This window comes from Hyperoodon ampullatus (genome assembly GCF_949752795.1).
Source record: "Hyperoodon ampullatus genome assembly, chromosome: 2".
NCBI classification, from domain to species: Eukaryota; Metazoa; Chordata; class Mammalia; order Artiodactyla; family Ziphiidae; genus Hyperoodon; species Hyperoodon ampullatus.
This window is the reverse complement of record NC_136915.1, coordinates 38,721,810-38,949,726: the sequence shown is the minus strand read 5'-3', so window position 1 is coordinate 38,949,726 and position 227,917 is coordinate 38,721,810. Positions and strand designations below refer to the sequence as shown.

General features: G+C 41.4%; 6 protein-coding genes across 11 annotated transcripts; 3 read left to right on the top strand and 3 right to left on the bottom strand.

The window, feature by feature from the left end:
• Nucleotides 1–43,005: 43,005 nt before the first annotated feature.
• Nucleotides 43,006–74,610, top strand: IPP (intracisternal A particle-promoted polypeptide; the record flags this gene model as incomplete). Of its 2 annotated transcripts, none has more annotated exons than XM_079696456.1 (8): nt 43,006–43,297; nt 50,781–51,212; nt 55,577–55,732; nt 57,287–57,454; nt 60,825–60,962; nt 62,365–62,487; nt 64,291–64,511; nt 74,386–74,610. In XM_079696456.1, the coding sequence occupies 8 exons, from the start codon at nt 43,006–43,008 to the stop codon at nt 74,608–74,610; spliced, it is 1,755 nt and encodes a 584-aa protein (XP_079552582.1). The 2 variants fall into 2 exon arrangements, with proteins under 2 accessions (XP_079552582.1, XP_079552581.1); XM_079696455.1 differs by having other exon boundaries at nt 57,287–57,496.
• A 3,853-nt stretch (nt 74,611–78,463) lies between these two features.
• TMEM69 (transmembrane protein 69) lies at nt 78,464–80,393 on the bottom strand (the record flags this gene model as incomplete). Its single annotated transcript, XM_079696941.1, has 2 exons — nt 78,464–79,177; nt 80,340–80,393. 2 exons carry the CDS (start codon nt 80,391–80,393, stop codon nt 78,464–78,466), a joined length of 768 nt encoding a protein of 255 aa, XP_079553067.1.
• A 3,655-nt stretch (nt 80,394–84,048) lies between these two features.
• On the top strand, nt 84,049–142,330 carry GPBP1L1 (GC-rich promoter binding protein 1 like 1; the record flags this gene model as incomplete). The annotated part of the gene is made up of 10 exons (XM_079720692.1): nt 84,049–84,153; nt 114,401–114,530; nt 114,928–115,214; nt 128,589–128,661; nt 129,909–130,102; nt 137,447–137,587; nt 138,051–138,209; nt 139,599–139,723; nt 140,616–140,718; nt 141,431–142,330. The coding sequence occupies 10 exons, from the start codon at nt 84,049–84,051 to the stop codon at nt 141,581–141,583; spliced, it is 1,470 nt and encodes a 489-aa protein (XP_079576818.1). The 3' UTR covers nt 141,584–142,330.
• A 2,196-nt stretch (nt 142,331–144,526) lies between these two features.
• Nucleotides 144,527–148,495, top strand: CCDC17 (coiled-coil domain containing 17; the record flags this gene model as incomplete). The annotated part of the gene is made up of 13 exons (XM_079728588.1): nt 144,527–144,691; nt 144,753–144,857; nt 144,953–145,175; nt 145,264–145,426; nt 145,647–145,730; nt 145,819–145,937; nt 146,184–146,300; nt 146,533–146,681; nt 146,785–146,882; nt 147,040–147,243; nt 147,414–147,624; nt 147,692–147,802; nt 148,093–148,495. 13 exons carry the CDS (start codon nt 144,527–144,529, stop codon nt 148,228–148,230), a joined length of 1,887 nt encoding a protein of 628 aa, XP_079584714.1. The 3' UTR covers nt 148,231–148,495.
• Nucleotides 148,496–149,981: 1,486 nt separating this feature from the next.
• NASP (nuclear autoantigenic sperm protein) lies at nt 149,982–186,186 on the bottom strand. 4 transcript variants are annotated; one of them, XM_079697197.1, is made up of 17 exons: nt 186,043–186,186; nt 185,569–185,753; nt 184,561–184,705; nt 171,832–171,882; nt 162,886–162,996; nt 161,280–161,360; nt 159,913–160,022; nt 158,232–159,218; nt 154,497–154,576; nt 154,013–154,098; nt 153,828–153,901; nt 152,797–152,985; nt 152,066–152,232; nt 151,647–151,703; nt 151,481–151,558; nt 150,672–150,800; nt 149,982–150,174 (listed from the first exon to the last, which is right to left on the bottom strand). In XM_079697197.1, exons 1-17 carry the CDS (start codon nt 186,099–186,101, stop codon nt 150,094–150,096), a joined length of 2,670 nt encoding a protein of 889 aa, XP_079553323.1. In that variant the 5' UTR covers nt 186,102–186,186; the 3' UTR covers nt 149,982–150,093. The 4 variants fall into 4 exon arrangements, with proteins under 4 accessions (XP_079553323.1, XP_079553324.1, XP_079553326.1 ...); XM_079697198.1 differs by lacking the exon at nt 151,647–151,703; XM_079697200.1 differs by lacking the exon at nt 158,232–159,218.
• Nucleotides 186,187–195,201: 9,015 nt separating this feature from the next.
• Nucleotides 195,202–200,194, bottom strand: AKR1A1 (aldo-keto reductase family 1 member A1; the record flags this gene model as incomplete). Of its 2 annotated transcripts, none has more annotated exons than XM_079698217.1 (8): nt 195,202–195,364; nt 195,990–196,076; nt 196,245–196,317; nt 196,590–196,789; nt 197,154–197,349; nt 197,946–198,097; nt 198,269–198,388; nt 200,111–200,194. In XM_079698217.1, the coding sequence occupies 8 exons, from the start codon at nt 200,192–200,194 to the stop codon at nt 195,299–195,301; spliced, it is 978 nt and encodes a 325-aa protein (XP_079554343.1). In that variant the 3' UTR covers nt 195,202–195,298. The 2 variants fall into 2 exon arrangements, with proteins under 2 accessions (XP_079554343.1, XP_079554344.1); XM_079698218.1 differs by having other exon boundaries at nt 195,990–196,056; nt 200,111–200,193.
• Between the last annotated feature and the right edge of the window lie 27,723 nt (nt 200,195–227,917).

The window sequence follows — 227,917 nt, the reverse complement described above, 5'->3', positions numbered from 1 at the left end:
TTGAGAGAATAATATAATGAATCCCCATGTAACCAATCAAAGTATTCTACAATTATGAACATTTGCCATATTTGCTTCCTCTTATCTTTTTTATTTCTTTTTGTTGCTGTAGTATTTTAGAGCAAATCCCTGATAGTATGTCATTTCAATTCTAAATACTCATATGTACTTCTAAAAAAATAGGAAAATTTCTTTAACCACAGTATCTTTATCACTTCTTACAAAATTAACAATATTCCTTAAAATTACCTGATTATCTGGTCCACATCGAAATTGTTCAAATTGTCTCCAAAATGTCTTTATGTAGTTGGATTATCCACTCTCTCTTAAATACACTCCAATTAAGCTTCCTCCTACCACCACTCCACCAAAACTTCACTGGTCAATATTATCAATATTTACCATGTTGTTTAACCCATTGATCAAATCTCATTTGATATCTCAGTTGCATTTTATATATTTGCTCACTTCCTACTTCTTTTGTTTTTAGAGAAAATCATATAATGAACCCCCTGTACCACTACCACCCAGTTTGTATAATTATCAATATTTTACCATTCTTGTTTTGTTTATGCTCCACACCTTTTTCTTTTTCCTGGAGAATTTAAAGGAAACCCCAGACAGCTTGTAATTTCAATACATATTTCTACAGGTAAGGACTTTTAAAGCATAACCATAATCACATTATCACACCTAACAAAATGAATCATAATTTCTTAATATCATCTAATATCCAGTCTGTGTTCAATTTCCCCCTTTTGTCACAAAAATATCTTTTTGCATTCGTTTTGAAAATTCTTTCCAAGCAACATCCATTTGTTGATTTGGTTGATATGACTCCTAAGTCTCATTTAACCTAAAACAGTTGCCCCTCCCTCCTTTTTATGCCATTTTTTGCTGAAGAAACTAGGTGGTTTTTCCTATAGAATTTCCCACATTCTGCCTTTAGCTGATTGGATCCTTGTGGTGTCATTCTTATATTCCCCTATCCCTAGTGTTCCCTAGTGTTTCCCTGTAAATTGGTAGTTATATCTGGAGGCTTGATGGATTCAGGTTCATTTTTCTTGGCAAGAATACTTCATAAGTGGTGCTGTGTATTCTCATTACATCATATCAGGAGGCACATAATAACTTGTGGTTCCATTTTCAGAGACGATAATAAGACTGATGAGTAGGTTCAGATACTGTGAACTTCATCTATCCATCATAGATCTTCTCATAAACCATTCACTTAATGCTTTAAGCAGACAGTGACATCATTACTTAAATCTGTTATTTCAATAGGGGATCTAAGTCTAATATTTCATTTCATGGAAAAGCCAAAGTATGTGCCTGATCTTTCTCTTTGTTCACCAATTTTCAAAATAATGACTGCCCTGCCATCTCCAAAGAAATCAGCGAGTTTTGGAGGTTTTCTGGAGTTAGTTAAGGGTTCATGGTTTCAATACATGTTAGTCATTACTCTTAGATGTTCAAAATACCCCATTTTTGGTCAATGGGGGCTACTTTAGTTTGGCTCCTGTGTCTTTTCATCCTTTTGACAAATTCCAGTATTCTTAGGTAGTTTTCTTGCTTTCTGGAAAAGAGAATGTCCTAAGATTATCTTGTGTATTTTCTGCATCAAACCTGGAATGAGCCCATTCCTTCCTTCCTGATATATTTTTTCACCTAACATGATAAATGGCATTTCTATCTATCTAGTTGCTTGAGCCAGAAACCTGGGAGTCATCCTGGATGCCACTGACTCCCATATCCCCTCCATGCAGTTAATTGCCAAATCCTCTTGGATCTATATATAAAGAAAAATCTCAATTTGTCCACTCCTCATCTTTACTGCTACCTCTCTAGTCCAGGTCACTATCATCTTTCATTTGTACAGACAAAATAAACTTGTAATTATATTACCATTTCTATTTGCCCTTTCCAATCTATTCTTCGTCCAGCACTTGCTTTTTAAAAATGTAAGTCAAGGGACTTCCCTTGTGGCACAGTGGTTAAGAATCCACCTGCCAGTGCAGGGGACACGGGTTCGATCCCTGGTCCAAGAAGATCCCACATGCCGCAGAGCAACTAAGCCAGCAAGCCACAACTACTGAGCCTGCATGCCACAACTACTGAAGCCCGCATGCCTAGAGCCTGTGCTCCGCAACAAGAGAAGCCACTGCAATGAGAAGCCCACGCACCGCAATGAAGAGCAGCCCCCACTCACCACAACTAGAGAGAGCCCCCACACAGCAACGAAGACCCAAAGCAGCCAAAAATAAATAAATAAAAAATAGGGGCTTCCCTGGTGGTGCAGTGGTTAAGAATCCTCCTGCCAATGCAGGGGACATGGGTTCGAGCCCTGGTCCGGGAAGATCCCACATGCCGCAGAGCAACTAAGCCCGTGCGCTACAACTACTGAGCCTGCACTCTAGAGCCCGTGCTCCACAGCAAGAGAAGCCACCGCAATGAGAATCCTGCATACTGCAACGAAGAGTAGCCCCTGCTCACCGCAACTAGAAAAAGCCCGCTCGCAGCAACGAAGACCCAACGCAGCCAAAAGTAAATAAAGAAATTAAAACAACAAAAAAATTGCTAAAATTAATTAATTAATTTCTAAAAAAAAAATTTCATGATGCTGTGCCTTGGCATGGATATTTTTTTTAATGTAAGTCAAGATATTTTATTTACTATATTAAACTGAGCACATGTTTTGACAATTTCTCCTTCCAAAAACCTCATTGAATTTGAACAATAAATAAAGAAATCCAATTCATGACAAATTCCCACAAGAACAAAAGCAGACAAGGTCAATGGTCCTGATAATGTTCTAGTTACTTGGTTAGGTGATAAATTTGCTGATGTTTATTTTATTATGCTTCAAACTTACATATATGTTACACATATTATTTTTCATGTATCTGTGCAAAACACATTTATTGCTCACTAAATATCCATGTTGGCACCTACATTTCCCAACATTCTTCACAGTTAGGTGGGATCACATGACCAGGACTGACCAATGGGCTATGAAAGGAAATATGTAATTTTCAAACCAAAGTCTCAAAGAGGGAGTGTAAGGTTGCTGTGTTCTCCTTCCCCCTGTGTGTGATTGTAGAGACCCATGGGAAGCAGCTGGAATTGTTGAGTCATCAGGTGGAAGACAGCAACCTACAGAGTCAGATTGGACTCATCAGAGCGAGCAAGAAATAAACCTTTGTTTTTTTACAAAAAACAAGATTTTAGGGTTACTTTCTAGCCTAGCCTATCCTGACAAATACAGTATCTAATATAATTCTTAAAAAACAAAAACTTTTTTTTTACATATAGGATCATATTGATAGATAAACTAGAGTTGAGAAAGCCACAGTCCAGAATACGAAGAGAAAAGGCTAAAATGGAGGTGAAAATAGACTTCCTAAGAGAGAATTTCTAAATTGGAGTAAGCAGGAGCAGAAAGCATCTGAGAAAGGAAGCAGAGATCAAAATATTAATTGAAACACTGGGAACAGCTGCACTACTTAGCATCCTTCTCTCTCTCCATAAGCACACACTAGCTTCCCTGTTACTTTAAAACACATCCTGAGAATAAATGGAAGATCTGCTTAGGAGAGTTCATGCTCTAGACTTCTTATTTTGGTATTTGGGTGGGGAAAGTCTTGTTAGCTACTCCCTCCTCATTTTAACTATATATTTTCCTCAGAAAACAAGCTCAAATATCAAATTTCTTATCAGCTACACTTACACATATGTAATAAATCAGAAAAAATTTTAAGTACTTTTCTTGAAAAAATATATATAATTTAGTGCAAGTGTGTATTCTAGCAAAAAATATAAAGGAATACCCCTCCCAGAAAGAGGAGGATATGGGAAGAAAGAGATGAGTAATATAAAAGTAACATGAAAACAAATATCAAGATTTAGTTATACAGTAGGCCTAAAATGCAATTGTTCGAAATAGAATGAGAAGTCAAAAGCTAAAATGGAATGAATTCCATTCAAATGATAACATGTTTATGAAGATGAAAAATCTCATTGATATTGTAAAGAAACTTCCCTGAAGTAACAGGGAAGCTAGTTTTTTAATTCAACAAGAAAAAAGAAAGGCTATTAGAATCTCCAGAAAAACATAAAGCTGTGTCCCAAAGGTGAAGCAAATTAAAAATATGGTCTATATTGTAGCAATTAATGGTAAATAGGATAAGAAAATTTATTTGGCCTTGATACTTCTTATTTTATTGTTAAAGTTTTATACTTCTGAGGTTAGATTTTTAAAAAAATTCTAACAAGGGCTTCCCTGGTGGCGCAGTGGTTGAGAGTCCACCTGCCGATGCAGGGGACGCGGGTTCGTGCCCCGGTCCGGGAAGATCCCACATGCCGTGGAGCGGCTGGGCCCGTGAGCCATGGCCGCTGAGCCTGCGCGTCCGGAGCCTGTGCTCCGCAACGGGAGAGGCCACAACAGTGAGAGGCCCGCGTACCGCAAAAAAAAAAAAAAAGAAAAAAAAAAAAAAAAAAAAAAAATTCTAACAGACTTGGGAACATCTTTGTAAACTTCAGCCACTATTAACTGTGTTAGTCTCAAATCCATTTCTTGCCCTTCCTCTACTTTGCTCTATCTTGCAGAGGATTAGCTCATGCAAATTAACTTTCTAAAATTTCCTAGTCTACTTACTTTTGGTTAGTGGGAGGGATGTTGGAGGACCTCTGCTTCAGGCAGCATCTCCAACATTGACTGTGTCTTTTCCATGGTTCCACATCTCACCAGAGTCCCTTCCTCCCCATCTCAGCTTTCAGAGGGCTGTCCTTCCCTCTATGGTTTCAGTTCCCACTGAGTGGTCTCAGCTTGTAGGCTCTGTTAACACTACCTCCTCCTCTGATCCTCCAGCCCTAGGGATGGTAGAGGTTTCCAGCTGTTACTAACTTATGAGTTGCTTACCCATCCCCTGTTTCACTTTGGACCCATTTGTAACTAGTTACCTATATGAAATTCCTTCTATTTAACTACTGGCATGGGCTCTGTTTCTCTGACAGGACCCTTACAGATACAATGAATCTAAGTAGTGTGTATAAACCATAATGCCACTGAATCATCCATCAAAGGACAAGAAAGGAGAATACTGAGACTAGAGAGTTCCTGGAGCAGTAAGTTACATAGGCAATGGAATAGCCAGGCTCAGAGATGTGCTTTGGGAAGGCTGGTTGCATTAGCATTATCATTTCAAACAAAGTGGAAATCGGTGACAGGGAGACTAATGGGGACCCTTATACAGTAATCCAGGAGAAAGACAATGAAGACTGTATTAGTCAAAACTTATCTGATTGTAAGTGATCAAAACCTAAGTCAACCAGATAAGCAAAAAGGAACATGGACCACACTGCTAGTTGCCTATCTAATATTCATTCCTCTGTCTTCCATACTAAGAGAATCCCAGTTTTGTATGGGGCAGCAGTGTATACAGAAGTAGCTAAAAGTTCTTACCTTTCTAGAGTGCAAGTGGGGATAATATGTACTTGGGGCGGCCATACGACCCAGTTCTGGCCAATGAGAGAATAAAAGAAAGTTTTAGAGTTAGGCTTCCAGAGGTAGGCTTATTCCTTCAGTCCTTTGTCCTTTGTCCTTTCCTTCTCTTCATGATAAGAAAGCAGACTCTGCTTGGGAGGTACAGTCACTATCTTGCCTCACACTAAGGATAATGGAACAGAAAGACAGAAGAGCCTGGTCTTTTATGATATTTTGTAACCTGGAACAGCTGCTCTTATCCTGGCATGCCTATCTCCAAGCACCCTTTTATTGGAGGAAAATAAATTTGTATATGGTTAAGCCATGTTAATTACTTGCAATTGCATATATCTCTAACTGATAAAGAGGGCGTATTGGAAGAGTCCTAATGTAACTCAGATTATACAGACTGAACTAGAGTTCAACAAACTGTTCTTGAAAGAAACTGCAGTACTGTAGATCTTCCCTCTTTATCTCATTACTCTTCTCTGTATTGAATTAATATTCTTTTCTTGCTCTGATCTGGCTTTCTCTATTCCCCAATTCATCTGACAGAAAATATGGCCAACAACAGCTTCCATGTTTTACATTAAATATCTACAGTCACTGAAGAGAGATTAACCTCGCTCTCTTGGTTCTAAGTATAAAAAGATAAGAAGAAACTCATTGGCCCAGTTTGGGCCAGGTGACTGCCCCTAGACAAATCAACCACAAACAGGTGTGCACGGTCAAATATAAACATGCAATCTCCAGCAGGAATCATGGATAGAATTGGAAGAGAGGCAATTTCCACAAGAAAGGAGATGTCTGACAGACAAAACAGTAAATGTTTACTACAAAGACTGAATTAGGCTGGTGGTACCAGAGTTAGATATAAGAGAGATTCAAGGAATAATCAGGGGGATGATTGTCTTGGGGCTGAGAATGACTTCAAGGTTTCTTGTTTCTTGTCAAAAAGATTTATAAAAATAGGAGAGAAGAATTGGTGACTGACTCAAATTGAGGTATCATAAAGAGTAACTTTGGCCTGAATGCTGTTGATTTTTCTCTGCACACATTTTCACATGGTTTTAAACACCAGATTTTTACCTTAGTTTCATAAAGATTCCATACAAGTCTATATGAATATCAGCATTTCCAATGAATGAAGGAGCAGAGGACAGGGAACACATAATTCACAAAGGATGAAATTAAAGGAATTAACAAACATGAAAAATGTTCTAACTTATTAGCAGCCAAAGAACTGCAAATTAAAACAAAGAGATGTGCTAGTATTTTTTTAACCCATTAGATTTGCAAGAAGGCTGGCTGTAGAGGCAATATGTTAGACCTGGGCATTCACTTGTGTTTCAGGTGGCAAGGAAGTAGGCACAGCCTTCAGAGTAAGCATCGTGACCAAAATTACTCATGAACCATAGAAATGTTCCACTCTAATGACTCCACTTCTGAAGAAAGATTCTAGGCAGGGACTTCCTTGGTGGCGCAGTGGTTAAGAATCCGCCTGCTAATGCAGGGGACACGGGTTCTAGCCCTGTGCCGGGAAGATCCCACATGCCACGGAGCAACTAAGCCCGCGTGTCACAACTACTGAGCCTGCGCTCTAGAGCCTGCGAGCCACAACTACTGAGCCTGCGCGCCTAGAGCCCGTGCTCTGCAACAAGATAAGCCACTGCAATGAGAAGCCCGCCCACCTCAACAAAGAGTAGCCCCTGCTTGCCACAACTAGAGAAAGCCCAAGCAGAGCAACAAAGACCCAATGCAGCCAAACATAAATAAATAAATAAATAAATTTATTTATTTTTAAAAAGATCCTAGGCAAATAATCCAAAATATAGAAAAAAGAAACTTTACGCATTAAAGATGTTTGCCACAGCATTGCTTAAAATAGTAAAAATTATTTAAAATAGTGAGAAGTGATTTAATAAAGTATGATATCCTCTCAAAACACAATATTATACAACCATTAAAATAATAGCATTTACAAAGTATTTGTATAGCAGTATGGAAAATGCTTCTAACATAACCTTAATTATATAAGCAATGCTCCAAGTATAAATTCAAATGAAACCAAAGTGTATGAAATAAAAAATGAAAGTTTACTCCAGGGTACCCACTCCAGTGAGTAACCACTGCTAAAAGTTTTGTGTGTTTGCAAACTTTTTTCTACGCATAGAAAATTGTATATCCTGATAGTTTTACTTATCATTGTCAGTTGAGCGTTTTACATGTCATTAAATAGTCCTCTAAAACATTTTTAATGGTAGTTTGATAATCTACTGTAGAAAAAATGTACATTTACTCAACCATCCCCTTAACTGTAAAGCTACAGTAAGCTTTTGAATGCAAGTAATTGAAACCCACCTAGTTAGCTTAAGGGAAATATATAAGCTGTCATAAGAATACTTGTTTCTCATAATAAAAAGGCAGGAATGCAGAAAGCAACTAGAATGTGCAATGTAATGATCCAGGAATGTTTTGTCTATGTCTCTTATCTCTACTTCTCTCCACAGCTCTGCCTCATTCTCCTCTCTCTGCAGACTGGTGTTCTCTGTTCTTCAGTTCATCTGGAGGATAATAGCCTTAACACAGTTCCAGAATTTTTACACTACTTCCATTCAAGATATCAGCCTAAACCGGAATTCCTAAGTAAGAAAGACAATATAATTGACCTAGTTTGGTAGATGTCTACCCTGGTCCAGTGAACAGTGGCCAGTGGATCAAGGTCCCACTTCTGAAGCTGAACTAAGGAGGGTGATAACATGAATAGGTATCTCTGTTCTCAGAGATGAGTGAATCACTGTGAGCTGAGAATACACCCCCAAGGATGTCTATTATGGCCTCCATATGTCAATTTCTCTTCTTAGAATGGACAGGTAACTGAAATCATCAGGTCAAATGATATGAGCATTTTAAGGCCAATTGTTTTCCAGAAAGAGCATCAACCTACACTTTCACCTGCAGTGACTGGGAGTTCCTGCATGCCCTTATCCATCTAAGAAAAGGAAGACCAATTTGAAAGAGAAAACATGGTATCTCAGTGTTGCTTTACTTTGTGTTTTTTTTTTTTATCACTATTGAAGCTGAGCATTTTCTCAGATGTTTATAGACTAGTCCTTCTTCTGGGCAGGGCAGAGCTGTATGCAGTTTCTTTCATACTCCTTAGTGAAGATAGTGAAGATTCTCCCCCACTGATAGGACAGATGAATGGATGGGGCCTCTGCAGCTGTTGCACAAATGTCTGCATTTCTTCCAGGCTGCCCACACCTGCTCTCCAGCCACTGTTGTCTCCTGCCTGGTTCTACTTTCATCCCTGCCACCAGATCCCCCAGTCTTCCCCTCCTCCCTAGGAGCCATAGCTCTTTTAGGATAGAAGTCCTGGACTGTCCAGGTCTCCTAGCTCTGTCTTCTGGCAAATCAGTGTTTGTAGAGAAAGTTCAGAAGTCCCCATTAGCAGGAATCAACACTGCAGCAATCTTTACTGCAGCACAGAAGCTGGGCACTTACATGTGGTACCAGAACCAGCTACCTAGAGAACTTACCTGTGCTGACCCTGTAGATGAAGCAACAGCTCATGAAGACTGCAGTTTCATTTTGCTGCCCTGCATCTCTCCATGAGGTTTCACCCATCTTACCTACAGCCTCCAGTGCACAATTCTGTCATTGCATTTGCGTATTGTGTTGTCATTATCTGTGCTAGTGACTTTTTCCCTCCCTAAAGTATCAACTCCTTGAGGACAGAGTCTATGTCTTCTTGTTTATTATTTCTGTGTCTTCAGTTGCATGAAACTTCTCTGCTAGACTTGCTCTGCCAACATTTCCTCTGAGCTCCCTGGTTGGGGAGAATAAAAAATAGAGACTATAGTTAGAGTAGAGAAGGACCATTTGGTCCTTCTCTCAAGGTCCAAGGTCTCAAGGTCCAAGAAGGACCATTTGCTATTCAAAAAGCTAAAGGCCTAAAAGATTTTTGACTGAGGACTGAATTTCCAAGGCTTATGGTGAAGGGAAACTAACATTTTTTAAGTACCTGTTAAGTGCTAGGTACTTGTATTATTCAGTACTCTTTCACTCACTTTGTTTCTCTCCTACAGCTGTCACACTCTCTGCGCCCTAGGAAACCTGGTAGCCGGCAGCCCCAAGCTTACGTTATCTCAGATAAGAACCTGCAACCAAAAATAAGTTTTCTCTCCTATATATAAAGCCAAAAAAGGACTCTGATTAGCTTTACTTGTGTCACCTGTCCCCTGTGGACCAATCACTGACCCAGAGAGATGGAATACTCTGACAGGTCATGGCCAAATTATATGTCCTATGGCAAGAGGAGCAAAGGGAATAGAAAAGCTTACTGGACAGCCAAGAGCATTAGTTACCAGGGCTAAAGCGTATTGGAGCCAATTGTATGCCTTGAAAACCTCTCCTCTAACACTCTAACCATTATACTCTAAGGATGGCCTTCTTGTGCCCTGAAGACATAGATTCAAAGACCTTAAGGGGCCTTTACAGACTCTGGTTGAGAGAGAGCATGCACTTTTGCCAAGCCTTGAATGCTGGGCTTGTTCTGAAATAATGCAGAGAACTGGATAATCAGCACCTCTGGGTGGATCTGCTCCCACTACTAGGTCTTCAGGGCTTCCAAAACGTTCTCACACCCCATTTGTTTGACCTCCCTCATTCCCAGTCCTCCTTCACCAAATAATGACTTGACTCTTCAAACTCCTCTGGCCATTTTCTTCACCTACTTTTTGAAAGAGATTTACTTTTGAAATTCATTCACCCATTCCTTCAAAAATAATTTTATTGAATACCATCTATGTACCAGGACTATGCTAGGCACCTTAAAAAAACTTTAAGAATGGAAGGCCTGCAGAGGGTTGAATCTGCAAATGTCAGCCCGACCAGATAAAGCCCTCTATTGAGTCCTTCCAGACTTTTCCTGACTCCCAGGTCTTCAGAACACTGAACAAGGCAGGTGTGACTTACCAGCTGTGGTTTCCAGGTGTCCTGACCCATCCCTTTTTTGACTCAGTCACAAGAGAAATACAGGACATTTTTTTCAATCAAACAAATAAGTTAATAAAACTATATAAACAATTAGGGACTTAGAGAAGATATGGCTGGAGTTTTTTCCTGGGGGTGGAGTATAACTGACTTCACACATGTATACATATGTGCTCAACTTGCCCAAGGCTGAATGGCTCTGACCTTACCAGCTAAACATTTTCTTTTTCTATAACTTAGCAACAGCAGCAATAGCAAGGTAGGCCCAATAGCAAGGTCAACTGTTCAAGGGTATCTCTGAGAACTATGACTTCTTAGTAAAGCTAAAGAAATAGTCTCTCTGGGCTTCCTCACTTCTGTTCTATTCTGTTGTCAGGGAAAATTTTAAACTCAAATTTTCCCAGGCTAGAGTAAGCCACTCCTCAGCCACAATACTTTCTGAGTAATAACAGCTGGTAAGAGTTAAGAGGTCTCAGGTGCTTTTTTTAAAAATAAATTTATTTATTTTATTTATATTTATTTTTGGCTGCGTTGGGTCTTGGTTGCTGTGCGCGGGCTTTCTCTAGTTGCGGCGAGCGGGGGCTACTCTTCGATGCGGTGCGTGCGCTTCTCATTGCGGTGTCTTCTCTTGTGGCGGAGCACAGGCTCTAGGTGCACGGGCTTCAGTAGTTGCGGCACGCAGGCTCAGTAGTTGTGGCTCACGGGCTTTAGAGTGCAGGCTCAGTAGTTGTGGCGCACGGGCTTAGTTGCTCCGCAGCATGTGGGATCTTCCTGGACAGGGGCTCGAACCCGTGTCCCCTGCACTGGCAGGTGGATTCTTAACCACTGCACCACCAGGGAAGCCCCTCAGGTGCTTTTAAAGGGCATTCAGCGCTCTCTGATATCTCCCCAGAACTCAGTGTGGACTCTCAAGCCTGCCCTTGCTCTGAATGTGAAAAGAGTACAAATGGCACTGGTTGACCAGCCATGCAGTTATGTCTTCTAGGGTGAAATCTTTAACCTGTCAAAACCTTATACAGGTAGAAAAGATTACTCTGTAATCTTCATGTGCTACAAAGTAAAATCTCCTCAAAGTCTCAGGGTGAATGAAAGATAGAATAGGCAGGAATGCTGAGCCAATTACAGCTTTGCTTAGAAAATCCAGGCATTTCGTCAATGACGGAGAGGAGAAACTGAGACAAACTTGCAGGCAAGACAAATGAACAGCCAGAGTAGCCTCTTAGAGACCCCTGGCCATTGTATGCAGAGCTGACAAAGAAGCTGGGTCAAGAAAGGCAAAGCAGACATCTGATTGAGGTCTCATCTTATATAAGGAAGTCTCTAGTGAATTGTGATTATGTACTGTATTGTCAATATATATTTTGATAGAGACTGTAAGTCTGTGACCCCACTGGTAAGTCATAATCACTTCAGTATTCAGGAGATGGTAACTCTGTAGACCAGCCTCAGGCAGGTCAGGAAGGCACAGATTATGTTCAGAACACTGCACTGAGGGAGCTCAAAGTTTGAATGGGAATGGATATCTTTGGGTGAAGAAAACAGACTATTATTTGTGAGATAGATGGTCTAATATCATGTTACTCTCTGTTTATTTCCTATGTCACCATCAAGCCTTTAGTAAAGTCTTTTTTTGTTTGTTTTTAATGTAGCGGGTTTTTTGTTTGTTTGTTTTTTTGTTTGTTTTTTTTGGTGTGCGCGGCTTGCGGGATCTCAGTTCCCCGACCAGGGACTGAACCCAGGCCACGGCAGTGAAAGCCTGGAATCCTAACCACTAGGCCACCAAGGAACTCTGAGCCTTTAGTAAGTCTATTTGAAAGCCCCAGCCTCACGTCACCATGCTGCTAGGATTAAGGGCAGCATTGCAAAACAGCAACGCATCTATGTTTCCACATTCAAAGCTTCCACCCAGGAGCAGCTATAAATAGCCCCTCAGCTCTCCATTAAGCCCATATATGCCAAACCTCAGCACAGATACAGCCAAAAGGACGCATATCACTTTCCTTCTCTGACGCTCAGTTCCCTCCTCTTACAGGTATAGCATGATGTCCCAGCTAAATGCAAACTGAATTCATTCTGGATTGTGGTAGAATTAGTGGGCTAGTGTATGCATGAGTTAACACACATGAGGAGGTTCCTGGGGAGAAAGAGGAGATGAATGGAGGCACTGTCAGGGACTCAGTCCCTGTACATGCTAGAAGTACTGATCTCCTTGGAGTGGGTGCCTTAATTTGAATTCCCCTAGAAACAGACCCTGAGACAGGGATTCAAGAGCAAGTAGTTTATTAGGTGGTGCAGGAAACACTAGAAGGGAAGTGAGGAGTGAGAAAGGAAGGGAGGGAGGTCCATAATGAACAAATGATCAAACCAGCTATCACTGTAGGTGACTGGAGCTTAATGCCATGCAGAAACTGTGGAAAACTGTGTTGAATACAGGCCTCAGGGTTTGCATGTCAAGGGTGAGAGAATGGGGTTATGTACACCAATTCCCATCAGTCATTTGTTGAGGACTGCTCCAGGGAGTATTAATTCCCTCCACTGCCACCCCTGCCACTGTATTTCCAGCCTGCCAGATACAGGGGCTGTGTGACCTTCAGGCAGAGACGCAGATGCAGGCAGATGGAAGTTTGTTAGTGAGCACTTAGTGATAAAGCTCTAAGGTGAAGGGCAGAGCACCAAAAGCATCTGCCACAAAAGGGCTGGAGCATGGTATACATCATGTCTTTGTGAGACTTGGGGTACATCTGGGGAAGCTTTGGGGCCTCAGTGGCAAAGGTAGGGAGCTGATAATTCCCTTTTTTCCCCTCCTCTACTACAAACTACAGTGCCAAGGTCAGAGCTGGAGGATGCTTGCTGGAGAATTCTGGCAGAGGGTACCAAGCAATGGGAAGATTCCTTGAAGAAGTGTTTGGAAGATAAGAATATAAACAACTTCCCTCAATACCTGTGAGACACCTCTGAGTACTCTTTAGAATGTCCGAGGAGACTTTTGATGGGGAACTAAGGTCCTGTATGGCAAATGGTTGGCTAAGCACCACTGTGATTGGACATTAATATTAACACTGTGATTGGACATTAATATTAAGATGGCTTCTTTTGAACCCATAGTCTGGTGAGGCCTAGAATATTCAGGTTGCATAGAACAGTGGGGAGACTCCATGAGATGGCATATATCGATACAAAGGGGCTAAGGCAGTACTGAACACAGAGGCACTTCAATAAAAGGCAACTTTTGTTACTTTTGTGATCTCAGTCAATAAAAGGGGTCATCAAAGACAGAAAAGGCACATTCCTCAGAATGCCAAGTCCTTCTTTGTGTAAAGTTCTACCTGTCTGTCTCAGACTTTGGGGAGTAAAAGGGAATCAGAGTCAATCACTTTCCCTACCCAACCTAGACTTTCTGATCTAAGGTATTTGTGTCAGTGTGTATTTATGTATATAAGTGATCACATCCATGTGCATGTCTCTGTGTATGTAAATGATGTGTGTGCAATGTACATGTGTTATTGTGTGTATGTCTGTGGGCATGTGTGTCAGTCTGTGAGGTTTGAGGGGTGGTACCAATATTGCCATGTTCTCCTCTGCAACTTGTACCAAGCCCAGTGGTCTCTCCTTCAAAGCTGCCCTGTGATCCTCGATCTGGGAGAAATTAGAGGAGCAAGTTCTTGGGGCCAGCCTTATAGAGACTAAGTGGTGGGCTAAATAGATGACTGATGGTCCAGCCAGGCGCAGCCCAGGGCAGAGCCTAAAGAACACATTTGTGAACATGAACAGGGGAAGCAGAGACAGGAAACAGAGAAAGCAGAGAGAGGTGAGGACAGGCGTGGGATGGGGCAGCTCAAAAGCTAGAGCCAACAGCCAAGAACTGAGAAGCTCTTTTCTGTGATGTACAGGATCCAGATAATTATTTTCTAACCCCTTATCTCAGGAGGCCCAGATTGGCCAGGCAGAACTTCCTGGACAGTCTGTGTTCAGTGCCAGCCCAAGCTGAAGCAGGGCCAAGTTACAAAACAAACTGGATGAAGGCGGAAACGCAGCTTGGCTTCCCTGGGACCCAGCACAGCAGCCAGCGTCTGAGCAGATGCGTGTTTCATGTGCAGGAAATCCACTAGCCACTTTGGCCATACAGGAAGCAATTGTCCTCACAATAACAGTGTCGTGTGTTTGCACAGGGACAAACAGTTTATGAGGCCCTTTAACAGTATTCTCTCATTTGAGCCTCATTCAGGCCTTTTGGAAACAGTGTCATATCCGTTTTATAGATGAAGCAATGTAAGCTTAGAGGTTAACTGATTTTCCCGTGGTTATATAGTAACTGGTTAGTGACACAGCTAGGACCGGAATTCAGGTTTGTCTGTCTCCAAAGCCAGAAAATTCTGTCTCTTCTGTTTCCTTTCCAATTGGTTTCTCATTGCTCCCTTCCTGGAGACATACAGGGGCCCCTGGAAAATCAAGGGTCCACTTTATCAGGCCCTAGAAAGCCCAAGAACCTGGTCGTTCTTAAGCAGATAGTGTCCTCAGCTCAGCCACATGATGCTCTTCCTGCCAATCCACCCAGGGAACCTTGTGTGAGCTGAGACAGAGGGGACCTGGGAGCAGAGTGTCTTAGGATGTGTCCAGATGTGTTAGAAACCTTGCCCAGTATGCATCTGGGCCTGGTTTAGCTCAGGCAGAGAAGGAAGGCAGAAACGCCTCCAGGGCTCCTCCACTGGAATCAAAGGACAAGCCCCTCAGCCTCAGAAGGAGACCTGGATGCCCTTAATTCCTGGCTATGAAAATAGCAATTTTCTCCAGGAAGATTCTTGGATTACTAAAAAGATTAATCCTCATTGGTGGAGGAATAAATGAATTGAGTCTGTTCCTCTGCATTTCTTTGTACTTTTTGTTCTTCTACCATTCAGCGGGCTTACTGCTTCACTTAGTTCTTCAGTGAAGAAATGACATTGCAGGCCAAAAAGTTGTTTCTTAGCTTTTGAGAGTTAAAACCTTAGGCTGCAAGTGCATGTGATATAAAAGCAAGCTTCCTGTGACTAAGACTAGCTTGGGGTATGTTGAAGTTGGGCAGAAGAGTTGAGGGGAAGAAAAGAGGAGACAGGAGGTGTTGTACCTAAAGTTGACTGATAAGGTGTGGTTATGACAGAAACTTCAGTTTTAAAGAAAATCCAAGCACAAGGTAAACCTTGCAACCTTTGCTAGGTAGAGAGCACGAAGGCAGCAAGCCCCAGAGTGGAGATGGCTGGGTGGTATAGCTGGGCAAACAAATCTGAGTCTACCTCACAGAGGTCCCTGCTCCTCAGTGCAGCAAGGGGCAGTAGCAAGATTCCTGTGCTCCCAAGAGTGGCATATAAGTGATAAATGATTACAGAGAATCCCAAGTTTCTTGAGCTTCTAGCTAGTTATGAGATCAATAGAATGATCCTGGGTCCTTGAGTGGAGTATGAGAGTGGTATGAAAGAGCTGAACCTAAAGGAGTCAGGGTGATTGGAATGATGCACAACCCAACAGTGATCCACATGCCTCTAAAAATATAAAACTATATATGCATAGCATGTGCACAAGGTTATTTGCATTGTGATAATATTCCTAATAGCAAAAAACAAAAAAAGAATGAGGATGATCTACCAATTCCACTTCTGGATATATATTCAAAAGAATTGAAAGCAAGGGCTTGAATGGATATATGTAGATCTGTCTTCATAGCAGCATTAATCACGACAACATAAAGTGGAAGAAACCCAAGTGTCCATTGACAAATGAGTAGATAAACAAAGTATGGTATGTGCATACAGTGGAATTGCATTCAGCCTTTAAAAGGAAGGAAATTCTGACACTCGCTACAACATGGATGCACCTTGATGACATTATGCTAAGTGAAATAAACCAGTCATAAAGGGACAAATATTGTATGATTCTGCTTAATAAGGTACCTAGAGTAGTCAAATTCATAGAGACAGAAAGTGGCATAGGGGTTGCAGGAGCTAGGGGGGAAAGGAGAATGGGGAGCTATTGTTTAATGAGTACAAGGTTTCAGCTGGAAAAGGTTAAAAAGTTCTGGAGGTGGATGCACAACAATGTGAATGTACTTAATGCCACTGAACTGTGCATATTAAAACGGTTTAAATGGTACATTTTATGTATATTTTACCACAATAAAAAAAAAAGAATATACTTTAGGGTGTGAGCTCCATGACATATTAAGTGAAAAAAAGCAAGGTATAGAATAAGCATAAAGCACGCTACTTTTTGGTTAGAAAGGGGGATATATTCTAAGGATGAAAAAACTGCAAAAAAATATTAAACATTATTCAACAATTTAATTGTTGGTAGTCGTATTGATAATGCAATTTGAATCTAATAATGTATATTATAGAATAAAACAAGTAAATGTTAATATTATTAAGAACAAAGATTTTCAGTATAAGAGAAAGGGGATACAATATTAAGTTCTAAGGTAAAGAAAAAATGCAATGTTCATTTTGAATTGCAAATATTAACATTAATTCAGTTTTTTTTTTTTTTAAAAGTATTTTCCAGCTCCGTCTTTTGAAAGCACCTGCAAGCAATAACCTGTAGTAGATTCTACGAATGCCCTGTCCCACACATCCTCTTACACCTGCTCTGAGTTCACCTGAAGTGAATAGTTCTAGTACACACTTATCACCTCAAGCTCCTGATGAAAGTGCTGGGATTTAAAAATCTAGGGATAGTTCTAGAACAGTGAGGAATGAGAGTTGGTGGGTAAATAACCCAGCATTTCTGTCCCTGGGTGGGACAGTTCTGGGGCATATTCTAGGTCGTTCCTCAGAGGGTTCTCAGCAAGATTGAGCCCCATTTGCTCACAGTAGTAATTTGTTCATTAATACACACTTTATTGGTTTTTTTCCCTTCCCTGATTCATTTCCCCACTTCTTGATTTGTATTTCTGGGGATCATCTTCCAAAGAAACTACCTGACCTCAAACCCTTGTCTCAAGGTCTGCTTTCAGGGGAATCCAAATGAAGAAAAACCTTGATAGTAATCAGTACAGCCCGTATTGTGATCACTAATTATTATTTTTCACTAAAACTAGCCACAGTTCCTTAAATAAATAGCTTATGAAAGGTATGAGGCAGGTAGAGTACAAGGTGAACCAAGGATATCTTATCATGCCAGAAAACAAGGAAGCTCTCAAAGACTAATGGAAACATATCATAAACACAAGGAGCCAGCTTGAAGGAATTCTCATTGACCAACTTTGGGATTGTTTGAGAGTCAAAAAGAATAATGACTGTGAAACAACAAGGTCCTACTGTATAGCATAGGGAACTATATTCAATATCCTGTAATAAACCATAATGGAAAAGAATATATATACGTATAACTGAATCACTTTGCTGTACAGCAGAAATTAACACAACATTGTAAATCAACTATACTTCAGTTATATATATATATATATATTTTTTTTTTATTTTTATTTTTTTTTTTTTTTGCTGCACCACTCAGACATGTAGGATCTTAGTTCCCCAACCAGGGATCGAACCCATGTCCCCTGCAGTGGAAGCACGGAGTCTTAACCACTGGACCGCCAGGGAAGTCCCAATAAAATGAATTTTTTAAAAAGAATAATGACTGTGACTTTTAAATATTTGAGTAAATAAAATTAAAAAGTCCATAGTGACTCTCAGAGAGAGACAGAAAAAGAGGGAGAGCTAATTGAAAATAAGCTTGTATATACAATATTCTGAAAACTGGCAACTAAATGAAATTAAGCATTTACCCTGCCTTTTTAGGAGGAGCTATGTTTAATCCCCAGTGGAAGAGGGGAAGCCTTTCTTTTTTTTTTTTTTTTTTTTTTTTTTTGTGGTACGCGGGCCTCTCACTGTTGTGGCCTCTCCCGTTGCGGAGCACAGGCTCCGGACGCGCAGGCTCAGCAGCCATGGCTCACGGGCCCAGCCGCTCCGCGGCATATGGGATCCTCCCAGACCGGGGCACGAACCCGTATCCCCTGCATCGGCAGGCGGACTCTCAACCACTGCGCCACCAGGGAGGCCCGGGAAGCCTTTCTTTACAGGGAACGTCAATAATAAATGTAAAAAGATAATATTGATAGGATTAAGAAATTGCCATTTTTCTACTCCTCGTAAAATAATTGGTTAAGGCATGGAAAAAGAAATCAGTGGATGCTGAAATCATTGAGTGAAAGGCTTTTGGGGAACAAGATATTTGCACTGTGCCAAAGTATCACCCACAAGTTATCTTGTTGCTAATTGCACAGAGAAAAACCAATCTTGACAATTTAGAGATCTGGGAGTCATTAACTTAACCAAGCCCGATTAATGGAATAAACTAGCATGATGAGCCTCATGATGTGATACAGTATGAAGTGCACAGCAAAACCTATGAAATATTCTTGCCTAAATGTTTAATTGAATTTAAGCAAATTTTCAGCCCTAACTTTCAGTTACAGGAAATATAGGAAATATAAGAGCAAGATAGGGAATTCCCTGGCCGTCCAGTGGTTAGAACTCTGTGCTTTCACTGTCCAGGGCGCAGGTTCAATCCCTGGTCCGGGAACTAAGATCTCGCAAGCCACACAAGGTGGCCAAAACAAACAAACAAACAAACAAGATAAATTACACCATTAAGACACAAATAGACAATCCAGAACATAGGACATTTATGAGGTAACTAATGAGTCTCTTCAAAGAATTGATGTCATGAGAGAGACAATAAAAGGGTAGAAGAATTTTTCTAGATAGGAATACACTAAAGAGGCATAACCAAGTCCAATGCATGAACTTTGATGCAATATTGGTTTGGTAAAACAAACACAGCTATAAGAGACATAATGAGTGTCTAGTCTGGGCATCAGTGTAATAATGCTGGTCTCATAGACTGAGTTGGGAAGAATTTTCTTGAAGACTTTGTGTACTGTTTGTGAATTAGTATTATTTCTTCTTTAAATGTTTGGTAGAATTTATAGGTTAAGCCATTTGGGACTGGAGTTTCTTTTGTGGGAAAGGTTTTTAACTAAAAAGTTGAGTTTCTTTAATAGATACACAACTATTCAGGTTGTTTCTTTTTTTTTTTTTTTTTTTTTGGCAGGGCCAAGCAGCATGCCGGATCTTAGTTCCATGACCAGGGGTCCAATCTGTGGCCCCTGCAGTGGAAGCCTGGAGTCTTAAACACTGGACCACCAGGGAAGTCCCGTTATGTTTCTTTTTGAGTGAGGTTTGGTAGTTTATGTGTTTCAGAGAATTTATACATTTCATCTAAGTTGTCAAAAATTTTGCATAGGGCTTCCCTGGTGGCACAGTGGTTAAGAGTCCGCCTGCCGATGCAGAGGACGTGGGTTCGTGCCCCAGTCTGGGAGGATCCCACATGCTGCGGAGTGGCTGGGCCCGTGAGCCATGGCCGCTGAGCCTGTGTGTCCAGAGCCTGTGCTCTGCAGTGGGAGAGGCTGCAGCAGTGAGAGGCCCGCGTACCGCAAAAAAAAAAAAATTCTGCCTAAAGTTGTTCATACTATCTCCATACAGTATTATGATTATAATGTCTATAAGAACGGTAATGATGTCTTCTCTCTCATTCCTGATATTGGTAATTTATACCTTATTTTTTCCTGATCACTTTGCCTAAAGTCATATCAATTTTATTGATCTTAAATAATCAGTTCTAGTTTCATCAGTTTTCTATAGTTTTCTGTTTTTTATTTCATTGATTTATGCTCTTTTTTAAGATTTATTTATTATTATTTTTAAATTTTATTATTTATTTTTGGCTGCGTCAGGTCTTAGTTTCAGCAAGCGGGATCTTCATGAGGCATGTGGGATCTTTCACTGCGGCGCATGGGCTCTTCGTTTCAGCACGTGGGCTTCTCTCTAGTTGTGGTGTGTGGGTTTGCTCTCTTCTCTAGTTGTGGCGCGCAGGCTCCAGGGTGTGTGGGCTCTGTAGTTTGCGGCATACAGGCTCTCTAGTTGAGGCGCGTGAGCTTAGTAGTTGTGGCACACGGGCTTACTTGCCCTGCAGCATGTGGGATCTTAGTTCCCTGAACAGGGATCGAATCCGCATCCCCTGCATTGTAAGACGGATTCTTTACCACGGGACCACCCGGGAAGTCCCACATGCTCTTATTTTACTTATTTCCTTTTTTCTGCTTACTTTGGGTTTCATTTGTTGTTGTTTTTTTTCTGCTTTCTTAAGGTGGAAGCCTGGGTCATTGAGAGTTTTTCTCTTTCTAATACACACATTTATGCTATAAACTTCCCCATATGGACTGCTTTACCTGTATCTCACACATATTGATATCATGTTGATATGTTGTGTTTTCATTTTCATTAAGTCCAAATTATTTTCTAATTTCCCTTTTGAGTTCTTCTTTTTTATAGATCTATTTATTGATTGATTTTTGGCTGCGTTGGGTCTTTGTTGCTGTGCGCACGAGCTGGGAGCTGCTCTTGGTTGCGGTGCGCAGGCTTCTCATTGCAGTGGCTTCTCTTGTTGCGGAGCATGGGCTCTCGGCGCATGGGCTTCAGTAGTTGTGGCACGTGGGCTCTAGAGTGCAGGCTCAGTAGTTGTGGCGCATGGGCTTAGTTGCTCCGCAGCATGTGGGATCTTCCCAGGCCAGGGCTTGAACCCATGTCCCCTGCATTGGCAGGCAGATTCTTAACCACTGCGCCACCAGGGAAGTCCCCTTTTGAGTTCTTTGGACAATGTGTTACTTAGAAGTGTGTTAATTAACAAATAGAGAATTTTCTACATTCCTTCTATTGATTTCTAATTTAATTTTATTTATGGTCAGAGAACATATTTCATATGATAAGAATCATTTTACATTTATTGAGACTTGTTTTAAAGGCCAGAATATAGTGTACTTTGGTAAATATTCTATGTGCACTTGAAAACAATATCTATTCTGCTGATCTATATTCTGTTGAGTTTAGAGTTCTATAAATGTCAATTAGGTCAAATGAGTTGACAGTGTTGTTCAAGGTTTCTGCAGGATACACATGCCATCAAGGTCAGAGACGTTGAGAACTGGCACGGGTTTCAAGGCATTCTTGTGATCTCCAGCCTGTGCTTGTGGCCATTATTTCTCCAGCCTTTTTTCTCTCTGTGTTTCCTTTTGGCTATTTTCTATCGCTATGTCTTCAGGTCAACTGACATGCAATATCTGCTGTTAATCTCATCCAATGTATTTTTTTTCATTTCATTCTTTTTTTGCCTCTAGAAGTTTATTGGGACTTTTTTATATCTTCCGTGTTTTTCCTTAACATGCTCATGCTTCCTTCTACTTTTTTGAACATACAAAATGTATTTATAATAATTTTAATGTCCTTGTCTATTAATTCTATCATTTGTGTCATTTCTGGATCTGTTGCTTACTGATTGATTTTTCTCCTCTTTATAGGTTATATTCTTTGCTTCTTTACATGACTGGTAATTTTTGGTTGGATGCCTTAACTTTGTCAATTATTGGGTGCTGGATATTTTTTGCATTCCTATAAATATTCTTGAGCTTTTTTCCAAGAAAGAGTTTGATCCTTTCAAGGCTTGCTTTTAAGCTTTGTTACTTGGGCCCAGAGCAACTTTTAGTCTAGGGCTAATTTTGCCACAGAAGTGAAGCAATACTCTTCTGGGTACACTACCTGATGATGTATTCTGGCTTTGGGGGACATGAAACTTTTCTAGGCTAAGTGAGGCCAGAATTTTTCCACCTACTTTCCCAAGACTTGGATAGTTTTCTTATGCATATGTACTGATCAGTACCCAGATGAAGACATGAGGAGAACCTTCTGAAGATCTCCAAATTGCTTACCCTTTTCAGCTCTTTCTCCTTTGTGCTGCTCTCTCCTCTCTGGTACTTTACCCTGAAAATTCTGTCCAACTTGGCCTCCTCAAATTCTCAACTTTGTCTCCTCAACTCAGGGAGAATGCTGAACTCTGGGTTCTCCCTCCTTGAACTGTGGTAGGGAATGCACTCCATGAAGTAAGCTGGGGCAATTATAGAACTCACCACATTTGTTTCCTTTCTCTCAAGGATAACTCTCCTGTTCTGCCTGTTTTCTAACATCTGAAAGTTGTTTCAAATATTTTCTTCAGATTTTTAGATTTTTTTATGCCAGAGGCTAAATTATGGTTGGAAGCAAAAGTCTATGAGGAGATACTTTGAGACTATGTAAATGTCCTGTTCTCCAACATATTTTTATATGCTTATTCCATTGATTATTCTTATTTATATCATTTATTGCTAAGATGGTTGGAAAATAATGATTTCCTGTCTACTATTCCTTCTATGTTGATAAGTTGGCCTGTGTGAATGAAAAATGCTGCCCGCCCTGTCAGTCAACAAAGGGTGCTGCAGACGTCACAGCAGCCACCCCCAAAGGTGAGCCCTGTGGGAGCTCAGGATGGAGACAGACAGGCTCCCTGCTGCCCGGCCCTTAGCCACTGCAGCCACCCCAGGGGTGCTCCCTGAATGGACTCAGGATGGGAAAGAACAGGATACTGGCTCTAGATAGCTAAGATGAATATCAGAGGAATGATTTCAATGAGCCCAGACTCTTGCATCTTCCCATACATAGAAAAGCACTAAATTCATTTACTTGAGATATCTGGTTTTCTTTAATTAACAGTGATCTTTGATGTTTTCACTACCTGGTCGTTGTTGCAAAAACTCCTATATATCCCGGCTCCTCCCTTACCTCTTGGGAGTAGTCCCTCAGAGCTACCTGAGAGGCTGCCTCCCAGGGTTGAGGTCCTTAGAAAGACCACCAAATAAAACATAATTCTCAACTTTTAGGTTGTGCATTTTTTTTCAGTCGACACCTGTTACCGTGAAAAATAGCTTTCCCTTCCTTCTTTCACTTGTGTATTTAGGTATTTAGTTACTGTGGTGGACAGACTCTGAGGTGGGCTCCATGATCCTTGCCTCTTATATGATCCCTTCCCTTTGAATGTGCGTGTAGACCTGTAACTTGCTACTAACCAACAGAATACGGCAAAGGTTATCTGTATGTGATTGCGTTACCTAAGATTGTAACTGTCTTACTTGGAGAGTATCTTTCCTTTGCTGACTTGAAAGAAACAAGCTGCCATGTTGTGAGCTGCCATATGGAGAGGAACACCTGGCAAAGAGCTGAGGTGGCCTCCTGTTGACAGCCAGCCAGAAACAGAGGCCCTCAGTCTAGCGGCCTGCAAGGAACTGAATACTGCCAACAACCACATGAGCTTGGAAGTGAGTCCCTATGCAGTCAAGCCTCAGATGAGATGGCAGCCCTGGTAAACAAGCTAATTATAACTTTGTGAGACCCTGAAACAGAGGATCCAACTAAACCATGCCCTGGTTCCTGATTCTCTGGGACTATGAGATAATAAATGTGTGTTGTTTTAAGTTACTAAATTCATGACACTATTGTTACATAGCAACAGATAGCAAATACAGTCACTTAGTTATTCACATCTTTTAGTGTCAGGACTGAAAGGACTCATGGATCCTTTCCCTAATTAACTTTTTAAACTAGAATATACATTAAAATTAAGTATATAAATGAATTACACTTAGAACTAGATCTTCAAATTACTGCTGCACAAGATAATCAGTCAAGATTTTTAGGAAGAATTAAGCCTACTCTCTTTCATTACTCTCTATAGAAAGAAATTAAAGAGTTTTTTATACCACTCATAATGAAATGAAAACTTTTTAAAAAATTGTCATATTTATATCTTTTAATTTTATAGTTTGTGCTATATATAATTTACACAAAAATAAATATATCTATATTTGGAATGCACTTAAAATATCTTACTGATGGAGTATATAATCAAACAGTTCGGGATATACTGTCCTCTGTGTATAACTTTTTTGCCATATTATCAAAGCTACCTTTTTTTTTAACCCAAAATCCTTCAGGTTTTTTACTCGGTTTAGTACAGTAGTTCTCATCCCTAGCTGCACATTAGAATCACCTGGGACTTTTTAGAACTTAAGAAGCCGGTGCCCTACCCCAAAACAATTTAATCAGCATCTCTGGGGGTTAGGCATAGTATTGTTTTATTTATTTTGAATTATTATTTTTAAAGACCCAAACTCCCCAGTGGCTTTCAGGGGAAGGGTTTTTATTTTTTATTTTATTTATTTATTAAATTTATTTATTTTTTGGCTGCACTGGGTCTTTGTTGCTGCGAGCAGGCTTTCTCTAGTTGTGGTGAGCGGGGGCTACTCTGTTGTGGTGTGCGGGCTTCTCATTGCGGTGGCTTTTCTTGCTGCAGAGCACAGGCTCCAGAGCGCAGGCTCAGTAGTTGTGGCACACGAGCTTAGTTGCTCCATAGCACGTGGGATCTTCCCGGACCAGGAATCGAACCCATGTTCCCTGCATTGGCAGGTGGATTCTTAACCCCTGCACCACCAGGGAAGTCCCAGGCATGGTATCATTTTTAAAACTCCTCAGGTTATTCTAATGAGCAGTCAAGGTTGAGAACTACTGCTTTTGAGATAAGCAACTGTCTTTGAAAAGTACTTTGTGAAAAAAGACCCAGTTGGAAAAACATCCTGTTTGAGGTGTGATTCTCTGGCTAAACCCAACTCCCTGGAAGCCCTGAAACTGACCCCTAGAGGAAATGTAATCCAGATCACAAAATGTTCAGCCAGCATTCATCTCTTCTCTTAACCAAAATAAATCCATGAGTATTAGATAAAGGTCAAAACCAATGCATGTTTTAGACGGAGAGTAGTCCTCAACCAAGATTCAAGAAATTTTAAGTTTTGAGGGAAGTAAGGACGCTGGTGGACTGTGAACTTTGAGTTCAATTCTATTCTCATGTGTAAATAGGCCATTTACCTGTTCTTTTATTCTCTATTAATTTGCTTGCCAAATTATTATATACAATGACTCTGCAGAATAATTGAGCACTTCTGGACTGGGCACCACAATGAAGTAGTAGGTACTTCCTATAACTTGCTGACACACCTTTTCTTCCATATCCCTCTTCCTGAAGGAACCACTGAGATATTTTCTATCTCCTCTGCATTTCAGGGTTATATATTTCTTTGGCTAATATGAGAAATTCCATCTTGTCTCTGTCTCTGGTAATTCTACAATAAATTTTCTGTTGAAACCTATAAGCAAGCTTTTTTATCTAAACACTTTTCTTCCCTACTCCTCATTTCCAGCTCAAATTTTTATTTCTCAGGAGAAATGAAAAAAAGAAAAACAAACAATAGTGAGCTTCTGGTTAATAAATTCAGGCTATGTGAAATAGATTGCTTAATTGGAAAGTCTCCATTCTCTAGTCTTTAACATAACCATGGAGGAGAACAGTGATATTACCCAAACCATGTAAAAACAACTCAGGATCTTTTTTAAAAATGAGGTATGTTCTAACAGTAGCAGTTAGTTCCCTCTGATACCAAGATTGCGGTGTCTAAATACCATTTCTCATTAAAAAGGATCTAGAGGGAATTCCCTGGTGGTACAGTGGTTAGGACTCAGCTCTTTCACTACTGAGGGCGTGGGTTAGATCCCTGGTCAGGGAACTAAGATCCTGCAAGCTGTGCAGCATGGCCAAAATAAATAAATAAATAAATAAATAAATAAAGGATCTAGAGGTCCTTGGATAAGTGGCTGATTCCCAGGCCTGGGACAAGAAATGTGAAGATGAGCCTGAAATATTTTGTTGTGCCCAAAAGCAAGAAAGTTATCAAAGACTACCGGTGGTACATCAAAATGATACAGGAGCCAACTAGAAAGGGATTCCCACTAGCCAAAAACAGGATAATTTGAGTATTGAAAAGAATAATGACTTCAATGAGTTGAACCAAATCAAATATATAATCTATGATTTCATAATGATACTAAAATGTACTATGAAATAAAAGTCATATTTTTATGGCATGACAAGAGAAATTGAAACAAAAACATCTCTGCACTTCGGCATCCTCTCTCCCCACACTGTGCATTGTGTACCTGCATTATGCATCACCAAATCTCCCCCAATGACAGAAAGACTTATTCAACAGTAAAGAGCAAAATTCTCCTAGCATAAACAAGACAACTCCTTAAAAGATAGCATTCCTTCTTGATCTCGTAAGGGGTCACATGACCCACCACGATGATGCATAGATCTAGATTATGTACTGTCAATAATACATCATTTGCATACAGATGGCCAAAAGGCACATGAAAAGCTCATCATTGCTAATTATTTTCACTTTCTTAACAGTGTCACTTGAAGCACAAAAGTTTTAAATTTTGATGAAGTCCAATTTATCTATTTTTTATTTTGCCACTTGTGCTTTTGGTGTTGTATCTAAGAAGCCATTACCTAACCCAAAGTCATGAAAATTTGTGCCTATTTTTTCTTTCTTTCTTTCTTTTTTTTTTTTTGGCTGCATGGCTTGCAGGATCTTAGTTCTGTGACCAGGACTTGAACCTGGGCCCCAGCATTGAAAGCACTGAGTCCTAACCACTGGACCACCAAGGAATTCCCTAAGTTTTCTTTTAAGATGTTATAGATTTGGCTCTCATATTTATGCCTTTGGTCCATTTTGAGCTGACTTTTGTATGTGGTGTGAGGGAGAGGTCCACCTTCGTTCTTTTGCACGCAGTAACCAGTTGTCCTGCACCATTTGTTGAAAAGACTCTGCTTTTCCCTTTGAATTGTCCTGGCATCTCTGTTGAAAATCAATTGACCATACAATATACTTCAATTAAAAATAAAATGCATGGACACTGAGAGGATATGCATCAAAATGCTAATGGTGGTGGGACTTCCCTGGTGGTCCAGTGGGCAGGACTCCACACTCCCAATGCAGGGGGCCCGGGTTCAATCCCTGGTCAGGGAACTAGATCCTGCATGTGTGCTGCAACTAAGAGTCTGCATGCTGCAGCTAAAGATCCCACATGCCACAACTAAGACCCTGTGCAGCCAAAATAAATAAATAATTTTTTTTAAAAAGTGCTTGGTGGTTATCTCTGGGGGGTGAGGATTATGGGTGATTGTTATTTTTTACTTTAGGCTTTTATGTATTTCTAGTTGTCTGCAGTGAACATATACTGCTTGTAAAATTAGAAAGAAAACAATAGGGACTTCCCTGGTGGCGCAGTGGTTAAGAATCCACCTGCCAATGCAGGGGACACAGGTTCGATCCCTGGTCCAGGAAGATCCCACATGCCACAGAGCAATGAAACTTGTGCATCACAACTACCAAGCCTGCGCTCTAGAGACCGCGAGCCACAACTACTGAGCCTGTGTGCTGCAACTACTGAAGCCCGTGTGCCTAGAGCCTGTGCTCTGCAACAAGAGAGGCCACCGCAATGAGAAGCCCACGCACCACAACGAAGAGTAGCCCCTGCTTGCCGCAACTAGAGAAAGCCTGCTCATGGCAACGAAGACCCAATGCAGCCAAAAAAAAGAATTGTCATTAAAAAAAGAAAAAAAAAAAGAAAGAAAATCAATTGACCATAGACGTGAGGGTTATTGCTGAACTCTCAATTCTATTCATTTGTCTATATGTCTATCCTTATTCCAGCTCCACACTGTCTTAGTTACTGTAGCTTTGTAGCAGGTTTTTTTTTTTTTTTTTTTGCGGTATGTGGGCCTCTCACTGTTGTGGCCTCTCCCGTTGCGGAGCACAGGCTCCGGACGCACAGGCTCAGCGGCCATGGCTCACGGGCCTAGCCGTTCCACGGCATGTGGGATCTTCCCAAACCAGGGCACGAACCTGCATCCCCTGCATTGGCAGGCGGACTCTCAACCACTGCGCCACCAGGGAAGCCCTGTAGCAGGTTTTGAAATTGGTAAATGTAAGTCCTCCAACATTGTTTTCTTTTTAAAAATTGGTTTGGCTATTCTGGGTCCCCTGAATTCCATATGAATTTTAGGATCAGCTTGTCAGTTTCTACAAAGAAACCAGCTGGGTTTTTTTTTTAATAGAGATTTCATTGAACCTGAGATCAGTTTGGGGAGCATTGCTATCTTAACAGATTGTTTTATGATCCATGAATACAGGATGTCTTTCCATTCATTTGGTTCTCCTTCAATTTCTTTCAACCATGTTTTGTAGTTTCAGTTACACTCATATTTCTTTTGTTAAATTTACTCCTAAGTATTTTATCATTCTTGATGCTACTATAAATGAAATTGTTTTTTTAATTTTGTTCATTTCTAGTGCATGGAAATACAACTGATTTTTGTACATTGATCTTGTATTCAGCAACCTTACCAAATTCAATTATTAGTTCTAATAGTTTTTGTGTATGTGTGTGGATTCTGTAGGATTTTCTATACAAGATCATGTCATCTGCAAATAGAAACTGTTTACTTCTTCCTTTCCAATTTGGATGGCTTTTACTTCTTTTTCTTTCTTAACTTCCCTGGTTAAACCTCCCACACAATGTTGAATAGAAATGATGAGAGCAGTCATCCTTGTCTTATTCCTGATCTTAAGAGGAAAGTATTTAGTCTTTCACTATCAATGCTGTTAGCTGTGGGGGTTTTTATACATGCCCTTTATCAGATAGGTGGAGTTCCCTTCTATTCCTAGTTTATTGTGTGTTTTTATCATGAAAAGGTACCTTATGTTTTAAATGAATCATTTTACTTGCTTGTAGAGAATGGATTGGAATTGAACAGATCTAAAAGAGGGAGACTGGTTAGGATGCTATTGTGATAATCCAGGTGAGAGATGATGATGGCTTGCAGTTTTCCAGGCAAGAAATGATGAAAGAGGGTGGGATAACCCAATGGTAATCAGAATATAACAAGAGATATTGAGAGAATAGGATTGATAGAACCTTGTGACAATTGAATGTGATACTGGGCACAGCAGATAATGTTGCAGATCTTCTTTACTAGGCTGGTACAACCATCCCCCAACTGCTGTGGCTGTTGGCTGATAATGGCTCACATCTGCACTTCTCTTTTTTTTTTTTAATTTATTTTTGGCTACATTGGGTCTTCGTTGCTGCGTGCGGGCTTTCTCTAGTTGCGCGAGCGGGAGCTACTCTTCACTGTGGTGTGCTAGCTTCTCATTGCGGTGGCTTCTCTTGTTGCAGAGCACAGGCTCTAGGGTGCACGGTCTTCAGTAGTTGCAGCACACAGGTTCAGTAGTTGTGTCAGGCGGTCTCTAGAGCGCAGGCTCAGTAGTTGTGGTGCATGGGCTTAGTTGCTCTGTGGCATGTGGGATCTTCCGGACCAGGGCTCGAACCCATGTCCCCTGCATTGGCAGGTGGATTCTTAACCACTGCACCACCAGGGAAGTCCACATCTGCACTTCTCTTGACAATTGACATTAGCTGCCTCATGCAGAGATGTCTGGAAGTTTAAATGACTTTCATCACTGTGGAAGCCAATGACTAACTGGTGTGAGAGTATAAAGCCTGTTCACCATACCGAAAGGGATTATACGTTACTAAGATTCTGATCCTTGAACTGCCCAGTGGGAGTGAAAAGCTGCCGCTTTGGCATGAGATGAATTCAGTTATTAATGGAAACCATATATTAAGCTGTTGAGATCCACTACAATAACTGGTCCCAGAAGTTTACCAAGCAATTTGCTGAAGGACTTTGGAGATAATGAAAATACTTGTGGTTAGAAAATAAAAGAAAACAGGACTTCAAAAGTTATGTCAGTTTATGGGGTGTTGGAAATAGTTTATATTTTGATTGTGGCAAGTACATGACTTTATACTTGCAATGGACACATGAGTGTGCCTCGCACACTTTCAACAACAGGGAACATAATTGACCAAAGCTCTAGCTACTGGGCCCAGAAGTCCATCATCATATTTGAACCAATGCTACATTTCAATGGGCTATTCTCAGACAACAACTGGGCACAGCAAGGGTACTAAGGCAGGTCTATTGGGGAAAGGTCCTTAGAAGGTCAACTTTAGCTCAAAGACTCCCAAAGGCCTTGCTTACTGATCTTTCCTTAGATTTCCTAGCATTCAAGGACACTCCCAACCTCTTTTCCTTCTCTTTTCACTCAGGATCAGGCTTGCATTGTTATCAGAGAGCTCTCCCACCCTTGCCTGGCTCCCTTCTCATTACTATTACAAGCGTTGTCCTAAAAAAAAAAAAAAACAAGTCCTTGGACTTCCCTGGTGGTCCAGTGGTTAAGATTCTGCACTTCCAACACAGGGGGCATGGGTTTGATCCCTGACTGGGGAAGTTCCACATGCTGCCCACTGCAGAAAAAAACAAAAAAACAAAAAACCTTGTATGTTTAATCTCACATTGGCATCTGCTTTAAGGATAACCTAGACTAGTACAATACATTTGTGAAAACTTAGAACTGTACAGTCAAAAAGAGTGAATTTTATTGTATATAAATTATACCTCAATAAACTTGACTTTTTTAAAAAGTGTTGTTAGTTTTAAACATTTATCAAGAGTAGGTGAGTTATGCCTGTTTCTTCTTCACTCCACTTCAACCATCTGTTTCCAAGATCTCATCCTGGCTCAGGTTGCCGCCTAGAACTGCTGAAATTCCACATCTCACAATGACCACATCCACCTAGCCTTGCAATTTGCTTGCTCAGTTACTCCCCAAATCTGTATGTCCTGGTCTCTCAGGGCTAGTTGGAGACAAAAATGACATAATGACTAAAGTTTACAACCAATGAGAAAAGAAAAGGTGAGAGATCTGGACATAGGGAAGAAGAGTACCTAGGCTAGACAGAGAAACTGGCCTTATAGTCCCCTCCACTCACTGCCAGCAATCAGATCTCTGGGCACACCTAGTTCTTTAAGGACTCAAAAGACTGATGTCAAACAACTTGACTGGGGTTTTATATACAGAAATGTGTGAGAGCCATTTGTCATTCAAAAAACAAAACAAAACAAATAACAACAAAACTAAACACAATAGAATAATTATTTCACTCAGAAGAAAAGCCAAAGGCCTTCTACTGGCATACAGAGCACTACATGATACTGCTCCTAGCTACCCATCTGCCTTCATATCCTATGAGCCTCTTCCCCCTTGCTAGTGTTTCTCTAGTAACAATGGCTTCCTTGTTTCTTAAACATTCTAAGCATATTGTCACCATAGGACCTTTGTGTTTACTTTTCTATCAGCCTAGAATTCTCCTCTACATGGTCTCTCTCTCCATGCAGGCCTCTGATCAAATGTTATCTTCATAGAAGGCTGTCCCTGATCACATTGTCTAGAATAGCACTCCCTCAATATGTCACTCTCTATTCTCTTATCCTTCTTTATTCTTCTTCATAACACTTATCATCCCCTGACATATCATATTTATTCATTTGTTTATTTTCTGTCTTCCCAACTAGCATGTAATCCCACAAAAGCAAGAACTTTGTTTTGTTCAGTGCTATATCACCATGATCTGAAGTGCCAAGCACATTGTGGATTCTCATTAAGTACTGGTTGAATAAATGAGTAAGTGAAGCTCGCTATCATGACTCCTTTCTCTTCCTTCCTCAGTTCAGTAAAAATAGAAAATTACCAAGAGGAGAATCTCCACAAATGGTAGACCTAGGACTTAACCTGGGGGCCTCAAGTACGTTGTCATGCTACACTGAACAAGTTTCTTGTGGCTTCTGAGAAGGACTCTTCTAGTCCATTCAACCACTATCTTATTAAAATTCTCAAGGTCCTTGACCGATTTTCTTTTCATTATACCTACATAGCAAAACCTTAACCCTAGATCAATTCAAATGGTTGATTTTCTGCATCCAGGCAGGTTGTGGAGCACTGCTGAAGAAAAATCATTCAGCTGGGTAGATTGATGCCACTCTAAATTCATGGTCACTCATTTCAACCAACAAAGACGTAAGAAAAGTAAGAGCTAATGTTTATTCCCGAAAATGGCATAAATACTTTACATGCATTAACTCATTTCATACTTATAACACCACCATAAGTAGATAGACATTCATTCCATTTTACTAATGAAGAAACTGAAACATAGAGAAGTTAAGTAACTAGCCAAAAGTCACACAGCTAGTAAGAGTCAGAGTTTAAGTTTTCAATTCAGACATTCTGATTTCAGAGCCTGAGCTTTTAAGCACTACTGCCAGGATATTTAATAATGTTTCAGTAGTCAGTTCTCTCTCTTTTCTATCTATAACCAACAGGGCTACTTTGTTACCTAACTCCCAGGGGTACTATTCATGCTTACATTATAAGCGATATTTAGACAGAAATTTATAGCCTTAAACCTATATTTTAAAATAAGAAAGACTGAAAAGTCAGGAACTAAGCAACTGAAAAACTTAAACTGATAAAGAGGAAAAGGATAAATTCAATGAAAGCTAAAATAAGGAAATAATAAATGTAAAAACAGAAAATAATGAGGTAGGAACCAAAGATAAAGTGGAGAGTATCAACAAAGCCAAAAGTCAGTTCTTTGAAAAGAATAATAAGATTGAGAAACCTGTGGCAGGATTTATCAAGAAAAAAAGATGTCATAAATAAATATAAAAAATAAAAAAGGAGCCATGACTATAGATTATAGCAGAGATTAAAATTTGAGAATATTGTTAACAATGTTATTGTTTCATTGTCTGTGAATGAATTTGAAATTTTAATTAAATAGAACAAATTTATAGAAAAATATAAATTAGCAAAATTGCTCAAGAATAAAGAGAAAATGTGATAGAGATTGAATCAACAGTTAAAAATCTTTGCACAAAGAAAACAACAGATCCATATATTTTTACAGGCAAGTTCAACAGCTTCTATCTTACTCAATTCCAATCTTACTCAGACTCATGCAGAGAAAAAAAAAAAAAGAAAGAAAAAGGAAAAACACTCCTAAAACCATGTCGGGGGTTAGTTAGTATAATCTTGATACTTAAATCAGAAAAGAGTAGTATAACAAAGAAAAATTAAAGGTTAGGCTCACTCACGAATATTGATGCACATATTCTAAGCAAAGTCTTAGCAGGACTTCCCTGGTGGTCCAATGGTTAAGACTCTGTGCTCCCAATGCAGGGGGCCTGGGTTTGATCCCTGGTCAGGGAACTAGATCCCACATGCATGCCGCAACTAAGAGTCCACGTGCCACAACAAAGATCCCAGATGCTGCAACTAAGACCTGGCGCAGCCAAATAAATAAATAAATATATTTTTAAAAAGTGTTAGCAAAGTAAACCCAGCAATGTTAAATTAATGATAAACACATGAGGACCAAGTGAAATTTGCATCAGAAATGAAGATTATTTTAGCATTTAAAAATCTATTAATGCAATTTAGCACATTAACAGGCTAAAGAAGAAAAATCATACGATCATCTAAAAAGATACAGAATTCATAGCACCACTATTTACAATAGCCAAGACATGGGAGCAACCTAAGTGTCCATCAACAGATGAATGGATAAAGAAGATGTAATATATATATCTATATATTTCAATGGAGTATATATATATATTCCATTATATGTATATGAAATATTACTCAGCCATAAAAAAGAATGAAATAATGTCATTTGCAGCAACGTGGATGGACCTAGAAATTATCATATTAAAGTGAAGTCAGTCAGAGAAAGACAAATATCACATGATATTACTTATATGTGGACTCTAAAAAAAAATGATACAAATGAACTTATTTACAAAAAAGAAACAGACTCATAGACATAGAAAGTAAACTTGTGGTTACCAAAAAGGAAAGGCAGGGGGAGGGATGAATTAGGAGTTTGGAATTAACAGATACACACTACTATATATGAAACAGATAAATAACAAGGACCTACTGTATAGCACAGGGAACTATATTCAATATCTTGTAATAACCTATAATGGAAAAGAATCTGAAAAAGAATATATATAGAAAGAATCACTTTGCCATATACCTGAAACAAACACAACATTGTAAATCAACTATACTTCAGTTTTTTTAAAAAGATACAGAAAAAATGTTTGCTAAAAGTCAATTCATGAAATACTCAGGAGATGCAATAAATTTAGGGATTAAAAGCATAACAAATACCATATGTGTTCAGTATTATCATCGCTATCAGTTGTAGTAGTACTAATTGTAGTAGTTGTAGATGGATTTGAAGGGAACTACCTGATAAAAATATGCCTACCAAAAAAAAACCTACAGCAAACATTATATATATATATATATATATATATATATATATATATATTGTGTGTGTGTGTGTGTGTGTGGTACGCGGGCCTCTCACTGTTGTGGCCTCTCCCACTGCGGAGCACAGGCTCAGCGGCCATGGCTCACGAGCCTAACCGCTCCGCGGCATGTGGGATCTTCCCGGACCAGGGCACGAACCCGTGTCCCCTGCATCGGCAGGCGGACTCTCAACCACTGCGCCACCAGGGAAGCCCCAAACATTATATTTAATAGCAAAATATTATTTAAAATCAGGACCTGTGTAAGGATACTTGATTTATTATTACTTTTTTTAAAAATTAAGACAAATGTTTTTAATTTTTTGGCCACGCTGCATGGCATGAGGGATCTTAGTTCCCTGAACAGGGATTGAACCTGAGTCCCCTACAATGGAAGCATGCACTCTTAACCACTGGACCACCAGGGAAGTCCCTATTATTACTGTTTTTTTAATTAATAATTTTAAAGTGCTAACAGTTGCCAGATACTAACTGCTTTATATATGCTAAATTAATCCTTACAACAACAATATGAAGTACAATAATTAGGCATAGTTTAACTTGAGAAATCTGAGTTTCAAGAAGAGTTAAATAGATTGCTTAAGGACTCAGTGGCAGGGCTAGATTTTGTACTTAGGCATTTGGCTCCAAAGTCTATGCATTAATTCCTACACTACTCTGCATCTGCAGTCAACCTCACACTGGAGACCTTAACTAGCTGAGTAAGACAAGAAAAATAAACATAAGGTATAAGGTTTGGAAAAAAAGAAACAAAACTCTCATATGTGCAGATGATATGATTATTTACACGGAAAAATCCCAAAGCCCCTATGGATAATTTTTTAATTAATAAGTGAATTAAGCGATGTTGTTGTCCATAAAATCAACACACAGAAGTACCCCAACAAACATAAAATGTAATTCTTAAAAAGATATTATTTATAATAGTACAAAGAGAAAGTACTCAGGAATAAATTTAATAAAAGATATATAAGACCCTTATGAATAAAAATATAAAACTTTAAACTTTTCTAAAATTTAATTTTATTAATGGATAAAAGTATTCAATATTATGAAGGTGTTAATTCTCTCCAAATTGTCCTATAGTTTTATTGAAATATTAGTAGAACCCCTCTTTCCCCCCTTGTATGTATTTGTGTGTGAAACTTGACAGGTTGATTCTAAAATCTATGTGGAAGAACCAGGTATTCCAGGAATAGCCAAGACACCACTGAAGAAGAACAAGACGGGGAAACTTATTCTACCAGATATCAAGACTCATTACAAAAGTATAGTAATTAAAGCAGCAGGGCATGTGAATAGACCAATGTAACTGAATAGAGAACTGATTCCAGCCCAAAAGGAAACATAAAATGGGAGAGAGCTAGCATTGAAGATTAGTGAGGAAATATGAAATATTCAGTAAATAATGTTGTGACAATTAGTTATTCATATGAGGAAAAAAATTGGATCCCTATCCCAAACCATACTCAAAAATTAATTCCTAGTGATTTAAAGAATTAAATGTGGGGGCTTCCCTGGTGGCGCAGTGGTTGAGAGTCCGCCTGCCAATGCAGGAGACACAGGTTCGTGCCCTGGTCTGGAAGGATTCCACATGCTGCGGAGCGGCTGGGTCTGTGAGCCATGGCCACTGGGCCTGTGCGTCCGGAGCCTGTGCTCCGCAGCGGGAGAGGCCACAATGGTGAGAGGCCCGCATACCGCAAAAAAAAAGAAAAGAATTAAATGTGAAAAGAGACATTATAACACTTTTAGAAGAAAATATAATATAATATCTTTATAACAATGGGGAGGAGAAGAATTTCTTAGGCAATATACCAAAAGTGCAAAACATAAATAAATAGACTAATACATTGGTAAAATTATAAATTTTTGTTCATTAAAAGAGATAATGAAGGAAATTCCCTGGTGGTCCAGTGGTTAGGACTCCATGCTTCCATTGCAGGGGGCACGGGTTCGATCCCTGGTCAGGGAACGAAGATCCCGCAAGCCACACAGTGCGGCCAAAAAAAAAAAAAAAAAGAGAGAGATAATGAATAAAAAATTGGCAACACATATAATCAAAAACACGCTAAATAAGAAACTAAAAATTCAATGGAAAACTGGGCAAAACACATGTATAGCCATTTTACACAAAAGGAAACTTAACTGGCCTATGTATTAGTTTGCTTTGACTGCCATAACAAAATTCCACAGACTGGGTCACTTAAATCAGTGGTCTCTACCTTTTTGGCATGAGGGACTGGTTTCATGGAAGACAATTTTTCCATGGGGGTGGGAGGGGAGATGGTTCAGGTGGTAATGCGAGCAATGGGGAGCGGCAGATGAAGCTTTGCTCACTCAGTGCCCACCTCCTGCTGTGCAGCTGGGTTCCTAACAGGCTGTGGACCGGTACCACTCCATGGACCAGGGGTTGCGGACCCCTGGCTTAAACAACAGAAATTTATTTCTCACAGTCTGGAGACTGGAAAATCCAAGATCAAGTTGCCAGCCAGCTAGGTTTCATTCTGCGGCTTCTCTCTCTTGGCTTGGTGGTAGGCAGCCATCATCTCCCTGTGTGCTCTTATGACTGCTTCTTTATGCAAATGGGGGCTAGTTGGCTACCTTTTCACTAGATACTCACATGGCCTTCTATCATGCATGTGTGGGTGGAGTGAGGGAGAGCAAGCACGCTCTGGTGTCTCTTCTTATAAGGGCACTAATCCCATCATGAGGGCCCCATCCTCATGACCTCATCTAATCCTAATTAACTCCCTCAAGCCCCATCTCCAAATATCATCACATTGGGAGTTAGGGCTTCAACATACAAATTGTGGGGGGACAAAATTCAGTCCATAGCGGCTTATAAACATCTTTTTACTGCCTGATTTCATTAATAATCAGGGAATATAAATTATAATAAAAATAAAATACCATTTTAAACTCATCAGATTATACAAAATTGAAACATCTGATGATACTAGGTGTTGGCAAGGATGTGAAGCCAGGCAACTCTCATTTGCTGCTGGTGGAAATGTAAACTGGAAAAATGAGTTTGGAAAAGAAGTATCTTCTAGTGAAATTGAAGATGCACATATCCTATGTTCCAGCAATTCTGCTCCTAGGTATATGCTCTAAGCACCAGTTTTCATATTGTTAGGTGCAATACAATAGTAAATTGTGAAATTAACTTTAGTGGTGCTGAGGTATAATTTTCTGAAAGGTAAACTGATGATTTTCACAGGAATATAAAATAAACACGTCAAAATGTTATTTATCTCATTAATTAATGAGTGAGCCAGTAAAATGTTACAGGAATGTTGTATGAATTTGCTAAGAAACAAGAATATTGAAATGAATTCGCTAATAGAGGCAAAGTGGTTTAGTACCCTATAGGTCAATAAAATGTAATGTTTGGGGGTATCTTTTCTTCGACGTGGATAAGAATTATTCTAAATATTACCAGTTTTCTTGTAAAAGATCTTAGTCAACAGAAAGACATCCCTATGCATTCAAATCCTTCCAGTGTCTGCTAGACAATGCCCAGGTTTACGCTGAAAAGTAATTTCTTTTGTTCATTTCCAAGTCTTTGACAATTTTTCCTTAGAACAGTTCCCTTTCAGCATTTTTTTGGTAATGAAATCAAAAAGAAGCAATAGAAATTTAGTGCATTGCTGGTAGTAAATATAAATAAGTGTTGGGGCCCAGGGTAGGTTGCCCCAAAATGTACCTCTTACTTATTTTTGGCCACATTGGGTCTTCGTTGCTGTAGGTGGGCTTTCTCTAGTTGAGGTGAGCTGGGGCTACTCTTTGTTGCAGTGCGTGGGCTTCTCATCGCAAGTGGCTTCTCTTGCTGTGGAGCACCAGCTCTAAGTGCACAGGCTTCAGTAGTTTTGGCATGCAAGCTCAGTAGTTGTGGCTCACGGGCTCTAGAGCACAGGCTCAGTAGTTGTGGCGCACAGGCTTAGTTGCTCCACAGCATGTAGGATCTTCCCGGACCAGGGCTCGAACCCATGTCCCCTGCATGTGCAGGCGGATTCTTAACCACTGCACCACCAGGGAAGTCCCGATTTTTTTGAATTAAAGTAACTTAAGAGATGGCCAACGCAAGAGAGACACTCTAACCCTCCTTACTATCTCCCTGAAAGCAGGAAATAAATCTCTCACGTGAAAGGTGCTCTCCCTGCATTTGGAGGTAAAAGGACACTCTTATCTCCAGAGATAGGGAATTCAGGCCAACAAGCCTGTATAAACAAACCTTGTTACTTCCTCCCACTTACTACCCCAAGCCCAAACTGTTTAGATTCTTCACTAATTGAACTCCCAAAACCTAGTTTCTTTGTCCTGTCAATTCTTCATAAATTGTTTCTCTGTTTAAAAATATAAACGCTGTCTGCTTTGGCCACTTCTTAAGCCCCTTTCTATGAGTCCTCCTTGTGAACAACTAAATTTTCTTTTTTTTCCTGTTAAACTGTCTTGTGTCAATTTTATTATTAGTCCAGCCACAAGAAATCAAGATGAGTAGAGGGGGAAATTTCCCCCTCCCCAACAAGAGTTTTGTGAAATTTTTGTTTCAGATGTGTATATCTATCTATGTGGTAGGTATGTGGTATCCGGTTTGATGTAGAATGTTTTTGTTCACTGTGAGCTGGGGTCCGAAAGTTTGAAAGCCATTTTTAAATGTGCCGTATTATGAAGTTCAACAGTTTAAATAACTGGACGGTTTGAGTTGTCCCTTCACTCAAAGTAGGCCTCCACTCATAGTGCGGGGCTCAGTCAGGCAGAGACTCAAAGTGATCTGAGTGAATGGTAAGGAATAGAGAAGCGCCCAGCCCTGCGTGAGGGGTGCGGTGATGTGGGGGTGTTTTTGTGTGTGTCTGTGTGTGCGCTACTCACCATCTTTATTGTTTTGAAAAAATCCCATAGTTCTCCTCCTCAGTGACCCACATGCAAATGAGAAGTATGCTGCTTTGTAAACCGACCTAGGAAAATGATTTGTTGTAAACTTAAATAACAGTGTTATAGAATTTGTAAGAAAGATTCTTACAAATTAATACACACAAAAAAGAGGAAAATATATTGTACCTAGCAGAAAAAGAAGTGACATATACACCTGCAATTCCTTTCACTGCAGAAATGACTTTGTCCAGATCTTGGTTGTGGGTAACATTTAATTCTACTCTGTGTGTTCCCTCCGTAGGGCAGTCAGGAGCTTTGGAAGGATGGATGCGCCTGGAGGTGCAAACTGCAAGCCGTTTAGCCAGCCAGTTGTTGACTTCCTGGGGAGCAGCGTCATAGGCTGTGTGAGGAGAGTAGATCCCGACTCTTTCATTAGCACTGAGGCTCGCTGGCTGCCTGAGACGCCACAAGAATCGAGAGAGGGTAGGCGGCGTGGAAACGGCAAGCCGGCCAGCCCCAGAAGGCGGGAGCTTAAGCTGGCCAAAGGCCATTGCCCGCCAGGAATCAAGCACGAGCCCACCGCCGCAGCAGCGTCACAGCGAGAGCCGCCACTCCCCGTGAGCGAAAAAGCAGTGCGCACGCGCAGACCCGCCCTGCCAGCGGAGCGGAGAGGCCCCCTCAGCCGGCCAGGGCCTTGCCTCCAACCCTCCGCGGTCCGCACTGCCCAGTCACCCGCGCCTTGTCACCCCGCCGGGCTTTCCCCGCCCCGTCTGTGCGCTAGCTTATCGCGACTGCGCACGCAGAGCCTGAGCGGGCGCCAGCGGGAAGGGGAAGCGGCGGGTAAGAAGGGCCTGCGTCCCGGGGGCGTCTATGATGGGAGTGGGAATATCCTTCTCGGCTCTCTCCGGCTCTCGGGACCCTTGAGGAGGAGAGTGCGAGGAGCCTCTGGAACCGGCTTCCTCCTGCCGTTCACGCGTGCCTCTAATAATCGAAGTGTTTTCGTCCGGAACGTCGCCTAGTCCGGTCCCTTCCTGCCTCTCTTCTCCCCGCCCCCACTGGGGAATCCGAGGCCGAGCTCCGGCCCTGTCGTCACCAGAAGTATTTGAGATGTCTTCCCCGCCGTTTAGGTAGCACCGGAATGTTTATCTGCCGTTAGTGTCGCAGCAGCTTAAGGGTAGCTCTCCAGGTCCAGCCCCCAAGTCAAGCACAAAGAGCCTCATTTTTTTGGATGCTTGCTCGTCCTGGGATTCTTTCTGACACGCTTTGATGAATGAAGCAGCTTCCAGATCCTCGCAGCAGTGACTTCGAGGCCACTAAACATAGGTCCTCTTTACTTCCTCTGGGCGTCTCCACCGTTTCCTAAATAATCTGCCTTTCAAGTTTGTGCCTCTTGGGGCACGTCCCTTACATCCGTATGCGATGTCCCTGAATTATGCTCTTTCCTTTTGGAAATAGGGTCATACCACGTGCCGCCTTTTGGAATGAAGTAGTCCAGTGGCAGTGGGATAGTATCAGCAGTTACTAAGAAGCGCAGTAGTAATAGAGTAGGATTTCTGCTGTCGGCTGCCAGAGTGGATGGATAATTCAGTAACGTTTTTGTAGCAGGAGGCAGCATTTTATTTCAGTAGCTGTGCTTGATGCCCTGAAGTTGGGGGCAGAGGAGGTACCTTGTAATTAAACAAACCAGTGGGGTCCAAAATATGCTGATAGGAAGAAATCTAAAACAGAAGAAAGCCTGACAGCCATGCCATGTTTAATAATATCTGCAGGTCAAATTTCTATGTAGAGACAAATACACTCTTTGCTTTTATATGCCAGTTAAATGTAGTATGTTGACATTTATGTTGATGCTAATTTGAAGTTTTAGCAGCTACCTCGGAACTTTTCAATAAAATTTCTCAATAAGTTAATTCCTAGACAATCGTGATAATCAGCTTAGTTATTTTTACTTTAATAAGTTTGACTGAATGCTATAAATTTAGCCCCCCCTTTTCTTTAACATCAGGTCACACCATTTCTGTCAGTCTTATTACTAATTTTCCTTGATGCCTAAATACCTTAGTCATCTTAGATTTCCCCGGGGCTTCATCTCCATATCTCTTATATTACTGGATCTCATGGTTTCTTTATTCAAAAAGTAACTTGGATTTATCCCTTTGATTCTCATTGTTAAAGCTGGAAGGCTGTTTTCTAAGACTTTGCTACCTCTTAGCTCATCCCCTGAAAGCTCAGATAACAGTTCTGAAACATGACTATTGTCATGTTTATTCTCGATAAACCTGTAAATGTTCATGTTAAATTGCTGTGCTTGGGTTTCAGAGCTCCTTCTCTATATGCACATGATATGATGGGAAAACCCCAGGATTTAGAGTAAGAAGACCTGGGTTCAAATACCAGCACTGTCATTATACTAACTCTGTCATTATACTAACTCTGTGACCTTGGGAAACTGAGCTTCAGTTTCATTCTCTTATTTCAAATAACAATATCTTTTTCTTCCAGCCTGTTAATTATTGTGAGAATTACAATTGGCATAATGTGTGGAAAAGTTACCAGAATTAAACAAAAACAACCTAAGCAATTATTGTTCTTTCTTTGTGCTCATTTATTTCACAAACATTTGAAAACAAGATATGTTAGATACTGGTGCTACAGCTATGAAAGATAGTCCCTAAGGAGTTGTCGTTCGGGGAACTTTCAGAGTGTGTGTGTGTTTGTGTGTGTCTGTGTGTCTGTGTAGGGAGTAGGGTGGTAAAATGTCTGACAAGGTAGAATGTGATAATATACTGTAAAATAGGTAAGGTTAGGGTGAGCACCAAACCCAGAGGAGAGAGGAACAGGGAAGATTTCCTGGAGGAAAGTAAGTTTGAACCGTCTTGATTTATAACAAAGATCCAGAAGGAAAAGGAGGGGGAAGGGTGCCATGAAAGAGATGTGTTTAGAGAACTGCAAATTGTTAGGTTTTGTTGGAGTATTAAGTTCAAAGAGGATTATAGGAGGTAGGACTGGATAGGTAGAGGTGAAATTTGAAGGGCTTTGTGTGCTAAGGGAAGTGTACATATTGAAGGATTTTAAGCAGACAGTTGGCCTGATCACAATTGCTTTTTGAAAGTTCATTTGGCTGCCATGTGTGCCTCCTTACTGCAGTGTACAAAAATATCTTTATACCTTTGTGCCTTTCTTCATTTTCTTTACTCCACCCAAAAGGGTTTATGCCCTCTCCTCATACCTTAATACACTGTCACTTAGTGTCCAGTTCAGGTTCCATTTCTGCTGTGAAGCGCCATCTAATTATTTTAGGCCCCATTATTTATTCCCTTCTTTGAAACCCTGTTAGAAATAGTACCACACAATTTAGCCCTTATTTGTTTCATATGTGTTTTATGTCCCTAAATAGATTGTAAGCTCCTTGAGGATAGGGAATGTTTCATACGTGTATGAATAGAAGACATGTTAAACACAAAAATACATTGTTTGGTCTCTTTCATTTTTTTTTTTCAGGGTAGGACCAGATTATGGGCAACAGTCCTTTTAATTAATCTGGCATCATCATGGCTAATGAGGGCTGTGCCAAGGCTGGTGATAGTCCTTTTTCATCAGATAAACATGCTCAACTCATCTTGGCCCAGATCAATAAAATGAGAAATGGACAGCATTTCTGTGATGTGCAGCTGCAAGTTGGAAAGGAAACTTTCAAAGTTCATCGGCTGGTTTTGGCTGCCAGTAGTCCTTACTTTGCAGCTTTGTTCACTGGAGGAATGAAAGAGTCCTCAAAAGATGTTGTACAGATTCTAGGAATTGAAGCTGGAATCTTTCAAATACTTCTAGATTTCATTTACACAGGTATGTTAAGTGAACTTGTAGCTTTGAGTGAAGAATGATGCAATCACTCATGTTCTGCTATGGGAATATAACTTGATCTAATATATAGAAAGTGATTTAACAATATGTTATTATAAGCCTTCAAAAAGTTCATATCGGGACTTCCCTGGTGGTCCAGTTGTTAAGACTTCGCCTTCCACTGCAGGGGGCTCGGGTTCAGTCCCTGGTCGGGGAACTAAGATCCCTGAATGCTGCATGGCATGGCCAAAAAAATCAAAACAAAACAAAAAGTTCATATCTTTTGACCCAGTATTCCTTTTCTGGGAATCCTAAGGAATTAATTAGTGATACAAGCAAATATTTACATTTATTGTAACATTATTTATAATAGTATATAATGGAATACAGTTTGATTGTCCCTCAGTAGGTTATATGGTTAAATAAATTATGGTACATGTATATATAATGGAATAATTTTTAGTTCTCACAAATTATGTTTGTATATATGTACACACACACACACACATATATACATTCTCATGGAAGAATGTTTGCAATATTTTAAGTGAAAAAAAATCTGGATATAGGGCTTCTCTGGTGTCGCAGTGGTTGAGAGTCCGCCTGCCAATGCAGGGGACTATGGGTTCGTGCCCCGGTCTGGGAAGATCCCACATGCCGTGGAGGGGTTGGGCCCGTGAGCCATGGCCGCTGAGCCTGCGCGTCTGGAGGCTGTGCTCCGCAATGGGAGAGGCCACAACAGTGAGAGGCCCGCGTACCGCAAAAAAATAAAGAAATAAATAAAAATAAATCTGGATATAAATATCACCCCAATTTTGTAAAAAAAAAAAATTCATTTGTGTATTTGTGCACAGGAAGAGACTAGAATATTTATAAGTGTTTATCTCTAAATGATGGAATACGGAAGATTCTTTTTTCCCTTTTTTTGTTTTTTCCTCAAAATGTCTATAATCAGCATGTATTAATTTAAACAAACTTTTATTTTTAAAATGTTTTTGAAGAGTTTTAATGACATTATAAAATGTACACAAAAACCATAGTGTAAAATATAAGTCTTATATGTAACATAAATATACATGGAAAAAAGATTTGAAAAAGATACACTAAAGTATTAATGTTAATATAGGGGTTTCCCGGTGGTCCTGTCTTTAGGACTCCACACTTCCCGCAAGTCGTGCAGTGCAGCCAAAAAAAAAAAAAAGTGTATGTCTGTGTATGGGAAAATGTGATTTTCATTTTTATGCTTTTCTGCCTTAAAATTATTTTGTTTTAGTTTTTTAAAAAGATTTAATTTTTTATTTATTTTTAGCTGCATTCGGTCTTCGTTGCTGTGCGCGGGCTTTCTCTAGTTGTGGGGAGCAGGAGCTACTCTTCGTTGTGGTGCACGGGCTTCTCATTGTGGTGGCTTCTCTTGTTGCGGAGCATGGGCTCTAGGCGCGTGGGCTTCAGTAGTCGTGGCTCGGGGGCTCTAGAGCGCACAGGCTTAGTTCCTCCGCGTCATGTGGGATCTTCTTGGACCAGGGATCGAACCCATCCCCCCTGCATTGTTGACAGGTGGATTCTTAATCACTGCGCTACCAGGGAAGTCCCTAAAGTTTTTTTTCTGTAGTGAATATATATTACTCTCATAATCAGGAAAAAATGTTTGAAAACAAAGACTATGTTTGTTTACACTCTAGTGTTGAGAATATACCTTGCTCTCCTTAAAGGACTACTTGGTGGGATATGGCCTGATAAAGTATTGTTTACTTAAAGCATGTTATTTAAACCTGGAAAATGACGAAACCAGGGCTTGAACCCATGTCCCCGTACTGGCAAGCAGATTCTTAACCACTGCGCCACCACTGAAGTCCCAAGGTGATTTCTTTTCTTTGTGTAGTTTCATATTTCTTTTTGGAAATTTTCAGAAAATAGCTTTTAATTTGGGATTGTAAAAATGATGATCACATGTTAAAAAAATAAAAAAAATAAAAATGATTATCTTTTATCTGCTGAAAGCAGTGCAGCTCTGCCTATTGACTAGTGTACAGATTAACATTGAGGGGTTCTTGACCTCACTTTTCTAAGTGACTTATGTGAGCTGATTAAACTATTTCATAAATGCCCCTGCTTCTCTTATTTGCAAAGTATAAATTAATACAGATTAATCCAATGCAATTAGTGTCAAACAACATAAAAACAGAAGAAATTCCACAAGTTGCTTATTCTGCCTCTGCTGTCTGACAGTAGCAACAAGAGATATCTAGTGAAAGAGAATGTTCATGGCATCATCTCCATATTGCTGATGATTAGCACTTCCATCAAAGGAATAAAAAGTGGTAAAACCTAGAGAAATAAAACTACTGAGCATATCTGGGGGATAATAACATTGTAGAATATTGACATTTAAGGTAAAATTGGTTAACAGTAAAGAACAACATTTGGCCGCTAGTAAAAGATATAAAATAACAAGATAGGAGTTTATTTTTCCAACAAAAATGAATCCATAGAAGCCATCCCAAGGCTGGTATAGTGGCTTCTTGATGTCATTAGTAGCGCGTTATTCTTCCAACATTTTGCTCCATCATCTATAGCTTGTAGCTTCTAATCTCATGATCAGTGAACTTTAGCCAGTGGAAGGCAGAAGAGGAAAAGGTAAAAGGACCTGCCGGCAGAGTCTATCCCTTTTTAAGCTTTTCTGGTAGCTCTCCCCAATAACTGCTGCCTGTATCAAGTTGGCCAAACTCAGTCAAAAATTCACCCTCATCTGCAAGGGAGGATGAGAAATGTAATTTTCAGCAGGGCACAACTGCCACTCACAACAAAATCAAGGTTCTGTTAGTACGGATTAAATGAAAATGAATATTGGGTATTTATTAGACAGGGAACTTTGTACTCTTTGATACAATTAGTTCTTTAAAAACATGATCTTTGATCTTCATTGTAATAGCATTTCCTTTTTGGGGATGGGGCAGCAAAACCTGTTATTAATCTCTCCTCTGGACATTCTTTTTTTTTTTTTTTTTTTTCAATTAATTAATTAATTTTGGCTGTGTTGGGTCTTCTTTGCTGGCACAGGCTGTTCTCTAGTTGCGGTGAGCGGGGGCCACTCTTCACCACGGTGCGCGGGCTTCTCACTGTGGTGGCTTCTCTTGTTGCGGAGCACGGGCTCTAGGCGTGCGGGCTTCAGTAGCTGTGGCATGTGGGCTCAGTAGTTGTGGCTTGTGGGCTCTAGAGCGCAGGCTCAGTAGTTGTGGCACATGGGCTTAGTTGCTCCGTGGCATGTGGGATCTTCCCGGACCAGGGCTCGAACCTGTGTCCCCTGCATTGGCAGGCGGATTCCCAACCACTGCACCACCAGGGAAGTCCTCCTCTGGACATTCTTTATTAACCATTCACAATTCTAATAGGTCTTAACAGATTCTTCTCACCATAGATTTTTACGCACTTCACTTAAAATCAAATGACCTGGGCTTGTGATCTAGCTCTGCCACTAACTAGCTGTGTGATACAAAGCATTTCATTTAACTTTAGTCAATTATTCATTCATTCTTTCAATATATATGTGAATATATTTTTTGAGCTAGGCACTGGGGATATGATAGTAAACAAGACAGGTGTGTCCTGTGCCTTTACAGAGTTTTATAGGTAATGTAAAGTAGGTACTTAAAAAATAAATATGAGCTTGTGAGAACCTCATTCTCCTTATTCATAAACTGGGGTTAGTAGCACTTTTTAATTCATGTGAAGGTTAGATGAGATAAATTTTAATAAATGTAAAAATACTTTTTCTTCTTAAACCCTCAGAAAGTATATTTAGATTTCATAAGGTGAAGGTCATACTGCTGGGGTAGAGCTAGAATTTTACTTTATTTATTTATTTTTAACATCTTTTTTGGAGTATAATTGCTTTACAGTGTTGTGTTAGTTTCTGCTGTATAACAAAGTGAATCAGCTGTATGTATACATATATCTCCATATCCCCTCCATCTTGTGTCTCCCTCCCACCCTCCCTATCCCACCCCTCTAGGTGGTCACAAAGCCCTGAGCTGATCTCCCCGTGAGATGCAGCTGCTTCCCACCAGCTATCTATTTTACATTTGGTAGGGTATATATGTCAATGCTACTCTCTCACTTTGTCCCAGTTTACCCTTCCCCCTCCCCGTGTCCTCAAGAGTCCATTCTCTACATCTGCGTCTTTATTCCTGTCCTGCACCTAGGTTCATCAGAACCTTTTTTTTTTTTTTTAGATTCCATATATATGTATTAGCATATGGTATTTGTTTTTCTCTTTCTGACTTACTTCACTCTGTATGACAGACTCTAGGTCCATCCACCTCACTACAAATAACTCAATTTCGTTTCCTTTTATGGCTGAGTAATATTCCATTGTATATATGTGCCACATCTTCTTTATCCATTCATTTGTTGATGGACACTTAGGTTGCTTCCATGTCCTGGCTATTGTAACTAGTGCTGCAATGAACATTGTGGTACATATCTCTTTTTGAATTATGGTTTTCTCAGGGTATATGCCCAGTAGTGGGATTGCTGGGTCATATGGTAGTTCTGTTTTTAGTTTTATAAGGAACCTCCATACTGTTCTCCATAGTGGCTGTATCAATTTACATTCCCACCAACAGTGCAAGAGGGTTCCCTTTTTTCCACACCCTCTCCAGCATTTATTGTTTGTAGATTTTTGATGATGGCCATTCTGAGCAGTGTGAGGTGATACCTCACTGTGGTTTTGATTTGCATTTCTCTAATGATTAGTGATGTTGAGCATCCTTTCATGTGTTTGTTGGCAATCTGTATAACTTCTCTGGAGAAATGTCTGTTTAGGTCTTCTGCCCATTTTTGGATTAGGTTGTTTGTTTTTTTTGATATTGAGCTTCATGAGCTGCTTGTATATTTTGGAGATTAATCCTTTGTCAATTGCTTTGCTTGCAAATATTTTCTCCCATTCTGAGGGTTGCCTTTTTGTCTTGTGTCGGGTTTCCTTTGCTGTGCAAAAGCTTTTAAGATTCATTAGGTCCCATTTGTTTATTTTTGTTTTTATTTCCATTTCTCTAGGAGGTGGATCAAAAAGGACCTTGCTGTGATTTATGTCATAGAGCGTTCTGCCTATGTTTTCCTCTAAGAGTTTTATAGTGTCTGGCCTTACATTTAAGTCTTTAATCCATTTTGAGTTTATTTTTGTGTATGGTGTTAGGAAATGTTCTAATTTCATTCTTTTACATGTAGCTTACTGTTTTATTTTTATTTTTTAATTTTATTGAAGTATAGTTGATTTACAATGTTGTGTTAATTTCTGCCATACAGCAGATATTGATAGTTCCCTGTGCTATACAGTAGGACCTTGTTTTTCCATTCTGTATATAATAGTTTGCATCTGCTAATCCCAAACTCCCAATCCCTCCCTCCCCCACCCCCCACCCCCTTGGCAACCACAAGTCTGTTCTCTATGTCTGTGAGTCTGTTTCTGTTTTGTAGGTAAGTTCATTTGTGTCATATTTTACATTTCACGCGTAAGTGATATCATATGGTATGTCTTTCTCTTTCTGGCTGAGTATGATAATCTGTAGGTCCATCCATGTTGCTGCAAATGAAATTTTTAAATTCTTTTTAATTTTTATTTATTTATCTATTTATTTTTGGCCTCGAGGCATGAGGGATATTAGTTCCACGACCAGGGCTTGAACCCGGGCTCCTTGCAGTGGAAGCACAGAGTCTTAACCACTGGACTGCCAGTGAAGCCCCTGTTTCATTTTTTTTTTTTTATGATGAGTAGTATTCCATTGTATATATATCCATTCATTTGTCAGTGGACATTTAGGTTCTTTTCAGGTCTTGACTATTGCGAATAGTGCTGCCATGAACAAAGGGGTACTTGTATCTTTTTGAATTATAGGTTTGTCCCGATATATGCCCAGGAGTGGAATTGCTGGATCATATGGCAACTCTATTTTTAGTTTTTTGAGGAACCTGCATACTGTTTTCCATAGTGGCTGCACCAACTTATATTCCCACCAACAGCGTAGGAGGGTTCCTTTTCCTCCACACCTTCTCCAACCTTTGTTATTTATAGAGTTTTTTATGATGGCCATTCAGATTGGTGTGAGGTGGTACCTCATTGTAGTTTTGATTTGCATTTCTCTAATAATTAGCAATGTTGAGCATCTTTTCATGTGCCTGATGGCTATCTGTATGTCTTCTTTGGAGAAATGTCTATTTAGGTCTTCTGCCAATTTTTCAATTGGGTTGTTAGTTAGTTGCTGTAAAAGTGCTTTTAATAATCTGTAAAGCCTTATTAAGCTGTAGGGCATTCTTTTTAGTACTTTCAAGTAACTCTTGGTTTCATCCAGTAGCAGTCATTCAGTTACCTTCCATCACAACCCATGATCTTATCTTCTCCAAATTTGTAGTGAATTCTCATTTCATTCAATTAAGTCTTATCTCAGTTTTCTCTGCAGCCACTACCATTTATTCCCATGGTGGATTCCATTTCCTATACTTTTCAAAAAACCCCTGTTTGCATTCATCAAGCCATAGTCTTCCTCTCACCATAATGTCTTTGGCCATTCATTCATATATAATAAATTTTTTGAGCACCTAGTGTGTGCTAGGCATTGGGAATACAGAAAGGACAAGCCTTGCCCCAACAGAGTTTATAAATCTATTTGGGAATAGAAACTTTAGACACATAGTTTCGTTGAATGTTTTAAAGGGATAAAGGGAAAGTATAAGATTGAATGGAGAGTTTATCCTTATTAGGTAGAATTACAGTGGGTTTTTTTCCCTTCTAAATATAATTGAGTTTTTGATGTCTTCCCAAAGTCATTATAAACATATATGAAAGTGGGGACTTCCCTGGTAGCATAGTGGTTAAGAATCCGCCTGCCAATGCAGGGGACACAGGTTCGAGCCCTGGTCCGGGAAGATTCCACATGCCGCAGAGCAACTAAGCCGGTGCACCACAACTACTGAGCCTGTGCTCTAGAGCCTGCGAGCCACAACTACTGAGCCCGCGTGCTGCAACTACTGAAGCTTGCGCGCCTAGATCACATGCTGCACAGCAAGAGAAGCCACCACAATGAGAAGCCTGCGCACTGCAACAGAGAGTAGCCTCCGCTCAGTACAACTAGAAAGCCCGCGCACAGCATCAAAGACCCAATGCAGCCAAAAATAAATAAATTAATTAATTAATTTAAAAATAATAATAATAAGGGGAGAAAACCCTATTATGTGGGGTTGTAGCGAGGGTTAAGTGAATGTATAAAGCAATTACTGCTGTGCCTGGTTCATTGTTAAGTGTTACATGAATGTGGGGTACCATTATCATTTAAGTTCTGCACCTTTCTACAAGTCCTTTGTTGCCTTTATACTTAGTATCTACTCGGCAAAGCCTAAGCTATCAGTGGAATCAAGTACTGAATATAATGGTCTTTGAATATAAGTCAAATGTTTATTTTATTTTATTGGTTATTTTGTTGCCTTACTTCCCTAGGTATAGTGAACATAGGAGTGAATAATGTCCAAGAGCTGATTGTTGCAGCAGACATGCTACAGTTGACTGAAGTTGTTAATCTTTGCTGTGAATTTCTGAAAGGACAAATTGATCCACTGAACTGCATTGGGATCTTTCAGTTCTCTGAGCAGATTGCCTGCCATGATCTTTTGGAATTTACAGAAAACTACATTCATGTCCATTTCTTGGAGGTTCATAGTGGGGAAGAGTTCCTGGCACTTACAAAAGATCAGCTGATCAAAATTTTGCGAAGTGAAGAGCTTAGCATCGAGGATGAATACCAGGTCTTCTTAGCTGCAATGCAGTGGATTCTGAAAGATCTCGGAAAGAGAAGAAAACATGTGGTGGAAGTGCTAGACCCAATTCGATTCCCTTTATTACCTCCTCAGAGGCTTTTAAAGTATATAGAAGGTAATTTTTTTGTTCCATGTTAAGTTAGTCAGTTAATTATCCAGTGACCTTTCCTCTGTTTGAAATGTGATAGTGTTTTCATTTTTCAGTTCAATAAGCAGACATTATTGAATGATTATTATATGCAAGATACAACTTCTGTGTTTTGTGGGTAGATAGTAGTATTTCAGTATTTCTTTTTTTTTTTTCTTTCTTTCTTTCTTTTTTTTTTTTTTTTAAAGTTTTTGGCCACACCACGCGTCATGTGGGGTCTTAGTTCCCCGACCAGGGATCGAACCTGTGCTCCCTGCATTGAGCGTGGAATCTTAACCACTGCACCTTCAGGGAAGTCCCAGTATTTCAGTATTTCTACCCATTATTTTAGTCAAATCTTTAAATACTTTCTTGAGATTAAGTACCAAGGGAGATAAAATTACTGACAAGAGTTAAAATACTAGTGCTATTTTTAGCAGTACTAATTATTTTACTGTAAGATTTCTTCTTGCCACTGAAAAATTCACCAAAACCCAGCATTTGAGGAAAACATATATGCTAAACACAAAACCAAAACTCAATAAATCTTGTAACTCCTCTCATTATAAAATGAATTGTATATTGATATAATATAGCTTCTATGTAGCCTTTGAATATATTTAGGGTCTAAACTTTGAAAATACTTTTCACCATAGTATAAAATAAATTTATCTTTATATTGGAAAAATGATAGCTAAATTTATTTTTAAAAAACTACTTTGGACCTGGTTTCAAGATTTGAAGGTTTTGCTCTTGTCATGCACTGAAGATTTAGGATGTGACTGAATTACAAATATTTTATTATGAATTAAATACAATATTAGCATTAAAGTTGTAATTCTGTGAAGGAATTATATTTAATGTGGATTTTTAGTTTTTTCCCATTCTTAACAGTGTTAACAGAATTTTGTAGGTTTTTCTGAGTGATATCTTGTATTAATGTATATGCAGTTAATTCTCATTATTCATATATCGTCAGTTCTCATTATTCACGGTAGTTATCCTCTATAAATTTGCCAAGAACACTGAATTGGCGAATACTGAGCCATTGTTCCTAGGGAAATACAGGGTAAGTTCTTACAAGCCTCTGGTTACAACATTTTTGTCAGCTGATCAATACATAACTTTGTTTTATGTGTGTGTCTGTCAGAACTACCTCATTTAATATTATATGTTGTTGGTTCATTAAACTCATGGCCAACAGCACTATAACTCAAGCCTGAATGAAGCCTAACACATGTATTTTCTCTGTAAGGCACATCACAGCCTTCTTGCACTTACAAACACTAGACAGCACTTTAGCAGTATGCTTGGGGGCTATTTTAAACAGTGAAAAAACCAGCAAAAAACACAAAAGTGTGAAAACCATGACACTAAATAGAGTGTGAAGGGGACACTTGTTTATAGTGAGAGCTGAAGCAAGAAGGCAGAATGTCACCTCTTTCAGTCTCACCTGGGAACATGCATGTTAGGTGATTCAAATTTTTTGCCACTCTGTGGCATGTCTGTGAACTACCAGCAAAGTGCTGTGAATGTTGATTTGGGTTGCAAATCCATTTTAGTGAGTAGATGTAGTCACAAGTAAGGAATCCACAAAAAATGAAGACTGACTGTATTTAAATGGTAAAACAAGAAGAGAGAAATTATCCAGACACATTTTTGCATGTATCATGTGAGAATTTAGGAGTGGGACAAAGGCTTTCATGATTGAGTTGGCTTTTCCCAAGTGCTGCAGATACAGAGTGCTAAAGGAAAGTTCCTCTGCTAGGAGCAAAGGAAAGTTCCTTAGAATTGGGACATGTTTTCCTACAGCTTTTTAGTGTTGTAATACAGTGTTTAAGTCTTGCACTGCCCAATAGTTAGCACCTAAAGATATTTTACTAGAGTAAAACTGCAGGGAGGCGAGGGAGAAATAAATGGAGGATTTTTTTTAAAGGTAACCTTAATATTTTTCACTATTTTTGAAACTTTATCTCTTTGATCATATTGGAGAAAAGATGGACAATTTATACAGAAAAATAATAAGAGTCTACCACAAAATTCAGTGAAGGAGCAAGAGACTTAATTGAAATGGTTAAATTATGTTATGTGAAATGTGTAGATTTTCCCCCTGGTGTATATTTTTTGTATTTACCACAGGAATAATTCAGGCAATTTAATATTGTTAGTATATGATAACATATTTTTCTTGCATTTTAGAGAATGATTTTACTTTTTAAAAATGGTACATACTCGGGCCTCCCTGGTGGCGCAGTGGTTGAGAGTCCGCCTGCCGATGCAGGGGATACGGGTTCGTGCCCCGGTCTGGGAGGATCCCATATGCCGCGGAGCGGCTGGGCCCGTGGGCCATGGCCGCTGGGCCTGCGCGTCCGGAGCCTGTGCTCCGCAACGGGAGAGGCCACAACAGTGAGAGGCCCGCATACCGCAAAAAAAAAAAAAAAAAAAAAAAAAAAAATGGTACATACTCTTATAAAAAGTTTAGGTAATAAAGTATTAAAAAACCAACAAATCACCCAAGTCCATCACCCAGAAATAGCCAGTTATAATTAACATTCATTAAACATCATTCTATAGGAGGATGGATGATAGGTAGATGTATGGTTGCATGGATAGATAGAAAAAAAAATTTATAAGAATAAGAATCATTCTATCATACTATTTATACTACAAAAATGTATTTAAATCTCACTAAAAATTAACAAAGAAGAAACTAAAGTAATAACTAATTTCAGATAAATGTTTATCTCAAGAAATACTCATTCTAAAAGTTTTTGTAGAGTTAAAAACAAAAGATGAAAATCATTAAAAGGTGAAACCATAGTTTCATTTTGTGTTTCAATTTTAAAGTTTAGACTCTCTGCTAAGAAAAATGAGGTAACTAGCATTGTTATTTTTCTCCCTACCCCCCTCAAGGTTTACACAGCCTTTACATAGATTTTTTTCAATCATGATTCCCCTAGCTCTGTGCTTTTGTTCTGTATTTAAGTGGATTTAATGCTCTCTCCCAGTTTTTTAACGATAGTCTTTTTAGTCCTGACCTTTTTTTTTTTTTTTTGGCGGCGCAGCAGGGCTTGTGGGATCTTAGTTCCTCGACCAGGGATTGAACCCAGGCCACAGCAGTGAAAGCACCGAGTCCTAACCACTGGACAGCCAAGGAATTCCCTGAGCTTTCTGTTTTGATTCATCATTTGGTTGGTTGGATTTCATCACTAAGTATTTTTTTCAAGGAAGGCTCATGATAAATGTTATTTCCTGATTTTTTTTTCTCACATCTGAGAAGTTCTGCCTGTTGCTTTTTTTTTTTTTTTTTTTTTTTTTTTTGCGGTACGCGGGCTTCTCACTTCTGTGGCCTCTCCCGTTGCGGAGCACAGGCTCCGGATGCGCAGGCTCAGCTGCCATGGCGCACGGACCCAGCCGCTCCGCGGCATGTGGGATCTTCCCAGACCGGAGAACGAACCCGTGTCCCCTGCATCGGCAGGCGGACTCTCAACCACTGCGCCACCAGGGAAGCCCTGTTGCTTTTTAATTTAACAGAAATTTGGGTGGGCATAATATTCTTAATTTATGATGATTCCCCCAGCCCACCCCAAGTTTGTAAGGCATGGTTTTCTTTTTTTTTTTTTTATGACTTGCTCTTTCTGCTTAGATGCCTAAAGAATTATCTTCCATTATTCTTGATTTGTGTTAAAGTTTGCCATTTTTCCTTAGACTATATCATATACCCTTTCCTTTTTGTTTTTTTTTTGGCCGAGCCTTGCAGCTTGCGGGATCCTAGCTCCCCAACCAGGGATCAAAGCCATGCTCCCACATGTGGAGTCCCAACCACTGGACTGACAGGGACGTCCCCGCCCTTTCCTTTTAAAGGTTCAATTTTAATTTCATTTTGGGAAATTTTTCCTGTATGAAATTCCTGAACACTTTTTTTTTTTTTTTTTTTTTGCGGTACGCGGGCCTCTCACTGTTGTGACCTCTCCCGTTGCGGAGCACAGGCTCCGGACGCGCAGGCTCAGCGGCCATGGCTCCCGGGCCCAGCCGCTCCGTGGCATGTGGGATCTTCCCGGACCGGGGCACGAACCTGTGTCCCCTGCATCGGCAGGCGGACTCTCAACCACTGCGCCACCAGGGAAGCCCCTGAAGCATGTTTTTTAAAACAATCTTTGATTTAAGGAAAGTATATATTCTTTAGTAGCAGTGAGAAAAATAATACTTGGTATTGTTGGAAACATACTCCATCGTTTGATGATGAGTTTTCATTTTTTGATTGTTAAATGTATTTTATTTTCATGGAAACATGTCTTTTCAATATTATTTAAAAATTGATTAAAACATTGTCTTTTTCAACATTGCTTTAGGAATATCCGATTTTAATCTTCGTGTTGCATTGCAAACACTTTTGAAAGAGTACTGTGAGGTGTGCAAATCTCCCAAAGAGAACAAATTTTCTAGCTTTCTGCAGACATCTAAGGTTCGACCTCGGAAGAAAGCAAGAAAGTACCTGTATGCAGTAGGTGAGAACCTTTTAAAAAGTAATAGAAATTATCTTTATTTTCAGGATAAAAACCTTTGAAATTTTTGTTGTTATCATACATGTCAGAATGTGCAGGTATGTCAGATAGGCATATTTAATTTCACATACAGGCTACAGATTTAGAAATTGTATTTATATAGTACAGTGGACATATCTAAGAATAAATAGCTATTTATTTGACATCTGTTATTCTGTGATTTAAATCTTTGGGTTCTTATATACCCAATTATTATCAAATAACTGCCTAAGATATACTGCTTTAAAAATTAAATATTTGAATTCTTGTGAGAAATAGGAAAATAAATCTCACACATTTTAACTATTCACAGCGTCTTAGATGGTCATTAGGGGTGATAGAAACTAGTGGTCTCCAAAGTGTGGATATGCAGGATAACCGATAGGAATATCGTATGAACCTTTCCATTTTTATTTTATTTTATTTTAGTGTAGTGTAGTGTAGTGTTGTGTAGTTTTTTGGCCACCCCACGCAGCTTGCAGGATCTTAGTTCCCCGACCAGGGATTGAACCCGGGCCACAGCAGTGAAAGTGCCACGTCAGAACCACTGGCCGCCAGAGAATTTCCTCCATTTTTTTTTAAAAAAAGGATTAAACCTTATCAATATTTGATATATATGTCAACAGACTGTCCAGATTTATATACATAATATAATTTATTATATACAAAAACTTTATGTATAGTATAATTTTTAGTAAGTATGTCATTGTATAATTTTATATATACTATAATACATAAATGTGTAATTTTTGAGTGCTTGCTAAACTTTTTTAATGATGGGATGTGCAGTCAAACAAGGATTTCAACTCACTATTTTTTTATTATTAATTAATTAATTTACTTTTTGGCTGTGTTGGGTCTTCGTTGCTGTGCGTGGGCTTTCTATAGTTGTGGTGAGCGGGGGCTACTCTTCGTTGCAGTGCGCTGGCTTCTCACTGTCATGGCTTCTCCTATTGCAGAGCCCAGCTCTAGGCGCGTGGGCTTCAGTAGTTGTGGCATGTGGGCTCAGTAGTTGTGGCTTGCGGGCTCTAGAGCTCAGGCTCAGTAGTTGTGGTGCACGGGCTTAGTTGCTCTGTGGCACATGGGATCTTCCTGGGACAGGGCTCGAACCCGTGTCCCCTGCATTGGCAGGCGGATTCTGAACCACTGCGCCACCAGGGAAGCCCCAACTCACTATATTTAACTGAAAAAGACATTAATAGAAATCACAATGAAACTTCCTAACTAGAGAGATAACCAGTTCCTAGATTTATGTTTTATCTAACATTTGATTATAACCAAGACCAGGTGGTAGAACATTGTGGTTGACCTCATTGCATTTAAGCCATAATCTTTCAGGACCTGGCACATTTAAGAATAATAGATGTATATATGGCAGACTCTAAAGCACTTATTACTTACTATACAGTAGTTATATTGAATGTCTAGATATAGAGGGCTAGATTTTTCTTGTTACTACCATTTCCATATTTAGCAGTAAGGGATTTGCTGTGTACCTCCTTTCCTTCCTTTATTCAGGTGGATATACTCGGTTGCAGGGGGGTCGTTGGAGCGATAGTAGAGCCCTCAGTTGTGTAGAACGTTTTGACACCTTTAGCCAGTACTGGACCACTGTGTCTTCACTTCATCAGGCTCGATGTGGACTGGGAGTAGCAGTTCTGGGAGGGATGGTCTACGCAATTGGAGGTAATAATGAAAATGTCTTATTTCCCTTATTAGTCTCTAGCTCTAAGTTGACTGCATTCTTATATGCCTTATATATATTGCTAGATACTATGTGGTATATGTAGATACAGTTGTGCTTAATAAATGTTTATTGAATAAATGAATGAAAGAAAAAGGAAACACAAGATATTGAATATTCTATACCAGAGGGACATGGTAATTTATTACAAGGCAAATACTTAGGTATGGTTTTAATGAAAAGTTGTTTATGTAAATGTGGTGCCAAAATTTAGATCAACATTTGTGATAAAAATTTTTTAATTCTGAGAACTGCATTATGAATCGTTTTAAATTAACCAAGTATCTCAGGGGCTTCCCTGGTGGCGCAGTGGTTGAGAGTCCGCCTGCCGATGCAGGGGACACGAGTTCGTGCCCCGGTCCGGGAAGATCCCACATGCCGCAGAGCGGCTGGGCCCATGAGCCATGGCCGCTAAGCCTGCGCGTGCGGAGCCTGTGCTCCGCAACGGGAGAGGCCACAACAGTGAGAGGCCCGCGTACCGCAAAAAAAAAAAAAAGCCAAATAAATTAACCAAGTATCTCGGCAGTGGGATGTATAAAAACCATGTCAGCTAGACATTGGGATATATTTCTTGATTAAAATCACTGTGTTTTCTGAAACTATTACTATAAATTCTAAAATGATTAATGAATAAATTTAAAAGGGGATTTGAATGTGGGAGAGAAATAATTATTAGAGAGGGATCTAAAGAGAAATAAATACTAACACCTTTGATATCAATATTTACTTCTGAATAATTTTCTTTATAGCAACCAGCCTAGGTAGATCATCTCTAACCTTTACAGCCAATTTTTTTTGCTTTATTTCTATGGGTCATTCTAAAATACTGAAAGCTGTAAATCAATCATATTATTATTTTCCAACTATGATACCATCAGTTTAAAATGAGAGAGATATAGGGAATATTTGATTTTTATCTTTTGGAGGGAACATAAGCATCACTCAAAAACTGTTTATTAAATCAATAAGTGTCATGGTGCATCTGAAAATCCTAACAAAGAAATTAGAGTTTTGAGCAATAACCATCTGTCAGTATAAAGACTATAACTCTATATAATCTTTGGCTAAAACTCTAATAGTTCTTTTTATGTACATTTCAGCAGTTGCATTGCGTGAACTCTCTCCTGTTTAACCTAGGGTCACCGTGTCCTTTGCGACACTTCCATATACATGTATCCCCTTTCCTGATACCACCGAAGTACAAATGGGAGTCCGTCAAAACTGCTATGACTTTACTAGCCATTATTAATACTATAAACATTATTATCTTAACATATTACTTAATATATAATTTTTAAATAAATGTTTTTTATCAAAGTAATTCAGATTTGCTGTAGAAAATTTGGTAAACCTGAAGCATATGAGAAAGAAAATAAAAATCACCCATACTGTAATCATACCACCCAGAGATAATCACAGTCAATAGTTTATTTCCTTTTAGATACATTCATATCTGGGTTAATATTCTAAGTATTATATTAAAAAATTAAGATATAATTCACATATCATAAAATTCACCATTGAAGTGTACAGTTCAGTGGTTTTTAGTATATTCACAAAATTGTGCAACCATCACCACTAATTCCAGAACATTTTCACCACTGCAAAAAGCCACTGTTATCATTTAGGGAAAATTTTGTATGAGTGTAGGGAACTTTTTACTAGCCATGTTCCCAGACTCCAGGTAAGGGTCAACCTTACGAGCAAGCCTTTCTAACCATAGGCAGTTTTAGGCCTTATGGTGACTCTTTTCTGCACAGTAAGGGTTTCGTATACATCAGGATTCTAGGCCCTCATAAGATTATATGTGCTGCAAATATATTTTCCTACTCCTCTGCTTCATCTTTTACTCTTTTTATGGTATCTTTTGTTAAATGAGTGTTTTTCATTTTAATGTAGCCAACTCTATTATTTTTTTCCCTTTATGGTTAGTATTTCTTATATCTTTTTAAAGAAATCCTTTGTCTACTCGAAAGTCATGAGGATATATACCTTTATTGTTTTCTAAAATTTTATAGTTTTGCCATTTACTTTTATGTCTGTAATTCACCTGTAATTGAATTTTTACGGATAGTATTAGTAAGGAACCAGTTTCATTTTTCCCCCCATATATATAACCAATTCCCAGCGCCTTTGTTTCCCCACTGCTCTGTCATGCAAACTATGTCAAATACCAAGTAATCATATATGTGTGGATCTGTTTCTAGAATTTCCTTTCTTTCCCACTGGTCTCTCTATTTATTCTTATCTTAATTATTAAAGCTCTATTTTAAGTCTGATAGGCTTATTTAATAGGGCATTTTCTCTTTCCTTATTATTCTTTTTGGGAATGCTTGGCTATTCTAGGTCTTTCATACTTCCATATAAAAGTTAGAATTAGTTCATCAAATCTGTTTTAAAAAATAATAATGTATGATTCCACTTATATGAGATACTTGGAGTAGTCAAAACCAAAAAGACAGAAAGTATAATGGTCGTTGCCAGGGGCTGGCGAAGGAGAGAATGGGGAATTATTGTTTAATGGGTATAGAGTTTCAGTTTTACAAGATGAAAAGGATTATGGGAACGGATGGTTGTGATGGCTGTACAACAATATGAATGTGTTTAACATCACTGAACTGTATTCTTAAAAATGGTTTACATGGTACATTTTATGTTATGTGTACTTAAATACGATAAAAAAGAAAGAAAGGGTTTTTTAAAAACTGGGATTTCGTTAAATCTATAAATCATTTTGGGAATAATCATCTTTACATTGACACTTGTAACTCGTCAACATGATACATCTCTTCATTTATTTAGATATTCCTTAATTTAAAGCTTTATCTAAATAAAATTTATAAATTATATCCATAAAGTTCTTATAAATCTTTAATTAGATTTACTCCTAGGTATAGTATATTTTAAAATTCTATTTTAAGTGGTATCTAAAAATGTTTTTTTCATTTTCTATTTGTTGCTAGATAAGCATTGTATTAAAACTCAAATTGTAGCAGAGCCAGCTATCTGAACTATGAAAATATAGAAGTGTTAAAATGCAAATTGTATCCTCAAAAATTACATGGATTGTTTGGGTGGTAGAATTAGAAATAGATAATAGCCCACTTTGCTTCATTAAGTGAGCTTTAATCAATGACAGTGTTATGGATTCAAAATAACACTTGGTGGGCAAATAAATTTTAAATAATAGTATAAAATCAGACATAATAATTGTATTTCTGACAACACAGAATGCTGCTGAATATTGTATTGTGGTTCTAGGGTATTAATATTACTAAATCTTCTCATATGTGTCTCTTTTATTTAACTCAGGTGAAAAGGATTCAATGATTTTTGACTGTACTGAATGCTATGATCCAGTTACTAAACAGTGGACAACTGTAGCTTCAATGAATCACCCCCGCTGTGGCTTGGGAGTGTGTGTGTGTTATGGGGCTATCTATGCTTTGGGTAATTATACTCTCCAATTTAAGGATACCTAATATTATTTAAATTCTTAGTCAAATTCTGCTTACTTTAGAAATTTTCCTTCCCTCCCATAAGAAACTTGTGTCTTTTTAGCTTTAAAAGTTCTTATTCTTGGGCTTCCCTGGTGGTGCAGTGGTTGAGAGTCCACCTGCCTATGCAGGGGACACAGGTTCGTGCCCCGGTCTGGGAAGATCCCACATGCCGCGGAGCGGCTAGGCCCGTGAGCCATGGCCGCTGAGCCTGCGCGTCCGGAGCCTGTGCTTCGCAACGGGAGAGGTCACAACAGTGAGAGGCCTGCGTACCGCAAAAAAAAAAAAAAAAAGTTCTTATTCTCAAAATTATATTACTTGGGAGATATTGTCAAGTATGGAATTCTTATAAGGAGATGGACATAAAATATAGATGAGATGTCTAGGGGAGCATTTTAGCTGACTAGTTAAATTTCATGGTTAGGATAACCATTCTGAATACACAGATGTTGTTTCAAAAAGTTGTTTTGCAAAGTACCATATTTCCTATGCAATAGATTGAAGTTTTTTGTTTTGTTTTGTTTTATTTTTTTAAAATCTCTTGTGAGGGTTTCCCTGGTGGCGCAGTAGTTAAGAACCCTCCTGCCAGTGCAGGGGACACGGGTTCGAGCCCTGGTCTGGGAAGATCCCACATGCCACAGAGCAACTAAGTCTGTGCGCCACAACTACTGAGCCCACGTGCCACAACTACTGAAGCCTGTGCACCTAGAGGCCATGCTCCACAACAAGAGAAACCACTGCAATGAGAAGCCCGTGCACCGCAATGAAGAGTAGACCCTGCTCACTGCAACTAGAGAAAGCCCACGCACAGCAACAAAGACCCAACGCAGCCAAATATTTAAAAAAAAAAAAAAAAAATCTCTTGTGAAACCTAGGCAGAGAGTTAAAAGACCCAAGTTCTACTTACAATCAAATTCTAACTTTTCATGTGATTTTGGACAGATAACCTCTCTGGTCCATATGATAATCATCCATAATATAAAGTTGTCAGATTAGATGTTTTCTAAGGTGTTTTTCTTTTTAAATATTTATTTATTTATTTGGCTACATCGGGTCTTAGTTGCGGCACGTGGAACCTTCGCTGTGGCATGTGGGATCTTTTCGTTGCAGTGCGCGGGCTCTTCCGTTAGTCCAGCAGGCTTCTCTCTAGCTATAGCGCGTGGGCTCTAGAGCATGCAAGCTTAGTTGCCCCGCGGCATGTGGGATCTTAGTTCCCCGACCAGGGATCGAACCAGCATCCCCTGCATTAGAAGGCGGATTCTTAACCACTGGACCACCAGGGAGGTCCCTCTAAGCTGTTTTTCATAAATAAAATTCCTTTATTCCAAAAATAATATTTTTCTGTTTGGTTTCAGGTGGTTGGGTTGGAGCTGAGATAGGGAACACCATTGAACGATTTGATCCCGATGAAAATAAATGGGAAGTAGTTGGCAACATGGCTATGTCACGCTACTACTTTGGGTGTTGTGAAATGCAAGGTAATTGCTTTATAAAATATTTTTCCTGAAAATATATATTTTTTAAAAACTGAGCTTGAGGCTTTATTTTCACAAAAGTATATTTTATGTCTGTTAGTTTTGAATAATTGACACTAACAGTGTGGAAATTCTGCTTCTAATCTCTTATATTTTTAAACCTCTTATATCTTTATTTCTGTATTGCCAAAATAATCATTTTTTTTCAAAATAAACAAAGCTAGACTTAAGAATTCCAGATGGGCAAAAATACCTAATTAGCAAAATAAGCATTTGAACTGTCATCCATTATTGTTATTTTCTCTCCCTTGTAGGCCTTAGTATATATTTCTACGTAGGGAGAGATTATCAAAAACAATCTTCGTAGTGTCATAGGCTTCTTCAGTGTTTTTTTATAGAGTACATTGTGATTCAGTACACACACAATGCTATCACAGATTTGAAAAATGTTGTACTACATATTAAAGTGGTATACAGATGCTATTTTAATTGTAATTGACTATTATACAGTGAGAGGTAATTAATAAGCACTCTCAAATAGAACCTGATTCTCTGTCCAGAATTGGAGAACAGATTTACATGTACCTGTAGAGTAGGAAGCAGTCTGCCCATTGTTATGTGACAATTCAGCCTGCTCTGTTCCCAGCTGAAATTCTTTCTGCCTTTTGAGTACCTTCTCAGATTTCTGCTAGCAGCTAAATTCTCAAATTACATGGTGCAGACTATGTTCTATTGCTTAATATTATAATGTTCTCTAATTGTTTTTTATTTATTATTTTTATCTTCCCATCTAAAATCATAGAGCTAGAGAGGCGTCTTGGAGATTCTCTATTTCAACCCCTTTATTTTTAGATGAGGAAGCTGAAGATCAGGAGGCTGTGAGTTGTCTTTTCTCATAGTTGGTTACTAGCAAAGCTGGAGCTAGAACCCAAGTTTACTAACATTTAGCTCATGTTTCTTAAAATGCCATTCCTTGGGAATTCCCTGGTGGTCCAGTGGTTAAGACTCTGCACTCCCAATGCAGGGGGCATGGGTTCAGTCCCCGGTCAGGGAACTAGATTCCGCATGCTGAAACTAAAGATCCCGCATGCCGCAACAAAGATCCCACACGCGGCAACAAAGATCCTGTGTGCCGCAACTAAGACCCTGTGCAGCCAAATAAATAAATTTTTTAAAAATGCCATTCCTTATAACTTCTCACTTTAGACCTCTAGGAACAACAGTAACACTCAAAAAAAAATAATTGTTGATTGTCAGAAGCATTATTTTCAAGTTAAATTTAATAAGGAACTCTGTGAATTACAGTCTACTGTACAGTATCTGATACCTTAATCTAGCCATAAACTATTCTAATTTAAATTCATTTTGTCCATCTGAGCAACCATTAGGTTGTCACCAACAGGGTCATGTCATTCCCAGTTTAAGTGTATGGCAGTTTTTAAGGGGGAACAAATCCTTCTCCCCATCGTTTTTTACCTATATGTGGTAGCAGTGGATCTGGAACTTGAGATCATTAAGCAAACAATAAGATCGGAAATCCTTGTCTGACAAATTGTTTTGTTACAGTATCATTAAGTTCTTTGAAAATTCAATGTCACTTTAAATTCATACCCCTAGTTCTTTGTAACATGCTTAAATGAGAGCTGTGATAAACTAGACAGAAGTCAATTTTCTCTCTTGAAAGAATATTGTAAGCCCTGCATTAAGTATAATATCAGATAGCAAACTTAAATCACAATTATTACTTTTTATAATTGTTTGTATCCTATTTTCTATAGCATCTGAGCAAAAATATTCCATTTCCAGGTTTAATTTATGTGATTGGGGGCATCAGCAATGAAGGAATAGAGCTTCGTTCTTTTGAAGTTTATGATCCACTTTCCAAGCGTTGGTCCCCACTTCCTCCAATGGGAACCAGAAGAGCATATCTCGGGGTGGCTGCACTCAACGACTGCATCTATTCTATTGGAGGGTGGAATGAGACACAAGATGCTCTTCACACTGTAGAAAAATATTCCTTTGAAGATGTAGGTTGGATGATTTCAATTGTTTAGTGTCCTGTTACTCTTTTAATGTCTGTAAGATCTGTAGTGCTGTGTATTCTTTCATTCATGATATTATTTATAGGTTTTTTCCCTCTTTTTTTTTCTTTTCAAAGAATCAACTTTTGGTGTCATTGATTGTCCATCTTCTATTTCATTGATTTCTGTTATTATTACTATTTCTTTCCTTTCTTCTATTTCTTTTGGGTTCAATTTGCTCTCCTTTTTCTAGATTCTTAAAGTAGAAACTCAGATGATTGATTTTTAGACCTTTCTTTTTCTAGAATATAAATCTTTAAAGCTCTAAATTGTTTTCAAGCACTGCTTTAACTGCATCCCACACATTTTGATATATTGTATTTTAGTTAGCATCTACCTCAAAATAGCTTTTTTTTTTTTTTTTTTTTTAATTTATTTTTGGCTGCGTTGGGTCTTAGTTGCAGCACACGGACTCTCTAGTTGAGGCGCATGAGCTCAGTAGTTGTGGTGCGTGGGCTTAGTTGCCCTGCAGCATGTGGAATCCTAGTTCCCTGACGAGGGATCGAACCCACGTCCCCTGCATTGGAAGGCGGATTCTTTATCACTGGACCACCAGGGAAGTTCCTCAAAATAGCTTTTAATTTCCCTGGTAATTTCTTCTCTGACCAATGAGTTGTTACAAGTATTTTATTTAATTTCCAAATATTTGGGGATTCTCTAGATATCTTTATGTTATTGCTTTAATATAATTCTACTGTGATCAAAGAGCATATTTTATGTGATTTCTGTCTTGGTAAATGTTTCACATGCACCTGAAAAGAATTTGTATTCTGCTGTTGTTGAGAAGAGTGTTCTATAAATGTCAGTTAGGTCAAGTTGGTTAGCATTCAGGTCTTTTCTAGTCTTTCTTTTTTTTTTTTGGCCACACGGTGAGGCTTGTGGGATCTTAGTTCCCTGACCAGGGATTGAACCCATGCACCCTGCAATGGAAGTGCAGAGTCCTAACCACTGGACTGCCAGGGAATTCTCTTCCCTAGTTTTTCTAATTTGTTCAATTGTTTTATCAATTACTAAGGAAGAAGTGTTGAAATCTCTATCTGTAATTATGGATTTGCCTGTTTCTCCTTTCATTCCCGTCAGGTTTTGCTTCACATATTTTGAATCTCCGTTATTAAATGTGTATACATTGATTATTATATCTTCTTGATGAATGGATCTTTTTTTTTTTTTTTTGCGGTACGCGGGCCTCTCACTGTTGTGGCCTCTCCCGTTGCGGAGCACAGGCTCCGGACGCACAGGCTTAGCAGCCATGGCTCACGGGCCCAGCTGCTCCGCGGCATGTGGGATCTTCCCGGACCGGGGCACGAACCCATGTCCCCTGCATCGGCAGGCGGGCTCTCAACCACTGCGCCACCAGGGAAGCCCTGAATGGATCTTTTTATAGCCATGAAATGTTTTTCTTTATCTCTGGCAGTATTCTTTGCTCTGAAGTCTATTTTGTCTGATATTAAGGTAGCCAAGCTATCTTTTGATCAGTATTTGCATTGTATATCTTTTTCTTTCCTTCTACTTTAAATCTATGTCTTTAAAAACTACATCTCTTGTAAGATAACACATAGTTGTGGTCTGTTTTTTCCTACAATTTGACAATCTCTGACTTTCAAATGGGGTCCTTAGAATTTTTACTATTTATATATAATGTAATTATAGATACAGTTGGTTTTTAGACTCTTATTTTGCTGCTTTTCTATTTACACAATCCATCCTTGTTTTTTCCTCTTTTCTGTCTTTTTTTTTTTTGGCTGCACCACACGGCATGTTGGGATCTAGTTCCCCAAGCAGGGATCGAACCCACACCCCCTGCAGTGGAAGCACAGAGTCTTAACCACTGGACAACCAGAGAAGTCCCCTTTTCTGTCTTTATATTGTTATTGTTTTAGTATTCCATTTTATTTCTTTTGTCCAATTAACTATATCTCTTCACCCTTTTTCTTAGTGGTTGCTTTTGGGTTTGCATTATATATAATAGGTATTTTAACACATTACATCTACATTCAAATAATATCATACCAGTTCACTTTTTTTTTTTTTTACATCTATATTGGATTATAATTGCTTTACAGGTCTTCCCTGGTGGTGCAGTGGTTGAGAGTCCGCCTGCCAATGCAGGGGACACAGGTTCGTTCCCCGGTCCGGGAAGATCCCACATACCGCGGAGCGGCTGGGCCCGTGAGCCATGGCCGCTGAGCCTGCACATCCGGAGCCTGTGCTCCGCAACGGGAGAGGCCACAACAGTGAGAGGCCCGCATACCACAAAAAATAATAATAATAATAAATAAATAAATAATTGCTTGACAGTGTTGTGTTAGCTTCTGCTATACAACAAAGTGAATCAGCTATATGTATACATATATCCCCTCCCTCTTGAGCCTTCCTCCCACCCTCCCCATCCCACCCCTCTAGGTTGTCACATAGCACCAACCTGATCTTGCTGTGCTATACAGCAGCTTCCCACTGTCTATTTTACAGTTGGTAGTGTATATGTGTCAATGCTACTCTCTCAATTCGTCCCAGCTTACCCTTCCCACCCTGTGTCCACAAGTCCGTTCTCTACATCTGTGTCTCTATTCCTGCCTGGCCACTAGGTTCATCAGTACCATTTTTCTAGGTTCCATATATATGTGTTAGCATACGGTATTTTTTCTCTTTCTGATTTACTTCACTCTGTATGACAGACTCTAAGTCCATCCACCTCACTACAAATGACTGAATTTTGTTCCTTTTTATGGCTGAGTAATATTCCATTGTATATATGTACCACATCTTCTTTATCCATTCATCTGTCAATGGATATTTAGGTTGCTTTCATGTCATGGCCATTGTAAATAGTGCTGCAGTGAACACTGTGGTACATGTATCTTTTTGAATTATGGTTTTCTCAGGGTATATGCCCAGTAGTGGGATTGCTGGGTCGTATGGTAGTTCTATTTTTAGTTTTTTAAGGAACCTCCATACTGTTCTCCATAGTGGCTATATCAATTTACATTCCCACCAACAGTGCAAGAAGGTTCCCTTTTCCCCACACCCTCTGCAGCATTTATTGTTTGTAGATTTTTTGATGATGGCCATTCTGACTGGTATGAGGTGATACCTCATTGTGGTTTTGATTTGCATTTCTCTAATGATTTACCACTTCACTTTTTTTTTAAAGAATTTTAATGTATGTATGTATTTATTTATTTATTTATTTTTGGCTGCATTGAGTCTTCATTACTGTGCATGGGCTTTCTCTAGTTGCAGCGAGCAGGGGCTACTCTTTGTTGTGGTGCGCGGGCTTCTCATTGTGATGGCTTCTCTTGTTGCGGAGCACGGGCTCTAGGTGCACGGGCTTCAGTAGCTGTGGCACGCGGGCTCAGTAGTTGTGGCTCGTGGGCTCTAGAGCTCAGGCTCAGTAGTTGTGGCGCACAGACTTAGTTGCTCTGCGGCATGTGGGATCTTCCCAGACCAGGGCTTGAACCCATGTCCCCTGCATTGGCAGGTGGATTCTTAACCACTGCACCACCAGGGAAGTCCTGCACTTCACTTTTAATGTAAGAAACTTACAAAAACATACTTACATTTCTCCCTTCCATCCTTTGTGCTATTGTACATTTTACTACTATATATTTAGTAGACCCCACAATATGTTGTTGTTATATTTGCTTAAACAGTCAATTATATATAAGTAAATTTTAATGAGAAAATATTTCATAGTTATGCATATATTTACCATTTCTAGTTCTAGTCATTGTGTACAACTAAGTTTCTATCTCATATCATTTTCTTTTAGCTTGAAGAACTTCCTTTAATATTTCTTTTCGTGCTGGTCTGCTGGCAGTGATTCTCTAAGCTTTCATTTTCTGAAACCATTTTTCTACCATCATTTTTGAGAGATATTTTGCTGAGTATAGAATTTTAGGTTGTTCTTTTATTCCCCCATCACTTAACATTGTTGTTTACTTATCTTCTTGCATTGTTTCTTTTTTATATATATATATATATTTTTTTTTTTTTTTTTTTTTTTTTTTGCGGTATGCGGGCCTCTCACTGTTGTGGCCTCTCCCGTTGTGGAGCACAGGCTCCGGACGCGCAGTTCTCAGCAGCCATGGCTCACAGGCCCAGCCGCTCTGCGGCATGTGGGATCCTCCCAGACCGGGGAACAAACCCGTGTCCCCTGCATCGGCAGGTGGACTCCCAACCACTGCGCCACCAGGGAAGCCCCTTTTTTAAAAATAATTTTTAATGGAATATAGTTGATTTACAATGTTGTGTTACTTCTTGCATTGTTTCTGATGAGAAGTCAGTAGTCATTCTTATCCTTGTTCCCCCATGTATGTAATGTCTTTTTTTTCCTTTGACAGTTTTTTTTTTAATATTTATTTATTTTTTGGCTGTATCGGGTCTTAGTTGTGGCATGTGGGCTTTTCATTGTAGTGCGCGGGCTTCTTTCTAGTTGTGATGCCCAGGCTCAGTAGTTGCTATGCGCGGGCTTAGTTGCCCTGTGGCATGTGGGCTCTTAGTTCCACCAGGGATCGAACTGGTGTCCCCTGCATTGCAAGATGGATTCTTAACCACTGGGCCATCAGGGAAGTCCCTCTTTGACAGTTTTTAAGATTTTTCTCTTTATCATGGGCTTCCAGTAATTTGAATATGGTATGTCTTGTTGGATTTTGGTGTTTAACCTGCTTGGAATTCATTGAACTTCTTGAATCTGTGGAATTATAGTTTCCATCAGATTGGAATGTTTTCCTCCTTATTTCTTCAAATATTCTCCTGCTGTCTTTCTGGGACTTAAGTAACATGCATGTAAGGCCACTTGATATTGCCCCATAGGTCACTGAGGCTCTGTTAATTTTTTCCCATCCTTTTTCTCTCTGTACTTCAGTTTGTTTTTGTTGGTTTTGTTTTACAGCTTTACTGAGGTATAATTGACAAATAAAAATTGTATGATTTTGAGGTGTACAGTGTGATGTTTTGCTATATGTATACACTGTGAAATGATTATCACAATCAAGCTAATTAACATACCCATCAACTCACATAGCTCCCTTTTCCTTTTTTTTTATGTGTGTGGTGAGAGCACTTAAGATCGGCCTTCTTAGTAAATTCCAAGTATACAATATAGGGGCTTCCCTGGTGGCACAGTGGTTGAGAGTCCGCCTGCCAATGCAGGAGACAGGGGTCGTGCCCCGATCCGGGAAGATCCCACATGCCGCAGAGCGGCTAGGCCTGTGAGCCATGGCCGCTGAGCCTGCACGTCTGGAGCCTGTACTCCACAACGGGAGAGGCCACAACAGTGAGAGGCCCGCGTACCACAAAAAAAAAAAAAAAAAATATATATATATATATATATATATATATATAGTATTATTAACTATAGTCACTATGCTGTACATTAGATTGCTAGAACTTAGTCATCCTGCATAACTGAAACTTTGTTCTCTGTGCTTCAGTTTGGATAGTTTCTCTTGCTGTGTCTTCAAGTTCATTAATCAATGTCTAAAACGTAAGGTAGATAGATAGTGGGAAGCAGCCGCAGAGCACAGGGAGATCAGCTGGGTGCTTTGTGACTGCCTGGAGGGGTGGGATGGGGAGGGTGGGAGGAAGGGAGATGCATGAGGGAAGGGATGTGGGAACAGATGTATATGTATGACTGATTCACTTTGTTATAAAGCAGAAACTAATAAAAATAAAAAATAAAAAAAAAACACAAGGACATCAACCATTTAAAAAAAAATCAATGTCTAAACTTTTAATTTGCAGTGTCTAATTCCATTTAGGAAAATTTTCATTTCAGATATTATATTTTTTAGCTCTAGAAGATCTTTTTGGTTGTTGCTTTTTAAATGTCTTCCATTTCTCTCCTCATCATTTTCATGTTTTCTTTTAGATCCTTGAATATATTTATGATGTCTGTTTTAAAGTTCTTGTCTGCTAATTCTATTATCTTGTCATTTTTGGATCTGTATCTGTTGAAATTTTTCTTCCTGGTTTAAGTCAGAGTGTTTTTGCTTTTCCACATTTCTAGTAACTGATTGGATGTTGGACATTGTAAATGTTATGTTGTTGAGTATTTGGATTTTGTCTTCTTCCTATAATAAGTGTTGAGTTTAGTTTTGATAGGCAGTTAAATTATTTGCAAATAAGATTGATTTATTTGAGACTTGTTTTTAAGCTTTGTAGGAAAGGTCTAGAAGATCTAGGTCTTTTAGGTATAGTTTAGCCCTACCACTGAGGTATGGCCTTTCTTGACTCTCTACTGTATGCCCTAGCTGTTCAACAAGGTCTCTTCATTTTGGCTTGTCAAAACTAGAATATCATAAAGACGCAGATGTAGAGAATGGACTTGAGGACCCTGAGGGGGAAGGGGAAGCGGGGACAAAATAAGAGAGTAACATTGACATATATACACTACCAAGTGTAAAATGGATGGCTAGTGGGAAGCTGCGGCATAGCACAGGGAGATCAGCTCGATGCTTTTTGATGACCTAGAGGGTTGGGATAGAGAGGGTGGGAGGGAGGCACAAGAGGGAGGGGATATGGAGATATATGGATACATATAGCTGATTCACTTTGTTGTACAGCAGAAAATAATACAACATTGTAAAGCAATTATACTCCAATAAAGATATAAAAAAACAACAACTAGAATATCATCCAGTCTTGTGTGAGCTCTGAGAATTGTTAAGCTTACAACTCCTCTAAAGGAAAACTGTTTCTTTGCTCACAATATTTTGACACCGAATGTGTGGGTTTTCCACACCAAGCTCTTCTCCAATTCTCTGTGGACACCACCAACTGGGTGTCCTACAAGCCAGTTCAGTTCTGACACTAACTATCCCACAGGTTAAGGGCTCAGTCCCACAAGACTGCCCCTCACTTTAGACACCAGTCCTCAGGTTAACCACTGACTTGTTTACAAATTAAGGGTTCCTTAATTGGTAAACAGGGGACACGGGTTCGTGCCCCGGTCCGGGAAGATCCCACATGCCACGGAGCGGCTGGGCCCGTGAGCCATGGCCGCTAAGCCTGCACGTCCGGAGCCTGTGCTCCACAACGGGAGAGGCCACAGCAGTGAGAGGCCCGCGTGCCACAAAAAAAAAAAAAAAAAAAAGTTGGTTTGGCTGTTCTGGGTCCCTTGAATTCCATATGAATTTTAGGATCAGCTTGTCAGTTTCTACCAAGAAGCCAGCAGTGTTTTGATAGGGATCACATTGAATCTGAGATCAATCTGGGGAGTATTGCCATCTTAACAATATTAGGTCTTTTCATCTTGAACATGGGATGTCTTTCCATTTATTTAGGTCTTCTTCAATTTGTTTCAACAGTGTTTTATAGTTTTCAGTATCCTGCATTTTGTTGGTTAAACTTATTCCTAAATATTTTATTATGTTTGATGCTATTGTAAATTGAATTTTCTTAATTTCATGTTCAGCTTTTTTCATTCCTAGTGTAAAATAATTTGATCAATTTTTGTATATTCATTTTATATCCTAAAACCTTGCAGCACTTGTACTCTAATATGTTTTTGTGGATTCCTTAGGATTTTCTATGTACAAGATCATGTCATCTATAATTAGAGATCATTTTATTTTTTCCTTTCCAGTCTGGATGGCTTTTATTTCATTTTCTTTTCTAATTGCCCTGGCTAGACCCTCCAGTATAATCTTGAATAGAAATGGCAAAAGTATAATTTTTGTTTTGTTGTAAAGCATAATTTTGATTCTCATGTGTGACAAGTTTCAAACTTTGGTGATATTTCAGGTTCCTTTCACTTTCTAAGTGGTCTCTATTATATGGGGGGAATAGAGAAAGTGAACTTTCTGAGGGCACATTCTCTTGCTAATGTTTCTATATGGCTAAAAATGAATAGATTTTCATTTCAAAGTTAAGTGCTTATCAGTAATGTTACCTTGGTTTTTCATGCATAAATCTGAAATGTTATTGTTATTTACTGTCTACTAAAGTCCTACATTATAGATTCAAACCCTAAAGATAATATAAAACATGTTTCTGGTTTTACAGAGTTTATTTTGAGGGGACTCAAAATAAAAAGCAAATTGTAGTTAATACACTGATAGAAATGAAAGATAAACATTACTGAATGAGCCCCATGATTCCCTTACTCTTCTTGTCCAGAGCCATTTTTGTAGGGGAGCAAAGGTTAGCTCTCCCTAATGATAAACATAAACCCAACATCCTGATTTATCTTAACCAGCTATAGATATTTTTGTGAATATATCTATCTTTTAAAATGAGTATTTTTTCAGCTGTGAAAACTTTGTGATGTATTCTGTAATTTCATATAATCAAATAACCTTCAAGTTTAATACGGTCCTTCAATTTCAAAGGATTGTCCCTGGTGTTAGTATTTCAGAATTTCATTTAAGTTCAGATCAGCATCTATAATGTGCTGGTTCTATACTGGGTACTGGGATGTAAAGCTCATTAAGTTGCTCTCCTCAGAAAGTTCACTCTCTAGCACTGATGAATAATCTTTTTTCATCTTTTATGACTTTATAAACTTTGTTCATCATATGCTTTATTTTCAGATTCTTTTTTTTTAATCTGGAAACTTTTTCTTTTCTCTCTTACTTCTCAGGACCTTTATTAGCTTTCCTGTTTTCTGGGTATAGACATTTTCCCTGGAGTAAGACTTTACAGTCATTTTGGATATAGCAGCTTATTGAAATTTCTTCAGTGAATAATGCATAACAGGAGTTAGCAAACTTTCTATTAAAAGGCCGGATAGTAAACATTTTAGGCCTTGGGGGCCACATACAATCTCTTCTTTTTCCATATTGTTTTTTTTTAATAAACCGTTTTTTAAATTATTTATTTATTTATTTATTTATTTATTTGGCTGCGTTGGGTCTTAGTTGCGGCACGTGGGATCATCGTTGCTACATGTGAGATGTTGCAGCATGCGGGATCTTTAGTTGCGGCATGCAGGTTCTTTAGTTGTGGCACATGGGATTTTAGTTGCAGCATGTGAACTCTTAGTTGCGGCATTTAGGATCTAGTTCACTGACCAGGGATCAAACCCGGGCCCCCTGCATTGGGAGCACGGAGTCTTAGCCACTGGACCACCAGGGAAGTCCCTTAAATAACCTTTTAATATGGAAAGATCATTCTTAGTTTGTAGGCTTACAAAAATAGGCCCTAGTTTCCAATCCCTGATCTGTACTACCTTTCTGAATATATGTTTTGCACATTACTAACTGCACTAGATGGTCCTTGAAAAAAGGAATCCATGTTCAAATAAATTTGGCCAGTGTTGTTTACTGTATTGTTCTCTTGGAGATTTATAAGACCTATTATATTAAAGATTTTAAAAAGTCCTTCCAGACTTCTCTGGTAAATTTCTAGATTATCTCCTGGTGACCATAATTTATAATTAATCACAGATATATTTTTCATTACTTTCCTCTAGATTCACTACTTTAAACTTCAATTTAAAATGTTTTATATACTTATATGACTGGATTGTGAGTTTGAAATTTAAACATGTAAAAAGAACCAGAGGGATTTCCGTGGTGGTCCAGTGGGTAAGACTCAGTACTCCCAATGCAGGGGGCCCAGGTTCCATCCCTGGTCGGGGAACTAGATCCCACATGCATGCCACAACTAAGAGTTCGCATGCCGCAACTAAAAGATCTCGAGTGCTGCAACGAAGATCTCCGTGTGCCGAAATTAAGACCTGGCACAGCGTAAATAAATAAATAAATAAAAATATTAAAAGAATAAAAATTTTAAAAAAGAACCAGAGTATCTAATTTCTCAGCAGTTTTCTCTGTTACCATGTTATGGCACTGCTAACTTCTTTTTTTCTCTTATCCAGGAAAAGTGGGTTGAAGTTGCTTCAATGAAAGTGCCTAGAGCAGGCATGTGCGCTGTGGCAGTCAACGGGCTTCTGTATGTTTCTGGAGGTCGATCTTCCAGCCACGATTTCTTGGCCCCAGGTACCTTGGACTCAGTTGAAGTTTATAACCCTCATTCAGATACATGGACAGAAATTGGTAACATGATCACCAGTCGTTGTGAAGGAGGTGTTGCTGTACTATGAAATAGTAAGCGTAAGAGAGCACAGGAAACATTTTGAAAATACAGGATCTCACCTTTTGCAAATCACACTTGTGTTTGGTGATAGGACCCTTTCATCTGTTGAGTTTTCTGTGAATTTTGTAGATAAATGAGTAAAAAATGATTTTTTTTAAGAATTTGAGTGAGAAGCAATATGGAATATATCCTAAATCAATAAAGAGTTCACACAAATTTGCCAAGCTTACCAGTAGATATGCTGTTTATGCTCTAGAATTGTCCAATTAGGAGTAGAGTCCTATTTGTAAAAATGATTTGCTAGAAGCTTCTTGGCAAATAGTCCCTTTAGCTGCTTCTCCAGTGCAGTTAAGCTGTAACATGACCATTGTGTGATTTAAGAATATCAGTGAGACAGTTTAAAGATATCTATACATTCATGATTCAATCCAGAGTGCAATTTTCCATGGCCATAGTTTACCCTACAGAGAAAAGCCAATGAAGCAACTTCCTACTTTTATTTTATTCCAGGAGTTTTCACTAGTCCCAAACTTTTTATTAACATCAGGAAAACTGGGAGGGACATGTGGGAAATATCTAGCTATTTTTATATATAAGTTTTCACCTGTTGATAACAGCATAAAAAAAGCTTTTGCTCACTTATGGTTTTGTCTTGATGTTGGAATGCAGGTGAGGAATTAATAGGAGGTTCTTAGTGACAGTGTTTTATTGCAATAGGATGATGTAATGGGTGATAGAGCCCAGCAGGTTGAATGCACCTTTTTCTAAACAGTCACCAAAAATACGTTTAGCTTTGGGAAGAGGGAATTTATTAGATTATCAAGCTTTGTAAAGCATACTCACACTTGGGCAAGCCTAAATATGAGCTTAGTGCAAAGCTGCTGCCTGGCTTGGAGAAGATGGAATTGTAGGTACCTGTAAAACTTTTTACAGACACTAACTCATAAGTGTACGCTGAAAGGCCTCTGACCCAAAACTGCTTCTCAAAACTTCTCATTTTCCCTGAGAAGCATTCTAAAGAATTGTTTTCTGTCCATTTCTGAGACGAAGATTCTTTGTGTACATGATCATCACTTTTAAATTATTTCTACTAGTCAGTTGGAGCCATATATATTAAAGGTCTTACACATTTAGGTTTACCTAGCTGTTCCAGGATTTGATTTGTATATCCCTGATTTCCCCTTTTCTGACAATCCTCCAGTATATTATAGGCATCAGTGGCTTATTTAGATAGAGAACCTTTGGTAAGCATTAAAGACTCAGGCAGCACTCATATCCAAAATATTTGGATAGACTCACAAAGATACTTTCCTTCATAACTTAACCATATGCATATATTAAGAAAAGCTTACGTAGTGCAGACAGAAAGCTCTGTGTCCCATTCTTTGGGGTACCCTGAAAGTCTGAAGGGTCACAGATGCCTGGCTGGGATCTGTAAAATGTCAAGGAATGAAGTATCAAGATAATTTGTAAACTATTTAAGCTGTAACTCATGTGCCTTTAATATTTCTAGTTAAAGAGAATCTGCATTCTGGTTCAAGAGATTTACGAATTTTCCTATCATTTAATTTTCATTATTGCCTGATGCCAACCTAAAATGGCACTATGAAGGGAGGCATTTTGTACTGCTGTGGCAGAAATGTAGTCAACACAATCAGTGTTTGGGCCTAATAGGGCCAGACGATGCCTGAAAATAAGTAATTATAAATATGCTTATTTCCTAGGTAATGACAGATTGTTTTAAAAAGAATGTACTAATAAAGTATCTTGATTTCTTTGCTTTTTCCTGTATTACTAATTAGTTTATTAGCAGCATTCCTGGATTATCAAAGTGTAGTAGGATTGCCCATGATTTTTAGTGTTTCAACTTTAGGGACTTGCACATTTAGTTTTACATTTAATTCTGTTTTCTGAGCAACTGTTAACGTGATCTTCCTCCAAAATATTTAACAATTCAATATACTTCTAAATATCCTGTCCAATGTACTTAAAAATCGCACACTGTAGAGAATTCCCTGGTGGTCCAGTGGTTAGGACTCAGAGCTTCCACTACAGGGGGCACGGATTCAGTCCCTGGTTGGGGAACTAAGATCCCGCATGCTTTGTGGCACGGCCAAAAAAAAAAAAAGTGGGCAGGTAGCCTAAAAATATGACTTGCCCCTATTCTGAAAGATTGAGATCAGAGAAAAGTTTTAAGTTTGTGCAGTCCTCATGTAATTTAAGAGAAGCAAAGAAGTAATTTTCCTCACTGAAACAATCTGAGTAGGATCTGAGAAGGATCTTCTGAAGAGTATGAGCTTTCTTTCCTTCAGTATCAGGCTGTAGTAAACTTTTCTTTACATTAATAAAGAAGGATTGTGTGGTGATTTCAGCCACAGGCTTTTAACTGGTAAGCTTCTTAATGATCAGAACAAGCTCTAGCTCTATAGTGTTATATTTGTTTGCTAGGTCTGCTTTAACAAAGTACCACAGAAACTGAAACAACAGAATTTATTGTCTCACAGTTTTGGAGGCCTGAAGTCTGAAATCAAGGTGTTGGTGGAGTTGGTTCCTTCTGAGGGCTAAGGAGGGATCTGTTCAAGGCTTCTCTCCTTGTCATGTAGATCTTCATGTTCACATGGTATTCTCTCTGTATATGTGTTTATCTCTACATTTTCCATTATAAGAACACCAGTAATATTACATTACAACCTACCCTTATAATCACATTTTAACCTTACTGATAACTCTGTAAAGACCCTATCTGTAAGTAAGGCCACATTCTGAGATGCTGTGGATTAGGACTTGAACACACAATTCATAAAAAAATCTTGTAACAGGTGTGTAACAAAGTAAACAAGTTACCACTCTAGATTATGATCTTTCCACAGCAAGAATCATTAAAGTGAAAATTATATGTATATAATTTACTTACAAAATTTAAGTTACCTAATATTTGAATACTTATACAAAGGTAACGTATACCAGATGATACCATTTCCTGATTTAAATTCTTATAACATTGAAAATGTTTCTCCTTTTTTATGAGACTAAGCATCTCAAAAGACTAAGTTTTAAAGTTAGAATTCAAGGTGTTGCTTTTGCTGTTATAAAAAAGCTTTTGTGTGAGTTGACATGCAAAACTAGATAGAACATTAAGATGTCTCCAGCTTGACTTTTCCTAGTTTGTATGTCCTAGAGGCTTTATTCTTTTAACTATTTAACTATTTTTGACCAGCTGGTGTTATGTTTGGAGATAAGTTGCATCTATACTCTGCCAAATATCCTGGTAAAACCTGGAAAATGTGTCTAGCTTTTCTTTGAACATAGTTTTCCCTTGTGACACTGCTCCCTACTGACTTTAGAGCCACAGATCCTTTCAGTTCAAATAACTAGGTTGTGCCAGGTAAAAAGAGCTTGGAAACGCAATTCCCAGGGGCAACTGCAATGAAAACTCCACACTGGAGCCACCTATTTTTCAGACACTCATGGATACGAAGTTTTCCTCTGAGGGGGTGTGTGTGTGTGTGTTTTCAATGATCCTAAGGCTCTAGCACAAAGGTTTTTCATCTTTTAATTTACATTTTTCAAAACAATTAAAACATTGAAATTTTTAAGTGGATGACTATAAAGTTCATAAAAAGACTGAATGAGAACTATAACCTAATATAACATGAAAAGGACTTAAGGGTTTTCAAGCTGTTTCTCAGTGATTCCTTATAAAATAAAGATTTCTAGAAATGAAAAATAATTTGGGAATAAATCACCACTGGTGGGAAAAAAAGAGCTAAACTGGAGAGGTAGAAAAAGGTGATGCCAAAACACAACCTTACAAGGCTTCTAGCCAACATGCTAACGTCATCTACAGAGTAGTTTTATATTTATTCTACTTGCCTAAGTTTCTTGGGTCCCTTCTCTGGATAAAAATCTTTAACTAGTAAAGTGATTACAAATGAAAAAAAGGCCACTAAAGTGACTACTATCCTCAGGGCTTTGAACCAATTGGGATAATGTGGCAAGAGAAAAAGTTCAGTGTGTAATGCTATCCCCAAACCTATTATTACTGTGACTATAGCTTCACTGAGTCTTTCAGAAACAAAGAACGCAAGCCATGAAAACACAACAGGAGCTGTACTATTAGCTAAATTGAGGAAGTCTGGTTTGGCTGGACTACCTTGTGGCAGAGTAAAACCCCATCTGATCCCTCCCAAGAAAGATAGGAAACTGGCTCCATAAGCCATCTGAGTAAAAGCTAATATGGGAATATAAGTCTTTGTCATCACCATGACCAGTGGTGGAGCAATGAAGGGGATTAGTCCTGCCAGAGTTATGTATAATGCTGGCTTCGGGCTGTCAGGCAGGTAACTGATGGTTTGTGGTGGCCTGGCTGGAAGTACTGCTTGCTCTTGCTTCTTCTTAAAGCTGCATGGGGAAGTGTGATAATATTGTGTCTTGCTCATACACACTGGAAATGATGAGACAAGCCAAGGCCTTGGAAACAAAGGGGAAAAGTTCTGCTGGAGGCATGTCTTGAGAGAAAATGTTTCTATTCTCCTTCTGGCTCCTAGTCTGATTGTGGAAGGGTACTTCAGCATCTATAGGGAAAACAGAACAAGAAGACAAAAAACAGATTTAAAAAAAGGAAATCACCAAATGTTTTAGTCCCAATCTGAGACAATGCAAAAACAAACCGCCTGCTTCCTGTTAGCACATCGAACTTAAAGAAAGGTTGGACTACAGGATGATGTTATTATTGCTGGCAAAGACTATTAAACAGCTATACAACGTGCAAAAGACACTACTGAATAGAAACCAGTGATATATTTTGGCCTACCACTAAACTTATCCCAAGAAAGAAATATCTGAAGGAGGAAGAGCTAAAGACTAGGTCTTTAGTTTTTGGCATTCTAAACTGCCTCTTCTATTTATAAATTGCAAAAGAAGCAGCACTAATTACTGTGGAAATGCTATTTTATGTAGAGAAAATTAAGCTTTAGACACTGCATAATTTTCATAGCTTCATGCCTTTCTACATAGGTCTGCCTAGTATTCTAGATTACCATTTTTCTATCTAGGGAACTTATCTTTAAAAATTCGGCTTGAAGTTTTCTCCAATCTGATGTAATCCTCCTATAAGTACCATATACACACTTGCATCATAATTCTCACAGTGAATTAAAATCATGTGTTTACTTGTCTGTCTCAGTAGACTTGAGAGCCAGGACCATATATTTTTCTTTGCCTTAAAAAAAAAAAATCCCCAGTGCCTTTCATGGTACATGGCCAAAGCAATAACCTCTCTTGCTGATTCTGTGCTTTAGTGAGTAGATTCCATACTTCAACAGTTAAGCAGATCAACATTAACTCAAAAAATGTTGGATTAAAGAAAAAAATGAAAGTTATTTAAGAATCTTGGTGGTTACTCAAAATGCTAGGAATGATTCCATCTTGAGGCTTTTTTTTTCCTTTTTGTCTAGAATGTTCTTCCCTGAGGTACCTGCATGGCTCATTGCCTCACTTCTGACCACCCTATTTATAAATGCAATCCTTAAGTCTACTGTCCCTATCCCCCTTCCCTGCTCTATAGTTCTCCACAGCACTTACCACTTGACATATTAGATTTCACTTATTTATATTTTACTCTTTCCCCAATCAACCAGAATACAAGAGGATAAGGATTTTTGTCTTCTTTTTCACTATTGCCTAGCCAAGCAATGCCTGGAAAGTAGTGCTCAAATATTTGCTGAATAAACAAACCTTTGAAGATGCTCGAGAAAACTTCTGGATGAAGTGAACCATGGTGGGCCCCATTGAAAGTCTTGCTTAGGAAGATGCCACACAGTTCTGATTAATGTATTTTTATAGCTCAGTGGAGCATCTGAATCAGAAGCATGTTGCTGTGTACAAAACAAGATGTCATTTAATTTTCTTCACTTTATACATAAGTTTTAAAAAGTAGTAATTCGGGATATTTTCTTCCATATAACAGTTTCCTTTGAAAACAATAATTAATGTTTTCAAAAAATCAGTAACATTAAGTAAATAGATCCTTTTCTTCTCTGAACCATTCTTTTAGTTTTTGCTGTTTGGTGTAACAGAAAGAGTAATGCACAGAGACAACAGATCTGGATTTTTACAAATGCCTCCATCATTTCCCAGCTGTGTGACCTTGGGTAAATTGCTTCCTTGAAGTGCCAGCTTTCTTATCTTTAACAGTTAAAGTCATAGCTTGTATGGTCTATTAGTTATCTATTTTGGGACTTAGCTTAAAGTAATGATAGTAGCAATCAATACAGTTAGCTGTGAATCAGGCATTGTAACTATGTAATTACTGTAACTATTGAATAACCTCATCAACTTGGTGCTGAAAAGCAGTAATAACCTGTTAAGTTAGAGTGCAGACTTTGGAGTCAAACAATCTGGTTTGGAATCCTGGCTCCACCACGTTTTAGCTATGTGACTTTGGACAAATTATTTAACCTGGCTATGGTGCAGTTCACTCACCTATAAAGGCTTATGATAACTACATAGGGTCGTTGTAAAAATTAAGTAAGTTAATACATGTAAAAAGCTGAGAACTGTCCCTAACACAAAGTAGGCACTCAAAAAATACTAGCTATTATTCCCACCTTACACAATGTAAGCAACCAGTAAGTGGCTGAGTGAGAGAGAATATTATGAATCCAGATCTGTCATGTTTACATAAGTCCCATTCTTAACCAAAAGAATAAGGTGTCTAAAAATCTAAAACCCAAGTTGCTGCTTAATTTAAAAACGTAGTGAACTAATTTCTTGATTACAGATATTAGGGCTGGTTCAAGAAATCCTGTATACCAGCCCGTCAATGTCTTCATTCTGTATGTATGTGTAAGGAAGCAAGTAGGGAGTTAAGTTATCCCGGGTCTCTGAATAGATGTTAGATGACACCCACATCCACCTACTGACTCCCAGACACACATACCTGCAGGGCCCACACACTCACCTTTGTTCAAAATCACCTTCGTAAGGGATTTCAAAAAGCTCAACGCTCCCTCAACCTTCCAAGCTCCCTAGACACTGTAACATGTGCTTTCCAGCTCAAGAGTATGAAACAGAAAAGTGACAGCCTAAAGGCCGGGGACGGCAACTGGTGAGGGGGTTAAGGACAAAGACCCAAGGGTTAATCCGCTCAATTTGGGTGAGAACGCTCAATATTTCCACTGCGCCAAATAAAAGAGTTGCAAACTGCAAGCCTTAGAGCAGACATCAGAGAAAAGGCGACGAAGTCTGGACGCAAAGATCCCCGGGAAACTTTGCCCAATAGTACCCGCGGCTTCAGTTTACTCCGAAGCCTTGGTGCCCCCCTTTCCCAACCTGCACCTGTGACAACAGCCCTACTACTCACTTGCCAGCGTCGCGCGAGGAGGTGGAAAGCTGAACTGCAAGATCCGCTTGGTACTGCGGAAAAGCACTTCCGGCAAGCGAGGTTAGACAACCCTCCCCACTTCCTGAGAAACGAAAAAATTGAGTCCGGGTGCAGACTTGACCAGCGCTAACTGGTTCCTACAGGGGAAAATCTTAGTTCTAGTGGAAGCCAGCTTTTGAAGTCTGTAGGGTACCTGAACGGTCCTTGCCTTTGTATTCCAGGTTTCCCAGCCAGCAGAATCTGCTTCGCAGAGTTCGGGAAGGTAGAGTGCAACCATTACAGAAACCATCTCAGAGTGATGGTGGTGGAGGAAGGTAGGAGCGATTTGGAGTCTAGGCCAAGTATGACTTGGCCAAATTGCTTGCCGTCTCTGGAACTCATTTTTTACTTTGCATAACAACAGGGTTTCTAGGAGCGACGGGGCACATCTCACGCCTCATTAAGGTCCTGAACTAATACTATTTAAGAAAAAAACAAAAAACTGTTTTCACTTCATTTTCTCTGCTGGTAACCAGAAACTTCGTTAAGAAATAAATAGCACAAGGGGCAGGACTTTCATTTCCATGAAAGGTGTGAGGGTAAGAGCCTTTAGGGTGACCCGGAAGTTAGATTCCTTCTGTCACCCTCCGCTTTAACTTTTGTTTGTGGGCTTTGTGACCTTGAGCAAGTCCCTTCCCTTCTCTGGGCCTCCATTTCACAGTCTATCAAAGGAAACACCAGGCAATTTGCGCGTTTATCTGAAAACAACAGGAACGCTAGCCAGTTCCTCCATTCCTCAGGATTCTAGGTAGTCTAGCTTCCTGGTTGCCGACCATCACATGGTTTAGCCTCCCGTGCAGAATGGGCTCAGAGAATTCTTCCTAGTAGTAACACCTAGTCGTGACAGGCTTTCACTTTTATTTCCTTCTCTGCCATGGCAGCGCCACCCCTTCCCGTTGTGCGATACCCAATGAGACTTTGGGCCGGAGAAACAGCTTATCCGCCCTGGCACACGAGCAGGCTCCAGCCAGAAATCCGCCCAGCGCTGGGGCAGGGGCGTGTCGCCAGCGGTCGGGCGGAACTACCACTCCCAGCGGGTAGCGCGTCGGGAACAGCCGCGCAGGCCTCCAGATCCCGGCCGTGCGGCCCGTTGGGGGCTGGAGTCTTAACGGCGCGTGCACGTGAAGGAAGGAAGGAGCCGAAGGTGGGAAGGGGTCGGAAAACACACGAGCCTACGAAACCGGTTTGTTAGTACTTGTAGAGGTAGTTTGGAGATGCGTGCTTGCCGAGAGGTGGGGTGTGGGAGGGTGCAGAATGAAGGGGCGGGGAAAAACAGGTACACACATACCCACCCACTCATTCACACGCGCCCAGGCCCTAGTGTCGGGAGAGGGGATGTGAAGGGGAGTACCAAACCCAGCTGGTCTCCGCCTCTGAGGCGGCGCGAGGAAAGGCAGAGTGTTCAACTCTGCAGAGGGGCGGGGGTTGACCATGCGCCGCCTCGAGCCGCAGTGGAGGGAGCTGGGGGCAGGGCAGGGAATAACCGCCGTTCACGCGGCTAAACGTTAGCAGCTTGGGGCGTCAGGCGGGTCACCCGAACAGGGCTCACGCGCGTGCGCGTGCGCCCTTGTGGGCGGTGCGAGAGGGTGGGCGTGTGTGAGGCGGGGTCAGGTTAGGGGAGGGCCGGGCTGGTCATCGCTCCTCCCCCTCCACCCGCTCTGCCCCTCCTGGGCCGTGTGGGCCGGGCAGCCATTTTGGGAAGAGCTTTGTTATGGTTGTGGACTCTACACCTCTGCCGGATCAGGAAGCTGGGGACGCGCCCTCAGACGCCGCGACTGGTCCCTAGCTGTAGCCCCGCCGCTGCCCGGTGAGTGGGAGTTCCGGACGATGGGGCGGTAGGGGATCTTGAGTGGTCCGGCGCAGGGCTCCGCCCGGTGCCTGACGACGGGCCGGCTGTTGAAACAAGTTGAAGAAGGCTCTCACACAGGTGGTTGGGTGTAGGTTGGGCCGGGGACCGGGAGCAGAGCTCACGGGTCGTGTGGTTCGGACGGGGCACCTTCCCCCGCGCGTGGAGCTTTGCACATGAGCGTCGCCGCGACTCTGCCGGAGCGCTCCTACTTCAACTTTGGTCTTCGGGTCGGAACGCTCACCTGCGGCTCTCTGGCTCCTCTCCAGGCGTTCCGGCTTGTTGGTGGTTGAATAGCTTGGTTTACGGGTTTTTTTCTCCTTCTTAAATCAGAGCCAAGGGCTTTTGTTTTCCAGTGATGGAAAGTCTAAGGGAAAAAAGCGTGTAAGTCAAATGTGGGGTATCTGAGGGGAAAAGAAGAGCTTTAACTCCCCACCCCTGTACCCAGCATTCCGGTTCCCCCGGTAGCGAGGTGTTTTCGTTGATTTAGATTGTCTATCCAGCACCTACTGACCCCTCCCTCCCTGGAAACAAAAAAGGCTGGTCGATCTTGAAGTGTTTTAGTGAGGATTTTTTTCTGTTTTACATCTACCTCTCCCCACCCCCGTGAAATTCAAAAGAAAGGCTGAATCTAAAATGGCTGTAGCTTGGGGAAGTGCCCTGAGCTTGGTAACTTAAATACGTTAACATGTCTTAAATTCTTAGTTGTTTTTCCTACGGGGACAACAGCTGGATCTTTCATCTTTTTGCAGTTTGTGTCTTATGTTGAAGAGTTCGCTAGGTGAAAACAAAGGTGAGGCTAAAGTAGTTTGCTTACTCCGAAAGTTTACATAAGAGTGGGTGCGGTTTGGGTGGTTTTTTTTTTTTTTCTTGGTAGTTGCTTATAGTTTTGAAATTGTGCTGTGGTGTTAATTTTATCAGCCAAGTTCGTGCTTTGAGATTGGTTTGCCATATTTGTTGAAATACTTGCTCTTAACTTTGATATTTATAGCTTAACTGGAATAAACAAAGTTTATGGTGGCTCATGTTTTAGTTTAGTAATAGAAGTCACATTCTTTGTAAATCCCTTCCAAAAGAAAAGTGATTGGTAGTCTTCAGGACACTTAGATTTATAGTTTGGTCATTGCTGGCCTTTTCTAAGGTCTTTTATGTGTAATACTTGAAAGAGAATCAGAGTGCTGTTAAGTTTGGGACATTTATTAGAAAAGTGTAAGACAACAAGTGAAAACAAATTTTAGATGTGGAGTGCCTGATTGTTGTACCCTTTCAAACAAAAGGCTGTCTTTTTGTTTGTTGCCTTTTTTTTTTTAAACCTTTAGATCCAGAAGTTTAACGGAAAACAAAAAGGCATAGAATGGAAACCAAAAACAGTTAACTTCAGTATTTGGGAAGATGCTTGAGTTTCAAGTTGCAGTCTGTCTAAAAGATAAAATAATAAAATGCTAATTGTGAATGAGAAGTTTGGAATTAATAGTAAAATAAAGTGTCATCTTCCTTCCCTAGGGAGTCAGTTTCAGTTTACCTTTCTACATTCTTTCAGTACAAAAGTTTACTTTTGTCAACTCCCCTGGGATTTGTTGTTGTTCTTAAATTATTTTGGTGGTTTTACAGGACAAACATTTAAAGTGCTTTATAGAAATTACAAGTCAGTTGCTTTGTGTTTTGCTCTTGTTGACTACTGGACCTGTAAACTTGGGTGAGACCTTACTCTAATTTTTTTTCAGGATACTCAAAACAGTTTGTACATATTGATATAAATATTCTTTCAGTTGATTCTGAATAGTATCTTATCAGAGCTCTTGAAATTTGGTGGTGGTGGTAGGGTGTTAGGAAGCCATTTTTCTTTTGAATGAATTCCATCTTACCAGTTTTCTCGTCAGTGGCTGTTTAGTAGCTTGGCTGAGGAGAGCACATGCAACCATTTTAATAAGTTTGGAATGACAAGAAATCTGGGACACATTTCTGCTTATAATTCATTTTTAAACGCTTAAAGATAAAACCTACAATTCTGAATCATACTTCAGCAGATTGCATATCTTTGTTTTATGATTCAGTGTATATGCACTTAGTAATAACTAATGTACCAGAGGCTGACAGTTGCTCGAAGTGCTTTATATTTATTAACTTGTTTATTTCTGTCAGATAGATATTGTTTTATCCCCATTTTCTAGTTAAGGAAAATAAGTTCAGAGATTCATCCAGCTAGTAGGTCGCAGACCCTGTATTTAAACCTAAGCAATCTGTTTCCAAGTCACTGTGCTTAACCATTATGGTTGCTACCTTTAACCATGAAAATAAAAATAAGACTATTGGAAAGGTGAGGCACAACACAGTTTTTTAAATATCCCAACTGAAAAAGTAGTTCATGGAAAAGGCAAATTTTGGTGTATGTATTTATGGTTTTTCAAATAATTGGGGTGGGATGGGATATCTAGGTGATACATAGAAAACATGCTACTTCATAACTGACTATAGTTACCATTGTCTGCAATTTGATATGTGGTTCTGCTGAGAGCTAGCTGACCAAGTCACTTCAAAATCAGGCTCTGATTTTTATTTCCCCCTGAAGTCTGCTCAAAACAAAACTAGCTATAATCAAACTTGAAAAATAGTTCAATGAGATGAGCTGAACTTCTTTTGTCCACAGGTGTATATCTTAACTAATGATGTAAAATATTGCTAATGTTATGTAAATTGAATTTTTGTAGGGGATTTAAAATATACGAGGCAAATATTTAAAGGAGTCTAATAGCTGTTTTTCTTTACTAAAGCAAATAAGGAGCCTTTGGGACTTCCTGGCGGTCCAGTGGTTAAGACTGCACTTCCATTGCAGGGGGCGTGGCTTCGACCTCTGGTTGGGGAACTAAGGTTCTGCATCCCACATAGGGCGGCCAAAAATAAATAAATAAATAAATAATCATTTTTAAAATAAATAATGATAATCAGCCTTTAACTGATTTGTTGGAAAAATTATTTTTCATTTTTCAGACAAAATGGTTCAAACATTCTTTTAGGAAAGTTTCTTTTAAGAAATGCTAGAGGCTGTACTATTGTACTGTTGTTCCTGCCTGTTAAGGAGTAGGAATACCTAGATGACTATAAAACATTCCTGCCACCCGAGAACTTAGTAGTTTAACAGATAAGCACAAAAATATTCACAGGATAACAACACAGAAAGCTGGCATTCTTAAAGGAGTTGATTTTTTTAACATACTCATTAAGCTTACCTGCCTTTTCTGTAATAAAACTACTTTGCCATGTATCAGTCAGATGTCAGGCTAGAGGATCACCAGCATGAACAAAGTTTTAGTGCACTTTTCTGAGCAGCAGGCCTGTTTATGCTGAACAAGTTTGTTGTTTTTTTCTTTAAAGAAAAAATTGAATTAATTTAAGTTTGGCTATTCTTTATATTGCAGACTCTTGTTTCTGCTGATTATATGTTTAAATTTCATTATATAAAAAAGTTCTCTTCTGAATTATTGCTATCCTTGAAGTTTACAAGTATGTTGAAAAGTTGGTTTGGGAGTTCTTTGGTTAGTTAATTAAAAGGTAGAGCTATTCCAGTGTTCCAGCTATGTGTTTATCAATTATTACCTCTGCTTTTTAATTAGTCTTACCAGGTATGGTGGAAGGATAGTGGGAACCATTTAGTGTGGGCTTCATAAGCTAGAGACTTGTAACAGAGTCCAATCATTATTCCTTAAAACACTTGTTTAACATACTTGATATTAACCCTTCTATAAGTGGGTGTACAGAGGATCCAAGAAATTAAGTGGTTTATATAACATGGTGAGATGTGGGGACTCAGCTTTCTCCGATTCCAAAGCTGGGTTTTCACCACATCATGGTAGAGAGATAGTATGGTACGGTAATTAACGGCACCAGCGTTATAGCCTGGGTTTGAACCTCTGCATTGCCACTTACAGCTTTGAGACCTTGGTGGAGTTTTAGTAAGATTTCTGCCTGTTTCTTTCTCTGTTAAATGGGGATAATAGTACCTCCTCATAGGGTTTCTGTGGTAAACAAATGAAATAATATTTGTAGAGTTTTTAATACAATGCCTGCCCATTGTAAGCACTTCATAATTGTCAAGTAAATTGTTTGAAATTGTCTTTAATGAACATCCTTTTACCAGTTGAGTGAAATTCTGTGAAATCTGAACAGATTGTTGGACGTGGACTTTGGGGTTTTTGTTTTTCCTTTTCTAGGTATTTTCTGTTGACATCTCTTGTTTATTTGAATCAGGATCCAGGTCCCACACACGGCAGTTGACTGATATTCTTTCAAGCCTCTTAGTTTGTATGTTTCTTCTGTTTTTTTCCTTGCACTTTGTTGAAGAAACCAGGTCATTTGTCCTGCAGTTGCCCACATTCTAGATTTTCCTGATTTCCTGTAAAGTGGTAGGTTTTTTTTCTGGTTTGTTCAGTGATTCTCATCTATATCATTTTCTCACAATTTCTCTATTGAGCAGCATAGAATAATTGTATGAGTTATTTATCCTCCTTCAGTATGCTTGTAAAATGGAGTGTTCGGTTTGGTCCTGTGCCCAATTCAGTGTTAACTTTTCTAGGTAGTTTGTTTCCTGTCCTTTTTTTTTCCTACATAACATATATTTGTTGTATTATAAAATTGAGTTAAGTATGCTGGGTTTGTAGTGGTTTTGTTTTCTTGTTTTGGTTACTAGTTAATAGTTTCCTCAGCGTATTTGGTCAGAAAATTTCTCTTCTCAAAACTGCATTTTTTTTTTCTTGTTGTTTATCCCCCCCACCCCCTAACTATTAATTAAGCATTTTATTCTTAACACTTATGGAGTACTCACTATAGACCAGACACTTGGTTTTTTTTTATTTTCCCTGGGAAAAATATCCAGGCACTATTCTTAACACTTTGCATATATTCACTCATCTAATCATCAACTTTCCAACAATCTCCAAATTACAGGTAATGATTTGAAGCAAAAAGAGGTGCCCAACGTTGTGTATGGAAAATTTTAGAGGCTCTGGATGACATTGATTTCCTGGAGAGAGGATTTACTTTTCTGTTAGCAGCTACATAAAGTATGGGAATTGATCCAAAAAAAAAAAAAGGTGAAGTGACTTCTCCAAAGTCACACAGCTAGTACATGGCAGAGCCAACTAGATCCAGAGTCTGCTCTTCTAACTTAAAAGTAATGTTTGGATTAGAAGCACAGTTTATTCTTGAGAAGAGATTTTTAGATATGCTTGTAAGTAAAATGTGCTTGAAGTAAAACATATGTTTCGTAATATAGTAGTCACTACTATTAAATGTTTCAATTGTAAAAGACAGTATAGCTTTTTAAAAGTGACAAATAGCCTATTTACTTATATTCATAGGAAATTGAAGCCTTTCAGAGTCAGCATAGCTGCAGATATTTGATAAAAGTTATCACTACTTGAATGACTTGCTGTAGTGTAGTTGATACAGTGACTTGATTTTTGGGCAGGGGGGTGGGGACATGCCACTCGGTTTGTGGGATTTTAGTTTCCTAACCAGGGATTGAACCCCGGCTCTCCGCATTGAGAGCATGGAGTCCTAACCACTGGACCACCAGGGAAGTCCCAGATAGTAGTGACTTTTGGAGCAAATACTATAAAAAACATTTTTGCTGTTTTTAAGATCTTATAGTTTCAGATACTTTTCATAAATCTAATCCACTTAGTTATCTGAATCTTACAGCCAGAATTTAATGTGTCAGGTTGCATCAGGTGATAAATGTACTTCTGTAACATACTATGCTTATTTGGAACTGTTGTGATTTAAGTAAATTTCATTTCTGTTAGTGGGATAGTGTATAGGTATGGTTGCAGCAGGTGCTTGTCCCCTTTAAATGACAAAATATTGGAAAGGCGATAACTACCTGAGAAAGTATATAAATTTTAGTCTTCAAAAATTTTATACTTTGTGAAATTAGTTTCAGGAATGTTTTTTGAAACTGAATTCATTTTCAAAATGTTTTTTGAAAATGACTTGGAAGAAGGCACAATGATTAAAGTTTATTACTAATAGGAAGACTGACAAGATTCCTGTGTTGGACATTCTACTAATTGGGCTTTAAGGTTATCCTTTGTTGTTTCTTCTGTCTGTTTACCATTTTAACCCTGTTCCAATATTGCCTTTTTGTGAATCTTAGTGGGAGAGGAAGCTGGAAAGGACATGTAACTCGTAACTTGTGTGCATGCACACATACACTTTCTGCCCCTGGTAGCTGTGACCCAAGCTGTGCCTATCAAATGCACTTGACTGGGGACTTGAATCTGGAGTGAGAGAGATACACAGGAGCAAGGACAGTTTAGAATTAATTCTATTGTCTGGTGGCAGTGGCAGAGCTAGCTAGTGGGCAGTTTCCTGAGAGACTGTTCCTGTGATGTGACCTTGGTTGGTGGTTTTGACTGCTTAGCTTTACTTGAATTTTTACAGGTTTGCCAAATCATTCATTTTTTGAACTCCCAATATCCTGCTGATAAATTTCCTTTTCTGCTTAATCTACCTAAATACAGTTTATTTTTTTCAACCAAGGACCCTGATTTGTAAAATTGACTAATATAATTTACTCCTTCTAAAAGACTTAGTTACTGCCTCTGTTTAGGGTGATCTCTTAACTCATGAAGTGAAAAAACTTCCATGAATGTCTTTTTTAAAGACAAACTTAGAGAAGAATTTTTCCTTTTATCCACTCCCAATTCTTAAAAGCAGTAGTTCTCAACCATTTAAAATATATCTGGGGTAAGGCCTGGGCACCATTAGTTTATTAAAGCTCCCCATGTAAATCTGTCTTTAAGTAATTCTTTTATTATTACAAAAACAGTGTTGTGATGTGTAGATAATTAGAGTATACAGATATGCGAAAATAAAAACTTGACGTTCCTATCATTCAGAAGTCAGTACTGTTAACAACTTTTGGTGCATTTTTTTCCCCAGATCTTTCTCTAAGCACATATGTGTAGGCTTTTATTTTTATTTTACTAAAATGAGATCAGTTTACAACTTGGCTTTTTTTGCTCAGTAATGCCCACAGTCCATGTTCATTTCCTCTAGTATGCAGTTTCTATTATTCAAATTTCCCCAGCTGATCCAGAAAAATGTTTGTTACCGCTGGCTGGCTATCCAAACTGTTGATAGTATCTAAACTAGGACCTTTTCACATATAACACTTTGTTTAGGGAATTCCCTGGCAGTCCAGTGGTTAGGACTCAGTGCTTTCACTGCGTGGCTCGGACTCAATCCCTGGTTGGGGAACTAAGATCCCGCAAGCCTTGCAGCAATCAATCAGTCAGTCCCACTTGTTTAATTTCTTTTTGTCTCTCTTTTTTTTTTTTGGCTGTTTTGGGTCTTCGTTGCTGCACGCGGGCTTTCTCTAGTTGCAGTGAGCAGGGGCTACTCTTCGTTGTGGTGCGCGGGCTTCTCTTTGCGGTGGCTTCTCTTGTTATGGAGCATGGCCTCTGGGTGCACAGGCTTCAGTAGTTGTGGCTCGCGGGTTCTAGAGCGCAGGCTCAGTAGTTGTGGCGCATGGGCTTAGTTGCTTCACAGCATGTGGGATCTTCCCGGACCAGGGCTCAAACCTGTGTCCCCTGTATTGGCAGGTGGATCCTTAACCAGTGCGCCACCAGGGAAGCCCTCTTTTTGTCTCTTTAATCTAGCTTAGTCCTTATTTTTCAGTGACACTGACTTTGAGACTGGACTGGTTATCCTGAGAATGCTTCTGTACAGTTGCATTCTTGTGGTATCTCTTAGTTTGTTCCTTTCGTTCATGTATTTTTCTCTAAAGTTTACAGCTAAAAGCTTGATGGATTTATATCTAAATACTTTGGCGAGAATACATCATAGTTCTGTCTCATTTTGCGTCATGTCATAAAGCACATAATACCTGGTTGACCTACTTTAGTAATGCTAAGGTTGATCCTCGGATTAAGGTGGTGATAGCTGGGTCCATACATTAAACAGTAAGATTTCCCCCCTTGCAGTAAGAAATTAATTTGGGTGGTGCTACTTTGTATTGCGTTCCCAGTTTCTTATCAGTCATTGGCCTAATTTTTTTAAAGACAGCTTTATTGAGATAGAATTTACATAACATAAAATTCACCCACTTTACATGTACAATTTAATGGTTTTTTTTTAGTTTATTCACAGAGTTGTACAACCATTGCTACTATCTAGTTTTAGAACATTTTCATCACCCCAAAAAGAAATTCCATAACCGTTAGCACTCACCTCCTCAACCCTAGGCAGCCATTAATCTCCTTTCTGTCTCTGTGGATTTGCCTATTCTGGACATACCTATAAATAGAATTATACGGTATGCGGTCTTTTGTGTCTGGCTTCCTTCACTTAGCATAATGCTTTTAATGTTCATACCTGTTTTAGTATGTTTCAGTACTTTTTTTTTTGCCACATAATATTTTGTTGTATGGTTATACCACGTTTTGTCTTTCCATTCATCAGTCGATGCGCATTTGGATTGTTACCTCTTTGCAGCTATTATTAACAATGCTGCTGGGACTTCCCTGGTGGCACAGTGGTTAAGACTCCGTGCTCCCAATGCAGGGGCCCCAGGTTCGATCCCCAGTCAGGGAACTAGATCCCTTGTGCCACAAGGAAGATCCCGCATGCCGCAACTAAGATGCAGTGCAGCCAAATAAATAAATAAAAAATAATGCTGCTGTGAACATTCATGTCTAAGTTTTTGTGTGGATATATGTTTACATCTTTCTTGGATCTTTCTAGGAGTAGAATTGCTGGGTCATAGGGTTAACTCTTTAACTTTTTAAGAAACCATTTTCTGAAGTGACCCTATCATTATACATTCCCACCAGTAGTCAGTGTATGATGGTGTCATTTTTTCCACATCCTCAGCAGCACCTGTTATTGTCTGCCTTTTGATTATAACCATCCTAGTCGGTGTGAAATGGTATCTTATTGTGGGTTTGATTTGCATTTCCCTCATGGCTAATGATGTTAAGCATCTTTTCCTGTACTTATTGGTCTCTTGTGTATCTTGAGAGAAATGTCTCTTCCTTTGCCCACTTTATTTATTTATTTTTTGTTGCTGTGTTGGGTCTTCGTTCCTGCACGTGGGGTTTCTCTAGTTGCCGCGAGCGGGGGCTACTCTTCATTGCGGTACACGGGCGTCTCATTGCGGTGGCTTCTCTTGTTACGGAGCGCGGGCTCTAGGCACGTGGGCTTCAGTAGTTGTGGCTCGCGGGCTCTAGAGCGCAGGCTCAGTAGCTGTGACGCACGGGCTTTGTTGCTCCGCAGCATGTGGGATCTTCCTGGACCAGAGCTTGAACCCGTGTCCCCTGCATTGGCAGGTGGATTCTTAACCACTGCACCACCAGGGAAGTCCCTTTGCCCACTTTTTAATTGGGTTATCTTTTTATTCTTGAATTGTACAGGTTCTTTTTTTAATTTAATTTAGTTGTAATCGACATACATCTTATTAGTTTCAGGTGTATATGATAATAATTTGATAATTATAGCATATATTGCAAAATAATCAACACAGTAAGTCTTGTTAACATTTGTCACCATATAGTTACAGAAATTTTTTTTCTTGTGATGAGAACTTTTAAGAACTTCTCTCTTAGCAACTTTGAAATATGCACTACAGTATAATTAACTATAGTCACCATGCTACACCTTACATCCTCATAGCTTATTTATTTTATAACTGGAAGTTTGTACCTTTTGACCCCGCTTCACCTATTTGGCCCACCCCACCCCGCCTCTGGCAACCACCAGTCTCTTCTCTGTATTTGAGCTTGGTGTTTTTTTAGATTGCACATATAAATGAGATCATATGGTGTTTGTCTTTGTCTTATTTCACTTAGTATAGTACCTTCAATGTTCGTCCATATTATTGCAAGTGGCAAGAATTCATTCTTTCTTATGGCTGAATAATATTCCAGTGTGTGTGTGTGTGTGTGTGTATGTGTATGTGTACATACACACCACATTTTCTTTATCCATTTATCCATCAGTGGACACTTCCTATATCTTGGCTATTATAATAATGTTTCAGTGAACGTGGGAGTGCATATATCTTTTCAAGTTAGTGTTTTCCTTTCCTTTGGATAAACACCCTGAAGTAGAATTGCTGGATCATATGTTAATTCTATTTTTAAATTTTTGAGAAATCTCCATACTGTTTTCCATAGTGGCTGCACCAATTTACATTCACACCAGCAGTGCACAGGGGTTCCCTTTTCTCTACATCCTTGCCAGTACTTATTTCTTGTTTGTTTGTTTTTGTTTTTTTCTTCGGTATGCGGGCCCCTCACTGTCGCGGCCTCTCCCGTTGCGGAGCGCAGGCTCAGTGGCCATGGCTCATGGGCCCAGCCGCTCCGCGGCATGTGGGATCCTCCTGGACCGGGGCACGAACCCATGTCCCCTGCATCGGCAGGTGGACTCTCAAGCACTGCGCCACCAGGGAAGCCCCTATTTCTTGTCTTTTTGATAATAGCTATTCTAACAGGTGTGAGGTGATATCTCATTGTGATTTTATTTTGAATACAGTTCCCTTATCAGATATATGATGTGCAGATCTTTTCTGTCAGTCTGGGTTGTCCTTTCACTTCCTTCATGGTGTCCTTTGGAGCACAAACGTTTTATTTTGATGATGAAGTCTAATTTACCATTGCCTAAGCTAAAATCACTCCTGTGTTTACTTTAGCTCTTACACTAAGGCCTTTGATCCACTTGGAGTTAATTTTTGTGTGTGGTGTAAGATATGGTCCACATTCATTGTTGTTGCGAGTGGACATCCAGTGATCGTGGCACCATCTTTTGAAAAGAAAGACCATTTTTTTCCCATTGATATATCTCGGCTTCTTTGTTGAAAGTCAGTTGGCCATACTTACTAGTTTTATTTCTTCATTCTTGGTTCTGCTCCATTAATCTCTATGTCTATCCTTATGCCAGTATGCAGAATTGAAGCCCTTTATATATTCCTTTTTAATTGCATGTCTTTGTGTCTTTCATCCTGAATTTGGTATTGATAATACGCTTGCATTTTAAAATAATTTTGCTTTATATGACTATATCCCCAAACTATCTAATATTGTTATTCATTTTTTAAAACCTTATATGGTATCGTATAGTTTTTAATTTTTACAACTTTTTTATTCTACTTTGTGAGAGTCACCCATTTTGCTTATACATATGTCTAATGTAATTATTTCCTGCTGTACAGCATTGTACACATATACCACAATTTAATCAGTCTGTTGGTGGATATTTAGGTAATTTAGTTTTTTGTCTACTATATACAATTCTGTAGCAAACATTCTTATATATTTTGTCTTACCTTCATGTGTGATTAAGATTGGTGGGTCACAGCAGTCCCACTACTGGGTGTATACCCTGAGAAGATCATAATTCAAAAAGAGATATGTACCACAATGTTCATTGCAACACTAGTTACAATAGCCAGGACATGGAAACAACCTAAGTGTCCATCAACAGTTGAATGGATAAATAAAATATGGCACGTGTATACAATGGAATATTACTCAGCCATAAAAAGAAACGAAATTGAGTTATTTGTAGTGCGGTGGATGGACCTAGAGTCTGTCATACAGAGTGAAGTAAGTCAGAGAAAAACAAATACCATATGCTAACACATATATATGGAATCTTAAAAAAAAAAAAAAAAAGGTTCTGAAGAACCTAGGGGCAGGACAGGAGTAAAGATGCAGACTTAGAGAATGGACTTGAGGACAAGGGGATGGGGAATGGTAAGCTGGGACAAAGTGAGAGAGTGACATTGACCTATATGTACTACCAAATGTAAAATAGCTGGTGGGAAGCAGCCACATAGCACAGGGAGATCAGCTCAGGAGATCAGCTCAGGAGATCAGCTCCGTGCTTTGTGACCACCTAGAGGGCTGGGATAAGAAAGGTGGGAGGGAGATGCAAGAGGGAGGGGATATGGGGATATATGTATACGTATAGCTGATTCACTTTGTTATACAGCAGAAACTAACACAATATTGTAAAGCAATTATACTCCAATAAAGATGTTAAAAAAAATTCAGAAAACAAAAAAGAAAGATTGGTGGGTCATAGCGGTTTCACAGCTTGAACTTTGTATTTGTCAAACTGTTTTCCAAAATGGTTGTACAAGTTTACGCTCACACCAGCAATATATGAGAATTCCCTGTTGCTTTATATTTTTATCAGCACTTGATAGTTTCAGGATTTTTTTTTTGCCAGTTTGGTGGGTGTGGAATAGTATCTCATAATTTTACTCAGGTTTTAAAAGTATGTATGAGTTTGTGAGTGATTCAGAGTAATATTAAGTGTTTTCTTAACAAAGAATTGTAGTTGAAGAAATCTTAAAGGTATATTATATCCTCTTTTGGTTCATTGAAAGACGTGATCAAATTTCATAGCCTTTAGAAGTTCTTAGGTACAAATTAATCTCCTGAAATTAAAATAAATAACAAGGTAGAATATGGCTTTGGGCTCTTTTCTGTGATGAAGTATCAGTGTGAAGGTTAAAAATAAACTAAGCAAGGCACCAGTAACCCTGGAGTTCTCCTTATTGAGCACTTGGGAGGGAAACTGATACACAGTTAAGAAATGAGTATAGATTACTGTAGCATTCCTCAGTCCTTTAGAGGCAGTGAGAGTGATAGACATTTAAAACTAAGTAATATTCTTTTCAAATCATGAGATTTGGAAAGGAAATTTTAGGGCCAGTGAATATCTGAATTTATCCAGAGTTAATAATCTTGGACTCTGCAGTTAAAGGAATAAGGAATGTTCAAGGAGAGCTCTTAGGAACAGTTAAAGGAGATACTAATTGATAGAGTTGTCAACATCTCTTAAAGAAATTATTACTTGGGACTTCCCTGGTGGCACAGTCCGCCTGCCAGTGCAGGGGACACAGGTTCGATCCCTGGTCCAGGAAGAGCCCACATGCCACGGAGCAACTAAGCCCGTGCGCCACAACTACTCAGCCTGCACTCTAGAGCCCATGTGCCCCAACTACTGAGCCTGTGTGCTCTAGGGCCCGTGCTGTGCAGCAAGAGAAGCCACCTCAATGAGAAGCCTGCGCACCGCAACGAAAAGTAGCCCCCACTCACCGCAACTAGAGAAAGTCTGCACGCAGCAACGAAGACCCAACGCAACCAAAAATAGATAAAATTTAGGGAAAAAAAAAGAAAGAAAAAAACATTATTACTTAACGGTCATCCTGTCTGTAGTAAGAGATTACCCCATTTGCTATTAATTTAATCCCTACCAAGCATAGGGGAAATAAATATGTAAACAGGTAAATATAATGCATTGTGATGGATGCTTGAGTATAGGTATGTGCATGATATAATGCTTCATGAAGTAGAAATTTCATGTGAGAACTGAAGACCTGAAAATGAATGAGATGGTGAAGAGATTACAAAGAAACAAAAGTGCTGCATCAAAGCTTTTAGGTAGCCGTTATATTTACAGAGACAAAAGAAAAGAGAAAAGAAGTAATCAAGGGTAAGAAGACCACCAGGATATCTTGATGCAATGGTTGCCACTCTTGCTGCTCCCTGACAAAGATTATACCGGCCCTTTGTGAATATTATCAGTATAAGGATGCCAACTTGCCTCTTTCCCTTCCTTCCTTCCTTCCAAACATGAGTTGTCCTTTTTCTCAAGATTTTCTTTTACGGCATTATTGCCTTTTCTCTTATGAAATGATAGTATTAGGATATATTTTTTTAATGTTCTACTTATCCAAATAAAATTGCCAACATGTATCAGCCCTTGAAACATATTTTGAAATTTTATAGTTGATGCAGTCCAAGTCTGCAAACTACTGGTCTAATGATGTAATGTCATGGAAACCAGGAGAAGGGTTTTAAGATAGGATTGGTCCAGGAACATGTAAACAGTGTAAGCCATTGTGGGTGGTGATTCATAAGTTACTGACCTTTAAGAGTATATTGCTCAGGGTTCTTTGTTGTAGAAAACTAAAATGTTTAAAAGCATGGTTTTGTGTGTTCTTCAACCGCAATCAGCTTCATGGGTGATGAACGGCATAAGCAACGGTTGGATTTAACTGAGGTGGGACTTTTGGGAGTTGGGTACAGGTCATGGAGAGAAGAGCCAGAGTTGAGGGAGTTACAGTGATGGACTGAGTAATTTAAACTATAGAACTCTGCAGACTAGTCTCACTTTAAATTCATGATAACTTACAAGTGTGAACCCTTATTGTGCTGGGAAACTACGGTATCTCCTTTTTCATTGACTCTGCAGCTCCCATTTCATACCCTAACTCTCCTCAAACCTGTAACTCCCTCCCTTCCCTCACCTACCCATTGTCACTCTTAGCTGAAGACTTTTTACTTTGAGACGATAAAAGCAATCAGAATAGACATTCTAAGCTCTCATTGCAGCAGTACTCAGGTACTCTGCCTTCCCAACTGTCACCATAAACGAAGTATGTGCAAACCTACTGAAAGCTGATCTTTGCTGATGCATCAGATCCCTCTCCTCTTCACCTCCTCAAGAACATTGTTTCAGCAGTTTTCTGCATCATCAACTGCTTCAGGTTTTTCTTCTTTACTGGGTCATTCCCATCAGTGACCAAAAACAGTTATTTCTTTTGACCACACATCTCCTTCTAGCCGCTACCCCATTTCTTGGTTCTGTAGCAACACTCTTCAAAAGAATTTTCTGTACTTGCAGCCTACAATTCCTTCCTTTTAAACCCTCCGAACCAGGCTGTCACTACTGCCCTTATCCAACATGGTCACTGAGAACTTCCACGTTGCTAAATCCAGTGGTCAGTTCTGTCTTCCATCTCGTTTAATGGCCTTTGATATAGCTGGTCATTCCTACTTTCTTGAAATACATTTCTGCTGCTTAGCTTGAGTCCCCACACTCTCTTTAAAGTTATAATACACCAAAGTTCCTCTCTGTCTACATTCATTTCTTTGGTGATCTCATCTAGGTCCATGGATTTAAATGAAATTTCTATTTCTAGTGTTTACCTCTACCATGAACTATAGATTCATATCTGGGTGCCTACTTAACATCTCCACTTAGATGTCTGATAGGTACTGAAAAGTTAACATGTTCGAAAAGAGTTTCTTTGTCATTATTTGTGGAATCTACAAATTAGCAGAATTCCTAAGAGTTTAGCAAAATGGCTTGATGTGATTTATACCAATAGTAAACGGTATTATCATTTAAAGGAAATAACACAATCGCATAAAAAAAATAAAGTATTTAGGAGTAAGCCTACGAAAAAAGGTATGTAAGGTCTTTAGGGAGAAATATTTTGAACTTTATTCGAAGATGTTAAAGAATACCTAATTCGGATATTGACCATGCTCATGATTTAGAAGATTTATCATAAAAATATTCTCCTGTATTGATCTAGATTGGTTCATTGGTATTCCAAGCAGTGTCATAACAGCCTCCTATCCCCAGTTTGACGTGCTTGTTTTAAATTTTATATGAACGGGCAGAGTGCCAAAATAGCCAAGGCCTTTAAGGTGTATGTTTGTGGGGAGGCTTTGCCGTACTATGTACCAAGATATTATTATAAAGCCATAATTTAGTTAAGACACACATGGTTGTAGTATAGGAATAGACAAGTAGACCAATGGAACAGAAGTCTGGAAACAGACCCATACATATATAGAAACAGTTTATAATTGAGCTGGCCTTTGGGCAGGGGGTGTGGCTTATAGGATCTCAGTTCCTCGACCAGGGATTGACCAGGGATTGCACCCGGGCCACGGCAGTGAAAGCCCGGAATCCTAACCACTAGGCCACCAGGGGACTCCCTGAGCTGGCTTTATAAATCAGTGGAGAAAGAATGGTTTGGGACAATTAGTTACTCACGTGGTAAAAAAGGAAATTGGACCTGGACCTCATACCGGATACAAATCAGTTCCAACTGATTGATGTCTTAAATGTGAAAGGCAAAACTATAAATCTAAGAAGATAATATAGGTAACTTTGAATCTTGGAGAAGAAAGGCTTTTATACATTAGATGCAAAAATACACATCATAGGTACTTCCCTGGCGGTCCAGTGGTTAAGACTCCGTGCTTCTATTGCAGGGGGCACGGGTTCGATCCTTGGCTGGGGAACTAAAATCCCACATACTACCTGACGCAGCCAGAAAAAAAAATCATAAAGGAAATGATCAACAGCTTTGACTACATTTTAAAAAAAATTTTATTGGAGTGTAGTTGATTTACAATGTTGTGTTAGTTTCAGGTGTATCGACTACATTTAAAGTAAGAACTTGTGTTCATCAAAAAAATAAAAAACCACGGGGACTTCCCTAGTGGTCCAGTGGGTAAAACACCATGCTCCCAATGCAGGGGGCGGGGCCCGAGTTTGATTCCCTGGCGGGGGAACTAGATCCCGCATGCCGCAACTAAGACCAGGAGCAGCCTAAATAAAATAAACAAACTAATTAATTAATATTTTAAAATGTTTTTTTAAAAAAAACATGAAGTTGGAAAAGATATATGCAACACTATAATCAGAGGATTGGGGTCTATTGTATTCTCTTACTTCAGATAAGAAAAAGATCAGCTACCAAAAGAATGGTAAAATGATAAGCATAGATGTTTTACCAAAAAATGAAACACAAAGAGATGATAAATAGATTAAATGATGCAAACAAAGACTGCGGTAAGTCATCATTTTATACCCACCAGCAGAGTAAAGAATAACTGCCAAAAAAAAAAAAAAAGAATAACTGCCAGTCTGGCCATACCTAACTTTGTGAGGGTGTGGAGCATATGGAAATCTAAAAATAACCACTGCTGGTGGTGTAAACTGGTGACCTGATTGGAAAGCAATATGGCATTACCTTGTGAAGTTGAAGATGTAGTACCTATTAGTCAGCAATTCCTTCATTTATTTATGCATTTATTCAGCAAATATTTATTGAATACCAACTATACAAGACAGTGTTCTTTGTGCCTTGGTTCAATGGGAGACAGTTAAAAATAAATTATTTAGATGATCATTGCTATAGGAAAATGTTACTTAACAGAATGAAAATAGTTCAATATCATGTCACTTCCTGTTTTTCACTTTTATGGATATAAGTTCCAAAAATGCTACGTATGGTTTTTTACATCAGTGCCACTCAGTTCTTTGAATCCTTTTAGAGTTACTTACCAAAAATCATTAATCCATCATCAAAACTTATTTTTATGATCTATTAGCTGAGAACTAAGTTACATCCTTTTTCAATTCTGTGGTATACACAGATTGTAAACTACCTAATTTATGAGATGATGTTACCTAGTCATTGAATTTCTCACTTTATAGGCGATATGCCAAAAGCCTTTATCAAAGAAGGCTTGTCAAATGACTAAATTATATCTATTACTCTTGTATTTAAAGGCACTTTTTTTATGGAGCCAAAATTAAACAAGATTGGCTAAAAATTAGACACTGCATATTTTGGGGTTTTCCCACAGCTTATTTAAAAAAATATTAGAGCCAAACCTCAGTGGCATTATTAGAGGTAACTTTTGAATTGTTGTATGTAGTATAGATGGAATAGAAGTTTCATTTCATGGTTGAAGGTTATGCTTTTGACAGAATTAAAATGGCATGTCAACATCTGAGAGGGAGAAATTATTTGAATTGAAAGAAGTTTTTTTGTTTGTTTTGTTTTTGTTTTGCTGTTTATAAGTTTAGGCCATTATATCCTAGATTGCATTTCAAGAACATTTGTATTACGTAATATGTAGATGTAGGTGTTCTGTGTTTAAGAGTGCAATTTATTTTGCTAGGAACTTTGTTTTAAGCAGTAGAACTCTTAAAGAGTCTTCGTAGATTAATCAAATATAAATAGATGGTAGGAAAGAGTAAATGTGCAGTGAAATACTGTTGTATGACAGTGTACAAATGAATATGGATTTATTGTATCAAGTCTCTCAGCAAAAGTTAATTAAAATGTTTCTTCATGTCTTGAATAACTATTCAACAGAATGTAAGTTCCCAACATATGTGTATTCAAAGATGTAGTGTTGATCTCTTGGAAGTAAATTTTTAGGACCTTTTCACCCTCAACAACTTGGAATTGTACAAAGCATGTAGCTGGGACACACATTCTTAATGCAGCTAGGACATGATCTTAGGCACAAATGAATGAGTCCTCGCTGAGCTTCACAATAGATTGGTATCTCCCAAAATGCTTTACCAGGAACATTGCTATGATTCTGTCACCTAGGTGAAATAATGCTCTATACATCCTCTGTGCTTTCATCATACTTGCTGACAGAAGCATTCTTTGATGTTAGTAAGGGGACCAAAAAGTGAGGTTGTTAAACAAAAATTGTCATCACTCCTGTCACCACATTCTATAATGAGAACACTCCAACATGAATCAAAAGACTTGTAATTTTTCTTCTTAATCCACCTGGGGTAGCACACCATAGTAAGATGGGTGAGAAGGAGAAGGACACTTATGAACCCATCCATGGGAAAGAAGAATTAACACGATGTCTTGACCACAGGTGCCTTCTTATGCAGGTTAGTTTCAGAGAAGTGAGCATATGGCAGTAGAAGGTAGGGAAGTTCCTTTCAAACTCTATGTCCACCTACCCCTTTTAGCCAAGATCAGTTGGTATAAGTCTGATAACGTTTTGCAGAAAGAACCTCTTGTGGCTTCTTTGCATTCTTTCCCTTGGCTAGCTGTGGATATGACAGCTCCTTGGAACTTCATGGCTCAGCAGTACATGTTCTGAATTATTTTTCCCTATGATGGAGTTGGATTTATGGTCATGTTCTTTAAGGTATTTTCATGGCTAAGGACATGAGATTGCAGTTTTATTGAGATCAGGAACCATGTACATACTAGCCACATTTTATTGTGTTTTTTTTTCTTACCACAGAAGGGTTTAATTTTTCAAGGCTTTCAGTTTTGCCTGGAAGCCAGCCAGTCTTGGCTAATACAGATAAACAAATAATGAGAGAAATACAAAAAGAAAGGCAAAAAAAAAAAAAGAGTGTGTATGTAAATTAACATCCCTCTTTAGTTTCTTGCTCCATAAAATTTTAAGGAATTTGTTCTACTTTTCTAACTATTGGAATCATTTCATGACTAGAGAGTAACAACCACAGTGTAATTCAGAAAGCAGTGAAGAAAACTTGTGTTCCAGCCCTCACCCAGCTGCTTATTAGATGTGTTACCTTGGATAAGTCCCTTAACATATTATAGCCTGCCTCAGCTTTTTTTTGTTGTTAATCTCTGAAGTGGAGGGCTAACCCAGTGTCAGTGGGAGGAAGGAAGGAAGGATAAAATGTATGTTAGGAGTTGCACAGATCAGTGTTTTAATTAAGAATTCTCCCAGAATAGGACTAAATAATCCATCTGGCTTTGTATTGTTTCACCCACTCTTTGATTAAGAATCAATAAAACAGTAACGTGCTCGTTTATATATTTGTTGGTTTATTAATCTTGAACATGTGAAGTAGCACAACTTTGATTTTAGAGGTAAAGAAACTGGGAGTTACCTATCAAATTTTGGAATTAAAAGGACAGATCAGTGTTCTTTGGAGTTGTGGGAGGAAATTAAATTTGCTGTGGATTGAGAAATTAATGGGGGAGTGAGAAAATGAAGATACTAGGAGTACACTGCTCTCTGTGGAAGTTTTGTTAAGACTGAAGGGAGGGGGACTTCCCTGGTGGTACAGTGGTTAATAATCCGCCTGCCAATGCAGGACACACGGGTTCGAGCCCTGGTATGGGAAGATCCCACATGCCATGAAGCAGCTAAGCCCGTGCGCCACAACTACTGAGCCTGTGCTCTAGAGCCCGCGGGCCACGACTACTGAGCTCGCGAGCCACAACTACTGAGCCCGCACACCTAGAGCCTGTGCTCCACAACAAAAGAAGCCACTGCAATGAGAAGCCAGCGCACCGCAATGAAGAGTAGCCCCCGCTCGCCACAACTAGAGAAAGCCCGTGCACAACAACGAAGACCCAAGGCAGCCAAAAATTGAAAAATAAATAAATAAAAACTAATTGCAAAAAAAAAAAGGCTGAAAGGAAATGAACCTAAATACCTAGAGGGATATTCAGACTTGAGGAAGGGGTTTTGTTTTAAGTCAGAGGAGAAGTGGGTGTGGTTTTTTTGGTTAATTGAGTGAAACCAGTGTAGATAGAGGTTGGAGTTACCAGGAGTAGAAGATGGTGACACCATTAGACTGTGGAGAAAATGAAAGTTAATGAGATCTCATGAACACATGTGGAGTGGTAATGAGTGCCTGAAGTAGAGGAGATTGAGGTAAGGTCCCTGGCAGGGACATCCTCTCTAGCAGCTTAATTACAAGGTATAAAACTAGATCATGTTGTGAAGTATCTTGTAGATTGCTGGGTATATGTGGAATAGCCAGGAAGTCATAGGATTTGTAAAGCTAAGATATTTCACAGATGTTTATGAATGAATGGTTGGATCAAGTATTCACATAGGCAGTTCTGATACATATGTGCAGGGAGAGAGCAAAAGCACTTAGATAAAACCTGAAAAAGAATGGATGATGTAGAGCATTGTTTATATTTAATATTGACTATTTATATTGACTTAACAACTGCTTTATAATACTGTTTTTAATTGTGGCAAAATACACATGAGATTTACCATTGTAACCATTTTTAAATGTACAGTTTGGTGGCATTAAGTACACTCACAGTGTTTTGCAACCATCATTACTGTCCAGAACTTTTTCATTATCCCAAACATAAACCTTGAATGCATTAAGCAGCCACATTTCCCCCCCAGCCCCTAATCTGTTCTCTATGGGTTGGATATTTCATATAAATGGAATCATGTAATATGTGTTGTTTTGTATATTTGGCATCTTTCACTTAGCTTAATGCTTCCAAGGGTCATCCTTGTTGTAGCATGTATCAGTACTTCATTCCTTTTTATAGCTGAATAATATTCTATTGTATGGATATACCATATTTTACTTATCTGTTCATCTGTTGATGGGCATTTGAGTTGCTTCTTCTTCTGGCTACTGTGAATAAAGCTGCTGTGAACATTCACTTACATATATTTTCATTTCTCTTGGCTATATACCTAGGAATAGAAATGTTAGATCATGTGCTAACTCTGTGTTTAACTTTTTGAGGAGCCACCAACTGTTTTCCACAGCATCTGCACCATTTTATATTTCTACCAGCAATGTATAAGGGTTACAGTTTCTCTGCATTCTTGCTTTATCATAATTTGTAAAAATTAGTTCATTAAACCTTTGAATCCTTACTGAGTGCAAGGCACCATGCTAGATGCTATGTGAATTTCAAAGAAGCGCAAGGCAAGATTTTCTAGAAGCAACAGGTTTTGGGCCTGCTGGGAGTTAGAATCAACATTTATAACTGTCCTGGAAGGAGCAAGTGTTAAGTGCTCCTTAACACTTAATTTGAAGGCACAATTAAGGTACCTTGAGGATTTCCGAGACGGAGTTTACTTGTGGGGAAAGGCTTATTTCTTGACTATCAGAACAAGAAACTTAAATCCTATTCTGTAGGAAGCCAGAAAACTTCTGAGCAGGATAGTGATATAATTTGAACCTGGACTCTGGAAGAGAAATCTAGCAGCCAAGAGTAGAGGCTGAGGTCGAGGGTGGAAGAGACTAGTAGTGCCTGTGAAACTAGTGTTTTGTTTATATATATATACACACACACACACACATATATTTTATTTATTTATTTATGGCTGTGTTGGGTCTTCGTTGCTGTGCATGGGCTTTCTCTAGTTGTGGCAAGCAGGGGCTACTCTTTGTTGCGGTGCTGGGGCTTCTCATTGAAATAGCTTCTCGTTGCGGAGCATGGGCTCTAGGCATGTGGGCTTCAGTAGTTGTGGCTCATGGGCTCTAGAGCACAGGCTCAGTAGTTGTGGCGCACGGGCTTAGTTGCTCCGCGGCATGTGAGATCTTCCCAGACCAGGGCTCGAACCTGGGTCCCCCTCATTGGCAGGCAGATTCTTAACCACTGCGCCACCAGGGAAGTCCCCAAAACCAGTTTTTTAACTGAAGAGAAACTTGAACCTGGAGTGACAAATAGAAATGGAAACTAAGGAATGGAATAGATAGGACTTGAAACTCTTATATAAATCTTTATAGTCTCCTTAGCTCTCATCTCTTCTGATTTTAAACATCATCTACCAAACACTAACAATTCCCAAAATTCTCTCTCCAGAACAGACTTCTCTGTGCTCCAGACCACATACTTGACATTTCATATTTAATTTTTTTTAATCTTGATTCCCCCCCCCCCACCAGAAGAGTTTTGAGTGATGTATTTTTCTTTCTCAAAATTTCTCGGTAGTAAAACAATTTCCTCCAATTAGTTGCTCTGTAAAAATAGCTACAGCCCCAAAAGGCAGGCATCACCAAATAGCTTCATAAAATTTTATAAAAATTTGCAGAGCAAAGTAATTCATTACAAAAACATTTGACTAAGAAGATAAAACAAAATGCCCATAGTTCCACCCTCCTAGTGAAACCATTATTGGCATTATAGTCTTTTGCTTCTAAAACAGGAATTTCTTTTTCCTTTATCTGTCCTCTTTCTTCATTTCCCATTTGTCGTTCATCTCCTCCCCCCCACATACTCTACACGTACATGCACAGACCACACTCTTATATAGCTTGACATCCTAGTATGTTGGAGATGGTCGGTAAGTAGTTACAGGATATATAACAACTTTAAAACTTTCACACCAGTAGCAAAGCATTGTCAGTTAATATTCCCTCTACAGTCACTGCCTCAACTGAGACTGATAGAGAAATTTGGGACTGAGCGTTGACTGAAAAGATGGCGTGTGTCAATTAGAAGATTGGAATGCATCTAGTGGGGATTGTAAAGGGGAACTGCTTATGTTTAAAATTCAGGCATTTTCCTTCGTGTCTATCAGTTTTATAACCTGACGGATGATTCATCTCACAGAGATTTTCAGGTTCTCTGTGGTTTAAACCACAATTCTTATAACAAAAAAAGAATGCAGCAAACAGTTAATTATGTCTTTTTCAGAAGGAAGCTTTATTTAATTGATATTTTTCTATAAGAATCTATTACAGGGACATTGTCATCATGTACTAGGTATTGCAGGTATAGACCTATATAAAAACAACCCTGAATTATACTGAAGGAACAATAGCCAGTCAGCATTTATTCCTATATCAGTCAATTATGTGATGGTCATTTACCTAGTTACATAAGCTAGAAATCAAAGTATGAGCCATTATTTCTCCTTTACCCCCACATCCCATCAGTTATGAAGTTCTGCGTATTTTACTTCTTCCTAAATATTTTGTGAATTGGCTTCTTTTAATTTGTTTATATTAAAAGCTGGTTTTCCCCAGTGTGTGTCTTGCAGTCACTCCTGATTTTCAAAATCTCTAGGCTGGACCACAGAACCAATATCAAGGGATTATCCTTGAACTAGCTATTCTTTGTGCAGGCTGGCCTCTAACTCAAGGCCTGGGCCAAAGTGCTAACCAACCCATCCTGTCCCAGCTCACTAACTAGGCACCTCTTTGCTACCCAAGAGACCAAATTACAGGCAGAGATTGAGTTTTTCTTCTTCACCTGACACCCTTTTGGAGGGGGGGCTTTCTGATTCACATTTAAGTGTCCATGGTGTATGTAATAATATATACAGCTCTGTTCAAGTTTTTTATTACTGTGCCAGTTTTGCCATTTCATAGAAATGTATCTAAGATTCTCATATTTATTAGCATATAATTGCTCATAATTTAGTTTTACTCATGATGTTTCTTTATCTGTTGTGTTTATCTCCTCTTTTTCATGCTATCGTCTTCAAATATTTTTCCCCAAGCAGTTTTACGTGAGTTTGTTTTCTTTCTTTTTTTTTCGTTTATATATTTATTTATTTATTTTTGGCTCTGTTGGGTCTTCATTGCTGTGCGTGGGCTATCTCTAGTTGCAGTGAGCGGGGGCTACTCTTTGTTGTGGTGCGCAGGCTTCTCACTGCGGTGGCTTCTCTTGTTGCAGAGCACAGGCTCTAGGTGCGTGGGCTTCAGTAGTTGTGGCTTGTGGGCTCTAGAGCACAGGCTCAGTAGTTGTGGCGCACGGGCTTATTTGCTCCGCGGCATGTGGGATCTTCCCGGACCAGGGCTCGAACCCATGTCCCCTGCACTGGCAGGCAGATTCTTAACCACTGCGCCACCAGGGAAGTCCCGTGAGTTTGTTTCTTATTAACCTTTTTCAAAAGAATTATCGTTTTTTTTTTTTGTTTTTTTTTTTAGAATTATCGTTTTTAAACATCTCTACTGACCTTTTTTTGCTTCTCTCCTTTCTGTTTCTTTAGATTTGCTTTGTTGCTCTCTTCCCATTATGATAAAAATGTTGGGAAAAGAGCAATAAAGATCAGTTTGGTTTTAGTCTTTTTTTTTAAAGTTTTTAAAACTTATTTTCTATTAAGTATTGCTGTAGCTGTTACAGTGCAAATTTATTCATAGTGGTTTTTGTCGTTCTATTTAAGGATTTTGAATTTTTCTTTGTCAGTGTATCATTTCTCTCACAGTAAGAAATCTGACTCCCATTTTTCCTTAATATTTCTTACTTTTGGATCAAATCCCAGTATGTAACCAGCCTCCATTTATCACCTCTTCCCGTGCATGTGTTCCTTCCTAACCACATCTAAGTTGTAACAACTGTGCAAGGCACCTTGCTGCATGGAAGCCCTCAACCTATTTGGCCGTGTCCCTCTGCCAGGGTGTCCTCCTCATTCCACTTGAAGCTCTCACACTCTGCATTAGGCTGCCCTCGTACTGGGACACTCACCTTACATTGCCTAATGAGGTCTGACTTCCCACACAGGACTGCTGCCGTACACACATTTCGCTATCCTTCCACCCCGTGTAGACACCCTGGTTATGCCCCAGCACCCTGCTCTGGCCTTGAGCTCCCCCTTTGAGGACTTTACCTTACCTGACCCCACCTAGTTGCTTTGGACAGGGTTTCTTCAAGAAGGGGAAGGAGAGCGGGCACTGCAAGAGAAAGTTGTTTCCTGATTTAACATCGCATAGTTAGAGAACATAGACTGTTTTCTTCTTTGGAACTAATTGCGATTTCTTTTAACTAGTATAAGGTCAGTTTTTAAAACTATTCCATGTGCTCTGAAGGAATATATATACTTTGCATGGTTGATATGTATATATATGTGTATGTATTATAAGTATATAAAAAAATGGAGAGAACAAGTGAATAGTCATATACCCATCATTCAGCTTAATAATGTATTACAGATACAATTGAAGCCCTCCGGAACCTTTTTTTGATTCCTTTCCCATTGTTTCCCCAAAGAGTTACTTACTATTCTGAATTTAGTATTTCTTAAACATGAATTAATTATATGAGAAATACTCTGTAAACTAGAATTTACCAGTGTAGACCAGAATTGTCCACAGATGCAAGCATTCTCTCATATCAGAAAACTTTCTAGGGACTTCCCTGGTGGTCCAGTGGTTAAGAATTCGCCTTCCAATGCAGGGGACACGGGTTTGATCCCTGGTCGGGGAAGTAAGATCCCACATGCAATGGGGCAACTAATCCTGTGTGCTGCAACTACTGAGCCTGCTCTGGAGCCGGTGTGCCACAGCGAAGAGCCCACACACTGCAACAAAAGATCCCACATGCTGCAGTGAAGATCCTGCGTGCCATAACTAAGACCTGATGTAGCCAAATAAATAAATCTTTTTTTTAGATCTATTACAAAAAAGAAAGAAAGAAAACTTCCTAGCCTTTGGAAGAATGTTGGGAATTTGCCAAAGAAGTATTTTGTGTCACCTCTTACTGCATATTTTAAGTCAGAGCATAAGCACTTAAGTCTCTTAATTGATAAGTAGGTATCTAAAAATATGTAAATACATGAGGAATGCTATGACAGATGTCTTGTTTTTAGGCATCTGGCTGTGGTTAGTACTAAACAATTAGATAGTTGACTGTGGTAATAACCAGTAAGTTATGACTCTTTGACCACTTATGGCAAGTTATTCCATATATGAGAGTAAATCTAACAGACTCTAATTTGCATGTCTGAATTACCTTTGATAGCTAACTGGAGAAATTGTTATTTAAAAAGTATATTTTTTCAGATGACTTTTCTAAAATCCTTTAAAAATCTTTAAAATAATTTTAGCCAGTTATGTTGTTGCTATAGATTAATGTCTAAATTGGGCTTAAGAGTTTTGTCTCCTAGACCTTTGTCTCTGAGATCGATCATTTGACCATGTCTCACTTTAGCATTTATATATAGTAATTTTGCCTCTTGTGATATATGTTGTTTTGTTTTTTCATTTATAGTGATAGATCCCTGTGGCCTTTAAAATGATTGAATAACGATGGACATGGATGCAAAGTGACTTCTCTACTGAAGCAGAAGATTCTTATTACCTTCCATTAACTCAGTTTAGTCTTCAAGAAGGGGCAGAACGAGTGAAATACAAAAAACTGAAGAGAAGAAAACCTCACTTTGGAACTTTCTCCATGACTGTTCCTTAAGCCCTATCTTTCTACTTGTTTTAATTTTGCTGTGAATTTATAAATAGTGAAGACCAAAGAAATAGAAGAAACATTTGAGAGCTTTATACCAAGAAATTTGCCTTGAGAGCTGCTATTCTTAGGAGGGAAAAGCATATCAAGTTCCTGTCTGATTTTTTTTGTTTTGTTTTTAAACAGGTTTCTTATGTCCTTAGATTTTGAAGGATAAGTCAAATATAAATACATACCTGCACACTATTTTTAGCAGCTGTGTAAGAATAATGAGATTTATAAATTAAGGGCTTTGTAATGTGGATGTTTTGCTACTAGAGTTGACTACTCAGAAGATCTTTTATAGCTCTTTAGTGTTTTATTTTTGATTTATCACTTCAATGACATTATTTGCCCAAAGAAAAGTCCATCTGTCTTTCTAAGCTATGACCTTTTTGTGAACAGTGTTTGCATTCAATGTGCAAATGTCCATGTATTATCTATTTAAGCAACATCATAGGGCCATCACTCAAGGAAGTTGAATGAGGTGAACATTGATATAGCTCTTTCCCCTTCCCCCTATTTTTTAAATGTAACAAATACTTTTTATGTTCCCCTCCCCCTTCCCCTTTCCCCTTTCCCCTTTTAACGAGTCAGGATCTAGATAGTTTAAGATGAGCAATTGAGGGGACTGAGAAATTGATCCACACAGAGCCTGGCTTCTTTGTGCTTCATCATAAGGTGTGCTGCCGGCCAGCCTAATTTTAAGTACCCTTTTAACAAGAGAACCTCGTGGAAATCCAGCCGGCAGACTCAAGGAGTTCAGGGAACAGGACCACAGAGGTTACGCTCTGGGGTGAGTATTCTGTGTCTAACTTGGAAGAAGACTGTGTATGTATATGTATCATGGAAAATATCTACTGCTTTCTTACGTATTATACTTTGGAGACTATCAGTGGGGTGGTTTGGAGACACCAACAGATGGATCTCTCAGGAAAACTGATTCTAACTGATGTTTTGAAGAAATTAATGTGAACTAAATAGAAAAACTCTTGAGAGGTTGTATCCTCCTTCTCTAGGAAGATCTTTTCTACTGCTTTTGCCTGAAGTTACCTGAAGCAGATTAATCTTTTTTCATAAGTATCTATAGTTTTAAGTAGTTGTTTATTCTTAAGGTTCTTCTGCTATAACACAAGAATTCATTAGCTTCTGTCATATAACTTCCAGGTCTCTGACCCACTTTTCTGTTTGTGTTTTTCATGGTTATATATTCACAGACTGTTGTTTTTGTTTAGAACTTCTCTGATGTATGGGGCCTGATGAATACTCTAGAAAGGCTCAGAGAGCAAGTCTTTCTGTAAAAGGGGGACCTTAAAGTAATCACAGACTCTTTACTTGATATCAGGTTCTTGCAAGAATAAGTGATTTCAGTTTTCTCATTTTCAGATCCTGGCCATGAGGTTGGATGCCTCACCTTGTTGAAAAGAGACACTGGACCTAAATGGCGCAGCATGACTTTGTTCCTGCTTGGCTAAATTTCTCAACACCACAGTCAGCTAAGGTACTGTTCTCCATTCTAGTAACTATCCAAATACCAGTTCTTTTCATCCCCATCTTGTCTGTGGCCTCTGTTTTACAATCTAGTTGTTTTTTTTTGTGTGTATTCAGCCTTGCCTGGGGATTTTACATACGTTTTCAATAAACTTAACTATCTTTCTTTTAATAGGGTATAAATAATTAGGCAGTGCAAGTCAGTGTGTACCCTGCTACTGCCAGGTGTCCTGTTTATTTCATTATGTGTTAAGCTTTTCTTATTGTGTGGCACACTTAAGACTTCCTATATTAGCTGCAGGAACACTTCAGTTTGGGAGGAAATGGATCTTCAGGATGAATGCACATTTGTCTAAAGTAGTAGATGAGGAGGAAGAAGGATAGACAGTGATTGACTACTACATGGCTCTCAGATTAAATCCTAGAAATTCTGTTTTAGAGACAATAATCTACTTAATGATTTCAGGGAAAATGTATGTTGCATTAAGGATAAAGACAAATGGAATATATTATTGTTAAAGGAAACCTTTGGGAAGCTAGTAAACTTAAAAATGCTTCCCATTTTGCCAACTAATAGAGGAGGGAGAAAGTTGATAGGTAGTCTTACAAAAAAGAGCATACCTTCCCTATTTTTAGATGTGAATTTTGGGAAGATGTTCCTGGTCTGTCTAGACCTACAACCCTTTGCTCTAATCTTCATTTTGAATTGCCCTTGTGAAATTCCCCAAATGTCATAATTGACATAATCTGACCCAAGCATTGGGGGTGGTGGGCCTGAGGCATTTGGTGTGGGATCCTAGGAAAGCGTTTAAAAGTATGCACATCTGGGCTTCCCTGGTGGCGCAGTGGTTGAGAGTCCACCTGCCGATGCAGGGGACACGGGTTCATGCCCCGATCCGGGAAGATCCCACATGCCACAGAGCGGCTGGGCCCGTGAGCCATGGCCGCTGAGCCTGCGCGAACGGGAGGGGCCCACGTACCGCAAAAAAAAAAAAAGTATGCACATCTTATACCTGCAAAGGATAATTGATTTAGCACAATGAACAATTGATTTAGCACAGTGAACTCAGTAAAAAGAATTAGGAAATATGATTTAAATATTTCCATTTTACAATAAGCAAATTTGTGTGGTATTAGAATAAGGACAGACAGATAAAGCAATGGAATAGGATAGACAATTCAAAAATAGTCCTATACATATAGTCAGTTGATTTTTGACTAAAGTGCCAAGGTAATTCAATGCAGAAGTGATAGTCTTTTTAACAAGTGGTTCTAGAACTGGATATCTATGTGGGGGTGGGAGGGAGAGCCTCAACCTTTACTTCATATCATACATAAAAATAAACTTGAGGGCTTCCCTGGTGGCGCAGTGGTTGAGAGTCTGCCTGCCAATGCAGGGGACATGGGTTCGTGCCCCGGTCCGGGAAGATCCGACATGCCGCAGAGCGGCTAGGCCCGTGAGCCATGGCCGCTGAGCCTGCGCGTCCGGAGCCTGTGCTCCGCAACGGGAGAGGCCACAACAGTGAGAGGCCCACGTACCGCAAAAAAAAAAAAAAAAAAATTAACTTGAAATGGATTATAACCTAAATTAAAGAGCTGAAATCCATAAAACTTTCAGAAGAAAGAAGAAAATCTTTGTAACCCACTAGAATGGCTGAAATAAAAAAGACTGACAGACCACGTGTTAGTGAGGATATTAATAATAAGGAAATAGACGTGAAGATGTCTCTGCCCCAACCTATAGTTCTCCTGTAAGCCCTTGTCAAATGTATCCATACTTTTCATGGTTTTTTTAGACTTTAGTTTCTATCATATGAGACTAAAGACTGTTATAGAATGCAACTATTTGGAATAGGAAGGAACATCAGAATTCATCTATAATAGTGTTTCTCAAAGTGCTCCTTTTTAGTTGTGTAACCTCAGAGACTTATTCTCCCTGACCTCTTTCCACATATGGAAATAGTAAAATGGGGATGATGCCAAATTATAGTCTTGTTATGAGTATTAATGTTTGGAAGTAAGTGTTTTATAAAACTATAAAAACTCCTGTGGGGTTGTTAATGGCCTGCCAAGGTGGGATTTAACTGTTCCTTTGTCTTCAGTTCGAGAGTAATTTACACAAATAATAAATCTATTTAGAGCGAACATCTTGCTTTTCCTTTCAAGATTAACAACATTTTTAAGTGTAAGTTTTGGAGCTTATTCTTTTGGATATTGACAGGGTTTTTTTCCCCTCTTTCATGCAAATAATTGAAGTAGCTGCTTTTTCTCCCTATTAATTCAGTTAATGATTGAATATGTAACATAGGGCTTCTCTAACTCAGAGGACTGCAGTACCCTTAACTGTGTCCCATGTGCTCAAAATAGGGGTTTCTGCCATCAATATTACCTGTTTTCTAAAAACCCGATACAAAACTTAAGATACTGAAAGAGACTGATATGTACTTACCTGTTTGCTTCTCTGTACTTTATCATCTTAGTCACCTACAGCCACCTTCGAAAAACACGGAGAGCACCTACCCCGAGGAGATGGTAGATTTGGAGTAAGCCGTCGTCGACATAATTCCTCTGATGGCTTTTTTAACAATGGACCTCTACGAACGACAGGAGGTAAGACATACCCAACTTCCATGACTCTATATAAGCTACTCAGAGCAAGCCCAGGCTGAGGGTGCATGTCCATAATCTTGGAATAATGATCTTTTGTAAACATAATACTCAATTAGATCCTCCAGTAGTCATTACTCAACTATATTGGCTTTCTAAGTCTAACATTCTTAGGTTCTCTTAAGTCATTTATTCAGTTGAAGAACTCATATAGAAACTACATTAAAACAAAAAGTTGTATCTTGTGCCTTTTTTGTACGTGGACTTACTCTTTTATTAAAAAGTTCCCCCGAAGGGCTTTGGCAATACCTTAAATTATATCAGGAAGCATCTGGCCCAGTTGTTCCTGAATTTTCAGGAAGCAAACACTCTAATGTGTTACTTTTCCTTACTATTTCAGATTCCTGGCACCAGCCCTCCCTGTTCCGGCACGATTCCGTGGACTCTGGTGTCTCTAAGGGAGCATATGCTGGAATCACAGGGAACCTGTCTGGTTGGCACGGCTCTTCCCGAGGTCACGATGGCATGAGCCAGCGTAGTGGGGGTGGCACAGGGAACCATCGCCACTGGAATGGCAGCTTCCACTCCCGGAAAGGCTGTGCCTTTCAGGAAAAGCCACCTACAGAGATTAGGGAAGAGAAGAAAGATGATAAGGTAGAAAAGTTGCAGTTTGAAGAAGATGACTTTGTAAGTATGAATATTTAGTTGTATACCTAAAACCTGACAAATGATTCTTATATATAAAACCATGTTAGTAATGAGAACATTTCAGAAGGTACTAAAAAGGGAGTCCCTAAGTTTAGACTTTTAGTGTTTTTAGGAAGGAAAGGAAGGAGCTGGTTAGTATGACGATCATGACCAAAATTCCTGTGTACTTTTAGCAAATCTTCATATTTTTTCATCTTTTTGCCTTTGGAATTCTTATTTTTCTTTAAGCTTTATAAGGTTCAGTATTCAGATATATTTATGTAAAACTGTATTCTTGAATGTTAAATTGCTTTCTCCAACTATCATAAGAGGGGGTTTTTTGTCTTGATTTTGCCCTCTTATATAAAACAATCGTGGTAAGTTCAGAAACATAGTAAGGAGTATTTTAGCTGTTGCCTGTACATCCAGTAAAACTTGATGCTATTGTGTGTTGAATTATGTGCCCTTTTTTTTGAATTATATGCCTTTTGACCTCTAAAAATAAACCAAAAGTAGAGTTTTTGTGCACCTTAAAAAAGTTTAATAATATATTTTACTTAACCAAATATGTCCAAATTATTATTATTCTAACCTGTAGTCATTATCTTTAAATTAATGAGATAATTAACATTATTTGTTGTAATACATCTTCAAAATCCTTTGTGCATTTTATAATTGTAGCACATCTTAATACAGACGGCACACGTTCCAAGTGCCCAGCAACCACACGTGGCTAGTGGCAATCCTATTAGGTAGTGCAACTCGTTATTTTTAAGTAGCACATTAGATAAGCCAGTCACTTTTATGACAGCCATTTTATGTTATCAAAGCCAACTAAAGAGTAAAATTAGGCATCAGCCCCTCTTCTCCCAAGTCTAGCAAATGACCTGGGGGCTCTTAATTTAAATGTCATTTATCAAAGTAAATTCCTATCCCCAGGTGCCTATCCTTTAAAACTTGATTCATGGGCCTCCCTGGTGGCGCAGTGGTTGAGAGTCCGCCTGCCGATGCAGGGGATACGGGTTCGTGCCCCGGTCTGGGAGGATCCCATATGCCGCGGAGCGGCTGGGCCCGTGAGCCATGGCTGCTGAGCCTGCGCATCCGGAGCCTGTGCTCCGCAACGGGAGAGGCCACAACAGTGAGAGGCCCGCATACCACAAAAAAAAAAAAAAAAAAAACAAAAAAAAACTTGATTCATGGAGAAGTCTGTAATACACCAATATATTAAATATTTGTCCAGAATGTCCTAAGTACTCAGTAGTCGAAAAATGACTACAACACTAAATTATAACATGGATTATTTATTCAGTAAACTTATAAGTTATCAGTTTTGTGGCATTCCCAGTGGGAAATTAATTGACAATGGAAAGAAAAATGTTAAGGCAGCATTATCCACCTGCTAAGTGATCTAAAGGGAAGTTTGCTGTCACATCAAACCTGAACAAGGTCATTAAGGGCAAGTTTATTTTGTGTTTATGCTTTTTAAAATATTTGTTTGTTTGTTTATGGCTAAGTTGGGTGCTTGTTGCTGCGCACGGGCTTTCTCTAGTTGCAGAGAGCGGGGCCTACTCTTTGTTGCAGTGCACAGGCTTCTTGTTGCGGAACACGGGCTCTAGGCGCGCGGGCTTCAGTAGTTGTGGCTCGCGGGCTCGAGAGCGCAGACTCACTGGTTGTGGTGCACCGGCTTAGCTGCTCCGCGGCACGTGGGATCTTCCCAGAGCAGGGCTCGAACCCATGTCCCCTGCACTGGCAGGTGGACTCCCAAACACTGGGTCACCAGGGAAGCCTTGTGTTTATGCTTTTATGAAATATTCTAAGTGTACATAAAAGTCTGGAGAAAACAGCCAAGTACGCACACAACCTAGCTTTGTGAAATATTGACATTTTGCCCAGTATGCTCTAGACCATTCTTCTACAAAAGAGGCAAGATATCATAGATACAGTTAAAGCTTTCCTAATCATATTCTCCTAACGTTCCCCTAGAGGTAATCACCATTTTGATTTTAACGTTTTATCATCTTCATGTATGTTTTGATAAATTTTTACTATATGAATGTATCCGTAGACAATCTGTAATATCATTTTGCCTGATTTTGATCTTTTTTTTTTTTTTTTTTTTTTTTTGCGGTACATGGGCCTCTCACTGTTGTGGCCTCTCCCGTTGTGGAGCACAGGCTCCGGACGCGCAGGCTCAGCGGCCATGGCTCACGGGCCCAGCCGCTCCACGGCATGTGGGATCTTCCCAGACCGGGGCACGAACCCGTGTCCCCTGCATCAGCAGGCGGACTCTCAACCACTGCACCACCAGGGAAGCCCCTGATTTTGATCTTTATATGAATACTGTCATATTGTAGTTCTCCTTTATTTTCTTAAAACTGTTTGAGATTTGTCTGTATTGATACATAGGGCTCTAGATCAGTGGTTCTCAATCCAGGAGCAAGTTTGCCTCCTTCAGAGCACATTTGGCAATATCTAGAGAAATTTTGGTTGTCACAGCTGGGGATAGTCCTATTAGCATCTAGTATGTAGAGATCAGAGATGTTGCTAAACTTCCTGCAATGCACAGGACAGCCCCATAAGAGAGAACCAGCCTAAAATGTCAGTAGTGCCATGGTTGAGAAACCCTGCTCTATATCTTTCTCACTGCTGTATAGTAAATATTTCTGTGGTGTGAATATACTAGGTTTATTTATGCATTTTCCTGTTGACAGACATTTAGGTTGTTAAAGATCTTGTTCTGGAGATAAATCTAAAGGATAGGAACCATGGCATTGTAACTAGAGAAGGAAGGGGCAAAAATAAGATTTTTATCCATGATGAATAATAAGTAAGTACTTTGAAAAGGAAAAACAGGAGGAGCAGAATTGGAGGACAGAATATAAAGACGTCTTGGTACCAAAGAGATGGGTAAGATCAACCGGGGGTGTGCACATGGAAATAGAGATAGTAGTTGAGGTTTATGGTTGGACAGAATCACCCAAGGAAAGTAATATATTCAGAGAGGAAGCTTAGAGCAGAACCTGTGGAATAGCAGTAAGGGAGATTAAGAAGTGATTGGTTGGGGCTTCCCTGGTGGCGCAGTGGTTGAGAGTCTGCCTGCCAGTGCAAGGAACACGGGTTCGTGCCCCGGTCCGGGAGGATCCCACATGCCGCAGAGCGGCTGGGCCCATGAGCCATGGCCGCTGAGCCTGCACGTCCGGAGCCTGTGCTCCGCAACGGGAGAGGCCACAGCAGTGAGAGGCCCGCGTACTGCAAAAAAAAAAAAAAAGAATGAGGTGTATCAAGAAAGAGTAGTTAGTCAAAAATAACAAAAGGTATTTGAGGACCTAATTGTTTACAGTAGGTTTTCTATGTTTCTTGTTTTTTCCCCATACTCTCTACATTGTATAATTAGCAAGTTATTTTTTGTTTTAAAATAGTATTAGTTTAATGTAATTAACAGTCCTATATTTGTACCTTGGACAAGTAGTAACCCTAATTTCCCCTGAGTTGTTCGATGGTAATGTCTACCTTCCAACACTGTAGTAAGGAATAAAGATCACATATGTTGGGACTTCCTGGTGGCGCAGTGGTTGGGAATCCACCTGCCGGTGTGGGGGACATAGGTTCGATCCCTGGTCTGGGAAGATCCCACATGCCACGGAGCAACTAGGCCCATGTGCCACAACTATTGAGCCTGTGTGCCACAACTACTGAAGCCCGTGAGCCTAGAGCCCATGCTCCGCAACAAGAGAAGCCACTGAAATGAGAAGCCCGCAACCGCAATGAAGAGTAGCCCCCGCTCGCCACAACTAGAGAAAGCCCACGCGCAGCAACGAAGACCCAACACAGCCAAAGATAAATAAAGTAATTAATTTTTTAAAAAAAGATCATATATGTTGAATGATGTATGCGAAACATATAGCACAGACCTTGACAGACAGAGTTGTTTTTTGTTTTTATTTGGCTTTGCCAGGTCTTAGTTGCGGCATGTGGGATCTTTAGTTGCCACACGCACAATCTTTTTAGTTGGCGGTATGTGAACTCTTAGTTGTGGCATGTGGGATCTTGTTCCCTGACCAGGGATTGAACCTGGGCCCCCTGCATTGGGAGCGTGGTGTCTTAGCCACTGTACCAACCAGGGAAGTCCAGGGTTTTTAATATTTTTTATTTATTTTTATTTATTTTTTTTAAATGGCCACTCTGGGAGGCATGCAGGATCCTAGTTCCCCAAACAGGGATCAAACCTGAGCCCCCTGTAGTCAAAGTGTGGAGTCTTAACCATTGGACCACCAGGGAATTCTGACACATAGGTGTGTTTTTTGTTTTTTGGGTTTTTGTGGGGGGTTTTTGCTTTTTGTGTTTGTTTTGGTGGGGGTTGTTTTTTTTTTTTTGGAGTCTTTATTGAATTTGTCACAGTATTGCTTCATTTCATGTTTTGGTTTTTTGGCCTTGAGGCATGTGGGATCTTAGCTCCCCAACCAGGGATCAAACCCACACCCCCTGCACTGGAAGGTGAAGTCTTAACCACTGGACTGCCAGGGAAGTCCCATGACACATAGGTTTTTATTTATTTATTTATTTATTTATATTTTTATTTTTTATTTATTTTTTTTTTTGCGGTATGCGGGCCTCTCACCGCTGCGGCCTCTCCCGCTGTGGAGCACAGGCTCTGGACGCGCAGGCCCAGCGGCCACGGTGCACAGGCCCAGCCGCTCCGGGGCACGAACCCGTGCCCCCTGCATCGGCAGGCGGACTCTCAACCATTGCGCCATCAGGGAAGCCCCGACACATAGGTTTTTAAATGGTAGCTATTATTAAATGTGGGTGAGAGCCTTGTATTTGGCAGTTTGATATGCCCTCCCAAGAATTAGAGAATGAATTGGTGATGAGTGGTACACTGTTCCTTGGAGAAGGAGGAGCCAGGAGTGAGGGTAGAGTCTTGCAGGATTGAAGCTTTAATGTGTATGCAATCTGAGGAGTAAGAAATTTGTGGAGAGAAGGGATTCTGAAAAGGTAGCAACAGTGTAGCCATAGCTTTGAGTCTTCCCAAGTTCTCCTGTAAATATCAGGAGCAGTATTAGGATGTTTACTCTCACTACTTATGTTTAGCAGTGTACTGGAGATCCTAGCAAGTGCAATAAGGCAAGAAAAAGAAATAAAATACGTACAAATTAAAAGGAAGAAATAAAAGTTTCTATTCACAGGTGACATGATTGCTTACATAGAAACTCCTAAGGACTCTATAAAGACTTAACAAGGTTTTAGGATACAAAGTCAATATTTTTGAAAAAGTCACTTGTGTTTTTATATACAGTTGACCCTTGAACAACATGTTGTTCAAGGATTTGAACTGAGCATGTCCACTTGTATGCAGATTTTTTTTAGTAGTATATACTACAGTATGATCTGCAGTTGATTGAATCCACAGATGCAGAACCCAACAGTTTATATGTATACAGAGGGCTTACTGTAAGTTATACTTGGATTTTCCACTGTGCTGAGTGAGGGTTGGTGCCCCTAACCCCTGCATTGTTTGATGGTCAACTGTGCTAGAAATAAGTATTTTATAAAATGAAGTTTTATAAAATGCTTTTTATAAAATTTTTAAAAATCTTTTAGGGCTTCCCTGGTGGCGCAGTGGTTGAGAGTCCGCCTGCCGATGCAGGGGACGCGGGTTCGTGCCCCGGTCTGGGAGGATCCCACATGCCGCGGAGCGGCTGGGCCCGTGAGCCATGGCCGTTGAGCCTGCGCGTCCGGAGCCTGTGCTCCGCAACGGGAGAGGCCACAACAGTGAGAGGCCCACATACCGCAAAAAAAAAAAAAAAAAAAAAAAAATCTTTTAAAAACTGCTTAGGAATAAATTTAACAGAAGATGTGAGAGACATCAATACTGAACCACAAAATATTGCCAAGAGAAATTAAAGATCTAAATAAAAGGCGAGGGCTTCCCTGGTGACGCAGTGGTTGAGAGTCTGCCTGCCGATGCAGGGGACACGGGTTCGTGCCCCGGTCCGGGAAGATCCCACATGCCGCGGAGCAGCTAGGCCCGTGAGCCATGGCCGCTGAGCCTGTGCGTCCGGAGCCTGTGCTCCGCAACGGGAGAGGCCACAACAGTGAGAGGCCCGCGTACTGCTAAAAAAAAAAAAAAAAAGGAGAGATACATTTTGAATTGGAAGACTCAATGATTAGGACATCAATTTTACAGATTCTGCACAAGCCTAACGAGCATGCTTTCTTACATAAAGTGGCAAATTTTTTCTGAAATTTATATTGAAATGAAAAGACCTAGAATATCTAAAGCAATCTTGAAAAAGAACAGTCGGAGGATTTATATTCCCTAACTTTAAGACTTCATATAAAGCTACAGTAATCAAAATAATGTAACATTATTATGAGGACAGAGTGATAATAGGGCAGAATAGAGAGCCCAGAAATAAACGTACATTTATATGATCATTTGATTTTCAACAGAGGTACCAAAGCAGGCTAATGGAGAAAGAAATGTGTTTTTAACAAACTGCTGGAACTATATCTATAGATATAGATATGTGTGTGTGTGTGTGTGTGTGTATGTGTGTGTGTATATATATATATATATCTTCTCTATCCCTACCACCTAGCATACAAAAAAATGAATTTGAGATGAATTATAGACCTAAATGTAAGGCCTGAAACTAAGAAAACTTAGGAGAATATCTTTCTCACATAGGGGATTAAAAAAAAAAAGATTTCTTTGGACCCAGGGAGCAATAACCATAAAGGGGAAAACACTGATAAATGCGGCTTCATCAAAATTGAAAACTTCTGGACTTCCCTGGTGGCACAGTGGTTGAGAGTTCGCCTGCTGATGCAGGGGTTACGGGTTCGTGCCCCGGTCCGGGAGGATCCCACATGCTGTGGAGCAGCTGGGCCCGTGAGCCATGGCCGCTGAGCCTGCGCGTCCGGAGACTGTGCTCCGTGATGGGAGAGGCCATGGCAGTGAGAGGCCCGTGTACCGCAAAAAAATAAATAAATAAATAAATAAAATTAAAACTTCTGCTTATTTCACAGACTCAGAGAAAATATTTGCAGAACATAGATTTGAAAAGGGGCCTGTTCCCATAATGTGAATAACTCCTACAACTCAAATTTTTTTTAAAACATAAACAAGATTTGAACAGATGCTTCACAAAGGAAGATAGATGAATGGCCAGTAGGCACATGAAAAAACTGGTCAGTGTCATTAGTCATAAGGGAAATGTGGAAATTCAAATTAAGACCACTATGAGATACTGCTACACACCCACCAGGATAGCTAATATTTAAAAGTCTGAAAATACTAAATTTGGTGACATTTTTGAGCACTTGGAAGTCTCATACATTGTTAGCAGGAGTGTATAGTAGTACAACCATTTTGCGAAAAGGAAGGTCTGACAGTTTCTTATAAAACTAAGCATAAACCTTACCCTGTGACCCAATACTTCCATTTCTAGGTATTTGCTAAAGAGAAATGAAAACCTGTGTACATTTATTGTAATTTTATTCATAGTAACACAAGACTGGGATTTTTTTTTTTTTTTGCTGCCGTGCTGCATGGCTTGTGGGATCTTAGTTCCCTGACCAGAGATTGAACCCGGGCCCTCAGCAGTGAAACCACAGAGTCCTAACCACTGGACCACCAGGGAATTCCCAGGAAATAATTTAAATGTCTGTCAAAACAGGAATAGAAAAATTGTGGTATAATCATGTAATGGGCTACTTATGCAGTAATAAAAAAGAATGACTGATAAAACAACATGATGAATCTCAGTGAAGCTTTTACACAATAAGGTACATACTGTATGATTCCATTTATATGACATTCTAGAATAGGCAAATAATCTATGGTGAGAAAGAAAAACAGTGGTTGCCTGTGTGGAGTGGAGATTGGGGAAGGGCATTAGGAAACTTTCTGGTTGTAGAAAGTAGCTTTATCTTTATAGATTTGGGGGAGGTATAAGTATTTTTCAAAACTCATGGAATGGTCTACTTGGTGCATTTCATTGTGTGTAAATGTTATTTGATTAAAAAATAGATTTATGTCACTGGTCATGGAACAAACATAACACAAGCCTCCTGATGTGATTCACCTGAGGAGTGCCCTCCAAAAATTCATAACCTGAATCTAACCATGAGGAAAAATCACACAAACTCACATTGAGGTTACTATAAAAGAATTTTAAAAGATTCTACAAAAGAACTAGGCTGAGTACTCTTTTAAAAAGTTATGGTCATGGTGGGGAAAGTTCCAGATTAAAGAAGACTAAAGAGATAGGACAATTAAAGGCAACATTTAAACCTAGACTGGATACTGGATGAGGGAAAAACAGTGATTTTAAACTTTGTTTTCCGGTAAAAGTATCAGTGTTACAGTTTGAATAAGAGTTGTAGATTAGATAATAGTATTTATCAATGTAAATTTCCTGATTGTTATAATTGTACTATGATTATGTAAGAGAATATCCTTCAAGTCCTTCAACCTGCAGATAGTTCAGGAAAAATATATATTTACAGAGAATTGTGGAACAAATGTGGTAAAATGTTGACATGAGACTGTAGATGCACGATATATAGGAATTCTTTGTATTATATTTGCAACATTTTTGTAAGTCTGAAATTAAGGAATAAGTTAAGAAAGAACACAAAGCAACTAGGATTGAAGAACCAAAAAAATCCATGGACAGGGACTTCCCTGGTGGTCCAGTGGTTAAGAATCAGTCTTGCAATGCAGGGGACACCAGTTCGATCCCCGGTCAGGGAACTAAGATGCCACATGCTGCAGGGCAACTAAGCCCGAGCGCCACAACTAGAGAGCCCGCGTGCTCTGGAGCCCGCACACCACAACTAGAGAGAAGCCCACGCACTGCATTGAAGAGCCCCTGAGCCACAACAAAAGATCCCATGTGCCACAATTAAAACCCAACACAGCCAAATAAAAGATAGATTAGGTAAGTAGGTAGGTAGGTAGATAGAAGATAGATAGATTTTTTAAATTATACTCAAAAAATCCATGGATATCATCTATAACAAAATAAAGTGAGGTATCACAACATAGAGACAAACCACTAAAAGCTATAAAATCTGACTGGTATTGTGTTAGCAGTTGTGCAGGAGAAACTGAAGGAAGCAACAGGGCATCTGACAACCCCAGGATTTCCAGAAGAGCCAGTAATTGTTCTAGAAAGCTTAGAGAACATTTGAGAAGAGCAGCTAGAAATTAGGAGTGGTTTTCCATATTTCCAAAACTAGTAAATACAGAGATGTTCTGGGATAAGGTATAAGGGTCTGACTGGACCAATCAGTAGAGAGAAATCACACAATAATTCGAACGAGGAAAGTTAATATAAAGAATTATTTTTATTTTTATTTTATTTTTTTTTTTTTTTAATTTATTTATTTTATATTTATTTTTGCTGTGTTGGGTCTTCGTTTCTGTGCGAGGGCTTTCTCCAGTTGCGGCGAGCGGGGACCACTCTTCATCGCGGTGCGTGGGCCTCTCACTATCGTGGCCTCTCTTGTTGCGGAGCACAGGCTCCAGACGCGCAGGCTCACTAGTTGTGGGTCATAGGCTCTAGAGCGCAGGCTCAGTAGTTGTGGCGCACGGGCTTAGTTGCTCTGCAGCATGTGGGATCTTCCTGGACCAGGGCTCGAACCCGTGTCCCCTGCATTAGCAGGCGGATTCTCAACCACTGTGCCACCAGGGAAGCCCATAAAGAATTATTAACTGTAACAGGATGGGGTAATGAGTGATTGGCTAGTAAATAGTAAAGAGAACGCTAAAGAATATAAAGAACTTATAAAGAATATAGAGTTCTAAAAAACTATAAAGAATTGGCAGATACAAGGAGCGGCCACGAACCCTTGGACTAAGACAGAGTGCCCAGGGAAGAGTCCCCTGTTGCCCCATCACCACCCCAGGATTGAGATCCAGACCTTATCGGAAAGGCCTTAGCTGTGGCTCACTGAATGGCAGAGCAGTTGCTAAGGTGCTTCTCCAGGGAACATGCTGGAAATCTGCCCTCTAGAGTACCTCGTAAAGCTGTCCATGGGATATGTCACTGCTACAAAACCACTCAAGTCAGCGCTCACTTGTACTTTAGAACCTGGCTTAGCAGGAGCAGAGTGCTGCAGGAACCTGCTGAGTAAGCACACAGGAACAAGAAGCAAAAGTCTCTCCTTGCGCTCTACTGACAAAATTAACATTCCAGCAAATTAACAAAGGGAAAGTTTTTTAAGTGCCCAGATACATTTACACAGAGCAAGCAGAAAGGATGACTTTGGAACCAAGAGACAATAAAGTTCAGCACAGAGTTCTATCACATTTAATACTAACTAGCCAATATTCCCATCCAGAACAAAGCCCCTCACTGAGGACAAAACTGTTGGAAATAGAATCCAGACTGAGCTGCAGGGACAGAGACAATAGAGACAAAGGGAAGAGAAGGTTCAGGTACAAGGCATGGGGAGGAGGAGGTGAGCCGGGACATCAAAGAAAGTGTGCCATCTTTTTGAGCACGCCATGAAGACAACAGAAGAGAGCTATAAAGTGTGATGTTAGAAAGCTATCTTGATCCACAGTCACAAAAATTGATCACATAAAAATGAACAACATAAAAGGATCAAGAGAATAAGGAACAGAGTAACATTTCTACAGACAATGCAAATTACACCTGTAAGATGTGCACAAAACGGATAAGAACCATAACCTGTTATTTTAAAAATTGAACAAATGGTACAAGAACGACATAACCAGAAAATTTCACAGTGCTAGAACTTGGGAAAGAAGTAATAAGAGATTTCAGAAAAAAGACTAAACAAGAAGGAGCACAAGACAATAAACACTAGTGTTTTTCAAGAATTAGACAAAGGAAGCTTTTTAAATGAAGAAAAAATAGATTAAAATTAAGAATTGAAAAAAAAAGATACAGAAATTTGGCAAAAAAAATCCAAAAGATCTCCCCTGCAAAAAATAATATAATGATAATATAAAATAACAAAAGTGAATAGCTTAAGTGCTAAAAAGTATAATTCAAGAATAATTTCATGAAATACAGTAAGACTTGAAACTACAAATTGAAAGGACAGCCAGAACAGCCAACACTTAGAAGAAAAATATCCTTTGGACATGCAGACGTAAAGAACAAGTCACTTACAAAAGAAAGAAAATCACACAATTTGACAACGAAGCTTTATAACACAAATCAATGGTGTAACAATTAGAATACTCAAGCAAAGAAAATGTGAGCCAAGGATTTTTTACTCTGTCACAATTTATTCATCTAGACTCCTTTTGCCTTTACTATTCCATCCAGAAGAGTGTATTTACCTGTCCATATTCTGTCTGATTTGTCCCTTTGTATACTGAATTAATAGTTCAGATTGTATCCGTACTTGCTCTATGCTAGTGGGTCTCCTCTTGACAGGTTGAAAATATACACCTGCTGGGGCCCCACTTCTGGAGGTTTTGATTCAGAAGCTCTGCAGTCGAGTCTGTGCATCTTTCTATTTCTTGTTTAATGTCCCATGGTCATTTGTGCTGAAAAGCCATTTTCCTACTCTGTACCAGATTGTAAAGTTTGGGTTTGGGCACCAGTGTCATCCTCACACCCCCATACAATTCGTTACTAAGTTGAGTCTGTTACTCTTAACACTTCTCGATCCTTCCCATCATCTCTTCCTCTACTCCTGTCCCCTTCATACTTTCCTGTACTAGGAAACTGGTCTCCTAATAGTCTCCTAGTTGTTTATAGCCCTAAAATACATCCTTCAAGCTGCTACCAGACTTGTAAACTAATGGTTGGATCATGTTAACTGCATGAGAGATGGATTCCCATCCCTAAAGAATAAAATTCAATCTCCCTTAAAAATACTCCACAATCTGGCTCTTACCTACTTTGCCAGACATCTCTTTCCCCAAAGAAAGGTCCTCTCATTCCCTAGCACTAATGCTGAACTATTTGCAGATCTCTTTTTCATGTTTTTCCTGTCTTGGTGTTCATTCAGCATTCTGTTGATGGAATCATCCACTTTCCAGCTTTGGAATTCATCATTAAGGACTCTTCTTAGTCTCCTCTAATGAAACCTTTTCTGATAGCACTTCTCTTTCTAGTGGAATTGACTATTCCTTCCTTAGTACTCCTTCTTCCCTAATGTGAATTTTTATCATAGTCCCTATAATCTTTTTTTTTTTTTTGATGTGGACCATTTTTAAAGTCTTTATTGAATTTGTTACAATATTGCTTCTGTTTTATGTTTTGGCTTTTTGGCCGTGAGGCATGTGGGATCTTAGCTCCCTGACCAGGGATCAAACCTGCACCCCCCCTGCATTGGAAGGTGAGGTCTTAACCACTGGACTGCCAGGGAAGTCCCCCCATAACCTTTTTTTTTTTTTTTTTTTTTTTTTTTTTGCGGTACGCGGGCCTCCCACTGTTGTGGCCTCTCCCGTTGCGGAGCACAGGCTCCGGACGCGCAGGCTCAGCGGCCATGGCTCACGGGCCCAGCCGCTCCGCGGCATATGGGATCCTCCCAGACCGGGGCACGAACCCGTGTCCCCTGCATCAGCAGGCGGACTCTCAACCACCGCGCCACCAGGGAGGCCCCCCCCCATAACCTTTTATTATACTTACTTGTCTACAAGTTTATCTTTGTAGTAAGACTGTGACCCTTGTGGGGATAAGGATTCTTCTTAATTGTCTTAATTGCCTTTGTATTCCTAGCACATGGTGTGCCTCTGCCCTAAAGCAGTCCATTAGAAATGCTATGAATACTCATATTTCACTGACCAGATTATGCTCCTTAAATCTGAGAAAAGGGATTCACTTTCTTGTTCATTTAGCTTTCTGTGCCTCCTTAGTTGGCATACATATCCTACAGGAAGATGAGAACTTGCACACTTACTCTGTTTTTTTTTTTTGTTTGTTTGTTTGTTTTTATTTTTTTTGCGGTACACGGGCCTCTCACTGCTGCGGCCTCTCCCGTTGCGGAGCACAGGCTCCGGACGCGCAGGCCCAGCGGCCATGGCTCACGGGCCAAGCCGCTCTGTGGCATCTGGTATCCTCCCAGACCGGGGCACGAAACCGCGTCCCCTGCATCGGCAGGCGGACTCCCAACCACTGCGCCACCAGGGAAGCCCCACTCTGTTTATTTTTTTAAAAATTTTTTAATCCTCTTATATTAAAGGAAATGAAAGCCAAGAGAGCCTGAGATTGATTTTGCATTTCAACATCATCTGTTTGTTAATTCTGAATACACTGTTAGAGTGCTGCTGATACATAGTTACCAATATTTGATAGGTTCCATGGTGAATGCTACTTTTCAAAAAGTGCTGAAATGATTAGTTTTCTGTATCAACCATTAATACCCCTTTTTTCCTAGCCTTCTTTGAATCCAGAAGCTGGCAAACAGAATCAGCCATGCAGACCTATTGGGACCCCTTCTGGAGTGTGGGGTAGGTAGATTTTGCCATTTTTAAAGGCACAACTTTAAATTTTTCTTAGCAGGGAGAGGAGAAAAAATTCTTTATCTGTTTTTTTATTCGTTTGTTTCTTTATCTCTGGTTTCTCACCTCATCCATTTGCACATGGTAACTAACTCTGCCCAGCTCTTACTCTGCCCCCCAAAATACTGTTGAGATGTAATGGTAGTAGAGTCAGAATACAGACAATTGAGAGCTTGTAGAGCCCTGAATTTGAAAGCAGATTTTAAGCAAAGGGAGAATAATATAATATGCTCATAAGAAGTAATTTTTAATGTTGCTGATTTGCTTATAACAATTAAATTGAATTTTAATGTATTATAGTTGTCTCCTTAATATTTGGTAGACAACTATATCCTAGCCATTCTTTCATATTACTAACTACTCTTCTAAAGTGTTCTTTGAAAGGCTAAATAATACCACGTCCCAGAGAACATTTTGTTCAACCAGGTTCCGTTAGATGAGTGGGGTGTTGTTTTTGTTTTTGGCAATTATCAATGATGTTTGTTGTATAGGGCAGGGGGAAACCTATAAATACACACATTTGTATGTATATGTTCCTAATAACTAGCCTTATAAAAAGTTAGTAGAAAAATCAGTGTATTTCAAACCAAACCTGATCCTGTGGCATTGGGATCTTTGGCATTTACAAATTGTACTCTCCTAGTTCCTACATTAGATATGTTCAGTAGCCAGGCATCTTATTAGGAAGGCTTTAGTGTGTCTAAATACTGGGTTTGGATCTTGAGTTACAGGATTAAGAGCAATTGCTGTACCATTTCCCCTTTGTTAATGTATTGCTTTGCTCCAGTTTGCCTCATCAGAAGGTCCCATAGCAGACTCCTTTCTCCAACTTCCTCATCTCTCTGTGTTCTCATGCTGACAGGAGTAGCTACCCTTGGATATATTCTTGTTTGGTCTATGCCTGAGTGATCACACCGTGCATGAGGCATGTTATACCCTGAAAGACTTCTAACATCTTTGGGCTTTTTGGTTGATTATGAATTTAGAATCAAGTGTTTTCTTATGCTGCCTTTTTTCCTATGGTTCCTGGGTAAGTGTCACTTTTGAGAGTATCTGTTAAGTGCACACCAGGAAATGTTTGTCACTTAGTCTCAACTGTCAGCTCTTTGTTCAAAGTGAGGCCTTTGTTTGAACTATGCTTCGTGTTAACCAATAAGTTTGACATTCTTTTGTCTCTCCACTATTGTATTTCACAGAAAACCCACCTAGTGCCAAGCAGCCCTCCAAAATGCTAGTCATCAAAAAAGTTTCCAAAGAAGATCCTGCTGCTGCCTTCTCTGCTGCATTCACCTCACCAGGATCTCACCATGCAAACGGAAACAAATTGTCAACCATGGTTCCAAGTGTCTATAAGAACCTGGTTCCTAAGCCTGTACCACCTCCATCCAAGGTATGATTTGGAATCAGTGTAAGAACCTTATACAGCAGAGGTGGGAGAATAAATAAGAAAAAAAATTAGTAAATTTATTTTTTCCTGTTGAGTCACTCACCAGATATTCATTTGGTGCCATTAAGTTATATGTATAGTATTTTACTGTCTCCAAACTCTCTTCTGCTGCCAACTACATTTTTAGTGGGCCTCTCATACTCACTAGCTTCATCTCATAAACCTGCTTCTCTTGATTTGCTGTTTTCATTAATAACACCAACATTCATCTGGTCACGTAGCTGAGTATCATGGCTCCTGCTTTCTTCCTCCTGCTTACTCATTCCCCTCTCCCAAGCAGTTATAAAATCCCCATCAGTTTTTTCCTCTATGATATGCCCTTGTCATCTCACATTTACTGTTGTAGTGTACCCTTCTATTTCCTCATTTCTCTATTTTATCTTCCACAGAACTGCCAGAATGATTATCCTAAAACAGTTTGAATATATCACATCCCCTCCCATTAAGTCCCTTTAGTGATTCCAAACCATCTATATAGCAGGGGTTGGTAAACTTTATCTGTAAAGGGTCAGATGATAGATATTTTAGGCTTTGTTGGTCACATATGACATATGGTCTTTTTGTAATACATTCTTTTCTTTTTCTTTTTTCAACCATTTAAAAATGTAAAAAACATTATTAGCTCATGGACCATACAAAAATAGGCCTCAGGCCAGTTTTGGCCCAAGGGTCATGACTTAGCAACCCATGATGTTATAATACAGTGTCCAGACTCCTGAGCACTGGTGTGTATAATTCTATATAAGCCTAAGCCTAATCTATCTTTTACTGCCCTTTCTTTTCTTACCTGGGAGATTTTCCTTCATGTTTATGTCATCCTCTCTGTGAATCCTTTTCTATCACATACATCTAAAGATCTCATTAAGCCTTGTATCTGACTGAATAGCACTCTGTCTCTAATCACAATATTTATTGCATCTACTTCTTCATTTGGTTGTAATCTCCTTAAAGGCTTCAGGTCTTTTTCATATTTGTATCCCCTAGCACCCTCACAAAAGCACACAATAATTGCTTGAATGAATTCCAGCCACTGTAAGGAAACAATTAGATTTACTGTGTTATTGAGAGAAAAAAACAGTGAGCATTAATTCACTTTTCTGTGTGTGCAAGCACTTGTTTGGTGCTTAAGAGCAACACAAAGTACAACATTGGTCCTCACCCTCCATGGGCTAAAAGTCTAATAGGGATGACAAGATATAACAATATAAGGTCATGTGATTGTATATGAAATAAAATAACAACAAATCCTAAAAACAAATCTTAAACAGTTTGGAATAACTAAATTAATTAAGCACTATTTATTTATTTACACAGTTCAGAGGACCAAGGTTCAGCTTAGACTCTGACCATCAAGGGAAATTTTACTGAAAAACTAATTTGAACAGATCTTTGGAGGATGGTCCAGATTTGAATAGTCAGGGAAAGTCTGGAGAGTATTACAGATTAGAAGAGGTGGTTAAATAAAATGTTCTGAAAATAGAAAACACTGGGCATATATGAGGGATGGGGAATGAACCATTCTGATTACCTGGTAGCACTGGAAAAATACCAGGACTGAGGGTCATTATCCTAGTGTTAATGAAGCTTTCAGGGTGGATAAGATCTCTGAGGGAAAGAGGATAGAAGAAGAGTAAAGAATGGGACAATAAGACTTGGGGAAATACTTAATATTTCATAAATATTAGGAAAATAACAACATAGTCAACAGGATTAAGAAATTGTAATTCAGACATAGAAAAAATCGTATGCTATCACACATCTGGGTGGGTGAATTTAAGATGGCAGCCGGGGTTGTCAGCACTTGTCAATTGCTGCCAATAGGTTGAGGGAAATAACTGAAAAGGGGATTTGGACCTTAGCAGTTGGAAAGCTTTTGGTGACCTTTGAGTTGAGGTTTTAGGAGAGTAGTGTAAGGCTGAAAAACAAGATTTCAGAGGATTCTGGAATTATGTGAGTGGAAGTGGAGGTAGTGGCACCTTTGAGACTTGACAGTAAAAGGAAACAGAATATAGGTGGTGGTAAATTTAAGTGAAAGGGTGAAGAAAATCTGTAGGAAGAAGTCGCTGGGGACAACTTGAAATATACTTGAAAGGTCATTAAAGGATCATGGCCCAAGAAGAAATGAATGGGAATAAACTGATTGACACGTGGAATTATTTTTGAAAGGGGTTTAGGATACTTGTTCCTCTGATGTAGAAGGAAAAGAATATGAATTCAGTCAAGAGAGCAACTCCTATAAAGAAAGAAACTGGGGCTTCCCTGGTGGCGCAGTGGTTGAGAGTCCGCCTGCCGATGCAGGGGACACGGGTTCGTGCCCCGGTCCGGGAAGATCCCACATGCCGTCGAGCGGCTGGGCCCATGAGTCATGGCCGCTGAGCCTGTGCGTCCAGAGCCTGTGCTCCGCAACGGGAGAGGCCACAACAGCAAGAGGCCCGTGTACCGCAAAAAAAAAAAAAAAAAAAAAAGAAAGAAAGAAAGAAACTGTAGCATGGAAATTAACAGCAGGGCTTTGAAGTAGACAGATGACACTTTGCTCCTTCTTTGTGATACAACCTTGGACAAGTTTCTAACATTCTGAATCTCAATGTCATCATATAAAATGGAGGTAGTAGTGCCTGTCTTTTAAGGGTTTTTTGAGGAGAAAATGAGGTACTTGTAAGTGGTAATAAATGGTAGCTATTATTATCAGCATGACAGCATACCTTTTGTTTGTTCCATTCCTTTGGAGTTTATAAAGTTTTCGTAAGTGTTAACTTCATGTGAAATGTCTGCAAGCATTCTGTTAGGCAATAGAAGAAGAGTATAATAATGAGTGAGACAAAGTCATATCCTCAAGGATCTTAGAAGTCTTTTGGGGGAGAAGAAGTGACAAGGATAAAAGTCATAACACAGAGCTTAAGATCAGTTTAGCCCTGTTGTGTAGAACTGAGTTGAGGATAGAATGAAGATAGGAAAACTAAAGTAAAGTCTACTGTTAACTATTCTTGCAAAAGGTTAGTGAAGCCTGAACAGGGATGATGCAAGTGAGCAGAGAAGGGAGATGGTGATGGCACACAGTGGGAAGCAAATCAGAGGAGGAAAACAGGACACTGAGCATTCATCTCCAGGAAACTGGGATAACTGTGGAACCATTTCACTGAAGTTAGAGAAGAGAGAAAGCAGAGTTTTCAGGAAAAGTTGATAAGAGTGGTTCTGGGACCCTTGAATGTGAGATGTTAGAGGAAGGCAGAGATGAGATAACTAGTAGGTAGATGTGGATTTATCCATTCATTCATTTTCTCTACACGTTCAACAGTTATTAAACATCGAGTATTTGTGTATTTAAAAGCTATATGCCACTAGAGTCAGAAAAATAATCTCAAAGAGTTGCTGTCTAGTGAAGAGACACATATAAAAAATAATTGTACTGCCCTGCCTGGAGAGGGTCCTCAGAGCCTTTACAGATGAGGCCATATTTGAACTGGGTTTTGAAGTGGCAAAGGAAAGAGAACTACCATTCGTTGACATCTTACTATGTTCCAGGAATTCACTAGGCCTTTTACATATAATATTTACCTTAATTCTAGGATGTAGAAAATTATGTAATATATGAGGTTACATTGCTAATAAAATTATGGAGTTTGGGACTGTAAAACAAGGTTTGCCTAACTTAAACTAGGGCTCTTTCCACTGCCCGAGAATGCTTCCCATCTTGAAGGATAAAAAGGAGAGAGGAGGATGAGAATTCTGGTTTTAGAGTCAGACTTCACGCCACTCTAAGTACTTGGAATATAGTACTGACATATCCTAACTAGTCAACAAATGGTAGTTTTAAAACAGTAGGAGAGGGACTTCCCTGGTGTTCCAGTGGTTGGGAATCCACCTTCCAATGCAGGGGATGCAGGTTTGATCCATGGTCGGGGAACTAAGATCCCACATGCCACAGGGCAACTAAGCCCACACACAGCAACTAGAGAGAAGCCTGCGCGCTGCAACGAAGACCCAGAGCAGCCAAAAGAAAAACCAGTAGGAGTTTGTTAGGGAGCAAGTAGGTGGGGCATTCCAGGCAGAGGAACTATTTGTTACCAAAAAAGGGGGGGGGGCGGCTTCCTTGGTGCTCAGTGGTTAAGAATCCGCCTGCCAATGCAGGGGACACAGGTTCGAGCCCTGGTCTGGGAAGATCCCACATGCCACGGAGCAACAAAGCCTGTGCGCCAGAACTACTGAGCCTGTGCTCTAGAGCCTGCGAGCCCCGACTACTGAGCCCGCGTGCCACAACTACTGAAACTCGCATGCCTAGAGCCCGTGCTCTGCACAGGAGAAGCCACCGCAGTGAGAAGCCCGCACACTGCACGGAAGAGTAGCCCCCGCTCACCGCAACTAGAGAAAGCCCGCGCGCAGCAATGAAGACCCAGCACAGCCAAAAATAAATAAAATTAAATTAAATTAATATTAAAAAAAAAAGGAGGCAAAACATGCCATGTCTGGGAAAAGACAAGTGGATGGCTGGTAGTTGGGAAGTGGTGGGGAGAAGTAAGACTAAAGCCAAATGATGGAAGTCTTTATAAAAGCTCAAGTGAGAGTTTAGGGGTCATATTAGCTCCATGATTTTAACAATTTGAATGATTAAACAAATAACTAGTTTTTCTAATGAACTTCACCTAGGAACAGATTGCAGTAGAAGAGCACTGAGTATGCCTACATCCACTGAACAGACTGAAAGGAATTCAGGAGGCGAGAAGAGAATGAAGCGTCAGGGAATTGAGAAGGGAAAGAGGGACAGGTTCAGAAAAGATAGGTAACAAGTAATCTCTCCGTCTACAAAAACAGATATTTTAAAGCTGGCCATTGAATGTCATATGAAGACAAGATTTTTGCTTATTTATTGAAAGAGCTGTTTCATTAAAATGGGGATAGAGTTGAGTGTTGCAGGGAATTAAATAGTAAGAATGAACAAGTGAAAGACAGCAGATACTGACTTATGCAGAAAAGTTTGGAAATAAAAGGATTGTAGTAAAAGGGAGAATACATCTTTGTTTTTTTCCCCTTTGCTTCAGTAAGGTGGCTTAGCATGTTTGTAGATAAAATGGAAGAACTTACTAGAGAGAAAGATATTAAAGATACAAAGGAGAAATAATTGATAATTTCATAAAGGAATGAGAACAAACGGATGTAGAATGGTAGAAAGGGAGGGGGACCTGTCAAAGGAACTTGAGATGCAAAGGAGAGAATTGGGAAGAGTTTGGATCCAGTGACAAAATTTTTTTTTAATAACTTTATTTTATTTTTCAATTTATTTTTGGCTGCATTGGGTCTTCATTGCTGCACGTGGGCTTTCTCTAGTTGCAGCAAGCAGGGACTACTCTTTGCGGTGCACGGGCTTCTCTTTGCAGTGGCTTCTCTTGTCGCGGAGCACAGGCTCTAGGCGCGCGGGCTTCAGTAGTTGTGGCTCACAGGCTCTAGAGCGCAGGCTCAGTTGTTGTGGCACACGGGCTTAGTTGCTCCATGGCATGTGGGATCTTCCCAGGCCAGGGATCGAACCCACGTACCCCACATTGGCAGGCGGATTCTTAACCACTGCGCCACCAGGGAAGCCCCGGATCCAGTGACTTCTGACGTCAGTCCAGTAGGAGAAGACAGGAGCATTTGAGGTGGAGAGTTGAGGTTGATTTGGAGTTAGGAGAAAAGGAGAGGATATTTTAAAAAGAAAACAGCAGCTGATAATGTGATTCACTTTAGTGGATTCCTTCTTTTTTCCTTCCTTTATTGATTGAAGTGTGGTTGATGTACAATATATAAGTTACAGGTGTACAATATAGTGATTCATAATTTTTAAAGGTTATACTCCATTATTCCTCGTGTTGTACAATATATCCTTGTAGCTTATTTTATACGTAATAGTTTGTGCCTCACCTCAGTGGATTTCTACATATATAATTCCTCTAATAAAGGGGGTACAGGACATAATGGTTTTCTCTAGTGAGCCGCCAAACATATATAGTGTTTGAATTACTGAAAATTAAGTTGGAATAAAGTTGGACAGAGATGTCAGTATCCTGTTGCACGTAACACTGTCTGGTAAAACTATCGTACTACTGTGGCAGACACTCACCTGTTTCTGTGCCCTGAGGTGGCAATATTAAAAGAAAGAAAAGGCATCTGGTGACCCTGTGCAACTCTGGGAAACTATTGTCTTTGATATTTAGCCTGAATAAGCAGCCATCTTTAGATTTTCATCAGTGCAAGAAAAAAATTAATTTCCATTCCAGTTAGGTCGTTGTCTCTTTTATCTGCTGGCGTGCTCTTTTTGGAGGCATTGTGGAAAACCATATTGTATCCTAGTTGAGTAACCTCGGACAAATTACATAACTTTCTTAATGTCAGTGTAATTCTCTATAAAAATTTGACATAATTATACCTGATTGGGTTAAGAATTAAATAAAATAGATCAAGCATCTGGTACATAGTAGATAACTCTGTTAAGTTTATTCCTTTCTTTAGCCTATATTATCTTCTTTAATAACAAGAAAGAAATCCTTTTCACTCAGACCCTTCCTTTGTCCTAGAGATCTCTTGGTTCTAATTGTTTCATTTTGGAAAAACAGACTTTTTTACTTTCTTTAGCCTCACTCCATTGATGTGCCTCAGACAAGAGTGATTGACTCAGGAAAAATGGAGTATTCCATCTACACTATGCTGCCATCATAGTTGGGGTCAGGGCCAGAGTGACAGAATGGGCCCAGACCCCACAAGACTGAGTAAAAGAAGGACCTCTGGACTAAACCAGGATTGTCCAGCCATTTATATTGCCCACCCTGGCCTGTAACTAGCCTCCTGCCATCAGTGTTCCTAGAAAACATCATTTTTCTGATGTGCTCTTGGGAGGCAGGGGTTGTCAGGATTACATCAGAGGTTAACAAACAGCACACTATAAAAGAAAACATTTGGGGGGGTCAAATAAGTTTAGAAAATGCTGTGTAGTATATCTGCCTCTCAATTCACATATATAGTTAAGTGCTTTGAGAAACAGCACAGTAAAAGAAACCTGTTGTTGAACTATATTCAGCCTAGCATCTCCCAGGCTTATTGGACTAGGGCTCTGTTTTTGAGAAATACCTGTTAATATCCCATGGCTTTTCTGGTTCCTGTCTGTCTTTTTCCTTCAAGGTTATATACCTCCCAATCGTGTTGAGACAGGATAACTCTTGGAATTCATGTTTGCACATAACATTTCACTCCTTATGATCTTACAGGCTGAGCTTCTGTCTGCATGCTGTTCTGACTGATTTGTTCTCTCTTCCCGTGTAGCCCAGTGCATGGAAAGCTAACAGAATGGAACACAAATCAGGATCCCTTTCCTCTAGCCGGGAGTCTGCTTTTACCAGTCCAATCTCTGTTACCAAACCAGTAGTACTGGCTGGTGGTATAGTTTTAAGCTCTCCCAAAGAGGTGAGTGAGAATAAAGCTAAGCAGCCTTTTCTAAAGTTGCCATTTCCCATTTACCTAAACTGAGGTAAGCGTTGTGACATGTACAGCTCTAACTCCATTTCCTTTGTAGTTATGCTTAGCTCAAAGTCATTTTTTTACTGGTGATTCCCATTAGCATCCAAAGATGGGCAGCAGCTGGGTGGGGTCATTGCCCTTTGGTAAACCAGGGATGGCCTGTGTTTGACTGGCGTTATGCTGGCATCTGGAGAAAGATTGGAGAGGTGCTATTTAAACCATCTGGTTTTAACTGTAAGAACTCTGCAGAGCTGAAGTCTGTTTAAATGAAAAGGATAGTTTATTTTTGGTAAAAGAGTGATAAATAGGCTACCAGATTCTGGAAAGCAGTACCATGTAGAAGTGACCTAGAGAATCCCAGTACTTACTCTTTGCTGTCAAGAGCAACCTATTTGTGGTATTTGCCCAGAGCCCCGCCAGCACCACTCCTCCAATTGAGATCAACTCCTCTCGTCTGACCAAGTTGACCCGCCGAACTACTGACAGGAAGAGCGAGTTCCTGAAGACTCTGAAGGATGACCGGAATGGAGACTTCTCAGAGAGCAGAGACTGTGAGAAGCTGGAGGATGTAAGAGCAAAGGGTTTTTCTGGGGCAACATAAGTGTTTTTCTATGTTATACATGTACTTTTTGTTCTTAAGCGAGACAGATGTGGTACATTTTTTAAATGACAGAGATTTGCCTGGAGGAGTAACAGTCTATAATAAAGTGAGTTCAGTTCTTTGTTCAGCATATTTCAAATTAGGGCTCATTTCAGTGATAGCTGCCTTGGGACTTAGTGCTCTTAAACAGGGCAGCACTGCTTAAGCCTTGAATTGAAGTTGGTAAGAAGTTGGTAAATTATAGAAGCTTTTTTAAGGATTTTATATATATATATATATATATATATATTTTTTTTTTTTTTTTTTTTTTTTTTTTTTGGCTGCTCCAGGTCTTAGTTGCAGCATGCAGACTTCTTAGTTGCGGCATGCATGCAGGTCTAGTTGCCTGACTGGGATTGAACCTGGGCCCCCTGCATTGGGAGCACAGAGTCTTACTCACTGGACCACCAGGGACGTCCCTTTAAGGATTATATTTAATTCTAATATAAGAAAATCTGACGAATAGAACCGTAAAACAAGAGGGTTTCTTTTTGGTATCCTGCAACAGGAAGGTTAGAGTTCCCTGTCCAAGAGGGTAATGGCAGCTCATTCGTATTATCAGGAAACTTGTAAGCTTTGGTCACCTTGGAACTAGGGTAGTTGTGCTCCCATCCACATTCTAGTTAGGGAAAGGACAGAGCCAAACACCTGAAAAGGGATGTCTGTCCCTTTTTTAAATGCTTTCTTAAAAGCCACCCCTGCAATTTCTATTTTATTGGCCAACTGTCAAATAGCCACTCCTAGCTGCAAGGGAGCCTAGGAAAGTGAACTTTTTAAAAGCTGAGTGTGGGCTTCCCTGGTGGCGCAGTGGTTGAGAGTCCGCCTGCCGATGCAGGGGACACGGGTTCGTGCCCCGGTCTGGGAGGATCCCACATGCCGCAGAGCGGCTGGGCCCGTGAGCCATGGCCGCTGAGCCTGCGCGTCCGGAGCCTGCGCGTCCGGAGCCTGTGCTCCGCAAGGGGAGAGGCCACAACAGTGAGAGGCCCGCCTACCGCAAAAAAAAAAAAAAAAAAGCTGAGTGCATTGGTTCCTTAGTCCAAATCAGTAAGGAAGAATAGAAAATTGATATTGCATAGGCATCTAATAGCTTCTGCCACAGTTGACATAACCTGAAGTTAAGATGGTAGCCAGTTAGTATCCTTTGGAAATCTTATTAGCAAGATGAGCAAGTTCTCGTTTTTAAGTGGGAAAAACCTATTGGCTGAGATCCTCTTCTAGAAAGCATTTTCCTGGGTTCTGACTTCTTAATCTCTTAGATTGCTTATCTTGCCCCAAAGGGGTATTAAACCAAATATGTTCTTCCTTTCCTTATTGCAGTCAGAGGACAACAGCACACCTGAACCAAAAGAAAATGGAGAAGAAGGCTGTCATCAGAATGGTCTTGCTCTCCCCGTAGAAGACGAAGGGGAGGTCCTCTCTCACTCTTTGGAAGCAGAGCACAGGTAAGTGAGGGTCAGATCACAAGGCATGCAGTGTATGGCCTACAAGGAGTTTCAACATACTTAAGACATTTCAGAGTCCAGTACAGAGAGAAGTGCCCCCAGCACCACACCTTGTTCTCTCTGTGTGCCACAGGTCGGCCTGTTGCCCACTGGGTATTCCTTTACAGACTCAGCTAGCATTTTCACACCCTCCTCTCCAAGGCTTTCTTGTAGTTTAGTTTCAGACTCAGTTTACGGCTCCAGTTGGAAGGGGTGGGGTGGGGTGAGACCTGTTTCCTGGTGCTTTGTGGTGGCCCCTTGGCCCCTCCTGGCCCAAGTGAGTAGTTACCACAAGACCCCTTTAAGGGGCCTTGGGATTCATGAGGCCCGAGGTAATGGAGCTTGTTCTTTAAATGAGGGCCTTGAACACAGAGCCAGCCAAGCTGTGTGGGCAACTGGATGGCAGATGGGGCCTGCCAAGTACCTTCCTGAAAAGGGGCTCCTGTCCAGAGGAACTTCAAAAGGGGTCAACAAGATCACAAGGTTATGGAGTCCACAGTGCCATGAAATTAAAAGAGAACTTAGGTACATGTGGCTATGTGCTAATTTGCTCACGGGAGACAAAGTGAGATTTCTTCTGTTTCGTCTGTGGGATAGTTTGACTCTATACTACTACTTCTACCATCTCTTCTCTATAGCTCTTATGCTCTCCAGAGAGCAACTATGGAGATCCTCCATCTAATTCCAAGCACCTAAGTAGTCATAATTAAAGCTTATCCCACTGGGAAGAAAAGAAAAACCCAAGTTTCTTCTCTAACATCTAAGTGGGTACCATTGCCCCTGGGCTGGAAAGTTGTGGACTTCTTACTTATGCTTAAAGGTATATTTTTTTTGCCTGACCTGCCTCTACAAGGTTATTGAAAGCAATGGGATGGCAGGAGTATCCTGAAAATGATGAGAATTGCCTTCCCCTCACAGAGGATGAGCTCAAAGAGTTCCACATGAAGACAGAGGAGGTATGTCATCAACTTTTGCTGGAGACCAGTTAATGACTAGGAGAGAAAGGAGATAGGACAATTAGCAGATTTCAGAAAGCAGTATGTTATTTCATCCTGGAATCTCTAACTCCTTATCAGAACCACAAGGCTGTATTCCCGAGGTTATGGGTTGAGCCCTTGGTCTCTGGCTAAGCAGGCTAATAACCCTCTGCTTCCAGCGCTGTGGTTTACCTCTGGTACTCCAGCCAGAGCCAAGAAGCCAAACAGCCTATCTGAATTTCTTCAACAAATGCCTGGATTCTTTCTCTGAGTAAAACACTGCCAGGTCTCTACAAACTTCATGAAACTTACGTTCCGGTGGTATATGTTTAAAGCATAAATAACAATGGTGTTAAAATCCTATAAAGAAAAGTATAGGTTGACATAAAGACTTTGCTACTCAGAACTCTGTTCCCCTGTCATTGTCATCACCTGAGAACTTGTCGAAATAGGAAATCTCAAACTGTACCCCAGACATACTGAATCAGTCTGCATTTTAAAGAGATCCTTAGGTGATTCATTGGCACATTACAGTTTGAAAAGCACTGCTATAAGAAATCTTCAGTCTCTTAGAAGGGTCCCCCTCTACATTCTGCCTAGAATTGAATTGAGGCCTGGCCTTTCCCAGGTCCCATGGGCCAGTGTAGTTACTGATGGTTGTCTTTTTCTTTCTTTCCCATGCCAACCACAGCTGAGAAGAAATGGCTTTGGGAAGAATGGCTTCTTGCAGAGCCGAAGTTCTAGCCTATTCTCCCCTTGGAGAAACACTTATAAAGCAGAGTTTGAGGACTCAGACACGGAAACAAGTAGCAGTGAAACATCTGATGACGATGCCTGGAAGTAGGCATATAAATGCTTACTGTTAAATCTGACCCAGTAAACTCAGCTTGTGTGTTTAGGGGTTATACAGAAGAAATCGTTCTTTTCCTTTTCCTTTTCTTATGTTGTTGTTGAATACTTCGTGCACAAGGGAAATAATCATATCCCAAAGAGAGAGCGAGCGATTGGCTTGTTTAGCTTTTGTTGTTGTTCTTCCCTGTTATCTGCTTAATAGAACTTCGTGTGGTGGGAAAGATTTTTAAAACACATACACATACACACAGTATATATGGGGCGATGCACAGGTGGGAGCTGGCAGGGCAGAGAGGAGGAGACACTGGTCTGCAGCAGCAGCTTCTACTACCAGCCCTTGGGGCACTCACCCCTGTGCTCAAGCAATCATTGTCAATGACAAAGTGACTATTGAAGTTATAATTGTATTAAATTAATGCTAATAATTTGGATATTTTATTTTATTTCTGGCTGCTCGGGTAACATTAGCCCTTAACCCAGCATATATGGTTTTTTCACTTTTTTTTTTTTTCTTTCTGGGTACAGCTGTAAAATATTTGGATATAGGAAATGTTGTGTTATTCTTGCAGCCTTGATATTCAGGGTGGATTGTAAAATATACATTTTTGTGAGATTTCAAAGATTAAGATTATTTTGATAACATTATTTACAGATTTAAAAGATGTGGTTATCACAAGTCTGTTGAGGGGGAAAACTACTGCATAAAATAACTAACTTGGAATAAATATTTTGCATCAGTTTGGATTGTCTTGTGTAAGAAGTATATTTTCTTTAAAATTAGATGAGTGGATTCTTTTTTAGGGGAAATACTACTTTTAGAGGTCTGAGGGAAATCTGAATTCAGACACACCTGTTTCTCCTTTTAGCAGATATGTTTTTGATGCAGAAAAACCTGTGCAATAAACTACCAGTAATAAAATCAGAAACCCAAGTTTCCTTTCTGAAACTTTTCACTGCCCATGTATTTACCAGTGTGCCTATTTTAAGGAAGTCTGTGCCTCAATTTTTCTGCTAAATAAGAACATAGGGTGTCCTGGGCATTGTGCAAAGCCCTGGGAATGCAAGGAGCACCCAGCTCAGTAGGGTTACATAAAAAATGGAACCTTAGGCCAAGATCTGATGGACAATTAGAAGTTAAACTAAACCACAGATACTGAAACTGGCACTCTTTGGCCAGCCCTCCAGCACATGGTCCCTAGTGGATAGAGAGGCCCGAGATCATGCTCTAATGGGAGACAAGCAAAGGAAGAACAGGCCTGACCACTTGTTAGAAGGGTAAAACTAACTTGTAGTGTAGGCTGCAGAAGGGGTAGAGAAGAGAGGTAGAGAAACCAGCATAACTGCTAGATTCTAAAGGCTAGGAAGGCAGAGACCTTATGTGCCATAACGTACTGTAGTCTCTCCTGCTAGTAATATAAGCAGTCCACATGTGAACTGTGGAAATGGTGGCTGAGATAGAAAGAACTATATATCATATTTCATTGAGTATATCATCTATTTTAAGACATTTTATGTACTAATAAGAAAACTTGCCAGTTATGACACTCCGTTAATTGTGAATCCTGATTTCAGTGTTAAAATATGAAAAAAGTGTGCATTGTAGGATCAATGAAATACTGTAAAATGAGCTATAAATTGGAAATGAGAAGTAGGTTGACATAGAGATATCCTGTATGTTTGGTCTTCGGCTTTGCCACTTAGCTTTCTCAGAACAAATTTCTAAAAATGTACCTCTTTTCCACTTGGAATTGAGCTGGACAATTGAGATTACATACTCTGAAACACTTCGTAACCTGCTGCTAGTCATAGCTTGGCCTTACATACCTGGGAGGGAGGGGCACCACTACCTGCCTTGTTTAGAAACATGGGGCTAGGTCAGAGCTCCTGCCTCTGTTGGATTCATATATTTGGGGGGGTGCGGGTGGCAGGGAAATCTAGTCAGCAGGAACGGGGCCTGTGTGGCCCCTGGCTAGTCCTGAGTGAAGAGTTACCTTTCTGTATTTGATTCCCTCTTCTGATTCATTGTGTTCTCCCAGAACTTTCATTCCTTCGGCTGTATTGATAATCTTGGGGGGGCGGCACGGCGGCGCCTAGGGGCAGGAACTAGGAGTTAGGGGGCCTTGGTGTGACTTGGTTATGCAAAAGATGTTACTTCCAGAGAGGCACCGTGCAAGGAAAAGCTTTTTTTTTTTTTTGGCGGTACACGGGCCTCTCACTGTTGTGGCCTCTCCTGTGTGGAGCACAGGCTCTGGACGCACAGGCTCAGTGGCCATGGCTCACGGGCCCAGCCGCTCCGCAGCATGTGGGATCTTCCCGGACTGGGGCACGAACCCATGTCCCCCTGCATCGGCAGGCGGACTCTCAACCACTGCGCCACCAGGGAAGCCCAAGGAAAGCTTTTAGTCTACGGGAAAGACATGGTTTCCAGGCAGAATGCCTCCTCTCTCAGGTATTCCTTGGAATGGAGAATGACACTAACTTGGGTTACATCCACTTGGGCAAAACTAGAACAAACAAGGTGACACTTCCCTGCCAGAGGCTATTAAATAACCAAGACGGAGTATGTGATATGGGCTCAGCTAGTTTAGGAGGCAGCTCTTTGCTCCCCTTTATTAATATAGGCAAGAAAACCAAGGTGTGCTGTTAGAGACTTGCCCATAATCATGCAATGAGGTGGAACAGATTTTATGATTATCTTTTTCAAGCCAGGGGCTCCTCCCTAAGGTGACCAAGCCTTCCAGCTCACTCTCCAGACCTGCCCAGACCTGAGGTGGTTGCCCAGGGAGCTTTAGCTCCTCCCCAAACATAAACTTGAACCGGTAAACCTGGCCTTTCCTCTCTGCCTTTGGCTATTTCATCCTCCTTTCCCTTTCCCCTGCCCCTCTGTCCTGTCTTCTGCAGGTCTTGGCTGGTATCAGGAAAGGAGTCCCATCCTATGGCCTCCCACTCCGGGGAGCCAGGGCTCCTGCCCTGTGGGTCCTGTGACATGGTTTTCCGTTCCTGGGCCCTGCTGGCCACCCACACTCAGCGCTTCTGCATTGGCCGTCAGCCCCGGGAGCTGACAGTTGGAGAACAGCCCCCAATAGCCACTGAACCACGGGTACCCAGGGTAAGGGCCTCCTCCATGGCCATGAGAGGGTACTGAAGTGACTGTAACTCAGAGGATTCCTCACCCCACACCCTGTACCCAGGTTGTGCCACAAGAACACCAGGGCCTCCCAGACCAGGAGGCCAGCAAATCGGCTCTGAAGAGGCTAACAGATGAGGTACACCTGGATTTCCCCACTGAGCATTCCCCCCAAACCTATAGATCACGCGTGGGTCAGATTACCCCAACATGGAGATTGTGGGTTACCTCCAGGTGCAGCGGCTGCGGCTGTATCTGCAGGAAATGCGACCCAGCATAACGGAGGTCCCCAGCGGGTCACAGGGGCCCTGGAGGCGGTCAGAGGCACCGACTCAGGGTCCCAACTACGAGGCTGCTGGGAGCCCCGGCGAGCGGCTGAGGGCGCTGCACCGGACTCACGCAAGGCGCTTGGCAGAGACCAAGGCACAGAGCTGTGCCCTGGAGCGACGCGGCGAGGGTAAGGGAAAAGAGGGGGACTAGGGCCCACCCTCCCCCTTGGCTTGAGGTCGCCCGACCCGTTCTGATTTGATCTCTTACCCCCTCAGAACTGAGCCGGCACCTCCAAGGTTTGGCTTGGACCCGGGACGGGAAATCACGCATATTCAGCCTGGAGCGGGAGCTTCGAGAACTCCGGGCAGAAGCCGGGCGAACGCGGGGTGCTCTAGAGGAGTTAGGGGCGCACGTTCAGCAGCTACAGGCTAACCCCGGGTGAGGCCGACGAGCCGGATCCCGGGAGCTCCAAGTCACCGGCAGGCGGGGGGGCGGGGCCGGAGCGGGGGGGCGGGGCCTGGCCCGGCTGGTCGCGCGAGGTATGCGCCCGGAGTCGGCTGGAAGGCCGCGCGAGTGAGGTCGGGAAGGGGCGGCGCTGCCGGAGGCCCGGGGTCTGGGTCCTTGATTCCACCGCCGCGCCGGCCGTCCTCCACCCCAGGACCCGGCTGAACGCCTTACGAGAGGCAGAACTCTGTGGTCCGGTGCTACAGGCAAACCCAGGGACTCTGGCTGCGGAGATCGGGTAAGATCCGGGCCCCGAGGCGGGCACGGGGCAAAGCGCTGATCGATCCTGGAAAAACGCTTCTGCCTTCTTGTCGCCTACTCCCTAGGGCCCTGCGTGAGGCCTACATTCGAGGCGGGGGCCGGGACACCGGCGTTTTGGGCTGGATATGGCAGTTACAAGTGGAGGCGTCAGCTCTGGAGCTTCGGCGGTCGCGGACCCGCAGGGGTGAACATGAGGGGGCCAGCCAGGAGGGCCTTAGCCCTGGGGAGAGAAAAGGGCGATGAGGGAGGACGTCTTTGGCTTGGGAAACACTTGAGCAAAAACCCAAGGTAGAACACCTGTCTTTGCGGGGGTGCTGGAATGTTAGCCGACAAGTCCAGCCTTGTCCAGAGAGTCCTAAGGCTGGAGAGCTGCTCAGAGCAGCTGGTCACCAGCTGTCAGAGGTGACAGGTCAGACTTGTTCAATCGCAGGAAGACAGGCAGGTGCCGCATTCAAGGAGCTTCTAGCAGTGGAGGCTGAAAATCGGCGCCTGGAGGCAGAAATCCTGGCTTTGCAGATGCAGAGGGGTGCAGGCCGGGTGCCCTGGGGTCAGTGAGCACCCAATTCCACCCCGCCTAGCCCTCCCCAGCAGGCCAGGCTCAGAGGAAGGGGTTAGAGGCACCATGCACGGGGAATAAGACCTGTGTCTGAGCCCCATCAGTCTGTGTCCATGCCAATCTCCAGGTGTCCGTATGGGTTTGGCTCTTGGGGGAGGGGTACCTCAGCCCAGTTACTTGCTGCGTCCTGCTCAAGGGCGCCCTACTCTTCCCCTGCACCTAGGGCACAGGGAGCCGAGACTTGTGGCCAATCCCAGCCCATGCCTGAGAAGGAGGGAAGATCCCCCAAGCCTCCCGCCTCCAGTGGCTCCCCCGCTGCCGCTGCTTCCACACTCCACAGGCGTCCTATTCTTGGGTGGCGCCGAAAAGGCTGTGAGGACCCAGGGGTTGGGACGGGGGCAGTTCTGCTCTGTGCAGTTGGGGGAGCATAGAACACCTAGGAGGCTTTCTGGAGGAATTGACTCTTCCCCTGCAGTCGCAGCTTCCTGGAACCATGAGCAGGAACCTGGGCCTGGATCCATACTTCCTCCTGCCCACAACTGACGTTCTGGGCCCTGCACCCTACGACCCTGGGTGAGGCCTGCTCCCTCCTTTGACATCCTCTGTGATTGGTCACCACTGCTGGTTAAGGAGACACACTAGGGCCAGCTAGGGTGGGGGGACTGGCTGGGGGTTGGGAGGGTGAGAGGAGGACTTGGGTGTGTGTGCACTTGAGGCCTGTGTTTCCTAGGGCTGGCCTTGTCATTTTCTATGACTTCCTGCGGGGCCTTGAGGCTTCATGGATTTGGGTGCAACTATTGACTGGCTTGGCCCGAGATGGACAGGATACAGGAGGGACCACAGCGTTGCCCCCAGCCCTTTGCTTGCCCCCACCTCCAGCTCCTGGGCCCATGGGCAACTGTGCCATCCTTGCCAGCAGGCAACCTATACCCAGGTCAGTAGGTGGGGATTTATGATGTTGGTGCTTTTTGCCGCAATTGAGGCTTGTCCCTCATTCTGCTACATTTTCTCATCTGTATACAGGGCCACTGGCCCTCAGGGCCAAGTCCTAGGAAGGGAGCAGAGCCAATTCTGGCTCCTGACACCTGTTTTTGGTTGCTCTAGACTACCACCCTCACCATCAGTATCCTTGGTCTGTGAGCTGCAGGCTTGGCAGGGGCTGGCATGGGCTAAGGCACCACTGCCAAAAGCCTGGGCCTCACTGGTGCTATTTGACCGGGATCAGAGGGTCCTAAGTGGTCGTTGGCGTCTCCCACTTCGGACCCTTCCTCTGGACCCCAGCCTTAGCCTTGGGCAGCTGAATGGGATTCCCCAGGTGAGTGTGGAGGATGGGGACTGGGTCCTCCACGGTACAGATGCAGTACCATTTCACCTCTTCCCAGGTAGGTCAGGCCGAGCTCTTTCTGCGGCTGGCGAATGCAAGAGATGCAGATGTCCAGACACTGGCAGAGATCAATCCAGCAAGTGCCCATGAGTACCAGTACCCACCTCTGGTGAGGGCCCAACTATAGCTGGGGACCCCACAGGTGTGGCTGATGTGCTTAATAACCAGCATTTGTTGACCACTATGTATGTGCCAACCCACTACTAAATGTTTTCTGTGAACTCATGTGACCCTCACATATCCTATTAGGTATGTACTACTGTGTAAACAAGTAAGAAAATCAGAGCACAAGGTTAACTTGGTTCACAGTTGACTCTAAGGTGGTCTGACGCCAGAACCTGTGCTGTTAACCTCTACATAAACCTTTTGCTAAAGATCTACCTTCTCCTTGTTCCACAGGTGCCCAACTCGCCTTCACTGGAGGCCAGGTCCCTGGCCCCAACAGCCAGCTTTGTTGACCCCCCTCCTCCTGAAGACCCCCACCAGCGGCAGAGTCAAGCACAGAGAGGAGGGTTTGGGCCCTCAGCACAGCTTTGACCCACCCCCACTGGCTTTCTGAGTCCAGAAGAATGGGCGTATGAGTAGCTTCACAGGCACAGGACTGGGGCCTAGACTGAGGCCTGTTCTCCCATCTGCAGCTTTACTGCTCCGTGTTCTGACAGAGGGTCTGGAAGCAAATACAGATGTGAACACACAACATGAGCTCCAATCACAGCTCTACCACCTTCCACAAGTACTTGGCCTTTCTTAATATCCTTTTGTAAAAAAGATTGATGTGAGGATTAAACAGATATGTCAGGTATTTACAGTATTGCCTGGCATATAAGAAAATTCTCTGAAAGGTGACTAGGAGACAGTCTTTCAGCCAGCTAAAGGAACCTGACCAATTCATTCCTACCTGTTTTTTTGCTAAAGCCAGTCTTACCACCCACTTCTTTATCCAAATCCAAGCTTCTTCAGGACATCGTCCAGGAAGCCTTCCAGGTTCTCAAGGTCACCATGAAACAGGGAGCTCCTGTAGCCGTATATACTTACAGAAAGACAATCCAGTCATATTCCTCCCAAGTTGGCGGCAGCGGGGATGGTCACAAGTGAAACCTGAATTGTTATATTGGGCGTGGCCCCAGACCCGTGTCAGCCAAAGGTCAAAGGCCTGGTAGTCAAGAGCTCCCTCCGCCTCCAACATTGGATATTCAAACTACAGGTTCTAACCTGCTGTCTGTACAGTGCAGCAAAGTAGCCCTATGAATGCTGGAAATACTAAACCCCTTAGGTAGTAGCGGGCAGGCACTGTTTGGAATTCAGATCCAAATACTGCCTGGTGTATAGCGATTTCTTAAAGGTCAGGTCAGAGGCAGCCGAGTCATGGGTCTCACACTAGCCCTGCACCCTGGACATCAGCGAGGGCCCAATGGGATGGCTTTAGTAACAGTGCCCTAAGCACCAGCACCCTTACACTGGGCAGCCAGAATTACTGACCGATTATCCACCTTTCAACCCCACATCCCACTGAAATGCTCCAGGCAGCCCAGGATCCCACTCTAAGATCTTTAAACACAAGTCCAGAGACCAAGAGCCTTTTAGCATCTTTATTTAAGAAGTCAAAACTGTGGACAGGTAACAATTCCAACTGTTGATATTTTCTGTTATAACAAATAATAACTCAACCAGCCAGTTCTCCCCACAGATTCCTTCTTCCAACCACATCCAGAGTGTCCATCAGTCAGTCAGTCCCTTAGTCACTTTCAAACCAGAAAGCTCAATTTTCTACAATTAGCACACCAGTTTCCTCAAGGATCACTCCCCGCTCCCCAGCCCCAAGTTTTTCTTCAGTTCTTTTTTCCAGGACAGGATTATGGCCCCAGTTGGAGACGAGGTGGGTAAGACAGGTGCCACCTAAGGCCTGGCTTAGAAGCTGTTAGCAGTTCACAGTCAAAATCCATCAAACAGTATCAGCACCAAAGAGCAAGATCTTCACCAAGTCTTGTTTTTTATAGCCCCTGTCCAGGGAGAGCACCATTCAAAGTTCACAAGACAGCTGGGTTCAGAGTATTTATGATGGAAAAAATATAGCACCATTGGAAGATAAGGGCCTACAGCCACACTTGATTTCATCACCTCAACATTAGACAGACAGGAATCTGGATTAGAACTTCCAACACAGAGATCGGTACAGAGGAGGAAAAAAAACCCCACAAAAACCTTTGGCCACCATATAAAACCCAGAGTGCTCCAAGGCACACATCTAGCCAATATTTAAGGGAAAAAAAAACCATCATCAAAGCCTCAACCTTTGCTTACAATCTTTATTGAAGTTATACAAAAAGAATCCCCCAAAAGTGAAAAAATACATTATATACAAAAACACTTTCCATTGGGAGGAAGGCTCTGCTCCCTCTCTTAACATGCAGTGCTTTCAACTGTAGCTCCAGCCTCCACTGTCCCCTCCACTGCTGCCCGGCTTTCAGCCCGATTCTCAGCCTGGAAGATAAACAGGGAGCCTGGGCATAAGTGACCCTACTTTAAGCCATTCTTTCTTACACAACTGAGCAGACCTCAGTCAGAGGAAATAAACACAGGTCCCTTAAATTCTGCTTTGCTCTCTACACTAAAAGGGCAATGACCACAAGGTATAAGGCCATTTCCTAAATTCTCTGTAATAGGGCTGACAGAGCCAGTGTTCATATATTAGAAAGAAGAGCAAAAAAAGATGGAATGGTCTTGCCAATTAAGTGTCTTCTCATACATTCATTAGAGTGGGACCAGTGGTATGTATATAGGTTCCATTTGTCAATGAGACGTACTATATTTTGTAACCAAACTGTTTCCTGCATGACCTCATTGTTTTTATGAGGGTTGCACTCAAGTAATCCAAACAGGCTCAAGTTGGGGAACATGCACTTAGGAGGACTGGTTTCCCCAGGCCCTGAGAACAAGGGGAAATGAGGCAAGTGTCCAAACCCTGCTTAACTGCCCACCTCCTCCTCCATGTTTTCCGAAACTTCAGTTCCACTGGAGACAGCATCCCCACTGCCTCCATTCACCTCTGGCTCTTGTTTGGCTTTCTTTGCATCATCTTTCCGGGGGCTCTCTTCATCCGGTTTTCTCTAAAGATATAATTAATTGTGAAGGCTTCACAAGTGTGCTTAATGTTTTCAGAAGGACAACTGTAAAACAATTCCTTAACGCCCCCCTCTTCCCTATGGTGCAAAGATCCCAACACCAGGATTCACGGCTCTAAGGGTCTCCCTAGCCACAACCTGTCCTCTGCAGAAATAGACTGGTCTGCCCAAACATACCAATTCAGCCTCTCTAATGGAAGAGTCGGGTGGGGATGAGGAATAGATCTGAACAGTAACCAACCCACAAATTTGAATTCCTACATTTGAGTCAGGAAACAAAGCAAGAGTTCAGGCTCTTCCACAAGAGAAAAAAATTACTGGAACCGGCAGAAGGCAGACTCACACAAGTTTAAGTATCAAGAGATCTGCTGCTGAATGACTACTGTAAACCTGCCAGCTTCCTAAGATGGGCTGATCTGACCAGTCCTCCTCATCACCTTTCCTGATAGCCCTTGGGCTAAAAACCAGGAAAGTTTTGCTAGAAGACATATTCAGTCAAGACCGATCTTCATTCAAATCCTCGCCCATTTTTGCAAAACGAATGTCTTATTGCACCTAGTATGTGGGGTGTTTATAGGAAAGATAGTCCTCATGTATCATTTGGAGGGGAAAAAAAATGCAGAGTGAGAAGAAGACAGAAAAGAAATGACCACATATAGATTTACCTTCTTTCTGACAAGGTGAGAAATATCAGTCACACAATTTGATGAGGAAGCACCATCTGTTGGCTTTCTACAGGCGATCTGGCAATAAGAAACCTTTGTTAGCAATGTAGTCCTAGACAAACACTGAGGTCTAATATTAAGTGACAAAAACCACCTGAATACCCACCATGGAGACTGAAGAGCCTCCTCCACTAGGAGTGAAACCTGAAGTAGAGCTCTCCACCTGTGTGAGAGATGACAAACCCAAGTGCGTCCCAGGATAAGAGCCCACCAGGTCACCCACCTACAAGCAGTAGCAACATCACTCACCTCCTCTACTCATCATACCTATGGTCACACATAGTAAATAGCTGAGATAGAATTCAAACCCACAGTCTGGCTCCAGAGCATATTGTCTTAAGCATTAATATTTACTATTTGAGAGGAACAGTATATGAGTTCTCACATTCCCTCTGACCTCCAACTCCCTGGAAACCAAGTCATAAGTAAGATTCTTAAGCAAATGGCACGCTAATACCATGATAAAGGGCCTTCAACAATATCGAATATACTATTATCAAAACTTTAAAAGGAAACCAAACGAACCAGAGTTGCTTTCAGAGCCAATTCAGCTACATTCCCACTACGCTGGGACTCCTTTGCATCTTCTATCTTCTCTCTAATTTCAGGTAGCAGCTCCTTCAGCTCCTCAATTTCTTTCTCATATTCAGTAGGTGATCCTTCGGCCTCCTTCATATGCTCATTAAGTACAGCTAGGAAGAACAGGCTGAAGTGATCAGTAATAGATAACACAAAAGAAGCCTTTTTTTTTTTTTTTTTAAACTGTCAATACTGGATCCATCAAAATCATTGTGGGGGGCTTCCCTGGTGGCGCAGTGGTTGAGAGTCCGCCTGCCGATGCAGGGGACACGGATTCGTGCCCTGGTCTGGGAAGATCCCACATGCCGCGGAGCGGCTAGGCCCGTGAGCCATGGCCGCTGAGCCTGCGCGTCCGGAGCCTGTGTTCCGCAACAGGAGAGGCCACAACAGTGAGAGGCCCGCGTACCGCAAAAAAAAAAAAAAAAAAAAAATCATTGTGGGCTTCCCTGGTAGCACAGTGGTTGAGAGTCCACCTGCTGAATCAGGGGACATGGGTTCATGCCCCGGTCCGGGAAGATCCCACGTGCCGCAGAGCGGCTAGGCCCATGAGCCATGGGTGCTGGGCCTGCGCGTCCGGAGCCTGCGCTCCGCAACGGGAGAGGCCACAACAGTGAGAGGCCCGTGTACCGCAAAAAAAAAAAAAAAAATCATTGTGGAAACAGCTGATGCTTACTCACCCATTCTCTTCTCAATGACTTCAATAGATTTGCTGAACTGTGCCACTGCTTCATCATACTGAGAGTTGTACCCATAGGCCAAGCCCAGCTGGTAGTGGGTCTCTGCAAGGAGCCGATCATGGGCTTCCAGGTACTGCTCCTGCAGGTTTAGGCAAGCCTGGAACTCCTCCACAGCTTGGATGTAATTCTCTAACGAAGAGAAAAACAGCAAGCAAATGGACATTTAATATATAGTACTTCTAAAATTTCAGACCATGCTGCAGGAATGTGCTCCCATCTTATATTTCATTTTTCTTTGTAGCATCTCCAGGACCCTTGACTAAAATCCATCAAAATGACTTTAAAAAACCTACTGAGGTGCTTCCCTGGTGGTGCAGTGGTTAAGAATCCACCTGACAATGCAGGGGACACGGGTTTGAGCCCTGGTCCGGGAAGATCCCACATGCCACGGAGCAACTAAGCCCGTGCGCCACAACTACTGAGCCCGCACTCTAGAGCTTGTGAGCCACAACTACTGAAGACTGCGCGCCTAGAACCCGTCTCCGCAACAAGAGAAGCCACCGCAATGAGAAGCCCGCGCACCGCAACGAAGAGGGGCCCCCTCTCACCCCAACTAGAGAAAGCCGTGCACAGCAAGGAAGACCCAACGCAGCCATAACTTAAAAAAAAAAAAAAAAAAAAACCCTACTGAGAAGGACCTCCCTGGCGGTCCAGTGGTTAGGACTCCGCACTCCCAATGCAGGGGGCACGGGTTCAATCCCTGGCTGGGGAACTAAGATCCCACATGCTGCATGATACGGCCAAAAAGAAAAACAAAAAACAACCCTACTGGGAGACTTTCAGTTAGAGTACCATTTAAAAGACTGTTCGTTGTTCTAGGACCCATAGAGAACCCAAAAAGCCTACTGTCCTTTTAAAGCTAATTGCCCACAATTTATGATCAATTGAGCTAGATTTTAAGGAATTAGAGGAAGATTAAGGCAGGGGCAAGGGATGTGTTAGAGAAGAGAGTAAAATGGAAAATGTATTACCAGATTCAACACTAACTTCTCCAAGTTTAAGATGTGCCTGTGCAGCATAAAGCTGAGCTTCTTTCGTGTCTTGCCTAAAAGAAGGAAAGATGGTCAGAAACCTTAATAGCATCTGTCGAACCCTAACTGCTTTGTTTTCAACCACCAAGCTCCCAACCTAAGCCTAGAAGCACCAAGAGTTTTACCTTTTAAAAATGATCTTTGCTAAATCCAGCATATCCCAGGCAAGCTCTAGGTTCCCAATCTCCTCTTCTTCATTTTCTTGAAGAGACTGAAGTATATCCAAATCATTAGTATTAGGCAGAAGTACAAGACAGGCATCATTTGATTACAAATCTAAATGTACAGTTTAGTATAGTTTGGGGGCGTGGGATGGGGATAGACTGATATAGGATTCAAAGTTCATGTTTTTCTCCCTAAACCTACAGAATGGACCCCTACAAAGTCTACCCCATATCACCTATGTCAGTGATAGTTAGCAGTGATATGTTGGGTCAGGTCCTAACTGATGGGACCCCCTGGGTTCAAATGGATCTGTCTATTTCCAGCATGAATAAAGGGTCCCCAATCCCTAACCAAGAAACAGCTACCTATAATAATCATGCCTTCACTAGTAAACCAAAGTCCCACAATAAGAAAGTAGACAATGATACTGAACAAATAATTCACCTTGTTTTCAAGAAGTGAATCATTTGGTGTTTCTTCAGCCTTGTCATTTTCTTTATCCTCCTCTTCTGAGCCCTCGGTTTCTGCAAGTAAAAATTCTTCAGTATTGAGAATACTAAGGATCTGACAAGTCAAAAATTCCAATAAACATTTGTCAAATAACCTATATTCTGAGGTAGGACAGGCCAAATACTAAGCCAAATCAGTTAATATCTGAACTGGATATAAATAATAAAGCCAGTGGTTAATAGTCTAATTCAAGTCTAATCCAGACTTAGACTGTATAATCTTATAGTGTCTATGGTTCAGAGCTTCAGTGATCAACAGGCTGTGTTTCTCTTCTAAAAGTCAACCTGGACTGTTCAGATCAAAACAGATTAGCTGACTTTTATTCATGGGCTTAGAAGCTCCCATCTACTCAACCAGAATCAGTTGGAGGCCTCAGCCGGTATTCCCGGCATCTTTAAGCCAACTGTCGGTTAATACTAATAAGGCCAAGAAAATACCAAAAGTTAAATTACTCCAGTCCATTCAAAGCAAGAATACTCAAGAGACTAGCTTTCCCACAACAGAACTGTGGACGGAAAAGCATAGCCCTTACCAACTCTCACCAATGAGCATGCCACACACTCCAGCCAGCTCTAGCATGTACAGAATTTGAGTGAGCAGTACCATGTTAAAATTTCCAGGCGTATCAACACCATATTTCACCATATTAACAAACACTCACAAGTTAACTGCCTGTACGGACAGGCTGCTGATAAATAGCTGTACACATCACTTAAGGTTCAAAATGTCACGTGATTAATAAGTGAACCTTTGGGGGTTCACAATTCATGAAATGGGTATAATGTGCCTATCTCTGCCATCTTTCATTAAGCATTTAACACCAGCAGAAAAGCTCAAATATTGTCTCCTAACTAAAAACTAGGCCTTAGAGCCATGAAGTCAGGTTAAAGGACTTTTATCTAACAATACTGCTTCAGGATGGGAATAGGCACAGAAAAGTCCTATAAATTAGGACAAACTAAAGCCCTCTAAGAACCAGTTAAAAGTTACAAGCTAATTATAGTTAACCTCTACAGCAAACAAACCCCGTTTTATCAAGTGCCTCCCTTTTCTCCTGTTGACTACGTAATTTGGTGCTTCTGAAATATAAGTAAGTACCCACACCACCATACACCATTATATTTCCATGCCCAAATTTTGAAGTGGTTTGTGTACTTAGATCCCTGATGTTAGACTAGATGGGTGGTTTTATTGGCTCTGACAATGAAGCCCATCCTCCACCAGAATATATGACAGGTGAAGCAGATCTTTGTATTTCTCACAATACTAAAAAAACCCAAACACCTTACCTTCCCAATTTGTAGGAAATTTTGACAAAATGTTGTTGTTATTCTATATTCTTATTTATCTGGTATCTGTTCCACTCATACCAAAATGCTAAAAGTTGACATCTAATTTGGCATAAAATATCTAGTTATTTGGAGTTTTACATCAAATTTTTAAATTAAAATTCTTATAATGGTCTGAGAAAAATATTGGTTTCTCTTGAGGAATCTGCACTACCTTCATGGAATGGTGGAGAGGGAGCTAGGTTAATGAGAAAGCCATTACTTTAAAATATCACTTTCCAACCTGGTAACCTGTACCCACATATTACTAGGAATGCAATGAAGGCCTCAGTAAAGAGATCTGTTAAAATACTTTCTAAGCTTCTTTGAAAATGGAGTCTTTTTTGTGGTATGCCATCCTCAGAGAAAGGGAAACAATGTTTCATAACATACCATTTCTCTGATCTTGTAGCATCTTCAAAACAGTATGGGCAGAGAGTTGTGCAAACCAGAAGAATGACTCTCAAAGGCCAAGTAAAGGCAATCTGCTGATTCTCTGGTTATTCTAGCATTCCCAAAGGATAGTCAGCAAACACTACAAATTGACCGGTACAAAATTGACCGGTACAGTCTATCTGAGCATGGCCAAGCTTTATGCCTACAACATTAAAATTTTGTTCACTTACCAATCATATCTAGTGTGACAATTAGAAAAGAATAGGCTTATTATCTTTTCTTTTTTAGGGATATAGAGAGCCCAAGAGATGGCAGGAAATGGAAGTTTTAAGAGAAAACCTCTTGTAAGATTTCTGCAGGCTAGTGTTACCACGTAAATGTCTGACAAGAGGTGGGTTAAGAGAAGGGATGAAAGTTGCCCTCCTCAGTGTGAGGTATCCTGGGAAGAACAACACATTCAAATCAGATCTAGGGTCAGATTCCAGTACTATGATGTACTGTTTGACCCTAAACAAGTCACGTAACCCCTAAGCCTCAGCTTCCTCATCACTATAACTGGAGTAATACTACCTACTACACAGTACTGTATTTTGGAATCAGAAGTAATGTATGTGAGAGAGCTCTAACAATGTTACTTGTGAGACTCAACTGAATAGTTTTTGAACTGTGGAGAAATATGACATCTCTACTGTAGCTTATTATTCAAAGTCCAACTTCAGAGAGCCAGCAGAGCTTTTTACTACTCTAGCTAATTATCATTAAAGATTAAGACATGGGAGGTTTTTTTAAATTGAGGAATTCAGTTCTGTGCTTTTTCCATAGATATCTCCTAAAGCCCAATAAGCAGCCCAATGGTTCTACCATTTAGCCAATTCACTACTGGTTACCATGCCTGTGCTGGCTGGAGTACAGGGACCTGCACATAGGTAGGAGGAAGTTTATCAGAATTAGCTACATATATTGATAATGGGTCTTTGAACATCTAAAACTTAAGAGAACTCGAAGTAGTCTGTCAATTATATAAGTAATATATATGTGTAATAATGATTAATTGGAATATACCTATGGTTATTAATAACAACGTTAGATAAATCTTATGGACAGTAGAATCCTCAAATGATAGTATAACTCAAGCCAGACGTGCCAGTTATGGAGTTGCTAATTAGAGGCTTATACATCTTGATGAAACTGAATCACAATTAGACCAATAATACTATATAAAGCATCCACACTTTATAATGTTCTAAGTAACAAAAAATTCAGTTTAGCAGCCAAAGCAAGCATGAAATGAGGGGGGAAAGCAGCAAGAGGGCTTAACGGTTAGGTTTTCTGTTAACTTTGGAGGGGGCTAATTTAACTAATGTGAATAAGCCTCTAAACACTTACTGAAGACTAAAAGTAAAGATTACCAGAGTTCTTCCACTCTGGCGATAGAACATTCAAGGGTTAACTGCCTTCATTTAAATGGCATGCCTGCTTAAGTGTATCAATTCAGTGGATTCTACTGCTCTAATCCTGATTCCTAAAGCAGAGAAAAAGGAACCAAGTGAACAGTAAATTTAAAAATCAAGAGGCATGCAAGTGAACATCCATTCAGCATTCTCTGCCAGCCTAGCCCACTATTTCCCTATCTACCCCACTTCCCACCCACCTTTTATTGGCTAGTATGGTACAACAAGTTACTGATAGCTAGCCAAGTCTCAGATATCACAGAAAGGCCTATTTTGCAGTTAGTAAAGCGTTAGTTTATAAGCCAGCTAAAGAAGACTTGCTTTAACTTGCTCAACTTACACCACCTTCTTAAACTATCCCCATTTTCACTTAGCCCTTTCCTAATCCAAAGGCAGACGGAAAATCCTGAATGGAAGGCTGACTTTTACCCATGATTAGTGAGTCAAATCCAGAATGTACTCCACCCACAGCAGCTCTTGCATGTCCCGGTTACCTTCACCCTCTTTCATCTGTTCTTCTTTGTCTTGTGTTTCTTCATTAGCAGCTATCTTAACTTTGTCTTCAGGGGATTTCTCAGTAGCCCCCTGGGCTACCTTAGTCTCAACCCCATCTCCAGCTGCCTCAGACTCTTCTATAGACAGCTTAGTCTCCTCCTGGCTAGGAACCAACTCTGCCCTGACCTTCTCCTCTAGTCCTGAGCCATCTTTTGTTTCTGTCCGTCCTTCTGCATTAGTCTTCGGTTCATTGGGAGTGTGATCCCCTGCAGCTGATAGTCCATTGACTGCACCATCCTTAGGGAGAACTGGGTCCTCCTGCCCAGGCTTCTCAGAGGCTTCTGATCCAGCTTCTGCAGCTGAGGCCTCTGCAGCCTGTGCTGTCACCTCTGGTGACTCTTCAGCAGGAGGCAATTCTTGCCCTACCAACTGCTCAAGAACAGCCTTTCCTGGCTCACTTGCAGAGACAGCTACCTGCTCCTTTGGCTCATCCCCACCCACATCCACTGGCTTGACTGCCTCTATCTCCACTGCAGTGCTCTGCTTTTCTAGAGTCACAACAGGTTGCTCTTCTGAAGCTTCTTTTGGTTTCTCCTCTATGCTTGCAATTACTTCTCCCTGACCTCCTTTTTCTCTGAACTCTTCTTGGACGTCAGTTCCAGAAACTGATTTTCCTTCCTCAGCATCTGGTGTTTCCTGTTCTGGCTTCTTAGAAGTGACTTCAGCTTCATTCAGTCCTTCTGGTGCTGCTGTTCCTTTTCCCTCTTTAGTGGTTTCAGTTAACTGATCTGGAGTTGATTCAACTTTTTCCTGTAGTTCCCCTGCAGGCTCACTTATATCCATATCTTCTCTTCCACCCTTCTCCATACCAGTTTCCTGTTCTTTATCCGTTTCAGGCTTTACCAGAGACTTGTCTTCTGTTTTTTTGGCTTCTTTTTCTCCCATGGCGTCATAAACCTGTTCTCTCAACTCTTCCCTTGCTTCCTCTACATGGTTAAAGAACATGAAGCATAAACATGTCTTCGAGTTTAATGATAAAGGCATAAATGGAAACTAAAAATACATTCCCTTTAAACCCTCAAACAGCCTGGCTTATGTTTTAGCAGATGGCCTGCAAATTATCTGCCCCCTTGAGAAAAGCAAAGGGAAACTCCCAGCTAGCAGAGCAACTTACTGCAAAAGAAACCCAAGCTCCTTAAATTAGATATTATTTTACTTGAGCATTCTGATATCAGTTAGGTAAGAGATGCCAAGCTTTACATTCCCTTCTAAACATTATATAGACCTCCATCTGATATGTAAAATTCTAGCAGCCAAACTCAAGTTCGAAATTAACATTTAATTTTCTTAGACAAAAAAATGTAAAAGGGCTCCAAAAGCACAGCCATTAAAATAACTGAGCTGCAAAGACTTTTTAAAAGTCACATCAGAAAAATATTTAAGGTTCTTTTAATACTTAAAACATCAATTTAAATAACCAGATTTATTTGGGAAATTAAGTTATCCCCTTACAAAAGCCTGCTATCAGTTTCAGTAATCAGCCACCTCCCCTGCAGTCTCTACCAGATGCAGGTGTCACCCCAGGAGAGACCATTCAGGATAAGGAGAGCCCTATTTCCATCACTTGTACACAAGAAATAAACGTCGCATCTCTTGAATGTCACATGCAACTCCACATACCATCTATGTTATCATTATTTTCTACCAGAGTTTCTTCTTCTGTTTTTTCTCCTTCCTCCTCTTCCACATGCACACCTTCCAGGGCATTTCCCAACACACCATTCTCCATTCTAGCAGAACAAAAGGAGAAAGCACTAAAGGTATGATGGCTAGAACCTAACAGTCTTTGTAAGACAGAAACTGTAGTCCTGTATTATAAAAGCAACCGAAGAGTAAGCAAGTACAGAGAATATAAACTATAAGCACTCATGAAAGAAATGCAATGATCAAAACTTCTAATGTAAATTAAGGTTATAAGAGCACTGAAAGAAATAAACATACCCTTTTTATCCAGCCACCTGAAAAAGCACTGATGACTCCTATCAAAAGGGCCATATTTCCCAAACTTCTCATCCACCTACATTTCTCTAGATGGCCAAAAACATTCTGGCAAGGTTTTCATGACAAATCCTTAGAATGCTCTACAAAATTAGAAAACTTAGCAGAACTGATATTAAATAGATTACAGAATATTTGCTACTCTGTGTACCCTCAATATATTTTATTCTGCTTAATAAATTCTGGTGGAAAAAATACACAACTTTCCAACAGTTAAGACTACTTGTGAGACTTTTTAAGACATTTTCACACGCCAGTGTTTTCAAATTGTCCTTCATTCAGTCCTTCTTATGGATGACTGTTTTGGGCTAGCTCAGAGTGCTTTCAAAGGTTCTCTCTCTAAACTGGACTTTGATAAATTACTGACTATTCACTAATGGAAAGACCTCTGCTTCTAATTACTGCAAAAGTCAAAACCTAAGTATAACTTTACTCTTTGTATCAAGTGCCTTTCAAAACTCCCATCAAGGGAATTCTCTGGCGGTCCAGTGATTAGGACTCCGCGCTTTCACTGCTGGGGGTGCAAGCTCAATCCCTGGTCGGGGAACTAATATCCCACAAGCCCACGGCAGGCCCCCCTCCAAAGAAAAACTTCCATCAATCTTTCATGCTCCTTCTAAACCCCTCCAGTAAAACCAGTCCCACTTAGCTCATGTGAAATCTCAAAGCTAGTAAACAATCTTAGCAAACAAAGAAGCAAGTTTTTAAATAGACTACTATGACACAAGACATATTACTTAAAGACTTGGCTTGAGGGCTTCCCTGGTGGTGCAGTGGTTGAGAGTCCGCCTGCCGATGCAGGGGACACAGGTTCGTGCCCAGGTCTGGGAAGATCCCACATGCCACGGAGCGGCTGAGCCCATGAGCCATGGCTGCTGAGCCTGCGCGTCTGGAGCCTGTGCTCCGCAACAGCAGAGGCCACAACAGTGAGAGGCCCGCGTATCGCACACAAAAAAAAAAAAAAAAAAGACTTGGCTTGAAAGACATACCTTGCCAACTCCAGAAGCGATTTCCCATAGAAAAAGAAGGCTTCTCCACATTCATTAGCTGTCTCTCCATACTTCTTACCTCTACAAAGAGAATAACAGCTAAGATCTGAATTAACATCTAGTCTAAAATTTTTTTCCCCTAGTTCTTTAGCTATAATATGACATTTCTTCTGTAACACATCCTTCTAGGACACCAGTGCTCCACTCCTCTTGCTTTGAAGTCAAGGTCCAAGGGACTTTAAGAATGAATTAATGTTGCCTGTTCTTCATCTATATAGCATATAATTACAAATTTAGACATATAATATACATTATATAATTAGAATATAATATATACTCTAAAAGACATCCATTTGCTACAGTTATACTATATAATCTAAGAGCCAAATTACATTAATAGGCATTTCTCCTGGTATAAGATAGGGGTCAATACGGGCCAGAATACTGTTAGAGTTAGAGGGCCTTTGGCTGGGACCTAAAGCATGAATAAGGTCCATGGAAAGGCATGATGATAAAGAGTTAAGAGCATGTTCTCTGGAGCCTGACTGCCTAGGTTCAAATCCTGCCTCTAACTTTTAACCTTAGTCAAGTTACTTAATCTCACAGTACCTTAGTTTTCTCATCTGTAAAATGGAAATGTTAAGAACCAGTCAGAGCTATTGCAAGAACTAATTAAGTTAATGTATATAAAATCATTTAAAATAATGCTCAGAAATACAGATAGCACTATATATACAAATTTAAGCTATTAATATCTAGATAGGGAAGAAGAAGAGGAAAAAAATCACAAGTGTGATAAATGGTAAGGAGGAGGTACTTTATGTGGAGTAAGGAGACCAGCTTTCGTGAGGTAAAGGATTGACAGAAATCATGCTAAGTCAGGCCAACTAATAGCCTAAGAGATTAGTGAGAATAAACAGTGCAACTAAACAAAGAAACTATTGTGATGAAGGTCATGTCTAAGGGTAGTCTACTAGATTAGAATAATGCACCTCAAATTTTCCTCCTAAATACCCTTAATGGCAGGACAGTGCGAATACTGAACTTTCCAGGAATAAGGAATAAGCTAAGAAGCGTGTTTCTATGTGCTTAATCTTAAAAACTTAGATTTCAACACTCTCATTGTAAGATAACCACATACTTTTATATAAAAATACCTAAATACTCAGCATCAGATGAAATCTGGGCCCTACCCTTAGCACACCACTGAATACCAGAACCTCAGTTCTTCAGCCTCAGGCGATGATGAAGAGGCCAGAGGCCAATAATCTGACAAGATTATTGCAGATATCCAGGAATAAGATCTGTCCTAGAGGGAGTAAGGGTTGTGGAAAAAAATGGACAAATATGACCCTGAACCAAAACCAGGACAAGCTAGTTAGTTAGTGATGAACAGAAAACAAATTACCTTAACTCAGAAAAATCAAAGGCTGAAATTGGTCAGTGATACATACGTTTTATAGTTACAGGAATAAATTTACACATGAAAAATAATCAAAGCTTCTTAAACTCTTGCTCTTTATTCTTTTTATCCCATTAAACAACTTTTTATGATTCAAGTTTATTAGGAACACAACATCTCATCATAGCAAAACCCAGTACTTACAAAAGACTAGCTGCTTCCTGGAAGGCATTGACAGCTGCTGGAATATCCGCCATCACCAGATGTTTCTGTCCTAAACCCAGTAGTTTCTTAGCTTCACTATCCACATCCAGACTGCAAGAGAAAGATTTTTTTCAAACGTCAAATACTTTTAGAACCAACATTTTTGGAATACCTGCTACATTTAAACCATAATACTTTAATTTCTTTAAACCTCTGAACTACTCTGACAAGGCTTAGGTAACCCACACTTACCTATCACTAAAAAAGTTCACTACTAAGATATATGAATGGTAAATAAGCACATAAAAGACGCTCAACAACATCAGTCATTTGAGAAATGCAAATTAAACTCATAATGAGATACTATTATACTCCCACTAGAATGGCGAAAATGTAAAGACTGACCACATCAAGCGTTGGCAAAGATGTAGAGCAACTAGAACTCTCATATTCTGCTGACAGGAATGTAAAATGGGAGAGTCACTTTAGAAAACAGCTGGTGAGTTTCTTAAAGTTAGATATATACCCACCATATGATATCTAGCCAATCCATTCCTAGGTATTAACCCAAGAGAAATGAAAGTATATGCCCATAAAAAGACACGTACACAAATATTCATAGCAGCTTTATCTGCAGTAGCCAAAAACCAGAAACCCAAAAGGATAAACTGTGATATATCCACAATATGGAATATCAATAAAACGGAATGAACTGTTGAAACACATAACATGGATGAATCTTAATTATGCTGAATCAAAGATGCCATACCAAAAAAAAGTACATACAGTATGATTCAATTTAGATAATATTCTACAAAATGCAAACTCATCTACCACAAAAGAAAGTAGATTAGTGGTTGCCTAGAGTGGCAATGAAGTACAAAGGAGCATAAAGAAATTCTGAGATGATAAATATGTCATTATCTTATGATATTGGTCTACAGGTATATACACACGTAAAAGCTCATCAAATTGCTCACTTCAAAAATGTGCAGTTTAGGGGACTTCCCTGGTGGCGCAGTGGTTAAGAATCCGCCTGCCAATGTAGCGGACACGGGTTCAAGCCCTGGTCCGGGAAGATTCCACTTGCCGCGGAGCAACTAAGCTCGTGTGTCACAAATACTGAGCCTGCACTCTAGAGCCCGTGAGCCACAACTACTGAGCCTACATGCCACAACTACTGAAGCCCGCACGCCTACAGCCTGTGTTCCACAACAAGAGAAGCCACCGCAATGAGAAGCCCGCACACCACAACGAAGAGCAGCCCCCCCCACTCGCCACAACTAGAGAAAGCCCACGCACGGACCCAACACAACCAAAAAATAATAATAATAATAGAAGGAGAAGACTACTTAGAAAGAATCTAGGCTAAGACTGGGGGAAATAGTAGAAATGGTTAGATTCTCAATATACTTATTTTGGAATTTGCTAATGTACTGGATACATAATTTCTTGAATGAAAAAGTGATAAAACCAATGCTTTCTGGCCTGGGCAACTGTAATAACAATGGACACTTACTATGTGCCATGTGATAATTATACCTATATTTACATTTAATCTTGGTATCCACTTCGTAAGGCTGTAACTTATCTCCATTTTACAGACGTGAAAACTGAGAATTAGTGGCAGGGACCATCTAGATCTCTAGATCATATAGACCATCTAGATCAAGATTTATACAACATTGCCATTTACTGAGATAGTCAACTGAGGGAAAAGCAGGTGAGGGGCAGGGTAATCTAGTTTTGGACATGTTAATTTTAAGATGCCTACTGAACCTCCAAGATATTGAAAGGAAGAGATTCAGGAAACATGTAGGGACTAGAGATACAAATGGGGTGTCATGCACTTAAAGCCACAGGCCTGAGCTAAACTGGGGGAGATTACCTAGGGAGTGACTATTAATAAAGAAGTCATAGGACTGAGCCCTGAGAGCATTCCTACATCAGAGGCAGGGGAAATGGGGAAGAACAAGCCCCCTGTCACTCCCCCTACTGAAAAAAGAATAGCTAGTAAGGGAAAAAAATATAGTATCCCTGAAGCCAAATGAAGACATGTAAAGAAAGAAGTGATCCACTGGATCAAATGTTACTGACAAGATTAACTAATCACTAGATTAAAGAGTAATATAGATGGCATTAATGACCATTAAGCAAGACCATTTTATTACTTTTTTTTTTTTTTTTTTTTTTTTTTTTGCGGTACGCAGGCCTCTCACTGTTGTGGCCTCTCCCGCTGTGGAGCACAGGCTCCGGATGCGCAGGCTCAGCAGCCATGGCTCACGGGCCTAGCCACTCCGCAGCATGTGGGATCTTCCCGGACCGGGGCACGAACCCGTGTCGCCTGCATCGGTAGGCAGACTCTCAACCACTGCGCCACCAGGGAAGCCCAAGACCATTTTAGAATGGTGAAAGAAAAACTTGAAGAATGTTCAGGAAATAAAAAAGGGGAAGTAAAGAAACAAAGTAACGACAATTCTTTCATGTTTTCTTGTCCAAGAAACAGAAATGAAGTAATAGGTAGAAGGGGATGTGGGGGATCAATGAAGGGTTAAAAATAGGAATACAGGGCTTCCCTGGTGGCAGAGTGGTTGAGAATCTGCCTGCTAATGCAGGGGACACGGGTTTGAGCCCTGGTCTGGGAGGATCCCACATGCCACGGAGCAACTAGTCCCATGTGCCACAACTACTGAGTCTGCGCGTCTGGAGCCTGTGCTCCGCAACAAGAGAGGCCGCGATAGTGAGGCCCGCGCACCGCGATGAAGAGTGGCCCCCGCTTGCCACAACTAGAGAAAGCCCTCGCACAGAAATGAAGACCCAACGCAGCCAAAAATAAATAAATTCATTAACTCCTACCCCCAACATCTTTAAAAAAAAAAAAAAAAAAAAAAAGGAGTACAGTTGGCCCTCCTCATCAACCAAGGATTAAAAATACTCGGGGGCGGGGGGGGGGAACAGTGTGTGGTAATTCCAGAACGTTCCAAAAAGCAAAACTTGAATTTGCTGTACATTGGCCAACTATTTACATAGCATCTTCATAACATTTACAACTATTTACGTTGTACTAGGTAGTATTAAGTAATCTAGAGACAATTTAAAGAGTATGTGTTCGGTTATATGCAAATACTATGCCATTTTATATAAGGGACTTGAGAATTTGGTAATGGGGGATTTTGGTAATGGGGGCGGGGGGGCAGGGGTATCCTGGAACCAATCCCCCATAAATACCAAGGGAAGACTATGCGATACTTAGTAGGTCGGTACAAATAACCTCATAGGAGAGGAATGGAGTAGTACTGCTGGATAGAGAACTACAAGAGCTCTGTTCTTGAGTAGATGACTGAGGATGGGATCCACTGAACAAACAAGTAGAAATGTTGGTCTTTATATAGAAAAGCAATGGGGACTTCCCTGGTGGTGCAGTGGTTAAGAATCCACCTGCCAATGCAGGGGACACAGGTTTGAGCCCTGGTCCGGGAAGATCCCACATGCTGCAGAGCAACTAAGCCCATGCGCCACAGCTACTGAGCCTGCGCTCTAGAGCCCACAAGCCACAACTACTGAAACCCGCGCACCTAGAGGCCGTGCTCTGCAACAAGAGAAGCCACCGCAATGAGGAGCCCGCACACCACAACAAAGACCCAACACAGACAAAAATTAATTAATTAATTTTTAAAAAAGGAGAGCAATGGCTCGCAAACTTTTTGGTCTCCACACTCTTTACACTATCAAATTACAGAAGGCCCTTGAAGAGCCTTTGAGTATGTGAGTAATATCTATTTGTATTTACCATATTGAAATTAAAACTAAAAAAAATTTTAAATATTTTAAAATGTTACATATTAACATGACTTCTATGAAAAAATGACTATATTTCCCAAACATAAAAAATTTAGTGAGAAGCACTATTGAACATTTTTACAAATCTCTTCAATGTCTGGCTTAATAGAAAAGCTGGATTTTCATATTCACTTTTCTGCATTTAACCCATTGGGATTTGTTGTTTTCATTGAAGTATAAAATACCTGACCTCACACTGATACCTGTTTGGAAAAGGGAGTACTTTAATAACCTTTTTAAATTTTTTTGTGGGATCTTAGTTCCCCAACCAGGGATCGAATCCAGACTCCTGGCAGTGGAAGCGTGGAGTCCTAACCACTGCACCACCAGGGAATTCCCGTGAATAATCTTGTAAATGGCTGTGGATATTCTTCTTTGATACTACACCAAAACTCAATGAGTGGTAGTTCCTTAAAGGTTATCTGCAATGCAGAATCTGAAAATGTACTGACGAACTTTTCATACTGCTACATTAAAAATCATTGTTCTGGGACTTCCCTGATAGTGCAGTGGTTAAGCATCCGCCTGCCAATGCAGGGGACAGGGGTTCGAGCCCTGGTCCAGGAAGATCCCACATGCCGTGGAGCAACTAAGCCCATGCGCCACAACTACTGAGCCTGCACTCTAGAGCCTGCAAGCCACAACTACTGAGCCCATGTGCCACAACTACTGAAGCCCGCACGCATAGAGCCTGTGCTCTGCAACGAGAAGCCACCGTAATGAGAAGCCTGCACACCGCAATGAAGAGAAGCCCCGCTCACTGCAACTAGAGAAAGTCCCCGCAACAATGAAGACCCAATGCAACAAAAAATAAAGAAATTTATTTATTTAAATAAAATAAAATAAAAATCATTGTTCTATCTTGTACTCTGAATAGATCTCCTATTCATGAATGATTTTGTACTCATGTACATAGCAGCATTATTCACAATAGCCAAAAGGTGAAATCAACTCAAGTATCCATTGACAGATGAATGGATAAACAAAATGTGGTCTATACATACAATGGCTTATTATTCGGCCTTAAAAAGAGAACTCTGACAGATGCTATAACATGGATTAACCCTGAAGACATTATGCTAAGTTAAATAAGCCAGTCATAAAAAGACAAATGATGTAGGATTTCATTTATATAAGATACCTAGAGTAGTCAAATTCAGAGACAGAAAGTAGGATGGTGGCTGCCAGGGGCTGGGGGGAAGAGATGGGACGTTGTTTAATGGGTAGAGTTTCAGTTGGGAAAGATGAAAATGTTCTGGAGATGGATGGTGGAGACTTTCAGTTCTGCAAGAAGGGACTGGCTCCACAGTAACGTACATGTACTTAACATTACTGATCTGTACACTTAAAAACGGTTATGATGCTAATATTTTTTTAATATTTATTTATTTATTAGGCTGCATCAGGTCTTAGTTGTGGCAGGCAGGATCTTCGCTGCAGAGCGCGGGCTCTAGAGCGCGTGGACTTCGTTGCCCCGTGGCACGTGGGATCTTAGGTCCCTGACCAGGGATCGAACCCAAGTCCCCTGCATCGGAAAGCAGATTCTTAACCACTGGACCACCAGGGAAGTCCCTATGATGGTAAATTTTATGTTATATGCATTACACCACAATAAAAAACAACCACCACCACCACCAATTTCATCAGAAGAGTCTTGAAATATTGAGACTACATGAGTCAGGCTCACGGTAGTCAATACAACTTCTAAGATCTTAATTTATTTTCATTTGAAAGCTCAAATTCTATCACTGACAAAAGATATTCTCAGTTGCTTCCCTTAAAGTGACAGCCTCACTTTATTAATTTTTGAGAAACTGTCTGCCAAACACCCAAGTCTGAGTAATCAGTCTGAGGGTTATCCTTTCAAATCCAGAATTCCATGAAAAATTTAATTCTTAATTCAAACAGTCACACAAACGCTTTTCCTAAAGACAACCATCTTACCTACCTATTTCAGGGTGCAGAATTAGCATTCCTATTTCCCATTTTGTCACACAGAATATTCTAAAACCATGTAGTGAAGGACTGAGAATAAATTTATTAGTTTCTATTGCTTCATCATGGAAGCAACAGAAGTGAAACTGGGAGTGAACTACTTGTACTGCCTTGACCTATGTTAAATAAAGGGCCAGCAGGTTTACCCACCATTGCTTTTGCACCATTAGTGCCAATGTCAACCACTGAAAATGGCAAATGGTCTACTAATTATGAAAAATTTTGAACTTGTGCAATCTCTGAAAGGGTCTTGGGGATCCCAGGGGCATACAGACTGCACCTTGAGAACCTCTGAATAAGAGCATGGACCCACATCCAGAAGAAAGGAATGTGGGACCTCCCTGGTGGCGCAGTGGATAAGACTCCGTGCAGCCAATGCAGAGGCCCCGGGTTCGATTCCTGGTCAGGGAACTAGATCCCACCACAACTAAGAGTTCACGTACCGCAACTAAGGAGCCCGCCGGCTGCAACAAAGACCGAGAGCAAACAAATAAAGAAAAAAGAAAAAAGAAAGAAAGAAAAGAATGTGTGGGTACAGATTTAAGATAGAGTGATTAAGAAACTCCTCTTCCTAACTGCTTATTACTGAACAATCAAATTTTTTATAAATTTATTTATTTATTTTTGGCTGCTTTGGGTCTTCATTGCTGCATGCAGGCTTTCTCAGAAGTTGCACGCAGGCAACTTCTTCGTTGCGGTGCATGGGCTTCTCATTGCAGTGGCCTCTTGTTGCGGAGGATGGGCTCAGCCACGTGGACTTCAGTAGATGTGGCACGTGGGCTTCTCATTGCAGTGGCCTCTTGTTGCGGAGCATGGGCTCAGCCACGTGGACTTCAGTAGTTGTGGCACATGGGCTTAGCAGTTGTGGCTCACGGGCTCTAGAGCGCCGGCTCAGTAGTTGTGGCACACAGGCTTAGTTGCTCCACGGCATGTGGGATTTTCCCAGACCAGGGCTCGAACCCGTGTCCCCTGCATTGGCAGGCAGATTCTTAACCACTGTGCCACCAGGAAGTCCCCAATCAAATTGTTTTAAAAAGTAAAATCATCAAGTAAGAGCAAGAAGACAGGTGACGGTACTGAATGTTAAGAAGTTACTCAGCAGAATGGGAGAACAACTTGGCCAGGGAAACATGCTATAGTTGCCAGGCAGTACTAAATAACCATTTCAGATCAGCTGTTACAAATTTATGAGACTAGTCATGTTTTTTCCAACCATCCTTCCAAGTTTCTCTCAGAATCAGATTATCACGCTCCTCAAAAGATCATCAATGCTTAGAATATTAATAATCACATATCAGCAGTGTTCCAGGGGTCAAGTAGCCTAGCTACATTTATACCTTATTCTCAGTCCAGAAATATAATACTATGGTATATACCAAGACTCTAAAAAGGTTACACGAATGTGTATTTAGGACCAATCCTGAGCAGTACTCCTTCCACCCCAAAACGAGACTGACTCACAAATCAGTAGGTAGTATTTGTAAAACACATGCTTTAAATAACAAAGATAACAACGGAATTTAAGACCACAATGTGAAATGATGAAACAAATGAAAAACTTAAAGACTCTTAAAAAAAAAAAGTGCAGGGGCTTCCCTGGTGGCGCAGTGGTTGAGAGTCAGCCTGCCGATGCAGGGGACATGGGTTCGTGCCCTGGTCCGGGAAGATCCCACATGCCGCGGAGCGGCTGGGCCCGTGAGCCATGGCCGCTGAGCCTGTGCGTCCGGAGCCTGTGCTCCGCAACGGGAGAGGCCACAACAGTGAGAGGCCCGCGTACCGCAAAAAAAAAAAAAAAAAGTGCAGATATTTTGCAAAAAGGACTAAACAGAATTTAGAACAGGGCTTCCCTGGTGGCGCAGTGGTTGAGAGTCTGCCTGCCAATGCAGGGGACACGGGTTCGTGCCCCGGTCTGGGAGGATCCCACATGCCGTGGAGCGGCTAGGCCCGTGAGCCATTGCCGCTGAGCCTGCGCGTCCGGAGCCTGTGCTCTGCAACGGGAGAGGCCACAACAGTGAGAGGCCCGTGTACCACAAAAAAAAAAAAAAAAAAAAAAAAAAAAAAAAAAAAAAAAAAAAAAGAATTTAGAACAGTAATTTTCAACCTAAGTGAGCTTAAGATTTAACAGGAAGCTTTTCCAAAACACTCATACACTCAAAGCTTAACAAATGAAATCTCTATGAATGCAACCCAGGCATTTACCTTTTGGATAAGCTTTCTAGTTAATTAATTATTATGCTTACCTCTGGTTAAAAACCACGGTCACATCCAGATGGGGAAGTTACATGGAAGTACATGTGAGCTCAATATAAAATTTAAAACTTTCAACCAGAATAACAACAAAGTTGAAAATGGCAACCTTACAAAACAGAGATCTAAATCAGTAGAAGTATTCAAAGAAAGAATAAGTGAGGGACTTCCCTGCTGGTCCAGTGGTTAAGAATCTGCCTTCCAATGCAGGGGACGTGGGCTCGATCCCTGGTCGGGGAACTAAGATCCCACATGCTGTGAGGCAAATAAGCCCATGTGCCACAACCAGAGAGCCCGCACGCCACAACTACAGAGTAGCCTGTGCACCACAACTAGAGAGAGGTCTGCACTGCAACTAAGATCTGACAAAGCCAATAAATAAATAAATAAATAAATTTTAAAGCAAAGAATAAGTTAGGGACTTCCCTGGTGGCACAGTGGTTAAGAATCCACCTGCCAATGCAGGGGACACGGGTTCGAGCCCTGGTCTGGAAAGATTCCACATGCTGCAGAGAAACTGAGCCCGTGCGCCACAGCTACTGAGCCTGCACTCTAGAGCCCACGAGCCACAACTACTGAGCCTGCATGCCACAACAACAACAGAAAAATAAGTTAGCATTTGCCAGGCATGTTGTGTAAAGTAAGAAGAATTAAACAACTTTTTCAATTCTAATATTTTAATCAAAAACAAAAAAACCTGACGACATCATTGTCAGGACGTCATACTTTAAACTAGACAGGTACTTTAACATTCAGTCTTATTTGTTACCTATTGAAAATAATGAAACAAACTGCCCTCAAGTTATATAGCTCTTAGTCTATGTTCCAGATATAAATCTAATTGCACCATGTAAATAATCTTACCTCTCCACTTTATCTGTAGAGGTAGAAGGAGCAGGGGCATCTTCTTCAATTCTGTAATGAAAAATTAAGGGGAAAAAAGTAAAAATGAAGGCTATTTTCAGACTAGAAATTAAACAAATTAAGAAAATATGGGGACTTCGCTGGTGGTGCAGTGGTTAAGAATCCGCCTGCCAACGCAGAGGACACGGGTTTGAGCCCTGATCTGGGAAGATGCCACATGCCATGGAGCAGCTAAGCCCGTGCGCCACAACTACTGAGCCTGAGCTCTAGAGCCCGTGAGCCACAACTACTGAGCCCTCGTGCTACAACTACTGAAGTCCGCGCGCCTAGAGCCCATGTTCCACAACAAGAAGCCCACGCACACAATGAAGAGTAGCCCCCCCTTGCTGCAACTAGAGAAACCCCACACGCAGCAACGAAGACCCAATGCAGCCAAAAATAAATAAATAAATAAACTTTATAAAAAAGAAAACATAAAACCATAAAAAGAGCGATTTATTAAATGCCCAAAATATTAAGGTTTTACATAATATTTATTTACATTATCAAGTTTAATCCTTACTCATTCAAATAACCGTTGTATGCTTATTTGCTACACATGAAGTATACTACAGTGAACAAGACAGTTACATCCTAGATTTGAGTTTACGATCAGACAGAAGAGAATGTAGTATGTTATAACCCAGTATGTGCAATCCTGAAAATTTCACATTCTGCAACTGCTCACTAAAAATAAGTTTTTTTTTTAAAAAAGGAAGAAGCAGTTTCCCAGAACATTCATTTTTTTGAAAAGTACTAATAAATATCTTAAAAATATTTCATAGTTGTGTTTACTAAAAGCCTAGAAATAATGACCAACTCAGCAGCAATGAGTAACCTCCCTAGCACCTAGACTGTGCTCCTGAAAATCCATTTCCTGCTAAAAATAACCAAGACTCCGCTGAGAAATAACTGATTCTAAGCCAGGGCAGGGGAAGTACATAGGTGAATCTGGGACAATTTCATGCCAGAAAGCAACGAAACTATATCTAATATTATTTAGGGTCATATCTACTTATGGTCATGCTAAAAGGAATTATAAAGGAAAGGTAGAAATCCAGGGTAAAGCATGGGAAGAGCTCGTTGTACTATTTTTTCACTTTTCTATAAATGTGATGTTTCATATTTACAAAAATATTACAAAAGCACACTTAGGAGCCAACCTCAATAAAATCTCACTGGCCAGAAGAAGGGACAATATGAGCATCAACAAAGATAATAATTGTATAACCAACAAGGACCTACTGTATAGCACAGGGAACTCTGCTCAGTATACTGTAATAACCTAAATGGGAAAAGAACGTGAAAAAACAATAGACACATATATATGTATAACTGAATCACGTTGCTGTACACCTGAAACCAACACAACATTGTTAATCAACTATACTCCAATATAAAATAAAAAAATTTTTAAAGATAATAATTACAATTGATTGAAAAACTCCAAATATGTCTAAATACATGAGTTCACAATGACACAAACAAAAAACAAACAACTCATTAGTCATTTTTAGAGACTGATAGGAGACCACTGCATTATTCTGAAAATTGATAAATAATGGGGAAGAATTTACCCTTTCTTTACAATAAAGTTATACCTTAGGTAGGTTTCAAGACAGGGTCGACTTAAGTTATTACTTAGGAACCCTACAGATTGACACCATTCACTTGGTATTAATTTAAATCCTTGTCTCTTTTACCTGCCCCATCATCAGTTTTCACCTATATGCCAAAGGCAACATTCAGCTAAGTAAAGACATATTATCATTTATAAATGTGCCCCCAAACCACACCATGAGAGCTGAGAATGCTGTTAGCTGTGGTGAAATGGAAAAAAGAAAGAACAGTGGGAAAACAGGAAACTTTACTACTGAGTACTAACACCCCAGGAGCAATAAATTAGAATTGAAGTATGTACAGCAAGAAACAGTAGAAGTATGAGAGAACATAAGAAGCTGTAGGAGAGAAAAAGGCTTTCCTATATAGACATTACTGAAAACTCCTCCAAAGGTTAAAACATACATATAAATAGAACTGAGTCAACTAATTTTTCACACCTGGACTTTCTTGTTTAGCAATAACAAATTTATTAAAATAGCAGTGTAATATACACAGTATGAATGAAACAAATGAACAATTTAAAAAGCTTGCTCAATTCAATAAATAAATATACTAATTCAAAAAATTAAATTCAATAGACATTTTAGTACCCACTATATGCTAAGCATCGGACAGTGTCCAACAAAAGTTAAAGCAGAGGAGACAAGGAATTCCCTGGCGGTCCAGTGGTTAGGACTCCTCGCTCTCACTGACAAAGGCCTGGGTTGGGGAACTAAAATCCCACAAGGCGCAGGGCGCCGCCAGAAAAAAGAAAAAAAAAAGCAGAGGGGACAACTTGAGAAAGGCAGAAGAGATTAAATGACAGGCAGGGACTAACTATATTGGAGTCTGAGTCCTAGAAAATGCTTTAGAGATGAAAAGGTGTCAGTTACTTTCAGCAGGATCCAAAATCTTTGCTCCTAACTCCTAATCCTTTTGAGAATGTTATATTGGTCTACAAATTTGATGAAAAGCCCTGGGGGAGGGGAGGCAGGGAAATGGGGTTGAAAATAATCAGAGACTTCACCGTTATGGTGACAGGAATGAAGCACAATTTAAATGCTTTCAGCTGCAACGTAAGCAAGCAGATGATCTGACCAGAACGCTGGAATGGCCTTGGATCCTTATCTCCTAAACACCTCCTGTCATAGCTAATTATGTTCAAATAGTTTAACTAAGGGATTATTCTGGCCAAATTCTAGCACAGAGCTTCTCAAATTACCTGTGATTGAAGGACCAGACTTTTTTTTTTTTTTTTTTTTTTTTTTGCGGTATGCGGGCCTCTCACTGTTGTGGCCTCTCCCGTTGTGGAGCACAGGCTCCGGACGCGCAGGCCCAGCGGCCATGGCTCACGGGCCCAGCCGCTCCGCGGCACATGGGATCCTCCCAGACCGGGGCACGAACCCGTATCCCCTGCATCGGCAGGCGGACTCTCAACCACTGCGCCACCAGGGAGGCCCAGGACCAGACTTTTAATTTCAATGTGTAAGACATGGGTTTTTATAAAGTATTAACAGAAATGTCAGAGTAACGTCAAATTTCTTTGTTCCCAAATGTTTACTCCCAATTTTTATACATACACACAGCATGGTTTGTGGGATCTTAGTTCCCCAACCAGGGACTGAACCGGGAGCCACAGTAGTGAAAGTGTGGAGTCCTGACCACTGGACCACCAGGAAATTCCCTATACTTGTATCTTTGTAGACCAGTAACAAACAGTTCACAAACCAATACCAGTCTGTGGCACACACAAAGTGATAGTAACACAAACGTCCAGAGTATGAGTACTAAAAACAAACACATTAACACTGTACATACAGGCTACATTAAGGCACCAGTAGCAACAATAATACACAAAATGTTTTGCACCCCACATAGGTGACAGATGAAGTGCAATACTATTAAACTTTCAAGGTTAGCCATAATGGAAGTTAACAGGCACCAGATTCAAACAACTCAAACTACTAAAAAACAAACAGCCAAAATACACGAAACACCAGTTTTACAGTAGTAGCACAAGACAGTAAATCCGAGAGAAGGGAAACAAATGAGGTGAGTCCTATGAGTAGCCCCATTTACTATCTGGAGAGATTTGTCCACAGGACAGAGAAGGACCCTGAACAAAGTCCATCTCACAGAATTGAGAAGACAGAATTTGAGGTTTGGGATGGCCTAGGTAGCTAGAATTTACAGGACAGACTAGAGAGAGCTGTAGAGAAAGCAAGCTGCAGAGATCTGTAGACGCTTCCCCCCAGTCTTTAAGTGCTGATCAACTTATGCATGAGAAAACTACTGAGACCCGGGAAAGAACGACCCAGAAAGGAATAGGCAAAATAATCCTTGGAAATCACACTGGGTCTAGAATAAATAACTCCCATCAGCCAGTCTGCAATTTAAAACACGGAGTCCTGATGTTATCTTCAGGTTTTTTGTATTTGATTAAAATATTAGAATTGAAAGTTACTTAATTCTGCTCCTTACTCAGTACACAACATGCCTGGCAAAGGCTAACCTAGTCTTTCTTTGAATACCTCTACTGATTTAGATCTCTGTTTTGTAAGGTTGCCATTTTCAATTTTGTTGTTATTCTGGTTGAAAGTTTTAAATTTTATATTGAGCTCACACGTACTTCCATGTAACCTCCCCATCTTGATGTGACCATGGCTCTTAACCGGAGGTGAGCATAATAATTAATTCACTAGAAAGCTTCCAAAAGATAGATGCACCCCTAGAGATTTTATTTGTTAAACTTGAGATAGAATTCATGTTTGTTTTGGAAAAGCTCCCTGATAATGTCATAAATAAGGCAACTGTCAAAGTGTCAATCTCTGTATCGTTATTAAAACTTAATTCCTCTCTACTTTGGAGAATACCTCCTTAAACTATAATGTAAATTCCAAGACTAGAATTTACTTTTTTTTTGGCCGCGCCCCACAGCACGCAGGATCTTCCCCTACGAAGGATCCAACCCGTGGCCCTCTGTAGTGCAAGTGTGGAGTCCTAACCAATGCGCTGCCAGGGAATTCCCTGGACTTTACCATTGTAACTTTCCTTCACCCCACTTTCCATGTCCCCACTTCCTAGACAAGGCTGGAACCAGGTCATTTAGGTTTTTTCTTAAGGTTTTGTTGTTGTTGTTGTTGTTTTGTTTTGAATTTTTGGCCGCACTGTGCAGCATGTGGGATCTTAAGTTCCCCAATGAGGGACTGAACCCATGACCCCTGCACTGGAAGGCAAAGCTTTAACCACTGGACTACCGGGGAAGTCCCAGATCGTTCAGTTGTGATGCCAACCTAAGGCTTTAAATTTGTATCCTTAAGTTGAGGCACTGAAGGTGTAATATGATCAAATTTACCTTTTATATACTCAGTGAACAAAATGAGGAAAAAAGCATATCAGTTGAAAATACTATTAAACAGCACTGTAAAGCACTCAGCAGTGATAAACTTACTTCCATTCTTATTTAATGGCCTAGACAAAAAAGGCATGTACTAGCACAGTCAGAAGAAAAGATGGATTAAAGCAGTGGTTCTCAAACTTCAATCTACACGAATCACTTGGAGCTCATGTTAGAACACGTTGTTGAGCCCCAACCCTAGAGCTCTGGTTCAGTAGGTCTATTATGAGGTCCAGGAATTTGCATTTCTAACAACTTTCTAGGTGATGCTGCTACTGCTGGTTTGGGGACCACACTGTAACAAACACCAGATTAGAAAAAAAATTATAAACTGATGTTCATGTCCTATCTGAGCCATAGACATGTTTATCCACAATTATTTTTTAAATGTTAATTATGGTAGTTACTACATTTAAAACTATGAAGATATCACATAAAAATCTGGATTTCTGCTTCTCTTGAAAAATCATTATGTAAACTCTGAAACCAGAAAAGTACTAAAGAAAACATTATGTAAACTCTGAAACCAGAAAAGTACTAAAGAAAACCACAGGCGAATTACATTGTAACTCATCGGGAGAAGGCCTTTCATATTCAGAAATCATGTAAGACTGATAAATTCTACTCCATCTAATTCACTTCACAAAAGGTTAACTTAGTGAATATATACAGAATATTAAATCAACAGGAAAAAAGGTCCAACAGGGAAAGATTAAAGGATATAAACACATTCATAGAAAATGAAACCAAATACCTCAAACATTTAAATATATGCTCACACTCATTCTTCAGAGAAACACAAAATTACAGTGAGAAAGCAGTTTTTACCCATCAAATAGTCAAAGACAAGAATGTAAGAGTAACAGGTGTTCACATATATTGCTAATATAAGTTTAAATTCACAAAACTTCTATGAAGGTCTATTCGGCAATATCTATCAAAAACAACAAATGAACACTATTTGATCCAGCAGTTCCACTTGTAGAAATTTATCCTATAGATACATGAGTCCAGGGTTACACGGTTATTCACTAGAGCACAATTTGTAACAATTAAATTCTGGAAAGAATTCAAATGTCCATCAGTAGGAAACTCATTATGAGACAGCCACAAAATAGAATACAATGCAGCCATTAAAAAAAAGAAAGAAAGAAGGAAAGAAAGAAAGAAAGAAAACTATGCCCTAATGAGGAATCATCTCCAAGATATACTGCTAAGTGCTCAGAAATGTGTGAAGTATGCTACCATTTACACAATAATACAGAATTAATAACTACATACAATCTGCTTGTATATGCATAAGGTATCATTGAGGGATACATAATAAATTACTAACACTGGTGGACTCTGAGGAGAAAACCTATGTGATTAGAGAATAAGGGTTGGAGGGACATTTCACTGTGTACTTCCCCTTCTGGATTTAGAACCAGAAATATATTTCCTAGTCAAAGAAATAATTACAATATTCTTTAAATATCAGAAATACCTGCCACTATGGCATACATTCTCCCCAATCAGCTGAAGTTGAACAATGACCTAGCCCTTTAAGGGGGAATTCACTTCAATCCCCACCACCACTTCACTTTTTCCTATCTGGCCCTCTAAGCTTTACATTTCTAAGCCCTGTTACAGACTACCAAACTGCTAAATATTGGTAACTGTTTAGAAATTGAAAAAGGAGGGAGGGAGAATCTAGAATTTTTATTTCTGGGAGTGGGAAACTGAGTGCTATCCAACCAAAATAAGGTACAAGAGCAAGATTATTAGTGAAAATTGGGGTGTACATACTGAGTTGGTTTTGAGGTGCTTATGGAACACCTAAATGGATAGCATTCAGGGACTTCCCTGGTGGTCCAGTGGCTAAGACTCTGGGCTCCCAATGCAGGGGGCCGGGGTTTGATCCCTGGTCAGGGAACTAGATCCTACATGCCGCAACTAAAGATCCCGCCTGCTGCAACTCAGACCCAGCGCAGCCAAATAAATCTTTTTAAAATAATAAATAAATAAATGGATAACATTCAATAGGCAATTCAGAGCAAACATCTGTCAGACATAGCAGTGCCTACTACATTCTCATTTAATCCTCTCACAAAAAACCTTGTGGCAGGTGGCAATATCCTATTTTCCAGAGAAGTAACTTACCCAGTTACACGACCCCATCATAACTCATTCTGTACTCCGATTGCCTACTGACTTTCTGTATTCCCCATCAGGATTAAGATCTAAGAAACCATGTCTATCTTATCCTAAACTGTATCCTAGCACCAAGCACAAAGCCTGGAATCTAATTAATATTTGTTAAAGTGACCAATTCAGAATCACTAGGGTAGGATTAACAAGTGCCTTTGCCACTTACCATGTGAAGTACCTCAGTTTCCTCAACTATTAACAGTACCTATCTCACAGGATGTGTTTTGAAAATTAAATGAGAAAGTTCACAAAGTGCTTAGTTCGATGCTTGGCACATAAGGAATCAAAAGATTCTAGCAATCATTAACAATGAAAGAACAGAAAGATAGGAAGAAATGGAGGCAGCATCAAAAGAAGACAAAATTAAGGAGGGAGTGTCTGGTATCAGAGGCAGCAAAGAGGTGCCAAAAAGGCAGCAAAAAGAACTCATTAGAAAACTAAGAATAAGGACTATTTTAGCATTTAGACAATCCATGATCACCTTTAGCAATGCTGTTTAAATGACATGAAGAAGCCAGATCGAGACAGGTTGAACAAATGTGTATATTCTCAGAACACACCTGTCCAATTAGATTGTGATCTGATGACCAGCAACTGATACCTTATTCATCTTTGTGTCTCTAAAACCTGACATATTAAAATATATATTGAATACATTTGTTAAATGTATAAGCAAACAGAAGGGAGAAAAAAATGGACACTAGAAATGCAGGCTCTTATCTAAAGAAGCCTGGCTATGAAGGGAAGAAGCAAAGAAAGCAACTGAACGCATATATCACAGAGAAAATGTTTTTAAAAGCATCCATCTTGGGACGTTTGAATGCAGAGATGGTGCTATCTAAGGGGAAGGAAAGGAAGCACCAAGAGACCAAATAGGTAGTTGCTGGCAGACAACCAGACATGAAAAAAAACCCCACAAATCTCCAGTTGTTTTATCTTAAAGATTTTTTTTCTTTAACATAAACCCTCAGCCTGTGAAGAAGTCTTTTCTTCTGGCAAACTTTTAAGTTCCACAAGAGGTCTTAATCCTCTAGCCATCTATTCTGTGTCTGCTGCAGCAGAGAAGCTGAACTTTTAAGAAACAGTACTGACTGCACTCTCTTTAAATTCTTGGCCCCAAATCTGAAACAAGGAAAACATTGGCAATCCTACCACATTCCCTAGGATATGTCTTCCAAGTCTCCAACATTACTCTCTCTCCTCAAATCTCCTACACCCTAATCCATTCCCCCTTACTTCTAAGCAGATCTTGCTTCACACCCCATTGAGCAAATAGAAACCATTAGACAGGAAGTCTCCCTTCCTCAACCACCAAAACTACCAACCTGCTTGCCTCTGTATCCACATTCTCTGCTATCCCTATTTCTATGAAGGAACTTTCCCTGTTAGAAACTTCATATAGCTGGCCCCTTGTCATTCATCTCATTGTGGCCATCCCTGATCGCCCAATCTAAAATAACCACCCAGGGCTTCTCTGATGGTGCAGTGGTTAAGAATCCGCCTGCAAATGCAGGGGACACGGGTTCGAGCCTTGGTCCGGGAAGATCCCACATGCCGCGGAGCAACTAAGCCCATGTGCCACAACTACTAAGCCTGTGCTCAAGAGCCTGTGAGCCACCACTACCGAGCCTGTGTGCCACAACTACTGAGCCTGCGCTCTAGAGCCCACAAGCCACAACTACTGAAGCCTGTGTGCCACGACTACTGAAGCCCGCGTGCCTAGAGCCCATGCTCCGCAAAGAGAAGCCACCACAGTAAGAAGCCACGCCCCGCAACGAAAAGTAGCCCCCACTCTCGCTGCAAATAGAGAAAGCCCATGCGCAGCAACGAAGACCCGGTGCAGCCAAAAATAAATAAGTAAATTAATTAATTAATTATAAATAAATAAATAACCACCCAGTTACCTCACATCACCTTAAAACCAGGGTAATTCTTTGCATAGCACTTTATCACTGATATTCTCTAATCTATATATTCATGGTCTCTATCCCAGTAGTTGAAGCTCCATTTGAAAGCAGAGATCTTTTCTGTCTCCTTAACCATAGCGCCTCCACTAAATAAGACAAATGCTCAATAAATATAGGGAAAATACGCCAATAAGTAGGAGGAAAGAAAACTGCTTCACAAGGTTTTCCTGAAAAAAAATTTCCTTGTAGAATCTCCCCACTACTGCCACCATTTAACAAATGGGAAAACTGAGGTCCACCGCAGCAGCCAGAAACAGAACCCAGTTTTCCTGGCTCCCAGTCATCATAGAAATTTAGCATCATCTGTCATCCTCCCTATAAAGTTTTTTGGGTTTTTTTTGGCTGTGCCACACAGCATGCAGGATCTTAGTTCCCCGACCAAGGATCGAACCTGCGCCCCCTGAAGTGGAAGCGCAGAGTCTTAACCACTGGACCACCACCCTATAAAGTTTTATGGTACCCTTACAAATCAATACAAGTTCAACATCCACCTATGACACTGTAATGTTAGAAGTCAGAAGAGCTAGGCTTGATGGGAGGAGTATGACTAAAAAGGTTGGGGGGGAGGTTTCCATATGTTTTGTTTCTAATTTCCCTTTGTGAAAATTCACTCAACTGTACATTTACCATTTGTGCATTTTGCAGTATGCTGTACTTCAATAAAATGTACCGAAAAACTGGCAGGGAATTTTTTTTTTTTTTAGCTGCGCTGAGAGGCTTGCAGGATCTTAGTTCCCCAACCAGGGACTGAACCTGGGCCATGGCAATGAAAGCACCAAGTGCTAACCACTGGACCATCAGGGAATTCCCATGGAGCTTTTAACTTATGCTTTCTTCTGGGAGATTTATAGTTTCAGGTCTTACATTTAGGTCTTTAATCCATTTTCAGCTCATTTTTGTATACGGTGTAAAATAAGAATCTAATTTCATTCTCCTGCATGTGCATATCCCGTTTTCCCAACACCATCTGTTGAAAAGAATATCCTGGGACTTCCCTGGTGGCCCAGTGGTTAAGAATCCGCCTGCCAATGCAGGGGACATGGCTTCGAGCCCTGGTCCGGCAAGATCCCACATGCCACGGAACAACTAAGCCCGCATGCCTAGAGCCCGTGCTCCGCAACAAGAGAAGCCACCGCAATGAGAAGCCCGCCCACCACAACGAAGAGTAGCCCGACTGAGCACCGCGACTAGAGAAAGCCCACGTGCAGCAACTAAGACCCAATGCAGCCCAAAATAAATAAATAAAATAAATTTAAAAAGAAAAAAAAGAATGTCCTTTCTTCATTGAGTGGTCTTGGCATCCTTACCAAAGATCATTTGACCATATGCAAGGATTTATTTTGGGGCTTTCTATTACATTCTATTGTTCTATTTGTCTATCTTTATGCCAGTAGCACAATGTTTTGATATCAGCAAGTAAGACCTACACTTTGTTCTTTTTCAAAACTGTTTTGGCAGGGAATTTCCTGGCGGTCCAGTGGTTAGGACCCCAGTTCAATCCCTGGTCAAGGAACTAAAATCCCACAAGCCTCGAGGTGTGGCCAAAACCAAACAAACAAAAGAAACTGTTTTGGCTATTTGGGACCCTTTGAGATTTCTTATGAATTTTAGAATGCATTTTTCTACTTCTGCAAAAAATGCCATTGGCATTTTAACAGAGACTGTGTTGTATCCATAGATCTCTGGGTAGTATGAACATCTTAACAATATTAAGCATTCCAACATAAGATATCTTTTTTTTGTGGAACCTTTAGGGTGAACCTCAGTGTTTTTTTTTTTTTGAAGGGGGTGTAATGTTTAATTGGCATCCAAAGGTAATCAGCTAGATGTTAAAAAATAATGTACATCTCACAAAAAATTACATTGTCCTTGACTTCTGCATCTCTCTGATCCACGTTATTAATAGATCATACTACAATACATATGCCACATACTGAAACTGTCCCAAAGCATCTAGATATATGAAAGGAGACATTAACATTCATTGAGTCATTTAATTTTGTCATGAGCTGACAATTATTAAGTGCATTTATCAAGCCTCATAAGATTTATACAAACTGGGTCATTTTACCCTACTGTCATAGCCCAAGAAACAGTGTATGTTTAAAGCCCAAATTGTAAAATTGCAATTAATCTTACTGTTTTGGGGCATTTTTATTTTTTTTTTACAACTGTGAATTTGTCTTTTTATTTCTGCATTGTTCTATATATTTTTTTTCAGTTTTATTTTTTTATACAGCAGGTTCTTATTACTTATCTATTTTATACATATTAGTGTATATATGTCAATCCCAATCTCTCAATTCCACCACCACCACCACCCCTCAGGTTTGTTTTTTTTTTAACCAATTTTTTTTTTTTGGCCAAGCTGTGTGGCTTTCGGGATCTTAGTTCCCTGACCAGGAATTGAAGCCGGGCCCTCTACATTAGGAGCACAGAGTCTTAACCGCTGGACCACCAAGGAAGTCCCTCCCTGAGCCTCAGTTATTTAAAGTGGTAAGTGAAGAATACTTTCTGACACGCATATAAAGATTTCCAAAGTTAATGGATGTGATGAGTAAATTGTCTTAAGAGTACAAGGTCAGGGACTTCCCTGGTGGTCCAGTGGTTAAGACTCCGTGCTTCCAATGCAGAGGGTGTGGGTTCAATCCCGGGCTGGGGGAACTAAGATTGTATAATGCCGCGTGGCACAACTGGAAAGAAAAAAATTTTTTTTTAATCTTCTGAAAATAGTTTTGTTTTTTTTTGCAGGTCCACCAAGAGGGACTCTTTTCTCAGTTACACATTTGAGCTAATATACTGAACATAACTCCTCCACCCCACCAAAATATAGGTACACAGGTACGTTAGCTAAATCTTTCACACAAATATATTCTAATTACAGTGACATTAATTCATCATAAAACTAACTTACAAGAGGTTATCCATCTCATTTTAAACAGCCAAATACTAAGCACCAAAGTAAGCCCCATACCAACACAGATGAACCTTCCACTTATGGAAATAGGAACGACAAACCCCAGAACTTTAGGGATTACTGAGCTAAACCACTTATTTTTACTTTGACATCTCTCATCTAAAGGTACGAATAAGTAGCTCAGAAATTATAAGACAGTTAAAGTAAAATTCAATGCATCACATAAGATTTCCTCTTTCTAAGTTTTCTCATTCCTCCTTACAAACTGCTATATCCTTTTGTAACATAAACAAAAACCTTAACTACTTAGAACTATTTAGAAAGCTAATAAGGACAAAGACTGATTTAACATTTAGACAACCACTGATAACCTTTAGCAACGTTGTTTAATGGCATGAGGGGAGAGAAGCCAAATTGTAGCTTTTTACAGCTGACAAAACTGTAGCCCAACATTCACCACTTAAGCAATGAAAGCGGTATCAAAATCAACTCTGAATTGTGGTTTATTTCTCATTCCATTTTCTCTCTCTACTGGTTTGGAAGTTAAACATGTTTTTATTCTTTCAATGGTTATACTGGAATTATAATGTGCATTCTTAGTAGTCTATTAAACTCACGTAGGGCTTCCCTGGTGGCGCAGTGGTTCAGAGTCCGCTTGCCGATGCAGGGGACACGGGTTCGTGCCCCGGTCCGGGAAGATCCCACATGCCGCGGAGTGGCTAGGCCCGTGAGCCATGGCCGCTGAGCCTGCGCGTCCGGAGCCTGCGCTCCGCAACGGGAAAGGCCACAGCAGTGAGAGGCCCGCGTACCGCAAAAAACAAAAAAACAAAAAACTCACGTAAATTTTCTTTACCCTCCCCCTTAAACGCCTGAAACGCTTTACCCCTGAATTGCCCCAGGAACTTACTTAACTAAAGAATGATGCCTTTATTGTTCTCTCCAACAAGCTAATTAGATTTTCATGCAATTTCCTCTCAAGCTTTGGGGATAGGGGAAAGGATGAGTAATGAGGGAATAAAAACTTGAAATACTAGGGTTTAACCTAGAGTCTGCCACTTAATAATTTGGGTTATTTCTTGTTTCTTCGAATAACGGCCTGTTTCCCTTCACTGTTCAAAAAATACCTTTATGTCTGAGTGGCACTGTGTCGTTTTCATAGCAATCATATCTTCTATCATTCCCTCCAGTCCTTCTGTTACACTCTGCGCTTAATACTGCCCATTCTCCTCGCAACCAAACACTGCTAGAAGTGAAAAGACCTCGACGCAGCGCTAGATGCTTCGCCTCCCGATAAAATCCCCCAGAAGCAGCCAAGTCCTCCGCCAACGTTCCCAAAATCTAAAAGAACCACGATGCTCTCCACCACAGACAAAAGAAATGGGCCTTGCTGAGGGCAGGAGGGTACCAGTAGAGCGAGGAGACCGCGGGGTGAGCGAAGAGACCGAGGGGAACAAGCTTCACCGCGTCCCACGGCGGAAGTCCGAGGCGTTCGGGAGCCGCAACCCCGAACAATGGAGTTTTCCCGCCTCCTCAGGGCCCCGCCCCCTGCTCCAGAGCCGGCGGAGGGAAGCGAACGCACGAGCGCACGACCCCGCCCCCGAGAGACCCCGCCCATCCCGACCCACCGGTCCAGCCTCCTCCCTCGTGCAGGGTTTTTTTTTTTTTTTTTTTGGCGCCAAATCTCTGTTGGTTATTTTCCCGATGTGTTTGCGGATCATACCAGAGGCGCACGCCAGGAGTGCGGGGACCGCAAGGACGTGAAGGTACACTGCGGCGCCGGGGCCCCGCCTCCCCGCCGATAGCCCCGGGCCTGGGGAGGAAGGAGAGGGGCAGGCGATGGAGACAGCCGCCGCTGCCCCCGGCAAGATGGCGACCGCGAAAAGCGGGGCAGGGGGCGCCAGCCGACCGGCGTTACTGCCAGTGAGCGAGGCTCTCTGCAAGTGGGCTTCTCCAGTGTCCGGACCTCCCCGAACAGCGACGGTTGTTCACGGGAAGGAAAGTCCTCCCACCCTCCGGTCTGTCCCTCCCGGGGAGCCTCCGTCCACCACCCCCTCCCTGCGGACTGGCCAGTGCCTCAAGCTCTCCACGGTCCAGCTTACTTGTCGGCGGAAACTAGCTCCGCGGTGATGGCGGCACTGGCTGTGGACTCTGCGGCCATCGTTCCCCTGAGGTGGTGGACCCGCGGACGGGATAGTGCCTGTGAGAAAAACAGAGAGAATTTGGAAAGCCGGAGACCTATTCGTGGACAGAAAATGGCAGATTGGAGACCCCGCGCGGCTGGGCCCTCTTATAAACCAGGGCCCTTCGCCCCGCCCATCCACTTCCGGATCCTCCCCCTCGAGTTTAAAGGGCCAGGACCCAGCCCCAATCCTGCCCAAGGACATCTCCCACCCGCACCACCTGGTTCTGCGCGATACCTTTCCTCCCTGGCTTCCGCGAAAAAAGCAACTTTTTGCTTCTCTAGCAAGTCGCGTAAGAACTAGAATCTTGGTACTACTACTCCTGACTGGACGGCGGCCAGCGACTTCCAGAGAAGGGGAAGCTGGGGCTGCCCTACATATTCGGAGCGAGTAGCCGAGAGTCTCTTTACAGGCCGGATACTCAGGAAGTTAACTGAGACTTTCTGTCGGTCCGCTCAGTCGTAACGGATGGACACGCAAGAGCCGAGCACGTGTATACCAGCAACGGCTAGAACAGATATAGGTGAGAGACGCGTGGCTCTGAACCTCAGCAACAACTGACGCAAGGAAATGCTGTCGTAGGATTGGCCACCGCCTGAAACTACCGCGCTTGATTCAAAGCTGGGGACTGCGGCGGGACGCGGCTGGCGTCTCCCTCTGGACCCGCCCCCTTCGGCTGGCCCAATCCGCTGAAGCCATGCTCTTAGGCCCTACCCAGACTCCCAAATCTGACTAGCTTAGTGCTCCCAGCTCTTTTCGTCCACTCCAAGCTACAGTTTATACTTTGTCCGCTATGTCCGGGGGCACTGTGCTTAGACATTCTAAAGCTATTAGCTGTCTTACTTAATCTTAACAGCAACGCTACTAGTGACAACGGTGTTATCCGTCCCATTTGGTAGAAATAGAAACCAAGGTTCAAAGAAGGTATGACTAGCTCAGAAGGTTGCAAGACAAGTCATTTATGGGAAGCAGTGTGCCTCATTTCCTGCAACTCGCTGAGTGGAAGATAACTGCACTTCTTCACATCTGGAGCATAATCCATTGCCTTCCACCATGGCCTTGCCTACAAATGTCAGAACAGGAATTTTATTTCCGTCCAGGTTCAGACATACTGAGAAAGATTCTTGGGGAGAATTCTTATTCCAGTCTGTCAAGACTCAGGCAGTTTGAAATCTTTAGGGATAAAGACCTGGACCTGCGGGCTTCCCTGGTGGCACAGTTAAGAATCCGCCTGCCAATGCAGGGGACACAGGTTCGATCCCTTGTCCGGGAAGATCCCGCATGCTGCGGAGCAACTAAGCCCCTGTGCGCCACAGCTACTGAGCCCGCGCTCTAGAGCCTGCGTGCCACAACTACTGAAGCCTCCTTGCCTAGAGCCCGTGCTCCCCAACAAGAGAAGCCACCACAATGAGAAGCCCGTGCAATGCAATGAAGAGTAGCCCCCGCTCGCGGCAACTAGAGAAAGCCCATGTGCAGCAACGCAGCCAAAAATAAATACATAAATAAGTTAATTTAAAAAAATAAAAAGCAGTTAGACCTTCTAAATCATCTTCCCCAGGGCAATGGAAAACTGGACGTTTATTTTTTGGAGAGGGTAAAACAAAAAGGAGGTTGAACTGAGAGAAAGTTGAGGGTAGAAGAAGTATATGGAAAAGACAGGGATTAAATGAATGATTACATACAAAACACTGAGATCTTGTGACAGACTCCTAGTTGTCTTCCAATATCGATTTTTCTCTCCTATAGTAGTAATAGAACCCTGATTTTTATTTATTTATGCACTTATTTTAGTGCATAACCCCCAGAATAAAAACCAAAATTGTCAATGTCCCCTGGAACTAGAAGTGCTCACATGATGACACTCTGGTCAATGAAAAGTGAACAAAAGCAATGTGTGCATCTTCCATATAGCGACATCAAAGGGAAGGGGCTTCCCTTTTCAGAAGGTGAGGTGGTGAACTAACTTGGACCAAGTCAATCAGGGCCATGCACCAGGAATGACAAATTAGTAAGATGCCTAGGTTCCTAGCATCACGGAGCCACCATACAAGCTCTGGGCTGCTTACTCCAAAAATGTTATATAAGAGCGAAATAAACTTCTTAGATATATCCATCATATATTAAGCAACAACTATAAGAATTGCAGAAGAAATAGAGATAAGTCAACAATTGTAGCTGAAATTGTTAACTCATGTCACTCAGAAACAAGCAGACGAAAAAGTAAGCAGAGATAAAGACATGACTAATATTATTAATATGCTCTAGTGACTAAATATATAGAAATCTATGCTCAAAAATCAGCAAATACACATTACATTCAAACATCATAGATCACTTACAGAAATGGACCATTATTAGGCCACAAAGAAAGCCTCAATACATTCTAAAGAATCATTATCATTTTCATATAGACCATATTCTCTAACCACAAAGCTTTATTGCACTGCAAATTAACATTTATATATTGTATAAATAAATAGCCCTTGGGTTAAAAAATCATGAAGGAAGTTAAACACTTAGAGCTGAATGACAATAAGTACACTACACGTTAAAATTCATAGGACAAAAGAAAATTCATAGGACACAGATAAAGCTGTATTTTGATGAGTTATAGCTTTCAAAAATTTTACCAGGAAACAAATAGAAAAATTGCTCAAAGAATTCAACTCATGAAGTTAGAAGAAGAGCAAGAGAGAAATCTCAAACAAGAGGGGAAGTACCTAAGGAAGATAGGGCAGAAATCAAGAGAGAAATAAAAGATTAACTAGAAACTGGTTCTTTGAAAAAATAAAAATATATAGATAGAAAAATATAGATAGCAAATGCAAAAAAGAAAATGCAGAAGAAATAACTACAGAAATCATAGACACAATGGAAAGATAATTGTATTAAGAATAATTATATGCTGGGACTTCCCTGGTGGTGCAGTGGATAAGACTCTGTGCTCCCAATGCAGGGGGCCTGGGGTTCAATCCCTGGTCAGTGAACTAGATTCCACATGCATGCCACAACTAAGACCCAGTGCGAACAAACAAATAAATAACTATTGAAAAAAAAGAATAATTATAGGCTAATAAATTTGAAAACCTAATGGAGTGATCCTAGAAATAAACAAAGTGTCAAAATTGGCACAAGAAAAAACAGACCTTAAGTTGATCAATAAATAATAAACATTTGAAAATGGTAATCAGACGTCCTACCATTCCTCCCAAATGCCCAGATGGTTTTATAGGTGAGGTTAACACATTTTCAAGAAACATTTCCATACATAGAAAAAAAGCAAAAACTTTTCTAGGATAATAATAGAACTCTGATTTTTATTAATAAGATTTAGGGAAGACTTTCAGTTAAAGATGGTGGGTTGAACACATGCATTTATGTATAGCAAAAAAAAAAAGAAAGAAATGTTAATGTAGTCTTTTTTTTATTTATTTAATTTATTTTATTTTTGGCTGCATTGGGTCTTTGTTGCTGTGCGCAGGCTTTCTCTAGCTTCGGCGAGCGGGGGCTACTCTTCCTTGCAGTGCGCGGGCTTCTCATTGCGGTGGCTTCTCTTGTTGTGGAGCACGGGCTCTAGGCATGCGGGCTTCAGTAGTTGCGGCACGCGGGCTCAGTAGTTGTGGCACATGGGCTCTAGAGAGCAGGCTCAGTAGTTGTGGCGCATGGGCTTAGTTGCTCCACGGCATGTGGGATCTTCCTGGACCAGGGCTCGAACCCGTGTCCCCTACATTGGCAGGTGGATTCTTAACCACTGCGCCACCAGGGAAGTCCCAATGTAGTCTTTTTTATTTTTTTAGGCCGTGCAGTACAGCATGTGGGATCTTAGTTCCCTGACCAGGGATTGAACCCATGCTCCTGCAGTGGAAGCACAGAGTGTTAACCCCTGGAACTCCAGGGAATTCCCAAAGGTAATGTAGTCTTGATTCCAGAAATAGGAAAATATAAAAAATAAAATTGTAAGCCCCTTTGACTTATGAATGTCACTGCATACATCATAAATAAAATATTAGCTAACTGTACTAATTAAGATGGGGTAGGGACTTCCCTGGTGGCCCAGTGGGTAAGACGCCACACTTCCAAGGCAGGGGGCCCAGTTTCCATCCCACATGCACGCCGCAACTAAGAAGTTTGCATGTCGCAGCTAAGAATCCCAAATGCTGCAACTAAGACCCGGCGCAGCCAAAATAAATAAATAAATATTTTTTTAATTAAGAAAAAAAAAGGTAGATTTTGCTGCGGTAGCAAGTAAACCCAAAACTTCAATGGCTTCGTTCAATAAGATTCAGTTTCCACTCTTACTATATTTTCATCTCAGGTCAGCTGGAGGCTTTGCTCTGTGTCATCCTCATTCTGGGTCTCAAGCTGATGGAACAGCGACCATAAATAATATGGAGTATTGCTTGTCACTGTTTCAGAGGGTAAGAGAGAATATGTTGGAACTCACACTTGCTCTTAAAGCTTTCACCCGGAACCAACACACAATCACTTTTTTTTCCCATTGGCCAGCACAAGTCATGTTAATATCTCTGGAATACTAGAGTAAAGCTTTAATGCAAAAAATGACACCCTGGATCTCCACAAATAGAAGTATCATCTACCTCTGTTGTGGCAGAATTGAATGGCTCTTGACCTCATGATCATAGCTCAAGGTGATGTTTACACTGTTGTCAACACAAGTTATTAAACTATAAAGTCAATTAGAAAGAAACATCCCTAAAATTAAAGAAACAATCTTGGTTCTCCACTCCATTGAGAGAAAAACAACTCTTTAATTAATTCAGGTAGATCCTGGATGTAGGGAAATGAAACAGAATGATATTTAAATGTAATTAAATGTGGATTAACTATCCTGGCAAAAATATATGTTCTCCATGTATTCATTATACTAGCTCAGGTTTGCTTGTCATGTTGTATAAAGCAACCTATTAAAACCTCAAGAGGCCAAAGGCCCAAGAGGTAGTGAAACAAAACAAAGACACATCTGGACAGGCATATTTATAGCTTTATGAATATACAGATGTCAAAGTGCAGATGATCCTCAAAGAGGAAAATCAACAGAACTTGTCATGAACATTCTAGAAGTTAACATTTCAAACCAATAAAGTGATTTTCAATGTTTTAATTCTTTGGACAAATATCAGGACTCCTTCATAGATCACATTTTCCTGGACAAATACTGTGACCTCTTTCATATGTATGTTACCAGTCCCCTTTCACCAAGTATTCTTTTTTGGTTTGCCAGACTTTTTTTTTTTTAGTATAGTTGATTTACAATGGTATGCCAATCTCTGCTGTACAGCAAATGACTCAGTTATACACACATATACATTCTTTTTTTTACATTCTTTTCTATTATGGTTTATCACAGGATATTGAATATAGTTCCTTGTGCTATACAGTAGGACCTTGTTGTTTATCTGTTAGTTTGCCAGACTTTGACTACAAGGTTCATATTCTCTCTCCTACAGAATGTCACAAGGTCTCAGTTTTCCTACTTGACTGTGAGATATCCCCTCCTCCCTGCAGACCGCAGGGCAGTTTCTGAAAGGGGTCTTAAATTGTACTTGTGTATAAAAAATTCTGATGTAAGGAAATGGAGTGTGGTGGTGCTAGCCTCTGGCTGGTAAGCACTCCCTTCCTCTAGAATGTAGTCTTATAAAGGCAAATCTCATTTTAAAATCTGAGTTTGTGGCCTTTTACTCAAAACAATCATATAAAGAACCCTTTTTGCAAAAATACTTAAGGACTTCATAGTTTTCCCAAAGGCCTTCCTTAATACTTTGATAAGCCAAACATCCTCTTTTGAAGTCTAGTCTCTTCATCTTTGATTTTCTTTCCCAATTAACTGTCAGATCCTCACTTTTCAATAGCTTTGGGTATGATGTGTTAAGTTTCCAACATCACTTCCATTGCTTCATAAGGTACTGTTAACTTTTGCAAGACTTGCAATTTCACTTTTCAGTGGATGTGCGCTGTACTGCCCAGTGATTTAGACAAAGATGTCAACAGAGAAATGCTAATGTTAAGCAGGGTGAGATGTTTAAGAATAATTTCTAAGTAGTCAACTTATTAGTGAATAATTTGATGTTATGACAACTTTCACTTCCTGATATGAGCTGAATTGTGTCCTCCCTCCTCAAAATCATATACTTAAGTACTAACCCCTAGTACCTCAGAATGTAACTGTATATGGAGACAGGGTCTTCAGTTAAAATAAGATCATCAGGATGGGCCCTAATCCAATATGACAGCCTTATAAGAAATTTGGGCACAGGGAATTCCCTAGCAATCCAGTGGTTAGGACTCCACGCTTTCACTGCTGGGGCCCAGGTTCGATCCCCGGTCAGGGAACTAAGATCCCGCAAGCCATGTGGTGCAGCCAAAAAACAAAACAAAACAAAGAAACAAAAAAGGAAATTTGGACACAGATGTGCACAGAGGGAAGACAATGTAAAGACACAGGGAGAAGATGTCCATCTACAGGCCAAAGAGAGAGGCCTGGAACAAACCTTTCCCTTATGTCACTCAGAAGGAACCAATCCTGCTGATGCTTTGATCTCAGATTTCTAATTTCCAGAACTGTAAGAAAACAAATTTCTGTTGTTTAAATCACCCACTCTGTGGTACTGTTATGGCAGCCCCAACAAACTAATACATTTCAAACTCATGCTACCTCATAACTGTGGAAAGTTGGATCGTGAAAGGGTATAAGGGAGCTATGGAATCATATAGCAAGCTACCTGGGGAGGGTGAGATCAGCAAAGATGTCCCAGAGGAAGTAACAGCTAAACTGAATGTTTAAGTAATAGATGTTCATCCAACTGTAGGCTAACAGGTGGATTGTTCCAGGTAGAAAGGACCAGAGACAAAAGACTAACTTCTTGGGTTGGTAGATGCAAACTATTACATTTAGAATCGATAAACAAGGTCCTAATGTATAGCACAGGGAATTATATTCAATATCCTGTGACAAACCATAATGGAAAAGAATATTAAAAAAATAGTGTAGGGCTTCCCTGGTGGCGCAGTGGTTGAGAGTCCGCCTGCCGATGCAGGGGAGACGGGTTCGTGCCCCGGTCTGGGAGGATCCCACATGCCGCGGAGCGGCTGGGTCCGTGAGCCATGGCCGCTGGGCCTGTGCGTCCAGAGCCTGTGCTCCGCAACGGGAGAGGCCACAACAGTGAGAGGCCCACATACCGCAAAAAAAAAAAAAAAAAAAAATAGTGTATGTGTATAACTGAGTCACTTTGCTGTACAGCAGAGACTGGCACAACATTGTAAATCAACTATATTTCAATAAAATAAAATAAAATAAAAAGACTAACTTCCAACATGCCTCCCTACAACCACTTGGCCTCTCCCATTGCGGAGCACAGGCTCCGGACGCGCAGGCTCAGCAGCCATGGCTCACGGGCCCAGCTGCTCCGCAGCATGTGGGATCCTCCCGGATCGGGGCATGAACCCGTGTCCCCTGCATCGGCAGGCGGACTCTCAACCACTGCGCCACCAGGGAAGCCCCCTTACAACCACTTTTTATCCCACTAATCCATTTTCCCCACTGCACTAGCACTGTATTTCTAAAACACAAATCATGCCATGTTATTCCTGCTCAAAACTCTTACATGGCTTCCTGCTTCATTCAGGATTAAAAAGCCTAAAGTCTTGGACTTCCCTGGTGGCACAGTGGTTAAGAATCCACCTGCCAGTACAGGGGACACGGGTTTGAGCCCTAGTCCGGGAAGATCCCACAGGTCACGGAGCAACTAACCCCGTGCGCCGCAACTACTGAGCCTGTACTCTAGAGCCCACAAGCCACAGCTACTGAAGCCCGCACGCCTAGAGCCCGTGCTCCACGAGAAGCCACCACAATGAGAAGCCCGCACACGGCAACGAAGAATAGACCCTGCTCTCTGACACTAGAGAAAACCCACGCAGCAACAAAGACCCAACGCAGCCAAAAATAAATTAATAAAGGTATAAATGTATTAAATAAATAAAATTAAAAACCTAAAGTCTTAACCCAGTCTCCTAGGCCTTACATCACCAGGTCCCTACCTTATTCCAGCATTATTTCATGCCATTCCACCCCTGCTCACTTTCAGTTTGTCACAAAGACTTCTTTCTTTAGGTTTTTCAAACTTCTTTCAGTTTCAAGGCTATCCAATTTGCATGGGACACTATTACCACTCTCACCTCTTTTAACTAATTATTCCCTACTCATCCTTCAGATCTCAGCCGATTAAATCAGTAAGCTTCTCACTCTGCGCTTTTTCATAGCACTTCTTCCAACTGTAATTAAACTAATTACGCAATTAGTCTGTCTCACGTAAACTGTAGGGACCTATGTGTCTTGATTATAGCTATATCCCCAGGGTCTCACATCGTGCCTAAGTACTCCATAAATATTTTCTGAATGAAGAGCAATGGTTCAACTAGAAAACTAAAATGAGTTTTGTGTGACCGGAGTTTAGAGGGATTTTCCAAAAACCCTGCTAAAAACCCAAAACCTCAGTCTCTGGTGGGACCACAAAATATATAAGATAGGACCTTAGGTACAGTGACAAACTTTGGTGCTGACTCTGCCTCCTTCAGGTAGCCTATGCACACCGACTATAGTGTTATAGAGAAAAAGACCATGTCCCTAGTTCTCCTGATTTTCCAAGCTGGGATTCCCAAACTTCAGAATGTAAGTTTTGTTGGCTCTTCATATTCTTAAATCTAGGCACTGACTAGATGGGTGGGCAGGATGCAGGAACTCAAGACCCATGCCCAGAAGTGTGAAGAAACCACAGTATTCTCGATGCCCTGATCTCAGTCCGTAAGTGACCAACTTTTGGCATTCTCACTAAGACTACACTGGGATGGCATGTAGTGCTAAGAGATGCCTTTAGGTGGTGCTACTCCACTAATATACCTTATAATTTATGAAGGCGGACATGGAATTCAGCTGCACACTGGTTTCTCCAGAATCAAGAAAAGATAAGAGAGTTTGGACTCATGGCAGGTCACACCCAGCATCCCTAAAAGAAACTGTTTCCATATCAGGTCTGACCAGACAAATAAGACAAGCAAGTATCATGGATGGATACTCCAATGGCTTTATTAACTCCTTCTTTCTGGGGATGGCAGGACGTTATAGCTGGAGAGCTGAAAAGGAAGCCAGGAAGCTGTGGTCTCAATATGGGTCACTGAAGGGGTACAGAGGGTGACCTGCATCTCTCGGGACCCTCTTCCCATCCACCTGGAAAGAGAGACAGATGACTCCATTAGTAGGAGCTGACATTCCAAAGACCCAGAACATCTTTTCCCAAGAATCTTACTCAACAGCCACACCTGCGTACAGCACTATGACAGATGGCACTGAATGAGGCTAGGGCCTCAGAGAATGCGACAGTGCCAAGGGCATTCCAGCACCAAACCCACAGCCTGGTACGTGGCTGACCCTGCCCCTAAGAGTTTGCAGTCTCAGCTGGGATAAGGAACTCTTTATTTCCCTATGTGCAACAGGGAAACCACTAACAAGGTTGAGAATGTCCCATTTATATCATTTACTGGGTTATTGTTATGTGTCAGGAACTGGGATCTTTTTACACATAGGAAGCTGAAGGTTGGAGAAGTTAAATAACTTGTTCTAGGTTACAAGGTATCGAGATGCAGGACTGGAACTCACAGGCTACATGCCTTATCCCTCACCCAGACTACTTCGTGGAGCTCAGAAAAGAAAAAAGAGCCCATTGTGTCCAGGACAGCAATCCTACCAACAACATCCTGCCAAGCCTGTGACCATCAAGGTTGAGGCCGGACTTAGGGCAGAATCCTGTCCCAAATCTCATATTCCCTGACTCTGGGGGGTGATACACACTCACCGTAAGCATGGGCACGATGAATCGCAAATTTTTATTCAGGGCATCCAGCTGCTTCATCTCCTCCAGGCTAAAAGTGAAGTCAAACACCTGGGGATGGGAGCAGGGTGGGGGGCGGGCGGGGGGGGTCGGTCAGGAAAGCCAGTTTTGCGAGTGAAAGTTGGGGTTCCAGAACAATGCCTTCTTAGCCAAACAGAGTCAGGGCCAGACTGTGTCCCAATGGACTAAAGAAGACAGGACAGACACATCACCAAGTACCTGGATGTTCTGAAGGATATGGGAAGGTGTGACACTCTTGGGGATGCAGCTCACTTTCCGCTGGACCTGCCACCTGAGTGGGGGATTGAGGTATAGATGAGGAGGTGGAGTCAGTACACATAAGCACTTTTTTTTTTTTGGTCCTCCATGCAGCCTTCTCTGAGCTCCTGGAACCCCTGAGCCTCATAGTAATAGGGAACATGCCTCAGAGTGGCCTCTCCCCAGATGACACGGCAGGATTCTCAGCCTCATCAAGGCATTTGGATAAGGAACCCCTCAACCCTTGCCTCCCAACCCAGAAGCCTTCTCCCTAACCTGACTGTCTTTCCCCAAGATTGCTTGTACCTGAGCAAGATCTGAGCTGGAGACCGGCCATGCTTTTCAGCCAGTGCCAGGACCACTGGCTCCTCAAGCAGGACAGGCTCATCAGGATCACGCCAAGCACGATCAGAGGAGCCCAGAGGGCTATAAGCAGTCACCTCCAGGCCACGTGCTTGGCAGTGGGCAATCAGCTCATTCTGAGCCAGGTATGGGTGGCATTCCACCTGAGCCAAGAAACAACCTATCATCACGAGGTGGCCACAGCCAGCTTGCTGGCCCCACCCAGACATGCACATCGTGACCAACCCTGCATCACTGACCCCCTGCTTCCCCTCAACCTGCTTTTCTCACTCTCTAGACAGTTTTCCACTATTTCATTCTCTTCCCACACTTCAATGCCCTTCCTTAAGCAGAGGATTTCTGCACCACACTTCTGACAACTTTCTAGCCATCTCTCTGAAGTAGAGCCATCATCTGCTCACTCATGCTCATTTACATACACACACACATAGACACACATAGACACACACACACACACACACACACACACACACTGCCCCCAAACCAAATGATCTTCACTGTGTTCACCTGCAGGACAGCTGGGCACACAGAGGCCACACTGAGCACATCATCGATCTGCCGACTGCTGAAGTTGGACAGGCCCAGTGCCCGCACCAGCCCCTTAGCCACCAGTGCCTCCAGAGCCTTCCAGGTCTCCTTGTAGTGGGTGGAGTCATAGCGTATAGTCCCATCAGCATTCTTAGGAAAGGGGTTGTCTCCCCGCCTGAGTGAAAGACGGCCCCCTCGGTGTGGGCACAAATGCCAGGCTCCTGCCTACCTGCCCGTCTAGCCACGCTACATCCCATAATCCAAGCCCAGAAAGGGTAAAGGGCCAAGAATGAGAAACAAGCATGGTTTTTCACCTTTCCAGGTCATAACCCAAGTGTTAACTCTATATGGAATGCCCATCCCCCCTCTTCTTCTTCCTAGACACATTATATCTCCTCTCCTCTGGAAAGTCTTCCTTAACTCCTTTCACCTTGGGGAGTTGCATGCCCCTGCAGCCTTCTTCAAGCACAGAGCACAGAGCTGATGGTCGGCTCCTCTCACACCCTCTGTGGGAGCTTACTCTACTACAACCCCAGGGCCTAGGTCAGCAGAAGCTAGTACATTTCCCGAATGTACAAAGGCAGCAGGAGGGACCACCCATGCACACCCTAGGATACACACCATGTGAGGCTGCACTCCTTTTTTGTAGTTAAACTGTAGCAGAAAAGGCTGAGTGTTCCTCTCCTGTTCTGCTACTGTGACTTACAAAAAGTTACTAACATGACTCCGCCAACCCCTGATTCCCTGGCTGAAGACTCTGGCAAGGCTCACTCAAAGGCATAAGGCCAGTGCATCAGGTACAGGTCCAAATACTCCAGCTGGAGGTCAGCGAGTGTCTTCCGGAGGGCAGGCTCCACATCCTCTGGGTGGTGCTTCGTGTTCCACAGTTTGGAAGTCACAAACAGCTCCTCCCGAGGCACCAACTAGTATAGGGGGCAGAGTCCATAGTTAGAAGAGCCAAGGGCACCCAATCTCACCCACCCTCACCTCTGGGAGAGGAATTAGAAGGAAGCTGATGCCAGATCCCTCTCGCCAGGCCTCAGCCCCAGCCTCTGAGTTTTCTCACCCCACCCCTCTGTAGCCCCAGTCCTCACCTTGCCAGGTCCCACATTCTCCTTCAGGGCCTCCCCAATCTCAGTCTCATTGCCATAGATAGCAGCACAGTCAATGTGGCGGTAGCCTATACTCAAGGCATACTTAATCACTGCTTTTACCTGCCAGGTGAGAAAAGCAGAAGTTTTAGCTCTGTTGGTCTGGACCAGAAACTGCCCTCCTGAGGGTCACTGATGCGGGGAGGGGGCAGGAATTTACCACTGCAGTCATCCATGCAGTGGAAGTGAGAAGATGGCTCTAGTCTCGGGGACCAGAAGTCTCTTCAGAGACCCCAAACCCTTTGTCCCCACCCCACTAACCTCCAAGGTTCCTTCCAAGCAATCTCAGCAGGGCCCAGCTAAAACAAACAATGTGTTCTCAGCTAGATGCTCAGAAGGTGGATGGATACATTGACACAGGACAGAAGGCAGAAGTGTAGTCATGGAGACAGGTCCCCAGCCCTGGAGAGCTGGTTAGGGAAACATGATACACAGGTAAATAGTTCCCAGGGCAAGGCCACATGGAGAGAGACCCTTAGGAAGCCATGTAGACCAAGAGAACTCAGGCGAGCAGAAGAGGTGATTGGGGAGAAAATGAAGGAAGGCAGAGAAGTGAGATGGAAGCTGGGCCCAGAGTCCCCCACCAGAAGAGAAGAAAGCAGACACCAAGGAGGAGGACAGGTCAGTCAATTTGTTAAAAACCAGACTAACATGGCATTAGGAGCAGAACCAAGGGTGTCAGGCCCCTGCCACTCAAGATCCCCATTTGGGTGTAGCTCTTACTATCCAGACATATGCCCCTCACACCTGACCCTACTCCTGCCGCTCCATACCCTTCCCCATCCCCTCCATCCCTGCCCCCAATCTTGGCCCTGGCTCTGGCTGTCACCAACTGCCTTCATCTAGCTCCTGGACTTGTCCCAGGCCATGTCAGTGCCTGCCTACAGAACCAGGCTCCTAGGCAGCTGTAGGAAGGAAAGCAAAGGGAAAAAAGGCAGAGTTCATCCAGCCACACCACAAATCCCAGCCTAAATTCCAGAGAGAAGAGGCCATTCTCCTTGCCAGAGTCCCTCCCAAACTGCTCTAAACTCTGACTCAGATTCCAAGCACAAGGAACAAGCCCTGAGGAGATGCTCCACCCCAGGTGCAAGCTGAATCTCTACCTGTGTCAATCTAGGAAAACGTCTCCGCTCCCAGGCTCCCTGGGCTGGAAGGGTCTACACCAGGGGTTGCTAAACTCTAGCAGTTTTCTTTTGGTTTTTTTTGGCCCTTGAGCTAAGAATGATTTTTATATTTTTAGATAGTTACATAAGTACATAATCACCTCCATTTTGCAAATTGTCTAACAAAATCTAAATTATTAACCACCTTGTTCTTTAAGAAAAAGTTTGCTGACCTTTGGTCTAAACAGTTGACCTAGTTATTCTTTAAACCCTAATACCTGCTGTGTGCCTACCTCTGGCCTCAAGGAACCCAGCGTGGAACAGGAGACGTGATCACAGCACAGGGTGATAAGTGACATATTAGGGGTCAGCATAGGGCCAGGCACAGAGAGGTCCCATGCCTTCACAGCAGTGCACATCCAGTCAGGGAAAGGGCTCCTTCCTACACTCTAGGCAGTGCTGGGCCCCTCAACCACTCCTCTGAATCAGCTGTGGAAGCCAAGTGCTCACTGCTGGTCCCTTCTTCCCTTGTTTCTTCCCACTGCCCTCCAGGCTCATCCCACCTGAGGTGAAGTATAGTTGGGGGAGTGCTGCTAGAAAAAACACAGACACCCTCTCCTGAATAGTGCCTTTTCCCGAGCAGAGGAGCAAGGAGCTCCCCTCCTAATCTCCCATCCCTCACCTGGCCAGGCTCACTCTTCCAGGTGCCCAGTCCAACCAGGGGCATCTTCTGTCCAGTGTGCAGGAGGATACAGGAAGCCGCCATTGCCCCCTGAAACACAGATGGGAAGAGAATGGTGTGGGGTCAGTGCTGCTGCTTGGGCCCACTGATCAAGACTCCTGTAAAACAGGAAGGGGGCACAGGGGTGATAGGAGAAAAAACAGAGTCATGTGTATATGCCTGTGAGCTGAGACAAGGTGCCTGGAACCAAGCAAAGCCAGTAACTCCTGGACAAACACTAACGGGACCACCAGCCTGGCTGCCCTTCTTCCATCAGGCTAAAGAGCTCTAAAACCTAAAAACAAAGGCGAGGTGGCTTCCCAGAAGTACCCAGCCTTAACTACATGAGGTCTCAAACCAGTGTAAGACAGGCAAAGGCCTTTATGACACAAAGTGAGACCCGGTGACAGAACTGGCTCAGGAAAGGGTCCCTTTTCAAAGGATGAAATGAATGTTCCCAAGAGGTTGTCAGAACTACAGAGACTCTGAGTCCCTCTTACAGAGGTCTGATTGGCCATGCTGCTAGGCCTGAGTGCGGTCTTACAAGGGAAGTATACTATTTTTTAGATGAAAAAAACAGGCTCATTGTTGTTGATTTATTTGCCCCAAATCAACAGCTAAGTGGCAGAGCCAACTATTCAAGGAGGAGCTGATGGAAGAGACGGGAAAAGGCAAGTAAACACAGACCTATAAAATACATGTGCATGTACACTCTGCTACAGAAAAACAAGTGAGTTCTGTAGGGCAAGAACCAGGGAGTAATGACACTGGCTTTTAAGAATGAGTTGGGACAGTCCCAAGAGTCAAGGGTAAGAGTCTTTCCAGGAAGAGGAACTAGACACAGGACCTCAATGCAGCAGAAAGCAGGAAATTACAGATACATGAAAATTTCCAACTGAATGAAGCAGGTGGGTGATTGAAGCAACCTTGTTTGGAGAGCTATGAAAATCAGAAGTCTCGAAATGGGGAACTTCCCTGGTGGCGCAGTGGTTAAGAATCCTCCTGCCAATGCAGGGCACAAGGTTTCGATTCCTGGCCCAGGAAGATCCCACATGCCACGGAGCAACTAAGCCCATGCAACACAACTACTAAGCCTGCGCTCTAGAGCCTGCAAGCCACAACTACTGAAGCCCGCATGCCTAGAGCCCGTGCTCCGCAACAAGAGAAGCCACCGCAATGAGAAGCCCGCACACCGCAAGGAAGAGTAGCCCCCGTTCGCCGCAACGGTAGAGAAAAGCACGTGCGCAGCAACAAAAACCCAACTCAGGGGGCTTCCCTGGTGGCGCAGTGGTTGAGAGTCCGCCTGCCGATGCAGGGGATACGGGTTCGTGCCCCGGTCCGGGAAGATCCCACATGCCGCGGAGCGGTTGGGCCCGTGAGCCATGGCCACTGAGCCTGCGCGTCCAGAACCTGTGCTCCACAACGGGAGAGGCCATGGCAGTGAGAGACCCGCGTACGGGGGGGGGGGGGGACAAAAATAAATAAATAAGTAAATAAACTTATTTAAAAAAAGAGTATTATGGTAGAGCAGGTAATTGGACAAGTTGTAACTATAACCAACACACCAAAATTGTCTTTCCTAATACTTCTGACTCAGGAAGAATTTTATAGTCTAGCATAACCTTATGGAGGCTACCCTTTCTGCTGAAACAAAAATGTTCAATCTGGGCAGCAAACCACAGACCACTGAAAGCAATACTCTTCATTACCAAACTTCCCAGGGGCACCAACCTGCCCAGGGATCAGGCAAACATGTCTGGACTTCACAGGAGGAACAAGCCTGCTAGCTGCTACCAGGGTCTGTGGCTGGTTTCCTAGGCTTGATCTTCAACCCATGACCTGTTGACCTCTCCCAGATTTACCAGAACACAAGGGATGGCTCTGAAATTACACCCAGGCTGAGAGTGTGAACAAAAACCTGGCCTCAGGGGAAAAGGAAGAACCTCATGCTTGCCTCTCCCTTTCTTTTGCTTGTGAAACTGAAAACCAAAAAGGCTAAGGCTTGAGGTGGCGGACTGGTCCTAAGGCGTGCAGGTGCCCTGTGCCTATTCAGCAGTTTCCCCTGAAGACTGGAGTGCTCAGCCTGCCACTGAAGACTGGTCTGCAGCTCCCACTGCTCAGGCCACCGAGTGGGTAGGAACAACCACTGAGTGGTCTTAAGCTGTTCTTCCACAAACTCTTAAAATGGAAATAGGTTGATGGAAAATAAAGTTTCTAAAAAGAAAAAAAAAAAAAAGGCTAAGGCTTGGAGGGGCAGGAATCATAGAGGTAGAAACGGCAAACACAGATCTGCAAAGAACAAGAGCTCCAAAGGACGGAACAGAAGGCAGAAGACAGATTTTTCCTCTAGGACAGGAAGTCATCCTCTACCAGCTCCTCACTTCCTCATCTTCTGCCTGGTGCAACAGCCTTTCAGTCAGCCCTGCATTAATAGGCTCTGAGCTTGTCAGCATCTGCCTAGCTGGACCTCTGGCAGAATTCAGAAGCCCTCATGTTATCTTGGGAGAGGTTCTAGATGGAAAAGAGAGAAAAGCTGGGTGTGTGGGGAGAGGGGGGTGAGGGTAGTATCAGGATTCAGGTTTTATTATTCCCAGGTCAGTGCCTAGGTTCCTTCTCTCTGGGGCTCAGTCTTCCTTTCTCAGAGGAGGGCTCTAGAGCTGCCTTGATACAGGAAACTTGAAAACACAGGAAGAAGAGGAAGCAGTATTCACGTGAGTGTTCCCTGGCTGGATGGGCCTTTCTTCTTTGCTCCCCATAAATATTGATGTCCCTCAGCGTTCTGTCCTCAATCCCTTCTCACTCCCTAGTCAAGCTCAAGTCTTCAGTGATCACCTTAATCACTAATTCTTCGCACCCCAGTGAATATATATATTCACCTCCCTCTGGACATCTCCACTTGTATATCCTACAGGTAAGTGAGACTCAACATGTCCAAAAGTATACTTATCAAATCCAGCAACACAGCACAGATTTCAAGCTCTGGGGTGGCACACACCTGGGCTTGAATCTCAGCTCCCCCATTCTTTTTTTTTTTTTTTTTTTGGTGGTACGTGGGCCTCTCATTGTTGTGGCCTCTCCCGTTGCGGAGCACAGGCTCCGGACGCGCAGGCCCAGCAGCCACGGCTCACGGGCCCAGCCGCTCCGCGGCATGTGGGATCCTCCCAGACCGGGGCACGAACCCGTGTCCCCTGCATCGGCAGGCGGACTCTCAACCACTGCGCCACCAGGGAAGCCCCAGCTCCCCCATTCTAAAGAGATTTTAAGTACTCTGCACAGTGCCTGACCATGTTCTTCTTTCTGTATACTCTATCTCACCAGGGACTCAAGGCCCTGGATGACAAGTGTTAAAGCAAACCAGACAACTTGTCTACAGTATAATCCATGGGGTCTTAAAAAAGCCATCTAATGTATTTCAGTTTGTTTGAGGCATTTCTGAGTATTATCAGATTAGGGTTTCGACAGGTGATGGGGGGGTGGTTATCTTCTGGTTTCGAAGAAGCCAGGACGGAAAGCCACCTTAAATATGTAGCAGTGGCCAAGATTTGGTCTATCTGGCTGCATAAAAAATCCTGTAAATACTTGTAAATATTACAAAAGACACTGTTTGCTCTAAACTGTAATGTAAAACCTAAGATTGCAGTAACACTTCCTGGACTTCTTCTTTTTTTTTTTTTTTTGCGGTACGCGGGCCTCTCACTGTTGTGGCCTCTCCCGTTGTGGAGCACAGGCTCCAGACACGCAGGCTCAGCGGCCATGGCTCACGGGCCCAGCTGCTCCGCGGCATGTGGGATCCTCCCAGACCGGGGAACGAACCCATGTCCCCTGCATCGGCAGGCGGACTCTCAACCACTGCGCCACCAGGGAAGCCCCTGGACTTCTTTTTTTTTTTTTTTTTTTTTTGCTGTACGCGGGCCTCTCACTGTTGCGGCCTCTCCCGCTGCGGAGCACAGGCTCCGGACGCGCAGGCTCAGCAGCCATGGCCCACGGGCCCAGCCACTTCCTGGCATGCGGGATCTTCCCGGACCAGGGCACGAACCCGCGTCCCCTGCATCGGCAGGCGGACCCTCAACCACTGCGCCACCAGGGAAGCCCGCCCCTGGACTTCTTGATGTACGTGAAAAGAATATATACTTCCTAAATCTTTATCCAGCCTATCCCTGTCCAACTCCAGGGCCACTGCTCTAGCTGTGACCACCCCTCCCAGAACCAGGGATCTCTCTGCTTCCGGTGTGTCCCCTCTCCCCACAAAGCAGTCCCCAAATCTGACCATGTGATTCGCAGGATCTCTTCCAGTAGATCTCTCCTACCCTCGGGATAAGGTCCAGACTCCCTGGTAATACCCTTTATAACCTGGCTCCCACCTCCCCCATCTCTCCACCTCTTCATTTCAGACTCCATATTCCAGGCTTTGCAGAACCAGCCACCATATTTGACTCCAGGCCTCTGCACACTTTCCTCCCCCAAGTCCCACCCTTGCCTGGCTAACTGCAGGTCCCCCTTCAGATAGCAGTTTAAATTTCTCGTTCCTCCCATGTCCTGACAGTTGTGCACATCACTGCATTTGTTTGTTCATTTTCCCTCACAAATCTTGGTACTCCTTGAGGTCAGGGCCTATCATCTACCTAAACCTGTAGCTGCTTGAGTGCCTGCTCCCTCCCCCACCCCACACACAGCGGCAAATGGGGGAGATCTTGTCAGCAGGAGGGTCATTTGATAAAGTCACTGCCTCCGTCACCTTCTTCCTTTACTTCTTGGATAACCTGGAAAAAATCATCTCTGGAAAATAACAAAGCATTTACCATCATCTTCGGTTAAAAAAAAAAAAAAAATCCCAGTGACTCCAGAAAGGATGATACTTGGGTTGCTCTTGTATTACAGATAAGAAAACTGAGACCTTGGGAAAAGTAACAGGACTGATCAGAATCATCAAGACTCTTCTAAGGGAGGTCCTGCAGCCCAGAGTATGGACAGGCTGAAGGGAGAGTTAATTTATACTAACCCCATCCGGTGAAGGTTCAGATTCTGTTCACTTTAACAGAGCAGTGGGTCAACAGAAAAACATGCCCTGGCTTTCCCAAACCCAAGGCAGGTGCCTAAGCAAGCGAACCCACGCCCCTCCTGCCACTTATGAGAAGCGTCTCTGCAATTCCACATTAAAGCCGGAGTTCCTGAAAAAATCGTGTTGGTGGGTAAACAAAAGGAAGATGGCAACCAAAACTTACTGATAGTATGTGCCGAGAGCTTTAAGAGCTTTATCTCACTTAACTCTTGTTACATACAGTTCTGATGTAGGAACTGATTTTACCGCTGAGAAAAATGAGGTCCAGAGAAACTGAGAACTTATCCAAGATCACTCAGCGAATAAGAGGAAGCTCAAATCAGAAACCAAGTCGGGCCGCTTCCTCAGCATTTGCTCTTCGCTCTAACCCGCGGGCGGACACATCTGTAGTGAAGGTTCGAGGCCACCTCCACTACGACAAAGATGGGGCAGCAGAAGAGAAACTCACCTCGGTACGAGCACAGGACGTTAGCAGGGAAGTATGGCTTTTCACCTCAGTCCTGTGCCCTGCTAGCGACCCAATGGGCCTCAGCTTCCCGGATTGGTGGGCAGCAAGAAACTGGCCTGAGCCTGGACACCGGGACTTAAGTCTGGCGGTGATGAAGAAGCTCCTCCCAGAGGAGGGGCTGGGGCCAGGCATTCAACATCACGCGCAGTGGTGGACCCCGCCCCTGTCCCCAGAAACAAGCTGGGGAGTGGACGCCTGAGCTGGGTGGTTGCACTATCTCTTCCTCAGGATGCTGGTGGGTAGATTGGCGGAGTTTGGGCACACTCCACAGCGCGAGTTTGGAGGACTCCCGGGCTAGTGAAGCCTGTGCCGACGGCCAAGTAAGCGGCCCCGCGGGGGCGCCTCTGCCTGGCCCATATTGCACCGCGCGCCGCCGCGAGGCCGCTCTGGGCAACTTTTTCTCGTTCTGCGGCCAGAGGGAGGCGGCCCGAGGGAGGCGGCCCGGCTGCCACGTGGTGACATCTTATGCAGTCGGCTCCTCCTAAGGACTACAGGCCCCACTCTAATCTATTCTCTTCCTTACAGCCGGGTTGGCCAAGTTCCCTGAAAACGCCTAAGCTGGTCCCATTATTTGGTCAGGCAAACTGAGGTCCAGAGAACAGCCGCAACACAGAGGTTGACAGTAACAGGGGAGACCTTGGGACTACAGCCTTCAAGAGGTAAAAGTTAGTGCTCTCTGTATCCGGACTGTGGACCCTGGCAGCGCATTTATGTTTTATGTATATTTAGGCTTTATAAACATTAATTTATTGAGTCTTCACAACAATCCTGGAAGGGAATGTTCTTTTTTATTCTATTTACTGCAAGCCTTTTTTATTGAAGTATAGCGCACTGGTAAATGGAATATTGCCTGCCATATCAGGAAACAAAGGATGTCACAATCATCAGTGATTGAAGCTGTGCAGCCACCACCGAAGGTGAGCTGATGAGCCCTAAGGGAATTTAGGAAGGAAACAAAGAATACCTGCCATCTAGCAGCCATCAGACTGCAGCCACTCCCTAACGTGAGCCCTGATTTCAATACATGAAAACAGGATACTGGCCCCAGATAGCTGAGGTGCATAGCAAAGGCATGATTTCAGTGAGCCCAGACTCTTTCTTGCATCTTCCCATGCATAGAAAAGCGCTAAATTCCTTAACTTGGGATTTCTGGTTTTCTTTAATTAACAGTACCTGCCCTTTGTTGCAAAACTCCTATATATCCTAGCTCCCCCCTCGCCTCCTTGGAGCAGTTCTCTCAGGGTTACTTGAGATGCTGCCTTCTGGGCTTGAAGTCCTAAAAATTGCCACCAAATAAAACAACTCTCAACTTTTAGTTTGTAAATATTTTTTTAATCGACAATACAGACAGAACAATGCACAAATCTTAAACGTACAACTCTGTGATTTTTTTTTTCAACATAACCACCATCCAGATGAACATACAGTGTTACCAGGACACTTGAAGCCTCCTGTGAGGAAGGTATTCAGTACCATTTTACAGACTGTGCAGACTCAGCAAGGTTTCCCTTGCTCAGAGTCACACAGCTATTAAGTTACAGTTTTGTTTTTTGTTTTTTTGTGGTTTTTTTTTTTTTTTTTGGATGAGTTGGGTCTTCGTTGCTGCGTGTGGGCTTTCTCTAGTTGCAGCAAGTGGGGGTTACTCTTCGTTGAGGTGCACTGGCTTCTCATTGCAGTGACTTTTCTTGTTGTGGAGCACAGGCTCTAGGCGCATGGGCTTCAGTAGTTGTGGCACATGGGCTCAGTAGTTGTGGCTCGTGGGCTCTAGAGCACGGGCTCAGTAGTTGTGGCGCATGGGCTTATGTGATTAGTTGCTCTGCGGCATGTGGGATCTTCCGAGACCAGGGATTGAACCCGTGTCCCCTGCATTGGCAGGCGGATTCTTAACCACTGCGCCACCAGGGAAGTCCCAAGTTACAGTTATGAGATTTGAAATCCCGTTTGCCATTTGGGCTGAGAGGTGTCTTGAATTTATGTTTTCCTTGGTGGAAGTGGGCAAGAAGCAGATTTGTCCTGATGTAGCTCTGCCTTTTTCTCCCCTCAACTCCTCCCCCACCCATCTGTACTCCCCCAGTGCCACTCTTCCCCATCTTTTTTTTTTTTTTTTTTTTGCGGTACGCAGGCCTCTCACTGTTGTGGCCTCTCCCGTTGCAGAGCACAGGCTCCGGACGCGCAGGCTCAGCAGCCATGGCTCACGGGCCTAGCCGCTCCGCGGCATGTGGGATCTTCCCAGACCAGGGCACGAACCCGTGTCCCCTGCACCGGCAGGCGGACTCTCAACCACTACGCCACCAGGGAAGCCCTTCCCCATCTTTTTTTACACCCAGATTACTCCCCACTGTCTCCCAAGTAGGAGTGGTGTCCTAATGGACTAAATGTCCGACATTTCACACCATCTATCCTCATAAAGACACTCAGATTCCAGCTTATGTGATTGTTACCGAGTCCAAGCTTGCTCTGCTCGCCGCACGACAGGCCAATGAATCAGAGGCAAGGTGCTGAGGCAAGGAATACCACTTTATTCGGAAAGCCAGCAGACGGAGAAGGTGGCAGACTATGTCTCTGAAAAACCGTCCTACCTGGGCCTGGATGCCAGTTTCTTTTATAGAATCAGAGAGGGAGAGGCAGTGAGGAAGTAAAGCAAAAGGGCCATCAGTCTTGCAAAACATCTCCTGGAATGACCAACCTCCTGAGGAGATGTGTTAGTTTCTTTTTTCTTGCAGCCACTCACAGGTGGGCTTGGTTACCTGAGGCAGGCCATTATATGTGATTATAATAACAAAAGCAACGAAAAGCAAAGGTTAAAGGCAATGAAACAGATCAGACATGGAGTCTGTTTTAGATCTTCCCTGTTACACGATCAGAATTTAGAATCTCTCAAGTTCATCTTAGACCAGCAAAGACCATTATAAACAGGTAGGGCAGGGGGTCCCCAGAGAAAGAGAACTGTTACCAGAAAAACTGGGTTCATCCCTTGGTGGGTGTCAAGCCAAAAGACACAACCAAGCCAAAGATCAGGAAAAGGGAGAATTTATTATTGAAACCTAGCAGGACCCTGTAGGACTCCCGGGTACAAAGCCTTTCTGTGTCCCCCATTTCTTGTTTGTAGGAAATAGGCTTCATTCAGCCTCCATGACCTTCCCTAAGTTCCAAAGGGCAGGTTAAAACAGTTGCTAGGGCTTCCCTGGTGGCGCAGTGGTTGAGAGTCCGCCTGCCGATGCAGGGGATACGGGTTCATGCCCTGGTCCGGGAAGATCCCACATGCCGCAGAGCGGCTGGGCCCGTGAGCCATGGCCGCTGAGCCTGCGCGTCCAGAGCCTGTGCTCCGCAACGGGAGAGGCCACAACAGTGAGAGGCCCGCATACCGCAAAAAAAAAAAAAACAGTTGCTAATCAGAGAAGGGAGGGAATGCAGAAACAACAGAGGAACAATCAAGAAATACTAATGCAGCCTTGGGGCAGGGTCCTGGTTCCTCCTCAAGGAATATACATAACAATATTTTTGAGATCTTCTGCAGGAACTAAGGCCCCCACCCAGGGAGAGGATAGCAACCTCAGGCTGAGCACAAGATTCCTGGAGCATCGCCTTGTTACCTCACCACCAACCAATCAGAAGAAAGCCATACACCCTGCAGCCCTCACCCCAAATTTTGCCTATAAAAAGCTTTCGCCAAAAACCATCGAGGAGTTTGGGGGTTTTGAGCATGAGCCACCCATTCTCCTTGCTTGGTCTTGCAATATACCCTTCTCTGCTTCAAAGTTTGATGTTTAGGTTTATTTGGCCTCACTGTGCATGGGGCACATGCACTTTTGTTCAGTAACATTATTGCAACAAGTAAAGAGAACAACAGGGATCTTTCCCAAAACAGTGTCTCCCCCACAGCAAAAAAATGGGAATGTTTAAGCTAAGGGCACATGCATAGTCATGAAAGGGCTTGGATGGTCAACAGAGTCCAAGCTTTAGTTGATTAAAGTCACAAAAGTCAGAAAATCTCGACATCAGCATCCCTTATGTTCTAACTGATCTGGTGGTTGAGTGCTTCAGGCTAATCTTTTTTTTGTAAAACAGAACTGGGAGTCTTATCTTTGCTGTTGTTACTCCTCTGGCCTGATAACTGTTTGTTCTTGCATAATTTTGTTCCCTTAAGATCACTAATTACTGAGACCTGTTCAAGGACAAGCACTGTGGCCAGGCTTAGATCACAAAATGGCTTAGGCCAAAAACGACCCTCCCACAATCCACAATCTTCTGCCCCATCTAATGGACTCCCTCCTGCCCACTCCTTCCCCAGATCTGAGACTTTTCCTCTTAGTTCTGGCCACTGGGATTGTTCCATGCAAGGTACAACACTAGCCTTCCAAGAGTTTTCAGAGCAATAGTCATCAGATTGGTGGTATATTGTCTTCTAAAAGAGATCGGCATGAGAACACACCATCCCTTTTACAGTCTTCCTCCTCCATTTTAAAAAAGACAAACCTCTCAGCCAGCTCCTAGGATGCATTGCCCCCATGTGCATTGAGGCTACTAAACAAAGGAACTTTTGGAAATACTGATGACTGTAATGACTGGATCATAAACCCTTATGCAAGTCATTTCCAATACTTTGTTTTGAAAACTATTGGTAAAAGCTGATAGACCATTAAAAATACTTTTGCGTAATAGATTTTGTGATTTTTGGAGTATAACTTGGAAAGAGTTAAAACAGCTAAGTGACATTGCTTTAGAAAGATTTCTATTTTCATCCACTTATTTACGTGAACAAGTTATCTCAATGCTTGTATCTATAAAAATGAAAAATAAGAATGGAATTGAGGGACTTCCCTGGTGGTGCCGTGGTTAAGAATCAGCTAGCCAACACAGGGGACACAGGTTCAAGCCTTGGTCCTGGAAGATCCCACATGCCACAGAGCAACTAAGCCCGTGCGCTACAACTACTGAAGCCTGTGCGCCTAGAGCCCGTGCTCTGCAACAAGAGAAGCCACCGCAGTGAGAGGCCTGTGCACCACAACGAAGAGTAGCCCCTGCTCGCCGCAACTAGAGAAAGCCCGTGTGCAGCAACAAAGACCCAACACAGCCAAAAATTAATTTAAAAATTAATTTAAAAAATATTAAAAAAAAAAGAATTGGAGGTGAAGAAGTGGACAAAGTGCATATAAGCAACCTGTTTAGGAATTTTGCTATAGTGAAATGGGATGGTAGTTGGATGTGTAATGAAGTCAAAAGTGGGATTTTTTTTCTGCCTGAATTGGCAGATACATTAGTATAGTAGATTATGTGCTGATCCAGCAGAGTGAGGAAAATTGACAATTCAGGAGAAAGAGAAGATAGTTGCAGGGGCAACATCCTTGAGTAGGCAAGAGAGCACAGAATGTCTGCCTCAGATTGGAGGGCAGACGGATAGATACTTTTTTTTTGGCCACACTGCACGGCTTGTGGGATCTTAGTTCCCCAACCAGGGATTTAACCTGGGCCCTCAGCAGTGAAAGCATGGAGTCCTAACTACTGGACAGCCAGGGAATTCCCCTGTCAAATACTTTTTAAAGTGATTGATGCCTCCTGATCTCCAGTATCTCATTTAATCCTCATGGTAATCCAGCATGTTGGTATTATCATCCTTATAAATTTAATTAATTAATTAATTAATTTTGTCTGCGTTGGGTCTTTGCTGTGAGCGGGCTTTCTCTAGTTGCAGTGAGCAGGGGCTACTCTTCGTTGCGATGCTTGGGCTTCTCATTGCGGTGGCTTCTCTTGTTGTGGAGCACGGGCTCTAGGTGCCCGGGGTCCAGTAGTTGCAGCACGTGGGCTCAGTAGTTGTGGTGCAGTGGCTTAGTTGCTCCAGGGCATGTGGGACCTTCCCGGGCCCGGGATCGAACCAGTATCCCCTGCACTTGCAGGTGGATTCTTAACCACTGTACCATCAGGCAAGTCCTATCATTCTTATTTTAAAGTGGGGTAAATTGAGTGTCAGAGAGGCTTAGCAAACTTGCTTAAAATGACAGAGTAGTAAAGACGGGATTAAGAATTTTGGCTAGGGAATTCCCTGGCAGTCCACTGGTAGGACTCCATGCTTTCATTGCTGGGGCCCCAGGTTCGATCCCTGGTTGGGGAACTAACATCCCGCAAGCCGCCTGGTGTGACCAAAAAAAAAAAAAAAATGTGGCTAATTTCAAAGAGAGTGTCCGTTTCACCAAGATCAACAACGGCTGTTGAATCAGTGAATGAGAATGTGCACACAAGTGTACCACTCAAGAAGCTGGATAGTAGCTGTGTACACAGCTGTGTACAGCTGTGTCTGGAATGTTAGGCTAGGGAACTGGAAATCTCACAGACCTGAACCTCCAACCTTGAGGCTGCCCAGCTAGATGGATTGTGAGTCAACCAGGACAGGTGTTGTTTAGATGCAATTGCGTTTAAATCCTTGCTATACCCCTTAGTAGCTGTGTGACCTTGGGCACATTTCCTCATGTGTGAAATAGAGATTTGAATATCTACCTTGCTGATATGTTTTGGAATTAAATGAAACAATGGATGTAAATTGCCTCACAGTATACATAGTAGGGATTTAGTGAATAATTGTGATTGATTATTGTTTATATTCAGAGTAGACATGTTTGCAAGCTAGGCAGGGGTGACAACAGTCCCCTCCCCACCCAGTGAAGCTGCTGAAACTGCTCCCCAGACCTGAGAGAGATAGCAGGACTCCTGAATGGAAGAGGATTCTGCACAAGGGTTGCAGTCTCTTCTCTCTCTCTGTCTCTCTGACACACACCTGTGTGCACACACATTTACGTAGAGCTCTAGCTGTATTTGTATCAGGGCAGGATTCACAGTCACAAAGATCAATGCTGCAGTAAAGTGGTGGGAAGGAGGCTGCAGCCAACTGAAACCATTGGTCTGGGGCTGGAAAAGGGAGGGGAAGAGGAGGGAGTCCTGTGAGCAGGCCTGGCAAGGCGAGGGCAGAACCACGGCAGGAAGCAGACGGCCTGTCATATGGCAGCAGTGCGGATTTCCCCTGGCAACTTCACTTCCCAATTTGACATCCTTCCATTGCACATGTGTCCCGCAGAGCCCGCCCCGTGCTAAAAGTGGGTAGAAGTGATTGATTTATTTATTCAACTGACAAATGCTTAATGATACCTACCACACGCCAGGGATTTTCTGGAAGGATTAATAGTTGTTGGTCAGGGAGCTAAACGGAGCTAGGGAAGAGCAGTCTGGGCAGAGGAACTAACGTGTTAAGTTGTGGAGGAATGAAGTAAAATGTTACATTCCAGGAACTACATATGGTTTGATAAAAAGAGAGCATAGAGTTCCAGGGAGAAACGTGGTAGATGAAACTGGAGAGGTAGGATGAGTCCAGTTCATAAAGAGCCTTAGTTACCACATTAAAATGTCTGGGTTAACTGACTAACCATATGGAAAAAAATAAAGGTTAGACTCCTACCTTGTACTAGACACAAAAGTAAATTTCAGGAGGTTTAAAGGTTTGAATATGGAATTCCCTGGCGTTCCAGTGGTTAGGACTCAGCGCTTTCATGCTTTCACTGCAGGGGCCCTTGTTCAATCCCTGGTCAGGGAACTAAGATCCTGCAAGACGTGCAGTGCAGCCAAATAAATAAATAAACAAATAAATAAAGGTTTGAATATCAAATAAATAAAATTTTTAAATGCTAAAAGAAGAAATAGGAGAATATTTGTACAATCTAGGGATGAAGAAGGCCTTCCTTAACTTTAAAGCAAAAGTTAGAAAGTATAAAGGAAAATATTGACAGTTTTTACAGATAAAAGTGAAAATTGTGCAGCAAAAGACAACATAAACAAGATTAAAAGACAAATGACACAGTAGGAAAAGAATCTGCAATATTTAATGGTTGAAGGGTTCAAATATTACTTTGTAAAGAACTGCTAGAAAATCAATTTTATAAAGTTATTATTTTATTTATTTATCTGTGGCTGAGTTGGGTCTTTGTTGCTGCACGTGGGCTTTCTCTAGTTGCACACTCAGGGGCTACTCTTCGTTACGGTGCGAGGGCTTCTCATTGCGGTGGCTTCTCCTTGCGGAGCACGGGCTCTAGGCGTGCGGGCTTCAGTAGTTGTGGCACGCAGGCTCTAGAGCGCAGGTACAGTAGTTGTGGCACACGGGCTTAGTTGCTCTACGGCATGTGGGGTTTTCCCGACTAGGGCTCAAACCCGTGTTCCCTGCATTGGCAGGTGGATTCTTAACCACTGCGCCTCCAGGGAAGCCCCGAAAATCAATTTTAAAAAGACAAATATTTCGATAAAAATAGGCAAAAAGTTCTTAACATGTGGTTCTCAATATAAGAAAGAAAAATAGGGGCTTCCTTGGTGGCGCAGTGGTTAAGAATCCACCTGCCAATGCAGGGGACATGGGTTCGAGCCCAGGTCTGGGAAGATCTCACATGCTGTGGAGCAACTAAGCCCATGAGCCACAACTACTGTGCCTGCGCTCTACAGCCCACGTGCCACAACTACTGAAGCCCGCACGCCTAGAGCCCATGCTCCGCAACAAGAGAAGCCACTGCAATGAGAAGCCCTCGCACCGCAATGAAGAGTAGCCCCCGCTCGCCACACCTAGAGAAAGCCTGCCCACAGCAACGAAGACCCAATGCAGCCAAAAATAAAAATCAATAAAGTAAATAAATTCATAAAAAAAGAAAGAAAGAAAAATGGCTATAAAAAGGTTATTCCGGGCTTCCCTTGTGGCGAAAGGAATTAACTACTCCTACACTCAACAATGTGAATAAATTTCCCAAACTTAATGTTGAGTGTAATAAAGCAGACATGAAAGAGTACATATACTGTATAATTCCATTTTTATAAAGTATGAAACCAGTAGAAACTAATCTATGGGGGCTTACCTGGTGGCGCAGTGGTTAAGAATCTGCCTCCCAATGCAGGGGACATGGGTTCTATCCCTGGTCTGGGAAGATCCCAAATGCCATGGAGCAACTAAGCCTGTGTGCCACAATTACTGAGCCTGCACTCTAGAGCCTGCGAGCCACAACTACTGAGCCCACGTGCCACAACTACTGAAGCCCGCACACCTAGAGCCCGTGCTCCACAACGAGAGAAGCCACCGCAATGAGAAGCCCGTGCACTGCAAGGAAGAGTAGCCTCCGCTCGCCGCAACTAGAGAAAGCCCGTGCACAGCAACAAAGACCCAATACAACTAAGAATAAATAATAAATAAATAAATTTTTTAAAAAAAGGTTATTCAAACACACTAACAATGAAAGAAATACAAATCACTTTCCCTGTCAGATTGATAAAATTAAAAAGATCAGGGCTTCCCTGGTGGCGCAGTGGTTGAGAGTCTGCCTGCCGATGCAGGGGACACGGGTTCGTGCCCCGGTCTGGGAGGATCCCACATGCCGCGGAGCGGCTGGGCCCGTGAGCCATGGCCGCTGGGCCTGCGCGTCCGGAGCCTGTGCTCCGCAGCGGGAGAGGTCACAACAATGAGAGGCCACCGTACCGCAAAAAAAAAAAAACAAAAAAAAAAAAAAAAAAAAAAAAAAAAAAAAAAAAAGATCAAGACCCAGTGTTGGGGACAGTGTAAAAAAAGAGACCTACCCATACACTGTTGATGGGAGTGCAAAATAGTATAATCTTTCTATAGGGTAATTTGGTAATATGTATTAAAATTTTTAATGTGCATCCCTTCCAAATTTCCTTCTGAACCAGGAATTTTAAGGAATTTAGTTAAAGGAAATAATAAAAAAGTGACACGGTTGTTTAGTGTGTTGTTTAGAGGAAAGCAGATTTACCCGAATGTTCATAAGAAGGGAATTGGCAAAACAAATCATCGTGCATCCACACAGTAAAAGTGATCCAGGGCTTCCCTGATGGTGTATTTAAGAATCCGCCTGCCAATGCAGGGGACACGGGTTCGAGACTTGGTCTGGGAAGACCCCACATGCCACGGAGCAACTAAGCCCGTGCGCCACAACTACTGAGCCTGCGCTCTAGAGCCCTCGAGCCACAACTACTGAAGCCCGTGTGCCTAGAGCCCGTGCTCCGCAACAAGAGAAGCCACCTCAATGAGAAGCCCACGCACCGCAACGAAGAGCAGCCCCCACTCGCCACAACTAGAGAAAAGCCCCGGCGCAGCAACAAAGACCCAACGCAACCAAAAAAAAAAGCGATACAGCCACAGGAAAAAGTAGATCTGTAACTGTTGTAGTAGAAAAGTGACCAGGATATGTTGTTAAATGGAGGAAAAAACAAAACAAAAAGGAGGTTATCGAAGGCAGGTTGGGCACTAGCTGTGCTCAGTTCATTCAGATTCAAAGATCAAAGTCCTAGGGCCTCAAAAGGCCAGGGTGCCACCACCTGCTTCTGGATCAAGGTTGTGCAAGGTAAGGGAGGAGGGTGGCCATGAGCCCGGGGTGGGGATGGGCATTTCTTCTCCAGACCTGCCACAGCCATGACAAAGCCTAGGAGCCAGATACCTGCATTGGAGCCTGCATTTCCTTCTCCAGGCAGAATGTGGATGAGGGTTAAAACTCTGGGTACATTCTGGTGTCCTTCATTAGGCAAGAAGGTGAATTTTCTGAGCTCTGCTAGTGCTGGACTTTGGGAATCTGATTTCCTTTTTCTTGGGAATCTAGCAGATAAGCCTTTGCTATAAGGCTGTCCTTTTAGTCATAGACCAACTATAGCCAAGCTGCTTGGTTGTGTTCTATTAGTGGAGAGGTATTCGGGTCCATTTCTGAGGATTAGAGGATCATAAGATTTCAGGGTCCCCAGAAATAAAGGAGTAGGCACTCAATAAATACTAATTAAGCTTCACATAAGCCTGGATTTCCAGTAAGATACTAGGAAGCAATAGTTTCATTAGATGAAATATTTCAGGATCTGAACATTGGACAAACCAAGCTATTATTATGTAAATGGCCAGTTAGTAGCTAATTGGAACTCCCTGGCCAGGCCCCATCTGGAGACTCTCTTGAAATTGATGTAGTAAATCCAGCTTATAACACTTACTGATCAAAACATTCTCCAGTGAAAATCCCCACATTGGCCTTTCCCATCTAAGGTACTAGGGGCCCAATTCTTATACACTTAAAAAAAAGCCTGCAGTTTTTTTTCTGGAAAGGAGGAGAACAGAAGTCACAGCGCAATTCTCAGGCCCAGGTTAATTCCATATAAGTAAATCTCCCTCCTGCCTGAAGAAAACAAAACAGGAATTCGAAAAGACATATGCACACCGATATTCATCACAGCGTTATTTACAATAGTCAAGATATGGAAGCAACCTGAGTGTCTATTGATAGCTGAATAGATAAAGAAGATGTGGTATATATATCGTGATATATGTGGTATATATTCAATATATCATGATACATGTGAGCCATAAAAATGAAATCTTGCAATTTGCAGGAACATGGATGGATCTAGAGGGTATTATGCTAAGTGAAATAAGTCAGACAGAGAAAGACAAATACTGTATGATCTTACTTATATGTGAAATCTAAAAAATAAAACAGGGACTTCTCTGGCGGTCCACTGGTTGGGACTCTGCGCTTCCACTGCAGGTTCGATCCCTGGTCGGGGAAATAAGATCCCACATGCCTGTGCAACACGGCCAAAAAATAAAGTAAAATAATAAAATAAAAGTAAAATAAAATAAAGTGAAATAAAATAAAATAAATAAACAGATAAACAAAACAAAATGAAAACAGACTCATAGATACAGATACTGGTTTCCAGAAGGGAAGTGGGGGATGAAATAGGTGAGGAGGAATAAGAGGTACAAAGCTCAAGTTAGAAAATAAATAAGCCACAGGGATGTAATATGAAGCATAAGGATTATGGTCAATAATATTGTAATAATTTTGTATGGGGACAGATGGTTACTGGACATCGTGGTCGTGGTAACTATTTCATAATGTATGCAAATGTCAAATCACTATGTAGTACATCTGAAACTAACATAATATTTTAAATTAATTAATTATTTATTTTGGCTGCATTGGGTCTTCATTGCTGCATGCGGGCTTTCTCTAGTTGTGGTCAGCGGGGGCTACTCTTCATTGCAGTGCACAGTGTTCTCATTGTGGTGGCTTCTTTTGTTGCGGAGTACGGGCTCTAGGCACGCGGGCTTCAGTAGTTGTGGTGCACGAACTTAGTTGCTCTGCAGCATGTAGGATCTTCCCAGACCAGGGCTCAAACCAGTGTCCCCTGCATTGGCAGGCAGATTCTTAACCACTGCACCACTAGGGAAGTCCCCTAACATAATACTGTATACCAACGATATTTCAATTTTTTGAAAAAATATTTATTTATTTGGCTGCACCAGATCTTAGTTGCGGCATGCAGGATCTTTGTTGCTGCATGCGGGATCTTCATTGCGGCATGCAGGATCTTTAGTTACAGCATGTGGGCTGTTAGTTGCGGCATGCAAGATCTAGTACCTTGACCAGGGATCGAACCTGGGCCCCCTGCATTGGGAGTGTGGAGTCTTAGCCACTAGACCACCAGGGAAGTCCCTCAATTTAAATAAATAAATAAATAAATAAAAGTAAAGCTCTATCCTGTCAGTTTTCCAGGCCATCCTGCAGACCAGAGTGGCTATGGTTGGCTCAGTTGCTTTTTTTTTTTTTTGCGGTATGCGGGCCTCTCACTGTTGTGGCCTCTCCCATTGCGGAGCACAGGCTCCAGACATGCAGTCTCAGCGGCCATGGCTCACGGGCCTAGCCGCTCCGCGGCATGTGGGATCTTCCCGGACCGGGGCACGAACCCGTGTCCCCTGAAGCGGCAGGCGGACTCTCAACCACTGTGCCACCAGGGAAGCCCTGTTTTTTATTTTATATTTGATCTTGCTAGCCTATGGTGGAGGGGAGCAGGAACCTCAGTTCTTAAAAATGGGGAAATTGAGACATTGACTAATTCAGCAAGTACCCATTCAGCAGTTTCTCTGCTCCTGACATGAATAAGGAACTTGTCATGAGTGTCCTCATGACACTCAAAGATAAGATCACCAAATGTGTGGCTAGCCACCTGAGAGCAATTCCCCTCTGCCTGAGGCATTCATGCATACTCCACATTCACTGAGCACCAGCTGCTTACAGACCATGTGCTGGATGCTGGAGATGCAGAGGTGAAGATGTGGCCCTACCCTCAAGGAATGGCAGTCCAATGCAGTGCTTCTCAATCTGTTATCTCTTCAATTCTATGAAGTACTTACTACCACCATAACCTTGACTCACTAAGATCATGGTCCATTGGGGGAAGGGAAAAAAATTAATAATTACAGAACGATGTGATAAGTGCTAGCTGTGATAGAAATAAGCACAAAGTATGGTGGAAATACAGAGGGAGGAACACTGAAAATCAGTTTGAGAATGGAGAGGTTGTCAGGAAAGGTATCCCAGAATGGTGACACTTTAGCCTAATTTTGAGAGACAAGCAGGAGTCAGGCAAAGAAGAGTCAGCAAACAGGATGTGGAGATCTGTAACATCATGATATACTTAAGGATTGCACACAGTTCTTTATGGTTCGAGCAGCTTGCAGTGTATGTGAGGGAGGAGAGACAAGGTGGAGAGCCTGGGTGTCAAGATATGGAACATTACACTGAACGCTAGCTAAGCTAAATACTGTGGGGAGATATCAGCAAGGGGGTTGGAAATCATATCACATAAGGAGCAGTTAGGGAAGTGGGGCTACTTAAATTGAAGAACTGAGAAGACAGGAGAGAAGAGTTTTGAAGAGTTTTTTAATGTGTGACTTCAGAATTAGAAAGGGCCAACTTTTATCCTGGCTTGGTAAGCCATACATGATGAGCAGGTTAGCTAGACAATTAGGTCGGTGGCCCAAACTGTTCAACCATTTGGGATGGCCCTGCCTCCTACCCAGTTCTGGTCTTAGATTAGAGTTCTCAGATTCCGGTGCGCTTGTCAGACCTGCTGTTCCTCTGGGGAAGATGGTAGGAAAGAATGTGGAGATGCCTCTAGTTGCAGAATTATGGCTTGTAGAGGGTCAAGGGAACGTGACTAATGGCTCCAGGAAAGGCGAGATCCCAGCTTGTGGTTAGACGTGTGGTTGAGGCTAGGAATGAATCAGTGAAGACTTGCCCAGAGGTAAAGCTGTCCTTTTCCATTTGTGTGCTTTCTCAGAGACTTTTATCCTTTGCCTCCCTTTTTCTCCCATCTGTCAGTGGCAAAGTAGGTTTCAGAAGGACAAGCCAAAGAGTCATTACAATGGGTGTGAGTCTTTCTGGTCCCAACATCATCGCTCTCCTAATTGCAGTGCTTCTAATGAGTGAGGCACTCTTTTCTGGAAGATTTGGCCAGGATGTCTAGAAGTAAAATATTAATGCATGAAAGAAGTAAAAGATTTTTTTCCCTGCTTCCAGGCAGAGAATGCCCTACCAGTCAGGACAAATGGGCCAGAAGGTTAGATAGGCTGGGAGACCTCAAGTCATTTATCTGACTTTCTCTAGCTGAGAGGTTCTCAGCCTGAGGCAATTTCGTCCCCCAGGGGACATTTGGCAATGTGTTGGAGGGGGTGCCACTGGCATCTCGAGGGTAGGATATTGCTAAACATCCAGTTATGCACAGGACAGCCCCTCCCTCCAACAACTAATTATCAGACTCAAAATATTGATGGCACTGAGGTTGAGAAATAACTGATAAATGCTTATGTTTATAAAGATTTGGTTGTGGGGAGGATGAAGGTTTGAGCATTAGTACCTAAGGCATGAGGTGGCTAGAGGTAAAAACCAAGTTTAATTCTGTAAACATAAAGTGCAAGTCCACTGCTAGTCTAGCTTACAGCTATACCATTGTTGATCCAGCTTGGGCACTTCCTTCCCCTTTACTGTTCTGATCTGGATGTATCTGTGCATTCATTCCAGCTCTCCTAAAATTGGAGGGGAAGGAAGATGGAAGAAGAGAAGGAAAATCAACACTTTATAGTTAGGTGTGGAGGGGTGAAAACTTGAGCCTAAAATCAAGAGTTTGATATTCTAAACACATGCCTCATTTAATTACGAACAGCAGCTTAGTATAAAACAGGACAATGGGGCTTCCCTGGTGGTGCAGTGGTTAAGAATCCACCTGCCAATGCAGGGGACACGGGATCGAGACTTGGTCTGGGAAGACTCCACATGCCACGGAGCAACTAAGCCCGTGCGCCACAACTACTGAGCCTGCGCTCTAGAGCCTGCGAGCCACAACTGCTGAAACCCGCACGCCTAGAGCCGGTGCTATGCAACAAGAGAAGCCACCGCAATGAGAAGCCCGTGCACTGCAAGGAAGAGCAGCCCCCACTCACCGCAACTAGAGAAAGCCCGCGCGTAGCAACGAAGACCCAACGCAGCTTAAAAAAAAAAAATCAGGACAGTGATGGAAGAATAACAAATACCAAATCATACTTGAATTTAAGGTTTGGAATTTGATTGAAAATGTAGGATTGGGCAGTTTAATAAAATGAATTGCCACCTCTAGCCAGAGTAGGAAAACAACGTAACTTAGTCTCTTTTTCTAGCATTTCAACATCCTTACACAGCCACAGTCAGAATCCTAAGTTTCTCCTTTCAGATTCATCAAGGTCAGTTACCTATCTAATACCCTTCCTTTCTTCCTTCCTTCCTTCCCCATCCTTCCCCATCCGACAGATTCTCGATTTTGTTAGGACTGGTAGTATGCCCAATTAATAGACACAATTTCCAGCCTCCCTTACAGCTAGGAGCAGCCATGTGACATACTTAGGCAAATGCTATGTAAACTGAGGGTTTCTGGGAATGCTTTGCCTCCCCATTATAGTTCCCACATACTTCTGGCTGCCTTTTTCCTTCTCCCTGCCTGGAATATAGGTATGAATTTGGAAGTAGAGCAGACATTTTGTGACTATAAGGTAGTTGTAAGAATAAAAGCTGCATGCTACGGATTTGGGATGAGAAAGTTACAACTCTGGGTCCCTGATAGCAGCCTTGGACTGCCTACTTGTTAAATGGGAAAAATTAATCCCCTATTTGGTTGAGCTTGTTATTTGAGTTTAATCTGTTAGTTACAGCTGTATTCAATTCTAACAAACATCATCCTTGATAACAGTGTTTCGGTTGGTAACTGTAGGCCTTTGTGAGCCCCAAATATAATTTTATAAATTGAATTCTTTGTAAATTAAAGGATTCAAGTGTTCTTTGAGCTGTTAAATGTAATGTTTTTCTTTCAGCGATAATTTAAAAAATTAACATAATCCTATTTTGAATCATCTGGATGCGCTCATAACTGAATGCTGCCCTGGGATTTTTATTTCCATGATTGCATTTGTTGTTACACTTACATTAAAGCATTTAGCTTTAATAGTTTATAGGTTTAACTTTAATGGTTTATAGGTTTAGCTTTAATGGTTTATAATTTTATGACAGGCTGCTATTAGGTTAGCAAGTTCTAATGTTAAGATGATCATTGCTCTAGGACATCTGCTTTATATCAGGTTGAATTGCCTTACCTGTTGCATCTAGTTAGCTATGAAGAAGGTGTGTCAGTTAACTGTGTCTACCACAGCAAATCAGTGCAGTGATATAACTACCGCTTTAAGCTAAGTGAGGGCCAGATGATGTCAAAAAACACTGTATGAACCAAGGATTCATGGCTAGATTGAATAGAGAAAGGTTGTGGGAGAACTGAGTCACCAACACAAGGTGTTGGCAAGTATAAGTATGCAGAACCCAGGGGGTGATGAACTATAACAGTATTAGGACCATATTCATGAAGGGTATTGCTTGAATGAAACTCATCTTGCATATTACAACTGGCAGTAATTCATCAGCAACAAGTGTAGTAGTGATTAACAAGAAAAACATTTTCAGGAAGCAGTATTTTATTTCCTCTTTTTTTTTTTTTTTTGCGGTACGCGGGCCTCTCACTGCTGTGGTCTCTTCCGTTGCGGAGCACAGGCTCCGGATGCGCAAGCTCAGCGGCCATGGCTCACGGGCCCAGACGCTCCACGGCATGTGGGTCCTCCCGGACCAGGGCACGAACCCGTGTCCGCTGCATCGGCAGGCGGACTCTCAACCACTGCGCCACCAGGGAAGCCCTATTTCCTCTTTTGAAACAGTATTTTAAATTACATTCAATGTTGCATCCCAGGGTAACCTATCAAAATATTAAGTACCCACTTAAAGCCCTCAGCAACCAGCAACTTAGTAATGGATTTTTTTTTTTAATCTAAAGGATTAGAGAAGACTCGGTAGTAAATCTCACAGGTGGCAGCATATATACCTACAACTTGACTCACTTCTTAATTCATTCCTTTTTTGTTTGCTTTTTTGTTACCCTTTCCCAAGTGCAATAAATTTCATTGCTGATGGTGGAGATCAAAGGAAATTATTCTGGGTAGAAACAGTCCATCTTCATGAGTGACCCTTTGCCCACAAAATGCTGTTTTGTTTTTGGTTTTGTTTTTGGTTTATTTGTTTTTGTTTGTTTTGTTTTTTGGGTTTTTTTGAGTTGCCTTTAATTGTTTTTGTCCCTCTTCTTACCCTCATAGAAAATCTTTGAGGTTCTGGTCTTGGCTCACCTCTTTCCACTTTCTCAGGGATTTCATTTATTCCTACAGTTTCAAGTATCCTTGATATTACAACTGTTGTCAAAAAATATAATTCATTAATTTATTTGACAAATACCTAGGGACCGGACTTCCCTGGTGGCACAGTGGTTAAGAATCCGCCTGCCGATGCAGGAGACACGGGTTCGAGCCCTGGTCCGGGAAGATCTCACATGCCGTGGAGCAACTAAGCCCATGCACCACAACTACTGAGCCTGCACTCTAGAGCCCAACGAGCCACAACTACTGAGCCCACGTGCCACAAGTACTAAAGCCCGCATGCCTAGAGCCTGTGTTCCGCAGAAAGAGAAGCCACCGCAATGAGAAGCCTGTGCACCACGATGGAGAGTAGCCCCTGCTCGCCGCAACTAGAGAAAGCCTGTGCACAGCAACGAAGACCCAATGCAGCCAAAAATAAATTAAAACAAAAAACAGAAAAAACCTAGGGACTTCCCTGGCGGTCCAGCAGGTGAGACTGTTCGCTCCCAGAGCAGGGGGTCCAGGTTTGAACCCTGGTAGAGGAACTAGATCTCGCATGCATGCCACAACTAAGAAGCCTGCATGCTTCAACTAAGAAGCCCGCATGCCACAACTAAAAGATCCTGCATGCCGCAACTAAAGATCCCTCATGCCGCAACTAAAAGAAAAACCAAAAACCAAAAACCAAATATCTACTGTACCTATCATGTGCCAGGAACCATGCTGATAAGTATTAGGGTAATAACTTGATGAACAGGATAGGCAGGGTCCCTGCCTTCCCACAAGCTTACACTCAAGTTTCCAACTTTCTTCCTGGCTATCTCCTGCTGGAATCTCAAATTCAGCATGTCCCAAAGTGGACTTATTATCTCCTCTAAAATCTGTTTCATTACATTTCTGTGAATTGCACCAGCTTCATCCAATTCCCCTGGGACTCATCCTCGACTTCTTCCTCTCTTTCAATTCTCATAACTGATGCCCAGATCTTACAAACTCTGCCATCTGATCCCATCTCTCCACACTTGGCACTACTGCCTTCACTCAGGCTCTTGACCTCTTTCACCCAATCATGGCAATAGCTTCCTTCTTGGTTTCCTTATCCTATATCTTCTTGCTCCCCTATATCTGTTTTCACTGCAGCTGCCAGAATGATAAATAATATAACCTGATGTCATTTTCCTATTCAAAACTCTTACTTTCTTTCTATACTTCCATATTCAATTTTGCCCCCTGGGTTAAAATTCAAACTCCTCAGCCAAGCTTATGGGGTACATCATAACCAATCTGTGTTCTTTGTCTCTACATTCTAGTCTTTGGCATTTACATTCTACTAATATTCAACTTTTTGTACTTCCCCAAACATATTATATTGTTTTCCACTTCATTTGCTGTTTTCTCTGCCTGGAGCTCTTTCCACACTTTTCTTCTCCTTAGCTAACTTTTTAGTGATCCTTCAAAACACCTCTATTAATAGATGGTGTTTTATTCATCTTTGCATGTCTGGTACCTAGCAGAGAATAGGCCTCCTGTAAATAGAAGAACAATAAATATATAACTAAACCTCTGTGCTGCTGATTTTCAAATCTACATCTCCAACAGTGACCTCTGGATACCTCTACCTGTATGTCTTGTGAGCATCTCAATGATGTTTTCCTCAAACCAAACTGATTATCTTCTCCTTTAAGAGAGGAGTCAGTAATAAGTTAGACTTCAGAGTCCGCCTGGCCAAACCAGGATAAGGCACAACTCCATTACAGTCTATGTAAAAAATTTTTAAAATATTTATTATTTATTTTATTTATTTATTTTGGCTGCACCAGGTTTTAGTTGCGGCATGTGGGATCTTCGTTGTGGCATGCGGGATCTTTAGTTGCGGCATGTGGACTTCTTAGTTGCATAGTGCATGCGGGATCTAGTTCCCGGACCAGGGATTGAAACTGGGCCTCCTGCATTGGGAGCTCAGAGTCTTACCCAGTGGACCACCAGGGAAGTCCCAGTCTATGTAAATTTGACACCTGCATAGTGTGCAACATGATGGCTCTGCTGCCTGGGATGGCATCTGGCTCCAAAACCTATTGAAGCCAAATCCGGCCTCTGTACCCCGACACTGAATTAAAGCTTGGAGACAGAATTTTGGTTGAAGTAGAAAAGAAGAGCTTTATTGCTTTGCCAGGCAAAGGAGGCCACAGTGGGCTAATGCCCTTAAAACCTGTGTCCCAACTTGGAGAGGGTAGTGAGAAGTTTTATAGTAATGGTTCACCGAGGGCATGATCAGCTTGTGGACATTCTTCTGATTGGCTGGTGGTGAGGTAAGTAGGAGTCAGCATCATCAACCTTCAAGTTCCAACTGGTCTGGGGTCTGTGTGCCTGTGGGCACCATACCATTGTTAAACTTCTCCCACCTGGAGAGGGTTTCAGTATCTGCAAAACTCAAAGACATTGTTATGTGTATCCTTTGAGGGGGAACCAGGACGTTGCCCCAAGGCTGCATTATTGTTTCTCTTGATTGTTTGTTTCTCCCTTGTCTGGAATCCCCTCCCTTACCTAATTAAAAACTGCTTGAATCTGCCCATTGGAACTCGGGGAAGGTCATGGAGGCTGAATGAAGGCTATTTCCTGTAATCAAAGGAAAAGGAATGGGGAACACAGAAAGGCTTTGTGTCCAGAAGCCCCACAGGGCCCTGCTTGGTATGACTATTAGTTGTTACTTTAGATAATTAAATTCTTTGGGCATCAGGCATCTCATCTATAAAATAGGTAGTACTCGATAAATGTTCATCATCTTTTAAAAAAATTATTTATTTATTTATTTTTGGCTGCATTGGGTCTTCATTGCTGCGCGTTGGGTCTTCATTGCTGCACGTGGGGCTTTCTCTAGTTGTGGCGAGCAGGGTCTACTCTTCGTTGTGGTGTGCGGGCTTCTCATTGTGGTGGCTTCTCTTGTTGCAGAGCACAGGCTCTAGGCGAGCGGGCTCTAGAGCACAGGCTCAGTAGTTGTGGCTCTGGGACTTAGTTGCTCCGTGGCATGTGGGATCTTCCCGGACCAGGGCTCGAACCCGTCTCCCCTGCATTGGCAGGTGGATTCTTAACCACTGCGCCACCAGGGAAGCCCTCATCACTATTTTTAACCTCAAAACTTCTTCTCCTCTAGTGTTTCCTACATCACTGGTTAATGACATTACTCACATGGCACCAAGATATGAAACCAAGGAATCAGATTGAACTTCCTCTTTCATCTCACCCTAAATGCAATCAATCCAAAAGCCTGTAGAAATATTCTTTCTCTCCTTCTTCCCTTTCTGCTGCCAATGTCATTTTACAGTTCTGAGACTTCTCTAATCTGGACTATTGCAGTAGCCTCCCAGTTGGTCTCTTTGCCTGTTGTCTCCTAGTCATTACATCGATCACACAGCTGCTAGAATCATCTTCCTAAAATGTGGTTCAAGTAGCTTAACTCCACATCTCAAAAATCTGCAATACACTCCAAAATTAATGAAGCACGTCTCCTAGGCCAGTTAATGTGCCAGGTTCTGGTACTACAAATATAAATAAAACAGATAAAATCCTTCCCAGACTACTGGTGAACAAGAGAGGATAAGGGTCCTGTAGAAGGATAAAGTTCCCCTGCCCCCATTTCCAAAATCTTTACTGTTCTCTGAGGAAACAGATTCTACGATCACTTAATCAGACAGGTGTTCAACAGATTTCTTCTCTGTCATAATTGTTCTGCTATTTTGTTTTTTTATATTCCCACGAGGATTGGATGTTAATATTTCCCTGGGCCAGGATAACTCTTTTGGTTCTTAAATGAGACAAATAAGCTCAAGTGCCCAGCCTAGGGCCTGGCACATGGTAGATACAATAAATAGTAATTTTCCTCTGGCTTATGTAGGACTGTGTGTTGTTGGTTTAACCTGCTCACAGCAATAACCATCCACTATTAAGTTCTGAATGTTTGTCTCCCCTGAGTCCTCAAGAAGAAGATGAGTAATGGCCAAATAATTGTTCAGTCTCAGGAAGAGAACGAAAAAAAAATCACTACTGTTGCATGGTAGGATGATAAATGCCAAAAAATTTTGAGGTGCTCAGCCAGCATGACACAGCACTTCCCTATTTCTTATCCTGCTATAATGTCCAAGGGAGTTAGGAGGATAGTGAGGGTTGGGGGCAGAAAGGGGGACACAATACTATTTATTAAACACTCCTATTTTATATCAGGTGCTATGTTGTGACGCAGGGACACAGAGATGGTTGTGACCCAAACCCTACCCTCCAGAAAGTCAGTCTAACAAGGAGAGATAGACATATAAACAAGTAAAATAGCTTAAAAGTTTTCTTTTTGCTATACAGGCTATTGTTTGGGCAGAAAGGAGGGAATGGTCAATTCTGAGGATGAGTGAAAGAATTTCAGAGGAAGTAGTGCTTCAGCTGAGTCTTCAAACACGTTTTCTGTAGGTCAAATAGAGAACGGGTTCCTCATGCTTGAACAAAAGCCTGAAGGCTTAAAATAGCTACACTCTGCTCTGGGTGTTACAATATAGGAGCAAGGAAGAGTTACAGTAGTAACAATGGCTAACACTTCTAGTGTATAAGAACTAGGTACTGTGCTAAATAAACTACAGGGATGATTTCAACAAAGAATAGTATTCC

Excerpts from the sequence above, each read along its gene's own strand:
- NASP (XM_079697197.1), bottom strand. The coding sequence starts at position 186,101 with ATGGCCGCAGAGTCCACAGCCAGTGCCGCCATCACCGCGGAGCTAGTT. Across the intron at positions 152,986-153,827 it reads AGAAGTTAGTGTTGAATCTG|AGAATTACATCCAAGCTGTG; the intron begins GTAATACATTTT and ends TCTCTTCGTTAG. Across the intron at positions 150,175-150,671 it reads CGGAAAACATGGAGGAGGAG|GCTGAGAATCGGGCTGAAAG; the intron begins GTGGGCAGTTAA and ends TTTATCTTCCAG.